This window comes from Mirounga leonina, unplaced genomic scaffold, assembly GCF_011800145.1.
Source record: "Mirounga leonina isolate KUSES-001 unplaced genomic scaffold, KU_Mleo_1.0 Mir_101664, whole genome shotgun sequence".
In the NCBI taxonomy this organism is placed as follows: domain Eukaryota; kingdom Metazoa; phylum Chordata; class Mammalia; order Carnivora; family Phocidae; genus Mirounga; species Mirounga leonina.
The window spans coordinates 15,986,633-16,274,990 of record NW_023270175.1 but is presented as its reverse complement, the minus strand read 5'-3'; the positions used below and the strand labels follow the sequence as shown (position 1 = coordinate 16,274,990).

General features: G+C 36.0%; 2 non-coding genes across 2 annotated transcripts; both read right to left on the bottom strand.

The window, feature by feature from the left end:
- Positions 1-28,650: 28,650 nt before the first annotated feature.
- On the bottom strand, positions 28,651-28,797 carry LOC118013599. Its single transcript, XR_004680077.1, has one exon. It is a non-coding gene; the product is annotated as a U4 spliceosomal RNA (small nuclear RNA).
- A 152,981-nt stretch (positions 28,798-181,778) lies between these two features.
- Positions 181,779-181,883, bottom strand: LOC118013750. Its single transcript, XR_004680112.1, has one exon. It is a non-coding gene; the product is annotated as a U6 spliceosomal RNA (small nuclear RNA).
- Between the last annotated feature and the right edge of the window lie 106,475 nt (positions 181,884-288,358).

Below are 288,358 nucleotides of genomic sequence, written 5' to 3'. Positions count from 1 at the left end.
GTATGCCCATGGATATCAGAAAATGACAAGAATTCCTGCTAACATCATTATTAAATATTTTAGTGGATAATCTGGCTAATACATGGGAAAAGAAGATGACATAAGGTTTGTAAGCATTAGAAAAACCTAATTGTTGGGCGCCTGGGTGGCTCAGTTGGTTAAGCGACCGCCTTCGGCTCAGGTCATGATCCTGGAGTCCCAGGATCGAGTCCCGCATCGGGCTCCCTGCTCGGCAGGGAGTCTGCTTCTCCCTCTGACCCTCGTCCCTCTCATGCTCTCTGTCTCTCATTCTCTCTCTCTCAAATAAATAAATAAAATCTTTAAAAAAAAAAAAAAAGAAAAACCTAATTGTTATAGTTGATCATTGTTTACATTGCAAGTCTAAAAGAATCTACAAATTTTTATAACTAATAAAAGGCTTAATCAAATTTGCTAAATATAAATCAAAAAACAATAATCAACATTACTATATATCAACCATGGCCAATTAGGCAATGGAATAATAAAAAATATCCTATTTTATAATAACTAAAAAAAAAACCAACCCAGAACTATATTTACACATAACTTTGGAAAGACTCTATATCATAAACATGTTAATTTCCCAAAATCCCCACTCAATATCCTAACATGGCTTTTCATGGAAGTAGACTTAGTAATTCTAAGCTGAATCATATGAAAGAGTAAAGAGTAAAGATCTAAAATATTAATAACAATTTAGAAAATGAACAACATAGATGAAAAATGGCTCTACCATATATCAAGGTTTATGATAAAGTATAGTTTAAAAATATGATATTGGTATGGGGTGGGCAAACAGAATGAAGAACTAGAAATAGATTCAAACTTATATGAGAGAAAGTATATGAACATATGAGAGAGGTGGTATTACAGATCAAAAGGGAAGCATAGACCATTCAATAAACTGTATTATGTAACTGGTTCCCCATTTAAAAAAAAAAAAAGATTCCTTTCTCAAACTCTACCTCAAAATAAATTACAGAGGCTTTAAAGATTTACATATAAAAACAATTAAAACCATTAAAATAAATGTTAGAACAATACTGTTATAATCAATGGCAGGAGTCTGCAAACTTTCTGAAAGGGCTAGATAATAAATATTTTAGGTTTATATATCATGCAGTCTGTGTCACTTTTTTTGCAACCCTTAAAAATGAAAACAAACATAGGAGCTCATGGGTTATTCATAAATAGACTGCTTCCTGGAATTGACCACTCAGGTATACTTAGCTGATCTCTAATATATGAGATAAGGAAGGATAATTAAAAGAAAGAGAGTATCAAATTAAAAGATAGGTCAGATACTGGGTCATGTCCCACTTTGAGATCAGGTCATGACATCAGCCCCATCCAATCATATGGATTGAAATTGAAAGAGGAGTGGTTGACACAAATCATTCATTCATAATATGGCTAAGAAACCTACCTCCTCAAGTCTGGAAATACAAAGAGAAAACAAAAAGAAAGAGAGTCTTTTCCCAAAGAAAACCTGAAAAAGGTAGCCCTAATTGATCATCCTCAATTACATCTAGATATTTTTTATTATCCATGATTTGCTGACTACCTAGCTACTCCCAAATTTATTTTTCAATATTCTTAGTTCTCCCAAGTAGAAGCAGGTTTGCCACAGTACTCTGACCTAGATCTAAAGACCTCCAAAACTCATGGTCATAGACTATAAGAGTGGGGGATGTAAGGAGAGTTTCAAAATAAGAAATACCTTCAGTTCACTTTACTTTGGTTGCAAATTTCCAAATAATTATATTTTAAATGAGGTCAAGGTATATGGATGTGAATAAAATTTTAAAATCTATTTTCAGAAAACTTTTAATGTAAAATCTGTTTTCAGAGAAAACTATAAAAACATATGTTGTGTAAAGAAACACTGTCTATATATCAAATAGATCCAACTGATGCCTACCTCCTTACTAAGATTTAAAAATGCATTCCTCTCTCATAGTGATTTTAGGGAAGAGAGGGAATACAAATAGATCTTATATTGCTTAATGCATTTTTTTAATTTTTTTTAATTCGTGTTTAGTTTTCACTTAAGGTACATGAATTTTCTTGACTATCACACTCAAACTTCCAGTATACAAAATGTTCTTGTTAAGTACAATATATCTGAATTTTTTTAATGTAACTTTGCCAAATACTGTAACATTAAAACAGGCCATTTGTGAGATGTGATTCAGTTAGCCCAGCCTTTGAAAAAAGGACAGAGCCACACAACTAGTATAGGGGATTAGTTGTAGCTCATGGCATTTTTTTTCCATATGTACTTTTTGATCTGTTAATCAAAGTCCTTGCATTTTAATACATCAATATTAAGAAAATTTCTCTTAGAAACATCAATTGAATTATAGGAAAAGCAAAATATTGGTAACACTATAGGTACAAAAAATTATTGTCTGTCAAAAAAAATGTTGGAAAATACTTACCAAATAGATGTTGTAAGGAGTAGACAATCCTTAAGCAGATTTTTTTTTTTTTTTTTAATATACAGTATGTTGTTCTGGATGTTGAAGATTCTCACCTGCCTGCAGGCAGGGAACTGGATATGATGAACTCTTGAGATTTTTTTCTAGGTCTGATCCTATCTTTCTAATCTCATGTTGATGTTAATATTAGGTCAGAAATGTCAAGAGTAAATTTCTCTACTCATCTTTGATGCTGTCCTCTCACATCACTCTGTCCTGCTCTTGATTGGGGTCATCCTAAATAACATGCCTGGGTAAGTTTAGTGCATCCCCTTTACCAATCTTATCATTTTGTAATTTTCTGATGACTAAAAATTTTATTTCTTCTTTCTGAATCAGGTCATGTAAAAGTAGCAGGTATTTGTGGCTCTAGTTATATAACTAGTACTATGTTAGGTTATTAAAAGATGATGAAATGACATATTGTTTATAGTCCAATGTAACTAATTTATGCAATAGTTTCTACTTGGGGTATAATGTGAAACCATTTTGGGCTTTTTCTCCAATCTCCACCTGCACCTGAGCTATTTTGCATCTCCCTGTCCTGTCCTTTAATGACAACTTAAGTAGATTACACAACTCCTGGTCATGTGTGGTTATGAAAAGCTTAGTTTAGACTAATTTATAACTGATTGAAATTTTCCTCTTTCCTATTGCTAGCCAGGATTGTGTACATACACAAACCTGAAATGGAGAGGAATGTGTAGTCTGATACTTTTCTCTTGCTCTCTTGCTATCTTTTTCACCTTGAAGTGGTCAGCCTCTAAAAGACCTACTCCTACTTCCTCCTCTAGGTTCTGGTTCTTCAGATGTGTTGAACGGTAGGATTATGATAGATAGATAGATAGATAGATAGATAGATAGATAGATAGATAGATAGATGATAGATTGTAGATAGATAGATGATAGATAGATAGATAGATAGATAGATAGATAGATAGATAGATAGATGATAGATAGATAATAAAGGAAGATTCGAGAATAGGCAGGTGTCTCTTATTTAAGTGGCCATTGATTACTGTCTTCTATATGTGATTGCTGCTTCTCTGGCAAAAACTATATAGTCATCAGGGCTAGGATTATAGTGAGACAAGTGAGGCATTCTACTAGGTGCAAAATTTGAAGGAACCCAAAATACTTAGTAATCAAAAATAAATAATGCTTTAATGCATTTTTTCAGAAAATCAAAATTAATGCAAAAATCTATGATGGAGAATATATCACACTGGAATATTGGTCATCTGATGAAGGATTCAGTGTAAATGTGAAAATAGAGGGGCAATGACCATGCAGGATAATTCTCAGTGATACTGGAGAGGGAATTTTATTTCCCAAAGAATGTGGGATGAGGATTCAAATATGTTTATTTGGATATTAAAGGTAAGGTTGACCCAAAAAGCCTGGAGCATGTGGAGTTATTTAGGTTGTATAAATAATGCTCCAATGAATAACTTTTAGCTTTGATAAATTACTTATTAAACATAGCTTCTTATCAGTGGGATTTCTGGGTTAAAAGCTAAGAACGTTTTATGACTTGTTTCTCAAGGCATAATCTAGTGGAAAGAACTTGGCCATTGGATTCAGACAGACAGGGGTTTCAATTCCTGCTCCATCTTTGTTAATCTTAGTGATTCTTGACAACTTATTAGCCTTATTAATCAGTTTCTTCACCAATAAAATAAAAGTAATGCTTCCCACTTGATGGGATACTAGATGCATTTTGGAGAACCTGCCCTACGATTCCTTCACAGGGAATCTACTCTTTCCACAGTCTTTTGCTAAGCAGTCAGTGTACCACATGGCCATGCCCTATGACCATCCTTTTACTGAACCAAGAGTAAACATGGTTTATCCATAAGATGGCTAATAGTGTATGTGTGATGGGAAAATAAGTTTATCAGGATATCTCATTTGAGAAATTTGAATGAAGAGCAGAAATAAGCAATTAGCTATAGAAAGTTGACCTTTTTGGTATTTCTCTTAGCAAAAGAAGTAACAATTTGGGGGGTATTTTACAAACAAACAAGGGGAGACAGAGCAACAGAGATACACAGAGAGATATGTATTGTGTGGATATACAAATATATTTGTATATACATAGAGTGAGAGACAGAGACAGAGAGAGATGCAATCACACAGACAGAGATTCAGGGAAATACATAGAGAGACAGCCAGGGAGATATTTGGAGAAAAATAGACTCAGTGATCACTCAGAGATATACAGAGAGATGACAGAGAAATAGACACCCTCGGAAACAATTGATACATACAGAGTAACAGAAAGAGATAACAGACTGAAAGCAACAGAGAGAAAGTGACTAAAGGAGAGAGAGAAATAAGAGATAGATACAGAGCAAAAAGCAACAGAATGAGACAAAGGGAGAGGCACACAGAGTGAAATATATAATAGAGACCTAAAGAGAAAGAGAAAACACATTCTGTCATAAAAATATAATGAGTGACCATATAGACAGAAAATGACAGACACACAAAAAGAAATAGACAAAAAAGATATACAGACACAGAGAGATGGACACAGAGACACAAATACAGATAGGGAAAGAGAACTGAAGCTGACTCAGAGAGATGAGACACCCTCAAAAAGATAGAGATAAAAATGGAAAGAACACAAGCCCTGGAGATAACTTAATTCCTAGTTCTCCTGTCATCTGGTCAGTTCTCTTTTACTGTAACTATGGAACCTTCCTAGATAGTCCTTTTACTCCTCCCCAGTCTTGATTTGTACTACATTGAGTTTTCTCTTCCTAGAACCCAAAGAGCCCTTATAGCATGATAGACACAAAGCCTGATTCAATGCCAGTGCCCACTAGTACTGTTAATGTTAGTTCCCATACTTCATGTGACCATGTTGCTTCATGAAATACCCAATGGTTTGACAGAGCAGTCAGCAGTGAATGGATATTGCAAGAAATTATTTGAACTAGGACTGAAGAATGGTCACTTTCTCAGAAACCACTGAATACTAAAATTAAACAAATAAAAAACAAACAAAACTATTTTTATCTCAAAGTAACCAAATAAACAACTATTAAGCATTCTCATTCTCCTTTTAATCAGTTTAATCTCCATATCCAATTTCTACATAAGAATATACTTCCACAGCAACCCTTCATTTCCTTTACCTCCACTTCTCCCTTTCTAAGAACACTTCTACCCCTACATTTCCTCCCCCATCCTTCCCCCTGACCTGTACAAAAGTACAATTTAGCAGTGGTGGTGATGGCTCAGGATCAAAGAGAGTACAATGGACACAACACACACACACACACACACCTGACTTCTCTTGTACTGTGAAATTCAGTGCCTTTATTGAAGTCTACTGCTTCAGGGAAGTCTTCTCTGACCTCAAGCTTCCCTCACTCCCAGTCTGAGTTAAGCATGCCCTCATCTGTGTTAAAACTATTGAACTTTACAAAATGGCACAAAATCTTTCTCTACATGCTTATTTTCTCTACTAAACTTATGAGTTTGCCAAGGGATCTGTATCTTATTCTCCAATTTATCCCATATTATATAGTACAACGTTTGAAACACTGTAGAAATTTAATAAATGCTTGAAAAATAAATGTCTTCTCCAAATAAATTTATACCCCTTTAAACTCCAAAAATTTAATCTTAAGCCATTTATAAAATGAAAAGCTTTTAAAAATGTATTCTATTCTCCCCTTTTTTTTATTATATTCAGTTAGCCACTGTATAGTACATCATTAGTTTTTGATGTAGTGTTCAATGATTCATTAGTTGCGTATAACACCCAGTGCTCATCTCAGCATGTTCCCTCCCTAATACCCATCACCCTGTTACCCCTCCCCTCTGAAACCCTCAGTTTTTTTTTCCCAGGGTCCATAGTCTCTCATGGTTCATCTCCCTCTCTGATTTCTCCCCCTTCAGATTTCCCTCCCTTCCCCTATAGTCCTCTGTGCTATTGCTTATGTTCCACATATGAGTGAAACCATATAATTGTCTTTCTCTGCTTGACTTACTTCACTTAGCATAATACCTTCCAGTTACATCCATGTAGATGCAAATGGTGCATATTCATCCTTTGTGATAGCTGAATAATATTCCATTACATATATGTACTACATCTTCTTTATCCATTCATCTGTTGAAGGGCATCTCGGTTCCTTCCACAGTTTGGCTATTGCGGACACTGCTGCTATGAACATTGGGGTGCATGTGCCCTTCTTTTCACTACATCTGTATCTTTGGGGTAAATACCCATAGTGCAATTGCTGGGTCATAGGGTAGCTCTATTTTTAACGTCTTGAGGAACCTCCATACTGTTTTCCAGAGTGGCTGTACCAGTTGACATTCCCACCAACAGTGTAAGAGGGTTCCCCTTTCTCCACAACCTCGCCAACATTTGTTGTTTCCTGTTTTGTTAATTTTTGCCATTCTAACTGGTGTAAGGTGGTATCTCATTGTGGTTTTGATTTATATTTCCCTGATGGCTAGTGATGTGGAGCATTTTTTCATATGTCTGTTAGCCATTTGTATGTCTTCTTTGGAGAAATATCTGTTCATGTCTTCTGCCCATTTTTTGATGGGGTTATTTGTTTTTTGAGTGTTGCGTATTCCCCGTTTTTTAATAAAGAAAATACCGAACACAAGAGACAGTATGTCACACCACTCACACTGGATAAAGAGCATGTGTTGTTGAAGGAGCCAAACTGAGTTTGAGTCCTTATTCTGATCATTTACTATCCATATGACCTTGAGCAAGTTACTTAACCCCTCTAAAGTTCACTTTTTCTCATCTGTAAAAATGGCAATAAGAGGACTACACATATAATTAAAAAGTACTGTGAAGTCAAATGGAGTCAATAAATTAAAAAGGCTTAGAAAAGTACTTGGCACATAGTAAGTGTTCGATAAATATTAGCTATTATTTTCTTCGCCTTTCCTTAATGACATCAGGAACTGACATAAGTGTCAGGTTTATGCAATGCCTTAATAAAGTGATGCATTTAGAAGCTATTGGGATATGTAAGGGTGTTTATCCCTTCTATTAAATGGCTTCAGACTACTGGGGTTTTAAAATCCTTATGTCTATCATTTTTTTCCTTGTTATTAGCGGATACTTCTTGCTAATACCAATGTCTCTCCGTGGCATTCCCACAACAATTTTTAATATAAGATATTTTACATTCTATGGACTAGGAAAACATATTACAAGCTTCTTACGATAGTGTGTAAAGTAATAGATAAGGGGCTGTGAACAAAATCCTGATCAGAGGCATTTTCTTCTGAAGGAAAAAAGTATGTTATTGCATGGACATATTGATTTCTCAGATGCATTTTGTGTTTTCTTCCTAATTGTCAACAGAAAATGCTCTAAGTTTCTGAGTAATAAACTCTGGGTATCTCACTAGAATGCCACCTGTAGAAGGATAATATGGCATAGTAAAAACAGCAAAGACAACACAGATCTAGAACCAAATTTTGATTCTGTTGGCTCACTGAACTTGAACAATTTGTTTAGCATTACTGATCCTCACTTTCTTCACATTAAGAAAATAACTGTTCTGGGAAAAAAAAGAAAAGAAAAGAAAAAACAATCCTAGGGGTGCCTGGGTGGCTCAGTCGTTAGGCGCCTGCCTTTGGCTCAGGTCATGATCCCAGGGCTCTGGGATCGAGCCCTGCATAGGGCTCCCTGCTCCGTGGGAAGCCTGCTTCTCCCTCTCCCACTCCCCCTGCTTGTGTTCCCTCTCTTGCTGTGTCTCTCTGTCAAATAAATAAATAAAATCTTAAAAAAAAGTCCTAGAATAATAATACCTATAGGATTAGAAATTGTCTATGTAAATGTGCCAATAAACAACAGGGCCCAATACACAATAATCATTAAAGTTACCTTCTGTCTACCTATAATTGTCTTTAGATTGTCATCCAAATATTTAAATATTTTAACTTTCCACAACTTTATATTTCATTCTCTGAAATACCTCTATTTTAGTTTATAACAAATCTAAATATTTTACTGGATCAGTAATGCCTTGATAAAATGAATTATCTCAGTCTGCTTTTATCTTTTAATCTCCATTTTAAAAATAAGGTTGAATATTAAAATTTTAATCCAATATTTCTAAATTATTTACAGGTAGTTTCAGTAAAAGAATAAAAACTTTCATCCCTTTTGTTCTCTGCCTTGATTTGAATAATTTGAATGATTCTGGCTTGTAGGCTAATACTCATCCACTATGTATTCTGCTGATGACTTTCTTTGAACAGTTCTGTCTCCATCTGTCTTCAAATCTGTCTTGCATTTTTCAAATAAATATTAATAAATTATAGATTTTTTTGTTAAACAGACTGAATCTTAATAATAGAGGAAAATAAGATAGGAGTAAAAAGGAGCTATATAAAGTGAATACATCCCATGCCAATTAATATGACATCAGTGGTTTATCAATTTTTAGGAAACCAGTAAGCATACAGTTTATATAATGTGCATTATCTATTGTTTGATCTAGCTATTTTTTCAATATTTATGTACAAGTGGTGATATCAAATGTATACAGCAGGTTATAAATTCTAATTTAGGTCACAACTTCCTATTCTTGGAACAATAAACTACAATATTTATCATGTCACATACAAGACACATTGAGCCATCTTTTTTTGATCTACTTCCAAGTCCAGTCTAACTAAGGCAGAATTGTCTCTTTCATTCCTCTCAAAGATATCTGAAAATTTAGGGGTGGGCAAGGGAAGGAACTGATACATTATGACTGGATGGTTATCTCTGTCTGACTCATTACTTTTTTTTAAAGATTTTATTTATTTATTTGACAGAGGGAGACACAGCAAGAGAGGGAACACAAGCAGGGAGGAGTGGGAGAGGGAGAAGCAGGCTCCCCACTGAGCAGGGAGCCCGCTGCGGGGCTTGATCCCAGGACCCTGAGATCATGACCTGAGCCGAAGGCAGAGCCTAACGACTGAGCCACCCAGGTGCCCCCGACTCATTACTCTTTAGCTTGAGATGTCTACATTTTAAACTTCTCATTACTTGTCCTCTCAAATGAAATATATCTTTCAGATCTCTGGAACATATTTAAAATTAAATTTTAGTCCTTTAACATTTGAAAGTAAAATTTCCACTAGCTCATATTCATTACTGATTTTGCTGTGTCACCTAAAATTTAATTATAAAGATGACACTTTAATCCTAGTGAAACTGGTTGGCTTATTATAAGTAAGGAACAAAAATGTCAACAGACAGATCAGAGCTCCAGAAATATTTTTTTTTATTTTTTCCAACAGAATGAGTTATATTAACTTGGAAATGTATGCAAAAATAAACTTCAAATGTTATTCATATAGCCATAAACATTCATAAGGGCAATGATACCTGTAGTTCCTTTTTAGGCACTTAATGATTTGTTGGATCATTAAACATCATTCACTCCCTGCTTTTCATGGCCCCACAAGCTAGTCATTAACTCCATAGTAAGGAATGTGAACAATGAAATTATTGGCTAATTACAGTTACAATCTTTTCTCCCCTGTTTAACGTATATCTATATAACTAATTTCAGAAACTTTATGATTTCTACTATTTCTGTAGTGACTGATGGCTTCAATGATTTTTAAATCTAGATGTTTTATAAGGAAATTGTTACAGAAACAAATTGGATATACAGAATTGCATTTTTCAATTTTTTGGAGGATAAACAAAATAAAATAATCCATATAAAATGATAATTTAAAACTAACACTTGAACAGTAGTGAGAAATAACTAAAGTGGAAAGCTATATTCGAAAAATTTTTTTCTTTTAATCATTAATTAGCTTAGTTTATATATTATGAATAACATAATGAATCAACAATTCTATATATTAAGCAATGCTCACCATAATAAACATAGTCACGATCTGTGACCATATAACATTATTACAATATTATTAGCCATATTCCTTATTCAATACTTTTTATCCCTGTGACTTATTTATTCTGTAGCTGAAAGTTTGTACCTCTTAATCCACTTCATCTATTTTGCCCATTCCCATACCCTCCTACCCTTCTGGCAACCATCAGTAATGATTTCACTTATATGTGGACCCCAAAAAACAAAACAAAGACAAAAAAATTACTGCTTTTTGCTTGTTTCTTTCACACTGGATAAATCAGTGGTAGGAGAGTACATATTCTATCATTTTAATGGCAAAATATTTTAATGTGTATTTTTAAAGTAAAAATGTATACCATTTTATTTTATTATTTTTATTTATTTACTTATTTTTGAATTAGTGTTCAATGATTCATTAGTTGTATATAACACCCAGTGCTCATCACAGCCTGTGCCCTCCTTAATACCAATCATCCTGTTACCCCTCCCCTCTGAAACCGTCAGTTTTTTTTTCCCAGGGTCCATAGTCTCTCATGGTTCATCTCCCTCTCTGATTTCTCCCCCTTCAGATTTCCCTCCCTTCTCCTATGATCCTTTGTGCTACTGCTTATGTTCCACATATGAGTGAACATTTTTTCATGTGTCTGTTAGCCATTTGTATGTCTTCTTTGGAGAAATATCTGTTCATGTCTTCTGCCCATTTTTTGATGGGGTTATTTGTTCTTTGAGTGTTGAGTTTGAGAAGTTCTTTATAGATCTTGGATATCAGCTCTTTACCTTTAATGTCATTTGCAAATATCTTCTCCCATTCCGTGGGCTGCCTCTTAGTTTGTTGACTGTTTCCTTTGCTGTGCAGAAGCTTTTTATCTTGATGAAGTCCCAAAAGTTCATTTTTGCTTTTGTTTCACTTGCCTTTGGAGAAGCGTCTTAAAAGAAGTTACTGTGGCTGATGTCAAAGAGGTTACTGCCTATGTTCTCCTCTAGGAGTTTGATGGAGTCCTGTCTCACATTGAGGTCTTTCATCCATTTTGAGTTTATCTTTGGTATGGTGTAAGAGAATGGACCATTTTCATTCTTCTGTATGTAGCTGTCCAATTCCCAGCACCACTTATTGAAGAGACTGTCTTTTTTCTACTGGATATTTTTTCCTGCTTTGTCAAAGATTAGTTGACCATAGAGTTGAGGGTCCACTTCTGGAGTCTCTATTCTGTTCCATTGGTCTATGTGTCTGTTTTTGTGCCAATACCATGATGTCTTGGTGATCACAGCTTTGTAATATAGCTTGAAGTAAGGCAACATGATGTCCCCAGATTTGTTTTTCTTTTTCATCATTCCCTTGGTAATTTGGGGTCATTTCTGGTTCCATACAAATTTTAGGATTGTTTGTTTTAGCTCTTTGAAAAATGCCAATGGTATTTTAATAGAGATGGCATTGAAAGTATAAATTGCTCTGGGCAGGATAGACATTTTAACAAAGTTTATTCTTGCAAGGCATGAGCATGGAATGTTTTTCCACCTTTTTGTGTCTTCCTCAATTTCTTTCATAAGTGTTCTGTAGTTTCTGGAGTATAGATCCTTTACCTCTTTGGTTAGATTTATTCCTAGGTATCTTATGGGTTTTGTTGCTATTGTGAATGGAATCGATTCCTTAATTTCTCTTTCTACAGTTACATTGTTAGCATATAGAAATGTAACTGATTTCTATGCATTGATTTTGTATCCTGCCACATTGCTTAATTGCTGTATGAGTTCTAGTAATTTGGGGGCGGAGGCTTTGGGGTTTTCCACATAAAGTATCATGTCATCTGTGAAGAGGGAGAGTTTGACTTCTTCTTTGCCAATTTGGATGCCTTTTATTTCTTTTTGTTGTCTGATTGCTGTTGCTAGGACTTCTAGCACTATGTTTAACACTAGTGGTGAAAGTGGGCATCCCTGTTGCATTCCTGATCTTAAGGGCAAAGCTCTCAGCTTTTCCTCATTGATAATGATATTTGCTCTGGGCTTTTCATAGATGGTTTTTATGAATTTGAAGAATGTTCCCTCTATCCCTATACTCTGAAGAGTTTTAATCAGGAACAGATGTTCTATTTTGTCAAATGCTTTTTCTGCATCAATTGAGAGGATCATATACTTTTATTGATGTGCTCTACGTGTTGATTGATTTGTGAATGTTGAACCACCCTTGCATTCCAGACATAAAACTTACTTGGTTGTGATGAATAATCCTTTTAATGTACTAATGGGTCCTATTACTAGGATCTTCTTGAGTATTTTGGCATCCATGTTCATCAGGGATACTGGTCTATAATTCTCCTTTTTGATGGGGTCTTTGCCTGATTTTGGGATCAGGGGAATGCTGGCCTCATAGAAGGCATTTGGAAGTTTTCCTTATGTTTCTATCTTTTAAACAACTTCAGTAGAATAGGTGTTATTTATTCTTTAAATGTTTGGTAGAATTCCCCTGGGAAGCCATCTGGCCCTGGACTTTTGTTTTGAGGAGGTTTTTGATTACTGCTTAAATTTTGTTACTGGTTATTTGTCTATTCAGATTGTCTATTTCTTCCTGTTTCAGGCTTGGTAATTTGTAAGTTTCCAGGAAGGCATACATTTCTTCTAGGTTGCTTAATTTGTTGGCATATAGTTGCTGGTAATAATTTCTAATAATTGTTTCTATTTCCTTGGTGTTAGTCATGATCTCTCCCCTTTCTTTCATGATTTTTATTAATTTTGGTCCTTTCTCTTTTCTTTTAGATGTTTGGCCAGTGGTTTATTGATCTTATTAATTCTTTCAAAGAACCAGCTTCTAGTTTCATTGATCTGTTCTACTGTTTTTCTGGTTTCTATTTCACTTATCTCTGCTCTAACCTTTATTATTTCTCTTCTTCTGCTTGGTTTAGGTTTTATTTGCTGTTCTTTCTCCAGCTCCTTTAGGTGTAGTGTTAGCTTGTGCATTTGGGATTTTTCTAATTTTTTGAGAGAGGCTTGGATGGCTATGTATTTCCCCTTAAGACTGCCAATGTATACTATTTTAAAAGTACTTACCTTTCATGTCATTATTTGATTGACCTAAAATACAGTTGTTGTGTTTTGTTTGTTTTTTTTCTATTGATGACTTCCAGATTATACTATAGACTAGAGGTCACAAAATGCAAATCACAGGTCACATTTACTTCACAGATTATAACACTTCTATAAAATTTGAATAAGTTGAAAATACTTAAAGTGGACTTCTAGGAGAAAACTAAAAGAAAATCTTTATGACCTTGGCTTAGGCACACATTTCTCAGATATGGCACCAAAAGCTGTTAGGAGAACGAAAAGACAAGCAACAGAATAACAAAATGCTTTTCAAATCATAAATCTGATAAAGTGCTTGTATCCAGAATTTATAATGAGCTCTCAGAATTCAATAAAAGGAAAACAATCCAATGAAAATATCAACAAAAGATCTGAAAAAAATGCTTTTCCAAAAAACATACAGATGAAAAATTATGCTCAACATCATAACCATTATGGAAATTTAAATTAAAACCACAATGAAATTTTACTACAAACATATTACAATGGCTTAAAAAAAACAAATCTGTCAATACCAAGTGCAAGGATATAGAGTGACTAGAATGCACATTCATCAGATGGATCTCAAAATATTTTTCAAAGTGGAAATTTTGTATAGTCAAATTAAATTTAATTAAGTTTTTTATAGTTAAAACAAACTTACCACACAATCTATAAACTTCACACTTACATGTTTACCAAAATAAAATGAAAAATTTACACAAAAATCTTACACAAATATTTATTAGCAATATTAGTAATTAGTAATATTTGTAATCACCAAAATATGAAAACAGCACAAATATTTTATAACTGGGAAGTGGATAAACAAATTGCAGTTCATCTGCACAACATAATGAAATAATACTCAGCAATAAAAAGCAACAAATTACTGATTACTACAATAACCTGGATGTGTGTCAAGTACATTATGCTAAGTGGAAGAAGCTAGAGTCAAAGGGTTATATACTATGATTTTATTTATATATCATTGTTAGAAAGATAAAAGTATAGATTCAAACACACGTACACACTACTTGCCAAATTCTAGGAATGTGAGGGAACAATGAACTACAAAAGGACACAGGGGAAATTTTGGGGTGATGCAACTGTTCTATCATGATTGTGGCAGTGGTTAAGCAACTGTACACATTTGTGCATTTTCAGGATTTTACAATTAAAAAGGCAAATTTTACTATATGTAAATTACACTCTTAAGAAGATTTGGAGAAAATGGTACGATAATTTCTAAATGTATTTTGCATACATTTACTGATGATTCTCTCTTGGGGAAAAAAATCTGACAACACTAGGACAACGTTTAGTTATTCAACAAATATTTATAAAGCATGAACAAAAAGTCAAGTACTATTCTAAACAATGATGTTGCAGGGACTTCTGGGAATATGGCAAAGTAAGAGGATCCTAAGCTCACTTTGTGTAATGGACACACCTAGATAACAGTGACATCAGTGCAACTTCATCACATACATAAAACATGGAGGGGTACAGAAAAAAAATTTAGTGCTTTTAGAATAGGCTCAAATTTAAGCAACCATCAACTTAATATAGACTGCCATATGCATAAGATTTATATATGAACCTAATAGTAACAACAAATCAAAAACCTATAACAGATACACAAAAAATAAAGAGAAAGGAATCCACTCATATCACTAAAGAAAGCCATCAAACCACAAGGAAAGAGAGCAAGTGAAAAGGGAAGTAACAAAAAAGAACTACAAAAACAACCATAAAACAAGTAGCAAAATGGCAATAAGTACATTCCTATCAATAATTACGTTCAATGTAAATGGACTAAATGCTCTGATCGAAAGACAGAAAGTGACTGAATGGATAAAAAAGCAAAGCCCATCAATATGCTGCCTCCAGCAGACTCACTTCAGACCTAAAGACACATGCAGATTGAAAGTGAAGGGGTAAAAAAAACATTCACCATATAAATGGAAGCAAAAAGAAAGCTGAGGTAGCAATATTTATATTGGACAAAATAGGCTTTAAAACAAAAACTGCAACAAGAGGCAATAAGGACACTACATAATGATAAAGGAAAGAATCCAACAAGAGAATGTAACAATTATAAATATTTATGCACCCAACATGGGAACACCTAAAGACATAAAGCAATTATTAACAGATATAAAGGAAGAAATTCACAGTAATACAATAATAGGTGACTTTAACACCCCACTTACATCAAGAGATAAATCATTCAAACAGAAAATCAGCACAGAAACAGTAGCTTTGAATGACACATGGGATCAGATGGACCTAACGATATATTAAGAATATTATATCCAAAAACAGCAGAATGCACATTATTTTAAACTGCACATGGGACATTCTCCAGAATAGATAACATATTGGACTACAAAACAAGTCTCAACAAATTCAAAAACATTAAATTATATCATACATCTTTTCTAACTACAATATAAAACTAGAAGATAATCACAAGAAAAAATCTGGAAAGAACACAAATATATGGAGGCTAAATAACATGCTACTAAGCAATAAATGGATCAACTGAGAAATCAAAGAGGAAATAAAAAATATATGGAGACAAATAAAAATGAAACACAATGGTCCAAAATCTTTGGGATGCTGCAAAAGCTGTTCTAAGAGGGAAGATTATAGCAGTACAGGCCTACCTCAAGAAGCAAAGAAAATCTCAAACAAACAACCTAACCTACACCTAAAGGAGCTAGAAAAAGAACAACAAAAGAAGGCTAAGCCAGCAGAAGAAGGGAAATAATAAAGATTAGAGCAGAAATAGATGAAATAGAAACTAAAAATCAATAGAACAGATTTATAAATAAAACCAAGAGTTGGCTCTTTGAAAAGATCAATAAAATTGATGAACATTTAGCAAGACTCATCCAAAAAAGAGAGAGAGAGAGAATTCAAATAAAATCAGAAATGAAGGAGGAGAAATAACAGCCAATACTACAGATATACAAAGGATTATGAAAATATTATGAAAAGTTATATGCCAATAAATTGGACAACCTACAAGAAATGCATAAATTCCTAGAAATATATAACCTTCCAAACCTGAACAAAGAAGAAATAGAAAATTTGGAAGGATCAATTACTAGTAATAAAATTGAACTAGTAATTAAAAAAAAAAAAACTCCCAATAATCAAAAGTCCAGGACCAGACTGCTTCACAAGTGAATCCTACCAAACATTTAAAGAGTAAGGCCTATTCTTCTCAAACTATTCCGAAAAATAGAAGAGGAAGAAAAGCTTCTAAATTCATTCTACAGGGCCAGCATTACCCTGATACCAAAATCAGATAAAGACACTAAAGGCCAATATCTCTGATGAATGTGGGTGCAAAAATCCTCAACAAAATATTAGCAAACTGAATCCAACAACACATTAAAAAAATCACTCACCATGATTAAGTAGAATTTATTTCAAGGATATGATGGTGGCTCAATGTTCACAAATCAATCAATATGATATATCACATTAACAAGAGAAAGGATAAAAACCAGATGATCATCTCAATAGATGCAGAAAAAGCATTTGACAAAGTACAATATCCATTCATGATAAAAACTCACAACAAAGTATTTGACAAAGTACGGTATCCATTCACGGTAAAATCTCTCAATGAAATAGGTTTAGAGGGAATATACCTCAACATAATAAAGGCTATATGTGATAAAGAAGATCTGAGGTACACACACACACACACACACATCCACAATGGAATATAACTCAGTGATCAAAAAGAATGAAATCTTGCCATTTGCTACAATGTGGATGGAACTAGAGTGTATTATTCACTAAGTGAAGTAAGTCAGTCAGAGAAAGACAAATATATGATTTCACCCATATGTGGAATTTAAGAAACAAAACAGATGAACATAGGGCGCCTGGGTGGCTCAGTTGGTTAAGCGACTGCCTTCGGCTCAGGTCATGATCCTGGAGTCCCAGGATCGAGTCCCGCATCGGGCTCCCTGCTCAGCAGGGAGCCTGCTTCTCCCTCTGACCCTCCCCCCTCTCATGTGCTCTCTCTCTCTCATTCTCTCTGTCTCAAATAAATTAATAAAATCTTAAAAAAAAAAAACAGATGAACATAGGGGAAGGGAAGGAAAAATAAAAGAAGATAAAAACAGAGAGGAGACAAACCATAAAAGACTCTTAACTACAGAGATCTAACTGAGGGTTGCTGGAGGAGAGGTGGTAGGGGAATGGGCTAAATAGGTGATGGGCATTAAGCAGGGCACTTGTTGGGATGAGCACTGGGTGTTATATGTAAGTGATGAATCACTACTACACTATATGTTAACTAACTTGAATTTAAATAAAAACTTGGAGAAAAAAGATCTACTCTCTCAGCAACTTTCAAATATATGATACAGTATGGATAAATGTGGTGATGGGAGCTTCTGGAAATTCATTTCTGATTGCTTCTATTGTCTCAGTGAAATTGGAAGAAAGACTATCACCTGAGAATGAAAAAGGGGAAGGCAGTGATAGAGGTTTGTGAAGAGTAGAGGGCAAGTGTGAAATAGTCATTTTGGTGAGTAAGAAGGTGAATGAATGCAACTTGGCCTTACAAATCAAAAAAAAATTAGAGAATCTTGGCTTACATTTGCACATGACATTCTGATTTTCAATTGCACCCTTTCATGTGTGGGAAGGGGGACTGAACAAACATTCACAAGAAGTAGCTAAATTTCAAGTGATGGTGATGATAACGATGCAAGCTGCTATTACTGAGCATCTACTATATACAAAACATTTTACATACATAAACTCTAATTCCCACAATAAAACTGGGAAGTTCTTAAGTATTATAACTTAAGAACTCTTAAGTATTATAACTATAATACATTCACGGGGAAAAAAAAAAAACAAAATTAGAGAAGGTAATTTAGTTGAGATTCCACAACTAAGAGCATCACAATTATCACTTAAAATCAGTTGTTTCTTTTGAAAGAGCATTTGAAAGTGATCACCCTAATTCAGTAGCTTTTAGCCTTTTATCCTGTTCCACACATCTGAGAAGTAGGTAACATCTCATAAGTATCAGTGGAACTGTTTCCATCAGTAATAAGGAAAGAAGTTTGTGCAAGACCGTCCAAAGGAAGCATAGTTTGAAAAAAGAAGTAGATAATTTTGAAATGATTGAAGATATCTCTTAGGACAAAAGAAACATGACTCTCACCTTCAGACTCTTTTTTTCAAGCTCATTCTCTTTAATGGACAAAATTAATATAAATCTACTTGTCTGAATATATTTTCAACTTGTAAAGCCATCTCATTTTAATCGTTGCCACTATTTTTGTTAGAGTTTTCAAATATTTATATAAATATGTCATATGCTTGAGATAAAATGTCTTAAAATAAGTTCAATAATAAATGCAAATTTCCTTGCCTAAATGAATGCATATTAAGGTATGATGAAAAATTGCAAATATTGAACAGCCCTTAATCAGTGACTATGGAGAACTTGTGGAAAATGGGAGTGTTGCTTCATGACTAGAAATGACACTTTACCAAAAATCCAAGAATGTCTAGAGAGATTGACATCAGTACTCAACAATATTCTATATTATTAACATAAGGATGCAAGATAACTTGGAAAAATAAATGAAGACTCTTACAGCCAACATTGGTTCACTAAAACTGTCATATAGGTTATTATTTTCTGACTGGTTGCTCAAAGAAACGGTGCATTTCTTCAAAATAGATTTGACTAGGCTCTTCAGGTTATCTTTGTGAAAAAGATTGAAAAGTATTGACTTTATGGTAGTACAAAATAGGTGAAAAAAATATCTACATGACTGCTACTCAAAGAATATAGATTGATTTGGGCAACTGTCCAGAGATAGGGGCCAATCACTTATATTCTACTTTATGGAGTGGAGAACATCTATATATGTGATTTGGAATTCTTCTCTGAGGAAAATTTGTCACTTCATCCTCATTTATTTATTAAATCCTTTATTTTTTTTTTTAAGATTTTATTTATTTATTTAAGAGAGAGAGAATGAGAGACAGAGAGCAGGAGAGGGAGGAGGGTCAGAGGGAAAAGCAGACTCCCTGCTGAGCAGGGAGCCTGATGTGGGACTCGATCCCGGGACTCCAGGATCATGACCTGAGCCGAAGGCAGTCGCTTAACCAACTGAGCCACCCAGGCGCCCTTAAATCCTTTATTTGATCACTTCCAACCAGAGTTATAAATGGCAGCTCAAAAGTATGGTTGTTTCTGGATGCAGAAGAGGAGTTACAAGTAAGAATGCTGCTATGATCACTTTTTTCCCTGCATTGTAAGTAATAAATCATGTTGCTATCACCACAATCCCCACATTATGATGCTGACTATATAGTGAAGGTTGACTTCTACCTTATATATTTATTTTTGCTGTGGTAACATTACTATGGATCCGACCAATATTATAACCTAACATTATTTTTTCATTTTAAATTAACATTTATAAAGTAAAAAATAAGATACTGAACGCAACAAGAGAATAAAAATTACCTTAAAATATACAGAGAATATTAATAAAAATAGACCATGTGCTAAGTCAGCACATCTCAATAATTTTCAATACAAGTTATACAGTATATGTTTGCTGATCACAGAAACATTAAACTAGGAATTAATACCAGGGAGATATCTGGAAATTTTTAAAATATTTATGTTAAACAACACATTTTGAAATAAGTCATGGGTCAAAAAGGATTTCACAAAGGAAATTAGAAAAAGTTTTGCCTTGTATGAAAATGAAAACACAACATATCAAAATTTATAGAATGCAGATAATACAATACTTAGCAAGAAACTCATAGCTTTAAATGTTTATATATTTTTTAAAAGACTAAAATCAGTGTCTTTTATCTCAGAAAGATAAAAATAAATAACAACCTAAACCTAAGTAAGGAGAAGGAAGGAAATAAATTTAAGAATGTTAACCAGTGAAACAGAAAACAGACAAACAATAGAGAAAAATTAATGAAACCAAAAGCTGGTTCCTTGAAAATATAAACAAAGTAATAAACTTCCAGCTAATTGGTTAAGACTCAAACCAGAAATATGAGAAATAAAAGAGAAATCATCATTATCATATAAAATTTAAAATAATAAAGGACTATTATAAAATGTATTGCAATAAATTTGAAACTTAAATGAAATAAACACACTTCTTGAAAGACTTAAATCACTAAAACTAACACAAAAATTAGAAAATATGAATAACCTTAATTCATAACTTATAATATTTTTACTAACAAAATTCAATGCCCAGATTGCTTCAGAGGTATTCTTTCAAATAATTAAAGAAGAAATAATAAAAAACCCACAATTTTTTCCAGAAAGTATAAGATAAAAGAACACTTCTCCGCTCACTCTAGCAGTTTGATATTTCCTTTATGCCAAATCTAGACAACATTATAAGAAAATTGCAGACCAATATTCCTTATGAGCAGAGACTCAAAAACCATTAAAAAATATTAGCAAAGGGGCGGAGCAAGATGGTGGAGGAGTAGGAGACCTGGATTTCGTCTCCTCTCAGGAATTCAGCTGGATAGGGATCAAACCATTCTGAACACCTACAAACTCAACAGGAGATCGAAGAAAAGAATAGCAACAACTCTCTCAACAGAAAAGCGACCACCTTCTGGAAGGGAGGACGTGCGGAGAAGTGAATCCGAGGCGATATTCGGGAGGATAGACGGCGGGGGAGGGGCCTCCGGCGGCCGCTTCTGGCAAGTGATACAACCACGGAGCACAAAATCGGAACTTTTAAAAGTCTGCTCCGCTGAGGGACGTCACTCTGGTGGCTAAGCGGGGGGTGGAACCCTCCGGGACAGTGTGGTCTCAGGACCCTCGGGGTCACAGAAAGACCGGGGGTGTCTGAGTGTGGCAGAGCTCCCAGATAACAGAGCAGGGAAGCCGGCTGCAGAGGCGGAGCCCAGGCGCGGGCTCTCAGCTCGGGGTTCCCATAAACCGTGACCCGCAGCACAGTCGGGCCCCTGCTCCTCCAGCAGGGACCCAACAAGCGGCAGATCCGGGAGACTCACCTTCCTCCCCCGGGGGGAGCCGCGCGGGAGTGCACCGCAGGGATGTGCTGGGTTTGGAGACTCCACCCGGGGTCGGGTGCCAGAGATAGAAACATGCGGTCACAGGCCGGGTGAGCACAGAGTGCAGCCGGAGACCGGGGAGACGGGAATGACTGACGGCTTTTCTCTGGGAGCTCACTGAGAAGCGGGGCCCCGAGTTCTCGGCTCCTCCGGGGCAGAGATTGGGAGGCCGCCATTTTCACTCTCTGCCTCCAAAGCTGGACGGAAAGCTCGCAGGGAACAAAAGCCCCAGAGAGCAAACGCGAGCAGATTACTTAGCCGGGTGGGGGCAAGGGCGGAGCAATTCTGCCTCCGGCAGAGACATTTGGAAACCACGGCAACAGGCCCCTCCCCAGAAGATCAGCGAGAACAGCCAGCCAAGACCAAGTTTACCGATCAATGAGAACAGCAGAACTCCAGCGCTAGGGGAATACTGCACATAGAATTCATGGCTTTTTTACCATGATTCTTTAGTCTTTCAAAGTTAATTTTTTTTTAACTGTCTTTTTTTTTTTTCTCTTTGAATTTTTCTTTTTCCCTTTTTCAACCAACATCTTATCAATCCCTTTTTTTAAAAAAAACATTTTTATTTTTCATTTTTAGAGTCATATTCTATCCCTTCATAGTAGTTACCCGTATTTTTGGCTTATATATATAAGCTGTTCTCTCTTTAAAATTTTGAGACAGTTTCTTCTAACAGATTAAAATATACCCTAAATCTCTAGTATATGGTGTTTTCTATTCCCCTACCTGATCACATCCTCTCCCTTTTTTTTTCTTTTTTCTTTTTTTAAATCCTCTTCTTTCTTTTTTCAAACAACTTCTTGCCAATTCCTTTTATAAAATTTTTTATAATTTCCATCTTTAAGTCATATTCCATCCCTTCATCATATCAACCCTTATTTTTGTACATATATAAGTTTTTCTTTCTTTAAAATTGTGGGAGGCACTTTCTTCTAAAAGACCAAAATACACCCCAAATCTAGTGTGTGGCACTGATCTATATACCAGCCTGATCATATTTGATCACATTCTGTTTTTTTTTGTTGTTGTTGTTGTTTTGTTTTGTTTGTTTTTGTTTTTATCTTTATCTTTTTCTTTTTCTTTTTTTCCTTTTTCTTTTTCTCTCTTTCCCTTTCTTTTCCCACTGCTTCAGGTCTTTTCTGATTTGTTTAGAGTATATTTCCTGGGGATGTTGTTACTCTGCTAGCATTTTTTCTCTCATTAATCTATTCTCCTCTGCACAAAATGACAAGACGGAAAAAATCACCTCAACAAAAAGAACAAGAGGTAGTACCGACTGCCAGGGACCTACTCAATACGGACATTAGTACCATGTCAGATCTAGAGTTCAGAATCATCACTTTAAAGATACTAGCTGGGCTTGAAAAAAATATGGAAGTTATTAGAGAAACCCTTTCTGGAGAAGTAAAAGAACTAAAGTCCAACCAAGTAGAAATCAAAAAGGCTATTAATGAGGTGCAATCAAAAATGGGGGCGCTAAGTGCTAGAATAAATGAGGCAGAAGAGAGAATCAGTAATATAGAAGACAAAATGATGGAAAATAAAGAAGCTGAGAAAAAGAGAGATAAACAACTACTGGATCACGAGGGCAGAATTCGAGAGATAAGCGATACCATAAGACGAAACAAGATTAGAATAATTGGGATCCCAGAAGAAGAAGAAAGAGAGAGAGGGGCAGAAGGTATATTGGAGCAAATTATAGCAGAGAACTTCCCTAATTTGGGGAAGGAAACAGGCATCAAAATCCAGGAGGCACAGAGAACCCCTCTCAAAATCAATAAAAATAGGTCAACACCCCGACATCTAATAGCAAAACTTACAAGTCTCATAGACAAAGAGAAAATCCCAAAAGCAGCTCAGGAGAAGAGATAAGTAACCTACAACGGTAGAAACATTAGATTGGCAACGGACCAATCCACAGAGACCTGGCAGGCCAGAAAGGACTGGCAGGATATATTCAGAGCACTAAATGAGAAAAATATGCAGACAAGAATACTCTATCCAGCTAGGCTGTCATTGAAAATTGAAGGAGAGATAAAAAGCTTCCAGGACAAACAAAAACTAAAGGAATTTGCAAACACAAAACCAGCCCTACAGGAAATCTTGAAAGGGTCCTCTAAGCAAAGAGAGACCCTAAAAGCAACATAGACCAGAAAGGAACACAGACAATATACGGTAACAGTCACCTTACAGGCAATACAATGGCACTAAATTCCTATCTTTCAATAGTTACCCTGAATGTAAATGGGCTAAATGCCCCAATCAAAAGACACAGGCTATCAGACTGGATTAAAAAACAAGACCCATCAATATGCTGTCTGCAAGAGACTCATTTTAGACCCAAAGACACCCCCAGATTGAAAGGGAGGGGGTGGAAAATCATTTACCATGCTAATGGGCACCAAAAGAAAGCTGGGGTGGCAATCCTTATATCAGACAAATTAGATTTTAAACCAAAGACTCTAATAAGAGATGAGGAAGGACATTATATCCTTCTGAAAGGATCTATCCAACAAGAAGATCTAACAATCGTAAATATCTATGCCCCTAACATGGGAGCAGCCAATTATATAAGGCAATTAATAAGAAAAGCAAAGAAACACATCAACAACAATACAATAATAGTGGGGGACTTTAACACCCCCCTCACTGAAATGGACAGATCATCTAAGCAGAAGATCAACAAGGAAATAAAGACTTTAAATGACACACTGGACCAAATGGACTTCACAGACATATTCAGAACATTCCACCCCAAAGCAACGGAATACACATTCTTCTCCAGTGCCCATGGAACATTCTCCAGAATAGATCACATCCTAGGTCATAAATCAGGTCTCAACCGGTACCAAAAGATTGGGATCATTCCCTGCCTATTTTCAGACCACAATGCTTTGAAACTAGAACTCAATCACAAGAGGAAAGTCGGAAAGAACTCAAAAACATGGAGGCTAAAGAGCATCCTACTGAAGAATGAATGGGTCAACCAGGAAATTAAATAAGAATTAAAAAAATACATGGAAACCAATGAAAATGAAAACACAACTATTCAAAATCTTTGGGATGCAGCAAAGGCAGTCCTAAGAGGAAAGTATATAGCAATACAAGCCTTTCTCAAGAAACAAGAAAGGTCTCAAGTACACAACCTAACCCTCCACCTAAAGGAGCTGGAGAAAGAACAGCAAATAAAGCCTAAACCCAGCAGGAGAAGAGAAATAATAAAGATCAGAGCAGAAATCAATGAAATAGAAACTAAAAGAACAGTAGAACAGATCAACGAAACTAGGAGCTGGTTCTTTGAAAGAATTAACAAGATTGATAAACCCCTGGCCAGACTTATCAAAAAGAGAAGAGAAATGACCCAAATCAACAAAATCATGAATGAAAGAGGAGAGATCCCAACCAACACCAAAGAAATACAAACAATTATAAGAACATATGAGCAACTTTATGCCAGCAAATTAGATAACCTGGAAGAAATGGATGCATTCCTAGAGATGTATCAACTACCAAAACTGAAGCAGGAAGAAATAGAAAACCTGAACAGACCTATAACCACTAAGAAAATTGAAGCAGTCATCAAAAATCTCCCAAAAAACAAAAGCCCAGGCCAGATGGCTTCCCAGGGGAATTCTACCAAACATTTCAAGAAGAATTAACACCTATTCTTCTGAAACTGTTCCAAAAAATAGAAATGGAAGGAAAACTTCCAAACTCATTTTATGAGGCCAGCATTACCTTGATCCCAAAACAAAAGACCCCATCATAAAGAGAATTACAGACCAATATCCCTGATGAACATGGATGCAAAAATTCTTACCAAAATACTAGCCAATAGGATCCAACAGTACATTAAAAGGATTATTCACCACGACCAAGTGGGATTTATCCCTGGGCTGCAAAGTTGGTTCAACATCCGCAAATCAATCAATATGATACAATACATTAACAAAAGAAATTACAAGAATCATATGATCCTCTCAATAGATGCAGAAAAAGCTTTTGACAAAGTACAGCATCCATTCTTGATCAAAACTCTTCAGAGTATAGGGATTGAGGGTACATACCTCAATATTATAAAAGCCATCTATGAAAAACCTACAGCGAATATCATTCTCAATGAGGAAAAACTGAAAGCTTTCCCCCTAAGGTCAGGAACGCGGCAGGGATGTCCACTATCACCACTGCTATTCAACATAGTACTGGAAGTCCTAGCCACAGCAATCAGACAACAAAAAGAAATCAAAGGCATCCAAATTGGCAAAGAAGAAGTCAAACTCTCACTCTTTGCAGATGATATGATACTTTATGTGGAAAACCCAAAAGACTCCACCCCAAAACTGCTAGAACTCATACAGGAATTCAGTCAAGTGGCAGGATATAAAATCAATGCACAGAAGTCAGTGGCATTCCTATACACCAACAACAAGACAGAAGAAAGAGAAATGAAGGAGTCGATCCCATTTACAATTGCACCCAATACCATAAGATACCTAGGAATAAATCTAACCAAAGAGACAAAGGATCTGTACTCAGAAAACTATAAAATACTCATGAAAGAAATTGAGGAAGACACAAAGAAATGGAAAAACGTTCCATGCTCATGGATTGGAAGAACAAATACTGTGAAGATGTCAATGCTACCTAGAGCAATCTACACATTCAATGCAATCCCCATCAAAATACCATCCACTTTTTTCAAATGAATGGAACAAATAATCCTAAAATTTGTATGGCACCAGAAAAGACCCCGCATAGCCAGAGGAATGTTGAAAAAGAAAAGCAAAGCCGGCGGCATCAGAATTCCAGACTTCCAGCTCTATTACAAAGCTGTCATCACCAAGACAGCATGGCACTGGCACAAAAACAGACACATAGATCAATGGAACAGAAGAGAGCCCAGAAATGGACCCTCAACTCTATGGTCAACTCATCTTTGACAAAGCAGGAAAGAATGTCCAATGGAACAAAGACTGTCTCTTCAACAAATGGTGTTGGGAAAATTGGATAGCCACATGCAGAAGAATGAAACTGGACCATTTCCTTACACCACACACAAAAATAGACTCCAAATGGTTGAAAGACCTCAATGTGAGACAGGAGTCCATCAACATCCTAAAGGAGAACACAGGCAGCAACCTCTTTGACCTCAGCCGAAGCAACTTCTTCCTAGAAACATCACCAAAGGCAAGGGAAGCAAGGGAAAAATGAACTATTGGGACTTCATCAAGATAAAAAGCTTTTGTAAAGCAAAGGAAACAGTCAACAAAACCAAAAGACAACCGACAGAATGGGAGAAGATATTTGCAAATGACATATCAGATAAAGGGCTAGTATCCAAAATCTATAAAGAACTCATCAAACTCAACACCCAAAGAACAAAGAATCCAATCAAGAAATGGGCAGAAGACATGAACAGACATTTTTTCAAAGAAGACATCCAAATGGCCAACAGACACATGAAGAGGTGCTCAATATCGTTCGGCATCAGGGAAATCCAAATCAAAACCTCAATGAGATACCACCTCACACCAGTCAGAATGGCTAAAATTAACAAGTCAGGAAATGACAGATGTTGGCGGGGGTGCGGAGAAAGGGGAACCCTCCTACATTGTTGGTGGGAATGCAAGCTGGTGCAGCCACTCTGGAAAACTGTATGGAGGTTCCTCAAAAAGTTGAAAATAGAGCTACCCTATGATCCAGCAATTGCACTAATGGGTATTTACCCCAAAGATACAAAAGTAGGGATCCGAAGGGGTACGTGCACCCCGATGTTTATAGCAGCAATGTCCACAATAGCCAAACTGTGGAAAGAGCCAAGATGTCCATCGACAGATGAATGGATACAGAAGATGTGGTATATATATACAATGGAATATTATGCAGCCATCAAAAGGAATGAGATCTTGCCATTTGCAATGACGTGGATGGAACTGGAGGGTATTATGTTGAGTGAAATAAGTCAAACAGAGAAAGACATGTATCATATGATCTCACTGATATGAGGAATTCTTAATTGTAGGAAACAAACTAAGGGTTGCTGGAGTGGGGGGTGGGGTGGGAGGGATGGGGTGACTAGGTGATAGACACTGGGGAGGGTATGTGCTCTGGTAAGCGCTGTGAATTGTGCAAGACTGTTGAATCTTAGATCTGTACCTCTGAAACAAATAATGCAATATATGTTAAGAAAAAATAAAAGAAGAAGAAGAAGGTAGCAGGAGGGGAAGAATGAAGCGGGGGAAATCGGAGGGGTAGACGAACCATGAGAGACGATGGACTCTGAAAAACAAACAGGGTTCTAGAGGGGAGGGGGGTGGGAGGATGGGTTAGCCTGGTGGTGGGTATTGAGGAGGGCACATTCTGCATGGAGCACTGGGTGTTATGCACAAACAATGAATCATGGAACACTTCATCTAAAACTAATGATGTAATGTATGGGGATTAACATAAGAATAAAAAATATATTATCAAATCAAATACAAAAAAGATATTAGACAATACCTTCTGACCAAGTGGATTTATCCTAAAGATGAAAGGGTTTTTTTTAATTTTTTTAATTTTATTATGTTAATCACTTTTTTTCTTAGAGTCCATAGTCTCTCATGGTTCGTCTCCTCCACCAATTTCCCCCCCTTCATTTCTCCCTTCCTACTATCTTCTTTTTTTTTTTTTAACATATAATGTATTATTTGTTTCAGAGGTATAGGTCTGTGATTCAACAGTCTTACACAATTCACAGCGCTCACCATAGCACATACCCTCCCCAGTGTCTATCACCCAGCCAGCCACCCAATCCCTTCCCCCCCCACTCCAGCAACCCTCAGTTTGTTTCCTGAGATTAAGAATTCCTCATATCAGTGAGATCATATGATACATGTCTTTCTCTGACTTATTTCGCTCAGCATAATACCTTCCAGTTCCATCCACGTTGTTGCAAATGGCAAGATTTCATTCCTTTTGATGGCTGCATAATATTCCATTATATATATATACCACATCTTCTTTATCCATGCATCTCTCAATGGACATCTTGGTTCTTTCCATAGTTTGGCTATTGTGGACATTGCTGCTATAAATACCGGGGTGCACGTACCCCTTCGGGTCACTACATTTGTATCTTTGGGTTGAAAATAGAGCTGCCCTAGAGATGAAAGTTTGATTAGGGAAAAGTTTTCAATTAGCAATAATTGCACCTCGGATAAACCTCATTGGCTACGATACTGCCACTGCGCAAAGCTAGATGAAAGTTTTCATTTGAAAATCAATCAGTGTAGTTCTCCATATAAACATAATAAAGGAAAAAAACCCTAGAGAATCATTACAACTTAATGAAAGATGTGCAAGGTCAAAATCACTGTTACACTGAAAACTATGAGATATTGCCAGGATAAATGAAAGAAAACCTAAATAAATTTACAGATATACGATGCTCATGGATTGGAAGACTCAGTATTAAGATATCAATTCTCCCTAAGTTGGTATGTAGAATTGATGCAATTCTAACCAATATCTCAGCAGTCTTTTTCATAGAAATTGACAAGTTGATTCTAAAATTTATATGGAAATGCAAAAGACATAGAATAGCCAAAACAATTGTGGAAAAAAAAATGAAGGAATTATTCTACTTCTTTCTTTCTATTTCTTCTATTTTTCTACAATCAAAAAAAGTGATATATTGCTGCAAAGACGGAGATACAGATCAATTGATGAGAATAAATAGTCCAGAAATAGACCTTCACATTTATGGTCAATTGGTTTTCAACAAAAATGTCAAGATAATTCGATGGGGAAAGCTTTTTAAAAAATGGTGTTAAAACAACTGGACATCCATGTGGGGGGAGAAAAATGAACCTTGATCATTACCTTATATACCCAAAAAAGAAATTTGAAATGGATCATAAACCTAAATGTAGAAGTAAATTCATAAAAGATATTTGGAGAAATGAGAGAAAATTTTTGTGAATTTAAGTCAGGCAGAGGTTCATGACATAGGGCACAAATGTCACAAATTATAAAGAAAAAACAGTTAATTTGATTTCAACAAAATTTAAAATGTCTTCTTTTAGAAAGACACAACTAGGAAAATGAAAAAGCAGGTTAAAACTTAGAAAATATTCACAATGCATATATCAAATAAAGGATTTATACCAAGAGCATATAAATAACTCATACAATATGACAAATAGATTAAAGACAACTCCCATTAAAAATAGGCAAATGATTTGAATAGACCCTGCACAATAAAAGATAAGCACCTTACAGATATGCAAATTTTAAATGTTCAATATCATTAGTCATCAGAGAAATGCAAATTAAAGTCACAGTGTAATATCATTGCATACTCACTAAAGTGTCTAAAATTAAAAGGCTGACAAAATCAAGTATTCATGATGATGTGGAGCAGCTTCAGCTCTCCTATCCTTTTTTTTCCCACGTTTTGACATTTTAAAAAAATTTATTTACTTATTTATTTTTCTTTTCAACTTCCTAGTTAGTTAACATGTGGTACAATATTGGTTTTAGGAGTAGAATTCAGAGGTTCACCACTTACATACAACACCCAATGCTCATCATAAGTGCCTTCCTTAATACTCATCACCCATCTAGCCCATCCCCCACCCACCTCCCTCCATCAACCCTCAGTTTGTTCTCTATCATTAAGAGTCTCTTATGGTTTGTTTCCCTCTCTTTTTTCCCCCTCCCTTATGTTCATCTGTTTTGTTTCTTAAGTCCACATGAGTGAAATCATACGATATTTGTCTTTCTCTGACTGACTTATTTCACTTAGCATAATACACTCTAGCTCCATCCACATTGTTGCAAATGGTAAGATTTCATTCTTTTTGATGGCTGAGTAATATTCCATTATATATATGTACTTATACATATATACCACATCTTCTTTATCCATTCATCAGTCAATAGACATTTGGGCTCTTTCCATAATTTGGCTGTAGTTGATAATGCTTCTATAAACATTGGGGTACACATACCCCTTCAAATACTCCTGACAGGAATGTAAAATGGTACTTCCATTTTGGCAGTTTATTGTCATATGAAACATACACTTCCATTTACTTATGAACCAGCAATTCTGCTACTAGCTCTTAGCTTCAAAGAAATAAAAACAAAGTATATTCAAAGACTTACACAGAAATGTTCCTAGAAGTGTTAATTTGTAATATACCCAAATCTTGAGATAACCCAAATATCCATCAACAGGTGAATAAATAAACAAATTGCAGTATTTCCACAAATGGAATATTACTCAGAAGCAACAAAGGAATACATGACTGAAACACACAAAAATATGGATGAATCTATAAAGCATTATTCTTGTTAATGGACTGGATGTTTGTGTCCCTCTAATATTCATATGTTGAGACCCTAAACTCTGAGGTGGCTATATCAGGAGATAAGGCCTCTAAAGAAGTAATTAAAATTATATAAGATAATAAAGGTGGGACTTTAATCCAATAGGATTAGTATCTTTATAAGAAGAGACACGAGAAAGCTCTCTTGCTCCCTCTCACTCTCTTGCTCACTCTCTCTCATGCTCTCATGCTCTCTCTCTCACTTTCTGCATAATGCACTGAGGAAAGGCCATGTGAGAATACAGCAAGAAGGTGGCTGTCTGAAAGACAGGAACAGAGCTCTCACTGGAAACTGACCCTTCCAACACCTTGATCTTGAACTTCTCTAGAACCATGAGAAAATAAATTTGTTATTTAAGGTACCCAGTCTGTGGTATTTTATTATGGCAGCATGAGCAAATTAATATGATGTTTGTAAAAATCCATATATAAGAGAATACATAACATATGATTCCATTTATATGAAGTTACAGAATAGGGAAAAACTAGTGACACAAATCAGCTCAAGGATTGCCTGAACCTAGGGTCAGGTGGGAGACTGAATAGGAAGAGGTATAAGGGAAACTTCTGGGGGTGATGGACATGGGCTATATCTTTACCATGGTGGTAGTTACACAGGTTTATAAATTTGTCAAAACTCATAGGAAAGTATTCTTAAAGTGTGTATGTTTTGCTATGTGTGAATCATGCCTCAAAAAAAGCTTGTTTGGAAAAACATGTAATTGAAGTTGAGAATGCAAAAAAGCCAGATTACATAAAGTGAAATAATCACATCAAAATTTCTAATTTCTATACATCATCTAGGATAATGCAACCTCCTTGGGGGCGAAAAAGACTACAAAATATCCAGAGGAATGCAAAGAAGAATCTTAGTAGCTTTCAAAACATATCCTATGATGAAAAATTGAGAGAAACCAAGTTGCTCAGCCTGGAACAGGAAAAACATGAGAGTGAAATAAGGCAAAGATAGATATCTTTAAATATTTGATAACTGCTATGTGGGAAGTTAAGTGACTTGGAGTCTGTGTAACTGCACAAAGCAGATATGGACAATTAGATAAAAGTTACAATGAAAACTTTAAGACTCAATATGACAAAGTACTTTCAAATAGAGGTGTCCATCAAAATCCTCAAACCCTAAAACCAGTGATTTGGTCAGGGGAAAGTGATGCCAATTACTGTCATTTTCCACAATATTTTTGAATAATTACCATGCAGTACATTAATAATTTTGAATACTATTAAACATATGTCAATTTAACTTTGTTGTGAGTTTTATTACTATACTAAACCTTGTTCTTGCATTCTCAGTTTTTTAAATTCTTATTACTTACAAAGCATGATCCTCCATTCATAAGTTAAAACAATTAGAATATGGCTCAGCAATACTATGTACTCTTGCCAAATGCTGTGGAAGAAGTGAAAAATTCACTGGATGTTTCTACATTGGGCTAATTTCTAGTATATTACATCAAATAGATATAACTTCTAATGTAAATATTTGAAAAAGCCATCTTTACATACTGACAGTATTATAGTGCTATCGCAAATGATAAGAAATGGTGGTGCAGCTGAGGAGTTATTTATTGTGATAATTTGTGTTCCATTTTATTTTATTTTATCTTATTTTATTTTTTTAAAGAATTATTTATTTGAGAGAGAGAAAGGAGGGCAGGGGGAGAGGGAGAAAGAGAATCTCAAGCAGACTCCCTGCTAAGTGTGGAGCCAACGTGGGACTCGATCTCCCAACCCTGAGATCATTACTGCTCAACCAAGTCACCTAGGCACCCCTGTGTTCCATTTTAAAATGTGAGTATACTCCGTTTAGATGTCGGGGAAAAGAAAAAGTATTTTTTATCATTAATGGCAATAAATCATGCATCAATTATACAATTAATTTCTTTGTTACTCTTGTTTTGAAACCAGAAAAAATTAGCTACCAAATGTACATGAATTGCAAATGAAATCACAAATAGAACCTCCCACACATGTAGGTTTCTATTTTACTTTTCTAAAAACCATTTTAACCATTTTTAGGTGTATATTTGGTGGCATTAAATACATTCATAATGTTGTGCAACCATCACCATCATCCATCTCTACAACCCTCTTGTAAAACTGAAACTCTGTATCCACTAAACAATGACTCCCCAATCTCCTCTCTCCCCATCCCCTAACAACTACCATTCAACTTTCTGTCTCTATGAGTCTGATTACTCTAAGTACCTCATATAAGTGGAATCATATAGTATTTGTCTTTTTGTGACTGGTTTATTATGCTTAACATAATGTCCTCAAGGTTCATCCCTATTGTATCCTATGTCAGAATTTTCTTTAAGGGTGAATAATATTCCATTGTATGTATGCCACATTTTGCTTATCCATTTATCTATCAATGGACACTTGGGTGGCTTCCACATTTAAGCTATTGGAAATAATGCTATTATCAATATGAGTGTACAAATATCTTTCGAGACTCTGCTTTCTTTTATTTTTTAGTTGTGTTTTATTTTTTTTCAAGAAATACTCTGATTTAATATTGTTATCTAATATAAAGATCTTATCTAAGTTTTCTCAATTATCCCACTAATGCCTTATATAGCAAAATAACAACATGAATTTTTCTGGTCCAGAATTGCATTAAGTGGTCATGTGTCTTTAGTTTCCTTTGATCTGGAAGAGTTTCTTAGTCTAGTCTCTCATGACCTTGACATTTGTGAAGAGTAAAGTCCAGTTATTTTGAACAGTGCTCAACAATTTAGGCTTGTCCTTCCTATGTTACCTCGTGATTACATTCAGGTTCTGCATCTTGGGCAGGAATATCCCAGAAGTGATGTGTCATTCTCAGGGCAATGTGTCAGGAGGCATGTGATATTACGTGGTTTTAACTTTGATCACTTGGTTAAGGTGGTGCCTGCCATATTTCTCTGCTGTAAAGTTAGCGTTTTTCTCTTTTTTGTTCATAAGTATCTTGTAGGGAGATACTTTAAGTCTATGTAAATATCGTGTTTCCCATCACACCTTCACCCATCAATTTTGGTATTCATTGTTGACTTCTGCCTGAGTAAACAATTACTATGACAACTGCCAAGTGGTGATTTTTTTCTAAATCCAGCATTCCTTTTATGTTTATTAAGTCGGGATTCTACTTTATTTACTTATATCAATATGGACTCATAGATTCTTATTTTATTCTATGAGTTGTTTGTTTCAGGAGTGGAGTTTAGTGATTCATCACTCACATATAACACCCAGTGTTCATTATATCAAGTGCCCTGTTTAATGCCCATCACCCACCCACCTCCCTTCCAGCAACCCTAAGTTTGTTCTTTATAATTAAGAGTTTCTTTTTTTAATTTTTTTTTAAAGTTTTTATTTTTATTTTTTTAAAAGGTTTTTATTTATTTGACAGAGAGATAGAGAGCACAAGTAAGCAGAGTGGCAGTCAGAGGGAGAGAGAGAAGCAGGCTTCCCGCTGAGCAGGGAGCCCGACGTGGGGCTTGATTCCAGGACCCTTAACCAACTGAGCCACCCAGGCGCCCCTATAATTAAGAGTTTCTTATGGTTTGTCTTCCTCTCTGTTTTTATCTTATTTTATTTTTCCTTCCCTTCCCCTATGTACATCTGTTTTGTTTCTTAAATTCACATATGAGTGAAATCACATGATATTTGTCTTTCTCTTACTGACTTATTTCACTTAGCATAATACACTCTAGTTCCATCCATGTTGTTGCAAATGGCAAGATATCATTTTTTGATGGCTGAGTAATATTCCACTGTATATACATACCACATCTTCTATATCCATTCATCAGTTGATGGACATTTGGGCTCTTTCCATAATTTGGCTAATGTTGATAGTGCTGCTATAATATTGGGGTATATGTGCTCCTTCGAATCAGCATTTTTGTATCCTAAAAATATTTTTAATTTTCATAAATTCAATTTGTCTATTTTTTTCTTCAGTTGCCCATGCCTTTCATGTCATATTCAAGAAATCACTGCCAAATCCAATGTCATGAAGCTTTTGCCTTATGTTTTCTTCTGAAAGTTTTATAGTTTTAGGCCTCACATTCAGGTCTTGGTCCATTTTGAGTTAATTTTTGTATATGGTGTTAAAGTTGCAACTGCATTCTTTTGCTTGTGAATATCTAGTTTTTCCAGAACCATTTGTTTGAAAAGACTCTCCTTTCCCCATTGAATGGTCCTTGGCAACCCTGTCAAAAATCAGTTGAATATGGAAGTAAGGGTTTATTTCTGGGCTTTCCATTCTATTCCATTGATCTATGTCTGTCTTTATGTCGGTACCCCACTGTTTCAATTACTGTAACTTTGTAGTAAGTTTTGAAATCAAGAAGTGTGTGTCCTACAGCTTTATTCTGCTTTTTCAAGATTGTTATGGTGATTTGCAGTCCCTTGAAATTTCATATGAATTTTAGGATGGTTTTCCTATTACTACAAAAATGTCATTGGGAATTTGAGAGATTGCACCAAAACTCTGGATCACTTTGAGGTATACGGACATGTTAACAATAATAAGTCTTCCAATCCACAAACATGGAATATTTTTCCATTTATTTATGTCTTCTTCAATTCCTTTCAGCAATATTTCATGGTTTTCATATTACAAGTGTTTCATCTCCTTGGTTAAGTTTATGCCTAAGTATTTTATTCTTTTGATGCTATTATAAATGGAATTGTTTTCTTAATTTTCTATTCAGATTTTCATTGTTAGTGTATAGAGATGCAACTGATTTTTGTATGTTAATTTTGTATTCTGAAATGTAACTGATTTTGTTTATTAGTTCTAAGAGTTTTTTTGTGTAGTCTTTATAATATGCTATATATAAGAATAAGTCATCTGCAAACAGAGACAATTTAACGTCCTCCTTTCCAATTTGGATGCCTCTTTTCTTTTTCTTTCCTGATTGTTCTGACTTGGATTTCCAGTGCTCTGTTGAACAGAAGTGGTATGAGTGGGCATCCTTGCTTTGTTTCATATCTTAGAGGAAAACTTTCCATTTTTCATTTTTGAGTATGATGTTAGCTGTGGGGTTTTCCTATATGGCCTTTATTTTATTAAGATCTTTCCATACTTAATTTGTCAAGCATTTTTATCATGAAAGTGTTGAATTTTCTCAAATGCTTTTTATGCTTGTATTGAGATGATCATATGATTTTTGTCCTTTATTCTGTTAATGTGATGTATCACATTTAATGATTCATATATGCTAAACCATCTTTGCATCCCAGGGATAAATCCAATTTAATCATGGTATATAATCCTTTTAATGTGCTGTTGATTTTAGTTTGTTAATCTTGTTAAGGATTTTTGCATCCTTGTTCTTCAGGGATATTGGCCTGTAGTTTTCTCTTCTTGCCTTTGCTAGCAGGGTGAAGCTGGCCTCATAAAATAAATTTGGAAGAGTTCTGTCTTTCTCTATTTTTTGAAGAGTTTAAGAAAGGTTATTATTAATTCTTCTTTAAATGCTTGGTAAAATTTGCCTGTGAAATCATCTGTTCCTGGGCTTTTTCTCTATTAGGAGGGTTTTTATTACTAATTCAATTTCCTTATTTGTTATTGGTTCAGATTCAGTCTTGGTAGGTTGTATGTTTCTAAGAATTTACCCATTTCTTCTGCATTGTCAAATATGTTGGTATACAATTGTTTATAATCATCCCTTACAATCATCCCTTATGATTGTCCCTTATAATCATTTTTATTTCTGTGGGATCAGTTGTGATATCTTCTCTTTAATTTCTGATTTTAGTCTTTTTTTAGTCTAATTAAATATTTGTCAATTTTATCTCTTCAAGAAACCAACTCAGTTTTGTCAATTTTTTAGAGTATTTTTGTTTCTTATTTCATTTATTTCTGCTCTATATTATTTCCTTTCTTCTGCTGACTTTAGGTTTAGCTTATTTTTCTTGTTCTGTTCCTTGACATGCAATTTGACTGCTTGAGATTTCTTCCTTATTTAATATAGACTTTTATCAACATAAACTTCCAAGTACTGATTTTGCTATATCCCATAAGTTTTGGTATGTTCTGTTTTCATTTTTGTCTCAAGAAATTTTCTAATTTCCCTTTTGATTTCTTCTTTGACCTAATGGTTGTTTAAAAGTGTTTTTATTTATTTTTATTTTTTAAAATTTTTTAATTTTATGTTATGTTAATCGCCATACATTACATCATTAGTTTTTGATGTAATGTTCCATGATTCATTGTTTGCATATAACACCCAGTGCTCCATTGAGTATGTGCCCTCTTTAATTTCCTTGCATTTGTGAGTTTTCCCAATTTTCTTTTGTTATTGATTTCAGGTTTTACTCCATGTCACATCAAACCAAATGTCTATAAACAGAAGACTGGATAAACAAATCAATATATATCCATACAATGGTTTACTATAGAACAATGAAACTGAATAAGTCATAATTATGTGCAACAACATGGATGAATATTTCAAACATAATGTTGGTAAAAAACCAAACTACAACAGTTTGTACTGTATGATTTAAGTCATATAACAGCTCAGAAGAAAACTAATCTATGGTGTTAGAAGTAAGGACAGTGGTTGCTTTGGGGGAAGAGGGCAGAGGTAGTTATTGGGAGGTAGACAAGAGTGACTGGTGTGCTGGTAATGCTCTATTTCCTGATCTGGGGATAGTTACATGGATGTATTAACTTTTTCATAATTAATTGAGTTATGATTTGTGTACTTTGAACAATTCAATAAAAAATTAAATATATATAAAGACAGTAGACAAGTATTAGCAAGTTTACTGGAAATTAATCATTTTCTGAATTTCAGATTTAGATATAGAATTGTACAATTGACTGGTCATAAGTGATAGGGTTCTTTAGAATTTTGCTACAGCAGTCCAAAGAGAGTGTGAGGGAGAGAAAGGGGGAGAAACATGGAGTTTCTTGAAGTTTAGACTTGGAAGGTGCCCCTCTTGGTAGCATTAGGACTTCTGAAATAGGAATGTTTAGAGTAGTTTATAGGAATAATGGTTAAAACTCTTGATGGAAAATGTCTTGAAACTGAAGCAAAAGTGCATTTGGGCTGCCACTAATACTTCTTAAAATCAGACACTTAGGGCGCCTGGGTGGCTCAGTTGGTTAAGCGACTGCCTTCGGCTCAGGTCATGATCCTGGAATCCCTGGATCGAGTCCCGCATCGGGCTCCCTGCTCGGCAGGGAGTCTGCTTCTCCCTCTGACCCTCCCCCCTCTCATGTGCTCTCTCTCATTCTCTCTCTCTCTCAAATAAATAAATAAAATCTTAAAAAAAAATCAGACACTTAAAAAATAGCAATATGGGGCGCCTCGGTGGCTCAGTCATTAAGCGTCTGCCCTCAGCTCAGGTCAAGATCCCAGGGTCCTGGGATCGAGTCCCACATCAGGCTCCCTGCTCAGTGGGAAGCCTGCTTCTCCTTCTCCCACTCCCCCTGCTTGTGTTCCTTCTTTCGCTGTCTCTCTCTCTCTGTTGAAAAATAAAGAAAATCTTCAAAAAAAATAGCAATATGTATCTGATTAATTCAATTTTTATATGCAGGTAGTCAGTCTCAGTGCTGAATACCTTCTATTTTAGAGCAATCATCCTTAACTTTAAGATAGGAAGCATATGCTACCCATTTTTCAATAGAAATATTCAGGATATGTAAATGGAATCATTTCTCTAATTTCTCTTTCTACAGTTGCGTTGTTAGTGTATAAGAAGGCAACTGATTTCTGTGCATTGATTTTGTATCCTGCCACATTACTGAATTGCTTTATGAATTCTAGTAATTTGGGGGTGGAGTCTTTGGGTTTTCCACATAAAGAATCATGTCATCTGCGAAAAGAGAGTTTGATTTCTTCTTTGCCAATTTGAATGCTTTTTATTTCTTTTTGTTGTCTGATTGCTGTTGCTAGGACTTCTAGTACAATGTTGAACAATAGTGGTGAGAGTGGGCATTCGTGATGTGTTCCTGATCTTAAGGGAAAAGCTTTTCCCCATTGAGGATGATATTTGCTGTGGGTTTTTCATAGATGGATTTTATGAACTTGAGGAATGTTCCCTCTATCCCTATACTCTGAAGAGTTTTAATCAGGAAAAGATGTTGTACTTTGTCAAATGCTTTTTCTGCATCAATTGAGAGGACCATATGGTTCTTCTCTCTCCTCTTATTAATGTATTCTATAGCATCAAAAACCATAAGATACCTCAGAACAAACCTAACCAAAGAGGTAAAGGATCTACACTCTAGGAACTACAGAACAATCATGAAAGAAATTGAAGAAGACACAAAAAGATGGAAAAATATTTCATGCTCATGGATCAGAAGAATAAACATTGTTAAAATGTCTATGCTACCCAGAACAGTCTATACCTTCAATGCCATCCTGATCAAAATTCCAATGACATTTTTCAAAGTGCTGGAACAAACAATCCTAAAATTTTATGGAATTGGAAAAGAACCCGAATTGCCAAGGAAATGTTGAAAAAGAAAAACAAAGCTGGGGGCATCACGTTGCCTGATTTCAAGTTATATTACAAAGCAGTGATCACCAAGACAGCATGGTACTGGCACAAAAACAGACATATAGACCAATGGAACAGAATAGAGAACCCAGATATGGACCCTCAACTCTATGGTCAAATAATCTTTGACAAAGCAGGAAAAAACATGCAATGGAAAAAAGACAGTCTCTTCAATAAATGGTGCTGGGAAAATTGGACAGCCACATGCAGAAGAATGAAAATCGACCATTCTCTAACACCATTCACAAAGATAAACTCAAAGTGGATGAAAGACCTCAATGTGAGACAGGAATCCATCAAAATCGTAGAGGAGAACATAGGCAGTAACCTCTCTGACATCACCCACAGCAACTTCATTCAAGATACATCTCCAAAGACTACTGAAACAAAAGCAAAAATGAACTTTTGGGACTTCATCAAGATAAAAAGCTTCTGCACAGCCAAGGAAACAGTCAACAAAACAAAGAGGCAATGCACAGAATGGGAGAAGATATTTGCAAAGGACATTATAGATAAAGGGCTGGTATCCAAGATCTATAAAGAACTTCTCAAAGTCAACACCCAAAAAACAAATAATCAAGTCAAAAAGTGGACAGAAGACATGGACAGACACTTCTCTAAAGAAGACATACAAATGGCTAACAGACATGAAAAAATGTTCATCATCATTATCCATCAGGGAAATTCAAATCAAAACCACATTGAGATACCACCTCACACCAGTTAGAATGGCAAAAATTGACAAGGCAAGAAACCACAAATGTTGGACAGGTTGTGGACAAAGGGGAACCCTCTTACACTGTTGGTGGGAGTGCAAGTTGGTACAACCACTTTGGAAAACAGTGTGGAAGTGCCTCAAAAAATTAAAAATAGAGCTACCCTATGACCCAGCAATTGCACTACTGGGTATTTACCCCAAAGACACAGATGTAGTGAAAAGAAGGGCCATATGCACCCCAATGTTCATAGCAGCAATGTTCGCAGTAGCCAAACTGTCGAATGAGCCAAGATGCCCTTCAACAGATGAATGGATAAAGAAGATGTGGTCTATATATACAATGGAATATTACTCAGCCATCAGAAAGGATGAATACCCAATTTTTACATCCACATGGATGGGACTGGAGGAGATTATGCTAAGTGAAATAAGTCAAGCAGAGAAAGTCAATTATCGTATGGCTTCACTTATTTGTGGAACATAAGGAATAGCATGGAGGAAATTAGAAGGAAGGGAAAAATGAAGGGGGGGAATTGGAGGGGGAGATGAACCATGAGAGACTATGGACTCTGAGAAACAAACTGTGGGTTTTAGAGGGGAGGGCAGTGGGGGGATGGGTTAGCCTGGTGATGGGTATTAAGGAGGGCATCTACTGCATGCAGCACTGGGTGTTATACGAAAACAATGAATTGTGGATCACTCCATCAAAAACTTAATGATGTATTATATGATGACTAACATAATAAAATAAAATTTAAAAAATGAGAGAGATTCTCTGCTTAAAAAAGAAATATTCAGGATATGGTGTTAGATTTTTTCCAATAAGAGTAACAAATCAACCTATGTTATGGACATTATTTTGATTTGTAAATGCTTTTATTCTGTTCTTCCAAGTCTCAGTATCTTTCCCATAGACAGCAGAGGATTTCAAGAAATGTCCCATTGTCATTCTTTCTTGTTTTTCTTATTTTGAGAAATAATGTTATTTTTATCAAATATAATGGCCCTATTTCAAGTATGTTATATACATACTTATGTAACTTTATTCCTATTATCACAATTACTATGGTATCTTACACGAGTTTTAATTTCAATATGTTGATGTTTTATGAAAATGATTTAGGTTAATTCTGCTGTGTTGGGTGTTCAGATCCCGCTATGCTGATCAATCTATGATCTTCAATGCTGGTAGAAAAAAAAACTTCATGATTAAATATGTATTGTAAAGGAAAGGGGAAGTAGCAGATAATTTTTAAAAAATCCATTGAGACTGATCATTAGTGTGCCCTATCATTGCAAAGCCAAAGCTAACCTGAATTTGTGAAAAATCTGAGTCAGAATTTTCTAAAGCACATTCTATGATATTCTATTAGCTATCAACAATGTTGGTATTTTTCCAGAACACTGAATGTAAAATGTTGATCTAAGTAAATAACTAAAAATAAGACAATATGACCTCAAAGCTAGAAAGGTTCTTAAAGAAGTGTTTCTCAAAATCTCCTGAGATACATGCTAAAAATGCAGATAAGACTCCATCTCCAGAGTAGCTGAATAAGGCCTCTATATTTTAATAGGTTTCCTTAAGAATTCTTATGTGTATTAAATCTTGACAACTACTCTTTTAGAGAACCACAGTCTATTGTGGCTTTCTCATCTTCTATATGAAGAACTGATTACTCCCACATAGAACAGACACAGGATGCTAACAGATTTTTTTCAAGCTTTTAATCTTTCCACAATGCCGTGATGCTCCCTATGGAAATTTATCATTCACAGATACTTTTACAAATAATATTGTAATGTATTCTTTCAACATCCTAACAGGTAGGAATGTCGGGTTATTATTTAACGCACTACACAGATATGTTTATATGTATGTATGGATGGATGGATGGATGGATGGATGGATGGATGGATGGAAGGATAGATATTCATGGAACCAGTATCTTGAATAAGCTGGACTTTGTAGAGTAAGCTTTTGAATAGTTTTTGTTTTCTTGCCTCCTTGTGAGGGATGTTGTGTTGTACTGTTCACTTCCCCCTTCTGAGTGGAAGTACCTTAGCTCCCAAGAGTGTAGGCTGCTGAGTGGCTCACGGCTGAGTCTCAGACAAGGCATTGCCTTGAACAGGTCCCACCCACTCCCCAGGGGCAAACTGAGTACAATAACTGGTTGATGCCTGTGTCACAAAGGCTCAGCTGTCTTGCTTCAATCTGGAACAATCTGGAAAGGCCATGCCAGTTCTAGAGCTTTCTGTCAGAATGGTTAAGGCTTTTGTTGCTACTGTTTGACTCCACTCTCTACCCAGTCTTTCATTCCTCACCCCTCACAGATATCCGCCAAGCATTTTCCAATAAATCTCCTACATATGAATTTCTGTTTTTTTAAGTTTCAAGTTTTTATTTAAATTCCAGTTAGTTAACATACAGTGTAATATTAGTTTCAGAGAATTCAGTGACTTATCACTTATATACAACACCCACTGCTCATCACAACAAGTGCCCTCCTTAGTACCTACTACCTATTTAACCCATCCCCCCACCCACCTCCCCTCCAGCATCTCTCAGTTTGTTCTCTATAGTTAAGAGGGTGGGGTTTTTTTGTTTTTGTTCTTTTTAAGGAATCTGTTTTTGGTTTGCCTCTTTTTTCCCCCATGTTCATTTGTTTTGTTTCTTAAAGTTCACATATCAGTGAAATCATATGGTATTTGTCTTTCTCTGACTGACTTGTTTCACTTAGCATAATATTCTGTAGCTCCATCCACATCATTGCAAATGGCAAGATTTCATTCTTTCTTATGGCTGAGTAATATTCCATTGTGTGTGTGTGAAAAAAAAATATATATATATATATTCCCCACAACTTCTTTATCCATTCATCAGTCAATGGATACTTGGGCTGTTTCCATAATTTAGCTATTGTAGATAATGCTGCTATAAACATCGGGGTGCATGTGTTCCTTTGAATCAATATTTTTGTATCGTTTAGGTAAATACCTAGTAGTGCAATTGCTGGGTCATAGGGTAGCTCTATTTTGAACTTTGTGAGGAACCTCCATACTATTCTCCAGATTGGCTGCACCAGTTTGCATTCCCACCAACAGTGCAAGACAGTTCCCCTTTCTCTGCATCCTCACCAACATCTGTTGTTTCCTGTGTTGTTAATTTTAGCCATTCTGACAGGTGTGAAGTGATATCTCATTGTAGTTTTGATTTGTATTTCTCTGATGATCAGTGATGTTGAGTATCTTTCATGTGTCTGTTAGCCATCTGGATGTCTTCTTTGGAAAAATGTCTATTCATGTCTTCTGCCCATCTCTTAACTGGATTATTTGTGGTTTGGATGTTGTCTTTGATAAGTTCTTTATAGATTTTGGATACTAACCCTTTATCAGATACGTCAATTGCAAATATCTTCTCCCATTCTGTAGGTTGCCTTTTAGTTTTGTTGATTGTTTTCTTCACTGTGCAGTAGATTTTTATCTTGATGAAGTCTCAATAGTTCATTTTTACTTTTGCTTCCCTTGCATCAGGAGACATATCTAGTAAGAAGTTGCTACAGCCGATGTCAAAGAGGCTTCTGCTTGCGTTCTCCTCTAGGATTTTGATGGTTTCCTGTCTCACATTTAGGTCTTTCATCCATTCCAAATTTAATTTTGTGTATGGGGTAAGGAAATGGCTCAGTTTCATTCTTTTGCATGTGGCTGTCCAGTTTTCCCAACAGCATTTGTTGAAGAGACTGTCTTTTTTCCATTGGGTAATTTCTTGCTTTGTTGAAGATTAGTTGACCTATAGTTGTGGGTCCATTTCTGGGTTTTCTATTCTTTTCCATTGATCTATATGTCTGTTTTTGTGCCAGTTAAATTTCCTATATGTGAATTTCTGCTTAAGAGTCATCTTCCCAGAGAAGTTTACCTAGGACACCTCTGAATAAAATCTTGGGCAATCCCTCAGCCTTTTCAGTCATTCTCATTCAGAACAAGAAGTCTGATTCTGGTAATTAAATTTTCTAGTGGATAGCACTCCAAATTTCATTTAAATTTCCTCCTTCTCTTAGCTTGAACATGTTTCATACTTAGAATCCCACTGTGGGAGACAAGGTCATTTGGTTGCTCTCTTTTTCTCAGTCCTGCCTTTCCCCTCTTTCTTATAATTTCTTACCACTCTGGAAAGGGGGCCCACAGAGAGAGTGAGATTAGGATAAAAAAGAATAGTCTTACATGGAAACAACTTAAGTACCCCCCAATGAATGAATGGACAGAGAAAATGTGGTATGTATTCTTTAATGGAATAATATTCAGCCATAAAAATGAAGGAAATCCTGCCATTTGAGACACCATGATGGACACTGAGGGCATTATGCTAAATGAAACAAGTCAAAGGTAAATACTGTATGATCTCACTTAAATGTAAAGTACCAAAAAAAAAGCCTCAACAGAACTGATGGATACAGAGAACAGATTGGTGGTTGCCGGAGGTGGGTGGGGGAGATGGAAGATGAGTAGGGAGTGGGCAAAATAGGTCAAGATGGTCAGATGGTACAAACTTTCAGTTATAAGACAAGTAAGTCTTGGGGATGTAATGTACAGCATGATGACGATACTCAATTGTACTCTTTCATATATTTGAAAGTTGCTAAGACAGTAGATCTTACAAGTTCTCATCACTGAAAAAAATATAACTATCTATAGTGATGGATATTAACCAGTTACTATGGTAATTATTTTGTGATATATACATGTATTAAGTCATTATGTTGCACACCTGAAACTAATTTAGTGTAATATGTCAATTGTACTTCAGTTAAAAATAATAAAATAAGTAAATGTAGAAAAAGGGAATAGTGTTAAATAGTTTGAATGTTTGCTATCTGGCATTAGCACCCTATGGGTGGCAAATATATTGCTGACTCTTCTTATAGGACATTTAAAATGGGTATTTTCAAACAGAGAAAAATAAAGAAAATATTAAAATGAAGCCTCATGTACTCTTCCTACTTTGACAATTATCAACATTTTGCCAATATTGTTTCATCTACATCCTCTGACTTTTACTATTTGTTTTGTTTTGTTTGCTTACTTGCTTCTTTTTACTTTTTTTCTTCTTACTAATTTTTAAGATAATGAGGTGCCCTAACAACCTACAAAGATGACTGTATTACTTTCCTAGGGATTACCACAAACTGGGTGGCTTAAAGCAACCAAAAGCATTTATTCTCTCAGACTTCTAGAGGTTAGAAATCAAAAATCAAGGTGCTGGCAGAGACATACTCCCTCTGAAAGTTCTAGAAAAGTGTATTTCCTTGCCTTTTCCTAGCTGCCTTTGGGTGCTGACAATTCTTGGTGTTCTCTGGCTTGTTACCGTCTCCCCTCTATGTGTATATGTGTGTCTCTGTGTCTCTCTCTCTCCTTATAAGGACAACAGCCATTGAATGTATGGCCCACCCTAATCAGGCATGACCTCATCTCAACTTGATTCCATCTACAAAGATCCTATTTTCCAAGTAAGGTCATGTTCACAGGTACTGAGGGTTAGGACCTCAACATATCTTTTGGAGTGGAGAACAGAATTCCACCCACACCAATGCGGCTCTTTGTTGTTGTTCTTTCTTTAAGTATTATTATGACTGCAATATATATATATATATATATATATATAATTTGATATGGTTCAGTACATTGCAATTATCAATAAAAATGCTAAAATTGGCCCATCTTTGGTTAAGAGAGTCTTTCAGATTGCCTCCTCTATCCTGTCTGTTGACATGACCTCAGTAGTCTTTCATAACTTCCTTATTTTCTAGTATGATGAGATTTCCCACACTCATCTTACACATTCCCTGTCCCAGACCTTCAACCAGCCATTTCTGTAAGAGAATCATATTTTGAGACCAGTGTCTATGCTATATTGTTGATGTAGTTTTAAACTCCTGTGGAAATACAGAAATACATACATACACATCTTTGAAAATGAAAAACCATTTTATTTCCAATCACATTTAGGATTACAAGCATTTAAGTCCTGTGATTTTAATTTCTTTCTTTCTTATTCTAAAAATCTTGGTAACTAAAAGCATTATTGTAGTTAATTATTTGTTTTATCTAATATATATGTTAGTGTTAGAATAACTTTGTTATCATTACTAATACAAGAATATCCAATTTAGTTTTTAGATTGCTTCTCAGTTCTTTTTGTCCTTACTATATATCCCACTAAGGATATATAACCAAAATGCTGTGTTTTAAAGACTTTGAAAATATTTTTCATTTCTCCAACTTGATGTATATGTAGGTTTATTTGCTTTTATGTTATTTTGCTTTAATTTTATCATTTTAATTATATGAAACATTTACATGTACTATAGGAAATCTGTTTTTCTACTCACAACACTCCTGACATCAGATGTGTGGGTTTTGCACACCAGACACCAACTGTGTGTCCTACAATTGAATTCAATTCTGACACTATCTACCTGGAGATAGTATCAGATCCCACAGACAAAGGCTCAGTCCCACAAGACTGCCCCCTACTTCAGACACCAATTGCAACTAGTGGGTCCCCCAGTTACCCACACTTCTGTATGATTTGGCTACAAATCAGAAATTTCCACAGCCCCCTCCTCAGTTTTAATAATTTGATATAATGTTTCACAGAACTTAGTTAATAGCAACTAAAGTGTTTTTCTGTTTATTGTAAAGGATATTATAAAGAATACAAATGAATAGCCAGATGAAAATGTACATAGGTCAAGGTTGATGGGGGTCTTAATAATAGGAGCTTCTCTCCCCATGCAGTTTGGGATACACCACCCTTCTGACACATTAATGTATTCATGAACCTGGAAGCTCTCCAAACCCCTTCATTTAGGGTCTTAATGAAGATTTCCTTACATCAAGCATGATTGATTAAATCACTAATCATTGGTGATTAACTCAATATGAAGCTCCTCTTTACTTCCTGAAGGTTGAGGTAGGAGTGGGGATGGAGTAGGAAGCTTAAAGTTCCTACTCTCTAATCACATGGTTGGCTCCTGTGGCAATCAGTTCCCATCCTGGAGCTATCTAGGGGCTTCCAGGCACCAGTCATCTCATTAACATAAACCCAGGAATTGTTGAAAGAGGCTTGTTCTATATAACAAAAGATGCTTCTATCACCTCTATCACTCAGAAAATTCCAAGGGTTTTAGAAGCTCTATGACAAACACTGGAGACAAAGACCAAATATGTATTTCTTATTATATCACAATATCATTGGTGCCAAAATATAAAAAACAGTAAGTAACTTCAGAAAAGTCTACTTTCTGGCTCTTATCTCTATCTATCTATGTATGTGTATGTATAGCCACATCTATCTATCATCATGTTACCCCACTTCTTCATAAAAGGTAATATAAGAAAAATATTACTCTGTATTTGGCCTTTTTCATTTTTCAATATGCTCTAGAGTTCATTCCATAGCATTATATAGAGAACTCCCTCCTTCGTTTTTACACTTGCATTGTACTCCATGTGGGCATGTATAAAAATTTCTTGGAGATCCTCCATTAAGGACCTACCTCGGAGGTCCCCATAACATAGGCAATGCCTCTCCTCATGGCTTATGACCCCTTTTTAGTCTATCTGATGGGACCTCTTCAATCTTTACATTGTCCTTCTGCCTAGAGAAAGTGCCATGTTGGAGAAAGTATAGCTTGCATCTGTCTTTTAGTTTCATCATTTCTGACTGACCTAGGCTCAGCCTCTTGACATGTTTGCTTTTTCTAGGTGTGATTCTAAAACCAGGCCCTGCACTCTCCTGATACCAAGAGACTCAGGGCCACATTCCTGAGTAGTTCTCTTGAAGCTCCCTCTCTCAGTTGGCTTAAAGTGAGGGTAAACATCTATTTCCCTTCTTTCATAAAACGTTGACAACTCACTCCAAATGTTTTCTCCTATTATCTATTTCCCCAAACCTTAACCACTTATGTAGCATTTCAGCATTTCCTGAAAACATACATGGTCCAACACCTTGCTTTGGGAGGTGGAGATATTGCTTGCCTCTCTTTGTATTGGTCTTAGCTTTTGGGGTCTCTGACAAATATCTGAGACTATATAGGAGAAAGAGTCTCATTTATTTTTCTCATCCATTTCTAAGAATAAGAAACTGTGTTGGGTAGTTTGAAATGAATAAATAGCAATCCTTTAAAAGTAGTATATAGTGGTTAAAGGCACCAATTCTAGAGTGGGATTTAAATCTAAGCTCCTCTGCTTATTAGGTATATGAAATTTGGCAATTTTCTTATAACCTCTGTGACTATAGAGGGTAATACTTGTATCATAAGGTTATTATGAAGACTAACTGGGTTAATATTTGTAAAGCAATTAAAATAGTGCCTGGCATATGATAAGTATTCTATATGGGATAAATCTAAAATACTAAATAAATGAAGAAGTGTGTTACTTTGGACTTTGAACATTTTGGCTGTTCCAAAGACCTGAAAATTAATTACTCACTGGTTTTGGGGTCTGAAAACCTGAACTTTTGACTCCTTAACTAACTTTAATCTCCAATAGTTTTATGATACTTAGCTACTAGCCCAGCTAGTGACTTACCTATGACACATGCCACCAAATGCTTGCCATTTTTCAACTTGCCCTGACATGTTATGCCATATTTTTTCAAAATTTTATTTGCTTTCTTTGCCTTAGATTGAGACCATATTCAGCACCATACTCATAAATGGGTGAAATGTTTTCAAAATAATGTACTTGGGATTATGTCCAATTTTGATTTAAGACTATTTATTGAGATATGCAGGAAATGGAAAATATAAAGTGACCCAAAACATAAAGTAAGTAAATAATGAGACAACCTATTATATGCTATAATCTCTTTTTAAATTTTTAAAATCTGTATGTATGAATCTGTTATAATTAGAATATAAAATCTAGTCTGAGTACATTCAACTGTAGATATACAATAAATATTTACAATATCATTAAATCTAATATAACCCAAGCTCCTCTAAAGTGCCAATACCTCTCTAGAGCTAGTTATTGAGCATGTCTTTTCTACATATTCATCCTTAGATATAACTTTGTTTTAATGTTAAAATTAACTAGTTACTGTTGATAGGTAATGTTAGAACTTTGGCTTCAATGTATAAGTGAAGTTACATCATTCTGTTTCTGAAGTGACATTGCACCTATCAGCTATATATATGAGGGTTGCACAAAAGATCAAAAAATATAAAGGCAGTGAATATAAATTAGGAAAACTCATCAAGAAATAACAGAATAACAGTAACCTTCATAGTCTCAAAATGTATATTCTGTGAGGCAAAAATATTAGAACACTGTATCATTGGAGTGGACCATGAGGACCAGCATGAACCAAAGAAGACCTTTGTGATGAGACATAACTTCTCTAAGAACATTTGCAGGTTGAATTTAGGACTGCTATACCAAATTCTCTAGCTTCTGCAAATTCACAGTTAGCACCAACCTGCCTAATCACATTCCTTGTCAAATAAATTTTCTTTCTGCAGCTATTCCACAGCTTCATGGCAGTATGAATATGCTTGCCTCAAATGTTCTGAAAGCAGCAGGGTATCTTATTTCTATCCTCCTTCTTCAGCAGACTATGACAATAAACAGGTAACTAGGTAATTCTGTAATATGATTACTTGGTTTTATCTGAAATCTTGCGTGTCAGAACACACAGCTATTTTTATTTTTAAATATAAGAAAATTCTCAAGGTCTAATTGGTAACAAAAAGCACATTCTAACATGTTGTGTCAGGCACTAGTAATTTCACTGATCATGTATAGCTCACACACACAAAAATATAATTACCTATTTTGTTAATCTCAGTAATTTACTTAAATTTGCTCCTGAACCAATTCCCTGGTGTTCATGAAAATTGCTGTTTGACTTTATTGTTTTCTTAGGTCTTTGAACAGATACTAAAGACTTTCAGATTTCTATCTGGTATTTTAGTTAACCTGGCTTTTATGTTTTTGAGAAGTCATGGAACAACTTAAGTCCAAGACTTAGAAAGGCTAAAAGTTTTATACTATACAATGAGGGATATGGAACTAGTCAAAAGCTAAGGGAGTTTAGTTGTAAAGATTTTTAGATGTAAGATACAATTGCTGTCAAGTGCAGGGAAGACTTGATAACATGAAGCTCATGGATCACTTAACTCATTCATCCATATCACTTAGTACAGGGCTCAACACATAGCTTAATACATAGTTGTTGAATTGATGAATTACTAACAGAATATGAAGGAGAGGTGCAGTTAACATACAAAATGTAATATTAGACATAACCAACTAATTATCCACATAGTAGTTAATTTTATCTTTCAAAATTTTCATGAAAGAGGGGCACCTGGGTGGCTCAGTTGGTTAAGCGACTGCCTTCGGCTCAGGTCATGATCCTGGAGTCCCAGGATTGAGTCCCGCATCGGGCTTCCTGCTCGGCAGGGAGTCTGCTTCTCCCTCTGACCCTCCCCCCCCTCTCATGTGCTCTCTGTCTCTCTCATTCTCTGTCTCAAATAAATAAATAAAATCTTTAAAAAAAATTTTTCATGAAAGATATGCCAGATCATCTAAAAATGAAGCCACAATGATGTGAAACAGTATTTTTCAATGTTTTGAAAGCCTCTTGTTCTTTCAGTAGACATAAAATTTCATGTCTCTGCTTGAAAATTCTGAAATCCATCCCCCTTATTTATACATAGGCAATCCTTGCTATCTTTTTGCATATTCCCAGTACCCAAGGAAATTGCGTAGTTGTTTTCTATAGCATTTATGAAAACAGTGTCTTTTATTCATTCTCCAAAGATAGAACTGTATCAGTTTTGAATATGTATTTTGAAACATTACCCAAGGAACTCACATATAACACACCTCCCCACCACATACCTTGAGAACTCTAGTAATTGGCTCTCTAATCAAGCAAGGTGTATAATTTAAAGGCCACCAACCCAAATTCTGACATTTCCCTTCAAGAATAACAGAAGTTCAATTGCAGGCATTTAATTGTGGGTATATGGGGAAAGCAATGGACAGGAGTCAGAGTCCGGAGTTTAAATCCCAGCTCTATGACTTATTAGTTAAGTTTGATTCTGACCACTATTTTGGTCACTAGTTGTTTGGTCTATGACTTACTAGTTGTTTGATTAAGTTGCTTAATATTTTTAAGTCTTTATAAAACATGAATAATCATGTTAATTTTCTGTATAAATTATCAGGAATTTACAGGGCACTCATTAATCACTATTTGAAATTGAGTAAGAGAACAGTTCCTCATCAGCTCTTATACTAGCTCAGCTCTGTAACAAATCATGCAATTTTGAACATATAAGTTCACTTCTTAGTGGTTATATTATTTAAAAAATTACATTTTCCCTATTGCCTCACAGGGTTGTTGTAGGAACTACATGAAATAATTATTAAGTAATGTATTAGCTTTTCTCTCCTATATTTGCCATTTAAATGGAAGAAGCATATCATCTTATCTCTTGATTTATAATTACTTTAATTCCCTGTTACAGGTTGACTTTCTTGGGAAACAGACTTTAAGACAGTGATGTGAATGAATTTCCAGGGTGTGCTCTTGATATGAGTTCCTTTTGGAAAGGAAGAGAAAAAAAAAGCAAAAGTGGACAAGGGAAGAGATTGAGCCATAATGCATTCTCAATGAAAGCCTCAGCTGATTCTAAAAGGAATTGCGAGGAGGGGATGGCCCTCCAGATCTGATCAAAGTTAGGACAAGAGGGCCACAACTTGATACCCCTGCATTAATCAGTCATTGGATGTGGGCTTCTCAAGAAGGATGTGGGCTGCTCCAATTCACTTCAGCTGAGACCATCCTAAAAGGTAGATGATTTGTGGCTATCTGCTGGAAGCATTCCCAGCAGCTGGAGTAATAAGATCTTCATTTCTGAAGGGGGAATTGGGTGGTGTATCACAGTGTTCACCACAGTTAATTCCCTGAGACCCTCAGTTTTTTTTTTTCCTTGTCAAGCTCATAGCTTAGAGTTCAATGGGGCTTTTACTGTGTTTCCTAGCAGAAGCATTCTGCTTTTGGAAAGCAGAACCTCTAAACCCACAGAGACCAGGGTTTCAAGGATGGGAAACATAAATTCTACTTCCTCACATTGGTTCTATGACCTAAATATTCTTCCACTTGCAACACAGAACCATATAAAGGCACTGCTACCACAACTCCTTTGCTGTGAAATTTTTCACTTGGTCTGATGCAGTGTTATGTGGTATCCCATGCCAGTGGATCAAACATTCTCTAAACCCTTACATAACAGTGTTGGCTGAGGCCCTTCAGGCAGGAGAGGCAGATTTACACAGAGAATGTGTTCATTCCAGTCCACTTTCTCCTTTACTAGGTCCATCAGATCTGTAGCTAGTTTCAGTTGAAACATAACCCTATAGGTTTAGCGTCCAGGAAGGGATGTGGGAGATGAAAGAAATGTATATTGTCTTGAAAGGGAGGGGCTTCTGCATTGTCTCCAAGTAATGGGGGTACTAGACCTTCGTGGGAAGAAGTGACCCTCTTCTACATGACTGGAGAATTCAGGGGAACCCTCAGATTCAAGATTTTCAGGAGCAATCCCAATATCCCATCCCATGTGTCAATGTCCCATTCTTTCCCAACAGGAGCCCTTACCTTATTAAAGCAGACCTGCCGGGACACCTGCATGGCTCGGTAGGTTAAGCGGCTGCTTTTGGCTCTGGTCATGATCTCAGGGTCCTGGGATCGAGTCCATCAGGCTCCTTGCTCAGTGGGGAGCCTGCTTTTCCCTCTGCCTGCTGTACCCCCTGCTTGTGCTCTCTCTCTCTCCAACAAATAAATAAAATCTTTAAAAAAAATAAAAATAAAGCAGACCTGCCTTGGTTGGAATGTTAACTTCTTTGGAACTCAGCTATTTGTACAATCAAGCCCTAGGTCTGGCCCTCAGCTTTTTCTTCCTTTCTGCCTAGGGAGAAGGGAATTTCTTTATTTGCTACCAAGGAGGCCTTCTGGCTTTCACATGTACCCTTTAATTTCCACTTAATCATGCTCAGATTTTTCTTGTATCTTTTTCCCAAAGTGTCAAATGAGCTTATCAAAACAACTGAATTTCGATGGCCTTACAATTACTATCTCCTCCCCCATTTCTCAAAAATCTAACACATCACACTACATTATGTTCCAATAACATGGCATTCCAGTTTATTACATGTAAAAGTATTAACAATTATAACACTACCTTGCCAGAAGCCACCTGAGTTCCACCTGCGGTCAATGATAGAGGTCTTATTATTAGCCAGACAGCTGGTGATCTCGGTATCTGCTTAAGACCTCTCCTGGCCACAGGTGTAGAAGGTTAGTTTTCCAGGAACCAGATGCTTAAAAGATTAGACTACAGCAGGTTTGTAAGGGAATGGTATTGGGGTAAAAAACTGTGTAAGTGAAGGTAATGAATAAGGATTTGCCAAAGCAAAAAGTTGAACTGTAAAACAGTCTCAGTGGAAGCCCCAGCCAACCCTACAGGGTGTTGTGAAGATGACATGGTCCTCCATAGCTGTTTTGAGTAGGGACAGGATGACCAAGTCATAATATTAATCAGTCATTGGATGAAGGACACCTAAGGCATGATCTTGGAAAATATAACTCTCTTCAATTGAGGAACTTCTCAAATATGGCTGATAGCTGAGTGCTGTCATTACCAAAGGGAGGTTCTAGGTAGTGCATCACAGCGTTTTTGACACATTCTCATCTCTATCTTTCAATATTTTAAAGAAAACTTTTAATGTCAAATTTGCTTTATTACACATGTAGTGCCTATTAGATTTCTATTTCTAGAAAAGAAATGTCTGTCTGTAGTGAAACCCTGTATCTGTGGTTCTTCAGAGGAATTTCTCCTTGTATGCTTATCTTTGGAGAAAATCTCAGACTGGAGCTAGGGGCAAAAAGAAAGCTGAGATAAGAAATTGATCCCATTTACAATTGCACCAAAAACCATAAGATACTTAGGAATAAACCTAAGCAAAAAGTTTCCTATACCTCAGGATAAACCTAACCAAAAGATCTGTACTCAGAAAACTATAAAACACTGATGACAGAAATTGAAGATGACACAAAGAAATGGGAAAAAAAATTCACGCTCATGGATTGGAAGAACAATATTGTTAAAATGTCTATACCACCCAGAGCAAGCTACACATTTAATGCAAACCCTATCGAAATACCACCAGCAGTTTTCACAGAACCCAAACAACCAATCCTAAAATTTGTATGGAACCAGAAAAGACCCCAAATAGCCAAAACAATCTTGAAAAAGAAAGGCAAAGCTGGAGGCATCACAATTCTGGACGTTAAGCTATATTACAAAGCTAGAGTGATCAAGGCAGTATGGTACTAGCACAAAATCAGACACATAGATCAATGGAAAAGAATAGAAAACCCAGAAATGGACCCACAACTATATGGTCAACTAATCTTCAACGAAGCAGGAAAACATATCCAGTGGAAAAAAAGACAGTCTCTTCAACAAACACTGTTGGGAAAACTAGACAGCCACAAGCAAAAGAATGAAACTGAACCATTTCCTTATCCCATACACAAAATTAAATTTGGAATGGATGAAAGACCTAAATGTGAGACAGGAAACCATCAAAATCCTAGAGGAGAATGCAAGCAGAAACCTCTTTGACATCGGCTGTAGCAACTTCTTACTAGGTATGTCTCCTGATGCAAGGGAAACAAAAGTAAAAATGAACTATTGAGACTTCATCAAGATAAAAATCTTCTGCACAGTGAAGAAAACAATCAACAAAACTAAAAGGCAACCTACAGAATGGGAGAAGATATTTGCAATTGACGTATCTGATAAAGGGTTAGTATCCAAAATCTATAAAGAACTTATCAAAGACAACATCCAAAACACAAATAATCCAGTTAAGAGATGGGCAGAAGACATGAATAGACATTTTTCCAAAGAAGACATCCAGATGGCTAACAGACACATGAAAGATACTCAACATCACTGATCATCAGGGAAATACAAATCAAAACTACAATGAGATATCACTTCACACCTGTCAGAATGGCTAAAATTAACAACACAGGAAACAACAGATGTTGGTGAGGATGCAGAGAAAGGGGAACTGTCTTGCACTGTTGGTGGGAATGCAAACTGGTGCAGCCAATCTGGAGAATAGTATGGAGGTTCCTCACAAAGTTCAAAATAGAGCTACCCTATGACCCAGCAATTGCACTACTAGGTATTTACCTAAACGATACAAAAATACTGATTCAAAGGAACACATGCACATCGATATTTATAGCAGCATTATCTACAATAGCCAAATTATGGAAACAGCCCAAGTGTCCACTGACTGATGAGTGGATAAAGAAGAGGTGGTATATATATATATTTATATGCACAGTGGAGTATTACTCAGCCATAAGAAAGAATGAAATCTTGCCATTTGCAATGATGTGAATGGAGCTAGAGAATATTCCACTAAGTGAAACAAGTCAGTCAGAGAAAGACAAATACAACATGGTTTCACTTATATGTGGAATTTAAGAAACAAAACAAATAAGCAAAGGGAAAAAAGAGAGAGAGAGGCAAACAAAGAAACAGACTCTTAACCATAGAGAACAAACTGATGGTTACCAGAGGGGAGGTGGGGGCGGTGGATTAAATAACTGAAGGAGATTAAGAAGTGCATTTGTGATGAGCACTGGGTGTTGTATGAAAGTGTTTATTCACTATATTTTACACTTGAACTAATATTACACTGTATGTTAACTAGCTGATATTTAAAAAAAATAAATTCACTTGTATCTTATCAAAAAAAAAGGAAGAAAGAAAGAAAGAAAAGAATAAAGCCCAGGGAATTCTGGCTTCTATTATTTAAAATGTGTTTTCTTAAAGTAAGTTTCAATTCAAGTGCCTTTTCAGTTCTCCATCAGGAAGTCTCCTTTTGTTCTTTATCCATTGCACTACAGAATTTTCTTTTTGAGACATTACATAAGTTTGTAGTTTCACTGACACTGACATGAATTATATGAGTCTGTGAATTTGAATATTCATATCATTACTGACAACCCAGAATCTGACCATTCACTTCTATATCCCATTGTCACAAAAAAAGATGTGCCATGCAATCATATTTTACTGGAAATGAGTGGCAACCACAGTTATGGCTACCCTAGTAGGTATGGAATAAGTGTTAACTGAATGAATGAATGAATGAATGAATGAATGAATGAATGAATTTTTAAACCTATAACCAATTTTCAAGATGTATTTTAGGACTTCCACATCATATGCCTTGGTCTGTGGTAATGCAAATCACTAAGTTTTATGGTCTAGGCATGTTGTTCTTAATCCATTTTTGGGTGGAGGGGGTCTTGAAACTCTATGAATTTTATCAAATAAAAATACCTATATACACAATCTCACACAGTTTCAGATATAATTTTAAGAGATGTTAGGGACCTCCTAAAGTCCATTCATAGGTCCTAGTTGAAAAACCAAGAGTCTAAACTTTGGCTATGATTTTCATTCAATAGAGATATAATGTGACTCCTACAGTAACATATTGTGCTTATTTAGTAATATTTAAGTAATTAATTTATTAGTTATTATTTAATAATATCAAATATATTAAATAAAATCTAGCAGTAGGTATAACAATTTCAATTTAGTGATGAGTATAAAAATATATTTTTAAAAGATTTTATTTATTTATTTGACAGAGAGAGAGAGAGATATCACAAGCAGAGGGAGTGGCAGAGGGAGAGGGATAAGCAGGCTCCCGGCTGAACAGGGAGCCCGATGTGGTGCTTGATCCCAAGACCCTGGGATCATGACCTGAGCTGAAGGCAGACACTTAACCAACTGAACGACCCAGGCATCCCTAAAAATATTTTAAGACATTTGCAACATCTGTAAGTTAACTATTTTAGATAGCTCATATAAGTGGAATCATGCAGTATCTGTCCTGCTTATTTCACTTAGCATAATATCCTCCAAGTTTACACATGTTATCACAAATGCCAAGATTTCCTTCTTTTCTTTGAGGCTAAGTAACATATAATTGTATGTATATACCACATTTTCTTTATCCATTCATTTCTAAATGGACACTTGGTTTGTTTCCATATCTTGCCTACTATCCACATTTCGGGGGCTCAATAGCCACATGTGGCTAGTGGCTTCCGTATTAAACAGCACAATTCTAGACCTAACCTCAAAGTATGACAGTCAAATGACATGTTAAACAAATAGCTTGGGTATTCAAAACAAAGTATTATTTAATGATTTACAGAAATTATACTAATATTTCATTGTTTTCAAGGAGCACATCCTTGAACATGACTCAGACTTACAACTCAGAGGATTGCCATAAAAATGTTTTTGGTCTCTATTTTTCTAGGTGATAGGGGGCAGTAGGCAAGGAGTAGAATACAGTCAGAGAAAGCAAAGCACAGATGAAATACATGGGTTAGCTCAAGAATGCAATAAAGGTTTTAACTGATGATGTATTTCTATATTATAAGGATTCTTACACTGCTTTCAACCTTAAAGGAAACAGACAACAGTACCATAACAGATTAAAGCCTCTTTGGAAAACAGTGTGGAAGTTCCTCAAAAAGTTAAAAATAGAGCTACCCTATGACCCAGCAATTGCACTACTGGGTATTTATCCCAAAGATACAGATGTAGTGAAAAGAAGGGCCATATGCACCCCAATGTTCATAGCAGCAATGTCCACAATAGCCAAACTGTGGAAGGACCCAAGATGCCCTTCAACAGATGAATGGATAAAGAAGATGTGGTCCATATATACAATGGAAAATTACTCAGCCATCAGAAAGGATGAATACCCAACATTTGCATCAACATGGATGGAACTGGAGGAGATTATGCTAAGTGAAATAAGTCAAATAGAGAAAGTTGATTATCCTATGGCTTCACTTATTGGTGGAACATAAGGAATAGCATGGAGGACATTAGGAGAAGGAAGGGAAAAATGAAGGGGGAGAATCAGAGGGGGAGATGAACCATGAGAGACTATGAACTCTGGGAATCAAACAGGGTTTTAGAGGGGAGTGGGGGATCGTGAGCCCAGTGATGGGTATTAAGGAGGGCACGTATCGCACGGAGCGCTGGGTGTTATATGCAAACCATGAATCATGGAACACTACATCAAAAACTAATGATGTACTCTATGATGACTAACATAACATAATAAAAAATTATAATTAAAAAAAAGTGCCTGCTATGAACATATGATTTAAATAAGGTAGCTTATTTAGATCACTGCTAACATCAAAAGTTTAGCAAGGACTTCTGTTTCTGAGAGAATGCCAGGCCAGATATTCTAAACAACATTATATTTATATAATAGATAAATTGAAACAAATACACATCATTTAAATATATTTTTGAGCTGGCACTAAATGAAATTGCCATGAGCCAAAACCCAAACAAGCAAACTATAAAAGAAAGAGTGTAGTAGTGAGCTGGAATTTGAGAGGTTAATAGCAACAGAACATAAAATCTGAAGATGCCCTGGATGTAAATGCTGATGTAAGGAGATAAAACTTGGGGGATGAGAGAGACAGTGGTAAACTGAGATATACCAGGAAATACTAACCAAAAGAAAGCTGGGGTAGCTATATTAATATCGAAAAGTACAAAGTTCAAAGACAATATTATTAGGGCAAAAGAATACTCATAATAATAAAAAGTTTTATTTACCAGGGAGATATAACATATTTAAACTTCTAATGACTAATGATATAGCCTTGAATGTGTAAATCAATAATTGGTGAAATTTTAAAAAATGACAATTCTACTATCATAGTAGGATATATCAACACCTCTTTCCAATATTGATGGGTCAAGAGACAAAATTAAAATAGTAAAGATATAAAAGATTTAAATAACACAATTAATGCAGTTAATTTAAGGAATATATGTATATAGTTCTGCCTCCAACAGTTTTCAAACACACACTCTTCTAAAATACACACAGACTATTTGGAAAATTGATTGCATATAGGGTCACACAGCACATCTCAAAAAATTTTTAAAAATTTGTATGATACATATCATGTTTTATAATCACAGTGAAATGGTTGAATCCCTATACCTTTGGACATTTAAAAACACATTGCTGGGGCACTTGAGTGGCTGGTTTGGTTAAATGTCTGATTTCACCTAAGGTCATGATCCCAGGGTCCTGGGATTGAGCCTGTGTTGGGCTCCCCACTGAGCAGGGAGTCTGCTTCTCTCTATCCCTCTGCCCCTCCCTCCACTAATGCATGCTCTCTCTCCCTCTCTCTCAAATAAATAAATAAATAAAATATTTTTTAAAAACCACATTGCTAAAATTCTACTACTCAAAGAATCCTTAATAAGAATTTTAAAGTAATCAAAACTGTACAATAAAAATTCTTCATATGAGAACTTGTAAAATACATATGAGAACTTGTAAAATACATCTAAATTGATATTTCTTAAAAAAACTAGGTATGATTGACAAACAAAAAGCTGTACATAATTAGTGTATACAACTTGATGAGTTTGAAGGTAAGTATATACCTGTGAAACCATCACCACAGTCAAAGCTATAAACATATCCATCACCTCCAAGAGTTTCCTTCCACCCCCTTTAAATTTCTTCTTCTTTTATGGTAAGAGTACTTAATATAAGACTACTTTCTTCGCAAAATTTTAAGTAAACAATACAGCATTGTTAACTCTAGATACTTTTCTTTAAATGGTAACAAAAAACATGCCTTTCAGGGTTATTATGTACTATTTCATTGATATGGAACAGAGACTTAGAAGAAAGAACAGTCAAGGTCAAACTGCAAAAGATGCAGCTAGAAAAAGCAAAATTTTTTTTCATGGAATCTGGGAAATATTGGTGAGAAAATGTGACTTGCCCAAGGTCAAATAACTATTAAGGAGAATAGCATTTGGACCACAGCAGTGTAACTTTAGATTCGAAAACTTTTATGAGTATACCGTGCTGCCTTCTCCCTTTTTCCTTCTTTCCTTCATTCTTTTTTGTCTGCAAGAGAGTTACATGGAAACTACCTCGTGCTGTCTACCAACATCTTTACTAGCAGCAGAAATTGTTGAGGACAGTTGAGATTGTGAGGCTGAGACTAGTGGGCATAGAACTGTGTCAGAGTTGTCACCAATGTCATATGTCAAGAACTACAATAGGGCTACTTTTGTTGTTCTATTTAAAAAATAAAGGAAAATAATGTCTTTAAAAGTGTTAAATGTGTCAATCAATTGAATGGTCTATTTTAGAACTTATTTCTAAAGATTAAAGGAACCTTCTTTGAAATAGACAATACTTGAGGAGGGCACATTCTGCATGGAACACTGGATGTTATGCACAAACAATGAATCATGGAACACTTCATCTAAAACTAATGATGTAATGTATGGGGATTAACATAAGAATAAAAAAATAACAAAATGTAAAAAAAAAAGAAATAGACAATACTATGTTACAAATCATATGTTTTGGAATCAGGTGTTATATACATGCCATCAGGATTTCTACTTCTTTGTACATACTAATTAAGTTCACAATATTTTTACATAGCTAAAAATCGATATTCCAAAGAGAAAAATGAAGACTAATTCACAACTTTAAAATAAACTATATACTGCAAGCTGTTCACTCTTTTGTTAAACTATTGGTAAAATCAACAGGCAATGATCATACAATTGTTTTCCACTCAAGTCATAACAATGGTGTTTTAATTAATACCACCAAAGTAAACAAAGTGTTGCGGCACTAAGTTGAAGATAATGAAAAATATTTTCAGTAATGCTCAGAAATGGTTATACAATATATATTTTCACTGAGATATTTCTAGTGTTCATTGGCTAGGCATACAGCTAACAGTGGCTTACATCAGGAAAGATATGTTAGAGAATGTTATTCTTTGGGGTTTTTTAAAAAGATTTTTATTTATTTATTTGAGAGAGAGAGCATGAGCGGGAGGGGCAGAGGGAGAGAGAATCTCATAAAGACTCCGCAGTGAGGGTGGAGCCTTAACTGCAGCTTGATCCCAGGACCCTGATATCATGACTTGAGCCAAAACCAAGAGTCAGATGCTTAACCGACTGTGCTACCCAGGTGCCCCTGTTATCCTCTGTTTAATGCAGTTATTTAAAAAAACTAAATGTTGGCCATTCATAGTTTTCTATCTTGATCAGAAGCAATAATATATATAACTGCATACTAAGTACAACTCCTAAGTGTGAAATTCAAGATGTTAAATACTTGTTAAATCTACATCTGCACTTTTATATTTTATATGTATCTTCATTGTCCTCTAAATAATATCCTCTCTACTTAATAATGTCTCTTACATATTTCCCATGTTGTTACATATTTATAACTTAATGCTTTCTAAACTGTAATTTACTTATTTAACTATTTTTGTACCTATTATCTGGGTTCCAATTCTTTACTATTATAGATAATTCTCTAACAAATATTTCCTTAGTTTCAATTCTCAAGAGTAAAATAAGTGGTCAAAATTTTATGGGTCTTGATATATATTACTAAATTGCTTAACATGTTATACTAGTTTACATTGCCACCAACAAGGCTAGAGACTACTAATTTAATCACAGCCTTGCCTGATTTAAGTGGACCCAATTTTTCTAATTTAATAAGTACAAAATTATTGTTTCAAAATGTATTACTTTACTTACTAGTGAGGCTGCACATTTTCCCTATGTTCCCTTGCTGTTTTTTTTCTTTTCTATTTTACTGACTGTTCATTCCCTTTACTCATTAGCATCTTAATTATATCCTTATGAATTAGATTCTTTTTGTTCCTTATTGATGTTAATTCCTCATCTGTCATACCTGATACCAGTGTATAGCTTTCTCTTTTACTTTCATTTCATATTCTGTTGAATAGATGTCTTACATTTTATATAATTGAATCTGTCAATCTTCCCTTTTAAACTTTTCTTTTTACTTCAAAATGTGAAAAGTTGGCATCCATACAAAGATCTTATTCTATTGTCTGTTAGCTTTTCTATGGTATGATATAATGTGTGATCCTTAATGCTTCTGGAGTTTATTTGAAGTTGATATAAAATATGTATCTAAACAAATTCTTTTTTATTAAAGATTTTATTTATTTATTTGACAGAGAGAGACACAGCGAGAGAGGGAACACAAGCAGGGGGAGTGGAAGAGGGAGAAGCAGAGAGCTTCCGCTGAGCAGAGAGCCCGATGTGGGGCTCAATCCCAGGACCCGGGGATCATGACCTGAGCCAAAGGCAGATGCTTAACAACTGAGCCACCCAGGTGCCCCCTAAACAAGTTTTTTAATCAAAATTTTCTCCCAGAGGGGTGCCTGGATGGTTCAGTCAGTTAAGCATCTGACTCTTGATTTCAGCTCTTGTCATGATCTTAGGGTTGTGAGATCAAGCCCTGTGTCAGGCTCTACACTGGGCATGGAGCCTGCTTAAGATTCTCTCTCTTCCTCCCTGTGCCCCTCCCCTACAAAGATTTTTCTCCCAAAGACTATCCAGTTATCCTAACACTAATTATTAAATAATTCCTCATTTGTTTGTTATTTTTGAATGTTTGATTTTATTATATATTTAAACTTCCTATATAATTAGGTTGATTTTTAGGATGACATGATAGGTTTGTTCACTGAAAATATAATGACCACAGTCTAACATCTTCTACAGTAGATTACCCTTGTTGCCCTGGTATTTTCTGTTTTTTTAAATCTCACATGCTTATTTTAAAAATTAATTTCAAGAAGAGTATTATTGTGTTTTAGAACAAATTTTGTTGGAATTTTAATGGTATTGTATGGGTATATAAATTAACACAAGACAGAGTGACATGATTTTGTAGATAATTCTTTTACATAATCTAGCATTCATTAAAGCTATCAAAAAATAAGAACATTAATTTCTTCTATTACAATACTTTTCCATGTATTTATTTTTTTCAAATATCACTTCATTGGTCAGAATTCTAAAAAACATTATTTAAAAATGCCCATCTAGAGAAAAGTAACCTGAAAATATCACAATAAGTTTTTGAAACCTTTGAAAGATCTATTTGCGCAGTACAGATGGAGGCATTAAGGCAAAGTATCTCAATAACACCATCATTAACATTACTCAATCACTGAGTTAATATTTGAATTCCGTGATTCTTATGTATGGTTATTTATATAGAGAATAACATGGCTTGCTGAAATAAGCATTTCAGGTAATTTCAGAAAAATAGCACTATTTTTTTAATGGCAATATTTTCTTCCTTTTTTTCCAGTGGGCATGTCTCCAGGGTTTGTATTGCAAACAAGCAAGTATATCACTACTCTTCCTCTTTGCCATTTTAAGGAAGTTTCTTGTATCGTTAATGTATTTTTATTTATATTGGTAGCAAGTGTTAAATTTTATCTGATGCTTTTAGTATCTACTATGGAGCCTGCTTAAGATTCTCTCTCTTCCTCCCTGTGGATTATATATGATTATATATGGCTTTTCTTATTTAAATAAATAATATGGTTTATTAATAGATTTCCCTGTGCTAATAATAATAGCTACTATTGATTATGCGCTCACTCTATAAATACTTTACATACATTATCTCATTTTAATTCTCACAATAAAACCACTAGTTAGATATTGTATTATTTCCCAGGACCAACATAACAAATTATCACAAACTAGATGGCTCAAAACAAGAGAAACTAATTCTCTTATAATTCTGGAAGCTAGAAGTCCAAGATGCATCACTCCAGTGTCTACTTCTATCTTCACATGGCCTTCCCCCAACGTGTCTCTTGGTATCTTTTCTATCTCTTATAGGGACACTGTCATTGCATGTAGGGCCCATCCTACATCTAGGATGATATCTCACCTTGATATTCTTAACTTAATCACTTCTACAGAGTCCTATTTCCATATAAGGTAACTTTCACAGGTACTGGGGCGTCAGGACTTAAACATGTCTTTTGGTGACACTATTCACCCCACTAAAGTCCACCCTCTGGCCCCTAAAACTCATATCTATCCCACATACACAATACATTCTCTCCATCCCAACACCCCCCAAAGTCTCAAACCATCACAGCTTCAACTTTAAGTCTAAACTCTCTTCTAAATATAATCAGTTCAAAAAGTTCCAAATCTCATCTTCTAAATCATCTAAATCATGTATAAGTGAAATTGTGGACATGGGGAAAAAATTCCTCTGCATCTGTGGACCTGTGAACCTAGAAAACAAGTTATCTACTTCCAAAATGCAATTGTGGAATAGACACAGGATAGATATTCCCATTCCAAAAGGGAGAAAATGGGAAAGCTCAAAGGGTCACTGGTCATAAGCAAATCTGAAACCTAGCAAGGTAAATTACATCAGATTTCAAGGTTTGAGAATAATTCTCTGTGGCCCTGTGTCTGTCCTCTGGACTTATGGTGACTCCACCTTATAGGGCTGTGATGGATCTATTCCCTGGACGAGCAGCAGCTGCATTTTTGGCCTCTGCCTCTGGGCCCACAAAGTGGCTTTGTTGGCTTTTGTATCTGGGGTGGTGGTTTGGTTGTCCTCTGCCTCTGCTTTTGCAGTTGCCTCTCTGGCCTCTGCTTCTGCATCTGTGACTCTGCCCTCAGAATCATTCTTCCTTTTTCTTGAAGGAACATGTTTGCTGTCAACTAGCTATATGAGCTCCTTTCATGAGTGAGGAATTTTGAAAGTCCTACTGCTCTCTTTCACTTAGTTCTGTCTCTATCCCCTTCAGTGCAATCTGGCAATGTTTTTGCTAAAACAACATTCTGAAAAACCTCATCAGTCTCTTGTGTATGTGGAGGGAGTCCTCTCCATTAGACAAAAAGTTTCTCATAGATCTTTCCTGGATAACATCTTCTCTATTCCTGGCCTCTGCTGAGATAGCTGACTAGATCCATGAGTCATATGCCTAATCTCTTCAGTCAGCAAAGGTTTTCCAGCCTCTCTCTTGGCCTTCTTCCCAAAGCATGCTTTCTGAACAATGAACCTCCCAACCTTAGCACCTTTTGCAATCTGGATAGCCTGAGAATTTCCCAAATCACCAAGTGCTGGTTTCCTTTTTCTTAACAATTCCTCCCTCAATATATTTCTTTCCTCTTTCACTTTACTAGAAGCAACAAGGAGAAACACTTTGTTTGGAAATCTCAGCTAAATATTCAGGTTCATCACTTAAAATTTCTGTTTTCCACCAAAAGTAAATCACAATTCAGTCAACTTTTTTGTCACTTTAGAACAAAGATTATCTTTCTTACAGTTTCCCATATGTTCTTCATTTACATCTGAGATTTCACCAGAATCACCATTAATATTCATATTTCTACCAACATTTGGTCCATAATGACATATGTATTCTTTAAGATGACAAACGCTTTCTTTACAGTGCTCCTCACTTCCTTCTGAGCCCTCACCAGAATAACCCTTAATATCTGTATTTCTACCAATTATCTCTTCAAAGAAATAGTAGGCATTTTTTATCATGTGCCTCAAAATTCCTTCAGCCTTCACCCATTATCCAATTCCAAAACCACTTCCATGTTTTTAGGTACTTATTACAGCAGCACCCCACATCCCACTACCAAAATCTGTATTCATTTCCTAAAATTGCCGTAACAAATTACATCAAACTGGGTGGCTTAGAACAAGAGAAATTTATTTTATCCTAGTTATGGAGGCTAAAAGTCTGAAATCAAGCTGTTGGTAGAACTATGCTCCTTCTGAAGTCACTAGGAGCCAGTTCATTCCTTGCCTCTTCCAGCTTCTGGTGGATGCAGACAATCCTTGGCATTTCTTGTTTTATAAATGCATCACTCTAATCTCTGCTTCTGTCTTATTTTTTTTATTATGTTATGTTAATCACCATACATTACATCATTAGTTTTTGATGTAGTGTTCCATGATTCATTGTTTGCATATAACACCCAGTGCTCCATTCAGTCCATGCCCTCTTTAATACCCATCACCAGGCTACCCATCCCCCCAACCCCCTCCCCTCTAGAACCCTCAGTTTGTTTCTCAGAGTCCACAGTCTCTCATGGTTCGTCTCCCCCACCGATTTCCCCCCTTGATTTTTCCTGCTATCTTTATTTTTTTTTAACATATAATGTATTATTTGTTTGAGAGGTAAAGGTCTGTGATTCAACTGTCTTACACAATTCACAGTGCTCACCATAGCACATACCCTCCCCAATCTCTATCACCCAGGCACCCCATCCCTCCCACCCCCCACCACTCCAGCAACCCTGAGTTTGTTTCCTGAGATTAAGAATTCCTCATATCAGTGAGATCATATGATACATGTCTTTCTCTGATTGACTTATTTCGCTCAGCATAATACCCTCCAGTTCCAACCACATCGTTGCAAATGGCAAGATTTCATTCCTTTTGATGGCTGCATAATATTCCATGGTATATATATACCACATCTTCTTTATCCATTCATTTGTCGATGAACATCTCGGCTCTTTCCACAGTTTGGCTATTGTGGACATTGCTACTATAAACTTCAGGGTGGGGCGCCTGGGTGGCTCAGTTGGTTAAGCGACTGCCTTCGGCTCAGGTCATGATCCTGGAGTCCCAGGATTGAGTCCCGCATTGGGCTCCCTGCTCAGCAGGGAGTCTGCTTCTCCCTCTGACCCTCCCCCCTCTCATGCTCTCTCTCTCATTCTCTCTCTCAAATAAATAAATAAAATCTTAAAAAAAAAAAACTTCGGGGTGCACATACCCCTTCAGATCCATGCATTTGTATCTTTGGAGTAAATACCCAGTAGTGCAATTCCTGGGTTGTATGGTAGCTCTATTTGCAACTTTTTGAGGAACCTCCATACTGTTTTCCAGAGTGGCTGCACCAGCTTGCATTCCCACCAACAGTGTAGGAGGGTTCCCCTTTCTCCACATCCTCACCAACATCTGTCGTTTCCTGACTTGTTAATTTTATCCATTTTGACTGGTGTGAGGTGGTATCTCATTGAGGTTTTGATTTGGATTTCCCTGATGCCCAGCGATGTTGAATACTTTTTCATGTGTCTGTTGGCCGTTTGAATGTCTTCTTTGGAAAAATGTCTGTTCATGTCTTCTGCCCATTTCTTGATTGGATTCTTTGTTCTTTGGGTGTTGGGTTTGATAAGTTCTTTATAGATATTAGATACTAGCTCTTTATCTGATATGTCATTTGCAAATATCTTCTCCTATTCTGTTGGTTGTCTTTTGGTTTTGTTGACTGTTTCTTTCGCTATGCAAAAGCTTTTTTTCTTGATGAAGCCCCAATAGTTGATTTTTGCCCTTGCTTGCCTTGCCTTCAGCGATGTTTCTAGGAAGAAGTTGCTGCGGCTGAGGTCAAAGAGGTTGCTGCCTGTGTTCTCCTTTAGGATTTTGATGGACTCCTGTCTCTCATTTAGGTCTTTCAACCATTTTGAGTCTGTTTTTGTATGTGGTGTAAGGAAATGGTCCAGTTTCATTCTTCTCCATGTGGCTGTCCAATTTCCCAACACCACTGGTTGAAGAGACTGTCTTTTTTCCATTGGACATTCTTTCCTGCTTTGTCAAAGATTAGTTGACCACAGAGCTGAGGGTCCATTTCTGGGATCTCTATTCAGTTCCATTGATCTATGTGTCTGTTGTTGTGCCAGTACCATACTGTCTTGATGATTACAGCTTTGTAATAGAACTTGAAGTCCGGAATTGTGATGCCACCAGCTTTGCTTTTCTTTTTCAACATTCCTCTGGCTATTCAGTGTCTTTTCTGGTTCCATACAAATTTTAGGATTCTTTGTTCCATTTCTTTGGAAAAAGTTGATGATATTTTGATAGGGATTGCTTTGAATGTGTAGATTGTTCTTTGTGTCTTCCTCAATTTCTTTCATGAGTATTTTTCTCATGAAAAATATGAGTACATATATCTGAGTACAGATTCTTTGCCTCCTGGTTAGATTTATTCCTAGGTATCTTATGGTTTGGGGCACAATTGTAAATGAGATCGACTCCTTAATTTCTCTTTCTTCTGTCTTGTGGTTGGTGTATAGGAATGCCACTGATTTCTGTGCATTGATTTTATATCCTGCCACTTTACTGAATTCTGGTATGAGTTCTAGAAGTTTGAGGGTAGAGTTTTTGGGGTTTCCACATAAAGTATCATATCATCTACAAAGAGTGAGAGTTTGACTTCTTCTTTGCCGATTTGGATGCCTTTTGTTTCTTTTTGTTGTCTGATTACTGTGGCTAGGACTTCTAATTCTATGCTGAATAGCAGTGGTGATAGTGGACATCCCTGCTGTTTCCTGACCTTAGGGGGAAAGTTCTCAGTTTTTCCCCATTGAGAATGATATCCACAGTGGGTTTTTCATAGATGGCTTTTATGATATTGAGGTATGTACCCTCTATCCCTATACTCTGAAGAGTTTTGATAAAGAAAGGATGCTGTACTTTGTCAAATGCTTTTTCTGCATCTATTGAGAGGATCATATGGTTCTTGTTCTTTCTTTTATTAATGTATTGTATCACAATGATTAATTTGCGGATGTTGAACCAACCTTGCAGCCCAGGGATAAATCCCACTTGGTCGTGGTGAATAATCCTTTTAATGTACTGTTAGATCCTATTGGCTAGTATTTTGGTGAGAATTTTTGCATCCATGTTCATCAGGGATATTGGTCTGTAATTCTCCTTTTTGATGGGGTCTTTGTCTGGTTTGGGGATCAAGGTAATGGTGGCCTCATAAAACGAGTTTGGAAGTTTTCCTTCCATTTCTATTTTTTGGAACAGTTTCAGAAGAATAGGTATTAATTCTTCTTTAAATGTTTGGTAGAATTCCCCTGGGAAGCCATCTGGCCCTGGGCTTTTGTTTGTTGGGAGATTTTTAAAATTTCCTTAGTGGTTATAGGTCTGTTCAGGTTTTCTATTTCTTCCTGCTTCAGTTTTGGTAGTTTATACATCTCTAGGAATACATCCATTTCTTCCAGGTTATCTAATTTGCTGGCATAGAGTTGCTCATATGTTCTTATAATTGCTTGTATTTCTTTGGTGTTGGTTGTGATCTCTCCTCTTTCATTCATGATTTTGTTGATTTGGGTCATTTCTCTTTTCTTTTTGATAAGTCTGGCCAGGGGTTTATCAATCTTCTTAATTCTTTCGAAGAACCAGCTCCTAGTTTCGTTGATCTGTTCTACTGTTCTTTGGTTTCTATTTCATTGATTTCTGCTCTGATCTCTATTATTTCTCTTCTCCTGCTGGGTTTAGGCTTTATTTGCTGTTCTTTCTCCAACTCCTTTAGGTGTAGGGTTAGGTTGTGTTTTTGAGACCTTTCTTGTTTCTTGAGAAAGGCTTGTATTGCTATATACTTTCTTCTTAGGACTGCCTTTGCTGCATCCCAAAGATTTTGAACAGTTGTGTTTTCATTTTCATTTGTTCCCACAAATTTTTTTAATTCTTTAATTTCCTGGTTGACCCATTCATTCTTTAGTAGGATGCTTTTTAGCCTCCATGTATTTGAGTTCTTTCCAACTTTCCTCTTGTGATTGAGTTCTAGTTTCAAAGCACTGTGGTCTGAAAATAGGCAGGGAATGATCCCAATCTTTTGGTAATGGTTGAGACCTGATTTGTGACCTAGGATGTGATCTATTCTGGAGAATGTTCCATGGGCACTAGAGAAGAATGTGTATTCTGTTGCTTTCGGATGGAATGTTCTGAATATATCTGTGAAGTCCATTTGGTCCAGTGTGTCATTTAAAGTCTGTTTCCTTGTTGATCTTTTGCCTAGATGATCTGTCTATTTCAATGAGGGGGATGTTAAAGTTCCTCACTATTATTGTATTGTTGTCGATGTGTTTCTTTGCTTTTGTTATTAACTGGTTATATAATTAGCTGCTCCCATGTTAGGGGCATAGATACTTACCGTTGTTAGATCTTCTTGTTGGATAGACCCTTTAAGTATGATATAGTGTCCTTCCTCATCTCTTATTACAGTCTTTGGTTTAAAATCTAATTTGTCTGATATAAGGATTGTCACCCCAGCTTCCTTTTGGTGTCCATTAGCATGGTACATGGCTTTCCACCCCTCCCTTTCAATCTGGGGGTGTCTTTGGGTCTAAAATGAGTCTCTTGCAGACAGCATATTGATGGGTCTTGTTTTTTTATCCAATCTGATACCCTGTGTCTTTTGATTGGGGCATTTAGCCCATTTACATTCAGGGTAACTATTGAAAGATATGAATTTAGTGCCATTGTATTGCCTGTAAGGTGACTGTTAGTATATATTGTCTGTGTTCCTTTCTGGTCTATGTTGCTTTTAGGCTCTCTCTTTGCTTAGAGGACCCCTTTCAATATTTCTTGTAGGGCTGGTTTCGTGTTTGCAAATTCTTTTAGTTTTTCTTTGTCCTGGAAGCTTTCTATCTCTCCTTCTATTTTCAGTGACAGCCTAGCTGGATATAGTATTCTTGGCTGCATATTTTTCTCATTTAGTGCTCTGAATATATCCTGCCAGTCCTTTCTGGCCTGCCAGGTCTCTGTGGATTGGTCTGTTGCCAATCTAATGTTTCTACCATTGTAGGTTACAGATCTCTTCTCCCGAGCTGCTTTCAGGATTTTCTCTTTGTCTCTGAGACTCATAAGTTTTACTATTAGATGTCGGGGTGTTGATCTATTTTTATTGATTTTGAGGGGGGTTCTCTGTGCCTCCTGGATTTTGATGCCTGTTTCCTTCCCCAAATTAGGGAAGTTCTCTGCTATAATTTGCTCCAATATACCTTCTGCCCCTCTCTCTCTTTCTTCTTCTTCTGGGATCCCAATTATTCTAATCTTGTTTCATCTTATGGTATCGCTTATCTCTCAAATTCTGCCCTCGTGATCCAGTAGTTGTTTATCTCTCTTTTTCTCCACTTCTTTATTTTCCATCATTTGGTCTTCTATATCACTACTTCTCTCTTCTGCCTCATTTATCCTAGCAGTTAGAGCCTCCATTTTTGATTGCACCTCATTAATAGCCTTTTTGATTTCAACTTGGTTAGATTTTAGTTCTTTTATTTCTCCAGAAAGTGTTTCTCTAATACCTTCCATGCTTTTTTCAAGCCCAGCTAGTATCTTTAAAATCATCATTCTGAACTCCAGTTCTGACATCTTACTAATGTCCATATTGATTAGGTCCCTGGCAGTCGGTACTGCCTCTTGTTCATTTTTTTGAGGTTATTTTTTCTGTCTTGTTATTTTGTCCAGAGGAGAATAGATGAATGAGAGAACACAAAGCTAACAGGGTAACAATGTCCCCAGAAAATATACACTGAACAAATCAGAAGAGACCTGAAACCAGGGGAAAAGAAAGGGAAAGAAAGAAAAAAGAAAAAGGTAAATACAAACAAACAAAACAAAAACAAATAAAAACAGAATATGATCAAATATGATCAGGCTGGTGCATAGATCCATGCCGCACACTAGATTTTGGGTGTATTTTGGTCTGTTAGAAGAAAGTGCCTCCCAAAATTTTAAAGAAAGAAAAACTTATATCTGTACAAAAATAGGGGTTAATATGATGAAGGGATGGAATATGACTGTACAGATGAAAAGTATAATAGATTTTATAAAAGGAATTGATAAGATAAGAAGTTGTTTGAAAAAAGAAAGAATAGGATTTTTAAAAAAAAGGGAGAGAATGTGATCAGGCAGTAGACTAGAACAAAGCCATACACTAGAGATTTAGGGTATATTTTGGTCTGTTAGAAGAAACTGTATCCCAAAATTTTAAAGAGAGAACAACTTATATATATATATATACCAAAAATAAGTTTAACTACTATGAAGGGTTAGAATATAACTCTAAAAATGAAAAATAAAAAAGATTTTTTAAAAAAGGGATTGATAAGATGTTGGTTGAAAAAGGGAAAAAGAAAAATTCAAAAAAAAAGATAAAAAAATTAACTTTGAAAGACTAAAGACTAAAGAATCATGGGGAAAAAAGCCATGAACTCTATGTGCAGTACTCCCCTAGCGCTGGAGTTCTGCCATTGTCATTGATTGGTAAACTTGGTCTTGGCTGGCTGTTCTTGATGATCTTCTGGGGAAGGGGCCTGTTGCCGTGGTTCCCAAATGTCTTTGCCGGAGGCAGAATTGCCCTGCCCTTGCAGGGCAGGGCTAAGTAATCTGCTCTGGTTTGCTCTTAGGAGATTTTGCTCCCTGCAAGCTTTCTGTACGGCTTTGGAGGAGAGAGTGAAAATGGTGGCCTCCCAATCTCCTCCTGGAGGAGCCAAGAACTCGGGGCCCACTCCTCAGTGAGCCCCCAGAGAAAAGCAATCACTCCCATCTCCCTGGTCTCCAGCCGCACTCCGTGCTTACCTGGCCTGTGACCGAGCATTTCCATCTCTGGCACACGACCCCGTTTGGAGTCTCCAAACCCAGCAGATCCCTGTGGTGCACTCCCATGCCACTCCTCCTGGAGGAGGAAGGGGAGTCTCCCCAGATCTGCTGCTTGTTGGGTCCCTGCTGGAAGAGCAGTGGCCCAACTGTGCCTCGGATCATGGTTTATGGCAACCCCGAGCTGTGAGCCCACTCCTCGGCTCTGTCTCTGCAGCCGGCTTCCCCGCTCCAATACCTGGGAGCTCTGCCACACTCAGGCACCACCGGTCTTTCTGTGGGTCCTGAGACCACACTGTCCCAGTGAGGGTTCTACCCCTGCTTAGCCACTGGAGCGATGTCCCTCAGTGCAGCAGACTTCTAAAGTTCCAATTTTGTGCTCTGCTGCTCTATCACTTGCCAGTAGCAGCTGACGGAGGCCCCCTCCCCCGCCATCTATCCTCCCGAATATCGCCTTGGATTCACTTCTCCAAACATCCTACCTTCCAGAAAGTGGTTGCTTTTCTGTTCAGAGAGTTGCTGCTATTCTTTTCTTCCATCTCCTGTTGAGTTCATAGGCGTTCAGAATGGTTTGATCCTTATCTAGTTGAATTCCTGAGACCAGACAAAATTTAGGTCTCCTACTCCTCCACCATCTTGCTCCTCTGCTTCTGTCTTTACATGACCTTTCCCCACTGTGTGTTCCCTGTGTCTTCTCCTTTTCTTTTTCAAATAGAGACTCTGTCGTTGGATGTAGCACTCACTTTAACTCCAGGATTATCTCATCTTGAGATCCTTAATCACTCTGTAAAGAACATATTTCTAAATAAGATCATATTCGGGGCACCTGGGTGGCTCAGTTGGTTAAGCGACTGCCTTCAGCTCAGGTCATGATCCTGGAGTCCCGGGATCGAGTCCCACATTGGGCTCCCTGCTCAGCGGGGGGTCTGCTTCTCCCTCTGACCCTCTTCCCTCTCGTGCTCTCTGTCTCTCATTCTCTCTCTCAAATAAATAAATAAAATCTTAAAAATAAATAAATAAATAAATAAATAAATAAATAAATAATAAATATCATATTCACATATTCACTAAGGATTAGGACCTTAACATATCTTTTTGGGGCCATTATTCAACCCACCATAGATATCCACATCTTACTTCTACCATCTTAACAATATTTTTAACATTTTTCGCATATTTCTTTTGGATAGTGAAGTAGTAATGCCAATTTAATTCTCAAACTATATTCATTTTTGCTTATTTTTATTTTTTACTATGGTTGGTATTTGGCAAGTATATATTAATACTCTATATTATTACTATTCTCCCTTCTATCATTATGAATATTTATTTTTTATCTCCTCACTGGTTTTTGCTTAAAAATATGCTCTTTATCTGATTGATATATATTTATCAAGTAATTTTTTTCTAGGGAATTTATTATAAAAGTGACTCTTAAAAGTCTATATTCCTGTATTTTCCCAATAATTATGAAGAACTTTACCTTTAAATGATAAGGGGTAGGAGTGGGATTTAGCATTATACAAATTCAGCTTTATAGTTTGCATTTGATTTTTCCTCTGTTTTCCTATTTTATACTTACATACTGTTTCTTTTCTATCATGTCTCTCTTATAAGCAATATGTTGTAACTGTTTCCTTTTCTTAATAAACTTTAAAAATTTATATCTACGTATCTACCTCTGTGTTTATATGTATTATATATATACATACAAAAACACACACATATATATCAGATACAGAAAAACATTTGCATTATAAATATTCAACAGCTTGAGTAATTTTCACAAAATGAACACACCTATGTAACCTCCTCTGAATTGAGAAACAGAGTATTACCAACATTCTAGAAGCCCACCACATGCCTCCTTACAGTAAATGCCCTGCCTGCATCCCAGAGATAATCACTCTCTTGTTTCTTTACCATTTATCAGTTTGCTTGTTATTGAACTTTACAAATGAAATTGTGCATTATGTCTTGTCTTTATGTCTTGTCTTTTGTCTAACTTATTTTGTTCAACATTACATTATGTGTTGTTGCATGTAGCAGTAATTCATTCGTTTTCATTATTGTATAGTATTCTACTATCTGAATATACCATAATGCATTTATCTATTCTAATACTGATGAATATTTAGGTTGTTTTCAGTTTTATTTGTTATGAATAATGTTCTTATAAACATTCTAATACATGTCTTTTGATGAAAATAAGCCAGTATAACTTGTGTATTAAAATACAAGGAATTTTTAGGGCACCTGTTTGGTTCAGTCAGTTAAGTGTTCAACTCTTGGTTTCAGCTCATGTCATGATCCCAGGGTCCTGGGACTGAGCCCAGCATCAGGCTCCCTACTCAGTGGGGAGCCTGCTTCTCCCTCTCACTCTGACCCTCCCTGCTGCTTGTGTTCTCTATCTCTCTCTCAAATAAAGTCTTTAAAAAAATTTTTTTTTAAATACAATTAACTTTTGAGTGTTGACCTTAAACCCTGCTACCTTGCTAAACTCTCTAATTAGTTCAAAGGTTTTTTTGAGTAGAATACTTTGGATTTTCTACATGGACAATCCCACATTGTCTAAAAATAGGGACAGTTTTATTTCTTCCTTTCCATTATGTGATGCCTTCCATTCTTATATATGCTTTATTGCATTGACTAAGAGTGCCAGTACAATGTGGAATAGGAGGGCTGAGAAGGAACAACCTTATATTATTTCAAACTTAGAAGGAAATAATTCACTATTTCACTATTAAGTATAATGTTAGCTGTAGGTTTTTTTTTTTTTTTTAAGATAAGTTCCATCAAGTTGAGGATGGTTCCTTTTACTCCTAAATTACTAAAAGTTTTTATCATGAAAGAATGCTATATATTGCCAAATGCTTTTTCTATATGTTTTAATTTTTAAAGGCTTATTATATGATGAATTACATTGATTTATTTCTAAATATTGAAGCCAACTTGCATTCCCCAGATGAAACACATATGGTAATTATATATATATATATATATATATATATATATATATGTATGTATTTTTTTTTTAATCCTATCCACTTTTGGTATCAGGTTAATGTGGACTTCATAAAATGACATGGAAATTATTCCCACCTCTTCTATTTTCTGAAAGAACCTATACAGAACTGGTGTTATTTCTTCTTTTTATTTCTTCTTTAAATGTTTGGTAGAATTTACAAAGGAAACCATAAGGGCCTAAATATTTTTATTTTTGATGTTTTTTAAATTCTAATTCAATTACTTTAAATTAGTGTAAAACAATTCAGGTTATCTATTTCTTATTAAGTGGTGTTTGTTAGTTTGTGGTTGTATTAATTTTCTTGTTGCTTTTATAATGAATTACCATAAACTCGTGACTTAAAACAATACAAATCTGTTGCCTTACAGTTCTGGAGGTCAGAATGTCTAAATGATTCTCACTGGGCTCAAATCAAAGTGTTGGCAGGTCTATACTTTTTTTTTTTTTTTGACACACACAGAGAGAGAGACAGCAAGAGAGGGAACACAAGCAGGGGGAGTGGGAGAGGGAGAAACAGGCTTCCCGCTGAGTGGGGAGCACAATGCGGAACTCAATCCCAGGACTCTGGGATCATGACGTGAGCCGAAGGCAGAGGCTTAATGACTGAGCCACCCAGGCGCCCAGGTCTATACTTCTTTAAGAAATTCTAGGAGATCATCCATTTCTAGTCTTTTCCAATTTCCTTTCCTTGCCTTTTCCAACTTCTGTATTCCTTATAGTACTTGGTTCAGAACACCTTCCTGATCTTCAAAGCCTGGAGAATAGCAACTTCAAATCTCTCACTGCCTCTGTCTTTACATTGCCTTCTCTCTTATAAGGACCCTTGTGATTACATTGGGCTTAATTGAGTAATTCAGGATAATCTCCCTATATTAAGATTCTTGGTTACATTTGTAAAGTCCCATTTTGCCATATAAGGTAACATTCACAAGTTCCTGTGAATATGATGTGCAAAAAGTTTGGGAGGGGTGAAGTTAAACACTGGCTTTCAAAGATCGGTCCACTTCATTTAATTTGTTGAATTTATACATGTGTATTGTTTCTAGAATTCCCTTTTTATCTTTTTAATATCTACAGGGTCTATCATTACATCTCCTCTATCTTTTCTAATATTGGTCATTTTTGTTTTCTCTCTTTTTCTTTGTAAGTCTTTCTAGAGGCTTAATGATTTTTAATTGTCACAAAGAAACAGTTTTGGTTTCATTAATTTTGATCTCTATTTTTTCTGTTTTCAATTTCATTAATTTCTGTTATCTTTATTATTTACTTAATTATGCTTGATATGTGTTTTTCTCCATATTTTGGTAGTTTCTTAAGGTGAGATCTTCCATTTCTGATTTGGATCTTTTCCTTTTTTATTTATTTATCTATTTATTTTTCATTTTTTTATTATGTTATGTTAGTCACCATACAGTACATCATTAGTTGTTTTTTAAAGATTTATTTATTTATTTTAGTGATAGAGAGCACAGGTGGGGGGAAGAGCAGAGGGAGAGATTCTCAAGCAGACTCCCCACTGAGCATGGAGCCTGATACAAGGTTCAATCTCATGACCCTGAGATCATGACCTGAGCTGAAATCAATAGTCTGATGCTTAACCAACTAAGCCACCCCAATCTTTTCCTCTTTTTTAAACGTAAGTACTTAGTTCTATGATTTTCTCTCCAACAACAGCTTTGATTGCATAAAAATTTTGATATATTGTATTTATTTCTGCTTAATTTTTTAAAGATTTTATTTATTTGTCTGTTTAATTAAAATATTTTCTAATTTTCCTGTAGTTTCCTCCTCCATCCATGTAGTATTTAAAAATGTGTTGCTTAATTTCCAAGTGTTTGGAGATGTAGTTGTTATTATTTGTGTTCTTTACTGCCTTTATATTACTTCATTCTAATTTGCCTATTGGGATTTTTATCATATGATGTTATATAGTTTTTCACTAGTTTGCCTAGGAATAAAAAAAAACATATACTTATGGAAGATAGTGGCAGAGGAGGAGGACCTACAAATACAACTAGATAAGTAACAAATCATCCTAAATACTCCAGAAATAAACCTGAAGACTAGCAGAACAAATTCAACAAATAAAAGTCATAGAAGAGGCCACACTGAAGAAGGTAGGAAGTTCAGAGACATGGTTTGGGAGACAGACGGTTTGTGGCTGCTGCAGTGGGGAGGGAGCCACAGTCAAGGAGAAAGACAAGAGACAGAATAGCACACAGAGGAGTGCACAAGGGAAAATGAATCCCCAGAACAATTGGCTTGGAAAGCAAGAGGGGCTGAATTTCATGAGTTCTTGAAACCAGAGGGGTGTAAAGCCTGGCATTTTAAAGGTCAGCAGGATTGACTCATATAGGGCATTGGAGGCAGCTCTTTGAGAGAGGGCAGGGCGAACAGCCTTCAGACATACAGTGAAGAAACAGCAATCTGAAGAGCACCTGCGGCACACAGAGGGGAGGTTATTTGCTCATTTTGGAGTGTGTTCCATAGAGGCAGCATTCACCAAAGACCCCTCCAGGAACAAAAAAACAATAGGTGCCATTTCCCTCCCCTGCCACTCAGCATAAGCACAGGGCCACCTGCAGAACCAGCCCAGCACAGATACTTGCTACCTAACTTGTTTACCCCAAGACCCACCACCCACCACATCAATGGGCAGATCATCTAAACAGAAAAGCAAAAGGAAACAATGGCTTTGAAACACACACAGGAACAGATGGGTTTAACAGATATAATCAGAACATTCCATCCTAAAACAGTAGAATATTCTTTCTAATTGCACATGGAACATTCTCCAGAACAGATCACATATTACCCCACAAAACAAGCCTCAACAAATTTAAGATGATTGAAGTCATACCATGCATCATTTCTGACCACAATGCTATGAAACTAGAAATCAACCACAAGAAAAATCCAGAAAGGCCACAAATAGATAAAGTTTAAATAATGTGTTACTAAACAATGAATGGAACAATGAGGAATAAAAGAAATAAAAAATACATGGAAACAAATGAAAATGAAAACATACAGTCTGAAACTTTTGCAATGCAGCAAAAGCAGTCCTAGGAAGTATATAGCAATAGGGGCCTACCTCAAGAAGCAAGAAAATCTCAAATAAACAATCTAACCTTACACCTAAATGAGCTAACAAAAGAACAACAAACAAAACCTAAAGCCAGCAGACGGAAGGAAATAATAAAGATTAGAGCAGAAATAAATGATACAGAAACTAAAAAAAAAAAAAAAATAGAACATATCAATGACCCAGGAGCTGGTTCTTTAATATCAATAAAATTGATAAATCTCTAGCTAGATATATCAAGAAAAAAGAGAAAGAACTCAAATAAATAAAATCACAAATGAAAAAGAGAAATAACAACCAACACCACAGAAGTGCAATTATAAGAAAATATGATGACAAAGTATATGCCAACAAATTGGACAACCTGGAAGAAATGGATAAATTCCTACAAACATATAAACTCCCCAAACTGAAGCAGGAAGAAGTAGAAAACTTGAAAAGACTGATAACCAGCAAAGAAATTGAATCATTAATCAAAAACCTCCCAAAAAGTCCAGGACCAGACAGCTTCATAGGTGAATTCTACCCAACATTTATACCCAACATTTAAAGAAGAGTTAATACCTATTCTTTTCAAACTATCAAAAAAAAAAAAAAATAGAAAAGGCAGGAAAACTTCCAAATCCATTCCATGAGGACAGCATTACCCTGATACCAAAACCAGATAGACTCCACTAAAAACAAGAACTACAGGCCAATATCCCTGATGAACATAGATACAAAAATTCCCAACAAAATACTAGGAAACCAAATTTAACAATATCTTAAAAAAGTCATTCACTACAATCAAGTGGGATTTATTCCTGGGTTGCCAGGGTAGTTCGATAGTCACAAAATAATCAATGTGATATGTCACATCAATAAGGGAAAAGATAACAACCATATAATCATTTCAATAGATGCAGAAAAAACATTTGACAGAGTACAGCACCTAGTCACGATAAAAAAAATAAAAAAAAAAACCTCTGCAATGTAAGTTCAGAGGGAACATACCTCAACATTATAAACATCATGTATGAAAAACCCACAGCAAACATCATCCACAATGGGGAAAAACTGAGAGAATTTCCCCTAAGGTCAGGAAAGAGACAAATATGCCCACTTTCACCACTTCTATTCAATATAGTACTGTCCTAGCCACAGCAATCACACAACAAAAAAAAAATAAAAGACATCTAAATCCTGGAGGAAGAAGTAAAACTTTCACCATTGGTAGATGACATGATACACTATATAGAAAACCTGAAAGAGTCCACCCCAAAAAATTGCTAGAACTTATAAATGAATTCAGTAAAGTCATAGGATATGAAATCAACATACAGAAATCTGTTGCATTTGTATACACTGATACTGAAGTAGCAGAAAGAGAAATCAAAGAATAGATCCCATTTACAATTGCACCAAAATCTATAAGATACCTAGGAATAAACTTAACCAAAGAGGTGAAAGATCTGTATGCTGAAAACTTTAAAACACTGATGAAAGAAATTGAAAACTACAGAAAAAAATGAAAAAACATTCCATGTTCATAGATTGAAAGAAGAAATATTGTTAAAATGTCTATGTTACCCAAAGCAATCTGCACATTTAATACAATACTTATCAAAATATCACCACATTTTTTACAGAACTCAAACAACCAATCCAAAATTTGTATCGAACCACAAAAGACCCCCAAAAGCCAAAGCAATCTTGAAAAAGAAAAGCAGAGGTGGAAACATGACTATTCTGGACATTAAATTATATTACAAAGTTGTAGCAATCAAAAACAGTTTGGTACTGGCACAGAACTAGACACATAGATCAATAGAACAGAAAAGAAATCCCAGAAATAAACCCTCATTTATATGGCCAATTAATTAACAAAGCAGGAAAAAATATCCAATGGAAAAAAGAGTCTCTTCAACAAACGGTTTTAGGAAAACTGGACAGCAACATGCAAAAGAATGGAACTGGAACACTTTCTTATACCATACACAAAAATAAGTTCAAAATTGATAACAGACCTAAATGTGAGCTAGGAATCCATCAAAATCCTAGAGGAGAAAACAGGCAGTAACTTCTCTGACATTGGCCATAGCTACTTTTTTTCTAGATGTATCTCCTGAGGCAAGGGAAACAAAAGCTAAAATAAACTATTGGGACTACATTAAAATAAAAATCATCTGCAAAATAAAGAAAACAATCAACAAAACTCAAAGGCAACTTTGGAATGGGAGAAGATATTTACAAATGACATATCTGATAAAGAGTTAGTATCCGGAACAACAAACTGACACAACTCAACACCCTCCCCCAAAAATAATCCAGTTAAAAACAGGCAGAAGATTTGAACAGACATTTTTCCAAAGCCCTACAAATGGCCAGCAGACACATGAATAAATGATCAATATCACTCATCAGGGAAATGCAAATCAAAACTACAATGAGATATCACCTCACACCTGTTAGAATGGCTAAAATCAAAAACAAGAAACAGGTGTTGGCAAGGATGTAGAGGAAAAAGGAATCCTCTTGCACTGTTGGTGCTAATGTAAACTGGTGCAGCCACTGTGGAAAACAGTATGAAGGTTCCTCAAAGAGTTATAAATAGAACCACCCTACAATCCAGAAATCTCACTACTGGGTATCTGCACAAAGAATACAAAAACAGGAATTCAAAGGGATACATGTTATGTTTATAGCAGCATTATTTATAATAGCCAAATTGTGGCAGCTGCCCAAGTGTCCATGGATTGACTAAATGGATAAGAAGAGGTGGTATATATAGACAATGGAATATTACTCAGCCAAAAAAAAAAAAAAAAAGGAATGAAATCTTGCCATTTGCAACAAAATGAATGGAACTAGAGAGTATAATGCTGAGCAAAATAAATCAGAGAAAGACAAACACCATATGCTTTCACTCATATGTGGAATTTAAGAAACAAAACAAATGAGCAAAGGGAAAAAAGAGAGAGAGGCAAACTAAGAAACAGACTCTTAATTACAGAGAACAAACTGATGTCTACCAGAATGGAGGTGGGTGATGAGGATTAAGTAGTGCATTTGTTGTGATGAGCACTGGATGATGTATGGAATTGTTGAATCACTATATTGTACACCAGATTCTAATATAACACTGTATGTTAACAAACTGGAATTAAAATAAAAACCTAAAAATAATAAAAATTAAAAATAAAAAAACATATTTATCTTTTCACAAGCTACTTAGCATATTTTACCACATCATATTGGAATATAGAAATTTTATACTTTTAAAAGTACCTTTATGCACCTATGTTTATGTCTTTATTACACTTCCATTCCTGATATATATTTTTAGATATATAACTCCAACTTGACAGCACTTTCAACTTGTTATCTAACTTCTTTCGGTCTTCATCTTTTCTGATGAGACATCAGCAATCATTGGAACTTTTGTACCCCATCAGTAATACTTCATTGTTTTCTGGAAGCATTTAAGATTTTATTTTCTTTAGTTTCAGCATTCTTTTAAAGATTTATTTATTTATTTTAGTGAGAGAGGGTGCATATGCAGGAGCACAGTGGGGAGGGGCAGAGGGAGAGAGAGTCTTAAGCAGACTCCCCACTAAGTGCAGAGCCTCACCCCACTACCCTGAGACCATGACCCTGAGCAGAAACCAAGAGTTGGAGTGTCCAATGCTTAATTGACTATACCAACCAGGCACCCCAGTTTTCAGCAATTTGATTATGATGCATCTGGGCCTGAATTTCTTTGGGTTTTTCCTATTTGGCATTTTACTAAGGTTCTTAAATCTGTAGGTTTAATTCTTTACTCAAACTTGGGAATTTCTCAGCTATTACTTCTTCAAATATTTTTCAGCACCACATGCTTTCTCCTTTACTTTTCAGATCATGATGGCATGAATTCTAGACATTTTGTTATTATTCCACATGTATTTAAGGTTCTGCTCATTTTAATTCTTAACAATTTTCTTCCTGTTGCCCAAATTTGGTTATTTATATAGATCTATTTTCATGTTCACTGACCCTTTCCTCTATCATGTCTATTCTGTTATTGAGCCCAACAATTGAATTTCTGACAAATATCTGTTAATGAAACTTTCAGTAAAATTTTCATTTTTCTCTACATTATTTCTTTGATGAGATTTTTTTTTAAAGATTTTATTTATTTATTTGACAGATAGAGAAAGAACACAAGTAGGCAGAGTAGCAGGCAGAGGGAGATGGAGAAGCAGGCTCTCCGCTGAGCAGGGAGCTGGACGTGGGGCTCGATCCCAGGACCCCAGGATCATGACCCGAGCCGAAGGCAGCCGCTTAACTGACTAAGCCACTCAGGCGCCCCTGATGAGATGTTTTTGATGAAAACTTCTATTTTGACAGTTCTAAAAGCACTCAAATTTTTTGCTTAAGGATTTTTATAATATGCACTTTATTTTTTTGTTTTTTTCCAGATTTATTAACATATAATTGACATATAACATTGTGCAAGTTTAAGGTGTAGAATGTGTTGATGTGATACACTTATATATTGCAATATGATTATCACAGTAGCATTAGCTAACACCTCCATCACATGATATAATTACCAATTTTTGGTGTGTTTAGAACATTTATTTTTTTTTCAATGCTTATTTTTTAATTTATTTTATTTTATTTTATTATGTTACGTTAGTCACCATACAATACAATTAGATTTTGATGTAGTGATCCATGATTCATTGTTTTCGTATAACACCCAGTGCTCCATGCAGTATGTGCCCTCCTTAATACCCATCACTGGGCTAACCCATTCCCCACCGCCCCTCTAAAACCCTCAGATTCTTTCTCAGAGTCCAAAGTCTCTCATGGTTCATCTCTCCTTCCAATTTCCCCCTCTTCATTTTTCCCTTCCTTCTCCTAATGTCCTCCATGCTATTCCTATGTTTCACAAATAAGTGAAACCTTATGATAATTCACTTTCTCTGCTTGACTTATTTCACTTAGCATAATCTCCTCCAGTCCCATCCATGTGGATGTAAAAGTTGGGTATTCATCCTTTCTGATGGCTGAGTAATATTCCATTGTATATATGGACTACATCTTCTTTATCCATTCATCTGTTGAAGGGCATCTCGGCTCTTTCCACAGTTTGGCTATTGCGAACATTGGTGCTATGAACATTGGGGTGCATATGGCCCTTCTTTTCACTACATCTGTGTCTTTGGAGTAAATACCCAGGAGTGCAATTGCTGGATCATAGGGTATCTCTATTTTTAAATTTTTGAGGCACCTCCACACTGTTTTCCAAAGTGGCTGTACCAACTTGCATTCCCACCAACAGTGTAAGAGGGTTCCCCTTTCTCCACAACCTCTCCAACATTTGTTGTTTCTTTCCCTGTCCATTTTTGCCATTCTAACTGGTGGAAGGGGGTGTCTCAATGTGGTTTTGATTTGAATTTCCCTGATGGCTAATAATGATGAACATTTTTTCATGTGTCTGTTAGCCATTTGTATGTCTTCTTCAGAGAAGTGTCTGTTCATGTCTTCTGCCCACTTTTTGACTTATTAGTTGTTTTGGGTGTTGAGTTTGAGAAGTTCTTTATAGATCTTGGATACCAGCCCTTTATCTGTAGTGTCATTTGCAAATATCTTCTCCCATTCTGTGGGTTGCCTCTTTGTTTTGTTTTGTTGACTATTTCCTTTGCTGTGCAGAAGCTTTTTATCTTGATCAAGTCCCAAAAGTTCATTTTTGCTTTTGTTTCACTAGTCTTTGGAGATGTATCTTGAAAGAAGTTGCTGTGGCCGACGTCAAAGAGGTTACTGCCTATGTTCTCCTCTACGATTTTGATGGATTCCTGTCTCACATTGAGGTCTTTCATCCATTTTCAGTTTATCTTTGTGTATGGTGTTAGAGAATGGTTGAGTTTCATTCTTCTGCATGTGGCTGTCCAATTTTCCCAGCACCATTTATTGAAGAGACTGTCTTTCTCCCATTGCATGTTTTTTCCTGCTTTGTCGAATATTATTTGACCATAGACTTGAGGGTCCATATCTGGGCTCTCTATTCTGTTCCATTGGTCCATATGTCTGTTTTTGTGCCAGTACCATGCTGTCTTGGTGATCATTGCTTTGTAATACAGCTTGAAATCGGGCAACGTGATGCTCCCAGCTTTGTTTTTCTTTTTCAACATTTCCTTGGCGATTTGGGGTCTTTTCTGATTCCATGCAAATTTTAAGATTGTTCCAGCACCTTGAAAAATGTCATTGGAATTTTGATCAGGATGGCATTGAAGGTGTAGAGTGCTCTGGTTACCATAGACATTTTAACAATGTTTATTTTTCCAATCCATGAGCATGGAATGTTTTTCCATCTTTTTGTGTCTTCTTCAATTTCTTTCAAGAGTGTTCTGTAGTTCCTAGAGTATAGGTCATTTAACTCTTTGGTTAGATTTATTCCGAGGTATCTTATGGTTTTTGGTGCTATTGTAACTGGAATCATTTCTCTAATTTCTCTTTCTATAGTTGCATTGTTAGTGTATAAGAAAGCTACTGATTTCTGTGCATTGATTTTGTATCCTGCCACATTACTGAATTGCTATATGAGTTCTAGCAATTTGGGAGTGGAGTCTTTTGGGTATTCCACATAAAGTATCATGTCATCTGCAAAGAGAGAGAGTTTGACTTCTTCTTTGACAATTTGAATATCTGTTATTTCTTTTGTTGTCTGATTGCTGTTGCTAGGACTTCTTAGTATTATGTTGAACAATAGTGGTGAGAGTGGGCATCCTTGACGTATTCCGGATCTTAAGGAAAAGTCTCTCAGCTTTTCCCATTGAGAATGATATTTGCTGTGGGTTTTTCATAGATGGATTTTATGAACTTGAGGAATGTTCCCTCTATCCCTATACTCTGAAGAGTTTTAATCAGGAAAAGATGTTGTGTTTTGTATCAATTGAGGTCTATATGGTTCTTCTCTCTCCTCTGATTAATGTATTCTATCACATTGATTGATTTGTGAGTGTTGAACCACCCTTGCATCTCTGGGGATAAATCCCAGGTGGTCGTGGTGGATGATCCTTTTAATGTATTTTAGGATCCTTTTAGCTAGGATTTTGTTGAGGATTTTGGAATCCATATTCATCAGGGATATCTGTCTGAAATTCTCCTTTTTGATGGGGTCTTTGCCTGGTTTGGGGATTAAGGTAATGCTGGCCTCATAGAATGAGTCTGGAAGCTTCCTTCTGTTTCTATTTTTTGAAACAGCTTCAGTAGAATAGGTATTATTTCTTCTTTGAATGTTTGGTAGAATTCCCCAGGGAATCCATCAGGCCCTGGACTCGTTTTTTGGGAGGTTTTTGATCACTGCTTCAATCTCATTACTGGATGTTGGCCTATTCAGGTTGTCAATTTCTTCCTGTTTCAGTCTTGGGAGTTTATAGCTTTCCAGGAAGGCCTCCATTTCATCCAGATTGCTCAGTTTATTGGCATATAGTTGTTGATAATAATTTCTAATAATTGTTTCTATTTCCTTGGTGTTAGGCGTGATCTCTCCCCTTTCATTCATAATTTTATTAATTTGGGTCCTTTCTCTTTTCCTTTGGAAAAGTCTGGCCAGTGGTTTATCGATCTTGTTAATTCTTTCAGAGAACCAGCTTCTAGTTTCATTAATCTGATTCAATGTGTTTCTGGTTTCTAATTCATTGATCTCTGTTCTAATCTTAATTATTTCTCTTCTAATGTGTGGCTTAGGCATTGTTTGTTGCTTTTTCTCTAGTTCTTTAAGGTGTAGAGTTAGTAGGTGAATTCGGGATTTTTCTTTTTTTTTTTTTTTTTTGAGTGAGGCTTGGATGGCTCTGTATTCCCCTTAGGACTGTCTTTGCAATATCCTATAGGTTTTGGACCAATGTGTTTCGTTCTTATTGGTTTCCATGAATTGTTTAAGTTCTTCTTTGATTTCCTGGTTGACCCAAACTTTCTTGGGCAGAGTGGTCTTTAGCTTCCAAGTGTTTGAATTTCTGCCAAAATTTTCTTGTGACTGAGTTCCAGTTTTAAACCATTATGGGTGAGGATATGCAAGGAATTATCTCAATATTTTGGTATCTGTTGAGACCTGATTTTTGACCCAGTATGTGGTGTATTCTGGAGAAAGTTCCATGTGTGTTCGAGAAGAATGAGTAGTCTGTTGTTTTAGGGTGGAATGTTCTGTATATATCTATGAGGTCCATCTGTTCTAGTGTGTCATTCAAAGCTCTTGTTTCTTTGTTGATTTTCTGCTTAGATGATCTGTCTATTGCTGAGAGTGGAGTATTGAGGTCTCCTGCAATTAACGTATAATTATCAATATGATGCTTTATTTTGGTTAACAGTTGGCTTATGTAGATGGCTGCTCCCATGTTGGGGGCGTAGATATTCACTATTGTTAGGTATTCTTGTTCAATAGACCCTTTAAGAATAATATAGTGTCCTTCTGTGTCTCTAATTACAGTCTTGAGCTTAAAATCTAATTTGTCTGATATAAGGATTGCTCCCCCAGTTTTCTTTTGAGGTCCACTGGCATGGAAGAAGGATCTCCATCCCTTCACTTTCAGTCTGGATGTATCTTTAGGTTCAAAATGAGTCTCTTGTAGACAGCATATGGATGGGTCCTGTCTTTTTATCCAATCTGCAACCTTGTGGCATTTTATGGGAGCATTTAGGCCATTCACATTGAGAGTGATTATTGAAAGATATGAATGTATTGTCATCATGTTGCCTGTGAAGTCCTTGTTTTTATAGATTGTCTCTGTAAATTTCTGTTCTATATCACTTTTGGGGTCTTTCTGCCTTTATAGAACCCCCCTTAATATTTCTTGCAGGGCCGGCTTAGTGGTCACATATTCTTTCAGTTTCTGCCGGTCTTGGAAGCTCTGCATCTCTCCATGCATTCTAAATGACAGCCTTGTCAGATAAAGTATTCTTGGCTGCATGTTTTTCTCGTTTAGTACCCTGAATATGTCTTGCCAGGCCTTTCTGGCTTCCCAGGTCTCTATGGATAGGTATGACATTATTCTGCTATTCTTCCCTCTGTATGCAAGGAATCTCTTCCCCCTAACTGCTCTTAAGATGGTTTCCTTGGTTCTAAGATTTGCGAGTTTTACTATTACATGCTGGGGTATTGGCCTGTTTTCCTTGATCTTGGGAGGGGTCCTCTCTGCCTCTAGGACACGAATGTTTGTTTCATTCCCCAGATTAGGGAAGTTCTCAGCTACGATTTGCTCAAATATATCTTCTCGTCCTCTCTCTCTCTCCACCCCCTCAGGGATCCCAATAATTCTAACGTTGGAACATTTCATGGTGTCACTTATTTCTCTGATTCTATTTTCATGGATTCTGAGTTAGTTTTCCCTGGCCTCTTTTCCCTTTTTGTCTATTAAATGGTCTTACAAGTCACTAATTCGTTCTTCTGCCTCACTTACCCTAGCTGTTAGATTGTCTAGATTAGGTTGGATCTCATTGGTAGCATTTTTAAGTTCTGCCAATTCAGCATTCATTTCTGCCCTTAGAGACTCTATGTTGCCATTAATTGATTTCTCCATTCTAGTTATTGTCTTCACAATTGTTAGCCTGAATTCCATCTCTGACATCTTGGTTATATCTGAATCCATTTGTAAATCTGTGGCATAAGTCATAGTCTCTGAGTCTTTCTTATTTGGGGGGTTCGTCCTCCTGGTCATTCTGTTGAGGGGTGGTTGAGGGAATGTATAGGGTCCAAATTATTGACCAGAACCCATGCAAGTTGCACCTGTTTTCTTGGGACCTTAGGGTTGCTGGCCTCTTGTTTTCCCAGCCTGTCTTCTGGGGGAGGGGGCCTGCCACACTGTTACTCAGGCAACCCTGTTTGGGACAGTTGTCCTGCCCCCTGTGGCAGGGGATGGGCTCATTGAAAACTGTTTTTTTTTTTTTTTTAGGGCTTTTATTCTCTGGAGGCTTTCCCTGGTGGCTTTCCGCATCTCTTCTGCGAGTCAGAGCAGAAGAGACCGTTTCCAACCTCTGCCTCAGAGCAGGGATATTGCAGTCTGTTCTTCAGTGAGCTCTCCAGGCCACACTATCTCCATTTCTGTCTGTGCTGCTATAAACTGCATCATCCTGGGTTATGCACCCCTCACAGTGCTCCCAGTCCTCACCTCCAGGTAGGGGCATGTCTCTGCTCTTTGTGCTTCTAAAACCACCAGCTGCCCCCAGTTTGTACATGTGGTCCTACCACTCCAAGTTTCCATCCAGGGGGCTGCCCTAAGGTCCTTTCCCCGTTGCTACCGGTCTTCGAGTCTGTGCCTTGTCCCCAGCGCAGGAGGCTATCCCTTACCAGCGGTGTAGGATCCCCACAGCCAAGCTCCCTCCCCCTGCCATTTATCCTCCAATATCTGCCCGCAGAATCACGGCTCCCTGCTTTGTACCTCAAAACCAACCGCCTGCAATATTCTGTTTGTAGAGATCCAGATCTACCTTCTTACATCTCAGGCTGATTTCATGGGTGTTCAGAGTGGTCTGGTAGATATCCAGCTCAATTCCATGGACCGGTTGGAATAGGGTCCCCTACTCCTCCACCATGTTTTCCCCTCTGTTTAAAACATTTAAAATCTACTCTCTTAACAACTTTCAAGTACATAATGTATTTTAGGGGGCCCCTGGGTGGCTCACCCAGTTAAGCATCTGCCTTTGGTTCACGTCATGATCCCAGGGTCTTGGGATCGAGCCTTGTGTAGGGTTCCCTGCTCAGCAGAGAGTCTGCTTCTCCCTCTCCCTCTGCCCCTCCCCCTTCTTTTGTTCTCTTTCTCTCTCAAATAAATAAAATCTTTAAAAATATATTTTTAGCTATAATAACAATGCTATGCCCGAGATTTGCAAAACTTATCTTCTGACTCAAAGTTTGTACTCTTTTACCAACATCTCCCTATTTTTTCCACCCCTGGCCCCTGGTAACCACCATCTTGCTCTCTGTTGCTTTGAGTTTAGCTTCTATAGATTCTAAGTATAAGTGAGATTATACAGTATTTGTCTTTCTCCATCTTATTTTACTTAGCATAATGCCCCCAAGGTCCATCTATATTGTCACAAATGACAGTATTTCTTTCTTTCTCATGAATTACTATATATATTATATACACAATATATACATGTATAACATATATATAGTATGTTCTTTATCCATTCATCTTTTGAAAACATTTTGGTTGTTGCCGTATCTTGGCTATTGTGACTTATGCTACAATAACCATGGAAGTGCAGATATCTCTTCAGTATTCTATTTTCCTTTCCTTTGGATTAATACCCAACCCAGACCTGAGACTGCAGGATCACATGGTAGTTCTATTTTTAATTTTTTGAGGAATGTCCATACTGTTTTTCATAGTGCCTGTACCAATTTATATTCCCACCAACATGCACAAGGGTTCCCTTCTATCTACATCCTCACCAACACTTTTTAACTCATCTTTTTTTTATGACAGCTATTCTAAAAGGTATAAGGTGCTATCTCATTGTGGTTTTGATTTGTATTTCCCTGACAATTAGTGATGTTGGGCATCTTTTCATGTGTCTGTTGGCCATTTGGATGTCTTCTTTGGAAAAAAATGTCTGTTCATTTCCTACACACATTTTTTAAATCAGATTGTTGTTGTTGTTGTTGTTGAGTTGTATGAGTTATTTACATATTTTGGATATTAACAAATGGAGATCTTGAAAGTATTTTCTCCCATTCTCTAAGATGCTTTCTCATTTTGTTGATTGTTTCTTTTACTGTGCAGAAGCTTTTTGGTCTGATGTAGTCCCACTTACTGATTTTTGCCTTTGTCACTTGTCCTTTTGGTGTCATATCCAAAAAGTCATTGATAAGACCCATGGCAAGGAGCTCTTCCCCTGTTTTCTTCTAGTAGTTTAACAGTTTAAGGTCTTATTTTTAATAAGTCTTTACTACATTTTGAGTTGATTTTTGTATATGGTGTAAGACAGCGCTCCAGTTTTATCAATTTTCATGTGGTTGTCCTGTTTTTCCAGCACCTTCTATTGAAGAGACTACCCTTTCCTAATTGAACATTCTTGTCTCTCTTGGCAAATATTAGTTGACCATATATGCAGAGGTTTATTTCTGGGTTTTTGAACCTGTTCCATTGGTCGATGTGTCTGTTTGTATGCCAATTTCATACCGTTTTCATTACTATATCTGTGCAGTATAGTTTGAAAGCAGGAAATATCTTGATGCCTCCAGCTTTGTTCTTTCTCAGGATTGCTTTGGCTATTCAGAGTCTTGTGGTTCCATAAAAATTTTAGGATTTTTCTAATTCTGTGAAAATTCCATTGGAATTTTGATAGGTATTATATTGAGTTAATAGATGATTTTAGATAGTATGGACATTTTTACAATGTTGATTCTTCTGATCCACTAACACAAGATATCTTGCCATTTGTGTCTTCAATTTCAGTCTTGTACTTTTCAGTGTACAGATATTTCCCCTTGGTTAAATTTATTCCTAAGTATTTTATTTGTTTCATTCTATTGTGAATGAGATTGTTTCCTTTACATAATAGTTACTTTAGAATCTTTGTCATATAGTTCCAAATCAACGTCACTCTGGCCTTTGGTACCTGTTAACTGGCTTTTCCCATAGGATTTAAATTTCTATAATTCTTAATGACATGTGATTTAGGACTTTACCCTGAGCATTTTATTAGCTTATGAAATTATGTATCTTATTTAGATTCTACAGAGAATGTTGATTTTTGGTTTTTTGTTTAGTCCTGGTTAGGGTCAGGCTGCAAGTTCCAGACTTCCTTCTATAGCCTACAGTTTTTATATCAGTTCAGTTTTCACAACCTTTGTAGTGTTCTTCAAATATGTCCTTGGTTTACAATCGGTGACCTAAGTGGTAGGGTATCATTGGTTCAGTTCTCAATGACTTTTGTATGCTAATTTGGATTAGTTCCACACATGTATGCTTTTATAAACTTTATAATTTATAAACTTAATAAAGTTGATTGATAAAGGTAATTTTATAAACTTTATTAGGTCACTTTCCAAAGCTTCTCCCCAGCCATGATTTCTCCAGTACTTTCTGGGTTCAAGTGACACAAGAACAGAGACCTCCCTCTTGGAACCACAGCTCCACTAAATGAAGAGGAAGGTTACTCTTCCTCAGTTTGGCTCCTACAGTCTCTTATTATTGGCTAATCCTTCTGTCATCATGGGATTTCCTGATTGCTGGTGCAGAAAATAATAGATGGGGGGAGGGGGAAATGTGTGATTGAGGCAGTACTCTCTGAGCATTAGGGATTCCCTTTCCTGGCCCTTAAAAGAGCTAGAGGGCTTTGGAGCTATCTCTGTCTGTGCTATAGTGCTCACTTCTAGGTATCTTGCTGTGGTGAATATAGGTTGAAGGAAACCAGAGAAAAACAATAAACTCACTGCGAATTTGGTGGTACTTCAAATTCTGATAATCTTCTCCAATTTGCCTGCTGCTATTAAATTTTCACAGTTCTCAAATAGCTGTATTATGCATATGCCCATATTTTATAGGTTCATTCAGTGGGAGAGAAAGAAGTGTACTTACTTTTATCATCCTTAGAACTAGAAATGCTCCAGTATAATTTGAATAGAAGTGATGATTTAAGTTATTTTTGTATTGTTTTTGAGATTAAAGAGAGACCTTTCAGTAATTCAGCATTTATTTTTGTTAGCTGTTTTATTCTTATAGTTTTCATTAAATTAAGGAGTTCTCCAATATCTCTAGTTTTCTAAGAATTTTATCATAAATTTTACCAAATGTTTTTTACACATCTATTGAAAGAATCATATTGTTTTCTCCATTATTTTGTTATGATAGTAAATTACATTGATTGATTTTAAAATGTTGAACAACTTCACATTTCTGGAATAAAGTCAAATTATTTGTAATGAATTATCCTTTTCATATACCCCAGGATTTGCTTCACTAATTTTTTTCAGAAATTTTGCATTTATGTTTAAGAGTTTGGTCTTTAATTTTCCATTCTTCTAGTGTCCACATCAGCTTTTGGTATCAATGTTATTCAGACATCATGAAATAAGTAGGGATTTTTCCAATGATTTACTATTCTCTAGAAAGTTTTGCATAAGATTGGTGTTATATCTTCAGAGTTTGGAATAATTTGCTGATTAAGCCATATGGTTCTAGAATTTTCTTTGTGGGAAAGTTTGAAATTACAGATTGAGTTCCTTAATTATTATAAGACTGTTCACATTTACATTTATTTTTGTGTCAGTTTTGCTGTGTTGTACTATTCAAGTAATCTATCAACATATTCAAATACATTGGCTCATAGTTTTTCCTAGTGTTCTTCAAAAAAAATGCTAATGTAACATTTGTAGTAACATCCTCTTCTTCCTTCCTGATATTGGTAATTGATGTGTTTTCTATTTTGTTTCTGATCATTCTTGCCAGAATATTGTTATTAATTATATTTAGTCTGCTAACCAACTTTTAGTTGTATTGATTCCATTTATGATTATTTCATCCATTTCTTCTCTTATTATATTTCTTTCCTTCTACTTTTTTGGGTTCCATTTTCTCTTTTTTCTACCTTCTTAAAATGGACACTTAGAAAATTAATTTTTGTCCTTCCTTCTATTCTTACATAAGAATTCAAGTATATATATGACCATCTAAGTATGGCTTTAGCTGTAGCTCACATGTTTTCATACATTGTTGTTATTATCACTAATTTAAAAACATACATTCTAGTTTCCATTGAAATGTATTATTTTAACAATGAGTTACTTAGAAATATAATGTATTTCTTAATTTGCAAACATATGAGTCTTTTACAGTTATCATTCTGTTATTTATTTCTAGTTTAATTTCCTTATGGTCAGAAAACATACACTCTATATGATTCCAGGCTTTTAAAGGTGTTGACACATGCTTTATGGCCTGACTACGGCCATGTGCACAGAAAATAATGTGTATTCTTTAATTGCTCATGTCCACTTTCAATACATATGTCAATTAGGTCAAATTTGTTGAAATGTCATTCAAATCTTCAATATCCATCCTGTTTTTTGTATGCTTTACTATCATTACAAACATGTTAATATCTCCTATTATGATTATGAAGTTGTCTATTTCTCATTTTAATTCTGTCCATATACACATTATATATTTTGATAGTATGCTATCAAGTAAATACAAATTTATAATTGCTATATCATTCTTGTGGGTTGACTCTTTTATCATTATAAAATATCCTACTTCATATTTAATAATGCTTCTAAGCTTAACATCTATTTTGTCTGGTATTAAGAAAATGAAATCTTATCATATTTCTTTTGGTTAGTGTTTGCATGGTATATTGTTTTGCACTCTCCTGCTTGCAACATTTCTGATTTTATACTTAAGGTTTGTCTCTCAAAAGTAGCATAGTTTTTTCTTTTGAAAATTGACCCTGGTAATTTTTCTTTTACCCTTGACTTATTGGAATATGATATAAATTAGTATTTTTACTACTTCCTAACAATTTAAAGTCTTTTTTCCCTTTCTTACCTCTTATGTTATCATTGTCTTATATCTTAGATTATCATATATTTCCAACACCACAAGACATTTTTTCTTATTTCATATGCTGAGTATTTGTTAATATTCACCCCCATAGCTTATTCAAAAGAAAATTAATATTCAATAAATCTAGTCTATCTTCTGTTTAATCCAGAATAATTTTCCCATGGATCTCAGATTTCTCTAACAAACATTTGTAGGCCCAGATCTATTTACACCCAAAACCAACAGAAAGAAAATGACTAGGTTTTGCTTTACTATAATGAAGTCACACATGTGCTTGCTTATGCATTTCCACTCTAAAACATTAAGAAATAAGTCACTTATAACAACTAGTACAAAACATGAAACCCACCTTAATCTGTAAGATATCACCTGGAATTTATATGATGTCAGTGGATCATGATCTACTTAATCCCCCTTGTTATGTTGATCTCATAATTTCTTCCAGCATATTTTGACATATATGATTGTTTCCCCTATTTCTGCACTAACTGATTTAATCATGCTCCCTATTTATCTGCCTAGGCTACTTCAGTTTACTTAGACATTATACTTCAACCTGCCATAGACAATATCTCCTATGCTTCAGCTGGAGGAATAGGGCTTATGGGATAGATATACAAATGAAACATATAAATATTCATTTTCATGACTTTTTTCTTTTGAACCATATAAATATTTAATACATTCAAAAAATAATAAAATGTGGGGCACCTGGGTGATACAGTTAGTTATTCATCTGACTCTTAGTTTCAGGTCAGGTCATGATTTCCTGAGATTGAGCCCCACATCAGGCTCCATGCTCAGTGTGGAGTCTGCTTGGGACTGTCTCTCTCTCTCCCTCTGCCCCTCCCCCCTGTGTGTGTGCTCTCTCTCTCCCTCTCTCAAATAAATCTTTAAAAATAATAATAATAATATGGAAAGGGAAAACAGTGGACTCTAAAATTGAAAACAAGTCAAAATAGATAAACCTAACTGCATGTCAAATTGGTAAAATAAGTACACATAAAAAATAATTATCTCAAGTGACTTTTGTCACTTAAAGTGCACAGTTGAGACTGTACATCTTTAAATAGGATACATTTTAAGGACAAAGGGAAAAAAAGGCCAAAAAATTTCAAATCTATTTAATAATTTTACTCTATGTAGCAATATTGGCATTGTAATTTTGAAGCTATTGTGGATACTGTAGTATAAATCAAATAAATAAATGTTTATGTGTTAACCTTTCTTAAGAAACAAAGAGAAAAGATATATAAAATAAAAACATTTTAAGAAAAATTGATTTAATGTTTAATTCTAATTGAGCATATACATGAGAACCTGTGACTTTCTTTACTGTTGTCATTAATATATTTCCTAGCTTGCTCCACTGAAGGCCTAAAAGCAATAACACCAGTAACAATGAGCACACCTAGTCCCCAGATCTTGGTTTCTAAATATTATTGCCAATTAAATAGAGAAAGTACAAGATTAGCCATGGACACTGGTTAAGGCAGAATGAAAGGAAGAGGATTAATAATTTCTAAATAACAGGAATTGACATTTTTTAAGCAGAGTTTTTGATGTTGAGCTATAACTTGATAACAAAATGAAGATTTAGTGTTTCAGTAACTTGATAACAAAATGAAGATTTAGTGTTGCAGTACCAAATTAAGAGTAGTAGCAAAATAGAACATGTTTTACGTTTTTACCACATGAGATTTTTTTCCTCTAAAGACATTTTATTGTGAATCAACTTTCATTATGTTCTTAATGTTTCCTATAACTTCACCTCGGTGATTATCTGATCCACCAAAGCATTCATTTAACAGTAATTTTGATCTGAGTTCTTTATTTCCACATTATCTCTGCATATTTGAAGTTGGTATCAAAAACATATTACTAATGCTTTAATTAATGTTTTGGGTGGTTCTAAGTAATCATACAGTATGTATTACATCCCTCAATTATCCCCAGAATGGTATAATGGATGTATTGTAAAATCTGTTGATTTGTAATTACAGAGGAGAATGTGATCACATTTAAGTGAAGATATATATGTATAAATGGATAATGCTGCAATTTGTTTTTCTAATAGCTATTGCTACTTTATACCATTTATTTGCCAGTGAATATATCCTGTGCATAAACAAACTTCTTAGTATAATTTGGTACCATACTAGTAATTCATAAAATTATATCAGCCCTGAGGGATTGGTCTGGTTGAAACTACATTATTAATTCGTTTAGATATTAACCTTAAAAGAGAATTATACATAGCCCCTTTCTAACTCTTACTAATGCCTGCTTATATATAATTTATGTTGAAAAAAACACTGAATATTCACTATTATAATATCTTTATTGAAATATAGTTTACATAACACAAAGTTCACCATTTTAAAGGCACAATTCAATGTTTTTAGTATATCCACAGAGTTGTATAACCTCACCACTAAATTTAGAACATTTTCATCACTCATAAAGAAACCCCATATGTATTATAGTCACTCCCCATTGCCCTTGTCCCCAGCCTCTGACAAGTACTAATCTGCTTCCTGTTTCTATGGATTTACCTGTTCTGGACATTTCATATAAAAGGAGTTATACAATAGGTGGTCTTTTTTGACTGGCTTCTTCCACTTACCATAATGTTTTCAAATTTTATCCATACTGTAACATCAGTATTTCATTTTATTTTATGGCTGAACAATATTCCCCTATGTGGATATACTGCATTATATTTACTCATTAGTTGATGGACATTTAGGTAGTTTCCACTTTTTGCTATTATTAATAATGCTGTTATAAATACCATGCACAAGTTTTTATGTTAGCATGTTTTCAATTATTTGGGATATATAATTAGGACTGGAATTGAGGGGTTATAAAATGCATTCTTGTTCTAACATCATGAGAAACTGCCACACTGTTTTCTGAAGTGGTTGCACTATTGTTTTCTTTTTTAAGGTTTTATTTAATTTTTTTAGAGCTAGAGAGAGAGAGCATGAGCAGGGGGAAAAGCAGAGGGAGAGGGACAAGCAGACTTGAGCATGGGGCTTGATCCCACGACCCTGAGATCATGACCTGAGCTGAAATCAAGAGCTGGACACTCAACCAACTGAGCCACCTAGGTGCCCCTGAAGTGGCTACACTATTGTATAATCTCACAAGAAATGCATGAGGGTTCCAATTTCTCCTTATCATTGCTAACATGCTATGTATTTGTGATTATAGCCATTCTAATGAATGTTATGTTAAGTGGTATCTCACTGTGGGCATGACTTGCATGTCCTTAATAACTAATGATGCTGAACATCTTTTCACGTACTTCTTGGCCATATGCATATCTTCTTTGAAGAAAAGTCTGTTCAGATCCATTCCTCATTTTTTAAATAGGCTATTCATCTTGTTATTGTAGAGTTGTGAGTTCATTACAGATACTAATACAAGTTCCTTATCAGATATAGTTTCAGCATATTTATCTCCCATTCTGTGTTATCTTTTTAAAAATTTTTATTTATATATTTGAGAGAGAGAGAACATGAGAGAGAAAGCACAAGTGGGGAGAGGGAGAAGGAGAAGCAGACTGCCCACTGAGCAGGGAAGCCAATGCAGGGCTCCATCCCAGAACCCTGGAATCATGATCTGAGCCAAAGGCAGACGCTTAACCAAATGAGTCACCCAGGCACCCCTCTGTGTGTTATCTTTTTAATTTATAAAAGTTCTTTGACGTACAAATGCTTTTAATTTGGGTGCAGTACAATTTTTCTATTTTCTCTTTTGTTACTTGTGCTTTTGATTTGTACTGAAGAAATCTTTGCCTTATCCAAGTTTACAGAGATGTACTCCTGTGTTCCCTTCTACAAATTTTGAATATTTTGTTCTTACATTTAGATCTGTGATCCATTTCAAACTAATTTTAGTATATAGTGTGAGGTAGGGCTCTAACTTTATTCTTTTTGCATGTGCATACCCAGTTGTCTCAGCACCCATTGTTGAAAAATCTACTCTTTTCTCCATTGAATTGTCTTGGCAACTTTGTCAAAAATCAGTTAATTATAAACGTGTATCCTCAATTCTATTCCATTGACTTATATGTTTATCCTTATGCATATCCACACTGCTGTTATTACTGTAGCTTTGTAATAAGTCTTGAAATTAGAAAATCTGTCAAATTTGTACTTCTTTTGCATAATCGATTTCACTATTTAGAGGTTCTTGCATTTCCACATTAAATTTAGGAGCAGCTTGTCAATTTTCAGGAAAAAAACAATAGCTGGAATCTTGATAAGGTTGTATTGAAACTTCGATTCAGTTTGGGAAGTATGTCTATCATAACTATATTATATGTTGAACATGGAATGTATTTCCATTTATTTAGGTCTTCTTTAATTTCTTTAAACAATTATTTTGTAGCTTTCAGTTTACACATATTATACTTATTATAATAAATTTATTCCTGAATATTTTGGGATTTGGGGATCTTTCTGACGTGTTGGCCAAACATAGTTGTATTTTTTATTTTATTTTTGGATTGTTCATTGTTAGAACATAGAAATCAGTTGATATTTTGATATTGATCTTACATACTATAACTTTGTTGAAACTGTCAATTCTAATAATTATTTTGTGGATTCCTTTAGATTTTCTGTATATAAGATCATGTCATCTACAAATATATATTTACTTCTTCCTTTCTAATCTGAATGGTTTTATTTTTTTCTTGCCTAATTGCCTTGGCTAGAACCTCCAGTATAATGTTGGATAGAAGTAATTAGAGCAGACTCTTGTCTCGTTTTTAAGTAATAAACTTTTGGTATTTGCCAAGCTTAATAATAATTATTTGATGTTAGAGTTGCATATTATAATACATTCATATTTTCTACTTTTGTAATGTCTTGAATGGAAGTTATGATAAGGAAAATATCTCTGTCTCTTCTAAAAAATTTATCTTCTGGGGCACCTGGGTGGCTCAGCTGCTTGAGTGTCTGACTTTTGGTTTTGGCTCAGGTCATGATCTCATGGGTCATGGGATTGAGCCCCGTGTTGGGCTCCATGCTCAGTGGGAAGTCTTGAAGATTCTTTCCCTCTTGCCCCTCTCCCCACTCGTGCCCTCTCTCTCTCTCTCAAATAAATAATCTTTTTAAAAATTTATCTTTTCTGACAAGAAATTAGAGTCTAATAAGATACACATAACCTCTCTGTGTGTTAGTGTTTCCTGTATTTACCAGACATAGTTAACAATTGTTATTATTAACAACTAATAACACACAGTAAATGGAAAATATTTAGTTCCTCTTTGTATTTTTTTTCCCCATAGGTGACTAAGTTTGGTGGGGGGGGGGGGGAACAGAACACTCACAGTATATTAGGTTTGGGTATAAAATTTAAGAGTTTCTGTACCCAATATTAAAATCAGTATCACTGTCTAAGAGCTCTTTTTGCAGAAGCTTATGTGGTGGTGGTGCATTTCCTTTCAAGGCTTACTTTTCTTCCTGCTCTTTCCTTAGTTTACATGACTTTGAAAATGCAAAATTCAGTTTTAATCCAGATGCAAATGACCCTTCTTAGTAACATACTAGGACAGAGGATTTCACAGGTCAACCATATCTATTGCAAAGTCATTTCCTTTTATTCATTTCAAATTAACTGTCTTTCAGTTTCATCAATTGTCTCCTTATTTTCAGAAATATGGTGAAACTACTGAAAAGCTGTGGATACTAACATTCACTATGTCCATAATTATTTACAGCATGTCAATCAAGGTCTTTTTTTCCAGTCTTAAAAGAATAATTTTCAGTCTTTTTATGAGTCCAATTTTTCTATCTTAGAAGGAAGGGAAAATATAAAATATATTTATCACCATCCATGAAGATAGTATTATAGTACATACTTGTTGGAATTTCTGTATATACAAAGTATTTTCAGCACTTAATTTTATTTGTAATCATACTTTTTCAATAATTATTGCTGACTTCTTTTTTAAAAGAATTCACACATACATTCAAAATATGTTTTAAACCAAATAGTAAGTTTTCATTAAATAATAGAGAAAGACTTGTTATGAAAACAATCCTTGGGATGTGCCTGGGTGACTCAGTCAGTAAGGCATCCAACTCTTGATCTGTCTCAGGTCTTGATCTCAGGGTTGTGAGTTCAGGCCCCATGTTGGGCTCTGCACTGGGCATGGAACCTACTTAAAAAAACAACAAACAAAAACAATCCCTAAGCTCTACTCCTCCACAGAAGGAACCATTCTTAAATATTTTAATTCCTTCTGGTTAACATTTCCATGTCTCTAAATAATGCTTACACTGCTAAATCTTAACTCATCAGTTTTGCACATTACCATTTGACTTCCTGATATAATAGATTAGGGATAAGCTTACTTATACCCCACCAAACAAATACCATGCAGATATAATTACATCTCTATTTTATAGTACCTCTACTTACTGTTTTTAGAAATACATTTGTACCCTAATGTCTTGTTCCATCAATTATAAACATAGCTAATGATGTACTATACCTTGACTAATTGAATTTAAATAAATACATACACACCCACACACACACACAACAGGGTCTCTCAATATGCACTTTGTAAGACAAAGATATTAGCACTTGTATTTTCACTGTGGTTCTCCTGCCTCCTTCTATTACCTCACATTTGTTATCTAAATCTATACTTCTCTCTTTTTTTAAAAAGATTTTATTTATTTATTTGACACAGAGAGAGAGACAGCTAGAGAGGGAACACAAGCAAGGGCGGGGGGAGAAGCAGGCTCCTGGCCAAGCAGGGACCCGGATGCGGGGTTCGATCCCAGGACCCTGGGATCATGACCTGAGCTGAAGGCAGATGCTTAACGCCTCAGCCACCCAGGTGCCCCTAAACCTATACTTTTCCATTGCAAATGTTAGAAGCATTTATATAATTTTTAGTAACAATTTAAGTTGTTATATTATTATATTATACAAATTATTATAAAAGTTGTTAATAGGAGAATAATGTTTACATTAGCATGAGAACATAAAGCACATAACCCAAGTTATATACTATGATTGCATTTTTTATTTTGTTACCACTTTTTGCTTTGCTGGGGTTTATTTTAAATCATCTTTGTTGAGATACAAATCACAAACCATAAAATTTACCCTTTTAAAGTGTACAGTTCAGGATTTTAGTGTATTCACAGAGTTTTGCTGCCACCACCACAATCTAAGATTAAAGATTTTCATAACTCCATAAAGAAACCTTGTACCCATTACCACTCACTCCCAGTATCCTAGAGATCTAATACACAGCATTGTGATTATAATCAACAACATTGTATCATATATTTCAAAGTTTCTAAGAAATTACATCTTAAATGTTCTTACCATAAAATAGAATGGTAACTACCATGATGCAGTGGGGTTGTTAGCTAGCTATACAATGGTAATCATATTGAAATATATAAATGTATCAAATCAACATGTTGTACACCTTGAACTTACACAATGTTATATGTCAACTATATCTAAAAAAAGTAATCATAAAATATATGCCCTTTTTGTCTGGCTTCTTTGACTTAGCTTAATATTTTCAAGATCCATCCATATTCTCATATGTTTCAGTACTTTATTCCTGTCTATGGCCAAATAATATTACATTGTAGGAATATATCACATTTTAGTTATCCATTCATCAGCTGATGGATATTTAAGTAGCTTCTACAGTTTAGCTATTATGAATAACACTGCAACAACCATTTGTGTACACGTTTTGTGTGGAAATTTGTTTTCACTACTCTTGGATATATAACTAGTAGTAAAATTCCTAGGTCTTACGATAACTCTGTTTAAATTTGAGAAGTTGCCAGACAGTTTTACAAAGAGGAAACACCATTTTACATTCCCAGCGACAGTGTAGGGAAGTTCCAATTTCTCCATAACCTCCCCAACACTTGTTATTACCTATTTTGTTTATCATACTCACACTAGCAGATGTGAGGTTATATCTCATACAGTTGCTGATTTCCATTTCCCTGATGACTAACAATGATGAACATCTCTCTTTTCATATACATATTTTCCATTTGTATATCTTCTGTAGAGAAATATCTAAGCAGATCATTTGCCCATTTTTAATTAAGTTGTCTTTTGTTGTTGAATTATAAGAGTTCTTGAAATAGTCTGTATATAGGTCCATTACCAGATAGATGGTTGGAAATATATTCTCCCATTCTGTGTGCTGTCTTCTCACTTTTTGATGATATCATTTGCAGAACATTTTTTTTTTAATTAAATGAAGTACAATTTACTTATTTTTTGTCTTTTGCTGCTTTTGCTTCTGGTGTATTAAATAAACCGTTGCCAAATCCAAGAGAGCAAAGATTTACTGCTATGTTTCCTTCTAAGAGTTCTATAGTTTTACCTCTAACAATTGAGTGTATTATCTATTTTGAGTTAAATTTTAATATGATTTGGGGTAAGGATCCAATTCCATTATTTTGCATATGGATATCCACTTGTCGAGACAGCATTTATTGAAAAGATTACTCTTTTCCCATTTAAATGTCCTGAGATCATGTTGCAAGTCAACTGATCATAAACATAAATGTTTATTTCTGAATTCTCAATCTCTTCCATTAGTCTATATGTTTATCTTTTTCAAGCACCACACTGTCTTGATTACTCTTGTTTTGTATTAAATTTTGAAATCAGAAAGCATGAGTCCCTCAACTTTGTTGTTTATTTTCAAAATTGTTTTAGCTATTATGGGTCTCTACATTTATATGTGGATGTTAGGGACATCTTGTTCCTAAATTCTACACTAAGGCCAGCTCAAATTTTGATAGGGATCCCAACAAATCTGTATTATTTTGAGGAGTACTGACATCACATTTATATTTGGTCTCTACCAATCCAAAAACATGGGTATGTCTTTCCATTTATTTATGTCTTCTTTAAATTCTTACAATGGTATTTTGTAGTTTTCTGTATATAAATCTTGCATTCTTTTGTTTAATTTAAACCTAGTTATTTTATTTTTTATGCTATTTTAAGTGGAATTCTTTTCTTCATTTCACTTTGGAAATTATCATTGCTAGCATGTAGGAATGTAATTGATTTTGTATCTTGATATTGTATCTTATAACGTTGCTGAACTTACTAGTTTTAAGAGTGTTTTTTTATAGTTAATAATATTGTAATAATGTATGATGACAGATGGTAACTACACTTATGAGCACTGAGTAATGTATAAGATTGTCAAATCAATATGTTGTACACATATACACACTGAAACTAATGTAGCATTATATGTGATTACACTTCAACAATGCAGTTTTAATAGTGGTTTTGGTGGATTTTTTTTCTACATAAAAAAAAATATTTTCCTGGGGTGCCTGGCTGGGTCAGTCACAAGCATGCAACTTGTGACCCCATTGTCATGTGTTCAAACCCCACTTTGGGTGTAGAGATTACTAAATATATATGTATATATTTTTTCTTTTGTAAATGGAGATAGTGCTCACTGGTTGTATATAAAGGCTTGCACCTCATGTCCACAGGGCCATGTGCAGGGTAGTGGCTATAGGATTGTGTGTGGGTAAGCTGTGTGGAGGATTGAGGGTGTCTGTGGACCAGTCAGGGATCCACAGGTAAGGTGTCCCCATTGGCTTGTGGATAGATATCTTGATGAAGTCCATAAAGCAATATAGGATCCATGCCTCTTTAATGAGTTCTCAACACTGGCTGCTGTGATCCCAGACTCTTTCAGCCCCTCAGTTGTACAGGTCACTTTAGTATACTGGGTGGACTGAAAAAGAAGTGGGCCTCTTCAGCAGCATCCCACACAGCTGAGGAAGCAGGCACTCACTCACTATGCTCTCACTCTCCTCCATGGAAGAAATCACAGGCTGCATGCTTTTCTCTTGGCACTGAGTAATGCCACCTTGGGGGAGAGGTAACACGGGTAAAGTAAAACTGTTAATATCTTCTTCAATGCATTCTCAGATTTTTTGCTCCAAATGTGTGTTGAAACTTCTGTGCTGTACTCCCAGACTCCTACAAAGGTGGATAGCATAGGTTAATATAAAAATTGATGTTCTTTGGTGGAATAACAGTAGAAAATTCTTCTACCATCTTGCAGATGTCACTCTTCTTATATTAAACTTCTTATTTATTGTTTATAATTTCTTTATTTATTTCCATGGGTTTGAGTTACCATTAAATGTTGTATCCTTATTCTAATACTGCTTTTATCCCATCTGCTGCCTTTGTGCTGGAATTGTCAAATAGATTACATTGATATATGTTACAAACCCAAAATACAATAATTTCCAATTGTTGTATTCAATTACTTTTCAAATCAGTTGAGAGAAGAAAAGGTAATAAATACACAATGATACAATTATATTTCCCTAAGTGGTTAACATTACTGGCACTAATTATTCCTTCATTTGGATCAAGTTGTTATTTAATTTCTTTTTATTTTAGCCTGAAATATTCCCTTTAGTATTTCTTGTAGGACAGATTTTCTAGTAATGGATTCTATCAGCTTTTGTTCACATGAAAATGCTATAATTACTTCTTCATTTTCAGAAGATAACTTTGCTGTATATAGAAATCTGACAGTTTTTTCAGCAGCTTGAATGTGTTACTCTACCGCCTTCTGGGCTCCATTGTTTCTGATGAAAGTTAAATTGTTGATTTTATTGGTGTTCCCTTGTTTGTGATGACCTGCTTTTCTCTTTCTCTTCTCTTTTGTCTTTCTCTTTGAACATTTTGACTGTGATGTGTCTAGTTGTGGATCTCTTTCTGTTTATTCTAGTTGGAGTTTTATGCACTGCTTGGATGTGTATATGAATATTTTCACAAAATTTGGCAAGTTTTCAGTCACTATTTCTTCAAATATTCTTTCTGCTTCTTTCTCATTCTTTCCTCTTTCCTGGTATTCCCATTCCACATTTCTCTGAGGCCATATTTCTTTTCATTCTGCTTTTTCACTATTCTTCTGATTGTATAATCTCTATTGGTCTATCCTCAAGTCCTTGATTCTTTCTTCTGCTAGCTCGAATATAACAGAGTCTCATTGTTCTTACCAAGATTTAGTGGATTTCTTGACTATATCCCCATATGTTGTATACCCTCAGGACAAATAACAGAAATGCCAAATAATTGCTATTGTGTAATATACATAAATTTATAATTATGTATGTTATTTATAACCATCTGGCTATATATTTTTTTCTCCATTTAAATGGTTGTTTCTTAAACAAAAAAGATTCCACTATGTTGATCCACAAGTAACCCCTCCTGGGATTTCTAATTGCCTTTTTCTTAAATTGAGGTTTTAAATTAATTGTGATAGGTAGAAAAGTGGCCCACAAAGATATCCATGTCCTAATACCCAGAACCTGTGGATATGTTAGGTTTAAATAAAAGGAAATTTGAGCTTGCAGATAGAATTAAGGTACTAATCTGCAGACCTTGAGATGGGAGATTATCCTGAGTCATCCATTGGATCCAATGTAATCAAAAGGCTCCTTAAAAGTGGAAGTATAAGCCAGAAGAGGAGTCAATGTCAGATTGATGCAATGTGAGAAAGACTCAACCAGTCATTGTTGGTTTTGGAAATGGAGGAACAGGCTATGATCCAAGGAGTATGAACAGCTTCTACCAGCTGGAAAAATCAAGGAAATTGATCTTTCCTTAGAGCTTCCAAAAAAGATCACAGCCCTTGTTGACACCTTGATTTCAGCCCAGTGATACCCACATCAGACTTCTCAACTACAGAACTGTAATAAACTAGATTTGTGTCATTTTAAGTTATTACATTTGTAGTAATCTTTCAAAGCAGCAATAAGAAACTTAATGCACTCATCAACATTTAACCTTCTTTACTTTCCAGAATTATCTATCTAGTTGCTCCATGCTTTGCTGGTTGCACTCTTGGTCTGCTGTACATCTACACAGATATCACCTGAAGAAGTAGAGAGGTAAGATGAGAATCATTGTTTTCTAAATCTCATGTTGTACTAAGTTATGTATAATTCACTTTAAGTTTTTAGTTGATTTAATAATTCATAGGATTCACACTGTTTATACTCATAAAAGAGCTTCATAATGGGCAAAGGATGTGATACAGCATCAGCATGAGAAGGATATGTATTGAAAAATGCCCAAAGATCTCAGGTGCTGGCTTTCCTTTTTAACAACTGGTTGGATCATGAAAAGATGCACTTTGTCTCCAGATCTCAAATGCTTACCAGCATGGATGCAAAGTGTTTTGGTACCAGGAAGCCCAAAGTCTATTCATTGTAGGGGTCTTTTATAGTAAACTGGTTATGTAAGCACATACTAGCTATGTGACTAGCCTTAACCAACAAAATTTCCCAAACCTCACCAAAACCCATTACAAATCATCAATCCAATAATTATGAAACAATACTGACAGAATATAATACTCTGCCCCATGAACCCATGGTTACAGAGCATCATTTATCTTTACTTAATATATTTAATAGTATTAACCCTTCAAAACTTACAGATAAGCAAAAAATCAACTTAAACTAGATGAGATTAATCCATGTGATACAATGTGTTTCTCTTCCTTGTTCCATTTGTTTCACAAAATTATAGAGTCAAGACCTATCATAAGAAAGAAGGTGTAGGATGCTGATTTTTGTGTCCTTCTGTGTGCAAATATTTTTTTATTATGCCCTACCACTGGTTTCATAGTTTGCCTTGATGAAGAATTATAAATTAAAAACATTTTACATCAGAACATGAAAGGCATTTTTATCCAGTGTTGGTGAAAAGTCTGATGCAAGTTTGAGTACTGCTTTTTTATAAATGATCTGTTTGCTTTTTTTGTCTTGTATAAGTTTCTCTAGAAATTTCTTTTTATCCTTGCAATTGACTTATGGCTTTACAGAAATAAAAAATAGTTATAAGATAACAATATGAATAATTGTATGTCAAAAAATCCATTAACTAGATGAAATAGACAAATTTCTAAAAGGGCACAAACTGGAGATTTCAAACTTTCAAAGGGATGCACTTAGGTTTAGATCTTTTTGTCTATTTTTGTTTTGCAAGTATTTCTTTCTTTCATTTATTATGCTGGGTACATAATGAGCCCTTAAAAATCTGAAGACTCATGTTCTTAAGAAAATTTTGTTATTACTTTCATAATTTCCTCTCCTCTATGTTTTCTATTCTCTTTTTTTGAACTCTCATTAGATATTGGGCCACCTGAACTGATTACCTGAACTGATTATCTGAACTTCTTAACGTTTTTCTCTAATATTTTCTTCTTGAGTTTATTTCATAGTTTGTGCCCTTTTAGAAATTTGTCCATTTCATCTAGTTAACTGACTTTTTTGACATATATTTATCATATTATCTTCATTTTTTATTTCTGTAAAGCCATAATTCAGTTGCAATCAGAGAACATATTTTATATGATTTAAATCATTTTAAGTTTATTGGGCTTATTTTTTGGCTTAACACATCATCTATTCTAGAGACTATTCCATCTTCACTTGAAAAGAAAGTTTATTCTGCTGTTATGGGAGAGATTGTTTTACAGATATCTAGTAGACCTAGTTGGTTTATAGTGTTGTTCAAGTCTCCTATTTCCTTGTTTCTAGCTGTCTTTCTTTTGTAAAGATTTATTTATTTATTTTAGAGAGAGAGAGAGAGTGAGGGGAGGGGCAAAGGGAAAAATCCTTAAGCAGACTCCTTGCTGAGCACAGAGCTTGATCTGTGGACTGATCTCAGGACCCTGAGATAATGACCTGAGCCAAAATCAAGAGTCAGGCTCAACCGCCAGAGCCATTCAAGTGTCCCTATTTCTAGCTGTTTCATCCATTTATCAAAGTAAGGTATTTATGTGTCCTGCTGTTATTATTGGATTGTCTATTTCTCTCTTAAATTATTTGTTTCTACTTCTTATATTTTGGATTTACATTGTTAGATAAATTTACATATATAATTGTTATGTTAGAAGAATTGACCATCTCATCATTATAAAATTTCCCTTTTTTGTCTTTAGGAACATTTTGTGCCTTCAATTCTATTTTATCTCACATTAGTGTACCCAATCCAGCTTTCTTTTGGATCCCCTTTGCATGGTATTTCTCATTATATCCTTTTAGATTAAAACAATATGTGTCTTTAGATCTAAAATGTTATCTCCTGTATACCATATACTTTTGGATCATTCTTTTATCCATTGATGCAAAAATTCTGAACAAAATATTAGCAAACTGAATCCCGATATATGCAAAAAGATAATACATCATAATCAAGTGAAGTTTGTCCCAGGGTACAAGATTGGTTTAACAAACAAAAATCAGTAAGAACTCAATGAAAAAATCAGTAATCATAATTTCTTGTAGTAACAAAGGATAAAATAACACTATCATGAACAAATATTTGATAAAATTCAACATTTATTCATGATAAAGATTACCAAGATAGGAATTGAAGAGAACTTTCTTAAATCTAAAAAAATATCTATAATAAAAGCTGTAGCAAATATTAAATTAAGTGATGAAAAATTGAACTGAATTCTCCTAAGAATAAGAACATTGCATGCATGGATACCAGTTCTTACCACTTCTATTAAATATTGTACTGGAGATCCTAGTCAGTGCTATTAAGCAAGAAGAAAAAATAAAAGACAGGAATTAGAAGGGAAGAAGTAGTTTTCCTTATTTGTAGAGTTAATTTTACATGACTGTGTAAGTAGACTGTCCAAAATGATTTATAACTAGCATAAGTTAATTGAGCAGATTATTTGGTACAAGCTCAGTATTTCAAACACTTTATATATATAACAACTACAATTAAAAAATGAAGTTTAAAATTAAAAAAACAAAAATATCAAATCCCTAGGATAAATATAATGAAACATGTACAGGGACTGTAAAATGAAAATTAGAAAACTTTTTTTAGAGAAATTAAAGACCCAGACAAGTAGAGAAATTTAACATGTTCATATATAAGAATATGCAATATTATAATAATGCTACTTCTCCAAAAATTTGATCTATTCAATGAATCCTAATAATCATAGAAGGTTTTTTTTTTGTAGAAATTGACAATCTGATTATAAATCTACATGGAAATACAAAGGGACAAAAATAGGCAATGCAATAAAGAATAGGAACAAAACTGGAGGACTTACATTACTAGATATAAAATATTATTATAAAGCTATAATAAGACAGTGTGCTATTAGTAATATAGAACAGTGAAACAGTATAGTGAGTCCAGAAATAGAACCACATGTATATGGATACCTGCAGTAAAATGTGAAGAAAATAAAATTTTCAACAAATGACTTAATTACTCATATGGGAAAAAAAACTAATCTTGCCTCCAATCTGTCATATGCAAAAATAAATTACATACGGATTTGTTACTAAATGTGAAATATAAATAGATTAGATCTTTTTTTTCAAGAGAACACCAAAAGTGTTAAACAAAAAGAAAAACTTTAAAACTTCTGTTTATCAAAAGAAAAATTTAAAAAGTACAAAGTCAAGCAACAGTGGAAAATACTTTTGCAATCCATGTATCTGAAAAAGGACTTGTATCCAGAATATGTAAATAACTCTCACAAATCAATAAGAAAAGCAAACAGCGCCCCCCCCAAAATTGACAAAGTACTTGAACAAGCACTTCACAAAAGAGCATAACCAAATATCCAATTAACCTATGAAAAGATGTTTTTCATTAGTCATTAGAGAAACAAAAACCAATGCCATGGTGCAATATCATTATACACTCATCAAAATGTTTAAAATGAGTAATTAAGTCATTAAGTCCCCTATGTTCATCTGTTTTGTTTCTTAAATTCCACAAATGAGTGAAATCATACAGTATTTTTCTTTCTCTGACTTACTTTGCTTAGCATAATACCATCTACTTCCCTCCACATTACATTGTTGTAAATGGCAAAATTTCATTCCTTTTGATGGCCGAGTATTATTCCTCTGTGTGTGTGTGTGTGTGTGTGTGCGCGCGCCACCTCTTTATTCATTCATCTGTTGATAGACATCTGGGCTCTTTCCATGTTTTGACTATTGTGGACATTGTTGTTATAAACATTGTGGTACATGTGCCTCTTCGAATCACTGCTTTTGTATCCTTTTTTTTAAATTTTATTTATTTGACAGAGAGAGATAGTGAGAGCAGGAACACAACCAGGGGGAGTTGGAGAGGGAGAAGCAGACTTCCCGCTGAGCAGGGAGCCCGATGCAGGGCTCGATCCCAGGACGCTGGGATCACGACCTGAGCCACCCAGGCGCCCCTGTATCCTTTGGATAAATACCTAGAAGTGCAATTGCTGGGTCATACAGTAGTTCTATTTTTAACTTTTTGAGGAACCTCCATACTGTTTTCACAGGGGCTGCTCCAGTTTGCATTCCCAACAATAGCGTAAGAGGGTTCCCTTTTCTCCACATCCTTGCCAATGTCTATGAGTTTTCCCCTTTCTCCACATTTTTGCCAATGCCTATTGTTTCCTGAGTTGTTCAATTTTAGCCATTCTGACTGATGTGAGGTGGTATCTCATTGCAGTTTTGATTTGTGTTTCTCTGATGCCAAGTGATGTTGAGCATTTGTTCGTGTGTCTGCTAGCCATTTATACATCTTCTTTGGAGAAATGTCGTTCATGTCTTCTGTCAACTTCTTGACTGAATTTTTTGTTTTTTGGGTGTTGAGTTTGATAAGTTCTTTATAGATTTTGGATACTAGCCCTTTATCTGATATCTCATTTCTGAATATCTTCTCCCATTCCATAGGTTGCCCTTTAGCTTTGTTGATTGTTTCCTTTGCTGTGAAAAAGCTTTTAATCCTGATGAAGTCAAAATAGTTCATTGTTGCTTTTGTTTCCCTTCCCTTTGGAGGCATGCCTAGGAAAATTTGTTGTGGCCAAGGTCTAAGAAGTTGTTGCCTATGTTCTCCTCTAGGATTTTGATGGTTTCCTCTCTCATATGTAGGCCATTCATCCATTTTGAGTTTATTTTTGTGTATGGTGTAAGAAAGTGGTCCAGTTTCATTCTTCTACATGTTGCTATCCAATTTTCCCAACACCATTTATTGAAGAGATTGTCTTTTTTCCATTGGATATTCTTTCCTACATTGTCAAACATTAGTTGATCATATAGATGTGGGTCCATTTCTGGGTTTTCTACTCTGTTCCACTGATCTATGTGTCTCTTTTTGTGCAAGTACCATACTGTCTTGATGATAACAGCTTTGTAATACAGCTTGAAGTCTGAAATTGTGATGCCTCTAGCTTTGCTTTTCATTTGCAATGTTGCTTTGGCTATTAGGTGTCTTTTCTGGTTCCATACCAATTTTAGGGTTGTTTGTCCCACCTCTGTGAAAAACGTTGATGGTATTTTGATAGTGATTGTTTTGAATGTGTAGATTGCTTTGGGTAGCACAAACAGTTTAACAATATTTGTTCTTCCAACCCATGAGCATGGAATGTTTTTCACTTTCTTTGTATCTTCCCCAATTTCTTTCATGAGTGTTCTATAGTTTTCAGAGTACAGATCATTTACCTCTTTGGTTAGATTTATTCATAGGTATCTTATGGTTCTTGGTGCAATTGTAAATGAGACTGATTCCTTGATTTCACTTTCTGCCGCTACATCATTAATGTACAGAAATGCAACTGACTTCTGTGCTTTGATTTTATACTTTGTGACTTTGCTGAATTCCTGTATCAGTTCCAGCAATTTTTTTGGTGGAATCTTTTGGGTTTTCTACATAGAGTATCATGTCATCTGTGAAGAGTAAAAGTTTGACTTCTTTGTCGATTTAGATGCATTTTATTTCTCTTTGTTGTCTGATAGCTGAGGCTAGGACTTCTAATACTATGTTGAAAAACAGTGGTGAGAGTGGACATCCCTCTTGTGTTCCTGACCTTGGGGAAAAGCTCTCAGTTTTTCCCCATTGAGGATGTTATTGCTGTGGGTCCTTCATATATGGATTTTATGATGTTGAGACATATTCCCTCAATCCATACAGGGTGAAAGGTTTTTTATCAAAAAAGGATGCTATAGGGGCGCCTGGGTGGCTCAGTCGTTAAGCGTCTGCCTTCGGCTCAGGTCGTGATCCCAGGATCCTGGGATCGAGCCCCACATCGGGCTCTCTGCTCCGTGGGGAAGCCTGCTTCTCCCCTCCTTCTCCCCCTGCTTGTGTTCCCTCTCTCACTATGTCTCTCTCTGTCAAATAAATAAATAAAATCTTTAAAAAAAAAAAAAGGATGCTGTATTTTGACAAATGCTTTTTCTGTATCTATTGAGAGGATCATATGGTTCTTATCCTTTCTTTTATTAATGTGGTGTATCATGTTGATTGATTTGTGGTGGTTGAACCATTCCTGCAGTCCATGAATAAATCCCCCTTGGTTGTAGTGAATAATCCTTTTAATGTACTGTTAGATCTTATCAGCTAACATCTTAGTGAGAATTTTGGCATCCATGTTCATCAGGGATATTGGTCTATAATTTTCCTTTTTGGTGGGGTCTTTGGTTTTGGGATCAAGGCAATGCTGGCATCATAGACTGGTTTGGAAGTTTTCCTTCCATTTCTTTTTTGGCACTGTTTCAGAACAGGTATTAATTCTTTAAATGTTTGGTAGAATTCCCCTGGGAAGCCATCTGGCCCTGGAATCTTGTTTATTGGGAGATTTTTTTTATTACTGATTCAATTTTTTTGCTGGTTATGGGTTATTCAGGTTTTCTGTTTCTTCATGTTTCAGTTTTGGTAGTTTATATGTTTCTAGGAATTTATCCATTTCTCCCAGATTTCCTTATTTGTTGGTATATAATTGCTCATAATATTCTCTCATAATTGTTTGTATTTTTTCAGTGTTGGTTGTTATCTGTCTTCTTTCATTCATGATTTTATTTATTTGGGTCTTTTCCCTTTCCTTTCTGATAAGTCTGACTAGGGGTTTACTGATCTCATTAATTCTTTCAAAGTACCATCTCTTAGTTTCATTGATCTCTTCTACTGTTTTTTTTTTTATTATTATTATTATTTCTATATCATTGATTTCTGCTCTAATCTTTATTATTTCTTTTCTCCTGCTGAATTTACACTTTATTTGCTTTTCTTTTTCCAGCTCCTTTAGGTGTAAAGTTAGGTTGTGTTTGAGACTTCTTGTTTCTTAAGGAAGACCTGTATTGCTACATACTTCCCTCTTAGGACCACCTTTGCTACATCCAGAAGGTCGTGTTTTCACTTTCATTTGATTCCATGTATTTTTTTAATTCTTCTTTAATTTCCTGGTTGACCCATTTGCTCTTCAGTAGGATGTTCTTTAACCTCCATGTATTTGTGGTCCTTTCAAACTTCTTTTTTTAAAGATTTTACTTATTTATTTGTCACAGAGAGAGAGAGTGCACAAGCAAGGGGAGCAGTAGATGGAACAGGCAGTGGGAGAAGCAGCTCCCCACTGAGCAAGGAGCCCAATGTGGGACTAGATCCCAACATCCTGGAGTCATGACCTAAACTGAAGGCAACTGCTTAACCAACTGAGCGACCCAGGCATCCCTCCAAATTTCTTCTTGTGATTGACTTCAAGTTTTACAGCATTGTGGTCTGAAAATATGCATGGTATGATTTCAATCTTTTTGTAGTGGTGGAGACTTGATTTGTGACCCAGTATGTGATTTATTCTGGAGAATGTTCCATATGCATTCAAAAAGAATGTGTATTCTGTTGCTTTAGGATGAAATGTTCTGAACATACCTGTGAAGTCCATCTGGTCCAGTGTGTCATCATAGCTCTTGCTTCCTTGTTGATCTTCTGCTTAGATGATCTGTCCTTTGCTGTGAGTGGGGTGCTAAAGTCCCCTACTATTATTGTATTATTGATGAGGATTTTTTTAATTTTGTTATTAATTAATTTATATATTTGGCTGCTCCTAAGTTAGGGGAATAAATATTTATAATTGTTAGATCTTCTTGTTGGATAGACCACTTTATTATGATATGGTGTCCTTCTTCAACTCTTATTACAGTATTTGGTTTAAAATCTAGTTTTTCTGGGGATGCCTGGGTGGTTCAGTCAGTTAAGCATCTGCCTTCAGCTCAGGTCATGATCCCAGGGTCCTGGTATCAAGTCCCACACTGGGCTCCTTGCTCAGCAGGGTGCCTGTATCTCCCTCTGCCTGTTGCTCCCCCTACTTGTGCTCTCTCTGGCAAATAAATAAAATCTTTAAAAAATTAAAAAAAATAAAATCTAGTTTGTCTGATAGAAGGATGGCTACTCCAGCTTTCTTTTGATGTCCATTAGCATGATAAATGGTTCTCCAATCCCTCAGTTTTCAATCTGGAGGTGTCTTTGGGTCTAAAATGAGTCTCTCATAAGCAGCATATTGATCAATCTTTTTTTTTATCAATTCTGATATCCTATGTCTTTTGATTGGAGCATTTGGTCCATTTACATTCAGAGTAATTATTGAAAGATATTAATTTAGTGCCATTGTATTACCTGTAAAGTCATTGTTCCTATAGATTGTCTCTCTTCCATTCTGGTCTTTGTTACTTTGGGGGCTCTCTGCACTCAAAGGATCCCTTTTAATATTTCTTGCAGGGCTTGTTTAGTGTTCAAAACTTTCTTTACTTTTTGTTTGTTCTGGAAACTCTTATCTCTCCTTCTATTCTGAATGACAGCCTTTTTGGATAAAGTATTTTTGGCCACACATTTTTCCAATCTAGCATTTGAATATGTCATGCCAGTCCTTTCTGGTCTGCCATGTCTCTGTGGACAAGGCTGCTGCCAGCCTTATGTGTCTATCCTTGTAGTTAAGGACCTCTTGACCTGAGCTGCTTTCAGGATTTTCTCTTTATCTTTGTAATTCGCAAGTTTCACTATTATATGTCGAGGTGTTGACCTATTTTTGTTGATTTTGAGGGTAGTTCTCTGTGCCTCTTGGACATGAATGCCTGTTTCCTTTCCCAGATTAGGGACGTTCTCAGCTATAATTTGTTCAAATAAACTTCTGCCCCTTTTTCCCATTCCTCATCTTCTGGGACTCCTATAATATGGATATTATTTCACTTTATGGAATTGCTGAGTTCCCTAATCTACCTCTTTGATCTAATAGTTTTGTTTCCCTCTTCTTTTCAGCTTCCATATTTTCCATCATTTTATCTTCTGTATCACTGATTCGCTCTTCTGATTTGTTCATCCTCATTTTTATGACCTCCACTTGGGACTGCATCTCAGTAATAGCATTTTTAATTTTAGCCTGACTAGATTTTAGTTCTTCTATCTCTATAGTAAGGGATCTCTAGTGTCTTCTATCCTTTTTTCAAGCCCAGCTAGTAACTTATAATCATTGTTTTAAATTATAGTTCAGACCTCTTACTTATATCTGTATTGATTAAATCCCTGGCAGTGAGTACTACATCCAGTTCTTTCTTTTGGGGTGAATTTCTGTTTTGTCATTTTGTCCAGAAAAAAAGGAGAAAGAAAGAAAAAAAGAACAAAAACAATAACAACAACCACAACAGGGGAAAAAAAAAAAAACTTGATCATGGGTGTGTTTTGGTCTGCTTGTTAAAAGAAACTAGATCCCAAAATAAGAACAAAAGAAAAACACTATATATATAAAATGCAATGAAAGGAAACAAAAAATTATATATATATATATATAAAGTACATATAAAATAAAAAATGAAAAAGAAAAAGAATTGAAAAAATAAGAAAATAAATGAAAAAATAATACTAAAAGACTAAAGAATAAACATACAAAGAATGCTATATATGTTTTCCCAAGAGCTGAAGTTTTGCAGCCCTCTATGATCAGTAAACCTGGTGAGAGTGAGTTGTTTGCGCTGGTCTTCTGGGGAGAGGCCTATTTCTGCTTCTCAGGTGGACTTGCCATAGTGGAAATGCCCCTTCAGTGCACAGGGGCAGGACTTAGTGTAAGTGGCTCTGGACTCCACTAAGTGGTGCTGTTTTGTTCCCTGAAGGCTTTTAGCACTGATGACTGGGGTGAATATTGTTGTGCCCTGCTCTCTAGCCCAGAACTGAAAATTTGTGCTGCCCACTCTTCAGTGAGTCCTCATAGAAAAGCAATAAATCACTCTTCTGTCCCTGGTTTCCATCAGAACTCTGTGTTCACTTGGCCTGTAACCGAGCATTTTTATCTCAGGGACACGACTGAGTTTTAAAACTCCAAATTTTAGGGACTCCCATGGCAACGACCCACACTGTTGTTCTGGGAGTGTGGGTCTCACCACACTTCTGCCGTTTGCTGGCCCTATCCCAGGAAAGTGGTCACATGACTGTAGAGTGGCTTGCACTTTATGGCAACACAGAGCAGAAAGTCGGCACCTAGACTCACTGTTCTGAGCTGGCTTCCCCGCTCCTATGCCTGGGAACTCTGTGGCATGTAGGTGTCACCTATTCTTCTTGCAACCCCAGGGATCCTGAGACCATGCTGTCACACCTGGGATTCTGCCCAGCTTCACCACTTGAGCACCTTTAAGCCAGGCATATCCTCCACTGTGACAGACTTCCAAAAGTTCTGATTTTGCCCTCTGCTGCTTATAATACTTTGCAGTAGCTTCCTTAAGCAGGCTCCTTTTCCTCTTTGTATCCTCAGCTATATCACACTGGATTCAAGTCTCCTTACCTCCTATCTTCGAAACAGTGGTCGCTTTTCTACTTGTAGACTTACAGCATTTGTTTTCTCAGATCTCTGATTGATTTCTTGGGTGTTCAGAATGATTTGATATCTAGTTGTATTTGAGGAACGAGACAAATTTAGGGTCCCCCTACTCCTCTGCCATTTTAACTCCTCGCCTCTTTGTTAGACTTTTTTTAATCAAGCCACAAAGGACTAAGTGGAGGAAGAAACTTCATTATTTGGAGCCACCAATATAGTCAATATTGAAAATATTCAATTAAGTTAATATTTTAAAGTATCTAGAACCAGACCACTTCTCTCCACCTCCATTGATAATGTTCTGTTGCCAGCATTACTTCTTTTCTGGATCACTGCTAAAACTCTGCTTCCACCTATGTCCTCTTGTATTCTGCTAAATATAATCCAACCCATATCGCTTCTCTTCTCAAATTACTTAAAATAAAATACGAAGTCCTTAAAATGGCTCACAGGGTTCTATATAATATGGGCCCCTTTATCTTTCTAATCTCATACTACTGTTCCCCAAATGAATTTCACTCTTGTTAAAATGGCTTCATTGTTCTCCAGCACTCAGACATAGTTCCGCTTCACAGTTACTGCATTTGCTGTTCACTTTGTTTGGAGCACACTTCTATAATATATCCATATAGCTCCTTCATTTGCTCCCTTCAGATCTTTGTAGCCTTTTCAATGAGGCCTTCTCTGATTTGCTTACTCAACGTTACATCAATTACTCTACTTTTCAACAGCCTTTACTATTTTACAGCTTACTTTCCTCTGTAGGACTTATCACCCTTTAATGTATTGTGTTCGTCTATTACATGTCCCCTTGCATTACAATGTTTGCCAAGAAGAACACAGATTTGTGAAGATGTTTTTGCTTACCACTGTATGTAAGTACAAAGAAATGTGTTTGAATGAATGTATAAGATTATTTTAAATTATTTTAAATTAAATTAAGGTTTACATTAATGCCTAATACATTCAGTGCTTTTTCACATCTACTATCACATTCAATTCTCTCAGCAACCCCATCATAGAGTATATACTACTACTACCCTATTTTATGAATGAGGAATTAGATCCAGAACTCATAAATAATATGTCCAAGATTACACTGCTAGTATATTATCAAAGAATTTGATTCTGATTGTCAGCCTTGTGCTCTTCTCACTACATTACTGCAGGTATCTAGAATTTTAAAATACAAAATATAATGATTTTTTGGGTATCTGCTAAAGAAATCAGTGTGGCAAAATTAGAAGGATCCTTTATTTTCTCAATTTCCTTTTTTTTAATGTCCAAACAGGCCACCTTGTTTTTGCCATTCAAGAGAAAAAAAAATGGCAGGTTAAATTATGTCTTGAAATAACTGAATTAGTCTTAAGTCCCTATTATTCAAATATTTTTCCATATTCTCTCTAATAATGGTTTCTTTTCAAAGACATTACAAGCACTAATCAAAAGAACACCTGGTCTTCTCAATTCAGTGGAAAACTGGTCTTTGCATAGATAGATAAATATAGATAGATAGATAATAGATAGAGACATAAATAGCAGGTGTCAGAGGTTTAATTATACATTTTTAAATTTAAATTCAATTAGCCAACATATAGTACATCATTAGTTTTTGATATAATATTCAATGATTCATTAGTTGTGTATAACACCCAGCGCTACATTTTTGAAAAATTTTATACATCCAAGCTACTGAGTCCTATTGTGATAAATCCCTCACAGTGGCTCAGTTGAAAATTTAATATTCTATGTGGCAAAATACAAAAATATTTAAAGACTGTCACTTAAAAAATGAGTTATGAAAGGCCTAATTTGGGGGCAGATGGGGAGAAAAATTTTGTGTGGCTCTGAAATAATTCTATTTACTGGATGTGTAAACACTTTACAGAAAGGATATGCTAAACGTCTTCTAGGGAGTCAGGGCTTTCAGAATGGCATGTACATACACCTCACTCAAATATGTCAAATAAGATTATGTGTGTGTGTGTGTATGTGTATAGATTTCTATATTTTTATTCCTTTGACTATTTCCTCTGTTCCTTTTTCTGCTTAGGAACTTATTTTACAAAGCATTCCATGTCAGAACATTTCATTCATACTTTTTATTTCTTCACACTTTTGTACTATATTCGTGCTATCATATGTAAGATTATAGAGGTAAATAGCTATTCTCATTTCATTTCATCAAGGTTACATGGATTATCATTGTTGATGTTAATTTTGTTCACTTGGCTGAGGTAGTGTTTGTTAGGTTTCCTTCCTCCTTTTACAATGTACTCTGTGGAGGGAAGTCACTACGTGTAGTCCATATCTCCACCAACAAGTTATGCTGCACCTCCTTGAGGATGGAATACCTACCTAAATTATTTGGAATTCCTCAGAATATGAGATTTGTCTCTTCTCTCCCATGTATTTATTATTATATCATTTATTTATCTTTATGTATACATGGATATCTATTTTCTACTTTGGGCTATAATCTAACCTTCCCTATTTTATTGTTCAAAGTATTCTAAATTGGCCATTGGGAGAGCTTTCAGTTGGCCCTTAAATCCCTTTGACACACTCCCATTATTATTATTATTATTTTTTGGCCCTTAGCCCTTATTTTCTGTAACTAAAAGATCTTCCAGCTCACATTATAAATTTCCACTCCCTGTGCTAGAATCAGCTATTTCTCCAAAGAGCCTTGATTTTTTTTTTTTTTTTTGTGGTATAGTGGTAATAGAAAACAAGATCTGGGTGTCAGGGGTTCTTTTATTATTGGGATGTCATTGCTTCTAGGCCCTCTCAGCTATCACAGCAAAGAAATATGTGTGTATGTACTAACCTGTGTATGCATACACACACACACACACACACACAATCTTAATCTGTATCTATATTAAGCTAAACATACGTTCATACTGATGTGTTCAACTCTAATCCATTAATACATGAATCACAACCTCCTCCCACTGTTTACCTATAACCTCAAACTCCAACAATAAGAAATCAGGCTCCCGACACCCACTACCAATTAACTTAATTGTTCAATTCTTATATACCTATGATAGTTTTAGAATTATCAACTCATACTTCCATAAGAAACAACTTTCTCAACTTAAGTACAGTACTTACGTACATTTGCCTTTAACTTTAGTCTGATAGACTCCACTCATTTCCAAAGTTACTCAGATCAGTACCTTATTCTCCCATCCTCTTCAGTGAGATTGTTTTACACATTTGTGGTACAATTAGATTCTTTTGTCACAGTCTGCATTCTTTCCTGAGATCCCTCAATGTCCTAAATTATTTTTAAAAATATATTAATACATTGAAGTTCACTCTTTTTGTTATAAAGTTTTATGCGTTTTGACAAACACATAATGTCATGTATCAACCACTACAGTATCATATAGAACAATTCCATTACCCTAACACTTAATTTTTTGAAAATATAGAATACAATATATAATGCTTATATTATTCTTAAATAATGTTTATGAAATAACATTTCATATTTCATTATATTATTCACATACTTTTGCTTAATTATATTGTTCTAATATCAATAATGACATTAATTCATTAAAATGTTTCAAATTCCCCATATTACTTCTCAAGTTTCCCTTGGAATAACTTTCTGCATTCTTAAGCGTGTTTGTTATTATATCTGGGGGCCTTATTTTATGTGACTATATCTCACATTTTCTCATGTATGGTGGTGTGGAAATGGTTTAAGGTATAGGGATTTTCTTTATATTTAAATTGTATAATATCTCTTCAATAAAGTGACACAATCAAATCTCCACCTCTGTCTTTTAAAAGCAGCAATTTTCCTCAAACTGTTGACATACAACATAATGGTGGTAGTAATCAAGCAGAGTATGGATCTGAGAAGGAAACCCAAGTAAATAGGTAATATGACTAACAGAAATTGATTAAAGTACATACTTGAGGGAATCAGACATAAATGATTAGATGGGACATACTAAAATGACTCAAGTACCATGATATATTTTAAAGGATTGCAACATTACTAGAAAAATGAATATTTTTGGCAGACATTCTTCTTCTGCTCTCCTGCCTACCACTCCCTTGCAGTATTCAATAAACCTCTATCTCCTTTAATAAGTAACTAAATAAATAACAAACTAAATATTTTTTAATAAAATTCAAGACACATCTGTTCACTTTGTAATCACACAACATGAATGATCATGCTGCTACACTGAATTAGGAGACAAATTATTGTCCAGAATATAGTACAATGCTAATTTTTCCAAGCTATGGATATGTTTTCAGTTAGAATATTATACGCCTTTAATATAAGTATATATCCACTCTAATTCTCAAAATACATCTGGTAGTCACCTAGATCACTATTCTATTTCATTTGTTTTAAAGCAATGGATTCTTTTGACAGTGCATCAAAAAATAATATGAATTATCCAAATGATTTTTTGTGTACATTGAAATAAATTGTTAGTATCTACATATAACATTTTGAATATGCTTTCAATAGAAAGTAATCATGTCTAATAGAGAACATAGCATTTATTGGACTTGGTAATGTACATTGAAAAGTGTTTTATTTGCAAATCTTCCTGTTACCTATAGTAAATTTCAATTTGCCTTTTACAAAGTACTTTTTAAAAAAAATGGTTAATATTGGTATACACTTTATCAAAAAGAAGCAGGAAGATAACTAAACAATAGGAATAATCATTAATGGATTACAGGAAGTATTTAGATATCAAAAGAATATAACTGGCAGAGAGATATAAAATGACAGAAATAAGAATTCATAAAGAAAAATTAAATTAGAAAGTTCAATTTATTTGTGAAGGCCATTATATTTATTTTATGGGTGAAAGAGTACAAAGATGACACATTCCAGGTAAGCTGGTTACATAATCAGAAGTGTTAACATCCCTCCCTCCCAAACTCCTATAGAGATGAATTGCAAAATATAAAAATAGGTAAAAACCTATAATGATGCTGAAATACAAAAAAGGTATTTCAACAAATATAAGAAGATGCCCAGAGTGTTTACCCTTATGAAAGAACAAGTTTGGGAAGCAAATGGAGGAGACCATGACATATCCCCTCTGAAACACTCTAAACCACTTAGAGCAAGTGACAATAAAATGCAGAAAGTTAATGTGGACACCATTCTTCCTGATAAGTCATATCCCTTCAAGAATAGAATGTAATGGGGAAAGGACGATAAGTGGGCACAACAAGCAAAAGCTGATACACCTGCATATTTCTCTAAAGGGAGAAAATTTAAAAGGTGGCTGGACTTATGAAGAGATACTGTAGATCAGAAGAAAAGGAACACCTCAAGAATCAGACTCAACATGCTTCCTTTAGTCTTATGATAAGAAACACAGCAAAATATATAACTTGGTTTTTTTTGAAGAGATTAGGAAGAATCCTTCTTTTATGAAACCAAAGCAAGTAGTTGTGAATAAAGAGTAATCTGAAATCAAAAAAGATTAAAAAAAAAAGACTGCTGAATAAAAATAATAGAGAAGGAACTGCAAATTGGCCTTCTTAACTGTAAAACTTATTTTTTATAAAGATTTATTTATTTGTCTGAGAGAGAGGAGAGAGGAGGGGCAGAGGGAGTAGGAGAGAGAAATTCAAGCAGACTCCATGCTGAGCATGGAGCCCAATGTGGACCTGGATCTCACCACCCTGAGATCATGACCTGAGCCAAAACAAAGAGTCAGATGCTTAACCAACTGTGTCATCCAGGCGCCCCAAGTAAAACCTGTTTTTTATACAGTTGTTTATTTATTTCAAAACAACAAACAATTTCAATTACCAATTAGTGGCAGTAGTACCACCCTATTTCCACAGTTATGACAACAAAAATGCCTCCAGACATTGCTAATATTCCCCATGGCAAAAAGAAAAAAAAAAATCACCCCTGATTGGGAACCACTCAATTAAAGTAATAATATACAGGCTATACAAAAACAACAAAAAAATGAACTCTTCAATAAAAGCACTGGCTAGACTCCACATTCAGGTGGGATCAGGTTTCATGTCTGAGTGGGGCTTCCCACTGGCTCTGTGATCAGGCAGGGCAGCAGACTGTGCCCAAAAGTTGGTAGAGCCCCAGGCTGGACTTTGTGATTGAGTAGGCCATTGGCTGTGCTCTGTTGTTGGGTGAGGTTACTGGCCCCACTCTCTCATCATGCAGGGCTACTAGCTATACCCTATAGTTGGGTGGGGATGGAAGCTGTGCCCTGCAGTTGGGTAGGGTTGCTCTGGCCAGATGGAACCACAGTGCTCTAAACCTGGGTGGGGTCATTGGTTGTGTCCCTTCATTGGGTGAGCCACCCAAAGCTGCGTTCACCAATCAGGTAGGCTGTATGCTGGGTCCAGCTATTACATGAGTTGGTAGGTTGAACTCTGCAGCCTGGTGATACTGTAGGCTGGGCTCAATCTCATTGTCCAGGCTCCCTGGTTGTCTGGGACCTAGTCTATGCTCAACAGTTGGGCAGGGCTGCTGGCTTGGCTCCCTACCCGGGTGGACAATAGATTGTGCTCAGCAGGTGGTCTGTGGTCATACTTCTTGGAGAGGTTGGACTGGAGGCTATGTTCAGAAGTTGGGTGGGTGAATAAGTATTATTTTTAAAACTATTATAGTCAGAATAACATTGGCCAGAAAAAGAATGTACAATGAGACCAGTGGAATAAAATATACAGTCTCATTTTGAATATCAAAAATATGAATAATAAAAAACTTTGAAGAGTGTTTTTAACATGTGACAGATATAACCCAATACCTGTTATTTGTAAAGAGCTATTTAAATCACTAGAGTAGACACATACCCATATTAAGAGCAGTCCAATGACATGATCAGCAATTGAAAAACATGAAATAAAATCTGACAATTTGACAGCTTAAACTTTCCTTCCTTTAAGAAGGGTTCACTGACTCTTCAGTCTAGGTCAGGTCTCAACTATGAGTTCACATAGACCTTTGACTTAAGCTTTATAGCTTACAATAAAATTGTAATTTAATAATTAATTATTTTATAGTATTTGCCATAGCCATCTCTCAAGTCAGACTCTAAGACTTAAGTTGGCAAGTGCAATGCCTGATTTTGTTCAGTGTTCCAACCCTTATGACACAATGGCGTGTAGTAGGTGCTGAACAAATTTACTAGGAGGTATTATAGTGTGGCAATTATGAGTTGACTGTAGGGCCAGACTCCACCTGGATTCAAATTCCAACCCTAGGAATAACAATCACTAGCCACTTAGCTCTGTAACTTTGACAAATCACTTGGCCTCTTTTTGCTTCAACTTCCTCATCTGGAAAATGGGGTAGTAAAAATACAAGGTTGTTTTGACGGTTGTTTTGACACAAACATGCATGTGTATTATATATATAATATTTAGAGTGGTGCCTGGCAGAGAGTGTTGATAAGTCATATAAAATATTAATTACATGAATGTTGAATGAAACTCACTTCAATTTATTAGCCATTGGTGCTAATTATAGCTCAGAAATTTCACAATCCAAAACCCATATATCAGATAACATATATGTATATATATAAATCAAAATAATCAAAGAATATATAATAACCAATATATAGTAATCACTATAATAACTATACTTATATAATAATTACTATAATTAGTTTCTATATAATTACTTACAATTGCTCTATAAATACACAGTAATTAAAGAAATGGAAGTTGAAACAATGAAGGAACATTTTTAACCTTTTTAATCATCATCATCATCATCATCATAAGTGAACAGTATTTCCATACACTCTAGTTAGGAGCACAAATTCATATATCCTTTCTATAGGGCAATTAAATGACACTAAATCTGTTTTATTCTCTAAACAATCAAATCTCCTTCTAAATATTTTTGTGAGAAACTATTCAGAGATGTATATAGTAATGTACAACATTATCCAAAATGTCAACATTTATAATAATGAAATTTTGAAACTAACCAAATATCTAACAATGGAAAATTCACTAAATTGTAGTATGTCCATGCAATAAAATACTATGTTGCCTTTAAAAAATAAACAAATGTGTATTGTTAAAAATATTACATGGCATGGTAAGATATTCATGATTTTTATAGTAAAAGTTTATAATATTAAAGCAAATATATACAATTGTATTAATATGTATAGAAAAAGGAATAGTAGGTTATGGTTCTAGTATTATCTCTGGGTGGAGTGATCAAGATTCTTATTTCCTCATTATGCTTTTCTTTACTTTCCCAATTTTCAACTATAACATATATTTGTTTTATAATCATAAAAATCAATAAATTCTATTAAAATTATAAAGGCAGTTTAAAGCTTGAATTTCAAATTAAACTTATTAATAAGAACCCAAAAAATGCTTCATGGCATAGTATTACCTAGCTGTGATTGTTAACTTAATGTATCAACTTGACTGCAGTAAGAGATCCAAAAGAGAAAAACATTATTTCTGGGAATGTCTGTGAGGGTCTTTCCAGAAGATATTAGCATTTGAACTGGTAGGCTAAGGAAGATCATCCTCACCAGTGTGGGTGGGCATCATCTCATCCATCCGGAGTATGAATAGAACAAAAGGCAGAGGAAGGGTAAATTTGCTGTCTTATTGAGCTGGGACATCCATCTTCTCCTACTCTAGACATCGGTGTTCCTGGATTTTAGGCCTTCAGACCTAAACTGAGACTTATACAATTGGTTTCCCTGGTTCTCAGGCCTTTAGGTTTAGATTGGAACCACGCCATCAGGTCTCCAGCTTGCAGACGGTGAATCGTGGGACTTTTCATCCTCCATAATCACATGAACCAGTCCCTCACAATAAATTTCTTTCTATATATCTCTCTATATATTCTATTGGTTCTGTTCTCTAGACAACCCTAATACACTAGGTTTTTGTTTACATTTTTAAATATGCACTGGCTTCTGGATAGAACTGAAATCAGAGTTTATATATTTCAGCTAAGGCCAAAAATATGACTCCATAGAAGAAGATATTTAATGAATCAACATATTACTTATATCTCTAATGCACTGTGAAAGATGCATAACATATATATCAGATACATATAATATGTATGAATGTGTGTCTATGTGTATATTTATATATACATATGTATTATCCAATATACAAGTTTGGGGATTTTGAAATTTCTGAGCTATAATTAGCATCAATGGCTAACAAAGTACTCATAAGTAGTTGAGGAATAAGTAAATCAAAAGTAAAAAAAAAATCTTAAATTACATTTGGTAATATAAGTGGAGAAAATGTACAATGAAGGATATTAACAATTGTGCATTTTTAAAAGTTCCTTATAATACATACATATAGAATTTATAGCACAGTAAATCTTACCATTAAAAACTACAATTCTCCATTTCTCCCTTCCATCAGCATATGGTCAAATTCATCAAAATGTGTACATTAAATGTGTGCATTTTTGTATGCCAATCTGACTTCAATAAGGCTTTAAGAAAAGAAAAAGAAAAACTACTGAAAAAAACCCTTTACTTATTCACTTTAATCTAGGACCCCAAATTATTCATCTTGATAATCAAGGGTCAGAATAAAGTAAATGAATTCTGGACACAATTCAAATGGCTTAGAAAACTCATATGTGTATCAGAAGTATTAGATGCCACCCATATTTTGCACAAAATATACTAATATATATTACTATTTAATTAATATATTTAATATATCAAATATCTAATGGGGTCATATCAGCATTACTCATTTTAATTTCCAGACATATCAGTTATTATGTAAAAAGTTTTTTCTTTCTTTTGTTTTCTTTTTTGTTCATCATGGTAAGTGTACTCTTTAATCCCCATCACATATTTCACCCACCCCACTACACACATCCCTTCTGATAACCATTGGTTTGTTCTCTATAGGTAAGTCTGTTTCTTGGCTTTCCTCTCTCCTTTTTTTGCCTATTTGTTTTGTTTCTTAAATTTGAATTAGTATTTTTGAATTTTGGGGGTAAATATGCATAGTAGTGTGATTACTAGATTGTAGGGTAGTTCTATTTTTTAACTTTCTGAGGAACTTCCATACTGTTCTCCAGAGTGGCTGCACTAGTTTTCATTCCTAACAACAGTGCAAAAGAGTTCCTTTTTCTCCACATCCTCAACAACACCTGTTGTTTCTTGTGTTGTGGATTTTAGCAATTTTGATAAGTATGAGGTGATATCTCATTGTAATTTTGATTTGCATTTCCCTGATGATGAGTGATATCGAGCATCTTTTCATGTGTCTGTTGGCCATCTGGATGTCTTTTTTGGAGAAATGTCTGCTCATGTCTTCTGCCCATTTTTTAATTGGATTATTTGTTTTTTGAGTGCTGATTTGTATAAGTTATTTATATATTTTGGATACTAACCCTTAATCAGATATGTCATTTGCAAATATCTTCTTTCATTCTGGAGATTGCCTTCAAGTTTTGTTGATTGTTTCCTTCACTGTGCAGAAACATTTTTATTTTGACGTAGTTTATTTATGCTTTTATTTCCCTTGCCTCAGGAGATGTATCTAGAAAAATGTCAGAGAAATTACTGTCTATGCTCTCTTCAAGGGTTTTTATGGTTTCAGGTCTCACACCTAGGTCTTCAAACATTTTTAGTATATTTTTGTGTATGGTGTAAGAAAGTGGTCTAGTTTCATTCATTTGCATGTGGCTGTCCAGTTTTCCCAACACCATTTGTTGAAGAGATTGTCTTTTTCCCATTATATACTTATTCCTCCTTTGTCCAAGTTTAATTGACCATATAATTGTGGTTTGGGGCGCCTGGGTGGTGCAGCTGGTTAAGAGTCTGAATCTTGATTTGGGCTCAGGTCATGATCTCAGGACCATGAGATTGAGCCCCATGTGGGGTTCTGCACTCAGCATAGAGCCTGCTTGAGAATCTCTCTCCCTCTGCCCCTACCCCCTCACACTCCCTCTCAAATAAATAAATAAACCTTTAATAATAATAATAATAATTGTGGATTTATTTCTGGATTTTCTATTCTATTTCATTCCATTGATCTATGTGTCTATTTTTGTGCCAGTACCATACTGTTTTAATTACTACCAGTTTATAATATACTTGAAGTCTGGAATTGTGATTCCTCCAGTTTTGGTTTTTGTTTTCAAGATTGCTTTGGCAATTTGGGGTCTTTTGTGGTTCCATACAAATTTTAGGATTGGTTGTTAGAGTTCTGTGAAAAATGCTGCTGGTATTTGGGTAGTGATTGCATTAAATCTGTAGATTGCTTTGGGAAGTACAGACAGTTTAACAACATTTGTTATTTCAACCCATGAGCATGGAATATCTTTCCATTTCTTCGCATTATCTTCAATTTCTTTAATCAGTGTTTTATAGTTTTCAGAGTATAGGTCTTTCACCTCTTTGGCTAAGTTTATTCCTAGATATTTTATTGGTTTTGATGCAATTGTAAATGGGATTGTTTTCTTAATTTCACTTTCTGCTATTTCATTATTGGTATATAGAAGTGCAACAGATTTCTGTACATTGATTTTGTATCCTGTGACTTTACTTAAATTCATTTATCAGTTCTAATAGTTTTTGGTGGAGTCCTTAGGGATTCCTGTATATAATATTATGTCATTTGCAAAAAGTGAGTTTTATTTCTTTTTTTTTTTAAGATTTTTATTTATTTGACAGAGAGATACATAGCGAGAGGGGAACACAAGCAGGGGAGTGGGAGAGGGAGAAGCAGGCTTCCCGCCGAGCAGGGAGCCTGATGTGGGGCTCGATCCCAGGACCCTGGGATCAGGACCTGAGCCGAAGGCAGATGCTTAACGACTGAGCCACCCAGGCGCCCGAGTTTTATTTCTTCCTTACCAAATGCCTAAGGCATTTGGATGTCTTTTATTTCTTTATGTTGTCTAATTGTTATGGCCAGTACTTCCAGCACTATGTTGAATAAAAATGGTGAGAATGGGCATACTTGTGCTCCTGACCTCAGGGGACCGACCCTAAGCTCACCTGTCCCATAGATACAAATAAATAACACATCAGAAAAAATAACCCAGAAGACAATCTGAAGACTGGCAGAATGAACTCCACATCTAAAAGGTAGAGAAGAGGCCACATTGACGAATGTAGGAAGGGTGAAGGTGTTGTCTGGGAGCAAAACAGACCATGGCATTCCTCTGTGGGGGAAGGAGCTGGTGGTGTGGAGAAGGGCAAAGAACAGACTTTCACACTGGTAACCCACAAAGAGGGAAGATGAATCCACATGTTTGCCCTTGAACGTGAGAGGGTCTGAATTTTGTGAGTTCTTACAACCAGAGGGACTTAAAGCCTGAATTCTGAAAACCAGCAGGCTTTGCTCTGAGAGAGCCCTAAGAGCCTTAGGAAGTAGTCCCCACCCTTACAGTGACAGCATAACAAACAGCCCCTTTGGATACAGTGTAGAAGCGCAGTATGAAAAAATCCCAGGGGCAGACAGGAGGGAGAATAAGTGTGGCTCAGAGAGACAGGGATCATAAGGGGACCCTTCCAGGAACAAAGGAGCTGGAAGGCATCATTTCCCTCTCTCATCCCCCAGCATAAACAACAGCCACCTGCAGGAACCAGCATAGCACGAACACTCATTACTTAACTTGCTTGCCCCAAGCCCCCCTCCACCAGGCTTCAGTGATCCACCCTTCCCAGTCACACTTGCTGTGGTCCTGGCACCACAAGCACCCTCTCCAGAAGACTGCTGCAAACCCTGCCAACACCAATATCTCCCAATCCACACATTTTGTGGGACCTCAGGTCCAGTGGTGGCAGGGGCAAGTCTCATTTCACAAGCATACCACTGCATACATTGTTAAAACATGCCCTACCCCTGCTGGGGACCATATACTGCCCACAACAGGCAAAGAGAGTCTCTGCAGACCACTAGACTGAAAGAAAAAGAGGATAAGACTCAATAGTAGAACACATGCAACACACATAGGAGAAACTCCCTGAAGTGCCAGGCCCTGGGGAACAAGGGACACTGCACTGCAGGGCACTATAGGACCTATTCTTCATAAGGTTATCATCAAGAGCAAGAGAAGTAGCTGACTTTTCTTTTTTTTTCTTTTAAGATTTTATTTATTTATTTGAGACAGAATGAGAGAGAGAGAGAGCTCAGGAGAGGGGGGAGGGTCAGAGGGAGAAGCAGGCTCCCCGCCGAGCAGGGAGTCCGATGTGGGACTCGATCCCGGGACTCCAGGATCATGACCTGAGCTGAAGGCAGTTGCTTAACGAACTGAGCCCCCCAGGCGCCCCAGTAGCTGACTTTTCTAACACAAAGAAACAGACACAGAGTGTTATACAAGATGTGGGGACAGAGGAATATGTCCCAATGAAAGAACAGGACTAAACCACAGTAAGAGACTTAAGCAAAATGGATATAAGTAATATGTTTGATAGAGAATTTAAAGCAATGATCATAATGATACTCACTGGACTGGAGAAAAGAGTGGTGGACATCATTGAGACCCTTAACACAGATAAAAAAGAACTAATCAGTGATCAAGAACATAATAAATGAAATTAAAAATATACTTCATGGAATAAATAGCAGGCTAAATGAAGCAGAGGAATGAATTAATGACCTGGAAGACAGAGTAATGAAAAGTAACCAAACTGAACAAAGTAGAAGAAAGAAAATTATGCAAATCAAGAATAGTCTTAGAGAACTCAATGACTCCATCACATTCACATTATAGGGGTCTCAGAAGAGAGAGAAAAGGGTGCAGAAATTTTATTTGAAGAAATAATAACTGAAAATTTCCCTAATCTGGGGAAGTACAGATATCCAGATCCAGGAGGCACAGAGATCTCCCCAAAAATTCAACCCAAGTAGGTCCACACCAAGACCCATAGTAATTAAAATGGCAAAAAGTAGTGATAAAGAAAAAAATGTAAAAGCACCAATAGAAAATACGACAATTATGTACAAGGGAAACCTTATAAGTCTATCAGTGGATTTTTCAGCAGAAATTTTGCAGACCAGAAAGGAGTGGCATGAAATATTCAAAGTGTTGAATGGGAAAAATCTGTAGCTAAGAATACTCTATCCAGTAAGGCTATCGTTCAGAATAGGAGAGATAAAGAGTTTCTCAGACAAACAAAAACTAAAGGAGTTCATGACCACTAATGCAGCCCTACAAGAAATACAAAGGGGACACTGAGTGGAAAGGAAAGACCATAAGTGAGAGTATGAAAAGTAAGACCATAAGTGAGAGCATGAAAAGTAAAAAACACAAAAGCAGTAAAAATAAGTATTACTGTAAAAATCAGTCAAGGGATTCATAAAATGAAAGGATATAAAGTATGACATCATATACCTAAAACTTGGGGGGCAGAGGAGTAAAGAATGGGTTCAAACTTCAGCGACCATTGACTTAATACAGACTGCTATATGCAGAAGATGTTATATACAAACTTAATGGTAACCACAAATCAAAAACCACTAATAAATCTGCAAAGAATAAAGAAAAAGAAATCCAAATATATCACTAAAGAAAACCAGCAAAGCATGAAAGAGAAAAAGACACAAAAGGATCAGAGAGAGTCTTCAGAAACAACCTCAAAACAAGTAATAAAATGTCAATAAATACATATCTATCAATAATTACTTTGAATGTAAATGGATTAAACACTCCAATCAAAAGACATAGGGTGACAGAATGAATAAAAAAAACAAGACCCATCTATATGCTGCCTACAAGACACCCATTTCAGACCTAAAGACACCTGCAGCTTGAAAATGAGGGGATGGAGAAACATTTATCATGCAAATAGATGTCAAAAGAAAGCTGTGGTAGCAATACTTATATCAGACAAAATAGACTTTAAAACAAAGACTGTGACAAGAGACAAAGAAGGACACCAAATAACACTATATAATCTAGAAAAAGAACAACCAACAAAATCCAAAACCAGCAGAAGGAAGAAAATAATAAAGACTAGAGCAGATAATGTATTATTTGTTTCAGAATATACAATACATTATATATAAAAAAAGAAGATAGCAGGAAGGGAAAAATGAAGGGGGGAAATCGGAGGGGAGACAAACCACGAGAGACTATGGACTCTGAGAAACAAACTGAGGGTTCTAGAGGGGAGGGGGGTGGGGGATGTGTTAGCCTGGTGATGGGTATTAAAGAGGGCATGTACTGAATGGAGCACTGGGTGTTATACACAAACAATGAATCATGGAACACTACATCAAAAACTAATGATGTAATATATGGTGATTAACATAACAAAAAATTTTAAAAAGGTAAAAAAAAAGACTAGAGCAGAAATAAATTATATAGAAATTTTAAAAAAATCAATAGAACATATCAATGAAAACAGGAGTTGGTTCTTTGAAAAGATTGATAAAATTGAAAAACCTCTATCCAGTCTCATCAAAGAGAGAGAGAGAGAGAGAGCCCAAATAAAATCACAAACGAGAGAAGTAACAACCAACACCACAGAAATACAAAGAATTATAACAGAATATCATGATCTATATGCCAACAAATTGGACAACTTGGAAGAAATAGATAAATTCCTAGAAGCATATAACCTACCAAAACTAAAGCAGGAAGAAATAGAAAATTTTAACAAACCAATTACCAGCAAAGAAATAGAATCAGTAATCAAAAACTCCCAAAAAATAAAAGTCCAGGACCAGACGGCTTCACGGGCAAATTCAACCCAACATTTAAAAAAGAGTTAATACCATCTTCTCAAAATATTACAAAAAATAGAAGAGGAAGGGAAACTTCCAAAATCCTTCTATGAAGCCAGTATCACCCAGATACCCAAACTAGATAAAAACATCACTAAAAAAAGAGAACTATAGGCCAATATCTCTCATGAATATAGATTAAAAAATCCTCGACAAAATATTAGCAAACCAAACCCAACAATACATTAAAAAATTCATACACCACAATCAAGTGGGATTTATTCCTAGAATTCAAGGATGGTTCAATATTCACAAAACAATCAACATGATATGTCATATCAATAAAAGAAAGGATAAACATCTTATGATCATTTTAATGGATGGAGAAAAAGCATTTGACAAAGTACAACATCCATTCATGATAAAAACCCTCTGCAAAGTAGATTTAGAGGGAACATACCTCAGAATGATAAAGGCCTTATATGAAAAACCCATAGCCAACATCATACTCAATATGGAAAAACTGAGAGCTTTTCCCCTAAGATATTTTTTTCTATTTTAGTTTCTGATTGTCAGAGAATTTTGATCTTGCATTGTTGCATCTGCCATTCATTTTATCTTCAGATACAGACTGTTTAACCCAATATTATTATCAACCACATGTTTCATCTATGGAATCTCTTTTCCATTTTGTAACCTTAAACATCCACTGTAATCCTTCTCCTGCTGTCATACCATGTAACCATTAAAAATTCCATATTCCAGATATTTAGGGAAGCCAACTCTTCTGCTGATTTGAATGAACAATCATTCCCCCTAGTTTTATTATTAGAAACAATACTCTATACTAATGATTAACTGTTTACTTATTCATTCACTGATTCACATAGAAAATACTTAACATTAACATAGCAGTATACCATACAACAGTTAAGAAATGGTGAGTTTTTATAATTCTTCATTCTTGAAAAAATTATAAAGAGCAACTTTGTGTATATTAAATTTCTAAAATAAGAGAAAATTAAACTATATTAGATATAATTCATTAAAACTGGTGGTTGCCATGGCTTTTAAGAAATCATTTATAATAAATAAATACAATTAAAATGATGGGATTAAATTTGAGGGAATGAAGAAAAAGGGTCAAAATATATTTTTTATCATTTCTAAGAAAGAGCTTAGGCAATAGCATTTACTCAGCAGTACGAACATTATTCATACTAGCAGCAATACACCCAATAAAGACTTTTGCTGGCAAGAGCCTCACCTCTGAATATAAAAGGCATTGTTATTTTTCTAGAAGGAAAAAAATTAGAAAAGGAAAGGAAATCCAAAAAGTGGCTACTATAATGTAAACAGAAGAAATAGTTTCATATTTAGAAAGCCAAAGTTGTAAAAAAAAATTGTTGTAACATATTTGCCTTTCCAAATATGTAACAGACTTGGCTATGTCTCCAGTTTCCATTTTCATTTCCATATACCAGCTTTAGAGTTCCTTTCTACTAGGAAAATTTTTGAGACTGTATACTTCCCAACTCTAAGAATATTTAGCAGCTCATTTCCCCAAGAATATTCTAAGAATTGCATTTCATATTTGACACATCTTTTGGCAGTTCAACTATATTCATTACTCAGAAAATTCAAAATAGAACTACCATATGATACAGCAATCCCACTTCTGGATATATATCCAAAAGAAGTGAAAGCAGGGTCTCAAAGAGACACTTGCACACCTACATTCATAGCATTATTCACAATAGCCAAGAGGTGGAAACAACTCAAATGTTCATCAACTGATGAATGGATAAAAAATTGTGGTATATACATACTATAGAATATTATTTGATCTTAAAAAGGAATAAAATCCCCCTAAAACACTATATAACTATATAGAAGAAATCATTTTTTTTCCCTGATGGTCAACAGGGATAATGATCACAGATATTGTGAAATCTGAAGAAGACTCTAAAGAAAAAACAACATGAATGTTAAAAGATTACTCTTCGAAGAAGAAATGTAACTTTTCAAGCCTTCCACTCTGTCTTAACTGAATTGAACAATGCCCATGAAAAAATTATTCATGTAGAAATTTTCATAGGAAAAATTTTATACAGAAATAATTTCTCCGTATGACATTAACCACATAAAATATTATGTCTTGAAGTAGAACACGCTAAAAAAAGGAGGAAGAGGAGGAGGGGGAGGAGGGAGACAAGGAAGAATTCTTGTCCCATGCTACAATGTGGATGAACATTGACAATATTATCCTAAGTTAAATAAGCCAGTAACAAAGTCAAATACTATATGATTCCATTTATATAAAGTACCTAAAGTACTCAAATTAATAGAAACAATATAAAAAAAGCTGTAGCTGGGATGAGGGGGAAATGGGAAGTTGTTTAATAGTCCAGCTTTTGAAAGGACAATACCCTTGATCATTGCCTCCCCTTATTCCAAAGGAAGATTTCAATATAGTGTTTTCATCAATTTTCATTCAGAACCTTTAAAAACATTAATTTGCTTAATCCACAGGACTAGTGATTAGAGCTGTAGAAGAGACTGTCCTCCACTGTACAGTTTAAGTACTTTACATAGACACAAGGTTGATAGGTTTTTGAAACCTCTAACTGCTTAAAGCACATCTTCTACTCTGTCATTAATCGATTGGCACTCTTTTGCCTGTTTGCTCTACAATAACACAGAAAAAAACTTCATCACACATATCAATGACACTTTAGATAGAGTGAATACTGGAGAGACAGTAGATTGCCTGAACTGGAAGAGAGAAGATAAGTAGATTTATCTCCTTTTTTTGTTTTTTTGTTTTTTTTCTTGCAGCTCTGCAAAAACACAAACAGAATTATATAGCCAATCATTAAAACCCCTTTATCTTATTACATAGACTTAGATCAAGATAATTTCTTTTTAACACAACAGTGATGATGTTGCAATGCTTCTTAAAGCAGTTTTCTCTCTAATGTTTCATTAGCTTTTTAAACTTCTTGCTTTGATCCAGAGTATTTTTTCTTTATTTCATTTGTAAAGCAAGTAAATGTAATAAGCTTCCTTTTGGAAAATCAGCCTGGCTTAAATCATGCATTCTTTATACAATGTTAGGAGGAGAATGGTTAACATTTGTAGCCTCATGACTTGCAAATGAAAGAAAATAATAACGCTTAGCAAGACATTAGAAGAACACATTCACCATGAATCATACTGCCCTTGAAGGTGCAGCTTAAAAAAGCAGAGAAATAGATTTGACACCACTTGGACTTGCAGCTCGGACATGCTGCATTAAACTGTTCAAAATTAATTTAATCTGAGCAAGGAGAATAATAGCCTCTCAGTTCAAGGATTCTGATAGCAGTAATTTGCACTCGAAAGTACTTCCAAAGGGAAAGAATAAATGAAGGGCGACTCTCCAAAACTGAGTGAGCAAATGTATTCACTAAATGAAAGCCTCTTGATCACCCTATAAAAGATCATCCAAAAAAATGACACATTCTATATCATTCTCTTGGGTAGGAATTTTCTCTTGCAACTGTTCAGTTGCTCTGCTTTGGGAACAGATTCATCCCTTTTTGAACTGTTGATGGCTCTGAAGGAAGTGTCTGGCTTTAGTTGCTGCATTAATTCAGTGGCCCCAAACCAATTTGACAAAAGATCATGCTTTGTGCCCAATATTCTCTTTCATATTCTTGGGGAAGGCATTTCTTGGTGAGTAAATGAGCAAGAATCATAGCAAGTATTTAGGGTTTGAAACAATCCATGCCACTTTCTTACAGTCACAAAAATGCTCTCACCAAATCCAGATGCCAAGATGTTAAGCAGAGGGAAAGACATGTACCCAAGAGAGGGTGCTCACACTAAAAGGCCTGACTCACCAAACCAATCAGTGGAGTAAGTTATCAGCAGGCGCAAACTGGTATATAGAGTGATTTGAGAAAAACTAATAGGATCTGCCTGCTCAAAATTCTCTCTTACGTTGACTAACCACAGAGTCAAAGATTCTGTTTGCATGTCATTCCCTTGGAAATAATGCCTTCAGGAATCACTGATACATTTGTTTATTACATTAGCAATCATCTAGCACTTCACAAAACTCTGAGAGATTGGGACAGAACCTAGACATAGAAAAAACTGGCTTTAAGAGTTCTAGGCAGGTAAGTCCCTTTGGAAGTAGATGGAAGATGGGACTCCTGATTTAAATGCTTCTCACTCATAACTAGTAAAAAAATAAATAAATAAAAGTAAATACAGACAAAAATAGTGATGCTAAGTTCCCTAATAATTACATGCATGGAAAGACAAAACTAACTTCATTTTAGACAATTTATTTTCCTTGATGTTAATCAAGTAGTTTCCTGCATACACTGGGAGAAATTATTTTTCCCTTGATTTGAGCTCTAATGGTGGTTAGAAAGTACATGCAGAGAAATATAAAGAATGAGTTTTTCCAAATAGCATGAGAATAAGTAATATATTAGTATTCAGGTTTCATTTCCAATTCCTTAGTTGCTTTTCTTTTGCAAATTTAGAGGAAGGAAAACCAAAAGGTCTTTTTAAATTCTCTGGTAACACTTAATTTCTTCTGAATAATTTACCTGCCAGTAGTTATTTGTTCTGTAATAATTCAAGAAATGCTGGTTATGCCAAAGGCCCATAAAATGTCTCTAAGATATGTTAGAGGTTTAAAATAAATTCAGGACTTTCAGGACATTAAACAACATACTCAGTTGTTGTTGATCAGTGTTTTCCCCCCTCCCCAGCAAAAAAAAAAAAAAAAACAGAAATGAATATCATTTAAAGGTTGTAAGCAATGTTTTGAACACTTATCTGCTCTTTAATGAAAACTAATGAAATTTCTTCCCAGAACTATATCATATTTCATGGGTTAGATTGATATTATTAGATGAGTGGTTTTAAAACTCTTAGTTAACAGCAAATTTCAGAATGGCTAAAATATTATTAATCTCATGTTAGCCAGTTTCTTCTTTTCACGTCAGAAGAAAGATAATTTTACATATTAACATTTGATAATAAATTAGGTTAGTTTTCTCAAAGTGGGGCTGTGAATCATTTGTATCAAAATCACTTATGGTATTAAGAAAATATGTAGTCATGCCCCAATTCCTGAGGCTCCCTCATTATAGGATTCATTCTGAAGTTTGAGAACCACTGCTTTCTATATTTTAAATTGATGCCTGTCCAATGAAGAAACCCATCCTGAAATATTATTGAAGGATTGGCTTATAGCCTCTGCTTTAAAACTTCCACTGAAGTGAAACTTATGTCACTCATCAGCCATTATTAAATAGCAGTAATGGCCAGAAAATTTTTCCTTATACTGAGTCAAAATAAATCATGCAACTTCTACTTAATTGGTTCTAGTTCTTCCCTCTGAAACCATGCAAAAAAAAAATGTAATCCCTTTTCCACATGACTGTCCTTCAAATACTCAGAGAATACTACTATATTTCCTCTGTTTTCCACCCTGGGCTAAGTATCTTCAGTCCGCACAACTATTCCTGCTGATACCATTTCCATCTGCTTTACCATTCTTGTTGCCGACCCTAGATATGTTCCAGTTTGTCACTGTCAGCCTTAAAATATGGTGCCTAGAGCTGAACATAATATAGAAGATGTGGTTTGGCCGGTATAAAGTATTGTGACACTATGCTTTCTTTCACTTGTTTACAGCATGAAGCATTAATAAAGTATCTTAAACTTGCACAGGCTTTTGTGACTGTGTATATATATATATATAATTTTGCCTTTACACATCACTGTAACAGCATATTTTGCTTAGTGAACAAAAACCTCTAGGTCTTTGTTAAGTACAAGCCTATCAAGATAGCCCCTCCTCACACCTCAAAATTCATGTATACAGTTAAAGGCCAGGACTTAGATTTTATGTCTTTTGCATAAGATTATATTAACAGTAGGAGTTCCTGGGTGGCTCAGTCAGTTACAGTTACGTTTCTGCCTTCGGCTCAAGTCATGATCCTGGAGTCCCAGGATGGAGCCCATATCCAGCTTCCTGCTCAATGGGGAGTCTGCTTCTCCTTCTCCCTCTGCTTCTCCCCCCAACCCCAAAGCTTGTGCTCTCTCTCACTCACTCATTCTCTAATAAATAAAATCTTTAAAAAATTATATTAACAGCAAAGCATCACTGAAGCATATTGCTTTTTTTTTTTTTTAATCAAACACAATTCAGTAATCTGCATTCCTTCTAGCTTTGGGTCATCTGTTAAATTTGAGAAGTCTTATTATTTTTATGCCTTCATTAAAGCCATCAATCAAAATACTAAAATTCAGGACAAAGTTTAGAATCCTATTGGCAAGCCCTTAGTGATATCCTACCAGGTGGATCTGAATCCATTAATTAAAACTTTAAAAAATTTTGTGAGTTATTACATTTAAGTGGAATCATACACTATATGGCCTTTTACATCTGGCTTCTTTCACTTAGCATAATGTTTTCAATATTCATCTACATTGCAGCATGTATTAGCACTTCATTCCGTTTTATGGCTGAATGATATAATATTATATGGATATGCTACATTTTATTTATCCATTCAACTGATGGACATCTGGATTGTTTCCAAATTTTGACTATTATGAGTATTGCATCTATGGACATTCCTGTACAAGTTTTTTCATGAACATATGTTTTCATTTTTCTGGAGTATACACCCAGCAGTGGAATTTGTGGGGCAGATCTTAACTCTATGTTTAACCATTTGAGGAACTGCTGGATTACTTTCAAAAGTGGCTGCATTATTTTATATTAGCAGCATCACGGTATAAGGGTTCTGATTTTTCCATATGCTCAGCAACATTGTTACTTTCTGTCTTTTATAATATAGTAATTCTGGTAGATGTAAAGTGGTATCTCGTGCTTTTTATTTGCATTTCCTTCAAGTCTAATGATTTTTTGAGCCTGGTTTCATGAGTGTATTACCTACTTGTTTATCTTCTTAGAACAAAGTCTATTCAGATCATTTGCCCATTTTTAAAATTCATTTTTGGGTCTTTTTATTGAGTTGTAAGGCTTCTTCACATAACCTGGATATGAGTCCATTATCAGATATATTATTGAGAAATATTTTCACCCATTCTGTGGGTTGTTCAATTTCTTGATCATGACCTATGAAGTACAGGGTTTTTTTATTTTTTAATTTTGGTGTTGTCCAATTAATCTATTTTTCTTTTGTTGCTTATGCTTTTGGTATCATGTTTTAAAAACATGCTTAATTCAAGTTCATGATGATTTATACCTATGTTTTCTAGTAAGAGTTTTATACTTTTAGCTCTTACATTTAGGCCTTTGAAACATTTTTAGTGAATTTTTGTATGATATGAGTTAGAGGTTCAAATTCATTTTTATGCATGTAGATATCTAGTTGTCCCAACACAATTTGTTGAAAGGCTATTCTTTCCCCCATTGAGTTGTTTTGATATCCTGTTGAAAATCATTGGTCAAGGGTATATGAGTTTATTTCTGTACTCTCCATTTTGCTCCACTGATGTCTGTTTGTCCTTACTCCAGCGCTACTGTCTGTGGTAGTGTGTTGATTAGTGTAGCTTTATAACAAGTTTTGAAATCAGGAAATGTGAGTCCATCAACTTTGCTATTTGTTTTCAAGATCATTTGGCTGTTGTGGATTTCTTGAGTTTCCACTGAATATTAGAATCAACTTGTCAATTTCTGCAAAAGAGGTAACTATGATTTGGTAGGGATTGCACTAAATCTGTAGATCCATTTAGTATTGCCATCTCAACAATATTAAATACTGCAATCCATGAACACAGGGTATCTTTCCATTTATTTAGATCTCTTTAATTTCTTTGATAATGCTTTGTAACTTTCAAGTATATAAATCTTACACTTATGTAAACTATTTCTAAGTACTTTATTCTTTATATGCCTTTGCAAATAAAATTGCTCTCCCAGTTTTAATTGTGGCTTGCTCATTACTATATAGAAACACAATTGACTTTTCTATATCAAAATCATGTATTAGTTTTAATAGGTTTTTAAGGTATTCTTAAGGATTATCTATGTACAAAGTCATGTCATTGTCAAACAGATATATTTATTCTTTTCTAATATAGATGAATTTTATTTCCTCTTCTTCCCTTTTTGCCATGACTGGAACTCCCAGTACAATCCTGAAAAGAAGTGGTGAAAGTAGACATTAATGTCTTGATCTTAGGGGGAAAGCATTCAATCTCTCACCATTACATATGATGTTAGCTGTGGGTTTTTCATAGGCAACCTTTTAAAATTTGAGGAAGCTTCTCTGATTCTTTGAATATTCAGTGTTTTCATAATGAAATGGTGTTGAATTTTGCCAAAAGCATTTTCTGCATCTATTGAGATGATCATGTAGTTTTTGAACCCTATTTTATTGACATGATGTATTACAATAATTGATTTCTTGGAGGTTAAATCAACCTTGCTTTTCTGGTATAAATCCCACTTGGTCATGGTGTATAATCATTTTTATATATTGTTAGGTTTCATTTTCTGGTATGTAATTGGGGTTTTTTTGTCTATATTCTTAGGAGACATCCATCTGTAGTGTTCTTTTCTTGTGTGATATTTTTATCTGATTTTGGTATCATGGAAATGAATTGAATGAATAAATTGAAGGGTTCCCTCTTCTATTTTGGGGGGTATTTGTGAAAAATTGGTATTTTTTTCAATGTTTTGTAGAGTTCTAAAGTAAAGCCAATTAGGGCCTGCACTATTTTTGTGGGAAGTTCTTGAATTACTAATTCAATATCTTTATTTGTTATGGGTCTATTTAAAATTTCCATTTCTTCCTGAGTCAGTTTTGGTTTTTTGATGTTCTAGGAATTTGTTCATTTTATCTAAGTTGTATATTTTGTTGGCATATACTTGTTGTTAAAATTACCTCATAATTCCTTTTGTGTATGTAATGTTGGCAATAATATCCCCTCTTTCATTTATGCTTCAGCAATTTGAATCTTCTTTCTCTTCATAAATATAGCTAAAGTTTGTCAGTTTTCTTGATTTTTCAAAGAAGGAACTTAGTTTTATTGATTTTCTCTATTCTGTTTCTATTCTGTGTTCCATTAATTTTATGCTTTAAATTTAATTCCTTCTTTCCTTTTCCTTCCTTTGGCTTTAGTTTGCTTTTCTGTTTTCTGTGTCTCGGGTAGAAGATTAATTTATTGATTTGATAATCTTTCTTCTTTTAATGTAGGTGTTTTTAGCTATAAGTATTTCTGTAAGCACTAGTTTAGCTACATCTCATGAGTTTTCATATATTATGTTCTCATTTCCTTTTATCTCAAAGTATTTTCAAATTTTCTTTGTGATTTTTACCTTTGAGCCATTCATTAGTTAATAATGTATTGTTTAATTTCCACATACTTGTGAATTTTCCAAACATCCTCTTATTAACTTCCAATTTCACTCCACTGTGAACAGAGAACATACTTTGTAATATTTAATTCTTTTAAATTTATCAACAATTTTATCATGATGTAGCAATTTTTTTTTTTTATCATGGAGAATGTTCAGTGTGCACTTGAAAAGAACATATACTCTGTTATTGTATGGAGAGCTCTATAGATGTCTAGTAGGTCTTGTTCGGGTACAGTATTGCTCAAGTCCTCTATTTCCATGTTCATCTTCTTTCTGTTCTACTCAGTACTGAACATGGGGTGTCAAATTCTTTAAATATCATTGCTAAATTGTATATTTCCTACCTCAATTTGGTCAACTTTTGTTTTATATTTCAGGTCTCTATTGTTAGGTGCATATTTGCTTATAATTATTGTAACTTCTTAGTGGATTAACCCTTTTATCATTATAAAATGTTCCCTTTTATTTCTAGTAGCATTTTGTTTTTTTTAAATATTTTTTCTGATATTACTATGGCCACTATAGCTTTATTGTGTTCACTGTTAACATGATATATCTCTTCTTATTCTCCTTTCAACCTATTTGAATCTATTTGAATCTTTAAATCTAAAATATATCTCCTACAGACAGCATATAGTTGAATTTTATTGTTTTTATCCAATCTAACAATCTCTGACTTTTGATTACATTTTACTATATTCACATTTAAATTTATTCATGACATAGTTGGATTTATGTCTGCCATTTTACATTTGGTTTTCTATATGTCTTGTGTCATTTTTGTTTCTCTATTCCTCCTTTACTGCCTTATTTTGTATTAAGTAAATATTTTCTAGTGTAACATTTTAAATACTTTAATGATTTTTTTCAGCATATTTTTAATTATATTCCTGGTGGTTGCTATAAGATTTATTACATACATTTTAATTTATCAGAATCTACTTTAGAATTATGCCAACTTAATTGCAGTGAGATAAACATACAGTACTCCTACATAGCTCTATACCCTCTTCCCCCTTTTTGTGCTATTAATATATATATATATAACAATATGGATATATAAACAATATATATGTTTATCTATATATGTTATAAACCCAACAATACATTTTTATAGTTATTATTTACATAAAATTATGTCCATTTATAAAGCTGAGAAAAGAAAGGAGAGCAAGTATAGAGCAAGTATATCTTTAGATTGGTTGTTATATTCCCTTTCTTATTTAACACTTAAAATTCTTTACCTATTTCTATGGGTTATCCTCTGCTGTCATTTGTCATTCCAATACAACTTTGTTTTCACCCACCTCTTTGGTGTTATTATTGAATATATTACATTTCAATATGTTATAGAACCAACCAATCAATTATATACATATGGTTTATACAACTGCTCTTTAAATGAAAGATAAAAGAAAAATAAATGTGCATGTATATGCCATGTATAATTACATTTAACAGTCCTTTTTGTTGTTTCATGTAGATTTGAAGTTCCATTTTGATTTACTTGCTTTCAAGTGAAGAACTTCTTGGGTATTTCTCAGCTTTTGTTTATTTTTCTATTATGTTATGTTAGTCACCATACAGTACATCATTAGTTTTTGATGTAGTGTTCCATGATTCATTGTTTGTGTATAACACCCAGTGCTCCAGCTTTTGTTTATATAGGAATGTCTTTATTTTGCCTTCATTTTTGAAAGTTAGTTTTATTGGATAAAAGATGCTCAATTGCATGGTTTTCTTCTTTCATCACTTTCAGTATTTAATCTGTCTTCCAGTATCTATTATTTCTGATGAGAAGTCAGATGTTAATTTTATTGGGACTCCCTTGTACAAGACAAGTCATTTTTTACATAATGCTTTCAAGATTTTCTATTCACCTTTGGCACTCAGCATTTTTTCTATGATGTATCTGAATGTGGACCTTTTAAAATTTATCCCACTTGGAGTTTATTGAGTCTCTTGAATGTGTAGACTAATGTTTCTCAGAAAATTTATGACATTTTCAGCCATCATTTCTTTGAACATTTTTTCTGCCTCTTTTCCTTCTGTCTCTATTTCTGGTACACCCATAGCACATATGTTGCTACACTTAAAGGTATCCTATATTTTGCTGAAGTTCTGTTGATTTCTCTTCATTCTAGTTTCTCTCTGCTCTTGAGATTGCATAATCTCTATCAACCTATTTAATTTCAAGTTTCCTGAGTCTTTCTTCTGCCAGTTGATATATACTTTTGAGACTCTCTAGTAAATTTTTCATTTTGGTTATTATACTTTCCAACCCTAGAATTTTCTTAAAAAAATCATTTCTACCTCTTTAATGATATTCTCTGCTTAATGAGGCATTGTCTTTGTATCTTCTCTTCTTTATGGTTTCCTTTAGCTCTTGTAATATGTTTATAATGGCTATTTTGAGGTCTTCCTCTGTTAGATCAGACATCTGACCCTCTCAAAAACAGTTACCTGCTTCTTTTTACTGTCATATATTCCTGTTTCTTTGCATTTGTTATGTTTTTGTTGAAAACTCAAATATTATTAGGTAATATAACAATTGTGGATGCTGATTCCCCTTACTATTATCTAAGGCATATGTATAATGTTTGTTTATTTACTTTGTTGACTTGGCTAGGCTATTTTAGTAGAGTGTATTTACCCTGCAATGTGAAGCCATTGGTATTGTTAGTTAGCAGGTGCACCCTTACATATTTGCACAGTCACTCTGGGACTACAATGGTTTTAACAAGGCTCTCTTTGTACCTTTCCCTAATCTCTGTTAAGCTGTTTATCTCATTTTGTATATTACTCAGCCCTTAGATCACATGAATTCGTAGTTAATTGTTCTATTATTTTTGACAATGCCCTGGGACATATATTGTTTCACAGCCTGATCCAATTAAATTCAGACAGCGATAGATTTTGAGGCCAGCTTTGTGGTTTGTTCTGACCTCGGGAAGGGTCTTCTCACCTATCTCTATCCCTGATTCTCTTTGGTGAACTGTCCAGTGTTTTGCTTACTGCTCTTAATTAAGAGGAGATATTATTTTGAGGGTGCCCTTAGGCATGAAATATCCACATTCTATTTCAAATAGAGTCAGTTTCTTTGAGGAGAGTTCTTTTCATAAAATTACCTCCCACTCTGGATGAATTCTCTGCATCACTAGTTTGGGCACTTGGAAGGTGTAGTAGGCTGAATGGTGACCAGCCCCAAAACATATGTGCATCTGGAACCTTTGGATGTGAATTTATTCAAAGGATCTTTGCAGAGGTAATTAGGCTAAAGATTTCAAGATGAGATAAACCTGGGTTATCCAGGTGGGCCCTAAATCCAATGGCAAGTGCACTTCTAAGAAGAGAAACAGAGAAGACACACAAGATAAAGCCATAAAGTCTGAGACAGAGATTAGAGTTATGTATCCCCAAACCAAGGGAACACCTACAGCCACCAAAAGCTGGAAGAGGCAAAAATTGTTTCTCCTGTAATCTTCAAAGGGGGTGCAGCTTTGCTGCTACCTTGATATTGGAATTTTGGCCTTTCAAAATTTGAGAGAATCTCTATTATTTTAATCTACAACATTTATTGTAATTGATTATGGCAGTCCTAGGAAACTAATCTAGATTTTGTTAACACGAAATGAGGTGTTGCAGTTAACAACTAAAACTTTGGAAGTGGCTTTAGCATTGGACAATGGGAAGGGCTGGAAGAATTTGGGGGCACATAATAGTAAAAGCCTAGATTTCCTTGAAGACACTGCTGATAGAAATATGGGCATTAAACATAGTTTTGGTGAGAGCTCATAAGGAAAAAATGAGCTCTATAGAGAAAGCTTCTACCATCTTGGAAAATACATATATCATTATGAACAGAACGCTAGTAAAAAAATATGAATGTAAAAGTATTTATGATGAGAGCCCAAAAGGAGATGAGGAACATGGAGGAATGGTAATCCTTATTATGTAGTGGCAGAAAACTTGATTGAATTGTATTCTACTGTTGGGTAGGAGGGATAATTTGTAAACAGTGAATTTGGATGTTTAGGTGAAGATATTTCCAAGTAGTTTGGAAGGTATTGCCTGTTTTCTCCTTGCTGCTTTTAGTAAAATTAAAGAGGAAATAAACTGAAGAAGAATTGTTAAACAAAAAGAAGCCAGCACTACATGATTGGAGTTTCTGGCCTACCTAGAGTGTTATGGAAGCTAAAATTATGAAATTCACTGATGGAAAAGATTGCTCTAAGGAGAGGGCCTAGGATAGATCTCTTTTTTGTTTAAGAGATTGGATAAATAACTCAGAAATCCAATCAACCATCTCATCAGAAAGCAAGAATAGAGACAGGGTTATTCAGCAAGGGCCTGTGGAGAACTTCCTCATCTAATGTTAAAGACCCCCTTGACATATGTGGAAGACCAACAAGGTTTCTGAGAATCTTATATCAGAAGAAATGCTGCCAACTTGGACTGAGGGAAAAAAGGTAAGGCAAAATGAAGCAAGTCTCTCAGACTTCTAAGTATCTACAGATAGGTAATGGTCTGATAAAGCTACTCACCTGTACATGTGCTACTCTTCAAGAAAAAGGAAGAATGACTCCAAGGACAGAGCCTTGGATACAGAGGCAGAGTCTCCCCCAAAACTTGATTTAGATAAATTAGATTATTTAGATGATGAGATTTAGAACTTTTTGAACTGATGATTTTACATGAGAGTTTAGACTTGGTGTTACTACTTTAATGGATCAAGACCTCAGGGATTTTCGGATGGGTTGAATGTATTTTGTATATAGGACAGAGATAAATTTTGGAGATCATGAGGTTGACTGTAATGGGTTAAATTGTCCCCCCCCCCAAAATATGTCTAGATGGAACTGTGAATGTAAACTTAACTGGAAAAAAGAGTCTTTGCAGATGTAATTAACTTAAGAACCTCAAGATGAGAGCATCCTGCACTATCAGAGTGGGCCCAAATCCAAAGACAACTGTCCTTATAAGAAGAAAAGGGGGAAGGCATGAAGGAGAAGGCCATGTGAAGACTGAAGCAGAAATTAGAGCTATGTACTCCCAAACCAAAAAACACCTGGATGCACCAGGAGCTGGAAGAAGCAGGAAAAGATTCTTCCCTAGAGCATTCAGAAGGACTGTGGCCGTGCTGAATTCTGGTCTCCAATATTGTGAGAGAATAAATTTCTGTTGTTTTAAACCACCCAATATTTGTTTGTTTGTTTTTTTCCATGACTACAACAGGAGATATAGGGTAGAGTTGTAGCCTCTGGACTAATACATTGCCTTTCCTATTTTACAACTATTGTCCTACAATTGAGCTGGGATGTAAGTTGTTAGGCTCAGCTTTCTCAGCCTGCAGCAGCTAAGTTAGAGTCTGTCTTGTGGGTAGGATATGGGTCGAGGAAGAGGTCCCCTATCCTCTTGGCCAGCCTCATCAGGAATTGAGCCTCTTCAACTTAGAATTGAAGAGGATGATAAATGCTGTCGACTGTTCCTACCAGTGAGATAAAGCAAGCCATGCTTGGGAATTGAGGGTAAAGGGGACACTGTCTTCTTGGTCACACACATCATGAGTGGGATATACATCATTTTTGATTTTGAGGTAAGGAAGGAGAGGATCACAGCTCAAATACCACAGATTCTTGCTATTCTTACCTAGTTTTAGTAGGTTTTCTTGAATAAACATTTCTTCATTTGAGGTATAACCTTAGGATAATTTCCAGAGAACTTTAAATGATTAGGATGGGAAGAGGAAAAGATGGAGGAGGAGTAGGGGACCCTATTCCAACCGGTCCCCAGAATTGAGCTGGATATCTACCAGACCACTCTGAACACACACAAAATCAGCCTGAGAAGTAAGAAGATAGACCTGGATCTCTACAAACAGAATATCACAGGCAGTTGGTTTTGAGGTACGAAGTGGGGAGCCGTGATTCCGTGGGCAGATATTGGAGGATAAACAGGAATGGGAGAGAGGCTGGCCATGGGGATCCTACACCACTGGTGAGCGATAGCCTCCCATGCTGGGGACGGGGCACAGACTTGAAGACCAGTAGCGGTAGTGGCATGGAAAGGACTTTAAAGATTTTTTTTTTATTTGACCAGAGATATACAGCAAGAGAGGGAACACAAGCAGGGGGTGTGGGAGAGGGAGAAGCAGGCTGCCCGCCAAGCAGGGAGCCTGATGTGGGGCTCGATCCCAGGACCCCGGGATCATGACTTGAGCTGAAGGCAGACGCTTAATGAATGAGCCACCCAGGTGCCCCATGGAAAGGACTTTAGACAGAAACTTCAGCAGCAGCAGGGCCACATGTGCAAACTGGGGGCAGCTGGCGGTTTTAGAAGCACAAAGGGCAGAGATAAGCCTGGACCTGGAGGCAAGGACTGGGAGCCGAGCTGAAGGGCACACAACCCAGGATGCTGCATTTTATAGCACCACAGACAGAAACAGAGATAGTATGACCCAGAGAGCTCACTGAAGAACAGACGGCAATCTCTCTGATCTGAGGCAGAGGGCTGGAAATGGTCTCTTCTGTTCTCTCAGAAGAGATGTGGAAAGCCACCAGGGAAAGCCACCAGAGAACAAAAGCCCCAAAAATCCAGTTCCAACTGAGCTCATCCCCCACCACAGAGGGCAGGGCAACTCTGCCCAAACAGGGTTGCCTGAGTAACAGCACGGCAGGCCCCTCCCCAGAAGACAGGCTGGGAAAACAAGAAGCCAACAACCCTAAGGACCCTAGAAAACAGATGAATCTTGCTTGGGTTGTGGTCAATAATTTGGACTCTTTAAATTCCCTCAACCACCCATCAACAGAATGACTAGGAGGAGGATCCCCCAAAATAGGAAAGACTCAGAGATTATGACTTATGCAGCACATTTACAAATGGATACAGATATAACCAAGATGTCGGAGATGGAATTCAGGCTGGCAATTTTGAAGACAATAGCTAGAATGGAGAAATCAATTAATGGCAACATAGAGTCTCTAAGGGCAGGAATGAAAGCTGAACTGGCAGAACTTAAAAATGCTATCAATGAGATCCAATCTAATCTAGATAATCTAACAGCTAGGGTAAGCAAGGTAGAGGAATGAATTACTGATCTAGGAGACCAACTGATAGAAAAGAAGGGAAAAGAGGAGGCCAGGGAAAAACAACTCAAAATCCATGAAAATAGATTCAGAGAAATAAGTGACACCATGAAGTGTTCCAATGTCAGAATTATTGGAATACCCAAGGGGGTGCAGAAAGAGAGGGGACTAGAAGATATATTCGAGCAAATCATACCTGAGAACTTCCCTAATCTGGGGAATGAAACAAACATTCACATCCTAGAGGCAGAGAGGACCCCTCCCAAGATCAAGGAAAACAGGCCAACACCCCGGCATGTAATAGTAAAACTTGCAAATCTTAGAACCAAGGAAACCATCTTAAGGGCAGTTAGGGAGAAGAGATTCCTTATGTACAGAGGGAGGAATATCAGAATAATGTCAGACCTATCCACAGAGACCTGGCAAGCCAGAAAGGCCTGGCAAGACATATTCAGGGTACTAAAGGAGAAGAACATGCAGCCAAGAATACCTCACCCGGCAAGGCTGTCATTTAGAATGGATGGAGAGATGCAGAGCTTCCAAGACTGACAGAAACTGAAAGAATATGTGACAACTAAGCTGGCCCTGCAAGAAATATTAAGGGGGGTTCTATAAAAGGAAAAAGACCCCAAGAGAGATATACAACAGAAATTTACAGGGGCAATCTATAAAAACAAGGCCTTTACAGGCAAAATGATGACAATTAATTCATATCTTTCAATAATCACTCTCAAGGTGAATGGCTTAAATGCTCCCATAAAATGGCACAGGGTTGCAGATTGGATAAAAAGACAGGAACCATCCATATGCGGCCTACACGAGACTCATTTTGAACCTAAAGATACATCCAGACTGAAAGTGAAGGGATGGAGATCCATCTTCCATGCCAGCGGACCTCAAAAGAAAGCTGGGGTAGCAATTCTTACATCAGACAAATTAGATTTTAAACTAAAGTCTGTAGTTAGAGACACAGAAGGACACTATATCATTCTTAAAGGGTCTATCCAACAAGAAGATCTAACAATTGTAAATATCTATGTCCCCAACATGGGAGCAGCCATCTACATAAGCCAACTGTTAACCAAAATAAAGAGTCCTATTGATAACAATACGTTAATTGTAGGAGACCTCAATACTCCACTCTCAGCAATGGACAGATTATCTAAGCAGAAAATCAACAAAGAAACAAGAGCTTTGAATGACACACTGGACCAGATGGACCTCATAGATATATACAGAACATTCCACCCTAAAACAACAGAATACTTATTCTTCTCGAGCACACATAGAACTTTCTCCAGAATAGACTACATACTGGGTCACAAATCAGGTCTCAACTGATACCAAAAGATTGAGACTATTCCCTGCATATTCTCAGACCACAATGCTTTAAAACTGGAACTGAATCACAAGAAAAAATTTGGCAGAAGTTCAAACACTTGGAAGCTAAAGACCACTCTGCTCAAGAATGTTTGGGTCAATCAGGAAATCAAAGAATAATTTAAACAATTCATGGAAACCAATGAATGAAAACACATCAGTCCAAAACCTATGGGATACTGCAAAGGCGGTTCTAAGGGGGAAATACATAGACATCCAAGCCTCACTCAAAAAAATAGAAAAATCCTGAATTCACCAACTAACTTTACACCTTAAAGAACTAGAGAAAAAGCAACAAAGGATGCCTAAGCCACGCATTAGAAGAGAAATAATTAAGACTAGAGCAGAGATCAATGAATTAGAAACCAGAAACACAGTAGATCAGATCAATGAAACTAGAAGCTGGTTCTTTGAAAGAATTAATAAGATCAATACTGACCAGAATTATCCAAAAGAAAATAGAAAGGACCCATATTAATAAAATTATAAATGAAAGGGGAGAGATCACGCCTAAAAAAAGGAAATAGAAACAATTATTAGAAATTATTATCAACAACTATATGCCAATAAACTGAGCAATCTGGATGAAATGGAGGCCTTCCTGGAAACCTATAAGCTGCCAAGACTGAAACAGGAAGAAATTGACAAGCTGAATAGGCCAATAACCAGTAATGAGATTGAAGCAGTAATCTAAAACCTCCCAAAAAACAAGAGTCCAGGGCCTGAAGGATTCCCTGGGGAATTCTACCAAACATTCAGAGAAGAAATAATAGCTATTCTCCTGAAGCTATTTCAAAAAATAGGAACAGAAAGAAAGCTTCCAGACTCATTATATGAGGCATTATCTTAATCCCCAAACCAGGCAAAGACCCCATCAAAAAGGAGAATTTCAGACCAGTATCCCTGATGAATATGGATTCCAAAATCCTCAACATAATCCTAGCTAATAGGATCCAAGAATACATTAAAAGATTCATCCACCACGACCAAGTGGGATTTGTCCCTGGGATGCAAGGGTGGTTCAACATTCACAATCAATCAATGTGATAGAACACATTAATAAGAGCAGAGCGAAGACCATATGGTCCTCTCAATTGATGCAGAAAAAGCATTTGACAAAACACAACATCCTTTCCTGATTAAAACTCTTCAGAGTATAGGGATAGAAGGAACATTCTTCAAGTTCATAAAATCCATCTATGAAAAAACCACAGCGAATATCATTCTCAATGGAGAAAAGCTGAGAGACTTTCCCTTAAGATCAGGAACACGTCAAGGATGCCCACTCTCACCACTATTGTCCAACATAGTATTAGAAGTCCTAGCAACAGCAATCAGACAACAAAAAGAAATAAAACATATTCAAATTGGCAAAGAAGAATTCAAACTCTCTCTTTTTGCAGATGACATGATACTTTATGTGGAATACCCAAAAGACTCCACCCCCAAATTACTAGAACTCATCCAGCAATTCAGTAATGTGGCAGGATACAAAATCAATGCACAGAAATGAGTTGCTTTCTTATACACTAACACTGCAACTGTAGAAAGAGAAATTAGAGAAATGATTCCATTTTCAATAGCACCAAAACCATAAGGTACCTCGGAATAAACCTAACCAAAGAGGTAAAGGATCTATACTATAGGAACTACAGAACACTCATGAAAGAAATTGAAGAAGACACAATAAGATGGAAAAACATTCCATGCTCATGGATCGGAAGAATAAACATTGTTAAAATGTCTATGCTACCCAGAGCAATCTATACCTTCAATGCCATCCCAATCAAAATTCCAATGACATTTTTCAAAGTGCTGGAACAAACAATCCTAAAATTTGTATGGAATCAGAAAAGACCCTGAATCACCAACGAAATGTTGAAAAACAAAAACGAAGCTGGGGGCATCACGTTGCCCCATTTCAAGCTATATTACAAAGCAGTGATCACCAAGACAGCATGGTATTGGCACAAAAACAGACCTACAAACCAATGGAACAGAATAAAGAGCCCAGATATGGACCCTCAACTCTATGGTCAAATAACCTTCGACAAAGCAGGAAAAAATATGCAATGGAAAAAAGACAGTCTCTTCAATAAATGGTGCTGGGAAAATTGGACAGTCACATGCAGAAGAATGAAACTCGATCATTCTCTAACCCCACACACAATGAAAAACTCAAAATGGATGAAAGACTTCAATGTGAGACAGGAATCCATCAAAATCCTAGAGGAGAACATAGGCAATAACCTCTTTGACATCAGCCACAGCAACTTCTTTGAAGATAAATCTCCAAAAGCTAGTGAAACAAAAGCAAAAATGAACTTTTGGGACTTCATCAAGATAAAAATTCCTGCACAGCAAAGGAAACAGTCAAGAAAACAGAGGCAACCCACAGAAAGATATTTGCAAATGACACTACAGTTAAAGGGCTGGTATCCAAGATCTATAAAGAGCTTCTCAAACTCAACACCCAAAAAACAAATAATCAAGTCAAAAAATGGGCAGAAGACATGAACAGACACTTCTCCAAAGAAGACATACAAATGGCTAACAGACACATGAAAAAATGTTCATCATCATTAGCCATCAGGGAAATTCCAATCAAAACCACATTGAGATACCACCTTATACGAGTTAGAATGGCAAAAATTGACAAGGCAAGAAACAACAAATGTTGGAGAGGTTGTGGAGAAAGGGGAACCCTCTTAGACTGTTGGTGAGAATGCAAGTTGGTACAGCCACTTTGGAAAACAGTGTGGAGGTGCCTCAAAAAATTAAAGATAGAGCTACCGTATGACCCAGCAATTGCACTCCTGGGTATTTACCCCAAAGACACAGGTGTAGTGAAAAGAAGGGCCATATGCACCCCATGTTCATAGCAGCAATGTCCACAATAGCCAAACTGTGGAAGGACCCAAGATGCCCTTCAACAGATGAATGGATAAAGAAGATGTAGTCCATATATACAATGGAATATTACTCAGCCATCAGAAAGGATGAATACCCAGGTTTTATGCCCACATGGATGGGAGTGGAGGAGATTATGCTAAGTGAAATAAGTCAAGTAGAGAAAGTGAATTATCATTTGTTGTCACTTATTTGTGGAACATAAGGAATAGCATGGAGGACATTAGGAGAAGGAAGGGAAAAATGAAGGGTGGAAATCAGAGGGAGAGATGAACCATGAGGACTATGGACTCTGAGAAACAAACTGAGGGTTTTAGAGGGGAGTGAGGTGGGAGGATGTGTTAGCCTGGTGATGGGTATTAAGGAGGGCACATACTGCATGGAGCATTGGGTGTTATACAAAACAATGAATCATGTATCACCACATCAAAAACTAATGATGTATTGTATGGTGACTATCATAATAAAATAAAATTAAAAAAAATAAATGATTAGAATGGTCTATTTATTTTAACTTTGCTTATTTCGCTGGAAAGGGGTACCACAAAACTCCTTAAACTGTCATGGAAGTGGAACTACCCCATTCTTTTTATTAGGTAATTGATTTTTTACTTAAGGTTTTTACTTCGAGATAATTTTAGATTCACATGCTGATGTAATAAATAATACAGAGAGGGCAGGTGGTAATTTCTCTGACATTGACTATCGCAACTTCTTTCTAGATACATCTTCTGAGACAAGGGAAATAAAAGCAAAAATAAACTGTTGGGACTACATCAAAATAAAAATGTTTCTTCACAGTGAAGGAAACAGTCAATAAAACTAAAAGTCAAGCTCCTAAATGGGAGAAGATATTTGCAAATGACCTATCTGATAAAGGGTTAGTATCCAAAATATATAAAGAACTGATACAACTCAACACCCAAAAGAGTCCAATTTAAAATGAGCAGAAAACATGAACATGCATTTCTGCAAAGAAGACATCCAGATGGCTAACAGACACGTGAAAAATGCTCAACATCACTCCTCATCAGGGAAGTGCAAATCAAAACTACAATCACCTCATACCTGTCAGAATGGCTAAAATCAAAAACACAAGAAACAACAAGTGCTGGCATGGATGTGGAGAAAAAAGAACTCTTGTGCACTGTTGGTGGGAATGCAAACTGGCACCGCCACTCTGGAAAATAGTATGGAGATTCCTCAAAACCTTAAAAATAGAACTACCCTGTGATTCAGTAATTTCACTACTGGTTATTTACTCAAAAAAGACAACACACTAATTCAAAGGGATACCTGCACCCTTATGTTTATTGCATCATTATTTACAATAGCCAAATTATGAAAGCAGCCTAAGTGTCCATTGATGGGTGAATGGATAAAGAAGAGGTGGTATATATATACAATGGAATATCATTCATCCATAAAAAAGAATGAAATCTTGCTATTTGCAACAACATGGATGGATCTAGAGAGTATAATGCTAAGAAAAATAAGTCTGAGAAAGACAAATACCATATGATTTCATTCATACATGGAATTTAAGAAACAAAACAAATGAGCAAAGGAATAAAGTGTCAAACGAAGAAACAGACTCTTAACTATAGAGAACTAACTTATGTTTACCAGAAGAGAGGTGTGTGAGGGGATGGGTGAAATAGTTGATGGTAATTAAAGAGTACATTTTTCATGATGAACACTGAGTAATGTAAAGGATTGTTGAATCACTATATTGTACACCTGAAACTAATATACTGTATGTTAACTATACTGGAATTAAAATTAAAAACTTAATAAAAAATAATACAGAGAAATCCAGTGTACTCTATACCCAGTTTTCCCCCAACAATAATATCATGAACAACTATAGTACTGTATCAAAAGTAGTATATTGCCATTGACAAAGTCAAGATGCAGATCACTTACATCACCACAAGGATCCCTTATGTTCCCTTTTTGTAGTCACATCCACCTCCCTAACAGCCCAAGGGACTTTATGGGTCACCAACAAGCAGACCAATATATCCATTATGGGAGTCCCAAAAGGAGAAGAGAGAGGAGGGGAAGGTGAGTAGAGAGCTTCTTTATGAAAACAATGGCAAAAAATTTCCCAAATTTGAGTAAAGACATGGATAAACAAATACAAGAAACTCAATGAACTTCAAGTAGGTTAACCCCAAAGAGACCCACACAGAGACACATTATAATCAAACTGTTGAACTACAAGACAATCTAAAAAGCACTAAGAGAAAAGTGACTCCTCACATACAAGGAATCCTCAATAAGATTATCAATGGATTTTTCAGCAGAAAGATTGCAGAACTCAAGGCAGGAGGATGACAAATTTAAAGTGCTGGAGGGAAAAACCTATCAACTGAGAATTTTATGTGTGGCAAAACTGTCCTTCCAAAATTAGGGAAAAATTAAGACATTCCCAGATAAACAAAAGCCGAGGGAGTTCATTAACAATAGACCTGCCCTACAAAAGATGATAAATGGAGCCTTTCAAATTGAAAAGAAAGGCCACTAGATTCAAACCCATGAAATTTAATTTAAAGCCATGTGAAAATATAAAGTTCTTCAGTAAAAGTAAATAGTAGGCAAATATAACAATATATACCATTGTTTGTGCATCAAAATTATCAAGAGAGTGAAAACATAACCCACAGAATGAGAAAAAACATTTTTAAATCATGTGTCTTATAAGGGTCTAGTATTCTGAATATATATAGAAGTCTTACAACACAACAACAAAAAGACAAACAACTGAATTTTAAAATAGGCAAAAAATCTGAATAGACATTTCTCCAAAGATAGATAACCAACAAGCACATCAAAAGGTGTTCAACATTATTAGTCATTAACAAAATGCAAATCCAAACTGTAATGAGATACCACTTCACAATTACTGGGATAACCATAACTTTTTTTAAAAAAGAAAATAACAGGTATTAGTAAGGATGCAAAATAAACAGGAACCCTCAAATACTACTGGTGGGAATGTAAAATGGATCAGCCACTTTGGAAAACAGTTTGGAAGTTCCCTCAATAAATTAAATACAGAACTACCATATGACTCAGAAACTCCATTCTTCCATTGACAACAGGTCCAACATTTGAACAGATATGAAAACAAAACCTTGTACACAAATGTGTGAACAAAATTTTCCTCTGCCCCCTCCATTCTGCTGCTGAGCTTATCAATTCAGTTTTTATTTCAGTTTTAGGTTTTTTTTTCATTTATGAAATTTCCATTTGGTTCTTTTCTATATTTTCTGTCAAGTGAACTAATAAATAGGCCCCATCTTTGAGTTCAAAATCCAGTGAGGTGGGGAGATAAGGGAGCATTTGATTAAAATATACTTTCAAATGTGCAATGGCCTTGCAAAGAAGAGACACTTATATGAGAGATAAAGTAAGAAATTTTGTCAATGTCTTGCTGAAATCTAGATATATCATCCCTTTAGTTTTCCCTTAACCATAACTCTACCAGTTTAGTAACCCTTTTAATAAAGGTAATTAAATTAGTTTAACAGTATTTATTTCTACTGAATCAAGGGTACCCTTTGTATTTACTAATTTTTTGCCAAATGCTCAAAAACTTACCTCTTTATTGGGAAGGTGATCAATACCAACATGCCTTTGGTCTGTAATTGAAAGGATTTATATTTGTCAACTCTCTGGAAAAAAGTGAATCAGAACAGCATTTTTGAATCAGAGAAACATTTGTACATTTTCCTTCTTCTGATAACTCTCCTATTCATGTGATTTCTCAAAGATTAGCAACAGTGCTCGCTTCGGCAGCACATATACTCAAAGATTAGCAACAGAGGTTCAATGACTACATCTGGAATTTGTTCCATTCCCCTTATATATAATACATCTGGCCTGCAAATTTAAAACATTGAAAGAAAATTAATACTTTCTCACTATCCTTCCCATTTATTGGCCCTCAGCTCACCCCTAACCACATTTTGTGCAATGGGTTCCAATAGGAAGGTATTTCTTTTTCTAATAAAGGTTGGGCACAAAATAGAGTTGATCGTTTTCTTCCTCCTGTCATCTGTTAATATTGTGTCTCTAGCAAAGGGCTTCTATTGTCCTGGTTTTTATTCTAACATTTAACACAGTTATCAAAGCCCTTTTGTCTATCCTCAGCATTTTTTTATGAGTCTCAGCATATTTTGTACTTAACCTTTCTAACCATATTCCTACAAAATATTTTGTATTTGTCCTTGATTGTATTTGCTTCTATATGTCCACATTTCTGAAGAAAAATATGAACTCATAAAGAGATTTCCCAGTGCAACCACAGTTTTCTTTAGATGTCTCTGCTGTTCAAAACCTTTTTTAAAAATCTTTCTTGAGTCATTTTCTGTCTTAGAGTCTCTGTCTTCACATCTGGCCTGTGGAAATATCATTTTTAAAATCAAGAATACCTTTAAATATCCAAACCTTCATTCCTTTGGCTTTCTTCCCCCTTTCAGTGCTTTTTTGGGTATGTGCCAGTAAAGTACACAAGCACTTTTTCCTAGAGCAATGTGGCAAATGCCTACTCAAATAGAACACTTTCCTCTCAACTCATTCCTTTGGAGGGACAAAACATTCACATGGTAACCTATAGATGTATGGATGTGTACATATAATCCCTGTTCTCTCATTTATATGAATATAAATATCTAAAACAGATGATTCCATTTTCATGCCAACATGTTTTGATATCAGTAAATATTTTACCTTAAGGTACTTATGCTGACATTAACCCACACTTGACTAAAAATGGATCATGTGAAGTTATAATAAAAAGGATCAGAGAGCAATTTTATTTTTTTATTATTATGTTCAATTAGCCAGCATATAGTACATCATTAGATTTTGAGAGAGATTTTAAAAGCATTTTACCAATGTAATCTTACCATAACATATTATGAAAATACTAAAATATAACCCATCTCTCTCTCTCTGACTCTCTGTCTCTCTCACACACACACACATTTATGTCTCCAGAAAAAAATATATGCACATAATGGCCTAGTGTTTTCTATCTCATACACTTTCCATTCTGAAATCCTACTTTATACAAAATAACACAACTCTGCTACCATAAGGCATATAAGAAAAATAAAATCTGGAGTAGCTGTTTTTAATAGGTATATATAATTATGAATATTATTATATCTATTAAAGAGTTAGGATGCATGTAAAAAGCACACATAATATCTCCAATACTTTTTTTTTTTAGCTTGTGAAAGGAAGACTAGTTTTCTCTAATAATCTTGTATATATTAGGTGTACAATGTGATTTTTTAAGGTTGTACCACATGGTGATTTATTATAGATAAAAGTGACTTATGCACCATCACTACAGTACTAGAGTACTCTGAATTTGACTATTTATTTACCTTTTTTTAAAGATTTTATTTATTTATTTGATAGAACGAGAAAGCATGAACAGGGAAGGGGCAGAGGGAGAAGCAGATTCCCCACTGAGCAGGGAACCCAACGTAGGGCTCAATCCCAGGACCTGGGAACATGACCTGAGCCAAAGGCAGATGCTTTACTGACTGAGCCACCCAGGCACCCCAACTATATATTTACCTTTACCAGTGAGTTTTATATTTTCATATGCTTTCATATTGTTATTTAGTGACCTTTCATTTCAATTTAAAGAATTTATTTCAGCATTTGTTGTAAACCAGCTCTAGTGGTAAAGAATCCCAGCTTTTGTTTGGGAATGTCTTTATCTCTCCATTTCTGAAGGACAGCTTTGCCAAATAGAGTATTCTTGGTTGGCAAGGTTTTTTTCTTTGAGCATTTTGAATATATCATCTTACTCTCTCCTCGCCTGCAAAGTTCCTATTGAGAAATCTGCTAATAGCCTTATAGGGGTTCCCTGGTATGTGATAAGTACCTTTTGCTGCTTTCAAAATTCTCTATCTTTGGCATTTGATAATTTGATTATAATGTGTCTCAGAGTAATCCTTGGGTTGATCTTGCTTGGGGTACTTTGAGCTTCATGTATCTGCAGTTCCATATCCCTCCTAAGATTTGGGAGGTTTTCAGCCATTATTTCTTTAAATAAACTTTCTGTCCCTTTCCCTCTCTTCTCCTTCTGTACATATATACATTTTCTTGACAGGGTACCATAGGTCTTTGTGCTTTCTTCACTCTTTTTCCTTTTTGCTCTTTGTACCTTTAACTGGTTATTTCAAATGACCTATCCTTGAGTTTTTGGATTTTTTCCTCTGCATGATTGAGTCCACTTTTGAAGCTCTCTGTTGAATTTTTCAGTTCTTTCATTATATTCTTAAGCTCTAGGATTTCTGATTTGGTTTTATATGGCTTCTATTTCTTTATTAAACTTCTCATATTGTTCATGCATTATTTTTCTGATTCTGTTTCAGTGTCTACCTGTGCTTTCTCTCATTTCATTGAGCTTATTTAAGAAAATTATTTTGAATTCTTTGTCATTATTCATAAATATCCATTTCTTTGGGGTTGGTTATTGCAGCTGTATTAGTTTCCTTTGGTGGTGTCATGTTTATCTTATTCTTTGTGATCCATGTTGCCTTTCATTAGTGTCTGTGCATATTAAGAAGCAAATACTTCTTCCAGACTTTGTAGATTGTTTTGTCAAGCAAAGACCTTCCCCAGTCAGGTCCCCAGGCTGATGGTATTGTCTTTGGAATCACAGTCTACTGGGGTTGGAGCTGGGTCAAATGGCTGCTGTTGGGTCTGTAGTGGGGTCTGTGGTTGGCAGGCCTGTTACTAGGGGCTGTCAGGTGTGGATTCTGTTTGGTCCCTGGGGGTGGTTGGGACTCACTTTAGGACCTTGGACCATAGGGCTGGCACTGGGACAAGGGTCTGCCGATGATAGGCCTTTTGCCAAGTGCATGGATGGGTGTGGTTTCTTCTTAATTCCTGGGATGGCTTTCAACATGGTGGGTCCTAGGTTAGGCAGGATTGGTGTCAGACTGCAGTTGAGAGAGGCTATAACTGACTCCTTCCCCAATACTTTTGGATTATATAAAGTGAAAAGTAAAGATCCCCGCTCAGTTCATCCAATCTTTCATGTCAATGCTTCCTGAATTTTTCTTAATTTTATATATCCATGCATTTTAAATTGACCACAAAAACCAATGTAGTACCAGATCACAAACTGCCCATCCAGGGTAAAGGAAATCACTGTGGTTGCTGAGATAAGAAATGGCCTTACTTGAATTATTTGAATGTCCCTCTGCTTCCAAAATAGTATCAATTCATTATTATCATCCTGAAATTGATGTTTTCAATATAAGCAAATTGTTGAACTCTCAGTTTGTTGCAGAACATTATATTTTATTAGGCTTATATTAAATTAGGAAATTTACCATGCTGCTCATTAGGAGCATAAAGATAACATCTTGAATTTCAAATTCCAAGCATATTACTGAAGATGCATCTTTTTGTGACAGAGGATTCATGGTATAGAATTATTTGAAGAATTATATTTTATATGTGATTTTCAATAAAAGTGAAAACTATGAACCCATTGAAATTACTTACTTTTTCAAAAGTTTGCTGACTTATTGTCTAAAAGCTATTCCCTCTGCCAACTCCCTGCCCCAAAAATGACTTATACAGCAATACTTGGTTATTTTTATTCTATGATATAAAGCTTCTGAAACTCCATATAATATTGACCTTCACTGTTGACTTCAACTTATATTCACTTTCAAATCTACTCTTAAGGTAAGAGTAGAATTACATAATATAAATTTTAGTAGAAGCTATATTGGGTTTTGGTCAGATATAGATGAGATGTAGATGCCTCTCTGGACTAAAGTAGAGCAGATGAGATGATATCTTAATGGAATGGAGTGAAAAGAGGTTGGGGGAACCAAGGATGAGAAGAGCAAAAGAAGGCTTCAAACTTAATTTAAATTATGATTTTGCTTCAAATCCTTTCCATTGTAAATGGAATAAGCAGATGGAGTGGAGGAAGATAGCAACAAAACTTCCTTGGCTATAACCTATAGTTATAGTTAAGACTATAACTCAATTTTTACCTAGCATGTCATCTGGAGTTTGATAGTTTATCTGGTTTAAATGGCTCATTTAAAAAAAAAAGCAAAGGGCGCCTGGGTGGCTCAGTTGGTTGAGCGACTGCCTTCGGCTCGGGTCATGATCCCGGGGTCCTGGGATCGAGTCCCGCATCGGGCTCCCAGCTCGGCGGGAGGCCTGCTTCTCCCTCTCCCACTCCCCCTGCTTGTGTTCCTGCTCTCACTGTCTCTGTCTCTGTCGAATAAATAAAATAAAATCTTTAAAAAAAAAAAGACATTCTAATGAGTCTAGGAGATTAAATTTTGATTAAAATGGTGTATTCACATCCAATACTAAAACATGCAATCAGCCATTTAGATGACCTAGTAAATTTTTTTTTATAAAGTGGCACATTTACAATACCATATCATCTTTTATTACCCTGGTCTTAAGTTAACATCAAATGGGGCACTCAAGGTGTTGTTGAACTTTGCAAATAAATAATTTGCTTTTGAATCAATTACATATTCTACTACTATCAAGAGGCTGCCACCATACAATTGCACAGTGGTAAGACCTAAGATGGCTTTCAAATCTTACTTAGTTAAGAAACACCTGCCATCTAAGTGATTTTTTTTTTTTCTGGAAATCCTTTTACTGGTTAAGCCTAGGTTTTTCTTCTGCCTTTGTGTCTAACATACTCCATACAACTTTTTTTTAATTTTCTTTCTTTTTTTATTCTTTTACATTCTGCACACTAACATACAGGGAAAAGAAAGTGCCTGAAACTGAAATATGGAGGAGTTCTTTACAATTATGTCCAGTTTTGTGCACTTTTCTCACTCACCTGTCAGTGAAAAATCACCAACCATTATGAAATAGGACAACTTAGGTCAAAAAAGAACCAAAAATAATCTCATAAAAAATATATCCAAGTACAAAAAGCATTGTCCTCTTGGAGTCTTCACATCCTTCTCTTCTGTGTACTTACATATAATTCATTGTTTCCACGGATAAATGCAACCCCATACTTACTCTTCAGCTGTCCATTTATATATTCTTCTGTCTGCTCCAAGGCTATATTCATGTAGACATTCAAGCAAGCCAGGACCCCTCAATAATCCACTCTAGAATTCAATTTTACCACAACTGGTTGTCTAATGATTTGCTTTAAGAAGTCAATGGGGTTTGCTTCCATAGACTTATTTTAACAATCCTGATCAAAAATTTGGGAGATAGGAAGCCTGAGTTCTAATCCTAGCTCTGCTACTTAATTTAGCTGTATGCCTTGGATAACTCATTTCACCTCTCAAGGCCCCAGGTTCCTCATCTGGTGGCTGGGATCCAAAACCGTGCTCCAAGTTCCCCTTCCATGCAGCTTTTTGAGGGCTTCATTAAAATCCTGCTTTTTTATCATCCTCTTTTTTGCACATTTCCAAAGGATTTTAAATTACCTATAAATCTATCTTCCTTTCAAAATGAGGGTTCATTGAGGGTAAAGAATATATCTTGTTTAGCTTTCCAATTCTCATTGCCTAGCACTATGCTAGATGCATGATGAATAAATAACTTCATTTGATCTCTGATTGCCTCTATTTCTTATTTGTTATTTCTCCTCTCTTTCCTCCACTTTCCATTAGTAAAAACTCTAAGAAATGTGCCACAGGAAGTCTCCTCAGAATTCACATCTTAAGAAAACACACTGTTTAGATTTCTAACCTCAGGCCTTAAAAATTCTGTTTTGTGAAAACAAAAGAAAAAGCTTAACAAGAAATTTGAAGAAAAGCCTGCTGTGAAATTTGAATATGAATAGTGAAACTGGGTCAATATAATTTAGTAAGATGGCAAAATGAATTCCTCAAATGTAATCACACTTGAAAAGCAGTCTGCAATAGAGTGAGTTTTATAGTAAAATTGCAGAAAAAAAGAAAAATAATAAAAGCTTATTCAGGTAACTTTTACTTAGGGTCATCAGAGAAGGCCTAAGATTTACAGTGTTAAGAAGAAAAATAACAGGGGTGCCTGGGTGGCTCAGATGGTTAAGCCTCTGCCTTCGGCTCAGGTTGTGATCCCAGGGTCCTGAGATCAAGTCCCACATCCAGCTCCCTGCTCAGCAGAGAGCCTGCTTCTCCCTCTGCCTCTGCACCTCCCCCTGCTCATGCTCTCTCTCTCTATCTCTCTGTCTCAAATGAATAAAAAAAAAAAATCTTAAAAAAAAAGAAAAATAACAGGGAATTGAAGGAAGAAAATTAATAAATAGACTTATAGAGAAATTACTTATGATTTCTTTTAATTTTAATTCCAGTGTAGTTAATATACAGTATTGTATTAGTTTCAGGTATATAATATTGTGATTCAACATTTCCATATATTACTCAGTGCTTATCAAGATAAGTGTACTCAATCCCCTTGACCTATTTCACCCATTGTGTAATGTTTTAAAAACTTTCAAAATTGAAAAGAACTAATTACCAATATTTATTTGATTAAAATATTTCAACGTATGTTTAATCTTAAATTTAGTACATCAGAAATAGATGATGAAGTTTTCAAAGATCAGAGAGAATAGATAATTTCATCAAAATAGAGTCTTGAGCAAATGTCTACTGCTTGTTCTCCCTAAAAATCCAACTAAAATTACTGAAAAATATGAGAATTATCCATAACACCATGAAAGGAAAGAAAATATAAATGCAATCAGCAAACTAGAAATTCTGAGGAATTTCTGGAATCTGATTAACTGAGATACATATACACATAACTTTAAATTGTTTATAAATCTATCTTTCTCTCGGGCGCCTGGGTGGCTCAGTTGATTGGGCGACTGCCTTCGGCTCAGGTCACGATCCTGGAGTCCCGGGATCGAGTCCTGCATCGGGCTCCCTGCTCAGCGGGGAGCTCGCTTCTCCCTCTGACCCTTCCCCTTCTCATGTGCTCTCTCTCATTCTCTCTCTCTCAAATAAATAAATAAAATCTTTAAAAAAAATCTATCTCTCAAAATGAGTGCTCATTGAAGATACAAAATATGTCTTATCTAGCTTTTCAATCTCATCACCTGGCACTGTGCTAGATGCATGATGAATAAATAATTTCACATTATCTCTGATTATCTCAATTTCCTATTTGTTATTTCTCCTCTTCTCTCTTTCCTCCACTTTCCAATAGTAAAAACTCTAAGGCAATAAAGCTATGGCCTAAAATATGTATGGTCTATTGCAGAATTGGGAACAGTTCTTTCCAAGAAAGCCTCAGATATACTCAAAGCTCAGAGTCAATACAAAGATCAGTAAAGAATCTGGAGCTGTCATCAGGGTAATTAATTAGTGAAGTACATTTGAAAGAGTTGGATTTTCTAGAATCCCCACCCCTGCCCTACATACAACATGCTGTAGGGCACAATGATATTTGTTCTCAGTATATACCCATGAAAATATTTTTTCTGATTACTAGTTATTTTTTTTTATTTTTAAGAAATATACATACATGTTTTTAAAAGGCAAAAGTACTACAAGTCTCATAATGAAAAATGGAAGCCCATAGCACTTCCTACACGCCAGAAGCAACTACACTCAACTCTTAATGGTTTTATTTTATCATTGTTATTTCTTGAATTTTTTTCATTTAAATATTAATTACTGACTTCTGACTTCAGAATATTCAGTAACACACACACTTCTAAAACTTCATCTTTCCAGTATGGATATATCATTATTTATTTGTTAAATCAGTATTCAAGCCTTAAATTATTAGGACTACATAAATATTTTTTTAAGTTGAATCAATCAGTGTGGCATAATATCACTTTCTTTCTTGTACAGCTATGCATTTTTTCTAGAATTAATAACTGCTTCAACTTTGTTTAGTTTTCTTCATAGCTATCACTAATTTGTCTTCAAAGTATCAAATAGGTGCACCTGGGTGGCTCAGTTGGTTGAGCATCAGACTCTTGATTTCAGCTCAGGTCATGATCTCATGGTCCTGAGATCCAGCCCTGCATCAGGCTCCATGCCTGATGAGAGAGTGATTACTGAAAGATATGAATTTATTGTCATCATGTTGCCTGTGAAGACCTTGTTTCTATAGTTTGTCTCTGTAAATTTCTGTTCTGTATCACTCTTGGGGTCTTTCTCCTTCTATAGAACCCCCCTTAATATTTCTTGTGGGGCCGGCTTAGTGGTCACATATTCTTTCAGTTTCTGCCAGTCTTGGAAGCTCTGCATCTCTCCATCCATTCTAAATGACAGCCTTGCCAGATAATGTAGTCTTGGCTGTGTGTTCTTCTCGTTTAGTACCCTGAATATGTCTTGCCAGCTCTTTCTGGCTTCCAGGTCTCTGTGGATAGGTCTGACGTTATTCTGATGTTCCTCCCTCTGTACGTAAGGAATCTCTTACTCCTAACTGCCCTTAAGATGGTTTCTTTGGATCTAAGATTTGCAAGTTTTACTATTACATGCGGGGCCTTCGTCTGTTCTCCTTGATCTGGGGTGGGGGGGATCCTCTCTGCCTCTAGGAAACGAATGTTTATTTCATTCCCCAGATTAGGGAAGTTCTCAGCTACAATTTGCTCAAATATATCTTCTAGTCTTCTCTCTCTCTCCACCCCCTCCGGGATCCCAGTAATTCTGACATTGGAACATTTCATGGTGTCACTTATTTCTCTGATTCTATTTTCATGGATTTTGAGTTGTTTTTCCCTGGCCTCCTCTTTTTCCTTCTTTTCTATCAGTTGGTCTCCTGGATCACTAATTCATTCTTCTACTTTGCTTACCCTAGCTGTTAGATTATCTAGATTAGATTGGATCTCACTGATAGCATTGTTAAGTTCTGCCAGTTCAGCTTTCATTTCTGCCCTTAGAGACTCTTTGTTGCCATTTATCGATTTCTCCATTCTAGCTGTTGTTTTCACAATTGCTACCCTGAATTCCATTTCCAACATCTTGGTTATATCTGTATCCATTTGTAAATCTGTGGCAGAAATCACAGTCTCTGAGTCTTTCCTATTTTGGGGGTTACATTCTGTTGAGGGATGGTTGAGGGAATATACAGAGTCCAAACTATTGACCACAACCCAAGCAAGTTGCACCTGTTTTGTAGGGACTTTAGGGTTATTGGCCTCTTCTTCTTCCAGCCTGTGTTCTAGGGGAGCAGCTTGCCGCACTGTTACTCAGGCAACCCTGTTTGGGAAGAGTTGCCTTGCCCCCTGTGGGGGGGGAAGGGCTCAGTGAAAACCAGTTTTGGGGGGCTTTTGTTCTCTGAAGCTTTCTCTGGTGGATTTCTGCTTCTCTTCCAAGAGTCAGAGCAGAAGTGACCATTTCCAGCAGTGCCTGGGTGGCTCTGTCACTAAGCCTTTGCCTTCAGCTCAGGTCATGGTCCCAGGGTCCTGGGATCAACCCCCACTTCAGGCTCCCTGCTTGGCAGGAAGTCTGCTTCTCCCTCCCCCACTTCCCCTGCTTGTGTTACCTCTCTCGCTGTGTCTCTCTCTGTCAAATAAATAAACAAAATCTTTAAAAAAAAAAAAAAAAGAATTGCCCATTTCCAAACCTCTATCTCAGAACAGAATGATCGCAGTCTGTTCTTCAGTGAGCTCTCTGGACCACACTGTCTCCATTTTCGTCTGTGCTGCTAAAACCACCGTGTCCTGGGTTGTGTGCCCCACAGCAGCACTCCCAGCCCTCGCTTCCACGTCCAGGCACATCTCTGCCATTTGTGCTTCTAAAATCACCTGCTGCCCCTAGTTCCTACACGCACCCCCACAGCTCCAGGTTTCAGTCTGGGGGGCTGCCCTAAAGTCTTTTCCCCACTGCTACTGGTCTGCAAGTCTGTACCCAGTCTCCAGTGTGGAAGGTTTTTGTGCTCCAGCGGTGCAGGATCCTGGAGGCTCCCTCCCCCTTCTGTTTATCTTCCGATATCTGCCCACAGAATCTCGGCTCCCCACTTCATACCTTGAAACCAACTGCTGGGGATATTGTTTGAAGAGATCCAGATATATCTTCTTACATCTCAGGCTGATTTCATGGGTGTTCACAGCTGTCTGGATGATATCCAGCTCAATTCAGGGAACTGGTTGAAATAGGGTCCCCTACTCCTCTGCCATCTTTGCCCCCTCCTCCTACTATGGTTATTTTGTAAAAAAAAACTTAAAAATCTAACTTCAGTGGACAATTGTCATTTACATTTGCCCCCATTATTCACCATGAGTTATCCAGGATTATATCTGGTAACACTTACATTACTTTAAAATGCACAGAAAAATGTTCCTGATAATATTGGTTTCCCTTGTGGTCTGAATTTACCTTTCCAGAGCTTGAAATATATCTAGAAATATAATGTGATCATATCTGAGAAATATTTCATGTTTGGTTATCATCTTTTATACTCTATAAATAATTTTGAATTTATCCAGACAAATAAAAAATTTAGGATCAGATATGGTCTTATCATCAATGTGATAAAATGCATTATTTGCCTTTGGTCAAAATAAGTTTATATGGAACCCCCAAGAATCATTCAGAGGTTTAACTTGACAGAATTCTTGTGATTTTTATAAGTATCCAGCATCAGAGTCACTTCAGAAACATTCTCTTACACTAGAATTTATTTGACCACTTCTTTTGAGACAAAAAACAATGAAGATATCAGTGCATATGTTTTTTAAAAAGTTATATTTTATATAACTTACCACTAAATGTTTATGTTTTATTTTTTAATAAACTTCACTGGTATAGACTTTATATCCAATAAAAATGTTCAAAATTAAGTATATATTTTGATGAGCTTTAACAAATGAATATACCCTTGAAACTACTACTATAATCCAAATATAGAACATTTCCTTCACCCCCAAAAAGTTCCTTTGGGCTCTTTCCCAGTAAATCCCTGTCCCCAGCCTTACACATTGACCACCTGTTCTGGTTTTCCAGGAACTATTCTGGGTTTAGTGCTGAGATTCCTGTATTGCAGGAAATATCTCAGGACCAAATAAAGTAGGATGGTGAAATACTGATCTGCTTTCTATCATTATAGATTAGTATTGCTTGTTTTAGGGTTTCATATAAATGGAATCATACGGAGGGAATGAAGATGGCAAGAGAGTAGGGGACCCACATTTCATCTCGTCCCTTGAATTCAGCTAGATATTGATCAAATCATTCTGAACACCTGTGAATTCAAACTGAGATCTAAGAAAAGAATTGCTGCAGTTCTACAAATAGAATTTTTGCAAGGTAGGAGGTGTGGAGATGTGAATCTAAGGGGATATATCGGAAGATAAACCACAGAACAATGAAGTCTCTGTATGTCAGCTACCAGAAAATGATATAGCAGTGGATGGCAAAATAGGAACTCTTAGAAGTCTGCTCCTGTGAGGAATGTCCCTGCCTGAAAGGTGGCGAGGTGGTAAAGCAGGGCAGAAACCTAGGTGGGACAGTGTGGTCTCAGGATCCCCATGGTCACAGAACGAATGGGGATGTCTGAGCACAGCAGAGTTTCCAAACATTGGAGTAGGGAATCCAGTTGAGCCCCGGAGTGGCCTCTCAGCTAGGTGTTGCCATAAACCATGAACCATGGCAGGATCAGGCAACTGCTCTCCAAGCAGGGGCCTAGCAAGAGACAATTACTGTGAGATCTGGCTCCTTCCCCTGGGAAGAGTGGTGCAGGTGCACACATGATCAGGCAACAGCTCCCTGAGCAGGGGCTCAGAGAGAAGCAGGGCTGAGGTGAGACACCCCTCCAACCCCTGGGAGGATTGGTGCAGGTGTGCACTGCAAGAGTCTTCAGAGTTTGGTGCACATGAAAGGGATTGACTGCCTTTCCCTGAGGGTGCACTAAAGAATGGGGACCATGATTGTTCAGCTCTGGGGTTGGAGATCAGGGCATTACCATTTTTTACATTTTTTTCCCATCTTCTAAAGTTATGTGAAAAGCCTTCAGGGAACAAAAGCCACATAGAGCAACCTGAAGCAGCTTACACTGAGCCCGGCCCCCTGGCAAGGGGTGGTGCAACTCTGCCCAGGCAAAGACACCAGAGAATCAGTGCAACAGGCCCCTACCCCAGAAGATGAGCAGGACCTTCAGGCAAATACTAAATTTATAGATCACTCAGAACTGAAAAACTCCTGCACTAGGGGAAAATAGTATATAGAATTAGAGATTTTTTTGCATGAGTCTTTAGTCCTTCAGTTTAAAAATTTTCTTTTTTTCATTTTTTCCTTCTCAACTAGTCTCTTATTTGATCAACTCTTTGTTTTTACATCTTTTTTTAATTTTAATTTTTACATTTACATTTTATACACACACACACACACACACTTCATTTTGGCTTCCTTTCACTTTTTACATTCTTTACAATTTTGGGATTTAGTGTATTCTAACAAACACACCAAAATACACCAAGGACCAAGTGGATCACCCTATTTTGTCCTCCTGTGAGATTGTATTCTCTCTTTACACCCCCTTTTTTTCTTTTTCTTTTCTTTTTTGGTTTCTGACCTCTTTGGATTTCTCTGTGTATTTCCCTTGAGTTGTGGTTGATTTTTTTTTTATTTTGTTTTCTTGTTCATCTATTCTTCCCTGGGAAAAATGATTAGATGGAGGAATTCACAACAAAAGAAAGAACCAGAGATAAAGCTCTCAGCCACAGATCTAATCGATATAGATATAAGCAAAATGTCAGAGGTGGAATTCAGGATAATGATTATAATGTTACTAGCTGAGCTTGAAAAAGGTGTAAAAGACACTAGAGAATCTCTTAGTGCAGAAATAAAATCTAATTAGGCCTAAATTAAAAATGCTTTAACTGAGATGCAGTCTAAAATGGATGCCCTAACAGCTAGAATGAGGCAAAAGAGAGAGTCAGTGACATAGAAGACAAGATGATGGAAAGGAAGGAAGCTGAGGAAAAGAGAAACACAACAAATGGACCATGAGGGGAGGATTCAAGAAATCAGCAATACCATAAAATGAAACAATATTAGAATTATTTGGGTCCCAGAAGAAGAAGAAAGAGAGGGACAAAAGGTATATTTGAGCAAATCATAGCTGAGAACTTCCCTAATCTGGGGAAGGAAACAGGCATTCAAGTCCAGGAAGTAGAGAGAACCCCCCCAAAATCAATAAAAATAGACCAACACCCCACCATGTAATAGTGTAGCTTGCAAATTTCAGAGATAAAGAGAAAATCCTGGAAGCAGCTCGAGACAAGAACTTCTTAACCTACAAGGGTAGGAACATTACACTGGCAGCAGACTTATCCACAGAGACCTGGTAGGCCAGAAAGGGTTGGCATGATATATTCAGGGTGCTAAATGAGAAAAATATACAGCCAAAAATACTTTTCCAGCAAGGCTGTCATTCAAAATAGAAAATAGAAGGAGAGGTAAAAAGCTTCCAGGACAAACAGAAACTGAAAGAATTTGTGATCACTAAACCAGCCCTGCAAGAAATATTGAAGGGGGATCCTTTAAGCGAAGAGAGAGTCCCAAAGTAACATAGACCAGAAAGGAACAGAGACAATATACAGAAACACTGACTTTACAGGTAATACAATGGCACTAAATTCATATCTTTCAATAGTTACTCTAAATATAAATGGGCTAAATGCTCCAATCAAAAGACTCAATGTATCAGACTGGACAAAAAAACAAGACCCATCAGTATGTTGGCAATAGACTCATTTTAGACCCAAATACACCTCCAGATTGAAAGTGAGGGGGTGGAGAAACATTTATCATGCTAATGGACATCAAAGAAAGCTGGGGTAGCAATCCTTGTATCAGAAAAATTAGATTTTAAATCAAAGACTCTAATAAGGGATGAGGAAGGACATTATATCATAATTAAAGGGTCTATCCAACAAGAAGATCAAATAATTGTAAATATTAATGCCCCTAACTTGGGAGCAGCCAATTATATAAACCAATTAATAATAAAAGTAAAGAAATTCATTTATAATAACACAATAATCATAAGGGACATTAACATTCTACTCACTGCAATGGACAGATCATGTAAGTAGAAGATCAACAAGGAAACAAGGGCTTTGAATGACACGCTGGACCAGAGTGACCTCACAGATACATTCAGAGCATTCCATCCTGAAACAACAGAATACACATTCTTCTCAAGTGCACATGGAAAGTTCTCCAGAGTAGATCACATATTGGGTCAAAAATCAGGTTTCAACTGGTACCAAAAGATGGGAATCATTCCTGCATATTTTCAGACCACAATGCTTTCAAAATTGAACTCAATCACAAGAGGAAATTTGGAAAGAATTCAGATATGGAAGTTAAAGAGCATCCTACTAAAGAATGAATGAGTCAACAAGGAAATTAAAGAATTTTTAAATTCATGGAAACAAATGAAAATGAAAATACAACTGTTCAAAACCTTTCAGATGTAGCAAAGGAGGTCCTAAGAGGGAAGTATATAGCAATACAAGCCTTTCTCAAGGAACAAGAAAGGTTTCAAATACACAAGCTAACCTTACACCTAAAAGAGTTGGAGAAATAACAGAAAATAAAGCCTAAATCCAGCAGAAGAAGAGAATTAATAAAAATTAGAGCAGAAATCAATGAAATAGAAACAAAAAGAATAGCAGAACATATCAACGAAAGTAGGAGATGGTTCTTTGAAAAAATTAATAAGATCAATAAGCCCCTAGCCAGACTTGTCAAAAAGAAAAGGAAAAAAAAAGGAACCAAGTTAATAAAATCATGAATGAAAGGGGAGTGATCACAACCAATACCAAGGAAATACAATTTTAAGAACATATTATGAGCAACTATATGACAACATTAGGCAATCTGGAAGAAATGGATGTATTCCTAGAAACTTATAAACTACCAAAACTGAAACAGGAAAAAAATAGGAAACCTGAATAGAACTATAACCAACAGGAAATTGAAGCAGTAATCAAAAATCTCCCAAAAAACAGGAGTCCAGGGCCAGATGGCTTCCCAGGGGGTATTCTACGAAATATTTAAGTAAGAAATAATACTTTTCTACTAAAGCTGTTTCAAAAAATAGAAATGGAAGGAAAACTTCCAAACTCATTCTATGAGGCCAGCATTACCTTGATCCCAAAACCAGACAAAGGCCCCATCAAAGAGGAGAATTACAGACCAATTTTCCTGATGAACATGGATGTCAAATTACTCACCAAGATACTAGCCAATAGGATCCAACAGTACATTAAAAGAATTATTCACCACAACCAAGTGGGATTATCCCTGGTCTACAACGGTGGTACAACATTCACAAATCAATGTGATACATCACATTAATAAAAGGATAGACAAGAACCATATGATCCTCTCAATTTAGTACTTTAACTAGCAAGGCTGTCATTCAGAATGACAAGAGAGATAAAGAGCTTCCAGGACAAACAGAAACTAAAAGAATTTGTGATCACTAAACCAACCCTGCAAGAAATATTGAAGGGGATCCTGTGAGTGAACAGAGCCCAAAAGTACCATAGACATGAAAAAAAAAAAAAAAGAGAGAGAGAGAGAGAGACAATCTATAGAAACAGGGAATTTACAGGTAATACAATGGCACTAAATTCATATCTTTCAACAGTTATTCTGAATAATGCAAATGGGCTAAATGTTCCAATCAAAAGACACAGGGTATCAGATTGGATAAAAAAGCAAGACTGGGGGTGCCTGGATGGCTCAGTCGTTAAGCATCTGCTTTTCACTTAGGTCATGATCCCAGGGTCCTAGGATCAAGCCCCACATTGGGCTCTCTGCTCAGCAGGTAGCCTGCTTCTCCCTCTCCCTCTGCCTGCTACTCCCTCTGCTTGTGCTCTCTCTCTCTTAAATAAATAAAATATTTTTTAAAAAAGCAAGACCCATCCATATCCTGTCTACAAGAGACTCATTGTAGACCCAAGGACACCTCCAGATTGAAACTGGGGGGAGGTAGAGAACCATTTATCATACTAATGGACATCAAAAGAAAGCTTGGGTAGCAATTCTTACATCAGACAAATTAGATTTTAAACCAAAGACTATAGTAAGGGTTAAAGAGGGACACTATGTCATATTTAAAGAGTCTATCCAACAAGGTCTAACAATTATAAATATTTATGCTCCTAACCTAGGAGCAGCCAAATACAAAAACCAATTAATAACCAAATTAAAGAAACACATTGATAATACCACAATAATAGTAGGGGACTTTAACACCCCACTCACAGCAATGGACAGATCATTTAAGCAGAAGATCAACAAGGAAACAAGGGCTTTGAAAGACACTGCAGACCAGATTGACTTCACATATATATAGAAAGAGCATTCCATCCTAAAGCAACAGAATACACATTCTTCTCAAGTGCACATGGAACATTCTCCAGAATAGATCACATACTGGGTCAGGAATCAGGTCTCAACCAGTAACAAAATATTGAGATTATTCCCTGCATATTTTCAGACCACAATGTTTTGAAACTTGAACTCAACCACAAAAGAAAATTTGGAAGGAACTCAAATCCTTGGAGGTTAGGGAGCATCCTACTAAAGAATGAATGGCTCAACCAGGAAATTAAAGAAGAATCTAAAAAATTCATGGAAACAAATGAAAATGAAAACACAACTGTTCAAAATCTTTGAGATACAGCAAAGGTGGCCCTAAGAGGGAAGTACATAGCAATATAGGCCTTTCCCCCCAAAAATTAGAAAGGTCTCAAATACACAAACTAACCTTGCACCTAAAGAAGCTGGAGAAAGAACAGCAAATAAAGCCTAAACCCAGCAGAAGAAAAGAAATAATAAAGATCAGAGCAGAAATCAATGAAATAGAAACCAAAAGAACAGTAGAACAGATCAATGAAACTAGAAGCTGGTTCTTTGAAAGAATTAACAAGATCGATAAACCCCTAGCCAAACTTATCAAAAAGAAAAGTGATAGGACCCAAATAAATAAAATCATGAATGAAAGAGGAGAGATCACAACCAGCACCAAGGAAACACAAACATTTATAAGAACTATTATGAGCAATTATATGCCAAAAATTAGGCAATCTGGAAGAAATGGATGCATTCCTGAGACATATAAACTACCAAAACTGAAACAAGGATAGAAAACCTGAACAGACCCATAACCAACAACAAAAAAATTGAATCAGTAATCAAAAATCTCCCAATAAACAAGAGTCCAGGGCCGGATGGCTTCACAGGGAATTCTACCAAACATTTAAAGAAGAATTAATACCTGTTCTTTTGAAACTGTTCCAAAAAATAGAAATGGAAGGAAAACTTTCAAACCAGTCTATGAGGCCAGCATTACCTTGATCCCAAAACTAGATAAAGACCACACCAAAAAGGAGAATTACAGACCAATATACGTGATGAACATGGATGCCAAAATTCTCACCTAGATGCTAGCTAATAAGATCCAACAGTACATTAGAAGGATTATTCATTATAAACAAGTAGGATTTATTCCTGGGCTTCAAGGATGGTTCACATTCACAAATCCATCAACGTGATACATCACATTAATAAAATAAAGGACAAGAACCATATGATCCTCTCAATTGATCCAGAAAAAGCATTTGCCAAATACAGCATTCTTTCTTGATTAAAACTCTCCACAGTGTATGGACATAAGGAACATACCTCAATATCATATATGAAAAGCCCACAGCAAATATCATTCTCTCTCTCTCTCTCTTTTTTAAAGATTTTATTTATTTGTCAGAGAGAGAGTAAAGAAGGGGGAGCAGCAGGCAGAGAGAGAAGCAGGCTCCCTGCTGAGCAAGGAGCCCACTGCTGGACTTGATCCCAGAACCCTGAGATCATGACCTGAGCCAAAAGCAGACGCATAGCCGACTGAGCCACCCAGGCATCCCAGCAAATATCATTCTCAACAGGAAAAACTGAGAGGTTTTCTGCTAAGGTCAAGAACATGACAGGGATGCCCACTCTCACCACTGTTGTTCAACACGGTACTAGAAGTCCTAGCCTCAGCAAGCAGACAACAAAAAGAAATAAAAGGCATTCAAATTGGCAAAGAAGAAGTCAAACCTTTACTCTTCACAGATGACATGATACTTTATGTGGAAAACCCAAAAGACTCCAACCCAAAATTGCTAGAACTCATACAGGAATTCAGCAACGTGGCAGGATATAAAATCAAATCACAGAAATGAGTTGTATTTCTATACACTAACAATGAGACAGAAGAAAGAGAAATTAAGGAATCAATCCCATTTACCACTGCACCAAAAACCATAAGATACCTAGGAATAAATTTAACCAAAGAGATAAAAGATCTGTACTCTGAAAACCATAGAACACTACTAAAAGAAATTGAAGAGCACACAAAGAAATGGTAAAACTTTCCATGCTCATGGATTAGAAGAAAAAATATTGTTACAATGTCTCTGCTACCCAGAGCAATCTACACATTTAATGCAATCCCTATCAAAATACCATTGATATTTTTCACAAAGCTGGAACAAATAATCTTAAAATTTGTGTTGAACCAGAAAGACCCTGAAGAGCCAGAGGAATGTTGAAAAAGAAAACGAAAGCTGCTGGCATCACAATTTCGGACTTCAAGCTATAATAAAAAGTTATAATATAAAGCTGTGATCATCAAGACAGTATGGTACTGGCACAAAAACAGACACATAGATCAATGTAAAAGAACTGAGAATCCAGAAAAGGACCTTCAACTCCATGGTCAACTAATCTTTGACAAAGCAGGAACGAGTATCCAGTGGAAAAAAGATAGTCTCTTCAACAAATGGTGTTGGGAAAATTGGACAGCCACATGCAGAAGAATGAAACTGGACTATTTTATTACACCATACACAAAGATAAACTCAAAATGGATGGAAGACCTAAATGTGAGACAGGAATCCATCAAAATCCTAGAGAACACAGGTTGCTACCTCTTTGACCTTGGCTATAGCAACTTCTTCCTAGACATGTCTCCAAAGGCAAGGGAAATAAAAGCAAAAATGAACTATTGAGACTTCATCAAGATAAAAATCTTTTGCACAACAAAGGAAACAGTCAACAAAACTAAAAGGCAACCTATGGAATGGGAGAAGATATTTGCAAATGACATATCAGATAAAGGGCTGATATCCAAGCTCTATAAAGAACTTATCAAACTCAACACCCAAAAAAACAAAAAATCCAGTGAAAAAATGGGCAGAAGATATGAACAGACATTTCTCCAAAGAAGACATCCAGATGGCCAACAGACACATGAAAAAAGGCTCAACATCACTTGGCATCAGGGAAATACAAATCAAAACCACAATGAGATACCATCTCACATCAGTCAGAATGGTTAAAATTAACAAGTCAGCAAACAAATGTTGGTGAGGATGTGGAGAAAGAGGAACCCTCTTACACTGTTGGTGGGAATGTCAACTGGTACAGCCACTCTGGAAAGCAGTATGGAGGTTCCTCAAGACGTTAAAAATAGAGCTATCCTACGACCCAGCAGTTGCACTACTAGGTATTTACCCCAAAGACACAAATATATTGATCCGAAGGGGCACCTGCACTCCAATGTTTATAGCAACAATATCCACAATAGCCAAACTATGGAAAGAGTCCAGATGTCCAACGACAGATGAATGGATAAAGATGTGGATACAATGGAATATTACTCATCCATCAGAAAGGATGAATACTTACCATTTACATTGACATGGTTGGAATTGGAGGGTATTATGCTGAGCAAAATAAGTATATCAGAGAAAGACAATTATCATATGGTTTCATTCATATGTGGAACATAAGAAACAGTGCAGAAGATCATAAGGGAAGGGAGGTAAAACTGAATGGGAAGATATCAGAGAGGGAGAAAATCCATGAGAAACTCTTAAATATAGGAAATAACCTGAGGGTTACTGGAGAGGGTGTGAGTGTCAGGACAGGGTAATTGGGTGATGGGCATTAAGGAGGGCACATGATGTGATGAGCACTGGGTGTAATGTGTAACTGATGAATTATTGAACTCTACATCTGAAATTAATGATGTAGTATATGTTGGCCAATCGAATTTAAATAAAAAAAATAAATGGAATCACACAATAATGTACTCTTAAAATCTTTGAATAATAATTTTAAGATTCATCCACATTGTTGCATAAAATAGTAATTTATTTCTCTTTAATACTGAATAATATTATATTCTCTGGATATACAACAATTTTTTTATCCATTTACCTGTTAATGGATGTTTGGGTGGTTCTCATGTTTTAGCTATTATAAATAATGCTGTTATGAATATTCATACATAGGTCTTTTTGTGGACATATGTTTTCATTTTTCTTAAATACAATACCTTAGCAAATACCTAACAGTAGTAATGCTGGGTCAGAAAATAAGTATATATCTAAATTTATAGGAAACTGGAAAACTATTTTCCAAAGTAGCTGTACCATTTTACATTCCTACAAGCATCATATGAGTGTTCCAATTGTTCCACATCCTTGCTATAACTTTATCAGTGTTTTTAATTTTTGCTATTAAAGTGGTTATGTAGTAAAATCTCATGATTATAATTTACATTTCCCTGATAATTAATGATGTGGAGAACTTTTCATGTACTTATTTGCCATCCAAATACATCTTTCATATGCCTGATAAACATCACAAACAGCACATATAAATCCAAATATTTGATGCCCCCCTATAAACTTTGAAGTCATCTTTGATTCTCTCTTACATCCCACAGGAAGTCTAATAATAGATTAACTTTGCCCTATATTTTAGTATACTTATAAACGAAGTCTTCTCATACTCAATACTATAAATGAAATACCCTGCTCCAACCCACTATCATCTCTTATCTGGACTAATGCAATAGCTTCTTAACTAGTCTCTGCTTCCACTCTTGTTCATTCATCACTTTATTCTCCTCACAGCTGCCAAAGTGATGGTTATAAAATATATGTCAGATCATGAGTTCAACACCCAATGAATCCTGATGGCCCCTGGTCTATAAAAATAATCTATATAAGGCTATATGATCTTACCCCTCTGCTACCATTCTGACTTCATGTCCTACTATCTCTCCTTTTATTTCATTCCAGCCACAATGACTTCCTGGTTATCCCTTAAACATGCCAGTCATGCACCTGCTTCAGGACATTTGCACTGGTTTTTCCTCTGCCTAACATCTTTCCCCCTAGACATTCATGTGGCTTGTTTGCTCACTTCTTCAGATGTCAGCTCAAATGCTTTCTTAACATAGAGATAATTTTTATATATAAAATTTGTATATAAAATCACTCCCCTGTCACTATTCCTTTTTCCCTGTTCTATTTTTCTTCATACTACTTATCTCCACTTGGCCATTATAGATTTATTTTTTAATCTATTGTCTGCCTTCTCTATAAAATTTACACATCAAGAGTATTTCAATTTCTCATATTGGTATCCTAGTGCCTAAACTGTGCTTGGTATGATAATAAAATTCAATAAACCTGTTGAATGAATAATTGTAAACTATTTCTCCATGTCCACCAAATCCACCTCCTGGATTCTATATTAAATTCTTCATATGGCGGAATCATACCTCATTCTTTTCATAGTACCTTATATGAGGTACATACTAAGCACTCAAAGATCCTTGTTGATGGGTTTCTGCATATTGGAAATGCTGCCCAATTAGCCTAGTTGAGATTAAAATTAGCCAGGAAGTGTTGATGCCTAACATTATTTTGAATTGATATTATAAGTATAACTAATACATTTGATAAATGGTAAAATAAATGATTTTTTAGGTTCAACTAATACTTATTGCCCTTGCTACATAGAAATAATTTTCAATGTTTTTGTATAGCATTTGATATTGACTAAATTGATTTTCAGAGATTAAGTAACTCTCCCAAAATCATAGATCTAGGACATTACACAACTAGAATTCTAATTCCTTAGCTCCTGGTTCCAAATTTTGTACTTGTACTTCTCCCTTTCATTGTTTCTCCTCCAGTCAAATGCTTCCTAATTATTGCTTCCATCCTCCCCGATCTTTCATTCTCTAATCTATGCCACATCCTGAGAAGTGTGCCATTAGTCACACTTTAGCTGATCTCTTCACCTTCAACAAAATGCAACCCTTTGTTGGTTTATTGTTACACTAACCTAAGTCAAGGGTAAATGACCACTACTGCTTAGTGCAGTAACCTCATATAACAAAATTGACATCCTGTTAACAGAAGTCTCTGGCTACCTAATGAAATAAGAAATTACTGTGAGAATTTTAAATACTGGGGCCAGACCAGACAAGGATTATGATGTGTTTAGGCATTTTTGAAAGCCTCTGGCACACATCCCCCCGGCAGCTGTTGATGTGCCTACTCAAGAGTAAGCTATGAGTATATATATATACATACATGTTAATATACTACTCTTACCCCAGAGAGTGTGAAATGAGAATTTCTTTTTGCTTACTCTTACTTAGCACTCCTTTGACAGCTATATTTTCTATGTTAACTTAGGGGACACTGGAAATATATGTCAGGGGTGAGAATTAGTATAAAAATTACTATTTTTCTTGATTTTCATCTGTAAATGGTATGAGGTGAATTAAATACATAAACTTTAAACCACATAATTTTTACTTATTCATGTCATCTGGATATGTATTAAACTTTTATCAAATAGCTTCTATGTACAATGTACTATGTTAAACACTGTGAGAAACCCCTGCATATTACACAATTCCAGCTCTCAGAGATTCATGTATTCTGCTGGAGAATACAAAAATGTTCAAGAGAATTTGCAGGGAAGTAAACAGTATGGGCATTTCCAGTTTCAAGTTTAGTCCACCCATTCAACAATAAGCACCAAAGATGTGCAAGGCATTATGCTGGGAACTAGGTATTAAATGATGAACATACCTATCACAATCCCTATGTCATGGTATACAAAGAATAGTAAGGAAAATACAGACATAAAGGAAATAATTATCTACAAAATGAAAAATTTTCAACTGTGAATAAGTGTTATGAAAATAAGGCAATAAGAGGATTTTACATAGAAAGCTCAGGGAAGACTTCACTGATAGGAAGATAATTGAGCTATTATCTGAAGAGTGAATAGGAATTAACCAAGTAAAAAAGGGAGAGAATAATGTCCCACGCCCTCCGGCAAGAGGGAGCAAGAAAGACACTGAAAAAAGACCTGTATGGCAAGAGAAGATAAGGCATGTACATGATAAATCTAGAGAGGTAGATGAAGCCAGACTATGATATGAAGACTTCTGGGCCATGGTATAAAGTTTCAAAATTAGAATAGTATTTTCATGATGGAATAAAAACTCTTTAAAAATTCTACCCTATGGTTATTCCTAATGCTAGAGTCTTATTTATTTATACATTAATTATATTTGTATATTACTCCTATTTATAGCTAACTTGGCTAATCATGTAAATTACTATTTAACAAATATTGTATTATATTTTAATATTAATTTAAATATAATTTATATAAAATAAATGTAATTAAATATTATATTAAACTACTACTTAACAAAAATACACAACAGATGAGAAAATTTAGCCTTTCATATGCCTCTCTAAACTGTACACCAAAAGAAAAAAGGTGTGCATTTGGAAAGATTTAGAGATCATGAGATAAATTCAAATTGGAAATTAAATATGAAAATCATTCTGGAAATAAACTCCATGATTTTAACATGTGAGATCATTTGTGCTTCTGGGGAAAGGCCTGAGGAAAACGTGATCAAATACCAGCTATGTTAAATTTTCTTTAGTCATCAGACTGCTCTGACTTTTAAAGAAATGAAAGAGATGCAAATTCCTTCCTAAGATACACACTTTTGCTATTCTCCATTTAGAGTTAAAAATTTCCACTGTATTTAAGGTTTCACCAAGCGTATTTTAACAATCTGGATAATTCAACAAACACATGCTGTTCTAAATGCTATCTTCATCACTAAGATGTGATTTTATATCTTTGAAAATTGGACATTCAAGGTAAATCAAATTCATACATACTTAAAGGCCTGCTTCAACCCAGACATAGCTGTATATTTTTTCCACTATATTCATGGTAAATACAGTACCACAGATATTTAACAGAAAAAAATAGACCACATAAGCCATGCCCTTCTTAATGCACATCTATAACAGGGAACTATGTAGGTGAAATATCCCTACCAGAAATTATAGCCTTAAGGGAGAATATTGTGCTTCTTGATTCCTAGACTAACTAGAGAACAAGAAAGCAAGGGTAAGCACAAGGGTCTCTTCCTAATTAAACAGTACAATGCCTTTATTAATATGTACTTAATCCAGGACAAATAGTATCTACTTTCCAAATTTAATAAAATATTAGAAGTATTTTTTTATTATTTTTTTATTTTTTAATACAGAAAGCTTCACAGATTCCTCATGCCATTCTTGCACAGGAGCCATGCTAATACCTGTATTGTTCCAATTGTAGTATATGTGCTGCCGAAGTGAACACAAAAGTACATTTATAAAAATCAATTTTCACTAACACAAGAAGTATTTCAATATGATATTTTTAAAGGAATTCTTGAATACTGGCTATCACATTCCTCAGGCTTTTTTTTTTTTTTCCTTCTCCATGTACATCATCCTCAAGAAGCTTGTGAGATTTTGGAAACCAAAGATCAAAGAGCTTTAATTTTATCAATTCCACATTTTTAGTTTAACAAGTACATCTCCATTCAATGTTCTTGAAACCGTTCTCAGTAATCAAAACTTGAAAGCTAATCTGAATTTGTAGCTTCGTTCACTGTAGTTATAATACTTTTTTTTTTTTTTCAGTGCAATGGTCAAATTCAGGGCAATTCCTTCCCATAACTAAAATGGAGGCTACTATTGAATATGAGCTATATTACTGATTTAATATATATTATTGCTATTGTTATCACTATTACATACAACATTTTGAATTTTCTCTTAAGCAACTTTTCACATGCTATGACTTCTAAAATATTAGTTCATTAATGTCATGATAACTTGAAAATATCTCGTATTAGTCAGTTTGGGCTGCTGTAACAAAATACCATAGACTGAGTAGCTTATAAAAAATAGAAATATATTTCTCACAGTTCTAGATGCTCACAGTCTGATATCATTTTGTAGCATGGTTGGGTTCTCTTCTGAGATGCAGACTGCTGAATCTCCTTGTTTCCCCATGGTGGAAAATGAGAGAGCTCTCTAAGATCTTTTTTATAAGGGCACTAATATCATTTATGAGGGCTTTTATCTTCATGACCCAATCACCTCCCAAAGGTCCCACCTCCTAATACCATCACAATGGGGGTTAGGGTTTCAACAAATGAATATTGAGGGGACACAAAGATTCAGTCCATAGCAATCTCCAAAGCAGCAAGTGATTTAATTTACAATGATTTTTATGAAATTAGAATAGAATGTGTTTTCTGACATCAGAATTTACAAAATATCCCCTGTATAAGATTTATTACATTTATAAACTAAATTTACTAAAATTCTAAGAAGCTAGACTCCATTGTAGTTCAAGTATGTTTTATTTCCAGCATTTATTTTGTTTATCACCGAAATCTGTGTGCATGTTTTAAGATTTTTGGCATATTTGAGTACCATGGAGAAATCATATCTTGTATTTCATTATTCAGTATTCTTGTATCATCAATGAATCCAAACTTCTGGAAAGCCTTATGTTCACATGATGTTAGTGTTGACATCATTCAAATAATATAAATTTAGTACATGCATTAAAACAAACAACATCTTTAGAAGAAAAAGCTGCAATACAGTCATTTGCTGTCTGAAGAAAGCTATAAGCAGTAACACTAAAAGACAAATAAAATGATAGGAGTAGAAAATTAGATATGAGTTTAGGATGTGATAAAAATAATAGAAAAGTAAATACTCCCCCTGACAATTTAACATAAAGAGTCTGTTCAAGAGAGACTATGGCATAGTTTCATCAAACAATAAATGATGTATTCAGTACTCTAAAATGTGGGAAGAACTCTGATAGTGTTTACTTGAAAAAATAATTCTCTGGACAATTAAATCAGTCTTTAGTATCACAAGTATTAAAACACATTGATAATGAGAAATGGTGGATTTCTGAAGTTGTCAAAAATTTTAAATGCATAACTCATGGAGCTTTGCTGTGATGCAACCCTTTATGATATAGCATTTGTCTGAATTTGGATACATTTTGTAACCCCGTCTAAGAATAGTTACCAGACTTATCAGCAAGAAAAAGTCCTTATTCATTAATTGCTTTTCTGTAGCCAAAATATTTGAAGTAATGGAGGTATTAGCAAACAAAGACTCATAGCTGTCCTCTATTAAACTAATCTCAAAAAGTTGGATTGTATTTTATAGACTCCTTCCATTAATAATTTTGTCAGGGATATCTAATCTATAAATTTACCTAAATCTTAACAAAGCTATTTATATTATTATGCTATACATTGGGTAATAGAAGTTCTCAACTATATATTACAGTATAGGTGTTATTGGCAAACTTCGGATGGTGTGCATTCAATAGTCACATATTAGAGTCAATGTATCAATATAAATATACTAACATGTTACAGTCTATATATATGGGTTACCAGTCATTAAAACATAGATTACACTAAAGTTAACAATATTATAATGGTTGCAACTATTCTTTTACCACTTCTACATTCTTTATTTCATTTAATTCATACAGTGACTCTATTTGGTAATTATGAGTATTCCATTTTCCAAATGAGGAATTTGAGGCTTAGCAAGGCTAAGTTCTCTATAGTCACACAACTAATTAGTGTCATAGCAAGAATTTGAAAGAGAGCCAATCTGACCAACAGAGTGGCTTTTGATGTAAAAACTAAATACAAATAATCTATTTTAACCTTTCATAATCATCATGATATAAATCATCCTTAGGCAATAGATATATATGCATGTCACATATCAGGGTTTTAACTAGCCCTATATTCTTCTGGGTTTGTGATCTATGAGTTTCAGAGGGACTCCAGGTTTGATTTTTTTTTTTTTTTATTTCTTGAAAAGAAAGTCATCATCTGATTTTTCTTAATATTTTTTTAAAGTTTCCATTTACTTTGATATTTTTAAAAGTATATTTCACATATAACGTTGCATAAATTTAAGGTGTACAACATGTTGATTTCATACATTTACATATTGTAATATGATTGCCATTGTAATGATAATCAGCACCTCTCTCATTTTGGATAAAGAAGTCAATGGGGAGGAGAGTAAGATGGCGGCAGAGTAGGAGGACTCTAGGCTCACACACAGGGGAATGCACAAGGAAAACATTTTCCCAAAGCCATTGGCTTGGAAAACGAGAGGGGATGAATTTCATGAGTTCCTACAACCAGTAGGACTTAAAGCCTAGAGTTTTAAAGGTCAGAGGGTTTGGCTGGGATAGAGCCTGGAGGGCACTGCACTGCTCCTGGAGAGAAGGCAGGCAGACAACCCTGGGGCAGACAGCTTGGAAACAGTGATCTGAGAAGAATGCTTGGGGTACACAGGGGGTAGATTGTTTGTTCTTCTCAGAGGCAGTGTTCACCTGAGAAGCCTCCCTGGGAACAAAGGCGCCTGCTCTGCCACCACTTCCTTCCTCCGCCCATCAGCATAAACACAGAGCCACCTGTGGGAAGTAGCACAGCACTGACACGGGCTGCCTAACTTGCTTACACCAGGCCTCACCCCGTGGCCTTGGTCAGGACTGCCCTTCTCAGTCAAGCTTGCCTCAATCCAAGCACAGTGGGCTCCTGCCCCTCGAAGACCAGCACAAACCCCTGCCCACACCACGTTTCCTGACCAGAGAGTTCTGCAGGGCCTCGGTTCTGATGGAGTTGGTGTCAGGTCTCATTTCAAGAACAGACCAGACCAGAGTACACCTAGTTAAAACTCACCACATTCAGGCCAGGGAACAAACACTGCCCACTGAAGGCAAGGAAAGTCTCTGCAGACAACTGGCCTGAAGGACAGAGCAGCCAAAACACAACAGCAGAGCACACACAGCACACACTGGAGACACCCCCTGAAGCACCAGGCCCTGGGCGCTACATGACTTCTTCTTAAGGCCATTACTTTCAGAAGCAGTAGACATACTGGCTTTTCTAACACAGAAGAAGACAGAGACTTAGACAAAATGCCAAGATGGAGGAATTTATCACAAATGAAACAAGAAAAGGTCACAGCCAGAGATCTAAGCAAAACAGATATAAGTAACATGCCAAATGGAGAATTTAAAGCAACAATCATAATGATATTCACTGGGCTTGAGAAAAGAATAGAAGACATCAGTGAGACCTTTACCACAGAGATAAAAGAGTTAAAAGAGAATCAGAGAGGAAGAATGCAATATACAAGGTTCAGAATATGTTTGATGGAAGGAACTGCAGGATGGAAGAAGCAGAAGAATGAATTCGTGACCTAGAGGATAAAATAATGGAAAATAATGAAGCTGAATGCAAGAGGGACAGAAGGATTATGCAACATGACAATAGATTTAGGGAACTCAGTGATTCCATCAAACATAATAACATTTGTGTTATAGGAGTCCCAGAAGATGAAAGAGTATGGGGGTGGCAAGTTTATTTGAAGTAATAATAGCTGAAAACTTCCCTAATCTGGGGAAGGAAATGGGCATCCACATCCAGGAGGCAGAGAACTCCCATCAAAATCAACAAAAGCAGGTCAACATCAAGACATACTGTAATTAAATTTGCAAAATATAGACACAAAGAAAAAGAACTTAAAAGCAGCAAGACAGAAGAAGCCCTTAAGTTACAAGGGAAGACCCATAAGACTAGCTGCAGATTTCTCAACAGAAACTTAGATAGCCAGAGGAGAGTGGCTTGAATATTCAATATCCCGAATGGGAAAAAATCTGCAGCCAAGAATACTCTACCCAGCTAGGCAATCATTCAAAATAGAAAGACAGATAAAGAGTTTCTCCTAGACAAACAAAAACTAAAGATGTTCATGACCACAAAACCATCCCTGCAAGAAATACTAAACGGGACTCTCTGAGTTCAAAGGAGAGAACAAAGGAGACAAAACATGAAAGAATCAGAGAAAATCTACAGACATAAGTAAAAACAAGTAATAAAATGACAATAAATACATATCGATCAATAATTACTTTGAATGTAAATGGATTAAACCCCACAATCAAAAGATACAGGGTGTCAGAATGGATTGAAAAAAAAAAAAAAAACCATCTATATGCTCCCTACAAGAGACCCACTTTAGCCCTAAAGACACCTACAGATAGAAAGTGAGGGGATGTAGAAACATTTATCATGCTAATGGGTGTCAAAAGAAAACCAGAGCAGTAATACTTGTAACAGACAAAATGACTTTAAACAAAAACTATCAAAAGAGAAAAAGAAGCATTATACAATTATAAAGGGGACAATCCAAAAGAAGACATAACAATTGTAAATACTGGGGCACCAAACATGGGAGCACTCAAATATGAAAAAATTAAAAACAAACATAAAAGAAACACTGATAGTAAGACAATAATATTAAGGGACTTTAACCTCCCACTTTCATCAATGGACAGATCATCTAAACAGAAAATCAACAAGGAAATACATATTCTTTACAAGTGCACATGGAGCATTCAACAGAATAGATCACATATTAGATCACAAAACAGGCCTCAACAAATACAAAAAGACTGAAATCATAAGACAACACTATGAAACTTGAAGTCAACCACAAGCAAAAATTTGGAGAGACCACAAAAACATGGAGGCTAAAGAACATGCTACTAGAAGGAGGAGGAAGATGGCAGAGGAGTAGGAGACCTAAATTTCTTCTGGTCCCAGGAATACAGCTAGATAGGGATCAAACCATTCTGAACACCTACATACCTAACAGGAGATCAAAGAAAAGAATAGCAGCAACTCTCTGAACAGAAAAGCGACCACTTTCTGGAAGGTAGGACGTGCAGAGAAGTGAATCAGAGGCGATATACGGGAAGATAGACTGCGAGGGGAGAAAGCCTCCATCAGCTGGCTACCAGCAAGTGATAGAGCAGCTGAGAACAAAACTGGAAATTTTGGAAGTCTGCTCCACTGAGGGATGTCGCTGCAGCCACTAAGCGGGGGATGGAACCCTTGCTGGGACAGTGTGGTCTCAGGACCCTCAGGGTCACAGGAAGACCAGGAGTGCCTGAGTGTGGCAGAGCTCTCAGGTATCAGAGCAGGGAAGCTGGCTGCAAAGACGGAGCTGAGGAGTGGGCTCTCAGCTCGGGGTTGCCATAAACCATGATCCACGGCACAGTCGGGCCACTGCTCTTCCAGCAGGGACCCAACAAGTGGCAGGTCCAGGGAGACTTCCCTTCCTCCCCCAGGAGGAGTGGTTTGGGAGTGCAGCTCAGGAATCTGCTGGGTTTGGAGGCTCCAAACAGGGTTGTGTGCCAGAGATAGAAATGCTTGGTCACAGGCAGGGTGATCACGGAGTGCAGCCAGAGACCAGGGAGACAGGAGTGATTGACTGCTTTGCTCTGGAGTTCACTGAGGAGTGGGGCCCTGAGCTCTCGGCTCCTCTGGGGCAGAGATTGGGAGGCCCCCATTTTCACTCCCGTCCTCCAAAGCTCTATGGAAAGGTTGCAGGGAACAAAAGCTACGGAGAGCAAACCTGAGCAGATTACTTAGCCCGGCCCCCGGCAAAGGTGGTGCAATTCCACCTCAGGCAAATACATTTGAGAATCACTGCAACAGGCCCCTCCCCCAGAAGATCAGCAAGAACAGCCAGCCAAGACCAAGTTTACCAATCAATGAGAATGGCAGAATGTTAACACTAGGGGAATACAGCACATAGAATTCATGGTTTTTTTCCCCCTGATTCTTTAGTCTTTCAAAGTTAATTTTTTAAATTTTCTTTTTTTCTTTTTCTTTGAATTTTTCTTTTTCCCTTTTTCAACCAACATCTTATCAATCCCTTTTTTAAAAATCTTTTTTCTTTTTCATTTTTAGAGTCATATTCTATCCCTTCATAGTAGTTAACCTTATTTTTGGTATATATATATAAGTTGTTCTCTCTTTAAAATTTTGGGATACAGTTTCTTCTAACAGACCAAAATATACCCTAAATCTCTAGTGTATGGCTTTGTTCTAGTCTCCTACCCGATCACATTCTCTCCCTTTTTTTTTTAAATTTCTCTTGTTTCTTTTTTCAACAAACACCTTATCTTATAAATTCCTTTTATAAAATCTTTTATACTTTTCATCTTTACAGTCATATTCCATCCCTTCATTGTATTTACCCTTATTTTTGTTCATATATAAGCTTTTCTTTCTTCAAAACTATTGGAGGCAGTTTCTTCTAACAGACCAAAATATGCCCAAAATCTAGTGTGTGGCACTGATCTATTCACCAGCCTGATCATATTTGATCAAATTCTTTTTTTTATTTTTACTTTTTCTTTTTTATTCTTTTTTCTTTCTTTCCCTTTCTTTCCTCCTGGTTTCAGGTTTCTTCTGACTTGTTTAGTGTATATTTTTCTGGGGTCGTTGTTATGCTGTTAGCATTTTGTTCTCTCATTCATCTATTCTCCTCTGGACAAAATGACAAGACAGAAAAAAATCACCTTAAAAAAAAGAACAAGAGGCAGTACCGACTGCCAGGGACCTAATCAATATGGACATTAGTAAGATGTCAGAACTAGAATTCAGAATGACGATTATAAAGATACTAGCTGGGCTTGACAAAAGCATGGAAGTTATTAGAGAAACCCTTTCTGGAGAAATAAAAGAACTAAAATCTAACCAAGTCGAAATCAAAAAGGCTATTAATGAGGTGCAATAAAAAATGGAGGCTCTAACTGCTAGGATAAATGAGGCAGAAGAGAGAAGTAGTGATATAGAAGACCAAATGATGGAAAGTAAAGAAGGTGAGAAAAAGAGAGATAAACAACTACTGGATCACGAGGGCAGAATTCGAGAGATAAGTGATTCCATAAGACGAAACAATATTAGAATAATTGGGATCCCAAAAGAAGAAAGAGAGAGAGGGGCAAAAGGTATATTGGAGCAAATTATAGCAGAGAACTTCCCTAATTTGGGGAAGGAAACAGGCATCAAAATCCAGGAAGCACAGAGAACCCCCCTCAAAATCAATAAAAATAGGTCAACACCCCAACATCTAATAGTAAAACTTACGAGTCTCAGAGACAAAAAGAAAATCCTGAAAGCAGCTCAGGAAAAGAGAACTGTAACCTACAAGGGTAGAAACATTAGATTGGCAACAGACCTATCCACGGAGACCTGGCAGGCCAGAAAGGACTGGCATGATATATTCGAGCTCTAAATGAGAAAAATATGCAGCCAAGAATACTATATCCAGCTAGGCTGCCATTGAAAATAGAAGGAGAGATAAAAAGCTTGCAGGACAAACAAAAACTAAAAGAATTTGCAAACACGAAACCAGACCTACAAGAAATATTGAAAGGGGTCCTCTAAGCAAAGAGAGAGCCTAAAAGTAACATAGACCAGAAAGGAACACAGACAATATACAGTAAGAGTCACCTTATAGGCAATACAATGGCACTAAATTCATATCTTTCCATAGTTACCCTGAATGTAAGTGGGCTAAATACCCAATCAAAAGACACAGGGTATCAGACTGGATAAAAAAACAAGACCTATCGATATGTTGTCTGCAGGAGACTCATTTTAGACCCAAAGACACCTCCAGATTGAAAGTGAGGGTGTGAAAAACCATTTACCATGTTAATGGACACCAAAAGAAAGGTGGGGTGGCAATCCTTATATCAGACAAATTAGATTTTAAACCAAAGACTATAATAAGAGATGAGGAAGGACACTGCATCATACTTAAAGGGTCTATACAACAACAAGATCTAACAATTGTTAATATCTATGCCCCTAACATGGGAGCGGCCAGTTAATAACAAAAGGAAAGAAACACAGTGACAATAACACAGTAATAGCAGGGGACTTTAACACCCCTCTCACTGAAATGGACAGATCATCTAAGCAAAAGATCAACAAGGAAATAAAGACTTTAAATGACACACTGAACCAAATGGACTTCACAGACATATTCAGAACATTCCATCCCAAAGCAATGGAATACACATTCTTCTCTAGTCCCCATGGAACATTCTCCAGAATAGATCACATCCTAGGTCATAAATCAGGTCAAACAATTATAAGAACATATCATGAGCAACTATATGCCAAACAATTATAAGAACAATTATAAGAACATATCATGAGCAACTATATGCCAACAAATTAGATAATCTGGAAGAAATGGATGCATTCTTAGAGATGTATAAACTACCACACTGAATCAGGAAGAAATAGAAAACCTAAACTGACCTATAACCCCTAAGAAAATTTTAAAAATCTCCCAACAAACAAAAGCCCAGGGCCAGATGGCTTCCCAGGGGAATTCTACCAAACATTTAAAGAAGAATTAATACCTATTCTTCTGAAACTGTTCCAAAAAATAGAAATGGAAGGAAAATTTCCAAACTCGTTTTATGAGGCCACCATTACCTTCATCCCCAAACCAGACAAGACCCCATCAAGAAGCAGAATTACAGACCAATATCCCTGATAAACATGGTTGTAAAAATTCTCACCAAAATACTAGCCAATAGGATCCAACAGTACATTAAAAGGATTATTCACCATGACCAAGTGGGATTTATTCCTGGGCTGCAAGGTTGGTTCAACATCTGCAAATCAATCAGTGTGATACAATACATTAATAAAAGAAAGAACAAGAACCATGCGATCCTCCCAATAGATGCAGAAAAAGCATTTGACAAAGTACAGCATCCTTTCTTGATCAAAACTCTTCAGAGTATAGGGATCGAGGGTACATACCTCAATATTATAAAAGCCATCTATGAAAAACCCACAGCGAATATCATTCTCAATGGGGAAAAACTGAGAGCTTTCCCCCTAAGGTCAGGAAACGGCAGGGATGTCCACTATCAACACTGCTATTCAACATAGTATTGGAAGTCTTAGCCACAGCAATCAGACAACAATAAGAAATAAAAGGCATCCGGATTGGCAATGAAGAAGTCAAACTCTCACTCTTTGCAGATGATATGATACTTTATGTGGAAAACCCAAAAGACTCCACCCCAAAACTGCTAGAATTCATACAGGAATTCAGTAAAGTGGCAGGATATAAAATCAATGCATAGAAATCAGTGGCAATCCTATGCAACAACAAGATAGAAGAAAGAGAAATTAAGGAGTCAATCCCATTTACAACTGCGCCCAAAACCATAAGATACCTAGGAATAAATCTAACCAAAGAGTCAAAGAATCTGTACTCAGAAAACTATAAAATACTCATGAAAGAAACTGAGGAAGACACAAAGAAATGGAAAAACGTTCCATGCTCATGGATTGGAAGAACAAATATTGTGAAAATTTCTATGCTACCTAGAGCAATCTACACATTCAATGCAATCCCTATCAAAATACCATCAACTTTTTTCAAAGAAATGGAACAAATAATCCTAAAATTTGTATGGAACCAGAAAACACCCCGAATAACCAGAGGAATGCTGAAAAAGAAAAGCAAAGCTGGTGGCATCAGAATTCCGGATTTCAAGCTCTATTACAAAGCTGTAATTAAGACAGTATGGTACTGGCACAAAAACAGACACATAAATCAATGGAACAGAATAGGGAGCCCAGAAATGGATACTCAACTCTATGGTCAACTGATCTTCGACAAGGCAGGTAAGAATGTCCAATGGAAAAAAGTCTCTTCAACAAATGGTGTTGGGAAAATTGGACAGTCACATGCAGAAGAATGAAACTGGACCATTTCCTTACACCACACACAAAAATAGACTCAAAATGGATGAAAGACCTAAATGTGAGACAGGAGTCCATCAAAATCCTAAAGGAGAACACAGGCAGCAACCTCTTCGACCTCAGCTGCAGCAACTTCTTCCTAGAAACATCACCAAAGGCAAGGGAAGCAAGGGCAAAAATGAACTATTGGGACTTCGTCAAGATAAAAAGCTTTTGCACAGCAAAAGAAACAGTCAACAAAACCAAAAGACAACCGACAGAATGGGAGAAGATATTTGCAAATGACATATCAGATAAAGGGCTAGTATCCAAGATCTATAAAGAACTTATCAAACTCAACACCCAAAGAACAAATGATCCAATCAAGAAATAGGCAGAAGACATGAACAGACATTTTTCCAAAGAAGACATCCAAATGGCCAACAGACACATGAAAAAGTGCTCAGCATCACTTGGCCTCAGGGAAATCCAAATCAAAACCTCAATGAGATACCACCTCACACCAGTGAGAATGGCTAAAATTAACAAGTCAGGAAATGACAGATGTTGGTGGGGATGAGGAGAAAGGGGAATCCTGCTACACTGTTGGTGGGAATGGAAGTTGGTGCAGCCACTCTGTAAAACAGTATGGAGGTTCCTCAAAATTTGAAAATGGAGCTACCATACGACCCAGCAATTGAACTACTGGGTATTTACCCCAAAGATACAAATGTAGGGATCCGAAGGGGTATGTGCACCCCTATGTTTATAGCAGCAATGTCCACAATAGCCAAACTATGGAAAGAGCCAAGATGTCCATCGACAGATGAATGGATAAAGAAGAGGTGGTATATATATACAATGGACTATTATGCAGCCATCAAAAGGAATGAAATCTTGCCATTTGCAATGACGTGGATAGAACTGGAGAGTATTATGCTGAGCGAAATAAGTCAATTAGAGAAAGACATGTATCATATGACCTCACTGATATGAGGAATTCTTAATCTCAGGAAACAAACTGAGGGTTGCTGGAGTGGGGGGGTGGGAGGCATGGGGTGGCTGGGTGATAGACATTGGGGAGGGTATGTGCTATGGTGAGTGCTGTGAATTGTGTAAGCCTGATGAATCACAGACCTATACTTCTGAAGCAAATAATACATTATAGGTTAAAAAAAGAAGATAGTAGGAAGGGAAAAATGGAGGGGAGGAAATTGGAGGGGGAGACATACCAAGAGAGACTATGGACTCTGAGAAACAAACTGAGGGTTCTAGAGGGGAGGGGGCATGGGGGATGGGTTAGCCTGGTGATAGATATTAAAGATGGTACTTATTGAATGGAGCACTGGGTGTTATACGCAAACCATGAATCATGGAACACTACATCAAAAACTAATGATGTATGGTGATTAACATAACATAATAAAATTTAAAAAAGCAAAAAAAAAAAAAAAAAACATGCTACTAAGCAACTAGTGGGTCAACCAAGACATCAAAGAGGAAATTTAAAAATATATGGAAACAAATGAAAATGATAACACAATGGTCCAACACCTCTGGGAAGCAGTAAAGTGGTCCTAATAGGGAAGTACATAGCAATACAGACCTACTTAAAGATGCAAGAAAAATCTCAAGCAACCTAAATGTACACCTAAAGGAGCTAGAAAAAGAACAACAACAAAAAAAGCCTAAACACTCAGAAGGAAGGAAATAAGATTAGAACAGAAATAAATGATATAGAAACTAAAACAATAGAACAGATCAACAAAACCAGGAGCTGGTTCTTTGAAAAAAATCTATATAATTGATAAGCCTCTAGCCATACTTAGTAAAAAGAAAATAGATAGGTCTCAAATAAGTAAAATCACAAATGACAGAGGAAAAATTACAACCAACACCACATTAATTGTAAGATAATATTATGAAAAATATATGCCAACAAATTGAACAACCTGGAAGAAATTGATAAATTCCTACAAACATATAAACTACCAAAACCGAAACAGGAAGAAATAGAAAACTTGACCAGACATTAACCAGCAAAAGAATTTGATCAGTAATCAAAAACCTCCCAACAAACAAAAGTCCAGGGCCAGATGGCTTCCCAGGGGAATTCTACCAAACATTTAAAGAATTAATAGCTATTCCAAAAATTAGAAATGGTAGGAAAACTTCCAAATTCATTAAATTAGTCCAGCATTACCCTGATACCAAAACCAGACAAAGATTCCACTAAAAAAGAGGACTATGGGCTAATATCCCTGATGAACATGGGTGCAAAAATTCTCAATAAAATACTAGCATACTGACTCCAACAATACATTAAAAAACTGATTCACCATGATCAAGTGGGATTTATTTCTGAGTTGCAAGGGTGGTTAAATATTCATGAAACAATTAATTTGATACACTACATTAATAAAAGAAAGGATAAGAACCATATGATCATTTCAATAGATGCAAAAAAAGCACTTGACAAAGTACAACATCCATTTATGATAAAAACCCTTAACAAAGTAGGGATAGAGGGAACATACCTCAACATCATAAAGGCCATGTATGAAAAACCCACAGGTAATATCATCCTCAGTGGGGAAAACCTGAGAGCTTCTCCTCTATGGTCAGGAACAAGAGAGGGATGTCCAATCTCACCACTTCTATTTAACACAGCACTAGAAATCCTAGCCACAGCTATCAGACAACAGGAAGAAATAAAATACATCTAAATTGGACCAGAAGAAGTAAAATTTTCACTATTCACAGATGACATGATATTCTATGTAGAAAACACCAAGGTCTCCACCAAAAAGCTGCTAAAACTGATAAACAAATCCAGTAAAGTTGAAGGACACAAAACCAACATACAGAAATCCGTTGCATTTCTATACACCAATAATGAAGCAGCAGAAAGAGAAATCAAGGAATTGATCTACTTACAAATGCACTAAGAACAATAAGATACCTAGGAATAAAACTACTCAAAGAGGTGAAAGACCTGTACCCTGAAAACTATAAAACAATGATGAAAGAAATTAAAGATGACACAAAGAAGTGGAAAGACATTCCATGCTCATGGATTGGAAGAACAAATATTATTAAAATGTCTATACTACCCAAAGCAATATGTACATTTAATGCAATCCCTATCAAAATACCACCAGCATTTTTCACAGAGGTAGAGCAAACAATCCCAAAATGTGTATGGAACTTCAAAGACCCTGAATAGCCAAAGCAACCTTGAAAATGAAAAGCAAAGCTGGAGGCATCACAATTCCAGACTTCAAGTTATATTACGAAGCTTTTTTGACCAAGACAGTATGGTACTGGCACAAAAACAGGTACATAGATCAACAGAACAGAATAGAAAACCCAGAAATGAACCCACAACTTATGGTCAATTAATCTTCAACAAAGAAGGAAAGAATATCCAATGGGAAAAAGACAGTCTCTTCAACAAATGGTGTTGGAAAAACTGGACAGCAACATGCAAAAGAATGAAACTGGACCACTTTTTTACACCATACACAAAAATAAATTCAAAATGGATTAAAGACTTTAATGTGAGACATGAAACCATAAAAATCCTAGAGGAGAATAAAGATAGTAACCTCTTTGACATTATCCATAGCAACTTGTTACTAGATATGTCTCCTGAGGCAAGGGATACAAAAGCAAAAATAAATTATTGGAACTTAATAAAAATAAAAATCTTCTGCACAGCAAAGGAAATAATCAAGAAAACTAAAGGCAACTTTCAGAATGGGAGAACATATTTGCAAATGACATATCTGATAACGGCTTAGTATCCAAACTCTATAACCTATAAAACTCAACACCCATATATTGAATAATCTAATTAAAAATGGGCAGAGGACATGAATAGACATATTTCCAAAGACAACATACAGATGGCCAACAGACACGTGAAAAAATGCCCAATGTCACTGATTATTAGGGAAATGCAAATCAAAACTACAATGAGATATCATCTCACACCTGTCAGAATGGCTAAAATCAACAACGCAAGAATCAATAGGTGTTGGCAAGGATGTTGAGATGGGGGAGCCCCCTGCACTGTTCATGGGAATGCAAACTGGTGCAGCCACTCTGGAAAACATTATGGAGATGCCTCGGAAAGTTAAAAATAGAACTACTCTAGGATTCAGCAATTGCACTGCGAGATATTTACCCAAAGAATTAAAAAATACTTATTCAAAGGGATACATACACCCTGATGTTTATAGCAATATTATCTACAATTGCCAAATTATGGAAACAGCCCAAGTGTCCATTGACTGCTGAACTGGATAAAGATGAAGTGGGATATATATATACAATGGAATATTGGCCATAAAAGAATGAAATATTGCCATTTGTAATGACATGGATGGAGCTATAGAGTATTATGCTAAACAAAATGTCAAAGAAACAGAAATATCATATGATTTCACTTATGTGGAATTTAAGCAACAAAGCAAATGAGCAAAGGGAAAGAGAGAGAAACAAACCAAAAAACAGACTCTTAACTATAGAGAACAAACTGATGTTTACCAGAGCAGAGGTGGGTGGGGGGATGAGTTAAATAGGTGATGGGGATTAAGGAGTGCACCTATTGTGATGATCACCAGGTGTTTATGGAAGTGTTGAATCACTATAGTGTATACCTGAAACTAATATTACACTGTATGTTAACTAACAGGAATTTAAATAAAACCTTAAAATATTAAAGAAGTTTATGGGTTAGTTTATGAGAGGACCTAGCATTTGAATACAGAAATATGCAGCATAATTGTTTGACATAAATTCAGTTTCCTTTTGGATGAGATTTTCTGCTTTGAACCTTTTTTCTCTTTTTTTCTCACCCTTGGCACTACTGACATTTTGCACTGGGTAATTCTCTGTTCTGTGGGGATGTCCTGTGCATTTTAGGATGTTTAGCATCATGCTTGGCCTCTGTTCAGTAAATGCTAGTAGCACCTTCCTTCCCCAGTCATGACAACTAAAAATTCCTCCAGAAATTGCCAAAAGAAATATCCCTTCTGGGATTAAGCACCTTCTGCTGAAAGCCACAGGTTTAAAATAACACAAATAGAGAAAAAGAGAGCAGATAATCATTCTTCAGTGCAGCTTTATTCTGCTCAGAAAAAAAGGCAAAACCATGGACATTGCTTTTCTGAGCAACTTGAGGATTACAGTTGCCCACTGAATGAAGAATTTTGAATACATAATTATATGCATAGTTTACTTTCATTAACTTTTCATTGAAATTCAAAGTATTTGATTAAGTAAGTATCATGTAAATAATAAAACCATGAAAAATATGAGGAAATCACCGTGTATTTGCTGCTTTAAAGTGATTACTGTTATAAATAATATACTCAATTGTGGTTTTACATTGCAGAGATTTTCCCACCTTGTGGCCTGTGAGTTGGATTCTATGCTTGGCCTATGAAGCTATTTTCTCACTAGATTAAATATTGTGAAATAAAAAGAAAATATGTAAATATAATATGCCCCAAAGCAAAAAAAATTAATTTTCAACACAGATGGGTTTCAGGAGGTTTAATGCCAAAGATTTTAAAAGTCTTGTGCCAGGGGGTACTTTGTTTGTAACTGAGATAAAATATTTCCTGTATTATCCTCACAGAATGATGAGTTTCATCCCCAAAGCAGACATTTAAAGGGTCATTTGCAATAAAGTGAAAAGCATTAAATATCTGATTCCCTTAGTCCCAACAGTACCATTAACTCTATCTGTTCTACCCCCCAAAATGGAAAAAGATGAATGATGTAGGAAAGTGGGTAAAATACTTTATGATGTATTTTTTTCCGAAAGAGAAATTAATCACAAAAGGATAATCCCAAAGTTTTTATTCAATGACAACCTTATATGTAGTCAATGGGAGTTGAAACTAAATAAGCACAAGTTTAATTCCCATTCCATTTAGTGAACTGACACCAATGAAGTCTTCCACATTTAGCCAAGAAAATCTGATTATCATCACATGCATTTCTTTTTTTTTTTTTAAAGATTTTATTTATTTATTTGAGAGAGAGAGAGAATGAGAGAGATTAGGGTCAGAGGGAGAAGCAGACTCTCCGCCAAGCAGGGAGCCCGATGCGGGACTCGATCCAGGGACTCCAGGATCATGACCTGAGCTGAAGGCAGTCGCTTAACCAACTGAGCCACCCAGGCGCCCAACATCACATGCATTTCTTTGCAGCATTCCTTTGTCAGTAAATAAACATTGCAGTGTATGGAGGGCTTAGGTTACCTATTAAATAATGGGTCTAGTCATAGCCTTCAAAGAGCTATAGTCTGTAAAAGGTAGTTGGGATGGAGATACAAAGAACTTCTGGAAACACATATTTATGCTTTTGTTCCTTCTGAACATACAACATGCACTTAATCAATGTTGAATGAAACTAAACTGAGAAAAGTTACATGAATTAAAAAACAGACTGCATAGTTCTAGGAAGATGTACACTCATATAAAAGAAAGCAGCAAATGACCTCAAATTCTTAAAATCCTGCTTAGGAATGCTTCAGGAAACTCCAAGAAATTCCAGTTCATTTTTCAAAATGTGTGGCTTGGGTTCAGACAAGTTGAGAAAGAATCATATTTGTAACCACAATACATCTCAGAATTTCTGCAAGTGTCCATTATTCTCATAAATTCACTTGGATTTGTCCCTATTTTGGTTTAAAAAAAAAAAAAAGCTTGCTCCAAAGAAACAATTTATTCTTGAATGTAAATCCCAAGGCATACCTCTAGTTGTGACTTTGTCATTGGTTCAGATGATTCTCAATGTAAATATTCCTCTATAATTTAATTTGTAGTTAGACTTACATAGACAAATTTTGGGGGAGCTATTTCTTCATAAATGTTCAACATCTCCACTGTGGCAATATGGCTTCTCGGAGACTCATTTCCAAATGAGAAAATATGAAAGAAGAGAGTTTATGGCTATATTCAAAGGCCCAAAGTACACCTTGTAAGAAGTTGCTTTGAAGGTTATATTTTCTTCTCCTTAGTAATAGAATAATACCCTTCAGGAAGAATGAAGTGGGGGGAATCGGAGGGGGAGACAAACCATAACAGACTATGGACTCTGAGAAACAAACAGGGTTCTAGAGGGGAGGGGGTGGGGGGGATGAGTGGCCTGGTGATGGGTATTAAAGAGGGCACGTACTGCATGGAGCACTGGGTGTTATATGCAAACAATGAATCATGGAACACCACATCAAAAACTAATGATGTAATGTATGGTGATTAACATAACATAATAATAATAAAAAAAAGAATAATACCCTTCAGATTTTGAATGATCCTGACATGCTTAAGCCCCCTTATCCTTAGTCTAAATAAAGGTTTATTATTTTGTACTACACAGTTCCCCAAAAATCTGATGTAATGATATTTAGCACTGAAATTGTCATGCATACATAATTGTTTGTAAATCTAGATATGTTATGACAAGATACACTCATTTATTTTGGGTGGATGTAATCTCAGACATAAAAAATACTCTAAATAAAAGTTATCTCAACTCAAACAAAAAAGCTAACTTTGTATTCTCTCTATGGAAAAAATGCCATCATACCGATGAATGACAAGTAGCACTAGCAATGTAAAATTATTAAATGATAAAAACTACTTATTACCAAAAGTACATTTCAAATGCTGTACAAAATGATGTGATAAGCACTGGGTGTTATATGCAACTGATGAATTATTGAACTCTACATCTGAAACTAATGATGTACTATATGTTGGTTAATTGAATTTAAATAAAAAATATTCATGTTGTGAATAAAACCTTTTATAAAATAGTATGTTTCCTTTTTCACAATGGATTTGTTGCCAGAACACAGGTGTCATGTAAACTACCACGACACCTAAACCAAAATGGGAAAGAAAAAGACTCATATCAACGTTGTCATCACTGGACATGTAGATTTGAGCAAGTCTATCACTACTGGTCATCTGATCTACAAATGTGGTGGGATCGACAAAAAGACTATTGTAAAATTTGAGAAGGAGACTGCTGAGATGGAAAGGGCCCCTTCAAGTATGCCTGGGTTTTAGATAAACTTAAAATTGAATGTGAACATGGTATCATCTTTGATACCTCCCTGTGGAGATTTGAGAACAGCAAGTATTTTGTGACCATCATTGATGCCTCAAGACACAGAGACATTATCAAAAACATGATTACAGGCACATCTCAGACTGACTTTGATGCCCTGATCATTGCTGCTGGTGTTGTGAATTTGAAGCAGGTATCTCCAAGAATGGGAAGACCCATGACCATGCTTACACACTGGGTGTGAAACAACTAATTATTGGTGTTAACAGAATGGATTCCACTGAACCACCCTACAGCTAGAAGAGATATAAGGAAATTGTCAAGGAAGTCAGTACCTACATTAAGAAAATTGGCTACAACCTTGACACAGTAGCATCTGTGCTAATTTCTGGTTGGAATGGTGACAACATGCTGGAGACAAATACTAACATGCCTTGGTTCTAGGGATGGAAAGTCACCCGTAAAGATGGCAAAGCCAGTGGAACGATGCTGCTTGAAGCTCTGGATTGTATTCTGCCATCAACTCATCCAACTGACAAGCCCTTATGTCTGCCCCTCCAGGACATCTACAAAATTGGTGATATTGATACCGTCCCTCTGGGTTGAGTGGAGACTGATGTTCTTAAACCCAGCATGGTGGTCACCTTTGCTCCAGTCAGTGTTACAACTGTAGTCAGGTGTGTTGAAAGGCACCATGAAGCTTGAGAGAGGCTATTCCTGGGGACAATGTATGCTTCAATGACAAGAACCTATCTGTCAAAGATGTTCATTGTGGTAATGCGGCTGGTGACAGGAAAAATGACCCACCGATGGAAGCATCTGGCTTCACAGCTCAGGTGATTATCCTGAACCATCCAGGCCAAATCAGTCCTGGATATGTACCTGTGCTGGACTGTCACACAACTCACATTGCTTACAAGTTTGCTGAGATGAAGGAGAAGGTTGATCATCGTTCTGGAAAAAAGCTGGAAGATGGCCCCACGTTCTTGAAATCTGAGTGATGCTGCCATCATTGATATGGTTCCTGGCAAGGTCTATGTGTGTTGAGAGCTTCTGTGACTATCCTACTCTGGGCCATTTTGCTGTTTGTGATATGAGACAGATGGTTGTTGTGGGTGTCATCAAAGCAGTGGACAAGAAGGCAGCTGGAACTGGCAAGGTCACCAAGCCTGCCCAGAAAGCTCAGAAGGCTAAATGAATATTAACCCCAATACCTGCCACTGCAGTCTTAATCAGTGGTGGAAGAATGGTCTCATAACTATTTGTGTCAAATGATCATTAAATTTAATAGTAAAAGACTGGTTAATGGGTACATTGCATTGTAAAATCTTCAAAAGGAAAGGAGAATGTTTGTTGACCATTTGTTTTGTGTGTGTGTGTGTGTGTCAGTTTTAAGTTATTATTTTTTAAAATCAGTACTTTTTTAATGGAAACAACTTAACCAAAAATCTGTCACAGAATTTTGAGACCCATTAAAACAAATGTTTAATGAGAAAAATAAAAATAAAATAGAATAGAATAAAATAATACATGTTTTTATACTATCTTCAGAGAACATAATCATGGAAATTTACATTTTAAGTGACATAAGAAATAGACTGAATGCACCATAATTATATTACTCAGTTTACTGACACCAGAAATGTTTGTTTTTTTACTTAAACTTAAGGTTCATATTTAAAATACATATAATAAAGTCTATACTGTCCAATATGATAGATACAAGTCACATGTCCTTTATATTTACATTTAATCAAAATGAATAAAATTTAAAATTTAGTTTTTCCATCATACCAGCTGCTTTTTTAGTGCTCAGTTGCCATATACTCATCATTACAAAAAATGTTGTCAATTCTGCTATGTATAGTAGAGATAGTGATATGAGAAATATATGTATCTTGAAAATGTTTAAGGATTTTGAGAGAATTTATATTTTATATTTTTCCCACTTGTAGACCACTTGACCTGCAGAGGAAAGGCAATTCTAATTTCTAAATTCTGACCAGTTCTATATGATTATACAACACCTCCATCAATCATTCTAATTAGAACCAGGAAATATTAAATTAAGACTTTTCTACTTCATGCACTTTTGAAAATAGCTTTCCTAATTTCATTGACCAAACTGATGACAAGGCTGAAGAGTACAAAGAGAAGATTATTATATATAATTTTACTGATTGCTTCCATTATAAAAATTATATTCTACTTAGTTTTAAATTCATTTAAAAACTTAGGGGTAAGGATGGTATATCAGTCAGGATTCTCCAGAAAAACTTAATAGGGAAATATATATATATATCATATATAAAATATATGATTTATTTCTAAGGAATTGGCTTATACAATTGTGGGAACTGGCAAGTATGAAAACTATCAGGCAGGCCAGCTGATTAGAAACTCAAGTGAGAGTTAATTCTGCAATCGTGAGGCAGAATTTCTTTTTCTCCAGAAAACCTGTTTTTGCTTTTAAGGCCTTAAACTGATTGGGTGAGATCTATATTATCAAGGGTAATCTCCTTTAATTAAAGTCACCTGATTATACCTATTAACCACATAGGAAAAATACCTTCACAGCAAAACCTAGATTAGTGTTTGACTAAATAACTGGGCCTAGCCAAACTGACACAAAATTAACCATCACAGATGGTGATGAGATCATATAAATGGGACTGGGGTGAGAGGGAGGTCTCTTCTCATGGCCAGAATGTGCCCAGGCTCCTGTAAGAATTCCTATTTACTACCTCAAACATGGGTGGAATACTAAACAACCCGTTATGATAATAATCTAGACAAGAGGTTCTCATCAATGTGATTAAATGGATAAATTTCAAGGATCTCCCTTCTTTGCACTGGTGGATTTGTGAATTATCTGCAGTTTTCTGCCTTTATCCTGAGGACTGTTTCCAGAAGAGCATGAGTTTTTTTCCTTTGTCAAAACTCAGTGAAAATATCCTGCCCTCTCTTCTCCCAACTTGACACTTTATCCTACGTCATTGACTTTCTTTTTCTCAATTTCCTTCCTTTTTCTCTATTGTTCTAACCTCAATTTATTTCAAAAACTTAAATACAGATCTAATTGATGAATAAAAATTTTAAATACTGTCTTCAAAATAAATATTTTCTATTAAAGTCTATAATTTTGGATACTTGAAACTACTTCAAATGAAGATAAAATCATGGAAAAATATTATTATAACAATTCATGCTGTATATGCACTAAACTCAGGCCTAGGAGTATACATTCTATATTTCTTGCTCACATTCATTTAATATTTACTTGAAGTTTTAGAATAAAGCAGGAGAGAAGCTGAAAATATTTGCACATTTTAATTTCAAAACAAACATGTATGACCCTTCCCCCAAAAGGTTTCATGCATATATGCCTCTAAACTCAAATGTGAGAATGTTAAAGAATGTACTTTGTGATAAGATCCTGCAGTAACATGGAAAATCATACATCCACAGGACTCTAGGTTATATGCTTTGAAAAACCCAAATAAGAATGTTCAAATTTACAACTTGGAACAGCAATTGCATTATAAGATAAAAGATGGATAGTGAATAAATACAAGGTTGTAATCATTCACTGAGAAGGCCCTTGCTGACATCATAAAACATGGAGGCACAGCTTGAACAGCTTTCATATGTTGGGAGACCCCCAAGAGTGGATTTGCAGCCACTTACTTCTCCATTGTTCCACTTGATATATAAAGGGTATTTTTTTAACCCTTCTAAGAGCCTCCTCTGAAGAACTTTTTTTAACTGCGAGGAAGTTGGGAGAAAGTTTCCTACCCCATTTCCATGAAAATTCAATTTGAAACTTTTTATGATGAGGTGATAATGTCAACTCATTCAAAAAATATTTGTCAAGGGCTCTGCTATGTGTTCGAGATATAGAGATGAATACCATCAAGTCCTGCCCTCACTTAAAGTTAACAACTCCTCAAGGAGCCTATAGTGATTTGAGGGCAGTTGTAATTAATTTGTATCAAAGTGACACCTAGAAGGGTTGATAGCAGTTGTCTAATTTGATCCCTGCATCACTATAACTAAAACATTCTGGATAGATTTTTTAGATGAATTTTTATTTGGGAATAATTTTAGATTTATACAAAAGCTAAAAGGTTAGTATAGGGATGTGATGGTTAATTTTATATATAAACCTGACTAGGACATGGGATGCCCCAACATTTGTTCAAACATTCTAGTTATGTCTATGAGAGTGTTTCTGGATGAGATTAAGATTCTAATCAGTAGACTGAATAAAACATGTTGTGCTCCCTTAGGTTGGTGAAATCCATTCAATCATTTGAAGGCCTGAATAGAACAAAAACACTGACCATCTCTTGAGTAAGAGGGCATTTCCTTCATTTTGACTGCCTGGAACTAGGACATTGTAAGATATATATATCTTTGGACATGGACTGGAACTAACCCATACTACTACTATACTCTATTATATACTACTAAACTGTGTGTGTGTGTGTGCACGTGTGTGTGTGTATACATATGGCCTTTTGGTTCTGTTTTTCTGGAGAACCTTAATACATGAGAGTTCCCATATATCCTCCACTCAGTTTCATTTTCCTATAGTATTATCATCATTATTATGATGCATTTGTCAAAAACAAAAATTAGAGAGGGAGCTAAAATGTTGCCATAGTAGGAGGACCCTAGGCTCATCTTGTCCCTCAAACACAAATGGATAACTATCAAATCATTCTGAATACCCAAGAAATCAATCTGAGGACTGACAGAACAAACTCCACAACTAGAGGGAGAGAAAAGGCCACACTGAAAAACGTAGGAAGTGCAGAGACATGGTTTGGGTGAGAAAAAGATTGCAGGTGCTGTGGAAGTGAGGGAACACTGTTAACAGAAAAAGGTGTGAGAGAGAGGAGCACACAGGGGAATGCACAAAGAGAATACTTCTCCAAGGCCATTGGGAAAATGAGAGGAGCTGATTTTTGTGAGTTTTTTCAACCAACAGAGCTTGAAGACTGAAATTTTAAAGGTTGGCAGGCTTGGCTGGGATAGATCCCTGAGGGCATTACCCTACTGCTACTGAGAAGGCAGGCAAAAAACTCGGGAAGCAGATGGCACAATCTGAGGAAGGCCTGGGCAGATGGGGGGAGATTATTCACTCTTTGCGGAGCATGTCCCTGAGAGGTAGCATTCACAGAGATGCCTCTCCAGGGGCCAAAGGAAACAGCAGGCATCATTTCCTGCCACCCCACCAAGCATAAATGCCAAGCTACATGTCAAGGGCAGCTCAGCCCAAACACTGGCTCTTTAGTCTGCTTGTTCCAAGTTCCATGCCCCTGCACTCTGGTGTGACTGCCCTTCTTGGTCAAACCTCCCTCATTCCCAGCACAGCGAGACCCTCCCCCAGAAGACTAGCAGAGGCCCCTTCCCACACTGTGTGCCTAGAGCCTGGAGTTTTAAAAATCAGCAGGCTTGGCTGGGATAGAGGATGGAGGGCACAACACTGCTCCTGGAGAGAAGGCAGGCAAACAAGAGGCAGAAAGTGTGAAAATGGTGATCTGAAAAATGCCTGGGATGGACAGTGGGGAGATTATTCACTTTTCTTGGAGTGCTTTGCTGAGAGCAGCAAGGCTATCATTCAGAACAGAAGGAGAGATAAGAGTTTCCCAAACAAAAACTAAAGGAGTTTGTGACCGCTAAACCAACCCTTCAAGATACATTAAAGGGGACTCTTGGAGTGGAAATGAAAGACCAAAAGTGACAAGGACAAGAAAGGAACAGAGAAAAGCTCCAGAAACAATAAAACAAGTAACAAAATGGCACTAAACGCATATCTATCAATAATTATTTGAATGTAAGTGGACTAAACAGTCCAATCAAAAGACATAGTGTGTCAGAATGGATAAAAAAATAAGACCCACCTGAATGCTACTTACAAAAGACTTATTTTAGACTAAAGACACCTACAGATTGCAAATGAAGGGATGGGTTTTGGATCAATGAGCTAAGATGGTGGAGTAACAGGAAGATCCAAGCCTTGCCTCATCCCTCGAACACAACTAGATAAATATCAAATCATTCTGAATATCCAAAAAAATTGATCTGAAGACTGACAGAACAAATTGTACAACTAGAGGGAGAGAAGAGGCCACATTGTGAAAGGTAGGAAGTGCAGAGACATGATTTGGGGGAGAAAAGGATCCCGGGTGCTGCAGAGAGGAAGAAGCCCTGATCACAAAAAGAGGTGAAAGAGAGAGACAGAGAGACAGAGAGAGAGAAGGGGAGCACACAAGGGATTGCACAAGGAAAATACTCCCAAAGCCATTGACTGGGAAAACAAGAGGGGCTGATTTTTGTGAGTTCTTACAACCAGCCAGATCTCAAAGACTAGAGTTTTAGAGGTCCATGCCACAGTGGGTATGGAGCCTGGTGAGCACTGCAGTGCTCCTGTGGAGGAGGGCAGAGAACCTGGGGGAAGAAGGTACAATCTGATGATCCCCTGGGATGCACTGGGAGAGAGCGTCCCCCCTTCTTTGAGTGCATCTGGGAGAGATGGCACTGCCTCTCAGGGGACAAAAGAGCCAGAGGGTGCCATTATGTTCCCCCACCCCTCAGCATAGGCATAAAGACACCAGCTGAGGTGGCTAACCTGGACACCAGCTTTTTGCTGGTCTTTACTCCAAACACCAAGCTCCTGTGCTTTGGTCTGACTGCCTTTCTGGGACAAACCTGCACCAGTCCCAGTACAGTGAGACTCCCCAACCCAGAAGATGAGCATGGGTCCTCACCATGCCAGATACCTAAAGTCTGGAGTTTTAAAACTCAGCTGGCCTGCCTGGGATAAACAGGTGCACTGCACTGCAAGGCAGGCAGATAGCCAGGACAGAGACAAGGTGAAGGCAGGGATCTGAGGGACACCTGGGACACATGAGGGGAGATTGTTTGGTCTTCTGTGAGGGCTTCCTGGACACTGACAGGTGTGAACTTCCCTCTCCAGGGCGAGGAAGAGGGTTGGTGTCATTTTTCTCCCCTACCCCTCAGCATAAACTAACTTCAGGAAACAGCACAGCGCCAACAGTGGTGACTCAACTCCACTAAGCCCCACCCCCCCACACTCTGCAAGTGCTGCTTTACTAGGACAAATGTGCCTGAGAACTGGAACAGTGGGCCCCTCCCCCAGAAGACAAGCAAACCCTTACACACAACACAAGCCAGAGTAGCCATCCTTATATCAAACAAACTAGATTTACCAAAGACGGTAATAATACATGAAGAAGACTATAAAAAAAGATGAAGACAGGAACTATATCATAATAAAGGGGTCTATCCAAAAAGAAGAAATAACAATTGTAAATATTTATCCCCCAACTTGGGAGCACCCAAATATATAAATCAATTAATAATAAATATAAAGAAATTCATTGATAATAATACGATAATAGTAGGAGACCTTAACACCCTAATGACAACAATGGACAGATCATCTAAGCAGAAAATCAACAAGGCAACAATGACTTTGACACACTGGACCAGATGGACTTAACAGATATTGTCAGAACATTTTATCCTAAAGCAGCAGAATATACATTCTTTTGAGTGCATATGAAACATTTTCCAGAATAGATCACAGATACTGGGTCACAAATCAGGCTTCGACCAGTACAAAAATACTGAGATCATACCTTGCATATTTTCAGACCACAATGCTATGAAACGTGAAGTCAACCACAGAAAAAAATTTGGAAGGACCACAAATACATGGAGGTTAAAGAACATCCTACTAAAGAATGAATGGATTAACCAGGAAATTAAAGAAGAAATAAAGAATACATGGAAGCAAATGAAAATGAAAACACGACAGTCCAAAACCTTTGGGATGGAGCAAAAGTGGTCCTAGGAGGGAAGTATATTAGCAATGCAGGCCTTCCTCAAGAAGCAAGAAAAATCTCAAATACACAAACTAATCTTACACCAAAAGGAGCTAGGAAAAGAAAAATTGAATCCTAAAGCCAGCACAGGAAAAGAAATAATAAAGATTAGAGCAGAAATAAATGATATAGAAACAAAAAAGGAGAATGCATCAATGAATCCAGGAGCTGATTCATTGAAAGAATTAATAAAATTGATAAATCCCCAGCCAGATTTATCAACAAAAAAACAGAGGGGCACCTGGCTCAGTCCGTTAAGAGGCTGCCTTTGGCTCAGGTCATGATCTCAGGGTCCTGGGATCAAGCCCCACGTCAGAATCCCTGCTCAGTGGAGAATCAGCTTCTCTCTCTCCTTCTGCCCCTCCCCCTGTCTGTGCACTCTCACTCTCTCCCTCTCTTTCAAATAAATAAAATCTTAAAAAGAAAAAAAGAAAAACTATATGCCAACAAATTGGACAACCTGGAAGAAATGGATAAATTCCTACAACCATATAAACTACCAAAACTGAAACAGGAAGAAATAGAAAACTTGAACTGACCAATAACCAGCAAAGAAATTAAATCAGTAATCGAAAACCTCCCAACAAACAGAAGTCCAGGGCCAGATGGTTTCCCAGGGGAATTCTACCAAACATTGAAAGAAGAGTTAATACCTATTCTTCTCAAACTATTCCAAAAATTAGAAAAGGAAGGAAAATTTCTAAATCCATCCAATGAGTCCAGCATTACCCTGATACCAAAACCAAAGACTCCACTAAAAAAGAGAAGGCCAATATCCCTGATGAACATGGATGCAAAAATTTTTAATAAAATACCACCAAATTGAATCCAACAATACAATGAAAGAATGATTCAGCACAATGAACTGGGATTTATTTCTGGGTTGTAAGGGTGGTTTAATATTTGCAAATTAACCAACATCACATTCCACATTAACAAAAGAAATGATAAGAACCATATGATCATTTTAATAGATGTAGAAAAAGCACTTGACAAAATACAACATCCATTCATGATAAAAACCCTCAACAAAGTAGGGATAGAGGGAACATACCTCGACATCATGAAGGCCTTATATGAAAGACCCACAGCTAATATAATTCTCAACGGGGAAAACCTGAGAGCTTTTCCTCTGTCAGGAACAAGACAGGGATGTCCACTCTCACCACTATTACTTATCATAGTACTAGAAGTCCTAGCCTCAGCAATCAGACAACAACAGCAACAACAACAACAACAACGAAACCAAATAAAACAAATAAAAGGCATCCAAACCAGCAAGGAAGAAGCCAAACTGAATATTTGCAGATAACATGATACTCTACATAGAAAACTCAAAGACTCCAACAGAAATTTGCTAGACCTGATACCCGAATTCAGCAAAGTCACAGGATACAAAATCAACATACAGAAATTTGTTGCATTTTTATACACCAATAATAGAAAGAGAAAGAGAAGAGAAATCAAGGAATTGATCCCATTTACAATTGCACCAAAATCTATGAGATACTTAGGAATAAACCTAACCAAAGAGATAAAAGATCTGTACTCAGAAAACTATAGAACACTGATGGAATAAATTGAAGGTGACACAAAGAAATGGAAAAATATTCCATGCTCATCGATTGGAAGAATAATTATCATTAAAATGTCTATACTACCCAAAGCAATCTACACATTTGATGCAATCCCCATCAAAATACCACCAGCATTTTTCACAGAGCCAGAACAAACAATCCTAAAAATTTGTATGGAAGACAAAGACCCTGATTAGCCAAAGCAATCTTGAAAAAGAAAAGCAAAGCTGGAGGCATCACAATTTCAGGCTTCCAACTATATTACAAAGCTGTAGTCATCAAGATAGTATAGTATTGACACAAAAATAGACACATAGATCAACAGAACAGAGTAGCAAACCAAGAAATGAACCCACAACTATATGGTCAACTAATATTCAACAACACAGGAAACAATATCCAATGAAAAAAAAAGTCTCTTCAACAAATGGTATTGGGAAAACTGAGCTGAAATGTGCAGAAGAATCAATCTGGACCACTTTTTTACACCATACACAAAAATACATTCAAAATGTATTAAAGACCTAACTATGGGACAGGGAATCATTAAAATCCAAGAGGAGAACACAGGCATTATCCTCTTTGACATTAGCCGTAACAACTTGTTATTAGATATGTCTCCTGAGGCAAGGGAAACAAAAGTAAAAATAAACTATCGGGACATCATCAAAATAAAAAGTTTCTGCACAGTGAAAGAAACAGTCAACAAAACTAAAAGCAACCTGCAGAATGGGAGAAGATATTTACAAATGACATATCTGATAAAGGGTTAGTATCCAAGAGCTATAAAGAACTTATCAAACTCAACACCCAAAAAACAAATGATCTAGTTAAGAATGGGCAGCAGACATGAATAGACATTTTTCCAAAGAAGACATACATCATCAGGGAAATACAAATCAAAACTATGATAAGATATCACCTCACACCTGTCAGAATGGCTAAAATTAACAACACAGGAAACAACAGGTGTTGGTAAGGATGTGGAGAAAGGGGAACCCTCTTACACTGTTGGGAATGTAAACTGGTCCAGCTCCTTTGGGAAACAGTATGGAGGTTTAGTTAATAATGATATATCAATGATTTTAATTTTTTTTCTTCCAAGTTTTTATTTATGTTAGTTAACATACAGTGCAATATTAGTTTCAGTTTCAGGTGTAGAATTTAGTGATTCAACACTTACATACAACATCCAGTGTTCATCACAAGTGCATTCCTTAAAGTCCATCACCTATTTAACCTATCCTCCTGCCCACCACCCTCTGGTATCCCTCAGTTCGCTCTCTATAGTTAGAGTCTGTTTCTTTGTTTTCCTCTCTCATTTTTCTCCCTATGTTCATTTTTTTTTCTTAACTTCCACATATGAGTGAAACCATGTGGTATTTGTCTATCTCTGACTGACTTATTTCGCTTAGCATAATGCTCTCTAGCTCCATCCACATCATTGTAAATGGCAAGATTTCATTCTTTTTGATGGCTGAGTAATAATCCATTATATATCACCTCTTCTTTATCCATTTGTCAGTCAATGGACACATGGCCTCTTTCCGTAATTTGGCTATTGTAGATACTGCTGCTATAAACATCAGGGTGCATGTATCCCTTTGAATCAACATTTTTGTATACTTTGGGTAAATACCTAGTAGGGCAATTGCTGGATCATAGGGTAATTCTATTTTTAACTTTTGAGGAACATTTAATATGTCAGTCAGAAAAACCATGGAAACACTGAGAAATTGTCAAAGACCAGAGTAGACTAAGGAGACATGGAAACTACATACAATGTGGTATCTTAGATAAGATCCTGGAATAGAAAAAGAATTCTGGAACAGAAAAAGTACATAGAGAAAAAATTGGTAATAAGTTAATGAATTCTTTTTCTGACTGACAATTTTGTGGAGAACTGGTTATATATTTTGTAGAATGTATCCCTATTCAGATTTTCTGATTTTTTTTCCTCATGATTAGACTAGGATTATGAATTTGGGGGAAGAATACTACAGAGGAAAAGTGCCCTTCTCATTACATCATATCAAGAGGTATATGACATCACTGGTGATATTAACCTTGACTCCTTTTTTTAGTGTTTGCCAGGTTGCCCTACTATAAAGTTAGTATTTCTTGGTTTACATATTCTTTATTCCTGTGAAATAAGTCACTGTGTCTAGTTCACACTAGCAGGAGTAAGAGGAGTAATCTCCACCTCCTGACGATGGAAGTATCCATTTATATTATTTGGGATTTTGCAAATTACATGTTAAATGTAGCCATATCCCTCAGTAGAAGAGATTTCCAGAGATTAAATATATGATGCTCAGCTATAGAGATTCAAAGTATAGAGCTTGTGATTTATCTCTGCTTACATATCATATCATGTTCATGGTAACACTTCTGGGGTTTATGGGTACTAAACTATTAAAGGCCATTTTTTTCTCCACTAAGAACTGTTTAGTGTCCCTCAGACTGGCAGAAGACAGGAAAGAAAAACAGACTGAAATTTAAATCCTCTTTGTACTTCATTTCAACTTCTGGCAATATTGGTCTCCTATTCCCAATATTTACTTAAAGTGTAGATCTCACATCCTTGACAATGAGAACTTGTAGGAAATCTCAGAAATGTTAAACACATTGTAAAGGTTATTAACAGTTTAAGCGTTTAGCTCTAGCTATTTAAAAAACATGTTTTCTTTAAAACAAATATTTCTCAGTTATCACCCTTGGGTTTTGTTTCTTTATAGAATCCACTATAACTCCTTGTCCAGTTGCCATCACAGTTGAGCATACCTTATTATTCCCTATGTTGTATTAAGCAATTAATGTTTTCTCCTGAAATTCATCAATATGTTCATTTGAATTTTCATTTTGTCACCACCCCAAAAATACATTTTGTCTTCTATCCGTAACTTTTGAAAAAATCAGCCACATCACTGAACACTGTTCAACAAATAATGACCATGAAGAAACCATAATTCCTACTTTAGTAATAATAAATAATACATTTCTTTGCAGTTTATAGAAGGCTTGCATATATGTTCTCTTATGTGACCATGTGATCTGCCCCCAAAATCTCAGGAGGGAGGCATAGACTAGAAATCATAATTTTAAAACACAAAACTAAGATTCATAGAAGTTAATGACTTGTTTTTACTGATCTTGAAAATTAGGGCTATAGTTAGAACATATGTGGTCTGGATATGTTTCAATCAGATTAAGTGAGTTTAGGCTTTGTACCAATATTCCAGGGGCCTAACACATCAAAATATCATTTCTCAGTCACACAACCTCCACTTTGAGTCTGGGAGAGTCTCCAGGGCATCTAACCTGTATTTGGTCATTCAATTTTCCAGGATGCTTTGGACTTTCTTCCTCACCTCCAATATGATAAACACATGCTTCCACAAATTACTATGGCAAGAAAAGAGAACGTGGAGAATCTCACATCAGACTTTAAATACTTCTACCCACAAGTGGCACAGGTCACTTCTCCTCTCATTTTGCTGGATAAAGCAAGTCATATGACTGTATCTAAATTCAAGGAGGCATGTACCCAAAGAAGATAATCAGAGATCTTGGTGAGCATTTGTATGCCCACCACAGATTACTTGCTCGGTTTTCTTCTATAAGATCATACTGCCTCATCTGAGAATGTTCATGAATAGTATCAGTAATTACCCACCAGCTAATGAAGCGCCTTCCAGACCTATAGCCTAAACAATTTTATGATTCTAAGCCACTTTTTCAATACATATCAGCTAAGTATTCTCAAAGAGGCACTATTACCTAGTAGTCAAAAACTTGAGCTTTGAAGTCAGAACAACTTTGGTTCAAACCCCAAAAAAACTTACATCTTCAAGAGCTGGGGCAAGGTATTTTAACATCTCCAAGTAAAAGGGAGATAAAAATAGTATCTACCTCACAGATTTCTTTTGAGCATTAAGAAAGATAATGCAACAGTTCTTGGCATATAGTAAACCTTCAATCAATGTTGCAACTTTTATTATACTGTTGTCCACTGTAATTATAATGAACATAGGTTCTAGATATTCAAGGACAGTCCCAGTGTTGTCTTATCTTCCTCTCCCCTTATTGCCTTCGGTGAAAGAACATTGCTACAAGTATAATCTACAATAAGATAATTTTGAAATCTTAAAAAAAAACAAATTATATCTAAAAATGTTTACTTATGAATTTTAATAACCTAGACTGATATTTTGGGAAGAGTGAAAAGAATACAACAACTGCTTTACTTCCATTCTATTTAAATAAGTTCATTTGTCAGTATGCAAAAAAAATTAAAATGTTCCAATATGAATGACTCTTCATAATTCCACTGTTTACCATATTATTCTGAGGTTTTATAGATAACATGACAATTGATTGCTTAGTGTTTAGAGCCATGAACGACTAGTATGGAACAGTCTTACAAATTAGAAATCTAGGAACACAATTAAAACATAAGACCCCTTCAACCAGGTACAGTTTATGGTATCACTAAAGATACAGAAATACGTTTTATTCACCATAAGCACTAGCATAACAAAAATTATTTTTTTAGTTTTTATTTTGAAGTGTCTAATGTTACATAACACTTAATACTGTCAATTAATGTGCTTGAAAACACTAGTTTTCCCCCAACACCGGAATTCCATAAAACTAGACATTTCCTATTTTCAGTCACCTTATATAAATAACATTCTGAGTTTACAACAGTCCCAGATAAGAAACCATTTAGATAAACTCCTAATCAATATCAGGCTCATCTAACTGCTGATCAGAAAGGAGTTTCTGAACTTTTGAAGTTTAGCCATTCACAATATTAACGATTTTATGTTTTGTGTGTATACTTGAGTGAAGCATGAATTTATCCTTAAAATTACATTGAGTTAATCTGCTAACTTCTTCTGTATAAATCAACAAATATATACAAATGGAAGTGAACTACTGACCTAATGTAAAGACACAAAATTAAGACTTTATCTCCAACTCTGTGCTAGTTGATAAGCACTTACCAAAATAATATTTTCACACAAAGAAATATCTTTTCTAATACTTTCCTCACCCCACTATCATTTTTTATAAAGTGGTATGTTTATTATGATTGTCATTTATTAAAATTTGGCCCATCTTCCCACTTCCCAAAGTGTAAGTGAACCTTTGAAATCTGACTGAAATGAATTACAAATGACAAACATTGCCTTCTTTTTCAGAAAGAAGCGAGACTTCTTTTAAAATCTACTTTCCTATAGTCATCCACACAGGTATCCATTCTGAGAAATGAATTTCTCAGATTGTCTTAGTAAGGTCGTGTTTCCTTGCTACATTAAGTGAATTTTGTACCATAAACAAGGGGGAAAACATCCAACTAAATTGGTAAAGTGCCACCAGACTTGCATCTAACTTTATAGTTTTATAACAGATATTTTAGACCCTCTCATTTTTCAAGGTCAATTTTAAAATACTTTATATTAAAATCTTATGTAAAAAAAACTACTTTGCATATTAGAAAATAAAAATATTACCATGGAGTGAATAACTAGTATCTTATAGGAGCATTATTCCTCTGAACATGTAGTGGGAAATATTGATCTGGACAGTATGCTGTTCATGGGCAGTAACCATGATTTATTTTTTTACACAATCTCCCCAGTACCAGACTTAGTGCTAGTGTCTAATAAATGTTGAATGGATGGATGGGTGGATGGATGGATGGATGAAAGAGTGAATGAATTAATAAGTGAATAAATGACTTCTGATCAACAGTTGAAATAGGTCACAGACTTCACTTTATGAGGTCAGAATTTATTTGCCCCAAGAAAAATTTTTTTTGTGCTCTATTAAATGGCCTTTAAGATTTGAATTTGACATTATCATCAAATCAGTAGGTACATTTCAAGAAATAATACATGATTTTGACCTTTTTTATTGTAGCCACCACATCATCAGTCTGCTTGATTAACTTGTCAGCTTTCTCCTCTCCAGACGGTGAGCCAAGCCTTTTGCACTGAAAGCTTTTAAAATGGCTAAAGGATCTGTGATAAGGTCAGGATATATCAATAGAGAAAGCAGAGCAAGATTTTTTTTTTATTTTAGTTTGGTTTAGTTTTATAAGATGAAAATGACAGAAAATTGATTAGTGGACGTCTCATGACATTTCATTTATTCATGATTTTTTATGCAAGTAGGACACAGATTTTCTCAGAGTAGACTTTGAAATCAATTTAAGGTATATTTCTATTTTAAGACACCATAAACTAAAAGTTATTTATAGAACTGCAGCCTGGGCTGCATTTTCAGGAAGTATCTTATTTATTACATAAATAAAATAGTAAAATACCCTGAACCAAACAGAGACAAACAACATTACATCCCCCAAGACTAGCTGTTATCAATGTCAATCAACATTTTTGATGGTCCTGTTTGACACAAAGCACAGTACTATGTATTATGAAAGGGCTAGAAAATAAGTCGTCCCTGTGCCTAAAATTGATATAATTCATATAGAGAAAAAAGCCATATGTGATCCAGCCTAAGACCACTTAAAAACATTGTTATAAAATATATAAATTTAAATACTTAGAAGAAATAATATGCAGATGACATCACAGTGAAGGAAGGATTAAGATGTTGGTTCAGATGGATCAGCTAAGTTAGTGGTATGGTCAACTTAGCTAAGTTAGTGGTTCTCAAATGGGAGAGATCCCCACCCCCACCCCAGGAAACATTCAACAATATCTGGAGCTATCTGGGGGTGGTATACTGCTGGTATACCATTAGAATTAGTGGCTAAGGACCATGAGTACTGCTAAACATCCTACAATGCACAAGATAGTCCCCCACAACAAGGAATCTGGCCCAAAATATCAGTAGTGCTGAGGTTGAGAAACCCTGAGCTAAGTTCTTGTAAGACAAATTTATGGTACTCTTGGTGTTCAACCTTCATCATCTTCCCACAATATTAGGTTACTAAGTTTGCCCTAAAGTAATCAATATTTGAATGCACACACTGCTCAATTACGTGATCTAAGTCTATTTTACTACTTTAATGTAATGACAATTACGTGATCTAAGTCTATTTTACTACTTTAATGTAATGACATTTGACCCCTATGCATCAAAATTATTTTATTTTTATTTATTTTTTTTAAAGATTTTATTTATTTATTTGACAGAGACAACGAGAGAGGGAACACAAGCAGGGGGAGGGGGAGTGGGAGAGGGAGAAGCAGGTTTCCTGCTGAGCAGGGAGCCTGATGCGGGGCTCGATCCCAGAACCCTGGGATCATGACCTGAGCCAAAGGCAGACACTTAACCGATTGAGCCACCCAGGCGCCCCCATCAAAATTATTTTAGTGGTGGACCTAAACAATATTATTGTTTATTAGAGTATGAGATAAGATTATTTTATTTTTTTCTGTGGCTGTTTTAAATTTTCAAAGAGAAAAAAATAGTGAATCAGCAAAGAATTAATGACGACTAGTATAACATCTTATGTTGAAGGTAAAAAAATAAAAATTGAACCATGCATAATGACCATAAAGCATATAATTAGCATTGATGATTTTGATTTTAAATGAAACCCTTTCCTCAAAGTGCTTTTGCCTGTCAGAGAGGGCAGTATACGAACATCAGACATTAGTTTATTTTCTCATTTCTCTCAGAGATTTTTTTACTACTTAGTGAGAAATATCATGATTAAGAAAAGTTCAAATGTTAGTGTAATTTTTTATAAGGTAAATATTTACTGTCAAATGTCCTTCTCACCTTCATGAATGAAAAGTACATGACCTGTGAATAAAAATATCTAAAACATTATGATCTCAGTTCTCATTGTCTTCAGCTAAGATTTAATATGTTCTTTAACTTCTGTTCTAAAAGAAATGCAACAATCTCAGGAGTGGCTTAAAAATTTTAGGACTCCATTTTACATTTGGTAATCTGAGCATATGAGACATGATTTTCAAATCAGCAAGAGGTATTAAACAATGTCTTGAGCTTTTGTTTTAGACTTGTGAATTCAGATTGGAAAACAGTTTTAGCAAACCTTTGAGTACAGCTCATATAGTAATCCCATCTCTATCTCTGGGACCTTGGTGCATCTATAATTCTCAATTCCCAACATCCTTTCCTACAGTATTTCCATTCTTCCCTCCTTTACTTGGGTAGAGTTCCATAGCCAGAACTTATAAGGCCTTCTTCCCTCAGCAGATGGGAAGGGCTTCTTCCCTCAGCAATGATCACATTTGATCATTGACAGGTAATCAAAATGACCAATCCATAGTCATCATCATCAAAGTATAATTTTTCCAAGATGCACTTGCATTTTAATATGGGCCTTTTAGAAATAAAATGCTTTACATGAAAGCAGTGACTCCAAAGCAACATTAGTTGATTACCATATTGATTGCATTTGCAGCCTAATAGATTTATTAATATGTGAAAGATGCAACTTAACTAAATGATAATTGAAACAATGAATTCATAGACCTAAGAAAGTAAAATACAAAATAATTGAGAGATGGGTGTCTCTGATAGAAAGTGACCCTGATCATGATAAATTATACACATGCATATACAATTATTATTGAAAAGGAATCAATCCTATCTAGTATTAATATACTTTGATAGTAGAATCTAAAGTTTGTCCATTTTTATAGATATTAATCTAAAAGATTATTCTAAAACTAATGTATTTCTTTGTTAGAGTTGTCATTTTCAGGTTATTTTGATTTAAAACAATTGAAAGAATACAGAGCTAGAAACTGTATAAGTATTCATCATAAGATAAATAGTAAAGGCACATCTACCAGTTTATTTTAATGATAATTCCAGCAAAAGTCAAGTATTACATTTTACAGATGAACAGAATATATTAAGGGGATACAGAAAGACAGAGATTCTACTAGACTAGAACTGTACATAATTTGGCTTGAAATCTATTTTCTACAGCACTTAAAAATGAGTGTTATATTCTTCTGGATTATCAGCCAAAATCCAAGAAAACATAAATAAATGGCTGAAATCCCACAGCATGAGAGGGAGGTTAAGATGCATGCTACCATGACAAACTATAAAAGCTGGGAAGGAGTAAGTCTAGATGTTACAGTTGAGAACATTAGGTGAAATGATAGATTGAAAATGATGGCTACACCAAGGGAGGAGAAAGATTTCCCAGTAGGAGTAAAATATAGAACATGATAAAATAGTATATAGGAAGAGTCATAAAATAATGAATTGCTAAGAGGGAAAAATATGAGAGAAAATTTAAATGTTATAATCACTTATCACTAAAATATATTTTAAAAAGAATTATAGAAACATAGCATATTAGCTTTAGAATGAAGCTAATGAAGCAGAGAAAGCATCTAACCCATCTCCATCATTTTGAAAATTAAGAGACTGAGGTCAAGAGAAATAAAAGTTGTCTAGAGTCATAAAATAAATCAGTGGCACAAGAGTAACATTTTATAGTATAATGAAAGTATCACTTAAATGCTGCAGATAATTTGTTTATTTGAATTGGAGCCCAATCTTTCCCACACCAATTCTCCAAAGAAGTAAGAAATATTATCCCATGGGTACTTTTCTCCTACTTACTTCCTAGCAAAAGAATGTTCATTTTAGACTGCTTTTATCCATATTGGAAAATAATAATTAACATGTATTCATTGCTTACTGTGTCAGATACATAAATATGTTTCTTTTCTCTCATTTAATTCTAACAGCAATCCTATGAGGAAGGCACATTTAGTGTCCCCATTTTCAGATGAAAAAAGTGGAGGCTTAACAGGGTAGCAACTTGCCCAAACTCTCACAAATAAAAGTAAAATAACCAGAATTTTGAATCCAATAGCCTAACTTTGGATTCCTCTATGCTCTACTGCCTCCAAAAGGTGGAACTTGCCCCTAATACCTAATTTGTCAAGGCCCGTAGGGTAACAAAATGAACAAGGCTAAACACCCTGAATGTTCAGTGAAGCAACAACATCCAAATTAAGTTACATGCAACAAAAGAACAGAAAGTTGCTTGGGATCTAAATAAACCTCAGTGCAACAACAACAAAAATCTCCAAGGATAATACCTCTTGATGGAAAGTTTTGTCTGTGAGGTCCATTAATAAGGGTAGAAGCTTGGAATGAGTCAACAGAAACAGAGAGGTTGGCAATACAACAGAGAAATAATCCATAGAGCAAGATTCCTACAAAGATAAGAAAGGATGGGAGGATGGGACTCATATTACAGGTAAAATGGTTAGCCTTGAAAAGGAAGAATGATACCTCTCCTCTAAAAGGGAAAGAGGAAAACAAGGGAGTGGATGCAGATGTAATTTCTGATTTGGTAGCAGTGATGGGGGGAGGTAATTTAATGGTATTCATTTTCTCTGTGAAATAGGCAAGAGGTAATCAACTGTAGAAAGTTGGAGGCTTAAAAAGATTGAAACAGTTTTTGAAATAGCTGTTGTACATAATGGAAGAAAGTTGGTCGGAGAAATGTAGAAATACTGTCAGATAGCCTTGAGGGCCCCTCTGAAAAAGTAAGTGACTGATGTAAATATTTTATTGTGTAATATACCATCTGTGGTGGTTAAATCTATGTCAACTTGGCTGGACTACTGTGTCCAGATATTTGGTCAAATATCATTGTGGATATTTCTGAGAGAATATTTTTTAATAAGATTTACATTTAAATCAGTGGACTTTTAGTAAAGCAAATTGCCCTCCATAAATTTGGATGGGTTTCATCCAATCAGCTGAAGGACTATATAGAACAAAAGGCTGACTTTCTTCTAAGCAAGGGGGAATTCTCCCACAGATTCTTCAAACTTCATAAGCAACATTAGCTCTTTTCTGGGTCTCCAGCCTGCCAGCTTCCCCCATCAGATTTTGGGCTCACTAAGCCTCTCCAATTGTATGAGCTACTTAAAATAAATCTCTTTCTATATATTTACACATTTTATTGGTTCTGTTTCTCTGGAGAACCCTTTTTAATACATCATCTATACAGAAAATTGAATTAAGCATAAATATATAGTGAAAATATTAAAATTATCAACATACATGTTTACAGATCAAGAAAGAGAGCATTCCCAATGCTTTATTTATTTTTTTTTAAAGATTTTATTTATTTATTCATGACAGACAGACAGAGAGAGAGAGAGAGAGGCAGAGGGAGAAGCAGGCTCCCGAGGAGCAGGGAGCCTGATGCGGGACTCGATCCCAGGACCCTGAGATCATGACCTGAGCCGAAGGCAGACGCTTAACCATCTGAGCCACCCAGGTGCCCCCCCCAATGCTTTAAATATGTTATGTACCCCATCCTTATCCCACTTCCTCCCAAGAACCATATTCTAAAATTGACAATAATTTGTACAGTTTTTTTTTTTCTTAATATCATGCAGCATTTCTCTATAGACTACAAAAAGGTAGATAGGCGGATTCAGCAAGAGTTATGTTTAACAGGATGGTACAATATAAGGAAAGCTGGATTAAAAAAATAATAATGTTAACAGAGTGTCACTGATGGAAGGGCCCATATAGGAAAAGAGGTAAGGTGATATGCTAGAAGGGAAAAAAAGACTGGAAACTTATGAAATATGGGCCTAAAAGACAAGGACCACTGCTAGCTAATGATTACAAGAATGGCTTCCAGTATTCCAAAATTAGTCTTAATTTGTAGTAAATATCCCCTAACATTTAACTGACTTATAACTAATAAAACTATCTAATGAATTAACTTATTTTGATTCCTGCTATATGTTGTGCAACCAGTTTATACTAGAAAGTTAATTGGAAAGTTACACTGCTTGATTTTAGATGTATTATGGATGATTTACTGAGCTTTCCTTCTTCCAGACAAGAATTGTTTCATGTGGCATCAAGCTTTGAGACTTTAATTATATGTGATTCTGTGTGCCAAAGCTGAACTCAAAGCAGTACATATTGACCTTGCCAACTCTCAACCCACCTCTGCAGAAGTGAAAGGGTCTTTTCAAACTCTCGTCAGGTTTCTTTACTTGATAAGAAGTAATTTCTATGGCCTATTTATTTCTAAAGTTTATGGATCTACACTTAGCTATTACCACACTTAATGTTATATTCCTCAGACCTCCTCCAAATCAATTATTTTTAAAATGATTAAGATAGGGATTTTTAGAGAATTGCCTAAAAGTTATGCAAACCATTTATTTCTCTATTCACCAAAAACATGTCCTTGGATTAAGCTAGACCATTAGGGAATAATATATTTGAATCATATTATTTAGGGCTCATATAAAATTATCTTTATTGATGTCATTGTTTTACCTTGAAGAAGCTTATAAGGAAGAATCATTTGAAATGCTTCACTATATTTACTGTAAAGCTATTCTTGAGAGCATTGTTCATATTATATAGCATCTTCCCTATAACAATGCATTGGGAAATAGTCTCATGTCTTAGTACTAGTGACTGTATTTCTTTTATGAAACTGGCTTATTTTTATCTTCTGTTTACTGTGAATCATGTGTCTATCTTTGCATTAAATGTTAGGAAGCTCAGAAGTAAATGTTTGGCCCACTTCTAGAAACTGTAGTGACATTGGGGCACTAATTCTCTGTATTTATATCACCCCTGGCTTTGTTTTATTTTTCTATGTTTATTTTTATTTTGCCCTGATTTATCTTCCTTCTTTTTTGTTTCTGCCCTTTTGTGCTTTATGAATTTTATAAGCCATCTTAAATCCTTTTAGGAATAAGAGTATAAATCAGTAATTATACTTAAATTATGGACAATGAAGAAAACGTGGATTAATGGTAAGAACAAAAGCTAAGGTCCCTTAACTGGACCTCTGTTTTCTAATATAAAAAATATGTAAGTTACACTCTTCCTATTGCTCAAGATCTCTGTGAAAAGAAAGATAGTAGATACAAAAATACTACAGCAGACTAACTCTTAAATGCAATCATGCAGAAATGGAATAACTTATTTCCTGGGATAAAGAGCTTTGCAGATTGTAGGGATGCCTGGGTGTCCCAGTTGTCATCTTTCTATATATTTCAATATAATTGATGATTTGTGCAAAAAGTTAAATAAGAATTATATCCCCCAATCACATTGAAAATAATAATAGCCGTCTGAAAAAGACAATATGGCCAATATTAGTGGTTTCATCCTTAGTCTTGATGACAATCTGAAATTCAGCATTATCATCAGCTAGTTAAAAATTGTTGCCTTCTTATCTGCACAGAATGTTTTGCTACAATCTGCAAAGCTCTTTTTTTAAGATTTTATTTTTTTATTTGTCAGAGAGAGAGAGAAAGAGCACAAGCAGGGGGAGAGGCAGGCAGAGCAGGTAGAGGGAGAAACAGGTTCCCTGCTGAGCAAGGAGCCTAATGTGGGACTCTATCCCAGGACCCTGGGATCATGACCTTAGCCAAAGACAGATGCTTAACCAACTGAGTCACCCAAGCATCCCTACAGTCTGCAAAGCTCTTTATCCCAGAAAATAAGTTACTCCATTTCTGCATCTGTAAATTAAAAAGGTTGGACTATACATTCCTATGTTTCCTTCTGGACAAAATCTATATGATTTTATAGCTTTTTTGGGTTATATAAGTCAAAAAACTATTCACAGTATGTTTTTATGTTGTCATAAAATAATAATTACTATTAACTTTATTAAACATTTATTTATAAAACTAATTACTCTAAGTTCAGTGCTCCACATATCCTTTTGTGCCATATATTATAGCCTCCTGCTCAATATCAAGGTCTAATCCATAATGTTACCATAAAAGATGCTAGTGAAACAGAAAACCACTGGTAGGACTAAGGAAATGTCATATTCAACACCCATGATAGGAGCCAAACAAAGAATGGATAAAACATTTCCTGGAAAATGGATACAAGTGACTGCTTTGAATGTGGCTGTGAACATCCAGGAAAAAAACATAAAAAATTCTATTTGGAAGCACTGTTAATCAAGTATACAATAATGTTAAGATATTAAAGAGATTATAGGAACAATTTATAGGTACCTACTACCATAGCTGCCATTTAAGCCACAGAGAAATAAAATTACCTGTTCAGGTAGCTTTCTTAGTGACTATGAGGAATGAGTAAAAGGGACAATTGACCAATAATGTGGTGGTTTTAAGATATGTCTACAAAATCTTTGATCCTCCTCATTTCAAGAGGCAGTGTCTAATTTCCCTCCACTTGAATATGACTTAGTGATGAGCTTCTAACAAATAAAATAAAACCCTGCAACTTTGGAGATCATTCATAAAAAGCACTTAAATTTTCTCTCTCTCTCTCTCTCTCTCTCAGTCTCTCTCTTCCCCCCCCTTCCATCCCTCCATCTCTCTCTCTCTCCCTCTCTCTTTCCCTTTCCCTCTTTCTCTCTCTCAGATCATTCATTCTCGAGAACACCAGATGCTATGTCATGAAGACATTCACTTAGCCAGAGACAGTGTGGAACTGAGGCCTTCTGCCAGTGAGGAACTTGAGGACTCCTACCAATAGCCATGTGAATGAGCTTGGAAGTAAATCCTCCAACCTCTTAATCAATCCTTCAGATGACTATAATCCTGGCTAACATCTTGGAAGACCCTGAACCAGAATCACCCAGCTAAGCTTCTCCCAAATTCCTGACTCAGAGAAACTGTGGGATAATAATTATTTGTTGTTTAAAACCACCAAATTTGGGGTTAATTTGTTATGCAACAATACATAACTTACACAAATAAGGAACATTCAATCCTAAATATATCAAGTATATGAATTCATGGGAAAGAGGAAGGAAGAACTTGAATTAGTTGGTGAATAATGGAGAACACCTGACAAAGTAATACACCTTCATATTTCAATGGATGTGGGGTCATCTATGCAAGTAAGTTATTCAAGTATGAGAGGTTTTTAAAATATATTTTCAGTTTTCAAAACTCAATCTGTTAATATGGTTTTACTAGTGACTCTGAAGAAACTCTTCCTTATGAAAGAAGCATTGTACATATCAAATAGGGCATTTCCCCCTATTCTTTCCTCCATTTTTAGGCACTGTGATTATTTCTAATCCCCTCTAGACTAGTAATCAATTTGAAAGCATTTGGTGTATCTTATCATTGCTAGAATCATAACCATTGATAGGAGTTTAGAAACCAAACCAAAAAAAAAAAATGCTTTTAAATATCACAGAGGCATAAAATTACCCATCTGTAAACAAACCTGAAAAAAATGCAGCTCCCAAACATATGCTACTTAAGATGCACTCCCCCATCCATTTTGATTGCCCTCATCATTTTTCAAACTGACAAATCAGAAAAGTGGAACTTTTTCTTTCCCTTCAGCTATTGTATTTATTCACAGTGAACCATAAACAGGCTTTAAAAAGGTAAATTTAACTGACAATGTGACAGTTGGTTAATGATATAAAATACTACACCAGTCTTCACCCACCTCACTTTTAAATATCCCTGGTACTCTCATGTTGTACAGTTTTACTCCTTGATCCTTATACATACAAGGAATGTAGATAAAAATAATATTGAAAAGTTTATATTTCATTCTCATTGATTAATACACTAAATCATCAACATAACAAGATTTGCTACATAGAAATCTTTCCTATTTCCATTCAAATACACATTGAAATACTAAAGATCTCATTATGAGGCAGTTTGGTCTTTGATGAACTCAAGGAAGATAGCAAGGCTATAGTAAAATGCCAGTATGTTTATTTAACTTCATCAAAACAATGCCAGGATGAGTACTAATAATGTTAGTTGAAAATAATAGGATATCAATATGAGTTCTCAAGTTTGATTTTTTTATTAAAAGCATATTTACTTTGAATAACACTGCAAATCATTTAAATCAACCTGCCATTTGTAAGGCTTTAAAGATGAAATGCAGTATGTGAAGTTGTCATAACAGTCCATGGAACATGGTATGGGTTCAATAGATGGTACTTACTACTAACACTAGTACTGCTGTTGGTCTCATTTTTATTAGAAGTAGTACTAGTAGTGGCAGGAATAGTCCAGTAGCTTGATAATTGCTCCCTATAGTCCCCTTTTTTATGTGTGCATTTTTTTTTCCCAGAAGGAAACATTATATTATAGAAGGGCCAGTCATGGAAACACATTACCAAGGTGATCATTGAGTCCCTGTATTATATATAATCAAGAGAAAAAGACCAGATTTTATGCAAGACAATGAGAGACCCAAGTGAGAATAGAAAGGGAAGAAAGGTGGGGAATTCTCCCCATCTTTGGCAAAGGAAGAAAATATTTTAGCTACTAACACATGTAATAATGCTAACCCATTGTGGGCTCCACTGCTATGAGTTGCAAAAGATATTACCACTATCAAATCCACAGAAAGAAGAGAAGAGAAAGGAAGAAAAAGTAGAATAAAAATAAAAATCATTATCATCATCACCATCCAATATGGAGAAGAATACAGAAAAGAAGGAAGGGACAACTGAAGACAACTTTGGTAATGATAAAATCGTATTGACAGGAAGAATGGAGACAAAATGTAGACCTGTCCTCCAAAACTTAGTATTTTACAGTCCTAAGCATTTACCCAGTCTAATTTTTGTAAGGAGGTGACTCTGGTCCTTAACTCCTCCATAGAAGTTGAATTTATAGAAAGCATACAGATTTCCAAGAAAAGTAACTTAAGAGAGCTTGTATGTACACATTTGGGTTAAGGGATTGTAAATCCCAGGGGATCTCCAGTTCAGACAATGAATTACTCTGGATCTTCTCTTAAATCACTCAGCCTCTCTGCCCTACTATTTTACCTAGTTAAGAGATCTCTTTCTAAAAAAAAAAAAAGAGAGAGAGAGAGAGAGCTCTTTTCTAAAGCCCAAACAATGTACATTCCTAAATCAGTCATGATAAAAACTCCTTAGAAATGCAAATTAAATTTCATTTGTTATAATTTCTTTTAAAATTAAAAGCTCTGGTTTTATCTAAGTTCAAAATGAAAGTGAGACTGAGGTGGAAGTGACAGAGGAACTTAAAGTCCAAGAGATTTATTTTTCTCTATCCTCAGCACTTCTGAAGAGTTCACAGAAATACTAATATCTGCTTATTGAAAGTAAGAGAGTGAAAGAGTTGGGGGGTTGGATAATAAAAGAGAACTGGACTTCATATTTAGTTCCTTTAGCTATCAAAGCTCTTTCAAAACACTCTATGTGGTAATGAGTTAAATGTCAGCATCACTGAGCATAGGTAAATTGAGATACTTTTTGCACTTGGCAATAAATTACATAGGCGCTTGGAGGAGAAAACTTCCTTTACTTAAAGTGGGGGCATCTGGTAGGATGCAAAGTGCTGCTGTTGCTGTTCTTCCTATTGAACAAACATTTGTATGGCACTTAGTATTTTATCAAGTGTCTACAACAAAATTTTTTAAAGATTTTTATTTGAGAGAGTGAGAGAGAGAGAGCATGAGAGGGGGGAGGGTCAGAAAGATAAGCAGACTCCCCACTCAGCAGGGAGCCCAATGTCGGACTGATCCCAGGACTCCAGGATCATGACCTGAGCCGAAGGCAGATGCTTAACCGACGGAGCCACCCAGGTGCCCAACAATTTTTATTAGTTACTGTTCACAGGCACCTAAAGAGGTAAGCCAATATAAACATCCTATTTTCCAGATGAGCATACTAGGGTACTTAAATTTTTCAAGTAGGTGTTATCTGAATCATTCATTGATAAAGAGTTTTTTAAAAGTGGTTCACCCAAATAGGTACAAGCTCCAAATAGGAGCTACTCTTACAATCACCAGGACTTTAAAATGGCATTTGTGTTCACCCAACCTAAATGTTCTCTTAAAACATAAATTGATACTTCAAACTCAAAACTTTATAAAAACCACAAAAATATAAAAAGAACAAAATCTAATAAACATATACAGTTTTCTGAGTACTAATTTAAGCATATATGCTATACATGAAAAAGCAAATACCAGACAATCCCTTTGCACTGGTCTTTGGAGTATAGGTACTTCCACTCTGTCACTATTTTGTGCCTCTACTGGACAAAAGACTGAACTAATTTCTGATGTAATAATTACAGACTTTTCATTCTCTTTCAGAAATTATTCACAGTTCAGACTTTATATTATGCAAAGATTTTAGCCAATTTCTTTAAACTGTACACTACTGAAGCTAGAATTAAAAGCTGATTCCTTGCAACAATTTTTAAATGCTATTTTGCTGAGGTTTTCCCAGTCAACTATTTGTGCCCTTGACCTGTGGGTAACAAATATAATTCTCTCTTCCTGTTCCTATTCAGTTGCTTAATTACCTGAAAAAATCTTTTACTATTTTTTTTTAAAGATTTTATTTATTTATTCATGAGAGACAGAGAGAGAGAGAGAGAAGCAGAGGGAGAAGCAGGCTCCCAAGGAGCAGGGAGCCTGATGCGGAACTCGATCCCAGGACCCTGGGATCATGACCTGAGCCGAAGGCAGACGCTTAACCGTCTGAGCCACCCAGGCGCCCAAAAATCTTTTACTATTAACACCTGAATAATCATTGTTATTTGACCAAGGTATGACTACTGGGGGAAAATACACCTGCATGAGAAAGGAAACAGATAGTTGGCCTTACTGTACTACTGCAGTCTACCAATATTGTCCTTATGAATATTTTAGCAGAACAGGTAAGTGCATGAAAAACAGATTATATATTTCTGTTCACAAAAACATAATTTTCCCCTGACATATATTTTTTTTAATTATAGGAATGTTCCAATAAGTTGATTTGACAGGGAAAGGAGAAAAAAACTTAGACCAAAGACTGGTATTTTAAATGGAATTCTAAAATTGTGCAAGCTATTTAAAACCCCACTTCTGATGAATTATTCAACTCTTTATTTTATTAATGAAAATACTCAAAATAATAAATAATTATTACCAGATCCTTGTAAATAGTTGATTATCAAGAAGTGTTTATTGAATGACAAAATATCACCATATAATCTTGCAAAATCTCACTGGAAAATATATCGTTTAGGGCACTGGATTGATATGAAATGATATATACCCTTTGGAAGTTCAAAGGTCTATAGAAAACAGATAGAAAAAAAGAAACCTGCCTCATTTCTTTCATTTGAAATACCCTTGTGAATAAGGCAGCACTGTCCTCTTCAGCACATGTACTTCCATGTATTAGAAGAATTAACAATATTCTTTATTATTTTCATAAAATGATTACTTCAGCTCCTTGGATTTCCTTCAGTGCATAATGTCTCTCATGTACCCCCCTCCAATGAAGAAGGTTTGCATTTGGTTTGATTGAGTAATACCTCTATCTCACACAGCAATTTGTTAATGCTCTCTATAGTTTCACCTTGACAAAAACAACTGTAGGCTTCATTCATTTTACATCATTGTCTTGTCAGTAAAGCAATAGTTCTTCTATGCAGAAGTCACAACATATAAGAGGAGCTTATGCCCTACCTTAATGTAGTTTAAAGTTTTTCAACAGTGTTGAATTGTAAAAGCAACACAGAGACAAAAGATGATCAGAATCTTCAACACCGGATCAAAAAATAACCTGAATAACCCCACTCTAAATCACTGTGACACAGAACCACTAGTTTGCAAAAGAAACAAACACTAAGAAGTACTCATAAGAAAGAAAGCTCCAAGATTTAACTATAGGAGTTTAGATAATATAACTAGAGACCATTTTCTTGAGAGTGGCAAGTGATTTGAGTTTGAATTTACTTACTTTTCCCTACCTATCTGAAGTAGAAGTACTGATGAGATTAAATAGCTGTGAACTGTGTGAGACTGATGAATCACAGACCCATACCTCTGAAAAAATAATACATTATATGTTAAAAAAAAAAAAAAGAAGAAGAAGAAGAAGATAGCAGGAAGGGAAAATGAAGGGGGAGGGAATTGGAGGGGGAGATGAACCATGAGAGACTATGGACTCTGAGAAACAAACTGAGGGTTCTAGAGGGGAGGGGGGTGGGGGGATGGGTTAGCCTGGTGATGGGTATTAAAGAGGGCACGTACTGTATGGAGCACTGGGTGTTATACGCAAACAGTGAATCATGGAACACTACATCAAAAACTAATGATGCAATGTATGGTGATTAACATAACATAATAGAATAAAATAAAATAAAAATAAATAAATAAATAGCCATAGGCCAGAAGGATACAAGGAAACAGAAGAGCATCTGGATTATCAATCCATGAACATTTGAGAGTGAATGATACTGAAAAAAAGTTCCTTCCATCTTGTGTTAGTGATCATGCTTCACCTTGTACTTATGTTTTCTCCCTCTAGTCACTAAATTCCTAGCAAACATTTGTCTTTTAGAATTATAAAGTATTTTAAATAACTGGTTGTTAAATCACAGATACTAGAATGGGACACAAAATGAGTGAGAATTATCTTACACTAGCTGCCAAAATAAATCAATCTTCACTTGAACTCTTGACTTGGTTAAAGTTCAGGGACAGATTTTCATCAGGGGATTTTTCACATAATTACATAGTCAGGAGTAAAAGCATTTGACAAATTATCACATAATCCATTAGTAGCTAGTATTCTGTAAGGCAGGAAAGCCATTGTTTGTCCTCAGGATATGTACCTGTAATTGAGGCTGTGCACCATCAGTAATACAGCTCTTGACCTTTCAGATGTGCATAGAGCATCTGCACAATTCAGTCACAATGACCAGTTTTACTAAAAAAATAAAAATAAAAAGATGAAAGAGAGAGGACAAAGAAGAAGAGGAAGAGGGGGAAGAGGGAGGAAAAGGAAAGGCAAGGAGAGAAAGAAAGAAATTATAATGGAGCACAATGTGCACCCTCATATTTCTTCTGTGGTGAACAAACCTTCAGGTAGACTCCATGATACTTGCCTCCTGGTGTTCATGTCTTTGTACAATCCCCTCCCTCTGAGTGTAGGTGGGACTGGTGACATTCTTCTAACCAACAAAATATGTCAAAGGTAATAGGATGTCATTCCCATCATTGCATTAGGTTATATAAAATGCTCTTGCTAGCAGAATTGCTCTAGGGTCTTGTTCTCCTTTTTGGCTTTGAAGAGGAAGCTGCTGTGAGTCCTACAGCCATAAGGAAATAAATTCCACCAACATTCTGAGAGAGCTTGGAAGCACTTTCTCAGTCCAATCCCCAGATGAAAATCCGGCCCTGGCTGACACCTTGATTACAGCTTTGCCAAGGACTCAGAGAAGCTGTGCCTGGATTCCTGACCCACAAAAATTATGAGATAATAAATGTTTGGCTTTTTAAGTGATTAATTGTATGACAATTTGTTCTGTAGTATAGAAAACTAATACATCTTCTTTTGATAACATGAACATGTATCCCAAATTAACTTATCCTACTTATTTTTTTTTAACACATTAAAAGGTTTGGCAAAATATTTTGAAATTTTTGTATCCCTTCCCTAATTGAGGTGTGAATACCAACTAGCAATAACTAAAATATTTATTTCCCTCAAAATATTACTATAAAATACATGGAAAAATAGAAAATCAGTTTTTACTACTGTCTATAAGTATCAATTCACAGTAATTAGAAGTGCTGTGTATGTAAATCATTAAATGCTAAATTTTCAGATACTCAGTTATTGTCAATATTAAGATGATTTGAATAAAATCGTAAATGTGGGCACCTGGGTGGCTCAGTTGGTTAAGCGACTGCCTTCGGCTCAGGTCATGATCCTGGAGTCCCGGGATCGAGTCCCGCATCAGGCTCCCTGCTCAGCAGGGAGTCTGCTTCTCCCTCTGACCCTCCTTCCTCTCCTGCTCTCATTCTCTCTGTCTCAAATAAATAAATAAAATCTTTAAAAAAATAAATAAATAAAATAAAAAATAAAAAATAAAAAAAATAAAATCGTAAATGTAAGAGAAGTGAAAGGGACCTTAGAGATGTTTAAATCCAAGTCATTCTTTTCAGCAATGAAGTTGAAACTCAGAGAGGTAAAGTGACTGAGGTAAGTTAGCTAGTTAGTGGCAGAGCTAGAAATAAGAACCTTGGACACCTAATACTTTCCACCATTCTATCCTTATTTTAATAATTATTATATTATTAAATATATATATATATATAACAACAATTGTTATATTAAAGGAAATGCATAACACATTCAAATGAATGTTATCCATTCAGAATACAGTAAATGTTTAATTATGCAGGTAAGAATTATAGATGCTTACTGTATTTCTGTGTTTTCTTTTTTTATTATAAGAAATGGTATGCTATTACATTCACAAAGTCATGACATCTCTTTTTCCATCACATTGTCTTTCTACATTAGTGGCAAAGCGGTTGAGGTCAATCCATTTTTGCTTTTACTAATTTAAGGCAGAGTTACATATGATTCTTGTTGAAAGACATAATATTTGAATTGTATAGTGGAATATTTCACTATATTGATTAAACACTGCAGTTTCTGTAAGTGGTTCCTAAGCTGTTGAGTCAATACTGAAACTCAATAATTCTCATACTTGCAGTTGGCTCAAAATATTTCTATATCAATCTGCCATATATTAAAGACAATCTGGTACTACATTCTATATTATGACATTTTTATTTGGGTTTTGTTAAAACAAATTTTATTTTTTTTCCAAAAACGAGTTTGCTATTCATTTTATTTTCACTCTAGAGCATCATGAAATAACTAAGTCAGTAAATGCTACTTAGTCACAGTTTTCATAAATGAGACAAGCTAAGTAACGTTTCAAACCATAATATTTGGATCACAAATAATCCCTCTTAATATATTCTGATGAAAAGATTTGATAGGAAAATATTACACCATCCACATTCAAACTCAAGCTGCCACCTTATAATTCCTTTATAAATCCTTAATTCCCAATAGATGTTTCTGTATTCTCTAGTCTTGAATGTCTCCCAGGGAAGAAAATAAAAGGAAAAGGAAAGGAAGAAAGTGACAGAGGGAGAGATAACAATGCATTAAGAAAAGAGTGGTAAAGTATCACTAAAAACTGCATCAGATAGTCCAAAATTCCACACCTAACTCTGGGTCATAATATATTTTTAAACTTTCAATACACATACACACTTTGATTTGACTCTTTCGAACAAGGAACAGAAATAAACTAAGGGAGTTTACAGGGAGAATAGCATGTCTTGGCATTAATCCTTTGGTAAATACATTCCCCCACTCCTAAACAGGCCAAATTGTCCATTATTGTCTTTGTGTAGTTTGTGACAGCAAAGCACTACAGTGTAAGGATGTGCCAGTCTAGGGCTTGGGAGCCAATTCAAAGGAATCAGATCACCTCCATGTTCTAGGACTGCTCAGAAATGGACACCCTCTACTTTATTAAAGATTTATTTATTTATTTATTTTAGAGAGATACAGAGAGAGAGAGTCAGAGAGAGAGAGCATGAGGTTGGAGGGCAGAGAGAAAGGGAGAGAATCTCAAGTAGATTCCCCACTGAGCCCAGAGCCTGTTGTGGGGCTGGATCTCAGGACTCTGAGATCATGACCTGAGCCGAAACCAAGAGTCAGATGATTAACCGACTGAGCCACCCAGGCACCCCTGGAGACCCTTTATTAATGCCTTGTCATTACTTGGGAAATATATGACTGAATTCAACTACTTCTTTTCATTTCCATCTTAGTTTTTCCAAATATACTGTAGATAATAAATACATTGTGGTGGTCCAGTGTTATAAATGTTGTTAAACTAGTGCTTTTAAACAATATTTAAAATGACATTTTTTATTAAGTTGGCATGAACCATGTTGCTACATTGGCTTTAATACGATAATGTTTGCAGTTTACTATGCCATAAGTGCAGTTTGGCAATAGAGTGTACATGAATATTTCATCCAGCAAAGGGCATGATTCTGTAATTATAAATAGACCTGTTCCAACAGAAGTAGACAACTGTTTATGTTTTAAAACAACTGTTCTAAAACACAAGTAGTTGGTTAAAGACTTGGGCAAAGCAGAGGTATGTGTTGTATATGTGTGTCCACATATGCATGTGCACACAAGTGGGCACCCAGGTGTGTGTGTGTTATCTGTAGGAAGTTATTATTTTAGGAACTGGGAAAGTTGAGAAGGCAGCACTAATGTCAGCCATAGCTTTGACTTAGGCTATGTTACCTCTGTAGCACTCCATTGTATTTTTGCTTTTCTTGTGCCACTTCTATTTCAAAAAAGAGCTTGTCATTTGCTCCAAGTATAAGTCTAAACCCTAATCAAATAGTACAGAGATCACCAAAGGGATCAAGAGGTCTGTCTGTTCTGTTTTGCCACAAATAAGTTAATTAGCTAATGCTATTTTTCTATTTTTCAACATTATCACATGATGTATATTGGGTATCATGTCACTAAGAGGAAATGACTTATATCAAAAAGAGGTAAGAGTAAATATTTTCCTTCTCCTTGTGTGCACTTTTAGTAAACTCTTAGTAGTCTGAAATCTTCACTGCTCAACTCACTTGAAAGTAGCTGTTAAAGATTCATGCACTGCCTGCCACATTTTAGTGTTAATTTTCTATTTCTTCTCCCCATGTTTGATTTGATGAAGGCAACAGTATAATGTGATTAGAACACAATGCACCAGACAATAATAATACAGCACAGCACTAACAACATTTTACCTTATGATAATCTTCCATAAGACTAAATCAATACATCTAAAGGGACTGATTCAGATCTGAGTCTAAAAGGAATCTCAGAAATATTAATAAAACCTCCACTTTCCAGATGTAGAAAATGAGGCCCCCCTGGGCGCCTGGGTGGCTCAGTTGGTTAAGTGACTGCCTTCGGCTCAGGTCATGATCCTGGAGTCCCAGGATCGAGTCCCGCATCGGGCTCCCTGCTGAGCGGGGAGTCTGCTTCTCCCTCTGGCCTTCCCCCCTCTCATGCTCTCTCTCTATTTCATTCTCTCTCTCAAATAAATAAATTAAATATTTAAAAAAAAAAAAAAAAAGAAAATGAGGCCCTGAGTAGAAATGCAAATGGTCTATAGCCTTAGAAAAAGAAACTCTTTGAACCTGTTAAAAAGTCAATAACAAGTCCAGTATAAATGAGTTTGATTTTAAATGAAAAATTGTCTTGGGGCAACTGGATGGCTCAGTTAGTTAAGAATCTGACCCTTGGGAGGAAGAGAAAGATGGAGGAGTAGTAGGGGACCCTATTTCAACTGGTCCCCGGAATTGAGCTGGATATCTACCAGAACACTCTGAGCGCCTACGAAATCAGCCTCAGATGTAAGAAGATCTGGATCTTTACAAACAGAATATTGAGGGTGGTTGGTTTCAAGGTATGAAGCAGGGAGCCATGATTCCACAAGGAGATACCAAAGGATAAATGGCAGCAGGAGGGAGCCTGGCAGTGGGGATCCTCACCATTGGTGAGCGACAGCCTCTGTCGCTGTCGGTGGAATGGGGCACAGACTCACAGAACCACAGCGGTAAGGAAAGGACTTTAGGACAGCCCCAGGACAGAAACCTGGAGCAGCAAGGTTGTGCATGTGAACTGGGAGTGGCTGGTTGTTTTAGAAGCACAAAGGGCAGAGACGTGCTCCAACCTGGAGGCAGGACTGAGAGCGCTGCAGAGGGGCACACAATCTAGGACACTGCAGTTTATAGCAGCACAGACAGAAATGGAGACAGTGTAGCCTGGAGAGCTCACTGAAGAACAGACCGCAATCTCTCTGCTCTGAGGCAGAGGGTTGGAAAAGGTCTCTTCTGCTCTGACTCTAGGAAGAGAAGCAGAAAGCCACCAGGGAAAGCCGCCAGAGAACAAACACCGAAAAAAACTGATTCCCACTGAGCCCATCCCCTGTCACAGGGGGACAGGGCAACTCTGCCCAAACAGGGTTGCCTAAATAACAACACGGCAGGCCCCTCACCCAGAAGACATGCTGGGAAAACAAGAGGCCAGCAACCATAAGGTCCCAAGAAAACAGGTGCAACTTGCTTGGGTTCTGGTCAATAATTTGGACTCTATACATTCCCTCAACGACCCATCAACAGAATGACTAGGAGGAAGATCCCCCAAAATAGGAAAGACTCAGAGATTATAACTTATGACCCAGATTTACAAATGGATCCAGATATAACCAAGATGCCGGAGATGGAATTCAGGCTGGCAATTTTGAAGACAATAGCTAGAATGGAGAAATCCATTAATGGCAACATAGAGTCTCTAAGGGCAGAAATGAAAGCTGAACTGGCAGAACTTAGAAATGATATCAATGAGATCCAATCTAATCTAGATAATCTAACAGCTAGGGTAAGCAAGGTAGAAGAATGAATTACTGATCTAGGAGACCAACTGATAGAAAAGAAGGGAAAAGAGGAGGCCAGGGAAAAACAACTCAAAATCCATGAAAATAGAATCAGATAAATAAGTGACACCATGAAGCGTTCCAATGTCAGAATTATTGGAATACCCGAGGGGGTGCAGAAAGAGAGGGGACTAGAAGATATATTTGAGCAAATCGTATCAGAGAACTTTACTAATCTGGGGAATGAAACAAACATTCGCATCCCAGAGGCACAGAGGACCCCCCCCAAGATCAAGGAAAAGAGGCCAACACCCCGGCATGTAATAGTAAAACTCGCAAATCTTAGAAACAAGAAAACCAACTTAAGGGCAGTGAGGGGGAAGAGATTCCTTACGTACAGAGGGAGGAACATCAGAATAATGTCAGACCTATCCACAGAAACCTGGCAAGCCAGAAAGGCCTGGCAAGACATATTCAGGGTACTAAAGGAGAAGAACATGCAGCCAAGAATACTTTATCCAGCAAGGCTTTCATTTAGAATGGATGGAGAGATGCAGAGCTTCCACGACCAGCAGAAACTGAAAGATTATGTGACCACTAAGCTGACCCTGCAAGAACTATTAAGGGGGGTTCTATAAAAGGAGAAAGACCCCAAGAGTGATCTACAAAAGAAATTTACAGGGACAATCTATAAAAACAATGTCTTCACAGGCAACATGATGACAAGTAATTCATATCTTTCAATAATCACTCTCAAGGTGAATGGCCTAATGCTCCCATAAAACGGCACAGGCTTGCACATTGGATAAAAAGACAGGACCCATCCATACGCTGCCTACAAGAGACTCATTTTGAACCTAAAGATACAGACTGAAAGTGAAGGGATGGAGATCCATCTTCCATGCCAGTGGACCTCAAAAGAAAGCTGGGGGAGCAATTCTTATATCAGACAAATTAGATTTTAAACTAAAGTCTGTAGTTAGAAACACAGAAGGACACTATATCATTCTTAAAGGGTCTATCCAAAAAGAAGATCTAACAATTGTAAATAACTATGCCCCCAGCATGGGAGCAGCCATCTACATAAGCCAACTGTTAAACAAAATAAAGAGTCATATTGATAACAATATGTTAATTGTAGGAGACCTCAATACTCCACTCTCAGCAATGGACAGATCATCTAAGCAGAAAATTAACAAGGAAAAAAGAGCTTTGAATGATACATTGGACCAGATGGACCTCATAGATATATACAGAACATTGCACCCTAAAACAACAGAATACTCATTCTTCCTGAGCGCACATGGAACATTCTCCAGAATAGACTACGTACTGGGTCAAAAATTAGGTCTCAACCAATACCAGAAGATTGAGACCATCCCCTGCATGTTCTCAGACCACAATGCTTTAAAACTGGAACTCAATCACAAGAAAAAATTTGGAAGAAATTCAAACACTTGGAAGCTAAAGACCACTCTCTCAAGAATGTTTGGGTCAACCAGGAAATCAAAGAAGAACTTAAACAATTTACGGGAATGAATGAGAATGAAAACAAAACAGTCCAAAACTTATAGGATACTGCAAAGACAGGCCTATGGGGGAAATACATAGCCATCCAAACCTCACTCAAAAAAAGAGAAAAATTCTGAATTCACCAACTAACTCTACACCTTAAACAACTAGAGAAAAAGCAACAAAGGATACCTAAGCCACGCATTAGAAGAGAAATAATTAAGATGAGAGCAGAGATCAATGAATTAGAAGACAGAAACACAGTAGATCATATCAATGAAACTAGAAGCTGGTTCTTCGAAAAAAATGATAAGATCAATAAACCACTGGCCAGACTTATCCAAAAGAAAAGAGAAAGGACCCAAATTAATAAAATTATGAATGAAAGGGGAGAGATCATGACTAACACCAAGGAAAAAGAAACAATTGTTAGAAATTATTATCAACAACTATATGCCAATAAACTGAGCAATCTGGATGAAATGGAGGCCTTCCTGGAAACCTATAAGCTGCCAAGACTGAAACAGGAAAAAATTGACAAGCTGATTAGGCCAATAACCAGTAACGAGATTGAAGCAGTGGTCAAAAACCTCCCAAAAAACAAGAGTCCAGGGCCTGATGGATTCCCTGGGGAATTCTACCAAACATTCAAAGAAGAAATCATACCTATTCTACTGAAGCTGTTTCAAAAAATAGAAACAGAAGGAAAACTTCCAAACTCATTCTATGAGGCCAGCATTACCTTAATCCCCAAACCAGGCAAAGACCCAATCAAAAAGCAGAATTTCAGACTGATATCCCCGATGAATGTGGATTCCAAAATCCTCAACAAAATCCTAGCTAATAGGATCCAACAATACATTAAAAGGATCATCCACCACGACCATGTGGGATTTATCCCCAGGATGCGAGGTGTTTTAACATTTGCAAATCAATCAATGTGATAGAACACATTAATAAGAGGAGGGAGAAGTACCATATGGTCCTTTCAATAAAAGCAGAAAAAGCATTTGACAAAATACAACAGTCTTTCCTGAATAAAACTCTTCAGAGTATAGGGAGAGAGGGAACAATCCTCAAGTTCATAAAATCCATCTATGAAAAACCCACAACGAATATCATCCTCAGTGGGGAAAACTTGAGAGCCCTTCCCTTAAGATCAGGAACATGACAAGGGTGCCCACTTTCGCCACTATTGTTCAACATAGTACTAGAAGTCCTAGCAACAGCAATCAGACAACAAAAAGAAATAAAAAGTATTCAAACTGGCAAAGAGGAAGTCAAACTCTCTCTTTTCGCAGATGACATGATACTTTATGTGGAAAACCCAAAAGATTCCACCCCTAAATTACTAGAACTCATCCAGCAATACAGTAATGTGGCAGGATACAAAATCAATGCACAGAAATCAGTTGCTTTCTTATACACTAACAACGCAGCAGTAGAAAGAGAAATTAGAGAAACGATTCCACTTACAATACCACCAAAAACCATAAGATACCTCGGAAAAAACCTAACCAAAGAGTTAAAGGATCTATACTCTAGGAACTACAAAACACTCATGAAAGAAATTGAAGAAGACACAAAAAGATGGAAAAATAGTCCATGCTCCTGGATCAGAAGAATAAACATTGTTAAAATGTCTATGCTACCCAGAGCAATCTATACCTTCAATGCCATCCCAATCAAAATTCCAATGACATTTTTCCAAGTGCTGGAACAAACAATCCTAAAATTTGTATGGAATCAGAAAAGACCCCGAATCGCCAAGGAAATGTTGAAGAAGAAAAACAAAGTTGAGGGCATCACGTTGCCCGACTTCAAGCTATATTACAAAGCTGTGATCACCAAGACAACATGGTACTGGCACAAAAACAGACATATAGACCAGGAGAACAGAATAGAGAACCCAGATATGGACCCTCAACTCTATGGTCAAATAATCTTTGACAAAGCAGGAAAAAACATGCAATGGAAAAAAGACAGTCTCTTCAATAAATGGTGCTGGGAAAATTGGACAGCCACATGCAGAAGAATGAAAATCGACCATTCTCTAACAACATACACAAAGATAAACTCAAAATGGATGAAAGACTTCAATGTGAGACAGAAATCCATCAAAATCCTAGAGGAGAGCATAGGCAGTAACCTCTTTGACATCACCCATGGCAACCTCTTTCAAGATTCATCTCCAAAAGCTAGGGAGACAAAAGCAAAAATGAACTTTTGGGACTTCATCAAGGTAAGAGCTTCTGCACAGCAAAGGAAACAGTCAACAAAACAAAGAGGCAATGCACAGAATGGGAGAAGATATTTGCAAATGACACTACAGATAAAGGGCTGGTATCCAAGATCTATAAAGAACTTCTCAAGCTCAACACCCAAAAAACAAATAATCAAGTCAAAAAATGGGCAGAAGATATGAAAAGACACTTCTCTGAAGAAGACATACAAATGGCTAACAGACACATGGAAAAATGTTCATCATCATTAGCCATCAGGGAAATCCAAATCAAAACCACATTGAGATACCACCTTACACCAGTTAGAATGGCAAAAATGGACAGGGAAAGAAACAACAAATGTTGCAGAGGTTGTGGAGAAAGGGGAACCCTCTTACACTGTTGGTGGGAATGTCAACTGGTACAGCCACTCTGGAAAACAGTATGGAAGTTCCTCAAGACGTTAAAAATAGAGCTACCCTATGACCCAGCAATTGCACTCCTGGGTATTTACCCCAAAGACACAGATGTAGTGAAAAGAAGGGCCATATGCACCCCAATGTTCATAGCAGCAATGTCCGCAATAGCCAAACTGTGGAAAGAGCCAAGATGGCCTTCAACAGATGAATGGATAAAGAAGATGTGGTCCATATAGACAATGGAATATTACTCAGCCATCAGAAAGGATGAACACCCAACTTTTACATCAACATGGATGGGACTGGAGGAGATTATGCTAAGTGAAATAAGTCAAGCAGAGAAAGTCGATTATCATATGGTTTCACTTCTTTGTAGAACATAAGGCATAACATGGAGGACATCAGGAGAAGGAAGGGAAAAATGAAGGGGAGGAAATCAGAGGGAGAAATGAACCATGAGAGACTATGGACTCTGAGAAACAAACAGGGTTTTAGATGGGAGTGGGTAGGGGGAATTGTTTAGCCTGATGATGAGTATTAAGGAGGGCACGTACTGCATGGAGCACTGGGTGTTATACGAAAACAATGGATCGTGGATCACCACATCAAAAACTAATGATGTATTGTATGGTGACTAATATAACATAATAAAATTAAAAAAAAAAAGAATGGTTAAGGAAAATAAGAATAAATATCCATAATACTCTGCATAATAAATATCCATAATAAGAAAAAATATCCATAGTTGTTTTTAACTTGTTAACTATCAGTGGCTATCAGAAATATATTATTTTATTCTCTGAAAAAAAAAATCTGACTCTTGATTTCAGCTCAGGTCATGATCTCAGGGTCATGAGATTCAACCCCATATCGGGCTTTGGGCTCAGTGGGGAATCTGCTTGAGATTCCCTGTCTCTCCCTCTCCCCTCCCTCCGCTTGTTCTCTTTCTCTCTCTGAAATAAATAAATATTTAAAATAAATAAATTTCTTGATGAAGAGTATAAATTGCAACAGTTATAAATTACTGAACATTTCCTTGCTTTCCAATAATGGAATCATTGGCAATAAGAAAATTTAACATCATGTCATATTAATTTCTTCTAAAATTATTTTTTGAAACACTATTGTATTAATAAATGCAAACTATAATTTTTTTCTTTTAGAAATAATTCATACACTTAAACTGTATATGGGATGATTTATAATAGTAAGTATGGTACGCATTTATCATAGAAGCAAAAAAATTTATTTGAAAATTGAAAAGTGCATTCTTCAAGGATGTTTTTCCTTTCATGCTTGTTTTATTTTTTTTTTTTGGTTCCAAGTTTTTATTTAAATTCTAGTTAATTAACATACAATATTAGTTCCAGGTGTGGAACCTAGTGATTCATCACTTACATACAATACCCAGTGCTCATCACAATAAGTGCCCTCCTTAATTCCCATGACCCACTCAATCCATACCCACCACCCCCTCCAGAAACCTTTAGTCTGCTCTCTACAGCCATGAGTCTGCCCCTTGGTTTTCCTCTCTTTCCCCCCCCCATGTTTGTTTTGTTACTTAAATTCCACACGAGTGAAATCATATGGTATTTGTCTTTCTCTGACTGACTTATTTCACTTAGCATAATATTCTCTAGCTCTATCCATGTTGTTGCAAATGGTAAGATTTCATTCTTTTATGGATGAGTAATATTCCATTGTATACATATACCACAACATTTTTATACATTCATTAGTTGAGGGACATTTGGGCTCTTTCAATAATTTGGCTATTGTTGATAATGCTGCTACATATCGGGGTGTATATATCCCTTTGAATTCGTTTTTTTTATCCTTTGTGTAAATTATGCTGGTTTTGTTTTAAAGTTTTGGTTGGTTTTGTTTTTACTTCTGAAAAATTTATCATTTATTATCCATTTGCTTTGAATCTTTGTTCATTCTTCTCCAATCAGAGTTTCTTTGCTTCATTACAAATTTGTTTTCTGTAGAATCAAAAAGAAATCTGGCATAGAATTTATCATGTTTTCTAGTTTGCCTAAACTAATCTCATACTTTGAAATTAGGCCTGCATATCTACTTTTCTTTTCTTTTTTTTTTTAAAGATTTTTATTTATTTATTTGACAGAGAGAGAGATAGCAAGAGCAGGAACACAAGCAGGGGGAGTGGGAGAGGGAGAAGCAGGCTTCCTGCCGAGCAGCGAGCCCGATGTGGGACTCGATCCCAAGACCCTGGGATCATGACCTGAGATGAAGGCAGACGCTTAACGACTGAGCCACCCAGGTGCCCCATATCTACTTTTCTATGAGAGTGCAATTCAGGGGCACCTCTGTGGCATAGTCAGTTAAGTGTCCAACTCATGATTTCAGCTTGTGTCATGATCTCAGGATCATGGGATAGAGCCCAACATCGGACTCCATGTTGGGCATGGAGTCAGCTTGAGATTCTCTCCTTCCCCCCGCCCCTCCTTTCTCTCTCTCTCTCTCAAATAAATAAATCTTTAAAAAAGTGCACTTCGGGTGCCTGGGTGGCTCAGTTGATTAAGCGACTGCCTTCGGCTCAGGTCATGATCCTGGAGTCCCGGGATCGAGTCCCACATCAGGCTCCCTGCTCAGCAGGGAGTCTGCTTCTCCCTCTGACCCTCCTCCCTCTCCTGCTCTCTGTCTCTCATTCTCTCTCTCTCTAAAATAAATAAATAAAAACTTAAAAAAAAATTTAAAAAAAAAGTGCAATTCGAATTGTAGTAGACTTGGAAAGTTTCTTAGCAAAACCAAACATTTGTTTTCTCTAGGTTTGTATAGGCAGAGAAAAACATTTTATTTATTTTATTTTATTGTGTTATGTTAGTCACCATACAATACATCATTGGTTTTTGATGTGGTGATCCACGATCCATTGTTTTCGTATAAGACCCAGTGCTCCATGCAGTATATGCCCTCCTTAATACCCATCACCGGGTAACCAACCCCCCTCCCCTCTCCCCTCTAAAACCCCATTTGTTTCTCAGAGTTCATAGTCTCTCATGGTTCATCTCTCCCTCCAATCCCCCCCCACACCATTTTTCCCTTCCTTCTCCTAATGTCCTCCATGTTATGCCTTATGTTCCACAAATAAGTGAAACCATATGATAATTGACTTTCTCTGCTTGACTTATTTCACTTAGCATAATCTCCTCCAGTCCCATCCATGTTGATGTAAAAGTTGGGTATTCATCTTTTCTGATGACTGAGTAATATTCCATTGTATATATGGACCACATCTTCTTTATCCATTCATCTGTTAAAGGGCATCTCAGCTCTTTCCACAGCTTGGCTATTGCGGACATTGCTGCTATGAACACTGCGGTGTGTATGGCCCTTCTTTTCACTACATCAGTGTCTCTAGGGTAAATACCCAGGAGTGCAATTGCTGGGTCATAGGGTAGCTCTATTTTTAAATTTCTGAGGAACCTCCACACTGTTTTCCAAAGCGGCTGTATCAACTTGCATTCCCACCAATGGTATAAGAGGCTTCCCCTTTCTCCACAACCTCTGCAACATTTGTTGTTTCTTTCCCTGTCCATTTTTGCCATTCTAACTGGTGTAAGGTGGTATCTCAATGTGGTTTTGATTGGAATTTCCCTGATGGCTAATGATGATGAACATTTTTCCATGTGTCTGTTAGCCATTTGTATGTCTTCTTCAGAGAAGTGTCTTTTCATATCTTCTGCCCATTTTTTGACTTGATTATTCATTTTTTGGGTGTTGAGTTTGAGAAGTTCTTTATAGATCTTGGATACCAGCCCTTTATCTGTAGTGTCCTCTGCAAATATCCTCTCCCATTCTGTTTGTTGCCTCTCTGTTTTGTTGACTGTTTCCTTTGCTGTGCAGAAGCTTTTTATCTTGATGAAGTCCCAAAAGTTCATTTTTGCTTTTGTCTCCCTAGCTTTTGGAGATGAATCTTGAAAGAAGTTGCCATGGGCGATGTAAAAGAGGTTATTGCCTATGTTCTCCTCTAGGATTTTGATGGATTTCTGTCTCACATTGAGGTCTTTCATCCATTTTGAGTTTATCTTTGTGTATGTTGTTAGAGAATGGTCGATTTTCATTCTTCTGCATGTGGCTGTCCAATTTTCCCAGCACCATTTATTGAAGAGACTGTCTTTTTTCCATTGCATGTTCTTTCCTGCTTTGTCAAAGATTATTTGACCATAGAGTTGAGGGTCCATATCTGGGTTCTCTATCCTGTTCCATTGGTCTCCATGTCTGTTTTTATGCCAGTACCATGTTGTCTTGGTGATCACAGCTTTGTAATGTAGCTTGAAATTGGGCAACGTGATGTCCCCAGCTTTGTTTTTCTTTTTGAACATCTCCTTGGCAATTCGGGGTCTTTTCTGATTCCATACAAATTTTAGGATTGTTTGTTCCAGCACTTTGAAAAATGTCATTGGAATTTTGATCAGGATGGCATTGAAGGTGTAGATTGCTCTGGGTAGCATAGACATTTTCTCTTTCTACAGTTGCGTTGTTAGTGTATAAGAAAGCAACTGATTTCTGTGCATTGATTTTGTATCCTGCCACATTACTGAATTGCTATATGAGTTCTAGTAATTTGGGGTGGAGTCTTTTGGGTTTTCCACATAAAGTATTATGTTGTCTGCGAAAAGAGAGAGTTTGACTTCCTCTTTGCCAATTTGAATACCTTTTATTTCTTTTTGTTGTCTGATTGCTCTTGGCAGGACTTCTAGTACTATGTTGAACAATAGTGGTGAGAGTGGGCATCCTTGTCATGTTCCTTATCTTAAGGGAAAGGTTCTCAGCTTTTCCCCATTGAGGAGGATATTCGCTGTGGGTTTTTCATAGATGGATTTTATGAACTTGAGGAATGTTCCCTCTATCCCTATACTCTGAAGGATTTTAATCAGGAAAGACTGTTGTATTTTGTCAAATGCTTTTTCTGCATCAATTGAGAGGACCATATGGTTCGTCTTCCTCCTCTTATTAATGTGTTCTATCACATTGATTGATTTGGAAATGTTGAACCACCCTTGCATCCCGGGGATAAATCCCACCTGGTCGTGGTGGATGATCCTTTTAATGTATTGTTGGATCCTATTAGCTAGGATTTTATTGAGGATTTTGGAATCCACATTCATCAGGGTTATTGGTCTGAAATTCTCCTGTTTGATGGGGTCTTTGCCTGGTTTGGGGATTAAGGTGGCCTCATAGAATGAGTTTGGAAGTTTTCCTTCTGTTTCTATTTTTTGAAACAGCTTCAGTAGAATAGGTATGATTTCTTCTTTGAATGTTTGGTAGAATTCCCCAGGGAATCCGTCAGGCCCTGGACTCTTGTTTCTTGGGAGGTTTTTGATCACTGCTTCAATCTTGTTTCTGGTTATTGGCCTATTCAGCTTGTCAATTTCTTCCTGTTTCAGTCTTGGCAGCTTACAGGTTTCCAGGAAGGCCTCCATTTCATCCAGATGGCTCAGTTTGTTGGCATATAGTTGTTGATAATAATTTCTAATAATTGTTTCTATTTCCTTGGTGTTAGTCCTGATCTCTCCTCTTTCATTCATAATTTTATTAATTTGGGTCCTTTCTATTTTCTTTTGGATAAGTCTGGTCAGTGATTTATCGATCTTATTATTTCTTTCAAAGAACTAACGTCTAGTTTTGTTGATCTGATCTACTGTGTTTCTGGTTTCTAATTCATTGATTTCTGCTCTAATTTCAATTATTTCTCTTCTAATGCATGGTTTAGGCGTCATTTGTTGCTTTTTCTCTAGTTCTTTAAGGTATAGAGTTAGTTGGTGAATTCGGGATTTTTCTATTTTTTTGAGTGAGGCTTGGATGGCTATGTATTTCCCCCATATGCCTGTCTTTGCAGTATCCCATAGGTTTTGGACCAATGTGTTTTCATTTTCATTGATTTCCATGAATTGTTTAAGTTCTTCTTTGATTTCTTGGTTGACCCAAACATTCTTGAGCAGAGTGGTCTTTAGCTTCCAAGTGTTTGAATTTCTGCCAAATTTTTTCTTGTGATTGAGTTCCAGTTTTAGAGCATTGTGGTCTGAGAATATGCAGGGAATAGTCTCAATCTTTTGGTATTGGTTGAGACCTGATTTGTGACCCAGTATGTGGTCTATTCTGGAGAAAGTTTCATGCACGCTCGAGAAGAATAAGTATTCAGTTTTTTTAGGGTGGAATGTTTTGTAAATATCTATGAGGTCCATCTGGTCCAATGTATCATTCAAAGCTCTTGTTTCCTTGTTGATTTTCTGCTTAGATGATCTGTCCATTGCTGAGAGTGGAGTATTGAGGTCTCCTACAATTAACATATTGTTATCACTATGACTCTTTATTTTGGTTAACAGTTGGCTTATGTAGATGGCTGCTCCCATGTTGGGGGCATAGATATTTACAATTATTAGATCTTCTTGTTGGATAGACCCTTTAAGAATGATATAGTGTCCTTCTGTGTCTCTTATTACAGACTTTAGTTTAAAATCTAATTTGTCTGATATAAGAATTGCTCCCCCAGCTTTCTTCTGAGATCCGTTGGCATGTTAGATGGATCTCCATTCCTTCACTTTCAGTCTGGATGTATCTTTAGGTTCAAAATGAGTCTCTTGTAGGCAGCGTATGGATGGGTCCTGTCTTTTTATCCAATCTGCAACCCTGTGCTGTTTTATGGGACCGTTAGGCCATTCACGTTGAGAGTGATTCTTGAAAGATATGAATTAATTGTCATCATGTTGCCTGTGAAGACATTGTTTTTATAGATTGTCCCTGTAAATTTCTTTTGTAGATCACTCTTGGGGTCTTTCTCCTTTTATAGAACCCCCCTTAATAGTTCTTGCAGGGTCGGCTTAGTGGTCACATAATCTTTCAGTTTCTGCTGGTCGTGGAAGCTCTGCATCTCTCCATGCATTCTAAATAAAAGCCTTGCCGGATAGAATATTCTTGGCTGCATGTTCTTCTCCTTTAGTACCCTGAGTATGTCTTGCCAGGCCTTTCTGGCTTGCCACGTCTCTGTGGATAGGTCTGACTTTATTCTGATGTTCCTCCCTCTGTATGTAAGGAATCTCTTCCCCCTCACTGCCCTTAAGATGGTTTTCTTGGTTCTAAGATTTGCAAGTTTTACTATTACATGCTGGGGTGTTGGCCTGTTTTCCTTTTGGGAGGGGTCCTCTCTGCCTCTAGGACGCGAATGTTTGTTTCATTCCCCAGATTAGGGTAGTTCTCAGCTACGATTTGCTCAAATACGTTTTCTAGTCCTGTTTCTCTCTCCACTCCCTCCAGGATTCCAATTATTCTGACATTGGAACGCCTCATGGTGTCACTTATTTCTCTGATTCTATTTTCATGGATTCTGAGTTGTTTTTCCCTGGCTTCCTCTTTTTCCTTTTTATTTATTATATTATTTTCCAGTTCGCTTATTCTCTCTTCTGCCTCAGTTACCCTAGCTGTTAGATTATCTAGATTGGATTGGATCTCATTGATAGTATTTTTAAGTTCTGCCAGTTCAGCTTTCATTTCTGCCCTTAGAGACTCTCTGTTGCCATTAATTGATTTCTCCATTCTAGCCATTGTCTTCACAATTGCTAGCCTGAATTCCATCTCCGACATCTTGGTTATATCTGCATCCATATTTAAATCTGGGGCATAAGTCATAATCTCTGAGTCTTTTCTATTTTGGGGGATCCTCCTCCTAGTCATTCTGTTGATGGGTGTTTGAGGGAATGTATAGAGTCCAAATTATTGACCAGAACCCAAGCAAGATGCACCTGTTTTCTTGGGATCTTAGGGTTGCTGGCCTCTTGTTTTCCCAGCTTGTCTTCTGGGGGAGGGGCCTGTCATGTTGTTACTCAGGCAACCCTGTTTGGGTGGAGTTGCCCTGTCCCCCTGTGGTGGCGGATGGGCTCAGCGGGAATCAGTTTTTGGGGCTTTTGTTCTCTGACAGCTTTCCCTGGTGGCTTTCTGCGTCTCTTCCACGAGTCAGAGCAGAAGAGACCATTTCCAACCCTCTGCCTCAGAGCAGAGTTCGCAGTCTGTTCTTCAGTGAGCTCTCCAGGCCACACCATCTCTGTTTCTGTCTGTGCTGCTATAAACTGCAGTGTCCTGGGTTGTGCACCCCTCCTCAGCGCTCCCAGTCCTGCCTCCAGGTCAGAGCATGTCTCTGCTCTTTGTACTTCTAAAACCTCCAGCCACTCCCAGTTCGCTTGCGGGACCCCGCCGCTCCGGGTTTCCGCCCTGGAGGCTGCCCTAAAGTCCTTTTCCCGCTGCTACCAGTCTGCGAGTCTGTACCCAGTCCCCAGCGCGCGAGGCTCTCACTCACTGGCGGTGTAGGATCCCCACGGCCAGGCACCCTCCCGCTGCCGTTTGTGCTTCGATATCTGCCCGCGGAATCACGGCTCCCCTCTTCATACCTCAAAACCGCCTGCGATATTCTGCTTGTAGAGATCCAGATCTTCTTATATCTCCGGCTTGTTTTGTGGGTGCTCAGAGTGGTCTGGTAGATATCCAGTTCAATTCTGGGGACCAGTTGAAATAGGGTCCCCTACTCCTCCCCCATCTTTCCTCCCTCTGAGTCAAAGTCAAAAAACTTTTTTTTAACTAATTTGAGTAACTCAGGCCACTGCTTAGGTTAAATTGTATATTTTTTTGACACAATATATCTAAATCAAATATGAATATTTGACATTAGAAATTATTTCAAAATAAATTGCTAAGCCAACAGAACTAATGTATCATTAATATTGTTAATAACCATTTACAGTTATATCCATATATATCTCCACCTCTTTTACAATGTCACTCAAGGCTGTCCTTTCTATTCCCTTTCCTTATTTTGCTTCATTTTTCTCCTACTCTTATTATTTAATGAAAGTTGTACTGCCCATCTTTGCAAAATGTTCTATGCTGCAATTTGTTTGAAAGATACCATAATAAAAAATTTTGTGGAGTATTATATTTATATACCACTTTTCATCTCAAAGAATCCTAAATCACTTCAAAAAGTATATAATGAGCCAAAATCTGCAATCAGTCCATGTACACATCTCCTATTAACTTCATTGGAAATTTTGTATAAAAAATATTACAAGATCATATCTTCTGAATATACACTTTAATCATGTCATCCTCCACTGAAATGTAGTCATCTCTGAGTCTGGACCCAGAAGCTATCTGAAAGCACTGTACAACACTCCACAATTTTTGAATAGGAAATGAGATTGCAGATATTCAAAACAGCAGAAAGGAGGTGTTTACTTATTCTTTGGTTCATAAATGCACCCAATGTTATAAATAGCCTCTGGGCACATATACAACATTTATAGAAAATTTCAAACGCTATTTCAAACACTATTCCACAAAAGAGAGGAAAGCAGTAGGATAAAAATAAGTGATCCACTTTATAGCTGAGCTCATACATAAATAAATTCTTTTTGGGGTGATTTCATCCTTACCTTCCTGGCAGAGCCAGGTCAAAAGGAAGAATATTGAGAGAATTTATTAAAATGCCAATTGAAGTGACAAAGGAGAAAAGTTTTCTAACATTTAACTCTCAAAAGAATTTGTGCTGAGAATGAAGACTCAGGAGAAGTAATCTCTGAGGCAATCCTCAACAACGCCCCAAAATATTTTCTTAGATGATCAGAATGGTTCAGATATGCTCATTTGCCTCTCTTCCTCCTTCACTATGCTTGAAAGAGCTACTTTCTATATTTCCTACATTTTGAATTGATTTTCTGGACTATCCTCTGAAGCTCTTCACATTACTCATTCTTTCAAGTGGTAATCACAATGCCCCTTTCCCTACATACATAAAATCACTCATATAAGAGAAGATGATTTGCTTCTTACAATTCTTTCAGGCTAACAGGTAAAACTACAAAGGCAGAAAGAAGATAAATGACTTTTCTTAGATCACACACCTCAATAGTGACTGAGGAACCCAAGACTCAAGTTTCCTAAATCTTGATCAACCAGCTCTATCAGAAAAACATTATTTCACTTGTATCTAATCAGTGTAGGTTATTGAATTTCACCTAAAATATGAATCCAAAGTATGCTTCTACCTGATTTAAGAAGTCCTATGAACTCTTCCCAATGTTTGTATTAAGGTACAATTTATATAATATAAAATTGACCATTCACCATTTTTTAAATTTATTTATTTGAGAGAGAGAGAAAGAGCATGAGCAATGTGATGGGGTGGAGGGAGAAGCAAACACCCCACTGAGCAGGGACCCCCCCCCAACCCCCAACGTAGGGCTTGATCCAGAGACTCCAGGATCATGATCTGAGCTGAAGGCAGATGCCCAACCAACTGAACAACCCAGGTGCCCCTGACCATTAACTATTTTTAAGTGTACAATTCACTCACATTTAGTACATTCTCAATGTTGTGCAACCATCACCTCTATTTCAAAAGCATTTTTATCACCCCAAAAAGAAACACTGGGGGCATCTGGGTGGCTCAGTTGCTTAAGCGACTGCCTTCAGCTCAGGTCATGATCCTGGAGTCCATGGATCGAGTCTCGTATCGGGCTCCCTGCTCGGCAGGGAGTCTGCTTCTCCCTCTGACCCTCCCCCCTCTCATGTGCTCTCTCTCATTCTCTCTCTCTCAAATAAATAAATAAAATCTTTAAAAAAAAAAAGAAACACTGTACCCATTAAGTTAATCACTCCCCATTCCTCCTTACTCTCAGCCTTCATCAATGACCAATCTACTTTCTGTTTCTACTTATTCTAGATGTTTCATATATAATAAATCAAATAGTATGTGACCATTTGTGTGGTTTCCTTCACTTATCACAGTGTTTTCAAGGTTCATCCATGTTGTAGCATGAACATGTACTGAATTTCATCCCTTTTTATAACTGAATAGACCACATATTCTTTATCCATCCATCAGTTGATGGATATTTGGACTGATTTCATTTTCTGGCAATTATGAATAATAGTGGTAATAACATTCATATACAAATTTTGGGTTTTCAATTCACAAGTATATACCTAAAAGTAATTCTGTATAGTTTTCTGCAATGGTTGAACCACTTTACATTCTCAACAATATTGTACAAGGCTTCTAATTTCTTCATATTTTTGCCAAGACATGCTATTTCTCATTGTTGTTGTTTTAATTACAGTCATCCTATTGGGTATGAAGAGATATTAAGTGGTTTAATTTGCATTTCCCCAATGGCTAATAATGATGAACTTCTTTACATATGCTTATGGGTCATTTGCATATCTTCTCTGAAAAAAATCTAATCAAATTCCTTGTCCATTTTTAATTGGGTTATTTGTCTTTTTGTTGTTGAATTGTAAGTGTTCTTTACATATTCTGGATATTAAACTCATATGTATGATTAGTAAATATTTTATCTCATTCTGGTGGTTGTCTTTTCACTTTCTTGATAGTGTCCTTTGGTGAACAAAAGTGGTTTTTTAAACTATGAGCTTTATTCTGTAAATCTGTATAGCACTTTGGATATCCCGAGTACTGATATAAATTTTACATTTGTAGCAATATTTATTGGTTTCTTTAATAAGCATGCCTGTAATTGTATACCACTATTGTCTACATTCACCTGACAGATGAGTTTTGTTCTGTTATACAATTCCTAAAGCTATAAGTCACAATAAAAATGAGCAAAATGGAATTACTTGAGTTCTTTTATCCTTGTTTCAATTAAATGGTTTACAGTTGCTCCACATAAAACTTATAAAACTAGATAAAAATCAGAATAATATTGCACTTCCTTAAAAATGTATTCTCTTTCAAGTCATGGTGACTTTTCACCCAACTTTATGTTATAAGAATTTAATTTTTACAATTCTGTTTAGAAAATAAATTATTACCATTTTTATTTCAGTTTTGCAGAATGCCTCTATTTTGCTGCATTGTATTCAACATTTTCTTTTTAAAAAAGATGTTCCTTAATTAATATGTGCTTTCTAAAGATTAAAGATGTTTCAATGTGCTTTCTACTATGCATTAGTTCCAGATAATCATTAGCAGTCTTTAAATTTAGCTTAGATTTTCATGAAATCATAAATTATTTGTTTTCATTTTTTAATGTACTTAAAGTATCTGCTTTAATACAATTACCTAAAATACTAACATTAATACAGAAGCTAGTAGAAACTTTCTTGCAAAAAGACAATGAGTGTTGTTCTGAAATAGTTGTAAATCATCAGAAATAGAATAATAGTTCATCATTGTACAGGATTTTTGATCAGCAAGAAAAAATTGAACTTTTTCATTTGGGTCAAAAGTATATAGCCACTACAGGTGGTACAGAGGAGGGACTTGGGAAGATGATAGAGTAGAAGGACCCTGAGCTCAACATATCCCCTGTTTAAAACTATGTATCCAAGTTCAATAAAACAGAGAGCAATCTGAAGACTGGCAGAACAAACTCCAAAAATAAATACAGAGAAGGAGCAGCATCTGAAAGTCTAGGAAAGTCAGAAAAGCAGAGGGAGGCTGGCCACTGGAGGGAGGGAGCTGCACACACAGAGAAGGCAGAGAAATGTGCCCTTGCACCAAGTTCACAAGAGGAAGTCTAATCCCCAAAACTTTTGGTTTTCAAAACCAGAGGACCTGAATTCCATGAGTTTGTAAAACCAACAGGACTTGGAGCCTGCAGCTTTAAAAGTCAGCTGACTCAGCACTGGGCAAGCTGAAGGGCAAGTGATAGGTGGGTGCCACCCTTAAAGACATGGCAGCCCTGCACAGAGAGGGAACATAAAAATGGGAGTTTACATAATGTCACAGGCAAATGGGATATAGATCTGTTCATACTGATTTCAAACCACATTGAAGAACTTCTTTGAAAACAAGGAAGCTGACAGGTGCCATTTTCTTCCCCTGACCACCCAGCAAAAACACAGGGCCATCTGTGGGAGGTGGGGCTGCACAAACACTTGCTGCCTAACCTGATAGCAGTACATCATGCCCACAACTGCTCCTGAGGACTTGCCACTCCAAGGCTGCTAGCCTAGGTCCTGGGCTGAAGGCAAATTTTGTTAAAGCTACAGGAAACACCTACACATTTGCCTGATGCACAGCAACTGCAGGACTAACCCTGCTGCCCCACAGTGAACAGCCACCAGGTATGGCCCAGCTGCACTGCCATGACCAGGTGCATACCAGCCACCTTCGCACACCAGGCTCAGGTATGCCCAGGCTTTACCATGTGCTGCACACAGCCTCACATCACTGGCCACCCCAGTGCACAGCTCCCAGCCACCACAGCATCTCAGGGGGTCTGGCATATGACTACTGGACCAACACAAATTATGCTAAAACCACCGACCCACTCCCAGTTTCCCCAGCAGGCATGAACCCTCAGAGCTGGCCTGCCTGAGTCCCACTAACACCACAGAGAGTAAGCACAGCCCACAATAGGCAGAGAGTCAGGGCAGACAACTGTACTGAAAAGAAGTGACTCAGACGAAAGAGCAAGCTGTAAGCAATACACATAAGATACTCTCCTGAAGTGCCAGGTTCTCATGAACAGAGGACACTGCACTGCAAGGTACTCCAGGACCTCCTCTTCATATAATCACTACTTTCAACAGCAGAAGACGAAGCTAATGTTCTTAACACACAGAATCAGAACAGAGAGGCAGACAAAATAAGGACACAGAGAAATTTATCCCAAATGAAAGAACAGGACAAGGCCAACCACAGAGATCTAACCAAAACAGAAAAGTAACATACCTCATAGAGAATTCAAAGCAATGATGATAAGGATACTCACTGGATAGAATGCACAACAGGATGGAAGAAGCAGAGGAATGAATTAGTGAAGTAGAAGACAGAGTAATAGAAAGTAATCAAGCTGAATAAAAGAGAGAAAAAATTATGCAAAACAAGAATAAATTCAGGGAACGTGACTCCATCAAATGTAACAACATATACATATTATAGGAGTCCCAGAAGAAGGAGAAAAGTGGCTAAGTTCCCTACAGTCACACAACTAATTAGTTATCAAGAACTTGAAAGAGAGCCAATCTGACCAACAGAGTGGCTTTTGATGTAAAAACTAAATACAAATAATCTATTTTAACCTTTCATAATCATCATGATATAAATCATCCTTAGGCAATAGATATATATGCATGTCACATATCAGGGTTTTAACTAGCCCTATATTCTTCTGGGTTTGTGATCTATGAGTTTCAGAGGGACTCCAGGTTTGATTTTTTTTTTTTTTATTTCTTGAAAAGAAAGTCATCATCTCTGATTTTTCTTAATATTTTTTTAAAGTTTCCATTTACTTTGATATTTTTAAAAGTATATTTCACATATAACGTTGCATAAATTTAAGGTGTACAACATGTTGATTTCATACATTTACATATTGTAATATGATTGCCATTGTAATGATAATCAGCACCTCTCTCATTTTGGATAAAGAAGTCTATGGGGAGGAGAGTAAGATGGCGGCAGAGTAGGAGGACTCTAGGCTCACACACAGGGGAATGCACAAGGAAAACATTTTCCCAAAGCCATTGGCTTGGAAAACGAGAGGGGATGAATTTCATGAGTTCCTACAACCAGTAGGACTTAAAGCCTAGAGTTTTAAAGGTCAGAGGGTTTGGCTGGGATAGAGCCTGGAGGGCACTGCACTGCTCCTGGAGAGAAGGCAGGCAGACAACCCTGGGGCAGACAGCTTGGAAACAGTGATCTGAGAAGAATGCTTGGGGTACACAGGGGGTAGATTGTTTGTTCTTCTCAGAGGCAGTGTTCACCTGAGAAGCCTCCCTGGGAACAAAGGCACCTGCTCTGCCACCACTTCCTTCCTCCGCCCATCAGCATAAACACAGAGCCACCTGTGGGAAGTAGCACAGCACTGACACGGGCTGCCTAACTTGCTTACACCAGGCCTCACCCCGTGCCCTTGGTCAGGACTGCCCTTCTCAGTCAAGCTTGCCTCAATCCAAGCACAGTGGGCTCCTGCCCCTCGAAGACCAGCACAAACCCCTGCCCACACCACGTTTCCTGACCAGAGAGTTCTGCAGGGCCTCGGTTCTGATGGAGTTGGTGTCAGGTCTCATTTCAAGAACAGACCAGACCAGAGTACACCTAGTTAAAACTCACCACATTCAGGCCAGGGAACAAACACTGCCCACTGAAGGCAAGGAAAGTCTCTGCAGACAACTGGCCTGAAGGACAGAGCAGCCAAAACACAACAGCAGAGCACACACAGCACACACTGGAGACACCCCCTGAAGCACCAGGCCCTGGGCGCTACATGACTTCTTCTTAAGGCCATTACTTTCAGGAGCAGTAGACATACTGGCTTTTCTAACACAGAAGAAGACAGAGACTTAGACAAAATGCCAAGATGGAGGAATTTATCACAAATGAAACAAGAAAAGGTCACAGCCAGAGATCTAAGCAAAACAGATATAAGTAACATGCCAAGTGGAGAATTTAAAGCAACAATCATAATGATATTCACTGGGCTTGAGAAAAGAATAGAAGACATCAAATCAGAGAGGAAGAATGCAATAAACAAGGTTCGGAACATGTTTGATGGAAGGAACTGCAGGATGGAAGAAGCAGAGGAATGAATTCGTGACCTAGAGGATAAAATAATGGAAAACAATGAAGGTGAATGCAAGAGGGACAGAAGGATTATGCAACATGACAGTAGACTTAGGGAACTCAGTGATTCCATCAAACATAATATTTGTGTTATAGGAGTCCCAGAAGATGAAAGAGTAAGGGGTGGCAAGTTTATTTGAAGTAATAATAGCTGAAAACTTCCCTAATCTGGGGAAGGAAATGGGCATCCACATCCAGGAGGCAGAGAACTCCCATCAAAATCAACAAAAGCAGGTCAACATCAAGACATACTGTAATTAAATTTGCAAAATATAGACACAAAGAAAAAGAACTTAAAAGCAGCAAGACAGAAGAAGCCCTTAAGTTACAAGGGAAGACCCATAAGACTAGCTGCAGATTTCTCAACAGAAACTTAGATAGCCAGAGGAGAGTGGCTTGAATATTCAATATCCCGAATGGGAAAAAATCTGCAGCCAAGAATACTCTACCCAGCTAGGCAATCATTCAGAATAGAAAGACAGATAAACAGTTTGCCAAACACTAAAGGAGTTCATGACTACTACACCAGCCCTATAGGACATATTAAAGGGGACTGTTTGATTACAAAGGAAAGAGCAAAAGTGACAAAGACAAGAAAGGATCAGAGAAAACCTACAGAAATAAGAACCAAACAAATAAATAAATGGCAATAAATATATATTTAATAATAATCAAAAGACATAAGGCACCAGAATAGATGAAAAAAATAAGACCCATCAGTCTATATGCTGCCTACAAGAGATTCCTTTGAGACCTAAAGATATCTGCAAATTGAAAGTGAGGGGTTTGGAGAAACATTTATCATGGGTGTCAAAAGGAAGCCAGAATAGCAATACTTATATCACACAAAATAGACTTTAAAACAAAGAGTGTAAAAAGAGACAAAGAAGGGAAATATACAATCATAAATGGGACAATCCAACAAGAAGATACCAATAATTGTAAATAATTATGGACCCAACATGGGAGCACCCAAACATATAAAACAATTAATAACAAACATAAAGGAAGTAATGGATAATAATACAATAATAGTAGGGGATTTTAACACCCCCTGACAGAAATGAGATGATCATTGAAACAAAATAAACCAGGAAACAAAGGCTTTGACGGACACACTAGACCAGATGGACTTAACACATGTATTCAGGACACTCCATACTAAAACAGCAGAATACACATTCTTATCAAGTGTACATGGAACTTTCTCCAGAACAGGTCACATATTAGGTCACAAAACAGGACTCAACAAATACAAAAAGATTGAAATCATACCATACACCTTTTCTGACCACATTATGAACATTAGTCAACACAAGAACAGATTTGGAAAGACTACAAATACATAGAGGTTAAACAACAAGCTACTAAACAATGAATGGGTCAACCAGGAAATAAAAGAAGAAATTTAAAAATACATGAAGACAAATGAAAATGATAACACAATGGTCCAAAACCTTTGGGAAGCAGCAAAAGCTGCTTCATTGCTATGGAAGGACATAGCAATACAGACCTACTTAAAGAAGCAAGAAAAATATCAAATAAACAACCTAAAATTACACCTAAAGGAGGTAGAAAAAAAGAACAAAAAACAAGGTCTAAACCTGACAAAAGGAAGAAATAATAAAGACTAGAACAGAAATAAATGATATAGAAACAAAAAAACAATGGAACAGATCAAGGAAACTGGGAGCTGGTTCTTTGAAAAGATCAATAAAATTGATAAATCTCTAGCCCGACTTAACAAAAAGAAAAGAGGAAGGACCCAAATAAATAAAATCACAAACAGGAGAGGAAAAATAACAAACACCACAGAAATACAAACAACTGTATGAGAATATTATGAAAAACTATATGACAACAATTTGGACAACCTGGAAGAAATGGATAAAGTCCTACAAACATATAAACCACCAAAACTGAAACAGAAATAGAAAACTTGAACAGACATAACTAGCAAAGAAATTGAATGACTAATGTGATGAGTACTGGGTGTCATATGCAACTGATGAATTGTTGAACACTACATCTGAAACTAATGATGTACTATATGTTGGTTAATTGAATCTAAATTAAAAAAAGAGAAAAAAATTGAATTACTAATAAAAAAAAATCTACCAACAAACAAAACTCCAGGGCCAGACGTCTTCACAAGGGAATTCTCCCAAACGTTTAAAGAGGAGTTAATATCCGTTCTTCTCAAACTACTCCAAAAAGAGAAATGGTAGGAAAACGTCCAAATTCATTCAATGAGGCCAGCATTACCCTGATACCAAAACCAGACAAAGACTCCACTAAAGAAGAGGACTACAGACTAGTATCCCTTTTGAACATAGATACAAAAATTCTCAATAAAATACTAGCAAACTGAATCCAACAATACATTAAAAAACTAACTCACCACGATCAAATGGGATTTATTCCTGGGTTGCAAGGATAGTTCAGTATTGACAAAACAATCAACATGATACACCACATTAATAAAAGAAAGGATAAGAACCATATGATCATTTCAATAGGTGCAGAAAAAGCACTTGACAAAGTACAACATTCATTCATGATAAAAACCCTCAACAAAGTAGGTTTAGAGGGAACATACCTCAACATATTAAAGGTCATATATGTAAAACCCATAGCTAATATCATCATCACTGAGGAAAAACTGAGAGCTTTACCTCTACAATCAGGAACAGGAGAGGGATGTCTACTGTTACCACTATTATTTAATATTGTGCTTAAAGTCCTAGCCACAACTATCAGACAACAGAAAGGAGTAAAAGGCATCCAAATTGGCACAGAAGTAAAATTTTCACTATTTGCAGATGACATGATACTCTATATAGAAAACCCCAAAGAACCCACCAAAAAACTGCTAGAACTGATAAATGAATTCAGTAAAGTAGCAGGATACAAAATCAATGTACAGAAATCTGTTGCATTTCTATACGCCAATAGTGAAGCAGCAGAAAGAGAAATCAAGGAATTGATCCCCTTTGAAATTGCACCAAGAACAGTAAGATACTTAGGAATAAACCTACTCAAAGAGGTGAAAGACCTGTACTCTGAAAATTTTAAACAATGATGAAAGAAATTGAAGATGACAGAAAGAAATGGAAAGACATTCCATGCTCATGGATTGGAATAAGTATTGTTAAAATGTCTATACTACCCAAAGCAAAATGCACATTTAATGCAATACCTATCAAAATACCACCAGCATTTTTCACAGAGCTAGAGCAAACAATCCTAAAATTTGTACATAACCACAAAAGACCCTGAATAACCAAAGCAATCTTGTAAAATAAAAACAAAGCTGGAGGCATCACAATTTCTGACTTCAAGTTATAAAGTTGTAGTAATCAGAACAGTATGGTACTAGCACAACGCTAGACACAGATTAATAGAACAGAATAGAAAACCCAGAAGTAAACCTATAACTCTAAATTCAATTAATCCTCCACAATGCTGGAAAGAATATCCAATGGGAAAAGGACAGTTTCTTTAACATATGGTGTTAGGAAAACTGGACAGCAACTCACAAAAGAATGAAACTGGACCACTTTCTTAAACCATACAAAAAGTAAATCCAAAATGGATTTTGTGAGACCTGAAATCATAAAAATCCTAGAGGAGAAACAGGGAGTAACCTCTTTGACATCCATCATAACAACTTATTACTAGATATGTCTCCCGAGGCAAGGGAAATCAAAGTAAAAATAAACAATTGGAACATCAAAATAAAAATCTTCACAGAGAAGGAAATAATCAACAAAACAAAAAGGTAACCTATGGAATGGGAGAAGATATTTGCAAATGACATATCTGATAAAGGGTTAGTATCCAAAATCTACAAAGAACCTATAAAACTCAACACCCAAAAAATGCATAATCCATTTAAAAAATGGGCAGAGGACATGAATAGACATATTTCCAAAGACAACATTTAGATGGCCAACAGACACATGAAAAGATGCTCAACATCACTGATTATTAGGGAAATTCAAATCAAAACTACAATGAGATATCACCTCACACCTGTCAGAATGGCTAAAATCAACAACACAAGAAACGACAGGTGTTGGCAAGGATGTGGAGAAGGGGGATCCCACTTGCACTGCTGGTGGGCATGCAAACTGGTGCAGTCACTGGAAAACAGTATGGAGTTTCCTCAATAATTTAAAAATAGAACTATCCTATGATCCAGCAATCACACCACTGGGTATTTACCCAAAGAATATTAAAAACAGTAAATCAAAGGGATACATGCACCCCTATGTCTATAGCAGCATTATTTTTAATAGTTAAATTGTAGAAGCAGCCCAAGTGTCCCTCAATAGATGAATGGGTAAAGAAGATGTGGTACACAATGATATTATTGAGCCATAAAATGGACGAAATCTTGTCATTTGCAAAGACATGAATAGAGATAGAGAGTATAATTCTGAGAACAATAAGTCAGTCAGAGAAACACAAATTGGATATTTTACTCATATGTGTAATTTAAGAAACAAAACAAATGGGGGCGGAGCAAGATGGTGGAGGAGTAGGAGACCTGGATTTCGTCTCCTCTCAGGAATTCAGATGGATAGGGATCAAACCATTCCGAACACCTACAAACTCAACAGGAGATCGAAGAAAATAAGAGCAACAACTCTCTCATCAGAAAAGCGACCACTTTCTGGAAGGTAGGACGTGCGGAGAAGTGAATCCGAGGCGATATTCGGGAGGATAGACGGCGGGGGAGGGGCCTCCGTCGGCCGCTTCTGGCAAGTGATAGTGCCGCGGAGCACAAAATCGGAACTTTTAAAAGTCTGCTCTGCTGAGGGACGTCACTCTGGTGGCTAAGTGGGGGGTGGAACCCTCCGGGACAGTGTGGTCTCAGGACCCTCGGGGTCACAGAAAGACCGGGGGTGCCTGAGTGTGGCGGAGCTCCCAGGTAATGGAGCAGGGAAGCCGGCTGCAGAGGCGGAGCCCAGGCGCGGGCTCTCAGCTCGGGGTGGCCATAAACCGTGATCCGCGGCACAGTCGGGCCCCTGCTCCTCCAGCAGGGACCCAACAAGCGGCAGATCCGGGGAGACTCACCTTCCTCCCCCGGGAGGAGCCGCGCTGGAGTGCACTGCAGGGATCTGCTGGGTTTGGAGACTCCACCCGGGGTCGGGTGCCAGAGATAGAAACGCGCGGTCACAGGCCGGGCAAGCACGGAGTGCGGTCAGAGACCTGGGAGACGGGAGTGATTGATGACTTTTCTCTGGGGGCTCACTGAGGAGTGGGGCCCCGAGTTCTCGGCTCCTCCGGGGCGGGGATTGGGAGGCCACCATTTTCACTCTCCGCCTCCAAAGCTGTACGGAAAGCTCGCAGGGAACAAAAGCCCCAGAGAGCAAACCCAAGCAGATTACTTAGCCCAGAGGGGGCAAGGGCGGGGCAATTCCGCCTCTGGCAGAGACATTTGGAAACCACGGCAACAGGCCCCTCCCCAGAAGATCAGCGAGAACAGCCAGCCAAGACCAAGTTTACCGATCAATGAGAACGGCAGAACTCCAGCGCTAGGGGAATACTGCACATAGAATTCATGGCTTTTTTACCATGATTCTTTAGTCTTTCAAAGTTAATTTTTTTTTAACTGTCTTTTTTTCTTTTTTTTTTTCTTCTTGAATTTTTCTTTTTCCCCTTTTCAACCGACATCTTATCAATCCCTTTTTTAAAAAAAAAATTTTTTATTTTTCATTTTTAGAGTCATATTCTATCCCTTCATAGTAGTTACCCATATTTTTGGCTTATATATATAAGCTGTTCTCTCTTTAAAATTTTGAGATAGTTTCTTCTAACAGATTAAAATATACCCTAAATCTCTAGTATATGGGGTTTTCTATTCCCCTGCCTGATCACATCCTCTCCCTTTTTTTTTTCTTTTTCTTTTTTCTTTTTTTTAAATCCTCTTCTTTCTTTTTTCAAACAACTTCTTGTCAATTCCTTTTATAAAATTTTTTATAATTTCCATCTTTACAGTCATATTCCATCCCTTCATCATATCAACCCTTATTTTGGTACATATATAAGTTTTTCTTTCTTTAAAATTTTGGGAGGCACTTTCTTCTAAAAGACCAAAATACACCCCAAATCTAGTGTGTGGCACTGATCTATAAACTAGCCTAATCATATTTGATCACATTCTGTTTTTTTCTTGTTGTTGTTGTTTTGTTTTGTTTGTTTTTGTTTTTATCTTTACTTTTTCTTTTTTTTTCTTTTTCTTTTTTCTCTCTTTCCCTTTCTTTTCCCACTGATTCAGGTCTTTTCTGATTTGTTTAGAGTATATTTTCTGGGGACATTGTTACTCTGCTAGCATTTTGTTCTCTCATTAATCTATTCTCCTCTGCACAAAATGACAAGATGGAAAAAATCACCTCAACAAAAAGAACAAGAGGTAGTACCGACTGCCAGGGACCTACTCAATACGGACATTAGTACCATGTCAGATCTAGAGTTCAGAATCATCACTTTAAAGATACTAGCTGGGCTTCAAAAAAATATAGAAGTTATTAGAGAAACCCTTTTTGGACAAGTAAAAGAACTAAATTCCAACCAAGTAGAAATCAAAAAGGCTATTAATGAGGTGCAATAAAAAATGGGGGCGCTAACTGCTAGAATAAATGAGGTAGAAGAGAGAATCAGTAATATAGAAGATGAAATGATGGAAAATAAAGAAGCTGAGAAAAAGAGAGATAAACAACTACTGAATCACGAGGGCAGAATTCGAGAGATAAGTGATACCATAAGACGAAACAACATTAGAATAATTGGGATCCCAGAAGAAGAAGAAAGAGAGAGAGGGGCAGAAGGTATAATGGAGCAAATTATAGCAGAGAACTTCCCTAATTTGGGGAAGGAAACAGGCATCAAAATCCAGGAAGCACAGAGAACCCCCCTCAAAATCAATAAAAATAGGTCAACACCCCAACATCTAATAGTAAAACTTACGAGTCTCATAGACAAAGAGAAAATCCTGAAAGCAGCTCGGGAGAAGAGATATGTAACCTACAAGGGTAGAAACATTAGATTGGCAACAGACCTATCCACAGAGACCTGGCAGGCCAGAAAGGACTGGCAGGATATATTCAGAGCACTAAATGAGAAAAATATGCAGACAAGAATACTCTATCCAGCCAGGCTGTCATTGAAAATTGAAGGAGAGATAAAAAGCTTCCAGGACAAACAAAAACTAAAGGAATTTGCAAACACAAAACCAGCCCTATAGGAAATCTTGAAAGGGGTCCTCTAAGCAAAGAGAGACCCTAAAAGCAACATAGACCAGAAAGGAACACAGACAATATATGGTAAAAGTCACCTTACAGGCAATACAATGGCACTAAATTCCTATCTTTCAATAGTGACCCTGAATGTAAATGGGCTAAATGCCCCAATCAAAAGACACAGGCTATCAGACTGGATTAAAAAACAAGACCCATCAATATGCTGCCTGCAAGAGACTCATTTTAGACCCAAAGACACCCCCAGATTGAAAGGGAGGGGGTGGAAAACCATTTACCATGCTAATGGACACCAAAAGAAAGCTGGGGTGGCAATCCTTATATCAGACAAATTAGATTTTAAACCAAAGACTGTAATAAGAGATGAATAAGGACACTATATCATACTTAAAGGATCTATCCAACAAGAAGATCTAACAATTGTAAATATCTATGCCCCTAACATGGGAGCAGCCAATTATATAAGGCAATTAATAACAAAAGCAAAGAAACACATTGACAACAATACAATAATAGTGGGGGATTTTAGCACCCCCCTCATTGAAATGGACAGATCGTCTAAGCAAAAGATCAACAAGGAAATAAAGACTTTAAATGACACACTGGACCAAATGGACTTCACAGACATGTTCAGAACATTCCACCCCAAAGCAATGGAATACACATTCTTCTCTAGTGCCCATGGAACATTCTCCAGAATAGATCACATCCTAGGTCATAAATCAGGTCTCAAGCGGTACCAAAAGATTGGGATCATTCCCTGCTTATTTTCAGACCACAATGCTTTGAAACTAGAACTCAATCACAAGAGGAAAGTCGGAAAGAACTCAAATACGTGGATGCTAAAGATTATCCTACTGAAGAATGAATGGGTCAACCAGGAAATTAAAGAATTTAAAAAATACATTGAAACCAATGAAAATGAAAACACAACTATTCAAAATCTTTGGGATGCAGCAAAGGCAGTCCTAAGAGGAAAGTATATAGCAATACAAGCCTTTCTCAAGAAACAAGAAAGGTCTCAAGTACACAACCTAACCCTACACCTAAAGGAGCTGGAGAAAGAACAGCAAATAAACCCTAAACCCAGCAGGAGAAGAGAAATAATAAAGATCAGAGCAGAAATCAATGAAATAGAAACTAAAAGAACAGTAGAACAGATCAACAAAACTAGGAGCTGATTCTTTCAAAGAATTAACAAGATTGATAAACCCCTGGCCAGACTTATCAAAAAGAAAGAGAAATGACCCAAATCAACAAAATCATGAATGAAAGAGAGATCACAACCAACACCAAAGAAATACAAACAATTATAAGAACATATTACGAGCAACTTTATGCCAGCAAATTAGATAACCTGGAAGAAATGGATGCATTCCTAGAGATGTATCAACTACCAAAACTGAACCAGGAAGAAATAGAAAACCTGAACAGACCTATAACCACTAAGGAAATTGAAGCAGTCATCAAAAATCTCCCAACAAACAAAAGCCCAGGGCCAGATGGCTTCCCAGGGGAATTCTGCCAAACATTTCAAGAAGAATTAATACCTATTCTTCTGAAACTGTTCCAAAAAATAGAAATGGAAGGAAAACTTCCAAACTCATTTTATGAGGCCAGCATTACCTTGATCCCCAAACCAAAGACCCCATCAAAAAGGAGAATTACAGACCAATATCCCTGATGAACATGGATGCAAAAATTCTCAACAAAATACTAGCCAATAGGATCCAATAGTACATTAAAAGGATTATTCACCATGACCAAGTGGGATTTATCCCTGGGCTGCAAGGTTGGTTCAACACCCACAAATCAATCAATGTGATACAATACATTAACAAAAGAAAGAACAAGAATCATATGATCCTCTCAATAGATGCAGAAAAAGCTTTTGACAAAGTACAGCATCCTTTCTTGATCAAAACTCTTCAGAGTATAGGGATCGAGGGTACATACCTCAATATCATAAAAGCCATCTATGAAAAACCTACAGCGAATATCATTCTCAGTGAGGAAAAACTGAGAGATTGGAAGTACTAGCCACAGCAATCAGACAACAAAAAGAAATCAAAGGCATCCAAATTGGCAAAGAAGAAGTCAAACTCTCACTCTTTGCAGATGATATGATACTTTATGTGGAAAACCCAAAAGACTCCACCCCAAAACTGCTAGAACTCATACAGGAATTCAGTCAAGTGGCAGGATATAAAATCAATGCACAGAAGTCAGTGGCATTCCTATACACCAACAACAAGACAGAAGAAAGAGAAATTAAGGAGTCGATCCCATTTACAATTGTACCCCAAACCATAAGATACCTAGGAATAAATCTAACCAAAGAGACAAAGGATCTGTACTCAGAAAACTATAAAATACTCATGAAAGAAATCGAGGAAGACACAAAGAAATGGAAAAACGTTCCATGCTCATGGATTGGAAGAACAAATATTGTGAAGATGTCAATGCTACCTAGAGCAATCTACACATTCAATGCAATCCCCATCAAAATACCATCCACTTTTTTCAAAGAAATGGAACAAATAATCCTAAAATTGGTATGGAACCAGAAAAGACCCCGCATAGCCAGAGGAATGTTGAAAAAGAAAAGCAAAGCCGGCGGCATCACAATTCCGGACTTCCAGCTCTATTACAAAGCTGTCATCATCAAGACAGCATGGTACTGGCACAAAAACAGACACATAGATCAATGGAACAGAAGAGAGAGCCCAGAAATGGACCCTCAACTCTATGGTCAACTCATCTTTGACAAAGCAGGAAAGAATGTCCAATGGAACAAAGACAGTCTCTTCAACAAATGATGTTGGGAAAATTGGATAGCCACATGCAGAAGAATGAAACTGGACCATTTCCTTACACCACACACAAAAATAGACTCAAAATGGTTGAAAGACGTCAATGTGAGACAGGAGTCCATCAAAATCCTAAAGGAAAACACAGGCAGCAACCTCTTCGACCTCAGCCGAAGCAACTTCTTCCTAGAAACATCGCCAAAGGCAAGGGAAGCAAGGGCAAAAATGAACTATTGGGACTTCATCAAGATAAAAAGCTTTTGCACAGCAAAAGAAACAGTCAACAAAACCAAAAGACAACTGACAGAATGGGAGAAGATATTTGCAAATGACATATCAGATAAAGGGCTAGTATCCAAAATCTATAAAGAACTCATCAAACTCAACACCCAAAGAACAAAGAATCCAATCAAGAAATGGGCAGAAGACATGAACAGTCATTTTCCCAAAGAAGACATTCAAATGGCCAACAGACACATGAAAAAGTGCTCAATATCACTCGGCATCAGGGAAATCCAAATCAAAACCTCAATGAGATACCGCCTCACACCAGTCAGAATGGCTAAAATGAACAAGTCAGGAAACCACAGGTGTTGGCGGGGATGCGGAGAAAGGGGAACCCTCCTGCACTGTTGGTGGGAATGCAAGCTGGTGCAGCCACTCTGGAAAACTGTATGGAGGTTCCTCAAAAAGTTGAAAATAGAGCTACCATATGATCCAGCAATTGCACTACTGGGTATTTACCCCAAAGATACAAAAGTAGGGATCCGAAGGGGTACATGCACCCCGATGTTTATAGCAGCCATGTCCACAATAGCCAAACTGTGGAAAGAGCCAAGATGTCCATCGACAGATGAATGGATACAGAAGATGTGGTATATATACACAATGGAATACTATGCAGCCATCAAAAGAAATGAGATCTTGCCATTTGCAAGGATGTGGATGGAACTGAAGGGTATTATGTTGAGTGAAATAAGTCAAACAGAGAAAGACATGTATCATATGATCTCACTGATATGAGGAATTCTTAATTGCAGGAAACAAACTGAGGGTTGCTGGAGTGGGGGGTGGGGTGGGAGGGATGGGGTGACTGGGTGATAGACACTGGGGAGGGTATGTGCTCTGGTAAGTGCTATGAATTGTGCAAGACTGTTGAATCTCAGATTTGTAGCTCTGAAACAAATAATGCAATATATTGTAAGGAAAAAAAAAGATGAAGAAGGTAGCGGGAGGGGAAGAATGAAGCGGGGGAAATCAGAGGGGTAGACGAACCATGAGAGACGATGGACTCTGAAAAACAAACAGGGTTCTAGAGGGGAGGGGGGTGGGAGGATGGATTAGCCTGGTGGTGGGTATTGAGGAGGGCATGTTCTGCATGGAGCACTGGGTGTTATGCACAAACAATGAATCATGGAACACTTCATCTAAAACTAATGATGTAATGTATGGGGATTAACATAAGAATAAAAAAAAGAAATAAAAAAAAGAAACAAAACAAATGAGTAAAAGTAAAAAAAAAAAAGTGATAAATCAAAACTCTTAATTACAGACAAAAAATTGATGGTTACCAGAGAGGATGGAATCAGGGGATGGGTTAATTAGGTGATGAGGATTAAGAAGTGCATTTGTTGTGATGAGCACCAGGTGATGTATGAAATTGTTGAATTACTATATTGTACACCTGAAGCTAATATAACACTGTATGTTACCTAACTAGAATTAAAATGAAATTTTTTAAAAAAGAAAGTGTGGTACTTAGAATTTTAGTTATCTCTTATGAAGTTATAAAATGTTCAAGTATATTTCTAAAACTTTAATAAAATTAAAATTGTTGGGAAAAAAAAAAACAACAAAGTATATAGCCAGGACAAAACAGGTAACTTGGCCATATGCAGTAAGAGATTCTGGTATTTCCTTTTTGAAATATCTGACATTTGTACAGAATAAAAGAAAGAATATTCATTATTTTATAATTCAAAGTGATACATGCACCCCGATAATGCTGTTTATAGCAGCATTATCAACAATAGCCAAAATATGGAAAAGCCCAAATGTCTATTGACTGATGAATGGATAAAGAAGAGGTTGAATATATATACAATGGAATACTACTTGGCCATAAAAAAAAAATGAAGTATTGCCATTTACAACAATGTGGATGGAGCTAGAGAGTATAAAGTTAAGTGAAACAAGTCAGAGAAAGTCAAATATATGATTTCACTGATATATAGAATTTAAGAAACAAAACGAACATGGGAGGGGGAGGAAAACCAAGAAACAGACCCTTCACTACAGAGAACAAACTGATGATTACCAGAAGGAAGGTGGGTGGGAGGATGGGTTAAATAGGTGAGGGGAACTAAGGAGGGCGCTTGTTGTGATGAACACTGGGTGTCACATGGAAGTGTTGAATCACTAAATTACACATCTGAAACTAATATTACACTGTATGTTAAGTAACTGGAATTTAAATAAAGCTTGAAAAAAAGAATATTCATCATTTTAAAGATGAAAATCTCAGAGAAAATGCAGTATTCCCAGGGCAGGTGCTAACAAATCAATTAAAAATATGGTCAATGTGGTTATTTTAGCAGTCTTTATAACTAAATGGCAAAAATTATAGGAAAAAAGAGAACTGGTCAAGATGTGAGTTTTGCATATCTACTCTAAGTCTAAGACCAAGTGCAATAATATGTATTTAAGTTTCCCCCATGTCTTTTAATGCCTCGCTGCTCATTTCTTTTTAGCACTAAATAATATTCTGGATGTGCTAAAGTTTATCCATTCCCCTAATGAAGGACATCTTTGTTGCCTCTAAGTTTTAGATATTCTGAATAAAATTGATATAAGCATCTGTGTGCAGGTTTTTAAGTGGATAAAAATTTGCAATACATTTGAGTAAATACCAAAGAATGTGATTGCTGGATCATTGTAAGAGTATGTTTAGTTTTGTAGGAAACAGCCAAACTATCTTTTAATGTGACTATACCACTTTGCATTTCCACTAGCAATTAATGAGAGGTACTATTATTCCATATCCTCAGTAGCATTTTGTTGTCAGTATTCTGGATTTTTGCAATTCTAATAGATGTTGAGTGGTTGATAATTTCTTGATAGATTATTTCTATATGAAATAATTTTAATTTCCTTTCTTAATTTCCATAATATATACAATATATTATAGCATATATATGTTCTCAATAACAATAGAAAGTCCTCAGATTTTCCCCTTGTGACTGTCCCCCCCCCCCTTTTTTTAAGATTTTATTTATTTATTTGACAGAGAGAGTGGGAAAGGCAGAAGCAGGCTTCCAACGAGCAGGGAGCCTGATGCAGATCTCGATCCCAGGACCTTGGGATCATGACCTGAGAAGAAGGCAGACGCTTAACGACTGAGCCACCCAGGTGCCCCATGACTGTCTCCTTTTTAACGATGCTCAGCCTGAGGGTAAGAAATCAGGAACCTGTACCTGAGGAGGCCATTGCCCAAAGTGTAAGAGGATAGGTATAGTTTGAAAACAGAGCAGTACTTTCTGTTTTGCCTACTTGGATTTTCTTTCTAAATCAATTTGATCTTAATATAATTTATGCAAAATAAAAAGCACTCTTTAATTTCATAATTCAATGAATTCTGACATATATATACCTATTTAACCACTACTACTATCAAGAATATTTATATAATTGTTCCGACAAAAAAAAAAAAAAAGACTTCTCCATTCCCTCCATCCAAAACACTAGCCCTAAGCAACCACTGATGAGATTTCCCTCATTAAAGGTTTGTTTGACTGTTCCAGAACTTCCAATAAATGAAATCATAGAGTTTTATTTTCTGTCTGGCTCCTTTCATTCAGCATGTTTCTGAGATTTATCCATTTCTGTGTGTATCAGGAGTTTGTTCCTTTTTATTAATAAGTAGAATTCCATTGTACAGATATACCACAATATATCTATCCATTCACCTATTGAAGGTTATTTGGGTGATTTCAAGTTGTGGGCCATTATGAATAAAGTTGTTATTAAAATCTGAGTACAAATCATTTTATAGGCCTGTGATTTCATTTCTGTTGGGTAAATAAATACCTAGGAGTAGAATGGCTGTGTCATATGGTAGGCATATGTTTAACTTTATAAGAAATGATCAGATTGTTATCCAAAGTGGTTATACCATTTTATACTCCCACCAACAATACATAAGATTCCTGGTTGCTCCCCATCCTCACTAACATTTTTCAGTCTTAATTGTAGCCATTCTAGTGCATGTGAAATGGTATGACATTGTAGTTATCATCTGTAGTCCCCTAATGATTAATGAAGTTGAGAATCTTTTCATGTGCTTAGTTACCATTCATGTATCTTCTTTGGTGAAGTGTCTGTTCAAATATTTCTCTCAAATTGTATTGAGCTGTTTTTCTTCTTAATATTTAGTTGTGAGAGAGCTTTTTGTTGTTGTTGTTGTTGTTGTTTTACATATTATGGATACTAGTTCTTTGTCAATTATATATAGATAATCTTTTCCACCAGTCTAGAGCTTGCCTTTTCATTTTCATAATATTGTATTTCAAAGAAAATAACTTTTAATTTTCATGAAATTTAGTTCATCTTTTTTTTTTAATTTTATGTTTAGCACTTTTATTCCCCCTAAGAAATTTTTGCCTATCTCAAAGTCACAAAAATTTTCCCCATGGTTTCATTTAGATGCTTGGTACTCATCTTTTTCACTAAAGCCTATGATCCATTTTGAATTTAGTTGTATATGATGTGAGGTAAAGGCCAAGGTTCATTTTTTTCCAAATTGATATTTAGTTAATTCAGCACCATTAACTTACTGAAAAGACTATCCTTTCCCTCACTGAATTATCTTAATACTTGGTTAAAAATCAATTCACCATATATATCTGGTTTATATCTGGACTCTTGTGTTTCCTGCATCAATATGATCTATACATAATCATCTTTAAAAAGATAGCTTTAGAGTAAGTTTTGAAACCAGACAATCTCATTCCACCAAATTTATTACTCATTTTCAAAATTGTTTTGGTTAATGTAATGCCTTTGCATTTCCATATTAATTTTAGAATCAATTATCAATTTCTCAATAAAACCTGATGGGAATTTATTTGGGATTGTATGGAATCTATAGATCAGTTTGAGAAAAACTGACACATTTTTTAAAAAAGATTTTATTTATTCATTTATTTTAGAGACAGAGAGAGAAATCACATGAGTATGAGCAGGGGGTGGGTGGTCAGGGGCAGGGAGAGAGAGAGAGGGATAAGCAGACTCCAGGCTGAGCACAGAGTCTGACACGGGGCCCTGAAACCATGACCCTGAGACCATGACCTGGGCTGAAATCAAGAGTCGATGCCCAACCAATTGAACCACCCAGGCGCCCCAGCAATTGACATGTTTAAAGTATTCAGACTTGCAGTCCACATACATGGTATATGGCTCAATTTATTCAGGTCTTCTTTAATTTCTCTCAGCAGTGTTCTTGTTGTTTTGCTTTATTTTATTTATTGTAGAGAACATTTATCAGGAAGAGGAAGTTTCTTTCTATTCTTAACTTGCAAGAAGTTATCAGGAACAGGTGTTGAATTTCGTCAAATTCACTTTCCTGCATCCATAAGGATAATTTTTTCATTATTCTGTTATTACAGTGAAATATAATTGATTTTAAAATGTCAAAGCAAGCTTATATTCCTGGAATAAACCCAATTAGTCATGATGTATTATCCCTGTAAATACTGTTTCAGCTATATTCTGAAAATTTTGATATGCTGGGTTTTCATTTTCACCCAGCTCAAAACTTAATCTAATTCCCCTGTGATTTCTTCTCTAAATCATGGGTTAAAGATTTGTTTTAGTATCTAAATAATTAGGGATTTTCCTAATATATTTCTGTTATTGATTTCTAATTTAATTTCTTTGGATCAGAAAACAAACTTTGTTTCATTGCATTCCTTTGAAATTTATTAAGACTTTTTAATTGTCAAATATATATCTTGGTGACTATTCCATACACACTTGAATATAATGTACATTTTGCTGTTGTTTTATAAATGTCACTTAAGTGGTTATTAGCGTTTTTCAAGTCCTCTGCCTTTACTTATTTAGTATTGTTGTGTCTTCCTCATGAATTGATCCCTTTATCATTACGAACTACATCTATTTATCTTTGATAATATTCTTTACCTTGAAATCTTTGTGTGATATTAATATAACACTCCAGATTTCATAAGATTCCTTTTTTTAGTGGTTGTTTCAAGTTTTTGTTTAAATTCTAGTTAGTTAAGATATACTGTAATGTTAAATCCAAGAACAGATTTTAGTGATTCATCACTTACATATAACACCCAGTGCTCAATACAACAATTGCCCTCCTTAATACCCATCACTTATTTAGCCCATTTCCTGCCCACATCCCCTCCATCAACCTTCAGTTTCCTCTCTATAGTTAAGAGACTCTTATGGTTTGCTTCCCTCTCTTTTTTTCTCCCTTCCAATTTGTTCATTTGTTTTATTTATTAAATTCCACATCTTGGTGAAATCATATGGTATTTGTCTTTCTCTGACTGACTTATTTCACATAGCATACCTCCACTGACATCACTGCAAATGGCAAGATTTCATTCTTTTTGATGGTGGAGTAATATTACATTGTATATATATATATACACCACATTTTCTTTAACCACTCATTAGCCAATGGACACATGGGCTCTTTAGATAATTTGGCTATTGTTGATAATGCTGCTTAAACATCGGGGTGCATATGTCCCTTCAAATCAGTATTTTTGTATCCTTTCAGTAAATACCTAGTAGTGTAATTGCTGGTCAGAGGGTAGTTCTATATATAACTTTTTGAGGAACCTCCATATTGTTTTCCACAGTGGCTGTACCAATTTGCATTCCCACCAACAGTGTAAGAGGGTTCCCCTTTCTCCACATCCTTGCCAACACACCTGTTGTTTCCTATGTGGTTAATCTTACCATTCTAATAGGTGTGAGCTGACATCTCATTAAAGTTTCAATTTGTATCTCTCTGATGAGCAGTGATGTTGAGCATCTTTTAATGAGCCTGTTAGCTATTTGTATGCCTTCTTTGGGAAAAATGTCTATTCATGCCTTCTGCCCATTTCTTAACTGGATCGTTCATATTTTGGGTATTGAGTTCGATAAGTTCTTGGTAGATTTTGGATTCTAACCCTTTATCAGATATGTCATTTGCAAATATCTTCTCCTATTCCATAGGTTGCCCTTTTAGTTCTATTGTTTCCTTCACTGTGCAGAAGCTTTTTATCTTAATGAAGTCTCAAGGGTTCATTATTGCTTTTGCTTCCCTTGCCTCAGGAAACATATCTAGTAAGAAGTTCCTATGGCTGAGGTCTAAGAGGTTACTGCTTGTGTTCTCTAGGATTTTGATGGTTTCCTTTCTCACATTTAGGTCTTCCATCCATTTTGAATTTATTTTTGTGTATGGTGTAAGAAAGTGGTCTAATTTCATTCTTTCACATGTTGCTGTCCAGTTTTCCCAAAACCATTTGTTGAAGAAGCTTTTTTCCATTGGATATTCTTTCCTGCTTTGTTGAGAATTAGATGACCATATAGATGTGGGTCCATTTCTGGGTTTTCTATTCTGTTCCATTGATCTATGTGTCCATTTTTGTACCAGTACCATATTATCTTGATGACCAGGGCTTTGTATTATAGCTTGAAGTCCAGAATTGTGATGCCTCCAACTTTGCTTTTCTTTTTCAGAATTGCTTTGGCTATTCAGGGTCTTTTGTAGTTCCATACAAATTTTAGGATAGTTTGTGCTAGCTCTGTGAAAAATGTTGTTGGTATTTTGATAAGAATTGCATCAGATGTGTAGATTGCCTTGGGTAGTATAGACATTTTAGCAATACTTGTTCTTCCAGTCCATGAGCATGGAATGTTTTTCCATTTCTTTGTGTGCTTTTCAATTTCTTTCAGAAGTGTTCTATGGTTTTCAGAGTACAGATCTTTTATCTCTTTGGTTAGGTTTATTTCTAGGTATCTTATGGTTTTTTGTGCATTGTAAATGGGACCGATTCTTTGATTTCTCTTTCTGCTACTTCATTATTAGTGTATACAAATGCAACAGATTTCTGTGCATTGAACTGTATCCTGCAACTTTGCTGAATTTGTATATGAGTTCTACCAATTTCTTGGTGGAGTCTTTTGAGTTTTCTACATAGAGTATCATGTTGTCTGCAAAGAGTGAAAATTTGACTTCTTCCTTGCCAATTTAGATGCCTTTTATTTCTTTTTGTTGTCTGATTGCTGAGGCTAGGACTTCCAGTACTATGTTAAATAACAATGGTGAGAGTGGACACCCTTGTCTTGTTCTTGACCATAAAGGAAAAGCTCCCAGTTTTTCCCCATTCAGGATGATATTAGCTGTGGTTCTTTCATATACAGCCTTTATGATGTTAGGGTACATTCCCTATATCCCTACTTTATTGAGGGATTTTATCAAGAATGGATGCTATACTTTGTCAAATGCTTTTTCTGCATCTATTAAGAGCATCATATGGTTCTTGTACTGTCTTTTATTAATGTGGTATATCACACTGATTGATTTGTGATTATTGAACCACGCTTGTAGCCCAGGAATAAATGTCACTTGATTGTGGTGAATCAGTTTTTTAATGTACTGTTGGATTTGATCTGCTAGTGTCTTGTTGAGAATTTTTGCACCCATGTTCATCAGGGATATTAGCCTGTAATTTTCCTTTTTAGTGGGGTCTTTGTCTGGTTTTGGAATCAAGGTATTGCAGGCCTTGTAAAATGAATTTGGAAGCTTTCCTTCCATTTCTATTTTTTGGAACAGATTGAGATGAATAGGTATTAACACTTCTTTAAATTTTGGTAGAATTCCCCTGGGAAGCCATCTGGCCCAGGACCCTTATTTGTTGGGAGAGTTTTGATTACTGATTCAATTTATTTGCTGGTTGTGGGTCTGTTCAAATTTTCTATTTCTTTTGTTTCAGTGTTGGTAGTTTATATGTTTCTAGGAATTTATCAATTTCTTCCAGATTGCCCAATTTGTTGGCACATGATTTTTCATAGTATTCTCTTAAAATTGTTTGTATTTCTGTGGTGTTGATTGTGATCTCTCCTCTTTCATTTGTGATTTTATTTGAGTCCTTTCTCTTCTCTTTCTGATAAATCTGGCTAGGGGTTTATCAATTTCATTAATTCTTTCAATAAACCACCTCCTAGTTTCATTGATCTATTGTATTGGGGTTTTTTTTTTGTTTCTATATCATTTATTTCTACTCTAATATTTATTATTTCCCTTCTGCTGTCTTTAGACTTTATTTGCTGTTCCTTTTCTATCTCCTTTAGCTGTAAGGTTAGGTTGCGTATTTGAGACTTCTTTTGCTTCTGGAGGTAGGCCTGTATTGCTATATACTCCCTTCTTGTGACCACTTTTGCTACAACCCAAAGGTTTTGGACCATGATTTCATTTTTCATTTGCTTCCATCTATTTCTTTATTTCTTCTTTAATTTTCTGTTTAACAAATTCATTCTTTAGTAGGATGTTCCTTAACAAATACACAAACATGTATTTGTGATCTTTCTGAATTTTTTCTTGTGGTCAACTTTAACTATCATAGTGTTCTGGTAGGAAAACATGCATAGTATGATCTCAATCTTTTTGTACTTGTTGAGGCCTGATTGTACCCAGTATTTATCAAATGGCATGATTTCATTTTTTGATGGCTGTATAATATTCCATTGTGTGTGTGATATACACACACACGTGTGTATATATATATATACGTATATATACAAGTATCTATATATATACATATATATATCACATCTGAGTACAGATATCTATCTCATCTATATCCATTCATCTGTTGATGGACATCTGGGGTCTTTCCATAGTTTGGCTATTGTGGACATTGCTGCTATAAACATTGGGGTGCACGTGCCCCTTCTGATCACTACATTTGTATCTTTGGGATAAATACCCAGTAGTGCAATTGCTGGGTTGCAGGGTAGCTTTATTTTCAACTTTTTGAGGAACCTCCATACTGTTTTCCAGAGTGGCTGCACCAGCTTGCATTCCCACCAACAGTGTAGGAGGGTTCCCCTTTCTCCACATCCTTGCCAACATCTGTCATTTCCTGACTTGTTAATTTTAGCCGTTCTGATTGGTGTGAGGTGGTATCTCATTGAGGTTTTGATTTGGATTTGCCTGATGCTGAGCAATGTTGAGTACTTTTTCATGTGTCCATTGGCCATTTGGATGTCTTCTTTGGAAAAATGTCTGTTCGTGTCTTCTGCCCATTTCTTGATTGGATCATTTGTTCTTCGGGTGTTGAGTTTGATAAGTTCTTTATAGATCTTGGATACTAGCCCTGTATCTGATATGTCATTTGCAAATATCTTCTCCCATTCTGTCGGTTGTCTTTTGGTTTTGTTGACTGTTTCCTTTGCTGTGCAAAAGCTTTTTATCTTGATGAAGTCCCAATAGTTCATTTTTGCCCTTGCTTCCCTTGCCTTTGGCGATGTTTCCAGGAAGAAGTTGCTTCGGCTGAGGTCGAAGAGGTTGCTGCCTGTGTTCTCCTTTAGGATTTTGATGGACTCCTGTCTCACATTTAGGTCTTTCAACCATTTTGAGTCTATTTTTGTGTGTGGTGTAAGGAAATGGTCCACTTTCATTCTTCTGCATGTGGCTGTCCAATTTTCCCAACACCATTTGTTGAAGAGACTATCTTTTTTCCATTGGACATTCTTTCCTGCTTTGTCGAAGATTAGTTGACCATAGAGTTGAGGGTCCATTTCTGGGCTCTCTCTTCTGTTCCATTGATCTATGTGTCTGTGTTTGTGCCAGTACCATACTGTCTTGATGATTACAGCTTTGTAATAGAGCTTGAAGTCCAGAATTGTGATGCCACCAGTTTTGGTTTATTTTTTCAACATTCCTTTGGCTATTCGGGGTCTTTTCTGGTTCCATACAAATTTTAGGATTATTTGTTCCATTTCTGTGAAAAAAGTTGGTGGTATTTTGATAGGGATTGCAATGAATATGTCGATTGCTATAGGGAGCACAGACATTTTAACAATATTTGTTCTTCCAATCCATGAGCATGGAATGTTTTTCCATTTCTCTGTGTCTTCCTCAATTTCCTTAATGAGTGTTCTATAGTTTTCTGAGTACAGATCCTTTGCCTCTTTGGTTAGGTTTATTCCTAGGTATCTTGTGGTTTTGGGTGCAATTGTAAGTGGGATTGACTCCTTAATTTCTCTTTCTTCTGTCTCATTGTTGGTGTATAGAAATGCAACTGATTTCTGTGCATTGATTTTATATCCTGCCACTTTACTGAATTCCTGTATGAGTTCTAGATGTTTTGGGGTGGAGTTTTTGGGTTTTCCACATAGAGTATCATGTCATCTGCAAAGATTGAGATCTTATTTTAAAAGCAATCTTTAGAATGTTAAACAAAAGCATTCACTATGATAGAAACTCTGTATAACTTCTGCAGCTGAAACTTTGTTTTAGATGTGTTTCATCTGGCACTCTTCAAATAATACCAAAGTGTTATGATTCCCTCCCTCTATACCCAGGGATGTACCAGATGATGACTCAAAGGAAAAATATAATGGGACAGCAATTACTATAGTAGGTCATAGCTGGGGTTTATCCATCTGAATATTCTATTACTAAAAATATTTTCATTCATTCAACAAGTTTATCATCTACTGTGTGTCCATTATTGTTCTAGGCACCAAAGGGATATCAGTGAAAAATATAGACAAAACACCCCAACCAAACAAACCCTGCTTATACTTTAGGTTTCATGCCTGATGTCAAAGTTCAACTTTTTGGAGTAGCCACATCTAGCTCTAGTATTCATGGATTTATCTTAAATGTGTCTGAATACATTCATATTTCTTAAATGTTACTTCTTGGCATAATATGTACCATTCACCAGTTACCTGCTGGTTAATCATATTTTTCTAAATTTACTTGTTAAAATATGTTAGCATATCAAGACTTGGTATACAAGTTTGTGTTACCCTTATCCACATAGTCATTATTTTATAGATATCAACTATGTATCATTTCAACTTTTGCTATTCCAACTTGGAAGTCCTGGTTTTCTACTTATTTCTATGGCAGTCCACATCAATCTCCCCATTTTAATAGCACTCTTACAGACCACATCTAGTTCCAAATATCAAAACAGATACACAGTAATCAGAACACAACACAGGATTCCAGGTGCAGATGTACCATAATTTTAATTAAACTGGAGCATAATCTTTCTCATGAAGTTTTCAGTACCTATTTTCCTGTTTAATTTTTTGAACATTGTATTAAGTACATTTTCAAAAATACAGAAAACTTGAGGGAACTGTACAGTGAACACCTGTATATCAATCAGACTCTACCATTAACATTCTATTGTATTTTTTCTACTATGCATCTATTCATATGTTTAACCATCTATCAAACCATAAACCCACTTCATTAATTACATTTAAAAGTAAATTAAAGACAGCAATATATGTTCCCCTAAACATTTTATAATGCATATGATTAACTAGAATTTTATATTGTTTATATTTTATTTTCTCTTAAGGTAAAATTAGCAAGCAATGAGATGCACAAATAAAAGTACATATTTGCTGAGTTTTGTAAAATGAATATACTTGCATAACCTAAAACCCTATGAAAATATAAAACATTAGCACCACCCCAGTAAGTTCCTAAATAATCCTCCAGTCAATCCCTGACACCATATCCAAGAGACATCTATTAGATTGCCTCTTCTAGAACTTTCTGTACATGGAATCATACAGATCCATCTATGTTGTTACTTGTTTTTTTTTTTTTAAAGATTTTATTTATTTATTTGACAGAGACACAGCAAGAGAGGGAACACAAGCAGGGGGAGTGGGAAAGGGAGAAGCAGGCTTCCTGCAGAGCGGGGAGCCCTACGTGGGGCTCTATCCCAGGACTCTGGGATCATGACCTGAGCCGAAGGCAGACACTTAACGACTGAGCCACCCAGGCGCCCCCTATGTTGTTACTTGTATCAGAAGTTAATTTTTTTGTTTGTTTTTGTGTATCTTCACCTCCCTAGTTTTACTGAGATATAATTGACATGTAACATTGTATAACTTTAAGACTTACAACATCATGATTCAGTATGTGCTATTGCATGATTATCACAATCAGTTTAGTTTACATCCACCATCTAACATAGTTACAAAAAAATTTTTTCTAGTGATGAGAAGTTTTAAGATCTACTCTCTGAGCAACTTTCAAATATAAAATACAATATTATTAAATATAATCACTATGCTGTACATTACCTCCGCAGAACTTATTTATCTTATAACTGGAAGTTTGTATCTTTTGACCACCTTCAACCATTTCCCACACCCCCACACCCCTGCTCTGGCAACCATCAATCAGTTCTCTGTTTCTACGATTTTTTTTTTTTTTTAGATTCCACATATAAGTGAGATCATAGAGTATTTGTCTTTCTGACTTATTTCACTTAGCATACTGCCCTCAAAATCCACCCATATTGTTGCAAATGTTAGAATTTCCTTCTTTTTATGGCTTAGTTTTCCAACTATATGTATATATTTTTTCTTACATTTTCTTTATGCATTCATCCATCATGGACACTTAGATTGTTTCCATGTCTTAGCTATTGTAAATGATGCTTCAATGAATATTAAGGTGCAAATACCTCTCTGAGAGAATGATTTTTGTTTCCTTCAGGTATATACCGAAAAGTAGGATTGTGGGATCATATGCTACTATTATTTTCACTTTTTAAGGAAACTCCATACTGTTTTCCATAGTGGCTGCACCAACTTACATTCCCAACAGTGTACTAGGGTTCCCTTTCCCCACATCATTGCAAATAATTGTCTCTTGTCTTTTTGATAATACCTACTGTAATAGGTAACAGTTGACATCTCACTGTGGTTTCAATTTGCATTTCCCTGATGATTAGTGACATTGAGTACCTTTTCATGTACCTGTTGCCCATCTGAATATCTTCTTTGGAAAAATGCCTAAAAAGGTCTTTTCATTTTTATTTTTTTGACGTATCATATAATTTGACTTTTAACTTTTTTAAAGTTTTATTTAAATTCCAGTTAGTTAAGATGCAGTGTAGTTTTAGTTTCACGTGTACAATTTAGTGATTCAACACTTACATAAAACACCTGGTTCTCAACACAACACGTGCACTCCTTAATCCCCATCGCCTATTTAACCCATCCCCCTATCCACCTACATTCTGGTAACCATCAGTATGTTCTCTGTAGTTAAGAGTCTGTTTCTTGATTTGCCTCTCTCTTTTTTCCCTATGCTCATTTGTTTTATTTCTCAAATTCGACATATGAGTGAAGTCATATGGTATTAGTCTTTCTCTGACTTGTTTCACTTAGCATAATACTCTCTAGCTCCATCAATATTGTTGCAAATGGCAAGATTTCATTCTTTTTGATGCCTGAATATTCCTGTGTGAGTGTGTGTGTGTGTGTGTGCACCATTTCTTCTTTATCCTATTCATCAGTTAATGGACATTTGGGCTGTTTCCATAATTTGGCTATTGTAGATAATGCTGCTGTAAACATTGGTTACATGTATCCCGCTGGATTAGTATTTTTGAATTCTTTGGGTAAATACGTAGTAGTGCAAAATACGCTAACAAACTGTTACAGGAATATGAATCCCTGGCGTCAGTGTGACATAGTCATCTTCAATTTGATGGTTATATCTGTGCATTAGCTAGCAGACCACATATAAAATCAATTTAAATAAGAAAGATAATGGTTAGTTCTCTTATTATATAAAAGGTCATTTAAAAAAAATAATAAGGGGCACCTGGGTGGCTCAGTCAGTTAAGTGTCTGCCTGCAGCTCAGGTCACCATCCCAGGGTCCTGGGATCGAGCCCCGCATCGGGCTCCCTGCTCAGCAGAGACTCTGCTTCTCCCTCTCCCTCTTCTCCCCCCACCCCATGCTCACTCTCTCTCAAATAAATAAAAAATCTTTAAAAAAATAACTATAAAATAACATCAAAACAGAAAAATTGGGCAATACCATGTATAGGCAATTTGCAAAAGGAAAATATATATTGCCCAAAATATGAAAGATATTGATATATATACAATCTATACATATATTGGAATATATAACACCCATATTGCAATAAAATACTGCAGTGTGAACTTTTACATGTTTAATTCTTTAATATATATATAAGAAATTACTGATATACAGATTGATGATGACACTGCAGAAAAGCCAGTGCTTCTACATGTTATTAATGAAAGTGCATACTGTAAAATAATGAAGCTCGTTTAGGCAATACATATATCAAAAGTAAAAATATAAAGAATACATAAATTTTGCCCCAGATATTCCATTTCTGCAAATTTATCCTAAGAAAATAAGCAGACAAGTGTATAAATATATGCATAATATTTACAACTCTGTTTATAATAATAAAAATGTTTGAAACAACCAAAATGCTAGCAAGACTAGTTAAACTATGATGTATTAGAATACTATGAATCAACTTTAAAAGATGAGACTATTTACAAAGAACATGGGAAGATATACATATCATTAAGTGAAAAGAACTGATTACAGAAGAATATGTGTAGTGTGATCCTATTTTGCGGAAAACAAAAATGTGCATATATATATGTTATACATATGCAGAAAGAAAATCTCAAAAGGAAAAACTATACATTCAATAAGCAGTCAGCAATCTTTTTCTGTACATGATCAGATAAAAAGTGTTTTAGAATTTGTAGGCCATGTAGCTTGTCACAACTACACAATTCTACCACTGTAGCATGAAAGCAGCCATAGCCAATATGTAAATGAATGAGCATGGATGTGTTCAAAATTTTCTTTATGGACACTGAAATTTGAATTTTGTGTAATTTTCATGTGGCATAAAATATTCTTCCTTTAATTGCTTTAAATCATTTATAAATATAAAAAATATTTTAGTTTGTAAGCCATATAAAAATAAGAAGCAGGCTAGATTTGTCCCATAGGTTTTAGTTTGCAACTCCTGCTCAAAATTATTAATACTTACATTGTGAGATATAATTTTTTGGAGGATGGGGTGAATGAGAGCATATTTATTTTATACTCAATTAAACTTCAAATTAATTAAAATTTTACAGTTAATTTGTGTTACTTTAAAAATAATAAAAATTAAAATATTTTATACTGAACAGCAAAATGTTGATTTTCTGATAGGAGCTGGAATTCTAGAATGGATACTTCCTATTTCTTTTGTGGATAGCCATCTTAACATTGTTAATTCTCCTCACTATCAACTAAACTAAAATAGAATTTTCCTGGGAGAAATATATAGGTATAGATATAGATAATATAGATATATAGAAATATAAATATAGATAGATATGGATACATAGACACACAGAGGGATAGATATTGCTTACAGCTTAAATCATCCTCAGATTGAATCATTTTCTCCCAAGTTTGGGAACAAGGGAAGGATGTACACTCTCACCACTTTGATTCAACAATGTGCTATGGGTTCTAGCCAGTGCAGTAAGCAAGAAAAATAGCTTAAAAGGCATACAGATTGGAAAAAAGAAATAAAAATTTCTTTATTTACAGACTCTATTTATGTCTTTATTTATAATCACATAGATAGAAAATCCCAAGTAATCTCCAAAAAAATAAAAACAACAACTGGGGCGCCTGGGTGGCTCAGTTGGTTAAGCGACTGCCTTCGGCTCAGGTCATGATCCTGGAGTCCTGGGATCGAGTCCCACATCGGGCTCCCTGCTCAGCAGGGGGTCTGCTTCTCCCTCTGACCCTCTTCCCTCTCGTGCTCTCTGTCTCTCATTCTCTCTCTCTCAAATAAATAAATAAAATCTTAAAAAAAAAAACAACTAAAACTAATGAGTTTAATAAGGTCACAAGATACAGGGTGCTGTAGATTGAATATCTGTGTCCCCCAAAATTCATATCTTGAAACATAATGATCAATGTGATGGTATTAGAAGGTGGGGCCTTTGGAAAGTGCTTCCATCATGACGGTGGTGCGCTCATGAATGGAATTAGTGCTTTTATAAAAGAGATCCCACAGAGCACCCTAGCTCCTTCCAATATGTAAAGACATAGAAGTCAGCAGTATGCAACATGGAAGGGGGCCTTTACCAGAACCCAAGCATGATGGCACCCTGATCTTGGACTTCTGGACCCCAGACCTGTGAGAAATGAATTCCTGTTGTTTATAAGCCACCTAGTTTATGGCATTTTTATTATAGTAGGCCAAATGGACTAAGATACAGGATCAATGTACAAAAATTTACTATGAAATAGGTAATAGAAATTATTCAATAAAAAGTATTATATATCATACCTTCAAAAACCATAAAATACTTAGGGATATATCTAACAAAATGTGTAAAATATTTGTATACTGAAAACTATGAGCATAGATAAGAGAATTAAAGACATATAAATGGAGAGATCTACCATGTTAATGACTCTTAAAATTCAATTTGTTTAAAATGTCAATTCTTCTCCAAAAGATCTATATATCCAATGTAATCCCACACAAAATTCCAGCAGGCTTTTTTTTTTAGTACAAATGGAAAAGCTAGATCTAAACTTTATATGGAAAAACAAAGAACCTAGAATAGACCTCCCAAAATAATAATAAACAATGTTGGAAGGCTTGAAGTCCCAGATTTTACAACTTACAATAAAGGTAGATTAAGCAAGATAGTATGGTGTTGGCATAAGGATAGACATATAAATCAATAGAACACAATAGAGTGCAGAAACACACTCATACACATAGGGTCCATTGCTTTTCAAAAAAGTTGACTCAATGGAGAATAGAGAGGTTTATCAGTAAGTTGTGCTGGAATTATGGAATTATGTAAACAGCCCAAATGTCCAGTGACTGATGAATGGATAAAGATGCGGTACATCAATAAAATACTACTCCATAACAATACACACACACACACACACACACAATGGAATATTACTCAGCCATCAAAAAGAATGAAATTTTGACATTTACAACAACATGGATAGAACTAGAGGGTATTACATTAAGCAAAATAAGTCAGAGAAAGACAAGTAGCATATGAATTCAATCATATGTGGAATTTAAGAAACAAAACAAATGAGCATAGGGAAAAAAAGAGAAAGGCAAACCAAGAAACAGACTCTTAACTATAGAGAACAAACTGATGGTTACCAAAGAGGAGGTAGATGGGGGGATGGGTGAAATAGGTGATAAGGATTAAGGAGTGCACTTGTGATGAGCACTGGATATTGTCTGTAAGTATTAAATCACTAAATTTTATACCTAAAACTAATATTACACTGTATGGTGACTAACTGGAATTTAAATAAAAACTTTTAAAAACTAAACTTAAAAATGAATTACCAGAAAAAAATTATTAAAAAAAATAAAAAATATACAAAATTCAAAAGAAAGTGTGCTGGAATAACTGAATATCCACATTGAAAAAAAAAAAAACATACAACACTTACCTTTCACCATCTTACTAAATTTAACTCAAAATGGATTATAAACCTAAATATGAGACCTAAAACTATAAAACCTCCAGAATAAACATAGGGGAAAATCTTTGTGACCTTAGGTTAGGCAAAGATCTCTCGGAAAAGTCACCAAAAAAGCACAAATGATAAAAATATATACTTTTTTTTAAATTTTAAACTTCTGATCCTTGAAAGATGATGTTAAAAAATAAAAAGGACAAGCCACATACTAGGAGAAAGTATTTGGACATATATCTGACAAAGGACTTATATCCAAAATATATAAAGAAGTCATACAACTCAATAATAAGAAAATAGAAAACCTAATAATAAAATGGACAAAAGATGTGAACAGACCCTTCATCAAAGAAAATATATAGATGTCCAAAATGCATATGAAAATGTGCTCAAAATCATTGGCCAAATGCAAATGGAAACCACAAGAAAATATCACTACACCCATATTAGAATAGCTAAACCATTTTTTAAATGACAACAAGTGCTGGAGAGTGTGGAGAAATTTAAATTCTCATATATTGTTGATAAAAATGCAAAATGATAAAGCCATTTTGGATAACAGTTTGTCAGATTCTTATAAAGTAAAACATATACTTACCACACTACTCAGCAATCCTTGCCCTGAGTATTTATCCATATGTGCACACAAGGACCTATGTTTGAATATTTATATAGCCCCTGAAGAACTGGAAATAATCCAGATATAATTTACTTGTTGAATGGATACACAAATTGTGGTACATCAATAAAATACTACTCCATAATAAAATTAAACTGTTTATTCATGCAACAACAATGATAAAGCTCAAAAGTATTCTGTTAAGTGAATGGAGCCAGAAACAAAACACTTATTCCATTTATATGACATTCTGGAAGAAGTAAAACTTTAGAAGCCAGATTGGGGGACAGGGTAGGTGAGATGACTGATTACAAAGGGGAATAAGGGAACTTTCTAGAATGAAGAAAATATTCCAGAACTTAATTTCAATGGTGGTTACATGACCATCATGGTTATACGAACAACAAACATGGTTACATATTACTCAAACCCACTAAACTGTATATCTAAACAGGAGGAATTTTACTGTAAGTATACCTTAGTAAATCTGATGTTAATAAAATAAAGTTTAAAATATATATAAATTTGGAGGTGCCTGGGTGGCTCAGTCATTAAGTGTCTGCCTTCTGCTCAGGTCATGATACCAGGGTCCTAGGATCAAGCCCCACATTGGGCTCCCTGCTCCACAGGGGGCCTGCTTCTCCTTCTCCCACTCCCCCTGCTTGTGTTCCGTCTCTCACTGTCTCTCTAATAAACAAAATCTTAAAATATATATATATAGATAGATAGATAGATAGATAGATAGATAGATAGATAGATGTTGTTAATTAGCTGCCTGACAGAACTTTGAAACCCTGCTTTTTGTGAAACATTCAAGTATACTGATCATAGTTTACAAAGTATACTTCTAAGTAAAGAATTAAGAATTAACTTAATTGTTTAAATAGAAATAATCACACTTTATAGAGGTGCCTGGGTGGCTCAGTTTGTTAAGCATCCGACTCTTGGTTTCAGCTCATGTCCTGATCTCAGGGTCATGAGATCAAGCCCCATATTGGGCTCTGCACTCAGCGGGGTGTCTGCTTGAGATTCTCTCTCTCCATCTCCATCTGCCCCTCTCCCTGCTCTCTTTCTGTTTCTCTCTCTAAAAATAAATAAATAAATCTTTAAAAAAAGAAATAGTCACATTTTTATTATTTTGTTTTGAGTTCATCACAATTATCATGAAATCATTAAAAATGTATTTTTTCCTTTGCCTAAAGGCTAAAAATATAAATATTTAATAGTAGTTCTAAAAGCAACTGATTATTTTTAATATTTTTACCTTTACAGTTTTGGGAAATTATTTGATAAATGTTACAAGCAATTATTTGTTTTTGAAATCTAGTCTCAAAAAATCTAGGAAAAAAAAAACCTCTGTCCATTCTGCTAGAACAAAGGTTGTTCTATTGTACAATTATTGACTTCAGAAATGACTACCCACATATTTGCCTATTGCAGCTGAAAATACATTCCATCATTTCCTCAGGCCCATATGCATGTATCTTTGGAGAAAATCAACATTCCCTTTAGAACCTGTAGATTCTTATGAATTAAAATAATAGTTGTTAAACTATGCACTGAAATTCAAGGAGTTCTGAGAAGGAACCACCTAATAGAATCATTTTCTCTGCTTGTTGGCTATTGATATCAGAACTTCCACTCTTTCATGTCCATTCGCTTAAGATGCAAGTGCCTTTGGAAGAGAAAACCAGTAATACCCAATACCTTAGTGTTAAGCATATTCATTTGTTTATTTTTCCCTATCAGAAAGAGTAAGGAATCAATCTGAAAACCCTGGAGGAGTGATGAAGGTGCTAAAAGTGAAAAAAAATATCAAGAAGGGGGAAGACTGGCCCACAGGAAAAAAAAAATCTGCTAACTTCACAATACTGCCTGATACTGATTAAGGGTAAATATGAATTTTCTCTACAAAGTTCCTGAACAATGGCAATTTTCCCCTTTACATCATCCATAAAATCCTTATTTTAAGATGCAAATAATTTTTACAGCTATCATGCATTTTCCCTTTTTTATATTTACCAAGTTTTACTTTCATAACTCACAAACTTACTTTACTTGATTGCAAAAGCACAATGGGAAGAATAGGCAGCCTGTATATCATTCACTAAACATCTGTCTTGTAAAAAAAAAAAATCAATACAGGATACTTTACTCCTATTTGTAACACTGCAATGTGTGGTGTTACAACAGGAAAAAATATTGATGGTAAGCTTTTTTTTTCTTTAACTCTTCAGCTAGGTAAGAAATATGTTCACTTCTCTTTTAAGGTTGTATTCATTTTTAATGATATTACTTTTGGTAAACAGTAATGTTCTAACCTTAAAAAACTGTATATAGAGCTTAAGTATCAGTTCCACTGGAGATACATACCTTTGTTTTACTGTATTCATCAAGTAGGATGATGTGTCATCTAGTTTTCTACTCTAAGTAAATTTTAGACTTCTGATTATCTAGCATATTTTTTACTCTTTAGAGGAGACAGCTATCAGCCTCATCACCCACAAGCAGTTATTAACATCTTAAAAAGTATATTCCTTACATTCAAATTCAATCCTTCTAACAGTATCACCTCATTATAGAATTGTATTTTATTTATTGTTTCTCATGGTTTAGAAAATTATAGTTGAAAATGTAATGGAATTATAGGTTTGAAAGGGATGCCCTTTTGCATTATAATGTTAAAAAAATCACTTCTCCCTCATTTTTACAATACACACAGAACATATTCTACCAAATAAATTCTTACAGATACTATATATATATATATATATATATATATATATATAGTGTCTGTGTGTATATATATAGCATATATATATACACTATATTTATAGATTAACAGATTTATGTATGAACACTATGTAAAGATACTATATATGGGTATATAGATAATATATGTAGATATCATTTATGGATACCATTAATGGATATCACTAATTCCTAATAGATCATCTTGAGATAGTTAAGAGCATAATGTTCTCCCAATCAGTTCTTGGGACTTCATGCTATAAACCTTAAAAATCTAAATTCTGCACATATGGATACCTATCTTTGAAAACCCAGACTCATAGTAAGACATTATGATAATGAAAATTGTGTCATTTTAATTTATAAAAAAAAAAACCTCAGTGTTTGATTCTCACTTGCAAAGCTCAAATAATTATTTATTCTATATTTAAGAAACATCCAATGATCATTCTATATTTCATATCCATGTCATAAGAATATTAGGCAA